The sequence below is a fragment of the Pelodiscus sinensis genome, chromosome 2, assembly GCF_052426305.1.
Source record: "Pelodiscus sinensis isolate ZL-2025 chromosome 2, ASM5242630v1, whole genome shotgun sequence".
Classification (NCBI taxonomy): Eukaryota; Metazoa; Chordata; order Testudines; family Trionychidae; genus Pelodiscus; species Pelodiscus sinensis.
The window spans coordinates 58,529,429-58,773,221 of NC_143053.1; the positions used below are offsets into that span (position 1 = coordinate 58,529,429).

Genomic DNA, 243,793 nt, shown 5'->3' on the forward strand with positions numbered 1-243,793 from the left:
TTTGTTTCTGTGTTAGGTTGTATCTCAAAATTAATTTCTCAGTCTCTCATACCAAAATATATTACAGAGATACTGCTGAAACTGGAAGATTAAGCATTTTATATAACTCTTTATTTTATGTTCGTGAAGTTTCATGCAGCTTTGTCTTTTCTCTCTTAAAAAATAACAACCCCTCTAAAAAAAAAAGTCAGCATTCCAATCATTATTAAACACAAACCAACAACCATGTACAATAAAAGGGAAACTGTTTCAGCTTCAAGCAAATGTAAATACTAAGGAAAATTTCTTAACGTTTAAATATTTTATGTTAGTGTCCTTAAACCTTATGAAAATGAAATCTTTGGCAACATAGAAGCAAAAAGCTGCATTTAAAAAAAGCAAAACCCTAAAATAATGTAGAAAAAGACTCCTCTACTTCTTAGTGAAAAGGGGAGTTTACCAGCCAAAGGGAATGCGATCGTGACATCACTCCTAGGATGAGTACCATACACATATGAGCCTGGCACTACTACTTCATAAGACTGCCATCTCTAACCTCACATTTTTCTCAGTTTTATCAGCAGGCAGATTATTTATTTAAATCAGTTATGAAGGCACAGTCAGAATTTTACCAGTAGTAGTTGGCCAACAAAATGCTTAGGAGACTGATTGCAGACTTACTCACAGAAATACTTACTAATTTTACACATACAGTTATTGGGGGGTTTTCCTGGCAACCCTGGCCTCCTACCTGTCAATAATGACAAATTAGTGAAGGGTAAGAGTACGGCAAGGCTATTTATGTAGGCAGATATGGGGAAAAAACATTCTAAATATACACATCTCCTTAATTTATCAACCAACTTTGATATAATTTGAAATGGAGTCAGTTTTTTGGTTTTAGAGCCCCCTGATTATGGCAAGACCCTAAGGTGTAGCTTAGTTAGTTAATGTCTTAATCTGGCATTGGGTATTATGCTGATGACATCATGTTAGTATTGTCTGACCAAGACAATCATTACAAATCTCTACATGGCACCATTAGCTCAAAATAAGCTACGCAATTTGAGCTACACAAATTGCATAGCTTATTTAGAGTTAATTTCAAAATAGCTTATTTCATAATTTGGTGCGGTCTAATTTTGAAATAAAGCACTATTCCAAAACATTCCTTACTCCTCGTAGAATGAGGTTTACAGGGGTGTTGGAATAGTGAGCACAAAAAAATGGGCTTGCTGTGAAGACTTCAGTATCCCGAAATAACATTGCAGTGTAGATGTAGCCTGAGGGACTTGACTTAACCTCTGTTTTCCCACAAATTCACCCATGGCACAAAACAAACGGGACAATGGGGGTTATTGCTTTCTGACTATCCTGCTAGTACTACACCAGCATGTAATAATTTGAGTGGATAGTAAAACAAATTACACTTCTGACCATTTTCATAAGATTTTTTCCCCGTCTCATGAAACTTCAGCATGGAGGAACTAGAAACATAAAGCAGAATATCAGCTTCCATTTGAAAAATAAGAGCCTCATGAGAATAAATTTCCCTGTGAGGAATCCATAAAAACACAAGCTGATAGAATATAGCCATTTGTGTTGAGAGAAACAAGAAACCTCAGCAAACGGTTGAGGGCCAGGATAGCTGGGAAAAGGAAGTAAACATGCTCTTGGCATGCTTGCTCACCTTATGTAAAATGAGTCACTTTAAATGTCAGGTCTATCCCAAAGAATCCTCTCCCTACCTCTCCCTAAATACCATGGTAGAAATAATAGAGTTAAACAGAGGGCAAAGAAACCAATTAATGATTCTCAGGAACAGACAAAAATGCTAAAGCTGACTGATCATACCTACCTCAATTGGGAAATTCATATATGAGCTGAAATAAACTATTGTTTCAGTATTGGGGGTAAAGGGTTAGACATTCATAATAAAAAGGTCACTCCATAATTAAACTATTTTTCATGTTCTCCCTAGAAAAATAAATCCCACTAAAATAGCTTACATAGATAAACATCCAAGAATGAAACAGGATGGCCTTCAAGTTTATCAAGCAAAGGGAGTATTGCGGCTAGCAAATTAAATCAGGGGATCCAACAGTTGTACTGAGCTCCTGGTCAAGGGGTGGAGGTGAACCCAGCTCCGTGCTCCCAGAAAAGGTGGGGCCTTGAATGGAAGGGGCGGGGCAGGGCTGGGCAGCCAGCCCACAGTGCCACTTGAGTGTGACTGTCAGCTCCCCTGATTGAATGAATTGAATTTTAACATTTTGCATAAATTTCCTGACAAGAAACTGCTCAGGGGAAATTTCCACAAAATGAACACATTCCAGAAAAAAAAAATCACACTCAAAGTTCTGCGAAGAACTTTCTTTCCCATTTCTCTTCCACGTACACCTAAAATCCTCAAAGATGAAGAGTGGGGGAATAAAAAGTTACTTAAAAAAATAATCCTGTCGGGTGATGTTAACTCCTCAAAGAGAAGCCACACTTGCTTTAACAATATTTAAGTTAATAAGGACACATTAAGGATTTTGAAGAAAATGTGCAGTGAGTAAAAATACATAGTGTGAGTGTCTTAAAATAAAGATACTTTTGTTTTAACAGGTGTTTGGAAAGGAAGACAGCTGCTTGCTGGACAGGCTATCTGGCATTTTCCTAGATTTAGACATGGATTGTTTATTTAGACATCTAATAAGTCCCTTCTTAGAGTGGTATTTTTCTTGGTAGCAAATATTATTGATATTATGTATTCATCTGCTGTATTAATACAGCTAATAAATTCAGCTTTTCATCATTTGGGTATGAAAATGATATTTGTACCTCGTAGAGCTTTTTTTCCATTGGAAGAAAGTCTTAAGCTTCATCTTTGGTGAGCAGGAATCTATAAAAAAAACCTATGCCTATTCCATTCTGCATATTGCTAGGAAGAGGCACATTCTTCATGCAGGACTCTGAGGGTATGTCTACACAGCAGGGCTAAAGTCGGAATAAGCTATGCAACTTCAGCTATATCAATTGAGTAGATAAAGTTGAAATAGCTTCATTTGGCTTTTGGCGCCATCTACACCACAGGAAGTCGAAGGGAGAACACTCTTCCTTCAACTTCCCTTACTCCTTATAAAATGAGCGTTTCCATGAGTCAGAGTACGAAGTCCTCCAGCTCACCATTATTTCGAAATAATGGATTGCTGTGTAGACACGCTCTTTGTTATTTCAGAATAATTTCAGTTATTCTGAAATAACACTGCTGCGTAGACATAGCCTGAGTGCTGGCTTTGAATGTTGGGGTGTAGAAATAAAAAAGCACCTTGATGCTACAAGAAACCAACGAGAGTAGGGTTAGCAAAGAACTCACTAGACTCCATGGAGGCACAATTTTATTTCATAAACAACTAGTATATGGAAACTGCTTCCTGAAGTTAAAAGGCCAAATGGAAAATGAATAAGCCTTCCCACAGCTCTTCGCACACATACACACCTTCCCAACTACTCTTGTAAACTGGGGAGTTTGGGAATATAATTTAGATTTTTGGCTCACTGAATCTGACTAAATAGTTCCTTAGGTTAGTCCCCACTCACAGTTAAAAAATTAAACGCTTCTGAAATCTATATTGATCGGGGAATTTCGGAACCCACAAACAGTGTCTGGAACAAACTTATGACAATCTTTATTGGAATAGGTATTAAAAATACACCTAGTAAAATGCTTAAGGCAATGGCTACATAACTTGATTCAATCAGTTCAGGTTGTAACATGAATATTGCCTAAGTATACAATTACAACTACCTAATAATATACCATATGTACACCCTCTTGATGACCTTGAAGAGTTAGAGGACCAGCCTACTCCATTGGCACCACAGTTGTCTTAGTGAGAGATGAGAGGTTCTTATGATAGCATAAGAAACTGAAGACTATCTAAGTCTTCAGATAGTACTTGTAATGAAAGTTTAAAAAGAAAGTCAAGAAAGAATCAGAATGGTGAGTGAGAAACATGCATCCTACTACCAGTCGTGTGGGTTTATAGGCCTGTTTGACATAATTTAGGATCCAATCCTCACAGCCAAAAACAGATGTCTGCACCCTAAAATACTTGTGGGTGCTCATGTTTCATTGGAGAATTAAATTAAGCTACCCCTTTGAATATGTATGAGTTGTCACCTTCTGTCCTCATGAACACAGGGTTTTTTGATTAACACTCAGAGAAACACCACAAGCTGCGCGCTCAGCCTAATTTTCTGAGGGTATGTCTACACTGCCACCCTAGTTCGAACTAGGGTGGCTAATGTAGGCATTTGAAGTTGCAAATGAAGCCCGGGATTTAAATATCCCAGGCTTCATTTGCATCTTGCCGGGCGCCGCCATTTTAAAATCTCCCTTAGTGCGAACTCCGGGCCCGCAGCTACACGTGGCACGGAGTAAGTAGTTCGAATTAGTCTCTCTAACTCCTCGTGAGCAGGGCTGGATTACCCAATAGGCAGACTAAGCACATTCTTAGGGTACCAGCAAAGCAGAGGCACCAAAAAAAAAAAAAAAGAGATGTTACGATATAGTATTGTTTTTATTTTGAATTACATATGGGGGGGCACCATAATCTTTTCAGTGTTTAGGGCCTCTAAAGGTCTTAATCCGGCCCTGGTGGTGAGTGATGGGGCTGACAGTGTGGGGAGGGGAGATGTATGGCTCCTGTCTCTGCCATGAGGAGGGAGGCCTTGTGGCTCCTCCCCCTGCAAGTGGGGAGGGTGTGCAGCTCCTGGCCCCTCGCAAGAGGGGAGGCCTTGTGGCTCCCAGCCCCCCCCATGAGGGGTGATGGCACGCAGCTCCCTGCTGTCCCTTCCCATGAGGGGGGTGGGAGAAGACCACGTGGCTCCAGCCCTCTAGAATATCAGGGAGGGAGGAGGCAGGGTAGCTAAGGATGGAGGGAGGGGCTGTGGGACACAAAGTGACATGATGACATCACTCTGTTGTCCCACAGGAAAAGTTCTTTATATGTAGAGAGGGAAAGCCTACTGGTATCTGCTTGTGGTTGATCCAGCATATTCCACCATTTAGACTATATTTTATGTATATAATATTTAACTCTATACTTTACTACTATATTTCAAAACCATTATATTAGTATATAATACTATATCTTTCTTCTAATTAATCTACCCTACTGCCAAAGGTGGCTTCTTACAGGATAGGATTCCTGTAAGTTCTTGCATTACTGCTAGAACAGAATGAAGACAATGAAAAGTGTATAGATTAATATATCAGTTTGCAGGCAAGTAGGTAAGGTTAGACTTATAGGCAACACTCTTTATATTTATGAACCTAGGTGCCTGATGCCTGCAAAGATCTCATGATTCCTCCAGGCAGCTCTAATGACTCATTAAGTCATGCTGCCAGTTTGTCTGCAGTCAGAATACCAAGCAGCAGGGATTGCTTGGGTGTCTGATTTTATGGCCCAAGGACTGGACATCTTACTTGCTGCATACAGTGCAGAGAGTACTGCCAACAACAAACAATTAAAATTATGAGATTGGGTTAAAAATCATGAGACTTCTTCTTAAAGATAAGGCTCTGTTTATCTGCCTTGTGGTTTTTGAATCTTTATGGTCAGTCAGATCATGATTTCCAGCAGTTCTCCTCTACTATGAGGGCTAGAAATTACCTTTAAATGAAAGCTGAAATTTTCACACTGTTACATGACTGCAGGAGCCCAGACTTCAACAAAACACCACGTATCATGAGAAGTGGCATTACAACAGTCTAGTCACCCTGCCACACTTGCTATGAAATGTATCCTTGAGATGCTGGTTGTATTCTGATGGCTTTATTGGAAGTTAAATATTTGTACTGAGGATGAAATTTACCCCACTGCCTAAGACCAGGGCAAGTTCTGTGCACCTCCATTTTAACAACCCTCTCAAATATGTTATTAAAGTTGTTACAAAAGTGAGCACTTCTAGCCAACAGACTGCTAAAGAGGTTAGCTGGATTCTAATTTCTTTCATGCAACAATACACAATATTAACAAGCAGATTCTGATAAGGAGGGTGAAATCCTGTAAACATCCTACTGTCACCCTCTAAAAATAAGCAAATCCTTAGGCTTTTACTTATGTGATCGACGAGCAGGATATGCACAAAGAATAAATTATGCACAAGGTTACTTTTCTGGTCCTAACCCTTTTGTAAGAGTGTGTGCAAACACACACATATCCATTGAGGCATATTTAATATATTTTACCACGTATACAAATTTTCTTCATGAACTATGGATAAGTATAAAAGTCCCAGTCCTGCAAGGAGTGCCAGGGGTAGAATCCATTGGGGCATCAATCTACCTGTGCATAGCTCAGTGCAAGATAGAGGCCAAAGGTATTTTGATTTGTAAAGCAAATATCTATGAATCAGGAACATTTTCTATTGCACTCTTTTATGTGGTTTAGTGTTAACTTACCTGTCAGTATTCAGCGTGTTTGCATGAGGAGAAGAACCAACCAATATACCCACAATGTCTGAGAGTTCAGGACAGGCAATTCATTTTTATTTCTTAAACAAACCGATGGTGGTTACAGTCTGTTTTTGTAACAGTTGCAAGCAGATTCATTATACAGTTATGTCTAAGATATAGAAACAAGAGAACATAACTGAAGACAAAAGAAAACAAGCTGCAAATTGCATAACAGAATCAAGTTTTAAAAGAGGTCAATAAATGTATCCATTGTCACATCCCTTAACTTGCTATCTGTGTGCAGACATGTCTTAAAATTCTAAACAAGCAGGTTACCTCAATTAACTTGTTTAAAACAAATAATTTATTTCAGTAATTTATATGGGTTAATAAAATTCATTGTCTACCTGAAATTCCCTTAGGGTATGTCTACACTATCCTCCTAGTTCGAACTAGGAGGGTAATGTAGGCATACCGCACTTGCAAATGAAGCCCGGGATTTGAATTTCCCGGGCTTCATTTGCATAAGCGGGGAGCCGCCATTTTTAAATCCCCGCTTGTTCGAACCCCGTGTAGCGCGGCTACACGGGGCTCGAACTAGGTACAAGGTGGAACGAGGTGTACCGGTAGTTCGGAATAGGAATCCTTGTCCGAACTACCTAGTTCGAGCCCCATGTAGCCGCGCTACACGGGGTTCAAACAAGCGGGGATTTAAAAATGGCGGCTCCCCGCTTATGCAAATGAAGCCCGGGAAATTCAAATCCCGGGCTTCATTTGCAAGTGTGGTATGCCTACATTACCCCGCTAGTTCGAACTAGCGGGGTAGTGTAGACATACCCTTAGTGCTTTATTTTTGGCATGCATGCTTCATTCCTCATTTGTGAATTCCATTTCAATAGAGCCTGTATTTATTTTTTAAGAACGAAGTAGATAAACTCAATCCAAAGCTATGTGACACAGACAACACCTATTTCTACGGCACTTCCTTTGTCATACCCGTCTCTTTCTCCCCCTTCTGCCTCTCTCTGCAAGTGACTATGGTGAGCAACTAGCTCTCTGAAAGACTTGAATAGTGTGTACTATTGGTAGATGTGGGTGAATGCTTTAATGTTTATTAATCTAAAAAAATGAGAAAAGATTACAAAAATATAAGGAGTAGAAAACCTTAGACAAGATAAAATACATAAATATTTAAGCAAAGATTGTTTTTGATCAGGCAAAGTTTATCAAATGTCACTCCAAAATAACAGGGATATAAACTAAATACATTATACTAATTATGTATCCAAAAATGACAGTAAACCTTCTTTACCTAAGGACACTTACTGTCCATAGTTAGTAATCTGATTCAGTGCATCACAGCATTCACACACAGTAATCGCTTGAAGTATTGTTGATATTATAAAAATAACTATTTAGAATTATTATACATAAACTAAAACAGATCTTCAGGTTTAGGTTTGATCATTGTGATTTTGTTTTAATTAAATTCTTCAACATTCCCACTGATTTCACAAACCTGTGAACAGAAACAAAAAACAAAAACTACATGAAAATAATTCTGAAAGAATAACAGATATACAAAAATGAAATGCTGTGTTTGGTATGTTGTCCACATTTTTTATATTTCCATATACAATACTCAGACCTCCACTCCATGGAGAACAAATAATATATCTAATTAATTCAATGTCTCATTAATCACTAAAATATCCATCATTTTCATTATTTTAATCATTATTTGAAAGCACTGAAATGTTTTACTGTTACTATCAATCATGAGAAGTATGCAGGGAAGGAAGCCTGAGATGAGCTGGTTAACTGTGATAATCAGAAGCTTAAGGGGGTAGCCACGTTAGTCTTTACAGGATAAACTTAAAAAACAACGAATGGTCTGGTAGCACTTTATAGACTAACAAAACATTATAGATGGTATCATGAGCTTTCATGGGCACAGCCCACATCTTCAGATGACCGGAGTTATGAGTTTAGGATGTGCAGACCCAAAATTATATGGCACTGTTTCTGTTCCTGACTGAAAGAGCAAACAGCAAGCAGTTCCAGAGTGAATACCTATCAGAGCAAATTTAAAATTTATTTCCCGCACAACTTAGATATCTAGCAATGTGCCTTCTAATCTTTTCCATCTAGGTGCAGATTTCTTCCATATATGTGTGGAATACATTTTTATGTGCACCGAGGCATGGGTGAATGTGCTCCACCAATAGAAACATAAAACCCAGCTGTGAGTGCTCTGCTAATCAGCACCATGCTCAAGGCAGCACTGACGGCTGGGGAAGGGGCTCGTGTAGCATGCTTGTTGCCCTCGGGTCCATCCCTTCCACCCAAGATCCCTCTTCTTCTGGGAGCACGGAGCCACTGCCCTCCCCACCTTACCAGTGGGCCGGTGTAGCTGTTAGCTCCCCGTGCATGAGTATCCAACAGAATGCAGCATATCAGAAAAAATGCCTGTGAAACACTAAGTCCTTATCACACATTAACCTCACATATATTTAACTCATTCTATTCCCTCCTTACCTTAAGTTTAATTCAGTGGTTCTCACACGTCACTGCACTGCAACCCACTTCTGCCACTTTTGGCTCAGCCCCAGTGCTGGCCCTGCCATTCCCATTAAAAGAACCCTATGAAAACCACTTTTAATGATGCACATATCAGCCTCAACTTTAATAAAATATAGCCAGATTCTATGACACTAGTAACACTTGTGCTAAGCTTGTTTCCAGAAATACCCAATGCATTGGTGGCACTGATTATTATTCTCATTTACAAGGTACTTTGGCCCTCTCTTGACAAACATAATCATGTCAATGTAATCAAAATTGCTTAACTTTCAAAGGCCCTTGAACACTCACTAGTAGGCAAGCTAACATGGTTGGAATATGTATTAACTGTGTTATAGCCTAGTCGTCCCTCCATCCCCCGTCCTCCCATAAACAACTGTGCTAACATTCTTTTGCCTGCCAAAACAGAACTTTAGCGTTTGAACATTTCATGGCTTACAATGGCAGGGTAAAGAATAAAGGAAAGGAAATGGTGACGAAAAGGGGTGACCTAGTGAGTTTTTCCCAGGCACTTATTTCCAGTATATATATTTATATATATTTGTTATGTATATATAATGTGCATCTGTCTTCTTTGAGATAGGATAAACAGAACTAGGCATGGCACATCAGGAGTGTGCACACAAACCCACATCCCAACATGCATAAAGAAAGTAAACAGGGCACTCCTAGGCTATGTCTAGACTGCAGGCTTCTTTCGAAAGAGGCTCTTTCGAAAGAGCGCGTCTAGACTACAATACGCGGATCGAAAAATCAATCCGCTTTTTCGAAAAAGAGCGTCCTGACTGCTGGACACTCTTTTGAAATTGAAAGCCACCCGGAACTGCTTCTGCCAGGGCATGGGGGCAGCATTTCCTTCCGGGTGCTGCCTGCCTGCCCTTTGCAGAGACGTGTGGTGAAAGGGACACTCCTGAACACCCGTTGCTCTGCTCCTGCAGCTGCCTTTGCTGTCCCTCTAGGAGGTAAGCAAGGCATTGCAGTGCTGGTATGGAGTGCTCAGCTTCCTGGGACACCCCAGCAGCTTTTTTCTCGGGAGGTTTTTCTGCTTTAGACCCATTTTTGTGGCATGGAGCCAGAGCTGCCCCTGGGCAGGCGATGGCCCCACACCACCATACTGCAGCTGTTGCTGCATCTGCATGACACAGTCATGAGGCTACTTCCCGAGCTGGACCCAGACCAGAGGTACGAGGGGCTCCTCCGTCAAGCAGCCGCACTGCCCTTGCCTCCAAACCTTTTCGTGGACAGGCGTGTTTGGAGGTTTGACACCAGCTCTGACTGGTGGGACTGGCTCGTGATGGAGATCTGGGATGACCAAGACTGGCTATGCAACTTCAGGATGCGAAAGACCACTTTCCAGGAGCTGTGTACCTGGCTCGCCCCTGCTCTGCAACGGCAAGACACCCACCTGCGGCCCGCCATCCCCCTGGAAAAGAGGATCGCCATTGCCCTCTGGAAGCTGGCAACCCCCGACAGCTACCGCTCCGTGGGACACCAATTTGGAGTGGGCAAGTCTACCGTAGGATCCATCCTGATGGAGGTAAGTCATTGTCTGGGGACAGTCACAGTTTGGGGTGGGGGGAAGGGAGACTGTCAGGAAGGGCCAAGTGGAGTGGGAGTGGGAGGGAGCTCCTCCACTCACCCTGAATTGTTGGGGGGGGGGTTCTGAGGAGGGGATTCCCGGGGTGTTTGAGAGGGAAGGTGGGCGGTGGGTTCTCCTCCTAAGAGATAAGGCACCCCTTCTAACATTTTGTTGTCTGTCTCGTTCTGCAGGTGGTGAGGGCCATCAATTCAGAGCTGCTCAACAGGCTCATCTGTCTACCAGATCTGGACAGCGTCATGGCCGGCTTTGCTGCCCTCGGCTTCCCGAATTGCGGAGGAGCGCTCGATGGGACACACATTGCAATCCGTGCACCGCCCCATCGAGCAGCCCAATTCATAAACAGAAAGGGCTACTTTTCTATGGTCCTCCAGGCCCTGGTCGACCATCGTGGACAGTTTTCGGACATTTGTATTGGGTGGTCAGGGCGGGCACACGATGCCCGCATCTTCAGGAACTCGTACCTCTACCGGAGGCTTCAGGCAGGAACATTTTTCCCGCATCGCGAGTTTGCGGTTGGGGATGTGCACATGCCGGTGTGCATAGTGGCTGATGCCGCCTATCCCCTGATGCCGTGGCTGATGAAGCCCTACACCGGCCACCTGGATGCGAGCAAGGAGCAGTTTAATGCTCACCTTAACCGGGCTCGCAACCAGGTGGAATGTGCATTTGGCCGTTTAAAAGGCAGATTCCGGTGCTTGCTCACACGCCTCGACAAGGGGGAAAGCAACATCCCTGAGGTGGTGGCCATGTATTGCGTTCTCCATAACCTCGTGGAGAGGAAAGGGGAGGCCTTCCTACCAGGGTGGGGTAGAGGTGCTGATGGCCAGGAGAGGCACTTTGCCCAGCCCCGGACAGCTGCCATCCGCCAGGCTCACCGGTCTGCTGTTGGCATACGGGAGGCCCTCCGGGAGCAATTCTCCAGTGGAGGCCACTGACTGTAGTGAGGGGCTTCTGCCTGGGGACTGGGCCCTGGCCCAATAGATGCTTCCCTCCACAACCCATCTCCTGACCCTGTTTGGACACATCAGTAACACCAGGGTGTGTTGCAAAATAAAATGTTCTGTTTAATTTTTGTACATATTCTCAAAAAATAGTATACATGTAGCAAACATAACAAAATTTTTTTTCATTTTTGTTGTTGAAAAAACTATTTACAATAAACAAACATTTTGTTGAACCCTTTGTTTGTGCTTTAACTGGGGTGCTTGAAACCTGGAGGGGGGAAGGGGACTGGAAACCTGGAGGGGGGAAGGGGACTGGAAACCTGGAGGGGAGAAGGGGATCAGGTTGCACGGTGCTTGCCAGATTTCCCTCTCCTGCCTGGGCCTCGTGTTTGGGGTGCTCCACGGCTACGGGATCGGGTGGTGCACCTGTCGGTTGGCTGGCTGGGATGCTCTTGGGACGTGGAAGCCTGGGGGAGAGGAGGGCCAGGGGGAGAGAGGGGCTGGGGAACTGAGAGGACTGGGGGAGAGGGAGGTCCAAGGGGAGAAAGGGATGCTGTTGTGGAAGGGGGGTTTGGTGGGGCGGGGTCATGGGGTGCTGGAGGAGCAGGACCAGGCACAGGAGCAGGCAAGCCGCAGACCTCCCTGAGAGTGGCGCACAGGGACGTGCGCTGCAGGACCAGCTCGTCCATGAGCCGGTCACGCCAGCGATCCTCTGCCTCCGCCATCTCTCTGAGGATGGAGTTGAGGTCCTGCACGGCCTCCACGTGTTGCCTGAGGATGTCCGCATAGACACGCCTGTGTCTGCGGCTCCCATGTCCCCGAGATGGAGATGGAGGTGGGGCTGGGGTGCTGCGGCCCTCTTCCACGGCTGGTCCAGCTGTGGAGGAAAAGAAGAAGACACAATCAGTCCTAAAAACTGGACTCTGTAGCACTTAAAATACTTACAGGATGGTTTATTAGGGGATGAGCTTTCCTGGGCCAGACCCACTTCCTCAGATCAGAGTAACACGGCTACATTTCTATCACAATCAGTCATGTGTGCAACAGCTGTCCAAAAGGGCATGCCCTCTCCCTTGAGACAGGGGAATCAGACATTCTGAAGGTTACACTGTGTGTGTGTGACCTGGGCATCAGCCTGAGCATGACAGGTTTCCCTTGTGCATCACCCACTGTGCACCCACCTACCTCCCCCCCCCCCCCCCCCAGGTGTTACACAACCTCACTGTACTCACCTGCTGCTTCCTCTCCTGCGCCAGATGACGCCTGGGAGGCCTCTGGGGCCTGGGTGACTGGCTCCAGGGTGAGGGTCGCCGTCTCCTCACTGTCCTCCTCCTCTGGCACCATGTCCCCGTCCCCAGACTGCTCTGGGTCCTGCTCGGGAGCGTCCACCACGGGGTCTGCCAATCCAGACTGGACGAACCGCCGTGGTGTGCGTGCTTCGCCACTGCCACCCAGGATCTGGTCCAGCTCGGGGTAGTAGGGGCAGTAGTAGGGGGCTGCCCCAGAACGGGAGCTCTCTTCCCTGGCTTTGACGTACCCCTGGCGCAGCTCTTTTACTTTGGACCGCACCTGGTCCTGGGTGCGGGGGTAGTGGCCCTTCTGGGCCAGGGCTTCTGCCATGCGGCCATAAATATCGGCATTTCGCCGCCGGCTTTTGAGGGCCTGTAAGGCCTCCTCCTCTCCCCAGAGCTCCAGCAGGCTCTTGATCTCTGGGCCAGACCAGGATGGTGCCCGGCGTTTGGAGCCCTTGGCTGCGTCCCCAGAAGGCTCGGTGGAAGGGCCAGGACGGTCTTGGGGCTGGGACATGCTGCAGCAAAGTAGCCGTGTGCTCTGGCTCCTTCTCTGCAACAAGTGGCTGTGAGGGTGCCTGTCCCTTTAAGGAATGGCTGCAGCCAGGAACCACAGACAAGCAACCCATGGCCCAGATTGTCCACCAGGGCTTCTTCCTGGAGGCCAATACTTTCGAAAAAAAGGGCTCCCCCCATCCACACACACTTACTTTCGACGGATCTCCCTCGAAAAAGGCGTTCTTCCTCGTAGAATTAGGTGTACCGCCGTCGAAAGAAAAGCCGCATTCTTTCGATTTACTTTCGAAAGAACGCGGCTTGAGTCTGGACGCAGGGGAAGTTTTTTTCGAAAAAAGGCTACTTTTTTCGAAAAAAACCCTGAGTCTGGACACAGCCCTACATACTATCATAGTACAAGAACAATATAACATTCTTTTTTTTTTTTGGTAACACGATGCATAATTAGCCTCTGAAACTTGCTGCCACAAAATATCACTGAGGTCCAGTCTTAGTGGGTATGTCTACACTAGCTACCCTAGTTCGAACTAGGGTGGCTAATGTAGTCATTCAAACTTGCAGATGAAGCCCGGGATTTAAATATCCCAGGCTTTATTTGCATGTTCCCGGGCACCGCCATTTTTAAATGCCCCGTAGTTCGAACTACCTGCCCGCGGCTACACGTGGCACGGGCTAGGTAGATCGAATTAAAGCTCCTAATTCGAACTACCGTTACTCCTCCTGCAATGAGGAGTAACAGTAGTTCAAATTAGGAGCTTTAATTCAAACTACCTAGCCTGTGCCGCGTGTAGCCGCGGGCAGGTAGTTCGAACTATGGGGCATTTAAAAATGGCGGCGCTCCGGAACATGCAAATAAAGCCAGGGATATTTAAATCCCGGGCTTCATTTTCAAGTTCGAATGGCTACATTAGCCACCCTAGTTCGAACTAGGGTGGCTAGTATAGACATACCCAGTAGGATTTGAAATATGATTACACATTTATATGAATAATATGAATCTACAGTTACAGGTTACTGGATCAAAAGATGCAAGCGATACAATACTTCATGTGTCAAGGCATAAAGCTACCTACTGCTAATAGACAGGGATTATGGAATAACTGTCCACAAGGAAAATTTCTTCTGAATTGTCCATTATGTGTATTCAGAGATGGGCTACTATACAAGATGAATCATCATCACAATTCCTATAGAATTATCCTTGCAGAAATGTCAGATGCCCAACAGAGAGTGATCTCTTCCTTGGTTGCCATTAGATCACTCAATGTTGCTGTGCAGATGTAGCCTATTTTGAAATAACTAGCATAATTTAGAAATAACTTACTCCCCATCTACGCAGCAGGCAGTTATTTTGAAACTATGTCGAAATACTGTCAAACTGGAAGACTTCCTATTCTGACTCCTTTAACCTTCATTGTATAAGGAGTAAGGGAAGTTGGAGGAAGAGTGCTGCGTAGACACTCTCAATTTTGAAATAAGGCATTTCTAAATAAGGTACACAATTGACATAGCTCAATTTGTGTAGCTTATTTTGCGTTAAGCCCTGCTGTGTAGATTCACCCTCAGGGAGGAAGCAGCTTTAAAAAGGTACTTGACTAAAGCTACTATAAAGTTAATTTGTGCATTACAAGCATGATTTTTTACAAGCCTGGATTTGTTTGTTTGTTTGAGAATAGTCTCTCTGTGATGGGGTGAAGCAACCCCATCACTCACTTGCGCCGGGCGGTGCGGACGCCGGCAGTGGGGCGGAAGGCGCTGCCCAGACGGCGCCGGTGTGTTGGGCAAATGGGGAGGCAGACGATCATTGCCGCGCGAACAGAACAGCCGCTGACGTCAGCGGCGCGACGGCAGGGGGAGGCGGGGCACCCGGAAGGGGGAATGGACCGGCAGATGCGGCAGGGGATAAAAGGGGTAGGGAATTGACACTGAGAGGGGAGGCAGATCCGGAGGAGGAGGGCGCTGAGGAGGTAATCCCCTACCCAGTGCAAAGGGGGACGTGGGCCCATGATTAGACCCACCGGCGGGGTAGGTAATGACCCAGGGCAGGTCGTGGAACCCGAGAGCAGGCGAGTTTAGGGGCAAGCCCTCACCTGCTACCATCAGGAGCCCCGAGCTCCTGGTGTCAGGGCCCTGGGTCGGGGTCCGGAGAGAAGGAGGGAGGGCCCGGACCCCCCTCCCCGCTACCAGGGCGATTGGTTGTCGACCAGCAATAAACGATACCCCCTTGAACGTTAGTAAGGGGAACCCCGAAACGAAAGGGGGAACTTATGACACTCTCACTACAAATGAGACAGTGTGGAGACACAGACTTATCCACAAATGCATACAAGTCTATCCACTCCTTTTGAAAATTTCACTTCTCTCTTTCTCGTCACCATTTTAACTATTAGGAGGTTACAGAGTTTACCATCACGTATGATGATGGAAACATTTCTTGAGCAATCAAATAAAAAGAGAATATGCATGACCTCCAATGAGTGGAGAAGGTGGATAGTTGTTAAAATGAACAGTTAAAGGTGAAAAAGACCAAAAACTATCATTGGGTATGTCTACACTACCCTGCTAGTTCGAACTAGCGGGGTAATGTAGGCATACCGCAATTGCAAATGAAGCCCGGGATTTGAATTTCCCGGGCTTCATTTGCATAAGCGGGGCGCTGCCAGTTTTAAATCTCCGCTGGTTCGAACCCCATGCCGCGCGGCTACACGCGGCACGAACTAGGTAGTTCGAACTAGGCTTCCTAGTTCGAACTACCGTTACTCCTCATTCCACGAGGAGTAATGGTAGTTCGAACTAGGAAGCCTAGTTTGAACTACCTAGTTCGTGCCGCGTATAGCCGCGTGGCACGGGGTTCGAACCAGCGGGGATAAAAAACGGCGGCGCCCCGCTTATGCAAATGAAGCCCGGGAAATTCAAATCCCGGGCTTCATTTGCAAGTGCGGTATGCCTACATTATCCTCCTATTTCGAAATAGGAGGGTAGTGTAGACATACCCGTCTTGACATGAGTAATTATGCGTTTTTAAAATTTTGAATTAATTTTTCATTTTAATTTAAAAAGTTGTGTGTATTTTGGGAATGACAAAAGAGCCATATTTGGTTCCACACCAAGCCCTATTTGGCTCTCTGTGGCCATAGTTTGCAGACCTCTGTCATACAGGCTTCACTGAAGGCACTCCTGGGGCAAAAATATGGCCAATGCATCTCTGTCATCTTGAAGGGTGTCACACAGCCACCGCCATCAAAGCACTGTTTAAAGTAGCCAAGTTTGCTAAGACCTCAACTCAGCAAAGCACGTAATGTGCTTAAACTACTTTAAGTATTAAATTATTCTGTATTAAAAAACCATCATTTCATGATGCAACTAACCTTAAGTGTGTGCTTTGGTGAATCAAGGCCTATACATACAGTTCACTTGATTTAATAAAAATTTCCAGGAAAATTGACTGTGTTTTTATGGAACGTTTAATCTTTTTTGTCACATTTGTTACATTTTTTAACTGATAAATGGTGACTAAGCCTAAATAAGTCAGTAAAAACATTTTTTCTGTTAAATTCTTTAGTTAAAAATTATACCTGCTTTAATTTCCTCAAAATCTTTTTAAATGAATTAGGATTTTAGATAAATAATTCAATATTCAACATGTTGAAACAACTTACTTTTAAGTAACTCAAACCAGATAACTAAAATGCAACTCAGAGTTGTTTTTATCAATATATACTTATAGGGGACATTTTTATTATAATAGTTCTTTTTATTTTATATTGTTCTTTTCTAAAAGAGTACAAACTCTTTTAGTATGACTAACTGCATTTTTCAAACAATCAAAATAAATAATAATTCATTGTTATCTTTTGAACTTAGCTGTACATACTTTTTTTTTCTGGTTGATAAATGAAGTAAAATTTTGTAGACTACAGGAAATGATGACTGGCCAACAAATCTTTCCTAAAAGCCTAGAATCCCATTTGCCAATGTTTATTTGAACATAAAGGGAAACCTTTTAAGTCTAAACTAGACGTCAAACATATCCATGCTTCAGTATTTCTTGGCAGTTAACATAATGGATGTTCACAAAATTTCAATGAGGATGAATTCATTTTGCACTTTGAAATCTACAAAATGTTATTACTATGCCAGGAACCTGGAGTAATGAGAGATCTTTTTATGTGTAGAATTTTATGAATATCCTATCATCTTTTTAACTGATAATTTTATTTATTGCTTTCCCAGTTTTGTTTTATATAACAACTAAAAATGTTTGTATTCATTTAGACAGGGGCACATTTGGTTCACCAAAAAAAGTATCCCATTTTTATTTCAAAGATTATGAAAGTTTGATGGCACTGATAACAATAGGATGAGTTCTGCAACCATAAAACCATAAGTACATGCTTAAGTGTATGCAGTACAATAGTTTGTCAGGAAACAGTTCAACACTCTTCATCTCTAAAAATTATGCTTCCCCCAAGAAGTGATGCTATGAAATGTCTGCCTAACTAGTGCTGGGTTTACAATCCTCTTGACTGAATCCATTAGGAAACTGATAAAAAAAAGCTTTAGAAAAAATTGAGCCAGATACATATTTGACTCTTACGAGATCACTGTCTCATGGTCTCATTCTACTTCTGACTGTCAAGCAATGTCTGGGGAAGCAGCTGGCACCTCTGAAAATGGCACATATAGATTATTATTAATGTGGCTGTCAACTAAGGGTGCAGTTATGTGGCCGCCATGTTGATGTGCTGAGCCTCCTCCTATGCAACATTGTCTAGAGTAGGCTGTGCTGGCCTTTGTACAATCACTCTCTATAGAGTGACAGTGTGGCTGAGAGGATGTGCACATTGATATTTGTGCCCTGGCCCAGCCATGCTCTCCCTCATTCCTGTATCTTGCATGCTGCCTTGGAGTTACGTTTTATGCAACACGGGTTAAATAACTGTTTTGTACACATGCCTTAAAAAATCCAGATGGTTTCCAATAGAGACTGGGTTTTGCCTTAAACTCATACCTATTGGAAAAGAATGTGGTTATAAGGTGTGTTACTATACTCTCCCACAGCAGTTAAATAAAGCATTTGTATTCATGTATAAATATTGCAATCAATAATTTTCACTGAAAATCTAGTTTTACAACTCTTAGCTAAGCTGTACCTAAGCTTTGAGGAGAAGGTTTAAAAAACAAAACAACCCCCCCAAAAAAACTACATAAAACAAAACATCAGGAGCCAGCATAAATGTTTAACTTCTTAAGAGCACTATCATATACTTGTTCTACCAATGACTGACAAGCAGCTGGCATGTCTAACTAGAGTTATTTATTGGAATGGATGTTAACTGAGGCTCAATCATGCCTGTATAGCACAACCCACACCTCAAAAATAAAGTCCTAATCCTTTCTAGTATCTGGTTCCATTTTGACATTGGTCTCAATCAGTTGGGCTTCTCCTGTGCTACTATCCAGCAGGAATAAGGATAGAAGAATTGCACCCTCAATGAGAAATATAATGATGTTCCATTAGAATGTGTCTTTTTTTCTCTCTCTTTTGGGGTCTGATCCTGTGACCCCACTGTAATGAATACTTGCATTTATTCTGCTACTAATTTGGTGCTATTCAGCATGGGGAAAGCTGGCAGAATTGAGCCCTTTACTTTGTTTTATGAGTTGATGACTGTCTCCCAAATTTTGCAGCCACTTTTTTTTCCAAACTAAAGCTAGAAAAAATAATAGCCTATCCATAGAGATGTGGAAATGATCTCTATCAAATGATTTTGAATAAAAGCATTTAACCTGTGAGTAAGTACACCGAAATTAGATTCTCTCGAACAAAATCTTGTAATTGAAAAATTGGGCTGGGACTTGTTGGCTCTTCTGCTCAAGGCAAAACCAAAAGAAATTAGGTGAGAGAAGGCCTAATTCTATGCCCACTACTATAGTCAATTGTAAAGCTGCTGTTGACTTCAGTGGTGCTGAATCAAGATCAATAGGAGTAAAAATGTGGGGGGAAATTCCAACTCTTCTGTCCCTTAATTCAGGCTTAGTTTGAGGTCTATTGCAGGGTTTAGACTCCAAACTCTTTCAGCCAGGTGCCATCTTTCCACCTTCTCCCTCCCCATACAAATAATAAACTAACACTATAGTATTTACTTTAATGTGTATGTGCTATGTGAACAAGGCTGTGCAGGCCAGGCTGTTTTCAGGGGCAATCAGCAAATGAACTTCTGCAGGTCACTTGGAGGTTAATTTCCTACCAATAAGAGGATTTTTAGCTATGTGATGCTATATACCTATCCTGCTACCCTCTGAAGGGGAGGCAGGCTGTTTCTTGCCAACCCAACAGACCTAAAGCATTAGAGAAATAACTTCATTTTTCTTATCACTCCTCCTCTTGAGAAGGAAGTGGCTTCCATGCACTCTCTGAAGTCTTAGGGGAAAGGAAAGCAAGCTGTCAGGCATCTGAAGAACATAATGGAAAAGGGCAGAGGAACTCTACTGTGGTATCATATCTGCTGATTATTTGGTGGAACTAGAGTGCCATTTGAAATGCAAAGAGAATCTCAAGTTTGATTTCATACAAGTTTAAGATTCTTTGCAAAGGGCATGTCTAAACTACATTCCTCTTTTGAAAGAGGAATGTAAATGAAACTAATTGAAAATTCAAATGAAGCATGAATTTATAAATCTCACGCTTCATTTGCAAAACCACGTGAGCGCGCTTTTTTGAAAAAGAGTTTTTCGAAAAAGAAACCACAGTCTAGACAGGGTTCTTTCAGAAAAAAAACCCTTTTTCGAAAGAACCCGTACTCCTGAAAAAATGAGGTGTATGGGTTCTTTCAAAAAAGGGTTGTTTTTTTTAAAGAACCCCATCTAGACTGTGGTTTCTTTTTCGAAAAAACCCTTTTTCGAAAAAGCGCTCTCACGCAATTATGGAAATGAAGCACGAGATTTGTAAATCCATGTTTCATTTGAATTTTCGATCGACCTCATTTACGTTCCTCTTTTGAAAGAGGAATGTAGTTTAGACATAGCCAAACACAGCACACACACTCCTAATGCAATCACCAGGAGTTCAGAATACACAGAAAATCAAGGGAGAATAAATCCAGTAACAGTAAGAGCTTCAATTGCTATAGAGGTAATGACACTCTGTAATGTACAGCAGGGTAAAGACTGGTAAAGATTAGGGATCTTTCTTTGAGGGAGAAGGGCAGGTTAGCTTTTTGTTTAGTTAAATTTTTAATATGAAGAGTTGAGTTAGACTCAAAGTCACTATATGACACTATAACAGCAACTACTATACTCACATGATATATCTGTTGACTGTGGCCACGACACATGAACAGAGGATATTTACACTGAAAGGGGGGGAAAAACATTGTTTTAGATACAAAGCAACAATGTAGGTGACTATTTTTCTTTCCTCCATTGCCATAACATTTTCCTTTTTCTCCATTATTTTTTCTTTTAATAAATAAAAAGTTCTAGGAGCATTGGTCCTGGCATTTAATGTCAAAGAAAACTCATTTTCACTTTGCCCTAACTGATTTGAACTGTTAAAAAAAAGGATTAATTTCCAATTGTTTTGGGTTGTTCCTGTTCTATTTTACAAACTAAGGGGTAACATTTTCAAAAAACATCTAAATGATTTAAGCACTTAACTCAAATTTCCAAAAGTCCCTCAGGAGTCTAAGACCCATTGACTTTCAATAATACTTGAGCTCCTAACTGCCTAAGTCATTTTTTAAAATAGGACTTATTTAGAGGGAGATTTTCAAAGACATGAATGTCAATGAGGCACTTATTTCCCAATAAAAGTGGATGAAAATTAGGCACTAAATTGCCATTTGTGTCTGAGGAAAAAAATCTTTTAGATTCATAAGTAACTTAGTTGCTTCTGTAAATATTACCCCAAATGAAGTCTTCATTCATTTTCCAGTGTAACACTCATTACAAGGTAAAATAAAAGAATTAAAAATAAAAGATGACTGAGGTAACATGTCTCCTAACTTTTTGCATTGTTAGAAGAGTTTTCCCTCTGTCCAAGTCTAACTTTACACCTGGGTGCTATTATCTCAAAGAAGCCAAAGAATGTGGAAAATATTATCCATATATAATTTATTAAAAGCTGAGTCAAAGAACAGGTGTTACTATTGTAAAGATTAATTCAGCAGCTTTTCTGTTCAGACCCATGAATTATGAGCTTTCAGGCCCCTCAACACTAAATCATATATAGTGTCCATGCGGACTTAAATGTCATTTATTAACTTTACTCCTGGATAAAAAATGAAATTGAATCTGTCCATATTTTGCCAGCAGCACTACCTGCAGTGAACACTGAAAACTGGTATCTGTAGCTATGCCAGGCCTTCTAGCTGGCTCTTCATTTTCCAGTCATTTCAGCACCTGAGTGTTGGCAGGTCCTATTTTCCAACAGTTAAAGTTTTGAACTGTGAGTTTGGCTACAACCCTAACATTCCATCTCCAGATGGCTGCTATTACCACATAATTATTTTTTTAAAAACTGATTTTAACTCAATCTACCATTCTCAGATGTCACATATAGTACAACATTCCTTAAATCAAACATTTTTTGTTCTTCCTCTCTGCCTATATTAATTAGTACAAAGAATGACCTAACATAAATAGTGCAATAGGTAATTATGTAAGATGAAATATAGACATACAATCAAGGTGAGAGCATGTTACAGCCTAAATCTTTGTCATGAGGGAAACTATTATTTGCGATTGTATTTTTTTTTCTTCTCTGCTCTCTGTCACAAGCGATAGCGAAAATGATTCCTAGTGTTGATAAGTGTCAAAGACATGTCAAAGAGTTTGCAATACACAGTAGGCGGAATTCAATTGCCACCTGATCTGGCATTAGCATCATCTCACAGATTACTCTAAGCTAGGGAGAGAAGTAGATACATTGGAGGGTAGGGATAGGGTCCACAGTGACCTAGACAAATTGGAGGATTAGGCCAAAAGAAATTGGATGAGGTTCAACAAGGACAAGTGCAAAGTCCTGCGCTTGGGACAGAAGAATCCTAAGCATTGTTACAAGCTGGGGACCGACTGGCTAAGCAGCAGTTCTACAGAAAAGGACATTGGGCTTACAGTGGATGAGAAGCTGGATATGAGTCAACAGTGTGCCCTTGTAGCCAAGAAGGCTAACGGCATATTAGGGTACATTAGGAGGAGCATTGGCAGCAGATGAGGCCACATCTTGAGTATTGTGTCCAATGCTGGGCCTCCCACTACAGAAAGGATGTGGATGCACTGGAGAAAGTCCAGTGAAAGGCAACAAACATTAAGGGGCTGGAGCACATGACCTGCGAGGAGAGGCTGAGGAATTTGGGCCTGTTTAGTCTACAGAAGAGAAGAGTGAGGGGGGATTTGATAGCAGCCTTCAACTACCTTAAGGGAGGTTCCAAAGGGGATGGAGAGAGGCTATTCTCAGTAGCGATGGATGGCAGAACAAGGAGCAATGGTTTCAAGTTGCAGTGGGGGAAATTACGTTAGATATTAGGAAAAACTATTTCACTAGGAGGGTGGTGAAGCACTGGAATGGGTTACCTAGGGAGGTGGTAGAGTCACCATCTCTAGAGGTGTTTAAGTCCCGGCTTGACGAAGCCCTGGCTGGGATGATTTAGTTGGGTTGGTCCTGCTTTGGACAGGGGATTGGACTCAATGGCCTCCTGAGATCTCTTCCAGCCCTAAGATTCTATGATTCCTTGTGAACCCAAAGTGAAATTAATTCTTGCACAGAGGGCAAATACACTCAGGGTATATTTACACAGCAGCTGGCCAGGTGATTCCGTGAACAGGCAAACAGGTAAGTGCCAGCTCTGGGCGAGCTAGTGTGCTAAAAGTTGCAGGTTGGAATGGCACAGGTGGCAGCTTAGGCTAGCTGCCTGAGTATATATCCAGGGAACTGAGTTGGATTGTACTGAGGATGCTAGCCCAAACCTCTGCCCATGCTATTGAGGCCACGCTCCTCCTTTCAGATCGCTAGATCAAGCACAATTCATGCATTTCTGTCTACCTGATCTGAGAAGCATCCTCCTAGCTAGCTGCTGTGTAAACGTAGCTTTAGTGGTGACAATCTGGACCTTAACTCAGGGCTTTTCACACCCAGAACAGTTATTGCATACATGAGAATTTCACATTTCTGAAAGGTTTCTGGATTGGGCCTAAAGATAAAATAGCTAAAAGCGTAACAATGAAAACAAAGGGGTGAATATTTTTTATTTACTTTGGGAATTTTAGTGTGTAAATTGTAACATGAAAGTCAAACCACAGGCTAATTGTGAACTTGAAGTATCAGCGTGAGCAGATGTAATTCTTCAGTTTTTCAAGTGACAGCATTTTGAAAAATGTATTCTGTTTATCAAACACGATTTTCATTAATTATACATCACTCTCCAGCAACTGTGCCTGCAGGAACCTGGCATTTCTTACTGTAATGCTGCTTGTTCAAGCAGTTCGAGTTCCATGTACAAAGCACTCTAAGCACCTGATTAAACAGCCTGGATTTTTTTATAACCATAAAACCAAAAATAGGTTAGGAAATAGCATACATTTTCACCCTGACAGATCACAAGCTTCAGTGCTTAAAATAAATTCAATTTGCAGAATATTTAATATTTCCAATGAGAATATTGATAGGCGTGTGTCTAGACTACACCTCTCTGCCGACAGAGAGATGTAGATTAGGCACATTGAAATTGCTAATGAAGTGGGGATTTAAATATCTCATGCTTCATTAGCATAAAAATGGCCACCGCTTTTTTTTCAGCACGGAGCTTTGTCAGAGAAAAGCAGCAGTCTAGACACTGATCTTTCAAGAAATAAAGCCTTTTTCGAAAGATCCTGTAAACCTTATTTCACGAAGGATAAGGGATCTTTTGAAAAAGGCTTTATTATTTGAAAGATCAGCCTCTAGACTGCCGCTTTTCTCCGACAAAGCTCCGTGCTGAAAAAAGCAGCAGCCATTTTTATGCTAATGAAGTGTGGGATATTTAAATCCCCGCTTAATTAGCAATTTCGATGTGCCTAATCTACATGTCTCTGTCCGCAGAGAGGTGTAATCTAGACACACCCTAGGTGTTGCATTACAAGACATAATTGATTAAAGCTTCAAAGTATGAAGATTCATAATATGTATTACTTGTTTTTACTGATCTCTCATTTAGGTCAAAATTATATTGGCCTTTACTGTAATGATTGGACCAGCAGTCACCAAAGGGGCAATAAGAACGGCCATACTGGGTCCGACCAAAGGTCCACTGAGCCTAGTATCCTGTCTACTGACAATGGCCTGTGCCAGTTGCCCCAGAGGGAATGAACAGAACAGACAATCAAGTGATCCATCCCCTGCTACCCATTCCCAGCTTCTATTATAATGGATACTCAAGAACTTGCAATATCTTGATGTAGGAATATTTATATAAAGAAGTCCTATATGTTCAATCCCGTAACCCTAACTCATGTGAGCAATAATTATGTGAACAGCCCCAGGAGATTACTCTGTGAACAAGAAATGCAGGATTTGGTCCCATGAAAAGAAAGGGGGAAAGAATTTTTTTACATATATTCTCTGATATACCATCAATTCCCAACAAATATACTCACATTTATCTTGATCTACTTCCACGCTTTCACTCTCTGTGTCACTTGGCAATATCCATGGTTGGTGGGCAAGCTGAAATTGATGTAAGAATTCATCCTGTCATAAACAAATGTATTTTAGATAACTTACACAGAAAGGTTTGGCTTTGAATACAGAAGCACTTCAATTGAACACATGAAACCCTCAATGAAATCCAATGCAAGTTTGTTCTGAATGCCAGTGCTCCATATATCCCAGCATTTCCAGGACATGTCCCAAGATATCATGCAATAAGAGAGACAGAGGCTTAATCCTGCTTCCATTGACTTGTATAGTGTAAGAACAAAACCCAAAAGCCATATCGAACGATTTTTCCATTGGCTTCAATGGGAGCAGGATCAGGCCCATGGAGAGGTATTTTTAACTTATTTTTGCCGGCAAGATATTACAAAGCTATCAGAACAACAGAAGTGGTGCTCTGAAGAAATGATAGGCATCAAAATGTGAATACAATTTTTATTAAGAAATGGTTAGGCACGTATTCATTTTTTCAAACTTTTTACAATAATTTCTTAGTATAAAATAATGCAATGACAACTTTCTTTGAAGTATTCCCAGATTTCAAAGAGAGAAGCGGGGAAGGGCAGTTTAGCAACCAAATGTGTATAGTTGGTCTTTACATTTCAGAATTTCTGGGTATTCTGCTAAGTATGATTGAAAATAAAGGTTACAAAGATCCTGGGCCCAATTCTCAGCACATGTAAAATGGTATAGCTACCAGAGCTACTCCAATTCACACCAGCTGAAAATTTGGCTCTAAATACTCAGTTTGTTACATTACATATGAAGAGGGAATGCTTTAAATAACCAGATAATCAATCCAAAAAATGGTTTCTTTTACACAGCTACAGAAACATTTCTGGAGTAAATTATTTATTTATCCAGCCATCTATTAACAAAAATTAAAATTGAAAAAGTGAGAATTGCTATGCACAGGGCTGAGGCCCAAAAATTTAAGCATTTTGAGTGTTCCTTCATTTCTAATACATTTTCTTCATGACAGAATAGTTACAGTGATTATAGTGCAGAGATGGCAAAGTCTTCTTGCTTATGCAGCAGAATTCCTGCAGTATGGAATTATTATTTGTGCTTCTATCTCACTAATTAAGTCCACATTTTTAGCCCTTCTGATAATCTATCTTCCTAAAGCTTAAGGACAGAATAGGGAGAGTTGCTCAAAGCAACATTTATGGAACAGAATCAAAATACCTCAAAAAAAGATTCATAAAGGATCTGCCAACGAAGAGTTCTGGGGTCGGCAGATCCTCGTCTAGACTGCCACGCCATGCTGACAAACAGCTGATCAGCACAGCACAGCGGCCATTTTGATGTACATGAAGCGGCGATTATTTAAATCACCGCTTCATTTCCCTTTGCCGAGTAAACTCATCTATAGGACTCTGTCGATGGAGCCATATAGTCTAGACACACCCTATATGATCAGAAAATGGCAAACAGGAAAGAAAAAGGGCAACTTATAAAAAAGTGAATAAATGTGATTTTGAACAGGCTGTAATAATCTTCCAAGAAACATGATAAGCAAATCATATTTGTTTGTTCAAGTCTCCCCGAAAATGTGGCATAGGGAAAAAACGGTCATCAGCAATAGTGATGTAAAAGGTTACCTGGTAACATTAGGTTTACCAGAATGCTTACTGGGTAACAGATTAACTGGATTGCCAGCATCATCAGGCCGGCCAGCAGGAATCTGGCCAAGTCAGGGCAGCTGGTGGGACTGCATGATAGGCTGGCAGGACCCCAGCCATGGCCATGCTGTAGTGGCCCTGGGCAGGGTCAGATAGGAACCCGGCAGTAGCTGCAGGAGCGTTGAGAGGGAGCAGGTAAAACCTCAGCCCCAGCCATGCCACTATGTCCCCAGCAGAGGCAGATGGGAAAGCAGTCCCAGCTCCTGGCCATGCCCCCCCCAAAAAGGGCAGGCAGGACCCCGACTCCATCTGTCCAGAGGCAGGTGGGACAGCAGCCCAAGACATCAGCCCTGGCTGCACCTCCAACAGGAGCAAGTGGGACCCTGGCATCTACAATTTTAAACTCTTTATCATAATGCCAAATTCTAAAATGTGCCTTTATAGAACCCGCATTCCAAATAGGATGAGGAGGCAGCATTGTGCCCTTTCAGTCCTAGGCAGCTTTAGAGAATGGAGTGGTCCCCAAGTTAACTTAGAGAATCCACAAAGCCAGTCTGAGATGCAGCAGCCTCTCAGGCTCAGGGCTGTACTATGGGCTGTACTATGGTCTGCAGCTCAGAATACAGGCAGTCCCCGACTTACGCGGATCCGACTTATGTCGGATCCGCACTTACGAACGGGGCTTTCTCGCCCCGGAGGTCGAGGTGGCGGATTGCTACCTGCGAGCTCCGGGGCGAGAAAGCCCCGTTGGTAAGCTGCTCCGGTGCCCCTGGTCTGCTGGAGACCGTCTCCAGCAGACCAGGGGCACCGGGCGGGTTCCCGCGCTTCTGAGGCTTTGCCAGAGCAAAGCCTCAGAGGCGCTGCACCCTGCTGCCGCTGCGACTCTGCTCCCCGTGTCCCTGGTCTGCTGGGGGGGGGTGCAGCTAGTGTGTCCCCCCCCAGCAGACCAGGCTTTTGTTTTGGACCCTGGGGCAGAGCAGCTGGGGCGCTGCCGATTGGTCCTGCAGCGCCGCTCTGGGCACTACTGGACCAACCCAGCAGCACCCCAGCTGCTCTGCCCCAGGTCCTGATTCAGCCGCTGCTGGTCAGTTTCAGCAGTGGCTGAATCAGGACGCCTAGGGCAGAGCAGCTGGGGTGCTGCTGGGTTGGTCCAGTAGCGCCGAGGAGCGAGGAGCGGTGCTACTGGAGCAACCCAGCAGCACCCCAGCTGCTCTGCCCCAGGCGTCCCCAAGTCAGCCGCTGCTGAAACTGACCAGCGCTGACTACAGGAAGCCCGAGGCAGAGTTGCTCTGCCCCGGGCTTCCTGGAATCAGCCGCTGATCAGTTTCAGCAGCAGCTGACTTGGGGACGCTTGGGGTTCTTAAGTTGAATCTGTATGTAAGTCAGAACTGGCGGTCAGTTTCAGCAGCGGCTGAATCTGGACGCCAGTTCCGACTTACATACAGATTCAACTTAAGAACAAACCTACAGTCCCTATCTTGTACGTAACCCGGGGACTGCCTGTATCCACAAATCTATGTACTAGCACTAATTCAATAGGTGTTTGCTGTGTAGATGCATTCTTTCGAAATAAGCTATTTCGGAGTTTCTATTCCAAAATAGCTTATTCTGAAATAAGCATGCAGCATGCAAGCGTATGGCTATTTCAGGGTATGAGAGGTATACGAAATAGCTACCCTGTGTCTACACAAGCCACCCATTTTTTTAATATATTTTTCAAAATAATGGGCATCCTATTTTGCCATCCCGGTAAATTTCGTTGCATGAGGGATAAGCAATGGCTCAAAATAGCGCATTATTTTGAAATTTGGTGCTGTGAAGATGTGCCGTTTTCAAAATAAGCTATTTCGAAATAGATTTGAAACAAGATATGCAATTTTCATACTGAGTTTACGGTATGATGTAAATGTACCCTAACAGAACAGAATTTATCCCTTAAGATTTAATATCTAACTCTATTGTAAACTCAAGCTAGTTAAACTTTTCTTTTGTTAACAGACATATTACAGCAAAAACAGGAATATACTGAAAACACTTTTCAGTTATTTAGACATATAGACTGTAAAATTCCATTTGTTCAAGAAATGATACTGAAAATAAGAACATCAGTGAATCTCTTTTTCTTCAACACTAGCCTATAAGAACTATAAATGAACTGTGTCAGACACAAATGGATTCTGTCCTGAACAAAGAAATGAAGTTCAATGTTTCTTTGTCAAATTGCATAAAATACTTAAGAAAACACTAAACGCATAAAAAGGTATGTGGAAAAGAGTTTAAAACCTTGATTTATTAATTTTATAGTGATAATAAAAGCTAATTCTCCAAATAATATTTCTGTGTTATAATTCAGTTTGCCCTTGAATAGAGCTGGTAATATAACACACCTGCTGGTGCTGTACATTATTATCTATTCTAGGAGATAAGCATTCACGTGCTGAAGTACTCTGATCATTAGGCAACTTATAATTCTTTTTGATGGGGATCAAAGAGCTAAAGTTTTGGGCAGTTTAAAAAAACATAACAGCTGACAAGTTAAATCTCTGCCAAATTATTCAAGAACAATTTTGACAATATTAAACCATGCCTGGTTATAATACGGTCTCTGTCGCTAGCTGAAGAATAATTCTTTGGATTTTATTTATTAGTCATGTTTTCTTTTCAGATTTCAATCCTTCTTCATATAACTTTGATTCCCCCAAAAACTTAACAGGAAATATACTTAGAGCACTAACAAATTTTTTGAAATAGCATTTACTTGAATTAGTTCATCATCTTTTAACTATTATTTCTGTGGAATTACTCCTAATTTGTACACGTGTAACTGATAAGAGCAGATTGTCTATTTTTTTTATCAAAGTAGACTAATTATGTAAAACTTACTACTATGTAGGAAACAGGCTTTTTTAAATGCTATGAATCAGTTTAGTTTTCAAAGCAACATTAAACTTATATTATTTACTGTTTCTATTATGTTAGCCCATTTTCTAATTTCAAAGTAATTCTGAGATATTATAAAGAAAACCTACCAATTCAAAACTAAAGTAATCACTATTATCTGTCAAATATTTGAGCAGCTTTTCTATTGGATAAAAGGGAGATTAGTCAGTGCTGTGGGGGGAAAAAAAGCACTTTAAATTTCTAAAAAAAAAACTGATTAAAATTCAGTGCATAAGCATTGTCATAGGAATCATATTATTGTCTGTGGGCATTGATCCGGCTGTAGTTTACAAATAACTTTTGCCAATAATAATTGATTCAAGTTTCAAAATAAATACATATATTCCTCCAAGACTAACTACAAGGTACTAAAATTAAATCCCCTCACGTTCTCATTTTATAATTTTTATTATCTTAAAATTAGTAAAAAATAAACATATTAAAAATCTTACTTCTGATAAACTGATTCTTTGAGGAACAGTTCCTAGAACATCTCCACTCGTTTGTACAGCTAGCCCTGAAGGAGTGCCGAGGGTCCTCCCAATTTGACTCTTAGACGTTAAAGATCTGCTTCTTTGTATTCCTTCCTTACTTCTCTGGTTGCTAGAGATAAGAGGTCGTGTCAACAAACTATTTGGGGTTACAGGTCTGCTTCCTGGAGTTGACGGTGTTGAAGGCCTGTTGTTCTGCATATTAGGAGACTGAGGCCTATTGTTTGAGATGCTGGAAACCTGCGCTCTGGTGTTAGCAGGGAGTGGTGGTGATTTGTTTCCTTGTAGCTGCAGCTGAATATTTTTCCCAGTTTGAGACCTTGAATTTTGGCCCACTGTGGCTTGAAGATTTCCTGGATGATTTGATGTAACTAACTGAATATGTGGGCTAGTGGGGCTTCTTGCTAGCCTTGCTTCTTCCCAGAGTGCTAGGTCCTTTTCAATGTCTGCGCACAGAAAAAAAAAGACAACAAGTAACATTAAAGTTTAAAAAGGATACACTAGGGACTTGTTCACATGGAGACTCGGTGCACAGCAAGTCAGGATCTGAACGTACAGTGCTCCAGTCTGCTGCACACTAAGTTGTCATGTAGACCCTGTGATTGTGTACTAAAAGTTCCATAGGGTACTTTGATGTTCTGCTGTTTGAAACAGAAGTTAAAGAGCATTTTTAGTGTGTGGTAGCAGGGTCCATATGGACAGTGAGACACAGCAGGCTAAAGTGCTGCAGATGTATACCTGGATTGCTGAACAGTATCTGTCTATGTAGAAGAGCCTAATCTATATAATCTCTTTTCTTCTGGATTTTGAAATTGATTTAAAGTACGAATGAACAGTAAATGCATCTTAAGGTTGTGGAGAGAAAACCTACTCATCACCTCTCAATCATCCCTACCAATAGAAGGCAGACTGAACTAACAATCTAAAATATGTTTTTACAAGCCATTTCTCCTTCAAAGTTCATCCCTAAGAAATGGACTAAGACATCACTTTGTAGCAATCTTTTCTTGACATGAAAGGTATTAAAGCCAAGAATAACCTTCATTATTTCTCCCAAGTTACAGTTCTGTAAGGCAATGTCTACACTAGGAAACTATTTTGAAATACTAAATTTGACTTCTGATTTAACAAATTCGAACTAGCCCTCACTAAGGAGAAGCATCAAAATTAGTCCGAGGCAGGCTCCATTAATGTGGATGTGTTACCTTGGACTTACAGCCCCAGGAAGCACTGGGGAGTAATTTCTTTGAATTATTCTATGCAGTAATTATTTCAAGATAGCGGCACTAGACAATCCACACTGCCATTATTTCAAAATAACATTTTGGAATTAGTGGTACTGCTGATGAAAAACAAGAGTACAGATTTTGAATTCCGCAGCCCATTATTTTAAAATAACAGGCGTGGTAGTGTGGACGCTCCACTGATAAATTCGACGTCGGGCTAACTTCTGTGAAATGTCTCTTTAGTAACAAATAAAGATGGAGCAAAACTCTGGTTCTGAATAAACCTCAGCTCTTTTGAGGGAGGAACGTGAACCAGATTCAATATCACTAACTTCAGCAGAAACAATCCTTTATACCCAAGAATTTGGTCCATAAAGGGGCTTTAGCTTTATCTAAGCCACATTCTAAGTCACTTCAATGGGAAAGCCTCTACCCAGGCCAGGACATTTCACTGTTGGTGAAGAATTTTTGCTCCTGAATTCATTCAAAATAAATTTATGTTTCTAATTTACAGGTAAATGAAATCATTACAGTGTAAAGTAATGGTAGCTTGGTCCTTTACTATACTAGCAAAATGAAAGCCCTCACAAGTAAAAATGTCAAGGAACATAAAGCAAGACATTCACTGAATTATCTAATTTATGTTTCACCACTGTTGTCAATTTCACACAGTCACTGGCAGATGACTCTATTTAACTTTGGTTTAATACACACAATTGGTTTCCTTTAAAAACCACAGCAGTTCCATTTTGCTTTAAACAGTATGAGCCACATTATCAGCAGGTGTGAACTGGCACAGTCCCATGCACTACAAACTGTGTGCGTATAATGAAGCCTCCAACTCACAGAAAATCTGCATTGCATTTGTGACTTGACAGCAAAGTCTTCAGGATGCCAGAAATTCTACAGCAACCATCAAACCTTGTTTTCCAATACTTTAATTTAGACTTTATTTTCATCCACTTCCACCTATATTTACCAAACACATACAGTATTTATACTATACACACAAGTAGAATTGTCTAACATTAAAATGTGCTCATATTTTATTAAATATTTTATGCATTTACTTTTTTAAAAATAGAAAAACTAATTGTGTCTGTTCATCTAAAACAAAACAATCAATATGTTAGAAGACTGGTAATGGAGAAGAAGCACTCAAATTGTTAGTGAAAAGTCAAAGCAGTTGTTTTCATTTTACATTACACTTTTTTTTTTAAATCAACATGTGTTGCTTTGAATTGTGTAAGATAACTGTTTCAAATCACAGGGATCAAATACCATTATTATAAGTTTCATAATTTAAACCAAACAAAGTATGTATTCTATTAAATTAATATTAACCCGTTTCATGTCAAAATGACTAAAGTATCTAACTTCTGTGCCCTAATTCATAGTAGATCAGGCTGGAAAAATGATCTGGAATATCCATGCTTTAGTAAGAGTTCTCTAAACATCATATTCTTTTTTTCCATAATTTTAAATTAGCGCTTGAGTCTACAGAAAAAGCCATTTCTCCATATACAGTAGACTTCCAATAATCCGGCACCTTTGGGACCCAGGGAGTGCCGGATTATCGGATATGCTGGAGTATCTGGAGGTACTCCAGCGGGGAGGCTGTGACGGGTCTGCCGGGACCCGCACTGCAACTGGCGGGGGCGAGGAGGTTGGCAGGGAACGGCGCGGCGAGGGGCAAACCCTCTGCCGTTTTGCAGAAAGGTGGGGGAAGCCACGCGCAGCCACCGGCGACAGGCCAGCTGGGGCTGCAAGCAGCAGTGGCGGACTTGGGGAAGCAGTGGGGCAGAGCTCCTGGGGTGCTGCCAGGTCGGTCCCGCAGCACCGACCCTCACCTGAGCGGTGCTGCGGGACCAACCCGGCAGCACCCCAGCTGCTCTGCCCCACCACTTCCCCAAGTCCTCCACTCGTCAGTTTCAGCAGCGGCGGACTTGGGGAAGCGGCAGGTCAGAGCAGCTAGGGTGCTGCTGGGTTGGTCCCGCAGCACTGCCCCTCGCCTTACTCCTTCTTCTCCGTCGCCGCTTGCAGCCCCAGCTGGCCTGAAGCAGGTGGCTACACGGGGCTTCCCCCACCTCCCTGCAAAACGGTGGATGGTTCGCTCCTTGCTGCGCTGTTCCCTGCCGCGCTGTTCCCCGCCGCCCCCGCCTCCCGGCCGGCCGCAGTGCAGGTCCCGGCAGACCCATCATAGGAGTATAATCCCCTTCCCCTCTCCTTCCCTTCCCTTTCCCGGCCCGTGAGCGTGCATGGGGCTCACAGGAGCTCTAATTGTCTGGCTGGTTGGAGCACTTCTGGGTTCCAGTTGCTGCCAGACTATCAGGAGTGCTGGACCACTGGATGCCGGACAACTGGAGTTTTACTGTATAATTTCAAAAGATTTCCACAAATGGTTCAATTTTATGTAACACATATCTATTGCTTTTTGCTTCACCATCAAGTTTCCCAACTAAGGATGCATCTACACAGCAGGGCTTAACTCAAAATAAGCTATGCAAATTGAGCTACATCAATGGCATATCTTATTTTGAAATAGCTTATTTTGAAATTGGGAGCGTTTACACAGCACTTATTTTGAAATAGAGCACTCTTCCACTGACTAACCTTACTCCTCATACAATGAGGGACACAGTAGTCTGAGTAAGAATTCCTCCAGCTTGACAATATTTTGACATTATTTTGAAATAAATACCTGCTGTGTAGACACAGATTAAGTTATTTCGAAATAATGTTTCTCTATAGACATACCCTATATGAATAAGCTTAGTTTTGAATTTCCAACACTACAGTATTATTTGATATGCATCAAATACTGTTGTTGAGACATGGGTTGGGATTTTTGTCAGAAAACCTCCTGTTAATGTTATTTAAATGAAAATAACATGTGGGTAACAGAGTGATTCAAGGGCATCCTACTTACGTATCAGAAATACCAGAACAATAGTTTGATTGACAACACATTCATAAGGTTTTAAATGCATTTGAAAAAGGTTTTTTGTGTTTGTTTGTTTGTTTGTTTGTTTGTTTGTTTGTTTGTTTGTTTGTTTGTTTAAGAAAGGGGGCAGGAACCACAGAAATATTATTTCAAACCAAACAGATAATTAGCTACCAACAAAAATGCCACTCACATTGTGTATAACATAAAGCTGTCACTGGGCATCTGGAACTTGTGTGACTGGAACTTAGATGAAAGCATTACTGTTCAGAATGCAGGGACGAATAGGGGCACTGTATAAGTGAAAATTTGAACCTGCTAAAAATGTTGCATTAACATCTGCTGAACCAAACCCAAACACTGCCAGTTTAGATTTTGTAAACAAAGAGAACTGGCCAGGCAAGTCTACATATTCCCAAACCCCATTCTTGATACACAAACAAAAGAAGAACATCAGTCACAGGGAAACAGATGATTAACGACACCAATGCTCGTATATTTGAGAAAATCTGTGCATCTGTCTGTCTGAGTGTCTACCCATCTGAGTCTGTTCAAGAACTCCTCCAATATGACAAGATTTAGGACCTCCAAATTTGGTATGCAGCTTCCTTTTATCACAAGTTAAACTCAGGTCAGGGTCTGGTTGCGGCAGGACAATGGGATGTGCATGGAATGCATTTGTTTCTCATCAAATGGAAAGGGAGGGGTGTGATAGCAGGGACAGTTATATTCACAAAGGACCATAGGGAGCAGCAAGCACAGGGGACAGTTATATCCCAGAATAACCAAAGGGGACAGCAAGCCCTGGGGAGAAGCCAGTGGGTGAGTTTGCAGCCCCCCCAGCTAGAGCTGCCTTGGCCCCAGGGAGCAGCTGCTGGTTGCGAGCATGGCCCCCACCACCTGGCCTGGGTAGAAGCTGGTGGGTGGGTTGTATGGGCCTCACTGGCCTGGCCAGGGAGCAGCCATTGGCCACTCCCAGCCCCTGCCCTGAGCCCCCCGCACATCTCTCAACCCCCTGCCTCACTTCTGCACTCCCACTCTCTGTCCCTCTTCAATCCCTAACCCTGACTCTTGCACCCTCACACTCCTAGCCTCCTACATTGAGGCTCCCACATCTCCAAGCCCCTACTCTGACTTCTTCACCCTCAGCCTCCTGCCCTAAAGAACCTGAGCAACAACAGATAAGTTTTCTAGTAAAATAATAATAACTAGGTCTTATATAGAACTATTTATCTGCAGATTTCAAAAACTCTTCACAAAGGAGCTTAATAACATTATTTTCACTGTATATACAGATTGGAAAACTGAGGCACAGTGAGGCAAAGTGACTTGCCTAATCCTTAGGGCTCAGAATATAGAGGGAGGGAGGAATCCGTGAAGGAAATAATCAGTCAAGAGGATTTTGTGACCCTGTATCCTATCCCTGGAGAGCAGGTAGTAGAGAGGTTGGCCTGGTCAATAGTGAACTGATCAGGAAGATTCTGTATTCTAATATATCCATCAACAGGGACACAGACTATCAAAGGAGTCTGCAACCTAATGCCAGCTCCCAAACAATTGGTGGAGGACAGATAAGACATTTCAAAATATCTCATTACTCTTTGTGGTGGTGCCACAGAACCACACTGAAGTATCAGGGAGTTACATGTATTTTTATTTTATAATTACAACCCCACTTCATATATTATTCTGACCACAAGGACTTAAATAAAAAAGGCTGTAAGAGGGGAAATAAATAGTATATAAAACAAGGACAAAGATAAGGTATGGCCCAGATAATACTAAGGGTCCTTGAGGAAACCATGGGAATATGGTTAGACCTTCCCAGATCTGAGCCTAGGATCGAAGAGGGTATTAAAACCTTAACAATGCTGGCCTATGGGGGATTGAGTGAAAGCAGCTGCTGAGAGAGAAGATGCTGAGAGCGATATACTGAGGAGACAAACTGAAGCAAGCAGAACACCTCTCCCAACTGGGAGTTTAAAACTATATAAACTCATAATACTCCATTCTGCTCCACCCCCAACTACAATGGCTCCCAGAGCTCAGGGAGATGCAGCAAATCTGAGGTTAATGGAGTTGTGTCCTTGCCAGAGTCTTCCTCAGTGCCTTCACAGAAGCCAGTCTTGAAAGTAAGAATAAGTGTGTGGTATCCTTGGTAACTGGGTATAAGGATTCCTGTCTTTGTACAGGGGAGTTGGGAAAAGAGTAGTGGAGAAGCTTTTTGCTCCCTCCCTCTACCTTATAGACTTGTTTATAGTACAGTCTGGCCCCAATTAAGTTTCTCAAGATTTGTCACAAGAAGACAAGACCCACAAAGTCAAAGTTAATTCAGGGAAGTCCTATGATCTGTGCTATTTGGGAGATCACACTAAATGATCACACTGGTCCCTTCCAGATTTACAATCTATGAAATATGAAAATCAAGCCTTAGCAGATTTGCAAGGAAATATTTTGCTCACAATAGGGTAAAATCCAACACGATCCTTTTCCTGGTCAGTTAATACTTGGAACTGTCCCAATAAAATCTCCTAGGCTTTAGTACATTGCACAGCCACTAATTAACTAACCCTTCCCTCACAAGTGCTCTCTGAGGCTGGTATTGTACATTTCACGGAGAGGAAAATGGAGACAGATTCATCACTGAATGGCCTAGAGCTACATAGTAAATCAGTTAAACAGCTGGGTTTAGAATTTAGAAACTCCTCATCCCCAAGATCAGGAAGCTTGTAAATTTCTTCACAAATAAACTGCAGAAGCAGAACAGGATTCAAATCCTATACTTACTTTAGTGATTACTAAGAAAAAAGTGATCTGAAATTTATATGATAACTTACCATTTTGTGCACATACCTCCATGCGTCATATTTGTTAAAAGGTAGGCTTATTATTTTCTATGGTGTGGTCGTGAAGCAGCATGACAACCAGCACATATGTCACAGGGCTGCAGGGCCTTACGTATGCCCTTTAAAAGGACGCATACTGCAAAAATATTTTTGTGGTGTTCATTGTTTAATTTAACCAATAATCCAGAGTACATTGGACTTATTCTGCAACTAAAGGGTGTATGTTTGGAATTATTTATCAAATATTTAAAGCTGAAGCAAGAAAATATTCATTACAATGAAAAAAAATGGAAACTGTATTCTAAATTCGATTTTGCGAACAGGGGCAGCAAACAGAGAGTTTTAGAGGGAGTTCTCCAGATAAAGGAGGAGTAAATACAGGACCCTTGAGGTAAGTGGGTATATGTAGTGTGTGTTTGGGGGTTGCTGTGTGCTGAGCTTGTGTTTGTTTGTTTGTTTGTAGGAGCGTGGGTTGTGGCTGGCAGTTGGAAGCTGTGAGCTTCTAAAGGTTTAAAATCTAGAAGCCTCTTCTGTTAATTGGCTAATCCTTAGTCAGGTGGCGAGGCTATCAGGAAGTCCAGGGCTTTATAAAGCAGTGAGTCAGGGACGAGGAAGCTTTGCAAACAGGGGCAGCAAGCAGGGAGTTTTGAGAGGGAGTTTGGAAGGGAAGAGGAAAGGGGCCAAGGAACACTTGCCATTCCTTACAGTTTAGTTTAAAGGTTTTAATCAAAACTTCCTGATTTAACTAGAAACCCTATCAATAACCTAGGTAGCTGTAGGAGAGAATGCAGGCAGAAGCCCAGCAGCAGAGTGGGGGCTATCCTTGTTCATTGCACTCAGTGTATGATTACCTGCCCTAAGGGCGGGTGGCGTATGTGTGCATTTGGTGCAAGGAGCTCCTGGCCCTCAGAGACTGCGTACGGGCTTTGGAGGCCAGGGTGCTGGGGAGGAGCCGATGGTCGTGGTACATGTAGGTACCAATGACATAGGGAAGGGTAGCAGAGACGTCCTGGAGACCAAATTTAGGCTGCTAGGAAAGAGACTGAAATCCAGGACCTCTATGATGGCATTCTCAGAAATGCTTCCAGTTCCACGTGCAGGGCCAGGTAGGCAGGCAGAGCTTCAGAGTCTCAATGCGTGGATAAGACGATGGTGTAGGGAGGAGGGGTTTAGTTTTATAAGGAACTGGGGAAACTTTTGGGATAGGGGGAGCCTATACAGGAAGGATGAGCTCCACCTAAACCAAAGCGGATCCAGACTGCTGGCACTTAACATTAAAAAAGTCACAGAGCAGTTTTTAAACTAAGAGATGGGGGAAAGAAGATTGGTGCAGAGGAGCACATGGATCGGTCAGAGACGTCTCTTAGAGGAGAGTCTATTGGTAAAGATTCTCTAGGTTTTAGTCAGGAGGAGAGGATGGAAGAGGATAAAATATGGGCCAGATCAGATGAAAAACATTCACATAAAAAAGAATCTGACACATCAGAAAAGGGCAGACAAATAAACAGTGACAAGTTTTTAAAGTGCTTGTACACAAATGCTAGAAGTCTAAAAAATAAGACGGATGAACTAGAATGCCTTGTGTTAAAAGAAGGATACTGATATAATAGGCATCACAGAAACCTGGTGGAGTGAGGACAATCAATGGGACACAATCATTCCGGGGTACAAAATATATCAGAAGGACAGAACAGGTCGTGTGGGTGGGGGAGTGGCACTATCTATATGTGAAAGAAAATGTAGAATCAAATGAAATAAAAATCTTAAATGAATCAACATGTTCCACAGAATCACTATGGATAGTAATTCCCTGCTCTAATAAGAATATAACAGTAGGGATCTATTATCAACCACCTGACCAGGACAGTAATAGTGACTATAAAATGCTAAGGGAGATTAATTTAATTTCAAAAAGGGGAACTATGCAAAAATGAGGAGGTTAGTTAAACAGAAATTAAAAGGTACAGTGACTAAAGTAAAATCCCTGCAAGCTGCATGGACACTTTTCAAAGACACCATAATAGAGGCCCAACTTAAATGTATACCCCATATTAAAAAACATAGTAGAAGAACTAAAAAAGAGCCACCGTGGCTTAACAACCATGTAAAAGAAGCAGTAAGAGATAAAAAGACATCTTTTAAAAAGTGGAAGTCAAATCCTAGTGAGGTAAGTAAAGGAAGGAGCATAAACACTGCCAAATTAAGTGCAAAAATGTAATAAAAAAGCCAAAAAGAAGTTTGAAGAACAGCTAGCCAAAAACTCAAAAGGTAATAACAAAATGTTTTTTAAGTACATCAGAAGCAGGAAGCCTGCTAAACAACCAGTGGGGCCTGTGGACGATCGAGATACAAAAGGAGCACTTAAAGATGATAAAGTCATTGCGGAGAAACTAAATGTATTCTTTGCTTCAGTCTTCACGGCTGAGGATGTTAGGGAGATTCCTAAACCTAACCCGTCCTTTGTAGGTGACAAATCTGAGGACTTGTCACAGATTGAAGTGTCATTAGAGGAGGTTTTGGAATTAATTGATAAACTTAACAGTAACAAGTCACTGGGGCCAGATGGCATTCACCCAAGAGTTCTGAAAGAACTCAAATGTGAAATTGCGGAACTATTAACTGTGGTTTGTAACCTCTCCTTTAAATCAGCTTCTGTACCCAATGACTGGAAGATAGCTAATGTAATGCCAATATTTAAAAAGGGCTCTAGAGACGATCCCGGCAATTACAGACCAGTAAATCTAACATCAGTACCGGGCAAATTAGTTGAAACATTAGTAAAGAATAAAATTGTCAGACACATAGAAGAACATAATTTGTTGGGCAAAAGTCAACATGGTTTCTGTAAAGGGAAATAATGTCTTACTAATCTATTAGAGTTCTTTGAAGGGGTCAACAAACATGTGGACAAGGGGAATCCAATAGATATAGTGTACTTAGATTTCCAGAAAGCCTTCGACAAGGTCCCTCACCAAAGGCTCATACGTAAATTAAGTTGTCATGGGATAAGAGGGAAGATCCTTTCATGGACTGAGAACTGGTTAAAAGACAGGAAACAAAAGGTAGGAATAAATGTTAAATTTTCAGAATGGAGAGGGTAACTAGTGTTGTTCCCCAAGGGTCAGTCCTAGGGCCAATCCTATTCAACTTATTCATAAATGATCTGGAGAAAGGGGTAAAAAGTGATGTGGCAAAGTTTGCAGATGATACTAAACTGCTCAAGGGAGTTAAGACAAAAGCAGGCTGTGAAGAACTTCAAAAAGATCTCCCAAAACTAAATGATGGGGCAACAAAATGGCAAATTAAATTTAATGTGGATAAATGTAAATTAATGTACATTGGAAAAAATAACCCCAACTATACATATAATATGATGGGGGCTAATTTAGCTACAACTATTCATGAAAGAGATCTTGGACTCATTGTGGATAGTTCTCTGAAGACGTCCATGCAGTGTGCAGCGGCAGTCAAAAAAGCAAACAGGATGTTAGGAATCATTAAAAAAGGGATAGAGAATAAGACGGAGAATATCTTATTGCCCTTATATAAATCCATGGTATGTCCACATCTTAAATACTGCGTACAGATGTGGTCTCCTCATCTCAAAAAAGATATACTTGCATTAGAAAAGGTGCAGAGAAGGGCAACTAAAATTATTAGGGGTTTGGAACAGGTCCCATATGAGGAAAGATTAAAGAGACTGGGACTTTTCAGCTTGGAAAAGAGGAGATTATGGGGAGATATGATAGAGGTATATAACATTATGAGTGGTGTGGAGAAAGTGAATAAGGAAAAGCTATTTACTTGTTCCCATAACATGAGTACTAGGGGCCACCAAATGAAACTAATGGGCAGCAGGTTTAAAACTAATAAAAGGAAGTTCTTCTTCACACAGCGCATAGTCAATATTTGGAACTCCTTGACTATAACAGGGTTTAAAAGAGAACTAGATAAATTCATGGAGGTTAAGTCTATTAATGGCTATTAGCCCATATGGGTAAGGAATGGTGTCCCTAGCCTCTGTTTGTCAGAGGGTGGAGATGGATGGCAGGAGAGAGATCGCTTGATCATTACCAGTTTGATTCACTCCCTCTGGGACACCTGGCATTGGCCACTGCCGGCAGACAGGGTACCGGGCTGGATGGACCTTTGGTCTGACACAGTATGGCCGTTCTTATGATCTTTTGTCCTTAAATCTCCCAATGCATTTTTCAAGAAACCAATGACAATACTTTCACCTTTACTTTATTGTACTCTTTAAACAATTACCACGATCAGTACTGATCAGTATTAAGGCTCTAATCCTCATCAAACGAAACTCCCATTAAATCTCACAGAGACCTGGCTGGGTCATCCCTCAGGCCAACATTGTATGAGTACACTGGTCTGCTGAAGTTTTTTGGAAGATTTACACCCTGGAGTTCTACCAACAATAATTCACTAACACATAGGCTGTGTCTACATTGGCATCCCTTTCCGGAAAAGGGATGCAGATTAGACACTTCGGAATTGCAAATCCGCGGGGGATTTAAATATCCCCCGCGGCATTTGCATTTACATGGCTGCCGCTTTTTTCCGGCTTGGGGATAAGCCGGAGAAAAGCGCCAGTCTAGACGCGATTCTCTGGAAAATAAGCCCTTTTCCGGAGGATTTCTTATTCCTATTGAAAGTAGGAATAAGAAATCCTCCGGAAAAGGGCTTATTCCGAAGTGTCTAATCTGCATCCCTTTTCCGGAAAAGGGGTGCAGTGTAGACACAGCCATAAGGTATCACTGAGGTATGGGAGTAAATATATAATGAAACTGTCATTTTTTTAATTACCTTACTATACACAGTCAAGTTTAAATATTTTTTACTTCAAATAAATGTGTTTTTCTCCTGTTCAACAAAATATCAAAAGAAAAGAAAGAGAGGTTACAATTCAATACCTCACTCAACTTTTCTCAGCATCTAAGCCAATGTTTCCTCTCGTTATTGGCATGAGTAGTAAAACTGATTTCAGTGGGGTTACCTAGGTAAATAGTGCTTGATATTTTATGATTCCTTGTCACTATACGCACCAGCTAGATGTTTTTCCATGGTCTGCAGATCTTTTGCTGCTAAGGAGTCTTTTAAGAGTTTCTGGCTTGGGGACTCTCCGTTTCTGTCACACGCAACAGCCAAGTCCCAAACTGGTTGATGCTAAATGCAGGTAAAAAGAAAGGGAAATATTAGAATCTTTAAAAGTATTTTACATTTATATTGAAAGTATTAAAAGAAAGTTGGAATGATATGTTCTTCTAATTTAGGTAACTAAATGGTGCTTTAAAGTTTAAAGAGGAATTTAAAAACTTTGGCTTCTATGCAAATCTATTCATTGTGAAATATTATTTATTTTAAGGCACAAATGGATAAAAGATGGATTAGATTCAAAATATCTAGCAGTGTAAAGCAAAGAGATACCTGCATACAAATTGGCACTCAGAAGCAACATATTAGGCCAAATTCTGGAATGATTTATACTCTGCGCAGTCCCACTGGCTTTAGTGGGATTGCACTCACTTTAAATCAACATAAAACATGGCCCAATATCTCTGCAAAGCAGCACATCTGGCAGTATCTCTGCATTTCTTAACCAACATTTCCAATGCTCTGTATCACTGCAAGAATTTTTTCTTTGAGGTAGCATTATAAGCACTTTGGAAGGGAACATGGAAAGCAAAACACCCACCAAATTATTCAACTAATGAACACTGTGATACTCAGAGTTACCAAAATGTTTTTAGAACTCTTCAACAAGTCTTTAAAAGATGCCTAGAAAACTATAAAACTATGGAGATAAACTTGATATATTTTTATCTTTGTTTAAGATAAACTAAAACATATGACCAGATGTTCAGGATTCAGTCATAAAAACTATGAGCAAAATGATTAAGTAAATCATTCTTAGCTGCAATCTGAACATAGAGTTTACTTTATTACATTGCCAAAATATTTCATCCGAAGACCTGGAGTTTTTAAACATTAAAAACTAGTTGTATGTACTGTAGTAGTTGTTGCTATTTTCCCAAGAAATAAATATAATTCCTGAACATATACAGTTATAAAGAATATTTTATATTATTTCAGATACATTAAAAAAATGAATGCCACCTTTTAAGTAGCTGACTCCTGCAAAGCATATTTTTTTAACTAGGTTTCACTATACAACTGTAGAATATTATATTTATAAAAAAGTATCTAAAATGTGAAGGTCTAGATTTGCACAGGAAAAATAAATTGGCTTTATATTAAATCATATCAATCAATATTATCTAGGCTGTTCCAGATTTTAATTGGCTTGTTTAGTTAGTGATGTAATTTTTGGAATGACGGTACCATTATCAGTTTGCAAATTTGCTTCTATAGCACTACTAATTTTAATTACAATTATTCATATGTGATCCCAAGTGTTAAAATATCTAGAAAAGACCATAAACTATATAAAATAAGACCTGATCATGCAAACATACTAATTTCAGACACATGAATAGCTCCCATTGGTCTGGTCTGGAGAGGTTTTGAGCATTTGCACCTTCAGTGGCAGCTGTGAGTTCTCAGCGTCAAGCCCAATGAACTCATTAGGATTAGTAACAGGCATGTAATTTCTCACGTTTGAAGGATCAAGGCAATAGTTATTTAGGGCCAGATTCCAATATTTTTACTTATGTTGAATAACACCTTATATCATGAGCAGTTCAATTACAAGTAAGAGGGCCTACACAGGACGTAAGGTTCTATTCAGTGTGTTCATTGTGAGGAAAGGGATCAGCATGTGGCCCTATGTTATAGTTTTTATATTGATTACATAGATATATTTTCCATTATACAAATGTCCATGTATATGTTTGTATATGTTGATGTATGTACACAAATATGCACACATTGTATGGCTATGTCTACACTTCTTGCGTAAGGGGTTCTTGTGCAAGAAATCTTGTACAAGAAAACGTCCACACTGCCATGTGCAAGCTGTGCTTTTGTGCAAGAGCGCTCATGGCAGTGTGAATGCTCTCTTGCGCAAGAAAGTTGATGGCTATTTTAACCATAGGGCTTTCTTGCACAAGAAATCCCTGCCTAGCGTCCACACTGCCTTCTTGCGCAAGAGCTCCTGCACAAGAGGGCTTACACCCGTTAAAAAAAAGAGAGTAGCTCTTGCGCAAGAAGCCCTCTCTTACCACTCTGTACTGTAAATTTCCTTGTGCATCAGCGGGCGGGCAGTGTGGACGCTCTGCTGATTCTTGCGCAAGAATGGCCGTACTTGTGCAAGAAGCCGCAAGTGTAGACATAGCCCAGATGTCTTTGTAACTATAGAGATATTATACATTTGTGAATACAGACTGCTACACAAAGACATTCACAATTTATGAAAGCACACATACAAATATATGAATATATAAATATAAATTTTATATATATTAGAGTGGGTCTGCCTGTGTGTCTGTCTGCGAGTCCATTTGTTCAAGAACTCCTCCTAAATGGTAAGAGCTAGGGCCACAAAATTTGGCATGCAGCTTCCTCTACTCCTAACTTAAAGCAAGGTCAGGAGTTGGCTGTGCCAGAACAACCAGAAGCCCCAGGAAAAGGACTGTTTTCCATAACAGGCAAAGGGAGGGATGTGTAGGGTTGCCAGATGGTTGAAACAAAGATACCAAACACCCCCTCCCCCCCAAAAAAAAAGCACCGGGAAAAAATTCTGTTGAAGGGGAAAAGGGGGGGGGGGGGGGAGGGAGACCAAAGTTGTTGAGCAAAAAAAAAAAAGAAAAAGAAAAAAAGACTCCAAGGACTTATTAAGCATTAAAACAGCATGTCCCCTTTAAGTGAACAGGGAACACAGTTGAGCACTAAGACCCTAGGTCTTTTGGCCAGCAGCCATTTTGTGCTGGCAGCCTTGGTGAACCAGGTAAGCATGGGGGTTGGGGGGGGGGGGCTGGGCACTGAGTGTTTGTAGGGTTGCCAGGTGCCCAGCATTTTCGCCTCCTGGCCGTGGAAAAATTCTGAAAATACTGAACATTTTAGGTGTCCGGTATTCTCTGAATTTTTTTACCGGACATGAGCTGAAAATACTGGACTGTCCGGGTGAATACCGGACATCTGGCAACCCTAGGGACGCGATATGAGAGTGCCCACTGAGGACAGGGAGCATGCAGGGGAGAGCTATTCTGAGGAGTGACCACTGATGGAAGCCATATCATCAAGGGAGTGGCCAGCAGGGCTGGGGCTCTAGTCAGCACACAGGGCAAGCAGACTCCCTGTCCCAAACCTTTTATCTTATTCCTGGCCCTTGGCCACAGGGCTGGAGGAGAGGGAGAGAAAAAATGCCTTTGGCAGCCGGAGGGGACGGGGAGAAGAGGGAAGGGAAAAAAAACATCCCTGGCAGCTGGGAGGACAAGGAAGCAAAGAAAATACCCCTGGTGGGTGGGAGAGCACTACAGGGGAGAGAAAAGGCCTGTGCTAGATGGACCCTACCACCACCACCTTGAGCCCCTCCTCACATCCTAACCCTCACTCTTGCATACAGATACACTCTGCCTCTTGCACTTCCCCCCTCCATTTCCCCAAGGCCCTGTCCCAACTCCTGCACCCCCACAGCTCCAGCCCCTGCCCTGAAGGACTTGAATAATGTCGGGTAAGTCTGCTAGTGACATAAATATCCATGATACATCCATTCACTCTATACCCATATATATTTTCATTTATCCGTTTCTTCCCTCAACATATGCCTTCAACTGCCATTGAAGTTAATGACACAGCTGAGGGTAGAATCTATCCCAGGTTTGTGACCTGTTTATCAAATATTTTTTATCATGTTTTGACGAAAAGATCTAGATTCTATGTACCACCACAAATATCTGTAACTACTAGTCAGGTCCTAATGTGCCAAAAGCTAAAGCAATACTTATAAGCAATTACTTATTGAGTACACAAGGCACTAAATATTTGAAATTTAGTGATACATTTAGTGACAAACATAAGTATAAACATAACATAAATGGCACCATATGAATACATTCATTTGGTAAGAATATGAATGACAATGAAAAGCAGCACAAATAAGCCAAAGGTTATTATGAGAAAATTGCATTTTTGTGACTTGTGATCGTTCTCTGATACTGTGCATTTCAGGGACATAAAATGAAAATAGGTTTCATTTATTTAGGAGGCAGACCAGGAATTGCAATTTTTCATAAACCCTACATGGCTTTGCATGAAAAATTATTTCGATTTTGAGAGCTACATTCATTTCAGAGTTTATACTAGTGTAAACCCTGATGAGGGTCCTTAGTGTTCCCATCACACAGCTGTGCCACTTTCATATGCTGAGGAGCCAACATAGCCTGAAAAGTAGATTGTGATGCCTAGAAAATGAGGCATGCACAGTCTAAAGTCCTGCTAAACCAATAGAGACCTTATAAGGCTCTAGCAAGATTTAAAGCTGCCCTTCCCCCTCAGAGAAAGTCGGGGCAGATAGCAGCAATCACACTGTAATTCAAGATGAACCCTCAAGGTTGCAAGGCACAATGGCTGGTGCAGCAGTTGTAATTTACATCTTCCTTAGCTAGAAGTAGGCCTCATCCTCCCTGACTGAATTGACCTCGTTATCTTTAGCCTTACTCTTGATTGGAACTCTTTTCTTATGTCTATATATTTATTCCTGCCTCTGGAATTTCCACTACATGCATCTGACGAAGTGGGTCTTTGCCCATGCAAGCTTATGATCCAATATATCTGTTAGTCTATAAGGTGCCACAGGACTTTTCGTTATTTTTACAGATTCAGACTAACACGGCTACCCCTCGATACATCTTCCTTGCCACTTTACAGAATTTAGGCTATTGTCTGTTGACCAGGTATTGTGCAACCAGACCAATACAAACCTGCAAGCATAGTATAACTTTATTCTGAAACATAACAATAGTGGAGCCAACTAATGCTATGATATAACCTCTTAAGCACCTTAAAAACACACTCCAGGTTATTTCTATGCAAACATTAACACTTCAGTTAATTCAGAGTTTAATCAACTGTGATAAAGGGAGGTAGATCCTGCTTATTCCTTTTAACCTGGTAGCTTGGATTAGGGTAGGATATAAATGTGGATAGTTTTAATTAATTTCTTTGCCATTATGGTTCCAACCTATGCCTTATATTTGATGTTTCTTTACATTTTACAAATGGATGTTTAAATTAACAAGGAGTTCTACACCTCAATGCAAGGAAATTACTGAAAGAACATCCTTGTCTTTTTTACTTATGGAAATCACATTGGGCCCCATTCACCAATTTTGAACCAAGGCATGGCCATGTAATATAGCATCAGAAACATGCTAAAACAACATTGTCAAGAGATGTGCCAACTTTTAAGGTCAGCCATATGTCAGCATTTTGCTAGGGTTTTTTCCACATCTTCATTATGTCTTCACATACAATATATTTATTTTTGTATTCTTTACTTAGATCACTTAGCCAAAAAACACAAAAGAAGAGGCCAAAATTTAATCAAGGCCTTAACTAGTCCATTGCATTTTTGAAGAATACTGTAACATAGTGGGGCTGGAGTAGGGTAGGGAAATCTGCTATAGTTACACATTTCTTATGTTAGAGTGACTTTTAGATATCATAGTATATGCTTCAGACTTTAGCCACCACATTAGCCTGGTGCCAAAAGTCGTTGATAATTCTGTTAGAAGAAATATGATACACACTAAGGTTCTGATCCTGTAGCTATGTTGGATCCTCACACAGATGAGAAGCCCTACAGACATCTATAGAGTTCTGCACAGGTGAAATGATCTGATGCCAGGAGTAAGGCCTAAAAATTCTCAACCCCTAATATAAAGTGCTTTACCAGAACAATGTAGGATACTCCAAGAAGAGAAGTTGGTTTCCAGCAGAAAGCATTTCTTCAGCTTTTCAGAATGCCTTTTATTAGAGATATAGAGCAGCTTAATATGTGATTTTCAGGGAGAATATTTTTCATTTTAGACCACAGCAGCCACTATGAATTATTGGGGGTAAGAACAATTTTAAGATGTGGAGGAAGCTTGCCTTTGAGTGCCAGCTTCCCTGCAGTCAAGAACAAGAGGCTCCAAGAGCAGCTTGCAATAAGTAAATTTAGACTGAGGATAAGAGCATAGAAGACAAATGTACGGTAAGATAAAGAAAGTTTCAAGTGGAACTGTCTGGTTGCAATAAAACCAAGGTATTTAAGTGAAGCATACAAAAATATTAGAATTTGCCTAGGAATGCATTCGTTGTTTATTAATCAGTTCCTGATAAGTTGGAAATATAAATAATTTTATTGAACTTTATGTTATGCATATCTTTTTTCATTAAGTGAAAATTTTACCAGCAGCTTCAGGAAATAATACCACAACAAAGAAAAACACTCATAAGCTTTCTCATATGCAATTCACCAATTCAGATAAAATTAAGTTTAAATAGAAGCATTTGTCAGAGACGCCTCCAAATACAGTCAATTCCATTTTTCAACAAATTGTCTGTGAGTGTACCCTTGTGATTAATCCTGACTAGAAAGCAGAGAAGGATGATTGTTATTCAAGCAGCTAATCTTTCTGCACAATACTGTGTGAAGTTTTTTCACACAACATTCATTTTTCTAATAGAGTTTACCAACTGTTTAATCTTTTAGTTTCCCCAATCTGCTCAGGCACATGGGGTGAGCTAGTCAAGTTGGTTCTTAAGGTAATTTAAAAATAATAATCCTCTTCAAAGCTTTGTTGCAATATTGACAACCACCTCTAATCTCTATTTTCAACATTAGGGCCTGTTCTAGTTGAAATGCCATGTAATTGAAATTATAAGCTTTCCACTCCATGTGGCAGCCTGCCAGCACATTTTACACCAAACTTACAATTAAAAAAAAAAAACTATTGAGCTAGTTCTTTCCACACCAAATTTTAGACTAAATTATTACTAGCTTTCCTATTTACAGAAATAAAATACATGGGCTCCATGGAACTACCTGTGTTTCAGCATGTGAAATGTAAGCAGAAGGTTGATTTCATGATGTTTCAGGCTGTCTTTAAATTTTTGTTATTTTGGGGTAGAAATCTTGGATTTGTGTTACCAAAAATACTAATCTCTTACAACTATGATCATCATTGTCAAAAGAGCAGTCCTTTCTACATTTAAAATTAAATAAAGATAGACAATATTTGGAAATCTCTTAATATAAAATTCAATTTAAAAAAGACTTGAGACTTTATAAAATTAAGATTATTTTGGACCAATTGCTAATCCTGCAAAGTGCTGAATGACTTCTCAGAGACGCTAAACTCTCACAGCCTTCATTGGCTTCATTAGGATCTCATGGAGCTAAAGGATTGGGCCTTTAATTCTCTTCTAGAACTGGGCACGCCTTATACATCTATACATCTAGTGGTAGGATAATATGAAATTATATTTCTCTAATGCAGTGTTTCTCAAAGTGAGCCGTGGAGCCACTCTGAGAAAGCTGCTAATGGGTTGCTCCGGTTTGTTAACTTACTAGCTCCACAGCCCTGAAGCCTCGCGACTCCCATTGGCAGCGGTCCATCATTTGCAACCAAGGGGAGCTACAGGAAGTGGTGTGGCCCCGGCCCCTGCTTCCTGCAGCTCTCCTTGACTCCAAACGGCAAACTGGAGCCAATGGGAGCCACGAGGCTCCATGGCTGCGGAGCTGGTAAGTAAACACTCCGGAGCAGCCCGTTAGCAGCTTTCTCAAAGTGAGACAAACACTGCTCTAATGTCATTCACTGGCTCAAAATGTAGCAGTGATGCACAGATTGAGGTTCTTTATTTTATCTCCTGCAGCTCTTCACAGCAACACATGCTATTAAAATACTGCATAATATAATTATTAACCAAGGTAACTAATTTTAGTTCATAAAATAATTATAATGAAGCAATGAATTCATACTGCTGTGGCTCTTTTGGGTAATGTTGATTGCTCATTTCACTCCTGAACTGCTGAGGTCTGAGTAGCACTAAAATATAGGAAAGTACTTAATTCAGCATATGATTAAAACCCATTGACTTTAATGGCATTTAAATTCATGCTTAAATTTAAGCACATACTTAAAAACTTTTCTAAACAGGGATGCTTTCCTGAATCAGGGACCTGATCCCTGATGTCCTGCCACATTGTTCAGTTGCTGACTTGGGATGTGTAAACATGAACACTTAGTCTGAGCCAAGCTGGGGTGTAAAGGTATCACAGACAAGCCTGCCATTCAGTAACCATGTATGCAGATCCTGCAATCATACATTGACAGTTCCACAGAATGTTTTTACCCCACCTTGCTTGGAACCAGGAATAGATAAAGCCACCTAAGGAAATTTTAATGTGTGGCAGCAGAGTACATAGAGCTACGTCTACACTCACCTCTCTTGCGCAAAGCCTATGCAAATGAGGCACAAATTAGCATATTGCTACACTTCATTTGCATAATTAGTAAGGAGCTGTTTTTGCACAAGAGGCTTTTGAGCAAAAAGGAGCTGTGCAGATGGCTTTTTGTGCAAAAAAAGACCTTGTGCAAGAGCCGTTCTGCCTGAAAAAATGAGGAAAAACAGCTCTTGCGCAAGAGGGGGTTTTTGTGCAAAAAGGAGCTGTCTACACAGCTCCTTTTTGCGCAAAAGCCTTTTGTGCAAAAACAGCCCCTAATTAATTATGCAAATGAAGCATGGCAATATGCTAATCTGCACTTCATTTGCATAGGCTTTTGTGCAAGAGAGGTGCAGTGTAGACATAGCCAGATAGTGCGCCGGGGTAGCTGCCAGGATTGCCAGGCCCCAGGGCAATGTGTACAAAAGGGCCAGTTGTGTGCTCATGGAAGGGACAGGGCCTTGGCTGGAAGGAGCTGGGCTGAGAAGCTATCCCTCAGCGCCCTCTGGATGGTACAGTACCCTCTCCACTAGCCCTCAGAGACAACTGATTCTTAAAAGCCTGGGGCTCTAGCCACTGCTGCTGCCACAGTAGCAGTAGCAGCAACCAGGAACTCCGGGGCCATTAGAATCGTTGGGCCTTGGGGCAATTGTTCTTTTTGCCCCGCCCTTTCATCAAGCCTACTCTGTGCACAGGCCAATGGAGGACATATTTACACTCCAGCCTGTAATCAATTCAATGTTCTCATAGACAAGTCTTCACTCAGATGTGCTCCCTTCCTGTATTGTGGAGAGAAAGTTTTCTCTTCATACTTCAAGTTGTAACCAGATTTACATTATGATATTCAATTATGACCACTCAATAATTCCTGCAAAACAAACCCTGAATTGTCCTAAATTGCAAGTGAAGCAGTTATGGTGGTTTGGAGACATGTATGTTTTGGTAAAGAGAAGGGGACATTGAGGAAAAGTGCTTTTGAAAATATGCATTCGAGTAATACACAGTCTTAACAGTCTGCATGGCTGATTACATTTTTTGCAAAGCATGCATGGCTGCAGTTTAAGCTTTGCAAAGAAGCCAAAAGTGAGAGTAAACCAAGGGGCATTGACACTTAAGCTCCTAAAATCAGGAGATTATTTAACGACAAGCTACCAGGACACACAGACATAAGCTTCTCAAAGTATTATTACTGAGGTGGTCCATACCCTGCAGAGCAATTTAGCTCCCCAGGGAATTTTCAACAGACTCAGGACACTGTCATGCTTCTAATCTCCACAGAGCACTTTCAGCAAGGCTTACATTCACCCTGCTAACTACCAGAGCTCCATATGGCGATAGTCAGGGAAGCACATGAATTGCAGAAATGAATTCCCAGTCTCTGAGGGTACGTCTAAACTACATGCCTCCGTCGAGGCTTCATTTAAATTTAAATGGCTGCCCCGCTCTGCCGATCAGCTGTTTGTCGGCAGATCAGGGCAGTCTGGACGCGACGCGCCGACAAAGAAGTCTTTCTTGATCGGCACAGGTAAACCTGGTTTCACGAGGCATACCTGTGCCGATCAAGAAAGGCTTCTTTGTCGGCGCGTCGCGTCCAGACTACCCCGATCTGCCGACAAACAGCTGATCGGCAGAGCGGGGCAGCCATTTAAATTTAAATGAAGCCGCGATTATTTTAATCGCGGCTTCATTTCCCTCTGCCGATCTGGCTAATCTACATGCCTCCGTCGACGGAGGCATGTAGTCTAGACACACCCTAAGAGTACATCTACACTGCACGGCTATTTCGGGATACCAGGGGTATCCCAAAATAGCTACCCCACATTTACACACGCCGCCTGTTATTTCAAAATATTTTTTGAAATAATAGGCATGCTATTTCACCATGGTAAACCTCAATGCATGAGGGATAAGGGATGGCGCGAGTAGATTTGAGATAAAGATGTGCAATTTGTGTAGCGCAAATTGTGTATCTTATTTCGATAAAGGGCAAAAGAAAAGGAAATTCAAGTACTGAGCATCCAAACCTACTTAACTGGCATTACTGGAGACCAAAGTATGGAAAGGAAAGGTATGCGCAGCACAAAAGCAGCCATGTTGCACTCAGAGCTATGCTACTCACCATTGCAAAAGAGTGTAGACACTGTACTAAATAGCTTACTATTTTACTTCTGTTTAGGGAAACAATGTCTGTCAAAGAGTGGAATTGCAGACAGCAGGGGAAGACAAAGTGGGAGTGAACAGGGTAAGGAAAAGGAAAGTCTACACCAAAGAGGCCTCTGTGTTGCTCAGAGCATGGGAGCTGGGATGGAGACACCCAAGGTATCATCAAGTCAATGTCAGTGGCCATGGCTGTCCGTGGGAGGAAAGTGGATTCATCACTTTCATTTCTAGCTAGTTCTTTATATTCCCAGAGCCCAGAATGCTTGTTTAATACTGCACCTGCATTTCCACACAGGATTATTTCTTTTCCATGTGTGCTTTTGGCAAATGTGCAAATGAGAAATGGGAAAGTGTATAATTTTAATCATGGGGTTTGCCACATAAATATAAATGTTAAAGCTAAAATTCAGATTTGAGTGATTAAAGTTTGTCAGCTAAATCCATCTTTAGTCACTTCTGAAAATGAACTGGTTTTCAGAAGTGTAAAGCATTTGGACTTGCTTTTGGTTTCAACAGATACTCAGGTTTGAAAAAATTATTCTTACTACACTGATGGGTCTATATGAATGAGAGTCCTTTCAGTTCACTCAGGTGCACAGATGTGTCACTACTCTTCACCATATAGGATCAAGACCTAAGAATAGTTCTTATTTTAGTTCCCAACCCTGCTCAATGCTGACTCAGTCCAGTGAAGGGTTTAAGCATTACATTAAAGAACACTGAGCGCATGAAAAATTGGAACCATTAACATAATTAAAAAGAGGTTTGCATTTGAGTGTTTTTTGGAACTGAGACTTATGAGAAAATAATGGAAAAGAATAGCAAATTATTTGCAATCAAATTAAGGAATAGAACTTTGGAAATAGTCAGATTTAATGTACATCACAGAGCTAAACTTTTAATTTTCTATAGTACAATCAAGCCTCAAATACTTCCAAAAATTTAATTACCATTAAGGACTTTTTATATATATATCATGACAAAATCTATTCTCTGTATGCATATGTAATATATGCTCAATAAACCAGCAGAGCAAACAGGAGAAAAAAGCCGTAAATCTCTGCTCAGTTCATGTGCCCCATTTTGTATCAGTACATTTCTTCTGATATTTTAGTTTTTAGTTTCTAAATTAATTCTAGCTAACTGATTGTTTTTTAAGTTTGCCACATGAAAAATGTCTGCAGAATTTTACAATCTTGGGGAAAAAAATCCTGTCTCACTACAAAATTAGGAAACAAATGCCAAGCATTAAACCTTGCTCTCTTCCTATATGAATGTATATAAAAGTTGTATCAGAAAAAGGAAGGAGAATTTCCAACTGAGATCTTAAATTGGGAAAGATCACTAAACACATTTTAAATAAATTCTGTTTTAGCACAAGTTCGGATTTAAACAGAAAATGGGAATGGTGGAAAGAGCATGTAATTGCTCAAAAAATATATCAATTTACTTGTCATTAGTATTTATTATTTGCATAGCCCATTTAATGTTTTATAATAGATAAAGTAAAGTCCATCTATCCCCAAAAAGTTTATAATTCCACAAACAGTTACTAATAGGAATAGTACTTACTACTGTGAGCAGCCCTATTGAAGACACGATAGTCTTATATCAGAGGGGTAGCCGTGTTAGTCTGAATCTGCAAAAGCGGCGAGGAGTCCTGTGGCACCTTATAGACCAACACTTCAGTTAGTCTATAAGGTGCCACAGGACTCCTCGCCGCTTTTGATAGTCTTATACTGACTATTCTCAGTTACAGATTCTTTCACCAAAAGTAAATGTTTGCAATACTGAGCCCCGAAAGGTAGACAAAATATGGGATGCATTGGGAAATCCAGAGATTGGGATAACTGATTAACTTTCTTGTTTGTCTTCTGCTGATTGGATAGTTGGTAAAGTTCCACAACAAAGAGAAGGAGAGAGATCAGTAATCTTTAGATATCTCACTTTCCAGTTTTGAGACAGAGCAGACTTGACAGACTAAACAGAGTACTTCACATTTGACTCTCAGAAAAATCATTAGGGATGAAAACTTAAAGCCTGAATAATAATGGTTTATTAACAGCTTGTCAGAAAGTTAGCTTGTCACGTACTTTATTGTAAAACAAAAATGTTTATCCTATCCCTTTTAAGATCCAACAAAAACATAATGAAATAGTTCTTCAGGCTGCATAAGGTGTAATCAATAGAGCTATGACAATTTACACCAGCTGACTCCTACTCCCAAGATTTTCAAAGAACAAAGATGGGCACTGCTTTAGGCAAGTTCAAAGCAAAGACCTGAAGTGTGGGTTCCAACTGAAAACATTGTAAAGAACTCTTTTAGCTCTCCTTTCTATTCTCACTTTTTGTTACCCTTTGTCCTCTTTTCTAATGTTTGTTGATTTATCCCATAACAGGTCATTTTTATATGGAGAGAAGGAATTCAGACAAACTTGTCAAACATAAATAAGGCTCTAGAGAAATTTCTGTTAAAGACCAGTTTAAATGCCAAAGAGTTCATATTACTGTACATTCTTTGCATTAAATTCAACAAGAGTGAAACTGGATTAGCAGATTTAGTCACTTGTGCAAGGGAGGGGAATTATCTCCAACTCAGTGACTAGCATAGAAAAAATGGTTCAATTTCTGAGAAGTCTTTGATTAAGGTTCAGTTACTGTTCAGTTTTTACATGGTATGTATGAGTGCTTTTGAGGATTTTTTAAATGTGGAAACAAGTCCATATGTATATTTTGAGTATATGATTTCAAAGTTACTGTATATTTTTTCCTCTCGTTAGTTTACCTTTAGGTGCTATGGTAGGAAGACCAGGTGCCCAGTTTTTGACCAGAAAGTCTGGCTGAACAGGGGACCTGACAGTGTCCAGTCAGATCTACTTATGCGAATGCTGAGAGCACTCCGATCCCATTTATTCCCATCGACCTCCCACTGTGAAGGCAGCACTGAGCTTGACTTAAGATATGTCAACTCCAGCTATGTGATTTATATAGCTGCAGTTGTGTTTTTTCTGGGGCTAGTAGAGCCTGGGCCTGATTGTGGGAGGGGTGACAAGGCACCTCCAAGCAGCCCCCCTACTCAGCCAGGATAGTTCCCAGTCCTGGCTCTGGGGGGTAGGGAAAGAGGTGGGACAGAGGTGAGGCCTTGGGGACATGAGGAGAAGAGGCCAAGCAGGGAAAGTTCCAGCATTTCTGCTAGATTGTATGGATTTTAAATATCACTAAATTGGCAAACCTATACTGTGGTCAAGGGAATCCTATAAGTACCTAAGTGCCTCACATTATTGAATGTACGTATTTGTCCTCAACACACCTGGTAAACATTGTTGCCATATTTTATCAATAAAGAACTATGTCACAGTAAGTATCTTACTGAAGGAAAAATGTGGGGAAACATGGAATTGAAACTAGTTCCTTTGTCTGAGACAAGTGCCGTACCACTGGACCAGCCCTTCTTGAAGATATCCATGTTTTAGTGTGTAAGTGTAACTCATTTAAATCATATTTGGGGGAAAAAAACACACAAAAAAGTACCCATTCAGATTCCTAAATATTGTTGTACATCATAATCTTTAAAATGTAATGAGACACAAAGACAAAGTGAAAAATGACTAGCAGAGCTCTAAATAATATATGTGTAGATGAAAAACACAGTTGCACATGTATCTAAAATAATCAATGTACATGGCTGTAAAATAATAACAGCTTGAACTTTTTCCTTCCCTGTCTCTTTCTGCATTTATCAAATTTAATTTTAAAAAAAGTTGGTCAAGAATACCTGCCCTCCTCACCCCCGCTATTATCTTTACCAAGGGGGAAAAATTAAAGTTGATGGTCATGGGTTCTATTCAATAGGAAGTCTACGTTTAAAAACTGCAGTTAGCTCCATGTGCATAGCTGGGAAAATTAACGAGAGCCTCAAGCAAATCCACAAAATGCTAGTAGTCTTTTGCTATACATCCCTGTTTCTATCTATCTAAGGGTATGTCTACACTTGCACCCTCTTTCAAGAGAGGGATACAAATGCAAGTGAGCGAAATTGCAAATGAATCACGGATTTGAATTTCCTGTGCTTCATTTGCATATTCGCGTTATGGCTCTATTTCGAAATACCACTATTTCAAAAAAAGAAACTCTGTCTAGATGCGGTTATTTAGTAAGAAAATCCTTCTTCTGAAATAACCCTTATTCCTCCTACAACAAAGTTTACCAGTTATTTCAGAAGAAGGGTTTTCTTTCGAAATAACCACGTCTAGACAGCGTTTCTTTTTTTGAAATAATGCTATTTCGAAATAGCGCCATAACGCGAATATGCAAATGAAATGAGGGAAATTCAAATCCGCGCTTCATTTTCAATTTTGCTCAGCTGCATTTGCATTCCTCTCTCGAAAGAGGGTGCAAGTGAAGACATAGAACACCGATGTAAAGGGTATGTAAACGATACAACAGTACCTATAAGAAATTGAATTTACTTTCACCCCCTGGACTGAGCCAAGATGAGACAGAAAAATAGGATGAACCTGGAATACGACTACTTCTGATTAAACCTTATAGAAAAGAGATAAAATGGAGAAATTTGGACTAGTGCTCTGCCTTGGGGCTGCTAAATCAATGCTTAAGATTTGAACACTAGAAAAAATGTCTTTTTTGTTAAAACACAGCAAATTATAAGGGTTTATAAGGATGAAGAAAATATTACACTTGATAGAATTCCCATTTTCAAAAAATATACTAAAAATTGTAATGGAAAATTTTTAACAATCCCTTTTTTTCACAAATCTGAAATAAATAACTTAATTGAGTTAAGGAACCTGAGCAATGCCGGGTACAAATGCTAGTATAGAATAAAGCAAAAAAATCAACAAGTAAGTGAAATAATTACTTGGCCATTTTTAATAATAGAGGCATTGCATACAATGCTTTGAGCCCATGTATGGACCCTCTGCTCTCAGTGGGAACATTGTTGCTACTGAGACATGTATGGCTCCAAGTGTACAGGGAAAAAAATAATTTCAAGGAAGTTCCTTTTACCCTACTGAAGGAATCAATATTATCACAGAATTAGTCAATCAGAATTAGTTATATTATTTTTCATGTATACCCCTGAGCTTATATAAAGTCTTATTTCAATAGATTTTTGGCAGATTGTCACATTTGTAAATGAAGATACTTACAGGTCCTGTTATTTGAGCTGCACTCTCAAATTCATCAGCATCCTCCATCAGTGTTTCCACCCCAGCCACTGAAGCTGTTCCAAAGAGGTAGAAAAGTAGTGATATCACATTCATCTAATTACTTAAGTATAATAAATCTCAGAGAAAATGTAAAACCTATAAATGAACTGCCAGGATAGTAAATATGACTACAGTACAAGTGTGGGGGTTGTATTATACTTTGTATAGATTTTAATGTGTGTGTAGGTTTGAGCTCACTTACTGCATGTGAATGAAGGCTTGGTAAAATGTGGAACAGTATTTCTAAATAGATTAGGGTGACAAAGAATTAAAGACGGTTGCCATGATGTCTGTAGCTTATTATTTTTATTATTATTTAGCTATTAAAACAAAATCCTGCTTGCTCTTTAGTGTGTGCAGTAGCACAGTTAAGCAGCTTTAATTTAATTAAGCCCATTAAGACTCCCACTGAAATGCTGTTAAAACAAAACATCCTTGGAAAACAGAAGTGCTAGCAATTTTTGAGTGTAGCATTCAGAAACCTCAAAGTATAAGAATCGTTTTCCATTAACATTATGACACGAGTGTCATTAGAAATTAAATTACAGGCTGAATTTTGCACTGACTTACATCCCCCATAGTCTCCACTCCTTCATTAATTTGAGCCCTGAACTTGGCCATAAGCAGTTTCATATGAAATAGTATGAACATGTTTAAAACTAAGCACAGCTACCTACTTACACCAATAATTAACATCCTTCATTTAAATACTTTTTCCAACACATCGGAAAGCCAGCTGGGAAATTTTTAATATACCTACAGCTTACAGGAAAAGAGTTTAAAGAACGTTCATTACAGCCTTTTTAAACACTATTTGTTAGAAATCATTTGTGGGTTAATTACATTGAGCAGAAAATAGAAACCAATAATTTATGCTAACAGAAAATTGTAATTTTCACAACAAAGTATTCTTTGTATAACAGACAGCTAAAGTTGATTAAGCTTACTAATTACACTGTATCACACAACATAATCTGTAACTCCAACACAATAAACCTATAAATACCACATACATACTTGCATATAGCAACACTTGTATTATTTTTGTTCTTTTCAGAATGTTTCTGTTAAAACTGCCAACGGAAACACATTCACTCCTATGCCTTGGATATTTATATAGCTAAGGGCCATATAATGAGGAATCTCATTTTTTACATTATTCTTGTATCAACTGGAGCAATGTTTAGCACTATATGCTGCCCATAACAGCTCATGCACATTATTCTTTTCCCATTAGCAATTTGTTCTATTGTAAAACTTTTGTATTTGGTTCCCCGTGAAAGCATGCATTGAATGCAAAGATATGTTTTTCATTATAGGTTTCATGCTTAGGGTTTGTTCTACATAGTTTCATGGGACTTCTTGCAGAGGAGGGTGCACTTCTTCACATGAGGGGGCCAGGATCACACACTTATTAATTATTAAGTAAATGCTGTAAGCTGCTACAGCAAGTATTTTTCAGTATTCAAGTTGGAAAATTGCAAGCTGGTGGTGTGGAGGGAAAGGGGGCAAATATTGCAGTACTAACACCAGGTAGCATTGTGACAGGATTGGGACTCGTGGTCTTGCTGAAGGGCAGACAAGGGATACTTTACAGTGTTTTGATCGCCATGCATTCCAGCTCGGGACAGTCCTAGGGAAGAAAAGGCTGAGGTAGGGAATCCATAGAAAGTGACAGGACAGACTAGTGGAGGATCTGTTTCTCACCACCCCTGACCTCCATTGAAATTCCTGTAGCGTAACCTAGGGACACTTAGGTTGTTTTCTGGGCAGCAGAATTTGGTACTGAGCTATTAAATCCCTCTCCTTATCATTTTTAGAGATGATATATGGTTAAATGCAAAAAAGGGTTAATTTATAACTAATTATTGAAAACGTCTTGTATTATAAAACTTTAATACTGAGGGTCTGATTCTACTTTCTCATTAACATTAGATTAGATCAGACATGAATCCGTATAATTCAACAGGGTTGCAATAATGTAAAACCAACATAACAGAAATCAAAATCAGGCCAGTGTACCTTTTTTAGTGCCTGATGCTGCAGCATTTATGCACATAAGCTATCCTGTCATGAATTATCTCATTGACTTCAGTTGGCAGAATAGCATGATCCAGGATTACTCATAAGTATGGATTGCTAGACCAGATAATTAGGTAATTAATTCTGACCCCAGTACATTTTAAAATGCACAAGAGAATTATTCCAGGTCTAATAACATCATGCCAACTAACTAAGGAGCAGATCACTATCCAAAAAATAGAGGCATGCACTTTAATTTTGCTAAGCATCAGCACTGTGCTTGTAAATTCTGAACAAATGGGTAACATCAACATTTCTCAGAATATATATATCTTCTCTCAGCTGGGAGTACAGCATGATTAGTAGTGATAACTAAGAATTGAAAATAAAGCCAAATTACATTGGACAAGCCTGATTTAAAAATAGCAGAAAGGTTTATCTTATGATGGATTCTCATAGATGTAACTAAACATTGAAAATATAATAGAATGGCTTTGCTTAGTATCACAGGCATTTTCAACAGGATTTAAAAGATTTTCTACTGTGTGTAGATGATTATAACCACATATGCAATACTGACTACAGAGGAATACAAGATAAGAAATCAGGCTATACTTTAAATATAGTAAAGACTGGGTGGGCAGCTATGGGTTTAATGCCTATTTCTGGAATGTGCCTGCATATGAAAGACAGTAATTTTCAATAAAAATATTTTGCTAGACAACACTTTAAGGAAAAAAAACATTTTAAGAAGAGACTATTTTGCCCAGGGAATGCCACACGGAGGCAGAATATTTCTGAGAGTGCCTTGTTAAAATTTTGGCAGTACATCATTGCTGCCCTCTCTCCTCTTCCCTGGAGGCCATGATATCTTTTGTCTGTCTGGGCAGTAGTTTTTTAGTTTTCAGCTCCTCACTTACAAAAGGCAGATGTGTTAGTAAGGGTGGGGGGCTTCCTGCTCCCATTTGCCTGCCTACATCTGCTCCCTCCTTCTCTCTTTTAAGTACTTCTGGAGGAAGCACAGCATTTGTGATGTAATTCCTGCAAATGCTAATCATATGCAGCAGTCTTCATCTCTTAGCAGGAAAGTTCTGTCATGGAGTCATAAACTTTAAGTCCAGGAGGGACCAACATGATCATATAGTCTGCCTTCCTGCATGTTGCATGCCACAGAACCTCACCTACTCTCTCCTATAATAGACCCATAACCACTAAGGGTGTGTCTACACAACACCAGAAACTAAATAAGCTACTCAATTTGCATAATGCAAATTGCGTAGCTTATTTCAAGTCTATTTTGAAATAGCTTATTTCATCATTTGGTGCGGTCTACACAGCACCAAATTTCAAAATACAGTGCTATTTCGAGCAATCCCTTACTCCTTGTACAATGAGGCTTCCAGGGATGGCAAAATAGCGTGTCTGCTATATTTTGAAATAGCGGAAGCGGTTCAAAAGATGAGGGGTAGCTATTTCAGGATACCTCTGGTATCCCGAAAGAACTTTGCTGTTTAAACATACCCCAAATGAATTACTAAAGTCCATGTTGCCCACCTTCTGCAGCTAGCATCACACATGGCATTGAAGGGGCACTATGGAGCAGGCATATATACAAAAATGTTTAATAAATAAAATCGATCTTAGGGGAAGAAATCTAACATAGATAATAATACACTAATACAGTTGGAAGCAGGATTTCTTTTAGGGGCAAATACAGATTGCCTACTGACTGCTGATTAGCATGATCTTGATGCACAACCCCAGTCACAGAAGTACTAGTATTCTTTTGAGCTATCGCATAGCTCATTCTTCTTGTCAAGGGTGCTCAGTGCTGCATGAGCATTCTTTGGTTTGGAGTTTAAATCTAAATAACATTTCATTTTTAATAGTATATATTTTACCTCTTTTCCCCACCCCACTATTTCTTCACTATTATTTTTTGCTGTGAAGGACAGTGGCACATATATTGTATAACTCACCATTGGAATCTAATTCTGCTTGCTCGGGTGTCTGAGAAACTAGTGAGACTTCTTCTGCCAAGTTATCCCCTTGCAGTCTAAATGAAGAAACACACATATGTGAACATTGTATAATATAAATTTGTACATTGTTCTTTCTGAATTGTCCTGTGGTTTGGTAGGAGACTGAGGTAGTTTATTCCTGGCCATCTCCTACCATCTGACACTCCAAACGCTAAAAGGAAATCATCGGCTACGAAATAGATATTGTGATTTAAACACAAGAACTTTATTTCCCCAGACATTATATCATTCTGTGATGGGGTCGATCAGGTCTTTTCTGTCCCCTGCTGGAGGTCTCAGTGCTCTGATACCCCATGCACAAGCTAATCTTGTTCAGACTGGCTTCCAACAATACTTAAGCCTAGAAGGGCTAGGAAGAAACACTGACCAATTGGTAGGTAGTGGGCCAATTAAGGCAGCCTACCTGCTTCTTCTCAAGGGCAGTGCTGGTGTGTGTGAGATAGCAGAGAAGCTCCTTAGTGAGAGCTCAAAACCCAAGGGCCAGGTCAGAGCTTTGCCTTCAAGCACCATCACTAAATGCTTTCTTTTGAGTTTTGTTTCTTTATTTAAAGGCACAGAAGGCCAAATCAAGAGTTTATCATTTTGGTACTGACAGTTTAGAGATTGGCACAGCCCACCCTGCTTCAACCAGATAGTCAAAACTTGTGGACTAAAGCAGAGCATACATGCAGTGCCATGCATGCCTCGAAGGAGGGATTACAGAGTAGCCCCACCTGGCACACATCCCAAAACGTGAAATAAAAGAAACCAACCTGTGGGGAAAGATTCAGCAGAAACCATCCACAGATAATTTTTTAAGACGTATGCTAATACTTATGGGTCCAATGGAGATATCCTCCAGCTGAGGATCTTGCCTTCAAACGTTTTAATATGCTCCTAAATGCTTAATGTGAATTTGCTATTTATAAGCCATTAAAATCAATCAGCACCATCTTTCTATAAGTGGGTCTTTGCCCATGAAACCTTATGCGCCCATAAATCTGTTAGTCTGTAATGTGCCACAGGACTTCTCCTTGTTTATGCAGATTCAGACTAACACGGCTACCCCTCTGATATATTTCTGTATGTATTAGAGACAAAGTAGGTGACAGCTTGAAAGTTTGCCTTGCTCACCAACTACAAAAGATATTCCCTCATCTGTTTTGCCTAATATCCTACAACAGACACGGGTTCAACACCACTGCATAGTTTCAGTATATACAGTACTTTTATAAAAGACAAAATGTGCGTAAAAGCACTTTCTTTTTCCAGTTCCTTATGCTTTTTCCCTTGCATTTACAAACTGCAATCAGGCATAAGTGCCCTTCTTGCTTATGTTTTTAATCAAGTGCTTAGATGAGTCCCACTGGCCCTCCCCTAAACTCTGAGTCTTGTTTTCATCCTTGGTAACGATTTGCAGCACTTAACCTCATATAAATGTCAATTACCTACAGTTCATCTTAAATGAAGTGATATTTATTAGAACACGGAGAATATTAAAAAACAAATTTAAACTGAATGAACTTAGCAGAGTCTAGGAACCATAAAATTCTACTCACTCTAACAAAACCTCCAGGTTACAAGCACAGAATCATATCTAATTAACCTCTACAAGAAGTCCCTCCCTCTCTCTCTCAGTTCTTACTCTCTCAGTCTCTCAGGGTACGTCTAGACTACATGCCTCTGGCAACAGAGGCATGTAGATTAGACTACCCGGCATAGGAAAATGAAGCAGCGATTTAAATAGTCTGGACGCTCCGCGGTCGACATCAAAGGCATTTGTTGACCTCCCAGGTATGCCTCATCCCAGGAGGCATACCTGGGAGGTCGACAAATTCCTTTAATGTCGACCGCGGAACGTCCAGACTACCGTGCTGAGCCGACAAACAGCTGATTGGCTCAGTGCGGCAGCCATGTAAATTTAAATAAAGCGGCGATGATTTAAATCGCTGCTTCATTTTCCTATGCCGGGTAGTCTAATCTACATGCCTCTGTTGCCAGAGGCATGTAGTCTAGATGTACCCTCGTAGTCTCACTCTGATCTGGTTAGTCCAAATCATGCTGATCTTTTTTCTTACCGTCTGGTTTCCATTTCCAATCTCAAATTATTCTAAGGTCACACGGCCTTGTACCCACTTCCCAACACAATTTTGGTGACTTTGTTTCTCCTCCTGTAACATTTAGTTGTAAGGTATCTCCTCTTTGCTTCTTGTTCCCTAAAAGACAACATCTTGAGCCATTATTTTAATGATTTTCTCCCTTATCTCTTCACAATCATTTTTGTTCCTCTTATAATGTCTAATACAAGCTGATGGTGACTTTCATCTGAGGTTGCTCCAGACAGCAAGAATGCAAAATTCAAGAATACCATTAGGCTTCAGTGGCCTCTAAAACATCCTGGGTTCTCCTTTCACTTTTCTGCACTCAGGTATTTTCTAATTGGAGTAGGTGCAGTCTGCTAATTTTGTAGTATTAGGTTATCTAACAGGAGAGCCACTTGGGACCAATTCTTGAGAATCGGGTCTATAAATCCGGAGCTTAATTAACTCATCATCAGATGTTGCTTAGTTAACCCTCTTCTATTCAGGTCAGTAAGTAATTGGTTCCTCCTGCATGAACACTGCCTTATTAACACTCTTGAATCCTCTGCCTCTCTCCCAACTGATTCCTCCATCTGAGCACTCACTGCAGCTTGCCATCCATCTCTTGGGTGATGGGGGTTAAGGTTTGGTTTAGATCAGTGTTTCCCAATTGATGCTCCCCAAGGTTCTGTGCCCTGCTACCCACTCAAGTTTGGTCCCACTTCCCTCCATGACGACATGGGCTGGGGATGGCAACAGGACCAATCTGAGTGAATGACATTGTGATCTGGTGCATGGGGTCACAGCACCACTCATGCTATCCCCTCATTCTATGAATTGGACCCTAGGTATGTATCTAGTTTGCCTATATCTTAATCTAGCCATGTATGAATCCACCCTGTGTGCCAACATTAAATGGGAAGCTGACACAAGAGAAGGTACTAAGCATGGTCCAGTGGCTCTTCCGATGCTAACTTAAGAGGACAGGCTCTTCCAGGACTGGCAGTTAACTAGGAACAAGTTCAAAGATGCTGAAGAGCACCACTTTTATGACAGTGCACAGTCCAGGAGAACTTGCCTTCCTCACAATAATCAGGAAAAGATCAAATCCTCCACAAAAGCCTCTTTGCATCAAAAACTGACACACACACACACACCCTTCAGATAAGCACTCTGGCCAGGAGGTTGGCCATCCACCAGAAACCAGAAGTGAAAAATGTCTGTGGTACCCTGCTTCACTTAGTTGGTTTCTTTTTTTAATTAAAAAAAGAAAATCAACCTGTCCATCCTTCTCCTTCCACGCTGGAGGCACAGAAGAGTAACCACTGTGGCATTTCTCCACTCAGCATTGCAATACCTAACTGACTTAGAAATATAGGAGCTAGATGTTTAATGGCGGCTAAACACCTAAAGATGCAGAGACGTGCCTACTGTGATTCCAAAGCCTAGGTGCCTACCTGCCATTGATTTCAATAGAAGTTACCCCCTCAACACTTTTAAAAATCCCAGAAGCCTATGTGTCAGGGGTGGGGAACCTCAGGCCTGGAGGCTGGATGTGGCCCTCAGCTTGCAGCCCCTCAGGCTCAGCCCCTACCCCAGCACTGAGGAGACTACGCTGGTGCAACAGCCCCCCTGCTGCCACCCTGGGAGCTGGTACACACAAAATCTACTAGGCTGGGTCCCCCCAAAGCTCTGGTGTGCGAGGGGAATATGGGGAGGGTCTTTCTCCTTCCTAGTCTGTGGCCACAGGGAGGGGTTTTTCCTGCTTCTCATTTGTGTGTGACCCGACTGATTTTTTTGTGGGTCAATGGCCCCGACCCCAGAAAGGTTCCCCATCACTGCTATATGCCTTTGAAAATTTGGTCCCATGTCTCATTGTCAGACATGTCTTAGGTACTCAGGAGCCTAAGTTCTAAATCAGTTAAGCAGAGCAGAGCAACAACTAAATACCTTTAAAGATTATGGCCCCTAGTTCTAGGGATGTAATGACTCCTATTTCCTGACCTGTCCCAGCTATGGGGAAAGGAGAAGCAACATGAGAACAGGGAATAGGACTGATCAAAGACAAGTTTAATTGGTCTTCACATCACTAATCAAATAGCTCTGTTCCTTCAGCTCAAAGACAGATGAGTTCCCTCCCCACTTTACAAAATAAACTGATTTTGTTCACAAATAGCACAGGACAATATTAGTCCATATGACCTATAGAAAGGCAAACAAGATCTCTGCTCAGGACTAAGTAGCCATTCAGAGAACCATTCTGTAGGAGTTTTTATATGGAAAAAATATTGTGGTAGACATAATCTGGATTTCATTTCCGCATGCAACAAAATATTTATTTAAATATATATGGCATGTTGACATATATTAAATTTTGTAATATTAAATATACATTAGGTTTACTAAACTCTTCTTAAGAGGTTCAAAATCACACAGCTTCTACATATCTTCACTTATTCAACACTGCTATTAAACAAATTCTTACTTTTCTCTACAGAACACAATTACTTTGTTGCTCCTCCAAAAATATTGGCTTTTAAGTGCTGAAATATTTTACCTTAGTTGCCTTGAGGTCTTCCAGCATTTTTTCAAAGATTTTATTACCTTCATTTTCTATTTCACAAATATTACATTTTTCAGTTTGATAAACACAGACATCATCCATATACAATAAGTTTTAAATTCTATTATACAACTCATAATACTGAATCAAATCACAGATGAACTCTGTCTCAGGCCTTCCAAGAGGGCATTTCTATCTAATGTACTCTCTTTCTATGCATTTCTCAGCATTATTTCTATGTGTCACACTAAATTATGAGTAGCATCACATTTGAAAAAAGGATCAGACTTGCTACTCCCTTTCTTGTTTTATGCTTCTTTCCTGTTGATTTATTTTTGTTGAAGGCCTTCTAAGGGGAGTTCTGTTTCATCATACTGCAGCCACTAATAGCATAGAAAGTACTGCATATAACTTCTGTTAATTCTTTAGGAGCTGATAATGCAAAGGCATTGGCATGCACAGACCTTGTTTTTGCATGTAGTTCTCCTGACTCTGATTCCACACTGGACACAAGGGTAAAAACTCCTTCAGGAGATCTTAAGACTGATTTTCCTTTGCTCTTCATCTTGCATAGTCTTTTACACCAGTGTAAAGAGGGTAAAAAATAGTACCAGTCAAATTTGGTAGCATTTTACAATCACTCTGCACTGATGTAAATGGTAATATGGCTGCAGGGCAATGGAGAATCAGGATCCTTATCTGGAGAGCATCCAGAAAATGAGGAACCCCAAACTACTAAATACTTCTGATAATGCTGGCTGACAGTTTGTCCCTTTAAATCCAGTTCAGGTAACAAGACCTTTCTGAAATAGCTGGCTGCCCTCTAGTGTTACACATTTTTTTTAATATGGGTCAATACTTGATTCCTAATATCCAATATTTTTCCACATCCACACTGTGTACAGTGATCTCGCACAGTAGAAATGATTGGTATAGAAAGTGAAAACCAACTGCATTTTGGGGCTCCTAGAGACACAAATGTAGATTTTTTGCTATATCTAGGCACACAATGACACTTCCTTGGGCCCAATTCTTGTCTCTGCTAAAGCATGTGGTAGCATGGCAGGGGAGGCACCTTACTCAAACCCTTATCTATCCAAAACCAGACAATATCAATCTCATGCAACCATCCCCCCTGCCTCTCCCAGGACCCAACAGAAGGAGGGTTCTGGAAGTTGGCCATGAAGCAAGAGGGAGTGGGAGTCTTTATGCTCTATGCAATACCCCCTGGAGATTTCTGTGCAGAAATGATTCAGTATTATTGCTGAACTGCACTAACTCCTATGGAGAGCCTGTGCGGCTGCAGCCAAGCAGCTACAGATGGTACAAATCAGGGCAGGATTTGGCCACAGAATTTACAGAATGAGGTCCAAGCCTCTTTGGTTGAACATAGGGTGAAGGAGATGCAGATAAGAGAAAACATCTCTTGCTAATGGATTATCCAGAAAGAATCAACGGAGCTAGAATGGGGTTTCCAGCATCTGCCAATTTAGAGTTCCTCTGAGATGGTTTCAGTGTAAACAGAGATTGGCTCATAGGTCACCTGGAAACCTCCCTTACCCTATCCTGTTTGCAAATGCATTAATGGCATTCCAGGATGATAACTTCATCAAGCCTCTCAGTATGAAAAATGACAAGAAAACATTTAATGTTATGAAATCTGTTTTACTGGTCAGTAGCACCAGGAAAAAAAGAGAAAAGCCACTCCCATATAACCAGTCAGCTCTCCACAGACCACCATTCTGATAGCTGTTACCTGAGTCACCAGTCTGAAAACTGTTGTTGCAATCTGATTTCTAGTTCTGACACACTGTTGGGAATGCAGGGTAAACTTGGATGTCTCCCTTTTCTGTTAGACAAATTCAGAAGGCTGTATTTTGCAGAGGGATTTAGTTTCCTTGGTTTTCATATTAGCTTTAGTCTATGCTTCTGGAATGTTTTCTTGATAAGAGTTTTTACAGGAGGACAGCATAGCATGCCTAAAGTTCAGTATCTACATCCATATTCAGATACCAAACTGCATGGCCTCATTTTCAGAGTTGTTTAGCTCCCACAAGCATCTTGTCCAGTTGCAAAATAAGGCTTATGTATGTCACAAGGATGCTGTAAGGTCTAATTATGTTTTCGAAGTACAGCACATGTATGAATTAAAATTCTCTGTAATGGTTAAGGATTATTATATTACTGGTCTACCACACTTCTTATCGGGGGAGCGTTTACAAATGACAGATTCTGAATACAGTCATATTTATAATGTGTTTTTAAAATGTCTCTATTTTAGTGTAAATGTTATGTCTCAAATTCCTCGATTTCTTTGTTATGAAGGTTTTTATAGCTCTGACACAGTAGCTTTGTCATTGTGGGTGACAGGCAACTGGTTACTGTCTAGAAATCTAAAAAGACTTTATCTCTGCACTGTACATACACTACTTGAATGCTCAGTTAAGATACAGTAAGTTATTGTGCAAGCCCATGTTTATTATGATTATTTTAAATCCCTCTGAGATCCTTGATTAAAAGACATTACAGAAGTCATTAATAAAAGTTAGATTTTTCAGAAAGACCTATTCTGTAATCTATCCCTTGCTTCTACAAGAGCAGGACTGTTCATTACAATACAACCTCCCTTTCTTTCAAATCCTTCTTTTACATCTAAAGTTCTTCTGCAGACCCTTTCAATGATCATTCTATGAGACCTATTTTTACTTTAAGTTTCAACAATCAAACAGCCTATCATTTCTTTCCAAATTGCAGTCTGCTTTAATTAGATTACAAACTTCTTGAATCAGATCTTTTCTAAGTGTGGATGCAGCAATGACCATGCTGTCAGCAGTACACAATAAGCAATCAATGTTCATGCTAATAAATACAGGCTGTAGAGCTTTAGTATAAGAGTATTAAAGTCCAGGAAAGAGAATTTCAAAGTAGTCTAGGGACTTACACACACCTTCCAATGTGCTATTTTGAAAATCTGAGTCTTGATTATAAACAGTAGCCTCTATTTTTTGTGCTTGCAACTTCTGAGGACAGTTTAAGTATTTTTTTGATATTTAGTGCTTGATCCTTTTATGTGCTCAAAAATATACAGATTGTATCTCCCTTAACCGGGACTCAATATTCCAGCAACAACCATGGTCTGGCAGGGCCACAGATGTTCCTATACCACAGAAACCACGTATAAGGAAGTCAGGTCATAGGGCAGGAGCAGGGGACACAATTCAGCCAGCAGCCCTGTGTTGAGGGAGGGGGTGGTGCATCAAGGAGCTCTGGCACCTGCTGTGGGATGGTAGTGTAACCACCACCAAGGCAGATTTGAACCTGGGACCTCACTATAGGAGACTCTACCCTCTGAGCTAAAAGCCAGCTGGCTCCCAGCCTATGCTGTAGAGGTCTCTTGATCTTAACTGTTGCAGTGGTCTAGATGCCACTTGCAGTACTCCGTACACTAGGGCTACGTCTAGACTGGCATGATTTTCCGTTAAAAGCATTTGCAGAAAAGAGCGTCTAGATTGGCACGGACACTTTTGTGCAAAAGCACTTTTTGCGGAAAAGCGTCCATGCCAATCTAGACACGGTTTTGTACAAGAAAGCCCCAATCGCCATTTTTGCCATCGGGGCTTTTTTGCACAAAACAGTTTTTAGCTGTCTACACTGGCCCCCTTGCACAAAAGCATTTGTGCAAGAGGGCTTTTTCCCGAGCAGGAGCAGCATAGTATTTGCACAAAAACACTGACAATCTTACATTAGATCGTCAGTGTTCTTGCGCAAATTCAAGCGGCCATTGTAGACAGCTGGTTAGTTTTTCCACAAAAGCGGCTGCTTTTGCGGAAAAACTTGCCAGTCTAGACGCAGCCTAGGTGCGTGGGTTACAGTAGAAGGGGGCTGCAATGGCCATGGAGCCTTGCAGCCCCAAGAGCTATGGCAGCCACAGAGCTCCAGCAGCCACAGAAATCGCAGAGCGCTGGCAACCCTGAAGCTCCAACCTGGGGAGCCATGGCCTGGCAGTGAGCAGCAGGGCTCAGCAAGAGTCCTAGCCAGGGGTAGCATGGGCCATGTTGAGAGGGGCCTCCCTTGTTTGGCAAATCCCCTTGTTTGGGACCAGTCAGGTCCCGAGTGTGCCGGACAAGAGAGGTCCATCCTGTAGTTCTTAGAGACAGCTGGTAAAGAAAATATGCAGCCTCTTACAGCCTTGTGGAATATTATGTTCTTTTGCCCATTTGCGTTCTTCCTGCCGCTCTATAGGTTGTCCAACTCACCCCCTTGTTTGTTAGAGTCCTTGGCCCTCCAGTTGGCTCACAAGTGAAAATGAACCCCTTACAGGCCATTAAAGATTCTAAATAAAGCATATTTGCCCTCACTAGTGCCTACAGCCCTGGCTCAACACCCTTTCAATTCAGCCCTTCCATCAGGATGCTCAATAGGCCTTGTTCTCTCTTGAGATTTATGCTGTGGACTTCAGGGGAACCCAGGCCAACCAATAATCTAGGCTCCAACCCAGGGATTGGAGTTTACTCCAATCCATTGTATCAGCGGCAGCGATGGGGGAGGAGACAGGAGCCACATGCAGCCCCCCCTTGCTGCCTCCTACAGAGAAAGGGGGGTAGGGTGCAGGCAGGAGCAGGTGGTGGTGGGGGCCAGCTTTTAAGCCGGCTCCCCAGCACTAGCGCTGCAGACCCTCATCCCTCCACCCCCACTGCTGCCTCTGATAGAAAAGGCAGCAGAGTGGGGTAGTGGGGCTGGGCAGGGGAGGCTGCCACGGAGCAGTCTCTGTCCATGGGGGGGTTCAGACTCCCCATGGACAGAGGCTGCTCTGGCATCCCACAGCACAGCCTCTGTCTTCGGTGAGCCCGGACACACTGCAGACAGAAGCTGCTCCATAGCAGCAGCTCCTATCTGCAAGGAGCTTGGACTCCCCACCTTCCCCCCATACACACACAGATAGGGGCTATGCATGGCCAGGGGCTGGTATTGCCCTGTGCTGCTGTCTTTGATACAGAGGCAGCAGCGCAGGGTGGCAGGTGGAGCCGGTCTGTGCAGAAAGCCAGTTTTTAAACTGGCTCTTCTCACAGACTGGCTCTTGCCTGCCACCCCATGCTGCTGCCTTTGAGAGATAGGCAGCATCATAGGATGGCAGAGGGCTACCTGAAGTGGGGCCGGGAGCACACTGGCTGCTGGTCCCACCTCTGCAGACTATCTAAGGGTATGTCTACACTAGCTCATTAGTTCGAGCTACGTAGGGTAATGAGGGCAAGCGGAGTTGCAAATGAAGCCCGGGATTTAAATATCCTGGGCTTCATTTGCATGTTCCCGGGCGCCGCCATTTTTAAATCCCCCTTAGTCCGAACTCCGTGCCCATGGCTACACACGGCATGGAGTAGGTAGTTCGAATTAAAGATCCTAATTCGAACTACCGTTACTCCTTGTGGAATGAGGAGTAACGGTACTTCGAATAAGGATCTTTAATTCGAATTACCTACTCCGTGCCGCATGTAGCCGCGGGCACGGAGTTCTGACTAAGGGGGATTTAAAAATGCCAGCGCCCAGGAACATGAAAATGAAGCCCAGGATATTTAAATCCCGGGCTTCATTTGCAACTCCGCTTGCCCTCATTACCCTACCTAGCTCGAACTAACAAGCTAGTGTAGACATACCCTAATAGTCATGCAATTACTAAAATTTTATGCAGCTACACGTCTATTCAATTACACAATAGCGAACATCCCTAGTTTCCACCAGGATGGAAAGCAGAGAATGAGTGGCTGTCTGCTGAATCTGAAAAGTCAGAAACCAAGGCTATTAGACTAGCTCAACGTAGAGCAATAGGACGCAGGGAGGTTCTGAAAATGATTTTAATGGGGAACAAGAGTAGTGTGTGTTGCTGTAGTGTGCTCTACCAGGTCTTGCTCTTTTACAGCCCATCTTCTCATAATTGCTGTGTGTTTAGGAATCAAGCGTGTTAGAAAATAGAATTTTATTATGAAACACTAACCAGGAAATTTTAAAAATCATTTAAAACTTAAAAAATTTAATAAAGAAATTGAGCTTAGGAAGGAGAAAAATACAGTTGAGTCCATTTCAGATACACATATACCAACTGTGGCTTTCACAGGTGAAGTTATGATTGTCTTTAATGTTCTCAAGTGCAGTGGTAAGGGTAGTACACTGACCCCAGATGCAATGTAGAATGTTAAGAGGGATTACAGGGCAATAATGATAGTGAGTTCTCTATGGACTGCAGATGAAGTTGACAAGACTGTGAAACCTATAGATCCACCAGCATACGCAGCATCTCTGTTTTCTGTCTGAAGTACAAACATGGCCTGATTTATGTCCCTCTTCTTTCTTCTACATTTCTCCTCTTGACTATCCTCCAGGCTGTCTGCAAGGATGATCGTCAAGGCCCTGATTGTTCTCTGATGCAGTAGTGGCTGCAGGATCTCCTGGCACGTGTCATCCCAAGTTCACTTCTTTCTCCTCCTTACGTGGCCCAGTGTACCATTGTCAGTATACTCTTGAAGGAAATTGAAACTCTAGATCAGGGCTATTCAACATGCGGCCCGCGGGCTGCATGTGGCCCACTGCCCATTTGTTTGCAACCCGTGGTGCTGTTTGGGTTTATGCAGGACTCAACATGCAGCCCGTGGGTGGGACCCTTTGAACATGGCCTCCACTGGGAACATGCTCCACATGAGTCAATATAATGGTCTTCTGTTGATATGAGTTTTAGTAGTTAAATTCCTGGACTGTCATTGCTCATTAAAAGTGCTATCATATGGGTGGAAATCGGGTAAATATTGCATTTTATTAATATCAGGAGAACTGACTTAAATGGGGACTGTGTGTTGTGTAGTCTTGCCTTAATCCTTGTATTCATGCCCGTCACTGTGAAATAAGCTATTTGCACATATTTCATATATATTTGCGTGTATATGCAAACACTCCAAGTTACGGCCCTCATCATGTGCTATGAGTATCATTGCGGCCTCCACAGCTTCCAAAGTTGAGTAGCCCTCCTCTAGATCATAGAATCACAGGGTTGGAAGAGACCTCAGGAGATCATCTAGTCCAACCCCCTGCCCAAAGCAGGACCAACCCCAACTAAATCATCCTAGCCAGGGCCACCCCCAGACAAACTCACTTCCCTTGCTCCCCCAAAATTGTAATCACCATCTTCTTACTTCTCCTGTGGAGTGATACGACGACACTGGTCATAGCATCAGCCATAATGAGTATAAATCTCTGAGTTGTTGGGGAAATAAGGAAGGAATCAATCAGTTTCATGATTCTAGTTGTACAGGGCAAAGGCACAGTTTTCCACAGGCCGTGGTGATCTCAGTGGATATCTCACTAAGAAAGAGGAAAAGAGAGAATGTGGTGCTAGCCTCTGTATGTAATACTGCCTGTTAAAATCACCTTCCCCCCTCACCCACACTCTGTTCTAAAATTTGATTTGTCAATTTCACATGCGTTCATTTTTTTTTATTGTATTACTTTGGTATATACAGTTGTGCCAATTTTCTTCCACATATTGATCTGAGGAAGTGGGTCTGGCCCACGAAAGCTCATCACCTAATAAACCATCTTGTTAGTCTTTAAAGTGCTACATAGCTCTGTTTTTTGTTTCTTTTAAAAGAAGATTCCTAAGTCAGTTCTTTCAACTTTGTATGTACTGGTTTCTAAGCCATTAAACTGGGGAAAGGCAGAAGTTTGCTCATTTAGTGGCCAAGCTGGATGTGTGTGAAGAAAAGAAATGGTCTTCTCTGTAAGATTAGCATTCAGAAAAGTATTTATGTGTTTTATTGAATAAATGTGTTCTTGAACCAGGGCCTAACTAGGAGGAAACAAGAATTTTACACCAAAGGAAATCTAAATTGTTAAAAGCAAATCATGTGATTGAATATGCAATCATTAGGGAATAAAATTAAATTAGGAATTAGATTTACTGGAATTGTGGATACATAAATTGCCTTCCTACACAATATGGCCCAGGCTGGTTTTGGGGCATGAAATTATTTTGGCTATAGTAGTTTCTTAATGATGGATTCCATCAGGAAAAAAAAAAAAAAGCTGTTTTCAACAAGGTATTGCTTTTTAAAATTATGTCAATATTCTGATTTCAAATAATATAATGAACATTTAACAGTTTCACAAATGTTATCAATTTAAGAACAAATGAGGGGAAAACATTAAAGACATAATACATTCCAAGATTATAGTCCAATAAGCACTCAAAGGCATGTAGCTATAAATGAGAAGCCAGTGATTTAAAGTTTTTCCCCTGCTCCCTTTCTGTAGGTTTAAACCATTTAATTTTTTTATCTGCCATTTCTCTCTCTCTCTCTGACATTGCAGTGTTGAATTAGAATTTCCCTGAGGCAGACACATGCAAAACTCAAGGGAGGTGATGGGGCAAAGATCACAGAACAAGTCTTTAAAGTCCAAGCTTTCTAATTTTAGGTTAAACAAAAATGTCCAGAAAACACATTATTTCCTTGTACCTCTCCCTAGCAACCAACCTTACTGCACCATTCACTTTGCCCCAGGCTACTTCTTCCTTTCACTGACTTGCCTATAATATGCCATACTTATTTTATTCTTGGTTCTAAAAATATGCTAATCTAAATTCTGATCTCATTTACAATGGTGTAACCATCTCCAAAATCCTGATCTCAGTTACTGTAGAATAAATTTAAAAAATTCCATTGAAATCATAAGTGTAAAGATCAAGACATTTTGACACAGTCTGTTTATTCTATTATTAGAGCCCTTGGAAATTCAAGGATATCCACATCTACATCCCCAGATGTGGATATCTGCAGGTCATTTTTTCAGATATGCATGTGGATAAAAATTTTGTATCTAGAAACATGAAAATTTGTGGATATTCACTTTACATCTGCGGCTATCCACATCCACAGATGTGGCTACCCATGGATCATTTTTGCAGATACGGGTGCAGATATAGATACAAATTTTGTATTAGTGCAGGGCTCTAGCTATTATATTAAATAATGAAGTAAGAGTGCTTTCACTTTAGTAAAACATGATGTATCATACATAGTGAGTAATATGATTATTTTGGGATAAATATGATTATTTGGGGAGAAACAAAGTTCTAGATTACAGTCACTCTGCCTACAGAACAGTTTATACCTGGTCTACACTTAAAAGTTTAAACTTAAAAAACAACAAATAGTCTGGTAGCACTTTAAAGACTAACAAAACATGTAGATGGTATCATGAGCTTTCATGGGCACAGCCCACTCCTTCAGATGACTGGAGTATTGGATGTCCAGAACCAAAATTAAATAGGGAAGAAGGCGAAGGGGGAGAGAAGGGAAAGAAAAAAAATTGGAGGGGGAACAAAAAGAGGAAGTGGGTATATAAATATTAAAGGGAAAACTGAGCTGGTACGTAACAAGCAAAACTATAAACACCTAAAGACTGGATAAAGGAAGCAGATAAAGGACCATTAGTTAGCACTTAGAAAGGAAGAGTACTAACACCAGAATCTACAGAGATAAATAAGCATTGGCACCTTCATTGTTTGGTAGGTTGATAATGTCTCAGCCATCCGGTATCTCAATCTGATTTACGGGAAAGAATCAATTGACCTAAATCAGATATCCGTAAAGGGAACATACAGAAACCTCTTGGTGAACACTTTAATCTGCCTGGTCACACATTAAGACATCTTCAAGTTGCTGTTTTGTTACAGACCAATACACATTCACAAGTTTAATTCTCATGCCAAGGTCTACATCGAGATACCGGATGGCTGAGACATAAACAACCTACCAATGATGGTACCTACCAAACAATGAAGGTACCATCTACATGTTTTGTTAGTCTTTAAAGTGCTACCAGACTATTTGTTATTTTTTAAGTTTATCCTGTACAGACTAACTCGGCTACCCCTCTGAAACTTAAACGTTATCAGACATAGCTATATTAGTTACAAATGTGAAAATCATTCTACTAACTTATATAGCTATGAAGACAAAAGCCTGAGTGTAAACATGATTATGAAAAGTCCTTTTGCTAGTACAGTTCATTTGGAGAACTGGTACAAGCAATACAGGCAAAGATTTTATGACAGAATAAGCTAGGTGCTAGAATACCTATGCTGGCAAACATAACATAACTTAAGAACAGCCATACATTGGGTCAGACCAAAGATCCATCTAGATCAGTATCCTCTCATTCATAAATGACTAATGTCAAATGCACTAAAGGGGATGTACTGAATAAGTACGCATTAAGTGATCTATTTGCTATAGCACATTCCCAGTTTATGGGAAACAGAGGTTAAAGATACCATCTGTGCCCAACCTAGCTCATAACCATTCCTTCCTTATCTACTTTATCTACACTAGCCATGATTTTATTGACTTCAATCATATCCCCGTTTAGTTGTCTCTTTCCCAAGATGAAAAAATCCCAGTCTTATTAATCTCTCCTCATACAGAAATTTTTTCCTAGAGTGGTCTGAGCATTAATATAGACAAACTGAAGTTTAACAAACAATGGGAGGAAAAATGTCTTAGAACCAAAAGCACAAAAACAGACATACAGAATTGTTAACTCAATGAGCATTGAGGGCACTTGGCAATTGCTGAGACTGGGTCACCAGTGGGAAACTCTACAAAATACTTCATTGTTGCAATAAAAACAGTGTCATATATTCTATTTTCATTATGTGCCATAAATCAGGGAATAGCTCTATTATAAAACAGTTCATAAAGATATTTGGATTAAAGTAACTCAGGCCACTGTTAATGAAAATACAAGAACTTCAGATGTTTATCTATAGTACTAGAGAAAGAATTGTATACATATTTAACCATAAAGTTTCCTAACATAATTTTGGAGATTAATATATATAGTAACACGAGTAGCTTAGTCCCTCACTACATGATACCATGATAAGAATTTTTAATTTCTTTAAATAGGTGATGCAAAATTCTCAAGCAGAAGATAATATGTTGTTATTACTGCTATAGGTTCTTCAAGCAGAATTATTTGGTATGTAGAGCACACTTGCTCTGAGCTAGATGCTGATCTTAGGTACATTGAGGAAAATGCAGGAAAAACTTTCAATAGTGTTACTGAATATGGCCATCACTTTCTTTTTAAACACACACACAATTTAAAAAGTGTTGATTCACGTTGCCTTGCATATAATATAGTAGAATAACTGATTTACAGAAATAAATTTAAAAGGACTCTGCAATCTGTTCTCTCTTTACAAATTAAGTACATTGTTTTTCAGTCAATGATTCAGAGTTTTGTGTGGACAATATACGTGTATTATTCAGAGCCAAAGTGTTGGTAAAGCTACAATATTCATGTTCTGAGCAAAAGTTAAACATTAACAGGGTCTGAAGAATAACCTTTTCTGCATGCCATCTGCCTCTTCAAAATGTATGAATGTGATTCTTTGTGCATTTAAATAAGTACATTTTGCAGCAATTTCTGAGTAGAACTAAATGTGGAAATACATTTCCCAGACTAAGGGAAGCATAGAGAGTGAGTTATCTAATCCTTTTACAAGATGTGGAATTAAGCCTTTATAATAGCAATCTTTTATCTGCTGCTGGCTTCTCAAACCATTATCTCAGAGGAGAAAAATTGCAGTCAGTCTTTTCAGATTTAGCACTCTTTTTCTCCTGTGATTTTTTTAAGAACTCATGAAAGGGCTGTAGGAGGGAGATTGGTTTTTTGTTTTGTTTTGTTTTTTGCTTGTTTTTTAAAAAGAGCTGCATTAAACTATTATCCACCTATTCAGATTCTGGCAAACAAACCTCTCCAAGCTTAAGAGCTCTCTGACATTTGGACAGGATAGTTTGCATCCACCAGAGACAGCGAGGTTGCTGATATTCATCATTAGAGAGCTTTAGCGCAGCACCAAGCTGACAGAGTCCACTGACACTGGTATGAAGAATTAGCTTGCATGTCACATTATGAGGGCTCGATCATTTAAACTGGAAATGTGTCTGTGCTTTTGGAGAGAAAAAGATAACTGTCTTTTTTTGAATTCTACGCCGGAGAGAAAGACAGGGTAAAGAGATGAGCACTTGCTTCATTTTAAATGAGTCAACCTATTAGGTGGGGCAGAGTTACAAAAGAAAAATAATATGTACATTTGCAATACATTCAACAACTGTTTCAAATTTTGCAAATTAGAGCCAGTATGTTTTTAAAGAGACAGCAAGTAAATACCCCTTTCTTCTGTGCATGGGTAAATAAGCTGTTAATTTTATATTTAAAGTTTTCTAACTTTCCTCTCATTTTTATTTTTTTCACCACCTGGATTTATGTTATAAGAAACCATTATACAAATATTGTTCAGCTGTGGCTAAGAGAATGTATTGTTATGAAATATTTAGTCATGTAATGGTATGCTGTAATGTTCCTTGAGAATAGTCAAAGCCAGGAACTAATCTGAAGTCATTAAAATTACAGTAGAGTTACCCCAGAGGCAAATTTAATGCATTAAGTGCCAAGTTTCCAAAAATAACCACCCAAGAATGACAACACGCATGTGTACCCAAGATGCAATTGCATACATAATCAAGTAATTGTACAGCCTACCTATGCTTCCCATACAACCTGTTTGCCCAAGCATATTTAACAAATGCAGCTTAAATATCTTCTTGCAGGTCCAACACTAACGATCCTAATTATACAGCAAGGATTTTATACCATTTGTGTAACTGTATTTTAGTACAGGCTGAACCTCTCAAATCTGACTCTCTCTGGTTCAGCAACATCCGTGATCCATTAAGATTGTAGTTAGTCAGTTGTCTGCTTTTGATGAGTGTGGTCAAATTTCCCGCAGTCCCATAAAGTTTGTTAACAGCCACCACTCCTGGCTCTCAGTGTTCTGTGCTATCATCTAGCTCTAAATTACCCTAAAAGTCTTCTAAGAGACCAGCAAGCAGTGGAAGTGTTGGTAATGCTGCTAAGTGTAAGCATGTTTTTTATGCTTTATCTACTTATTTCCTTGTGCCAATACAGTAAAACAGTATAACAACACTAACACTTTGTTACGAAGAGAACGGATAAGCCTTGGCTAGGCGTAGGTTTATATATAGCAGTGGTCTCCAACCTTTTTGAGCACAAGATCACTTTTTGAATTGAAGTGCAATCTAAGATCTACTTCAAATATAAATACCCTTGCCCTGTCTCCTTCCTGCCACTTCTCTGAGGCCCCGCCCCGCTCACTCCATCCTCCCTCTCTTGCCCATCCTCACTCACTTTCACCAGGCAGGGACAGAGGGTTGGGGTGCAGGCTCTGGTCTTGGGCTAAGGGATTTGGAGTGCCCGAGGGGCTCTGAGCTGAGTTTGGGGCAGGCAGTTGGGGTGCTCAAGAAAGTTCTAGGTGCAGGCTCTGGGAGGGTGTTTGGACGCAGGGGGCTCAGTGCTAGGGCAGGGCTTGAGGTGTAAGAGGGGGTTCATGACTGGGGTAGGGTTTGGGGATATGGGCTCCAGCTGGGCACTGTTTATCTAAGGTGGCTCCTGGGTAGTGGAGCAGTGGGGCTACGGCAGGATCACCCCTGCCCTGGCCCTGCACCACTCCCTAAAGCAGCCAGCAAACCCCCTCCATCCCAAGTCCTGTTGTGCCCCCTCTCTGCTCTGTGGAGAAAGGATAAAGAGTGGGAAGGGGCACTTTGACATCAGCACCCTTCTCTCCCTCCGCTGTCCTGCATAGAAAGCAGAGGCTCCTGAGGGGACAGCTCCAAGGCAAAGGGCAGGGGGCCCCCCAGGAGGAGGGACAGCTAAAGCGCTGGCACTTGATAGCCTCTTGGCCAAACCAGTCAGGATCACCTGTGAGAGGCTCCAAGATCTACCAGTAGATCCCCATCTACTGGTTCGTGACCACTGATACAGAGTATATCAGTACAGTCAAACATTATTATCATCTGCATATTTTTCTTCTTTTGAGGACACTGAAATAACCTTTCACACAAATAATATAATTGCTAGGACAGCAAATGTGGTACCAAACTGATGTAGTACTCCAGGGAGGGAAAAGAAAAGATAAAGTGTTTTCTTTAAGCCATATACAATGCCAGTGAGGCCAAGAGCGGCACAACAATATAATATTGCTTTGGGAATTTGGGGACAAATCTCTGCATTAATCATAAATCCGTATTAATCATTTCATATGACTGTGGATCATCTTCATATAACCTTCTATTAATAGAACTGTATATTAATATTTCCATATATAACCTTCATTTTCATATAACTTTGTATCAAGTCCTTTTTATATAGAAATTTTGTATTAAGTCTTGGAATAATGTTATAGTCCCTAAGCATAATTAACGTAAAGAAAATGTCCTTTTACTAGCAGTAGATTAGATCTCTCCCCTTTTACTTAATTGATGGCCCCGTTGAATGAATGAGGTGTGAATGAATAAGGCATGGAAGGCAAGCACCTCAGAACAGCTGCAACAGTTGGAGAGGGGAATAGGACCAGATCCAAGGACAAGGAGACCTGTCAAGTGGACCCATTGAGAAAGATCAGACATGAAGGACTTGGGAGTCAGAAGCAAGAACATTCTTCAGTGCTTTGGAAGCAAATTCAAAAACCTTCTTTGAAGATGGATGTAGCAGCATTAAGGACAACACCCAGAAGAAGGAGCCACAATTGACTAACTGACACAGCTAAAGTGTATAGATTTGCATAAGACGACTAATAGATCTGAATGACAGGGAAGCTGCTATAAATGTAAGGTGTCTTGCCTGGGACCCCAGGTCTCCTCTTGTCAATATTGGAGCATCTATCCGGATCAGCAGAAGCCAAGCTCTTCTCCTCCCCCATCTAACTCACCTGGACAGTGAAGTTAGGGGGAACAAATAGTTGGTAACAACAAGATGGAGTGTGATGGGTGTGCATGTGAGTGCATTAGTGTAATATATCATATGCATATGATAAAGTATTGATTGATATATGTATTACCAATAAATGTGGCATTTTGCTTTATCCAAAAGATCCAGCACAGTTCTTTAAGCATAACACATTCATGGCTAGATGTTGAAAAACTAGGCTAGAACAAACCTGAGACACAGCCTGAGACACAGCCCAAACTCAACTCAACAGAGCTGTTAAACACTTAGGCTACATCTAGACTGCATCCCTTTGTTTACAGAGGGATGCAAATCAAGCACATCGAAATTTCTAATGAAGCAGGGATTTAAATATCCCATGATTCATTAGCATAAACATGGTCACCACTTTTTTCAAAATGGAGTTTTTTTTTAAAAAAAAGGCAATTTACACGCAGATCTGTCGAAAATAAACCCTTTTTTGACAGATCCTGTATTCCTCAAAAAATGATGTTTACAGGATCTGTTGAAAAAGGTTTATTTTCAACAGATACGGGGGTGTCTAGACTGTCAGATTTAAAAAAAACAGTTTTGAAAAAAGAGGCGGCCATGTTTATGCTAATGAGGTGCAGGATATTTAAATCCCTGCTTCATTAGCAATTTTGATGTGCCGAATATATATCTCTCTGTCGACAGAGAAATTTAGTTTAGACAAACCCTTTTTGTCTAACAATATGTCCTGTCAAAATATATGGTATTTTCTAAAAATCAAAGTTTTTATGAAAAAATATTATATTGGATTAATTCTTTCAACAATGAATCTGAAAACAAAATAAAAACTTTAGTTTATTTCACATTGAAATCTGTTTCACTACAAATTTAAAAAATACTATCAAAGTTAAAAAATGTATTCCGTAGCACTAAATGCAATATATCAAATGATGTTTATGGAACACACCAAGTTTCCTTTTTCTTTTCTGTAAATTTTCAAAACTTCTCCAAGTTATAAAAAGTTCTAGAGTGACAAAATGAAAAGCAAATTTTGCTACTTTGTAACTTTTTCCAAGTTGGAGGAAACTTTGAAGAGTCAGTGACAGAGGTACAGAATTTCATTTATCCTTCTGTCATTCTGTGAAATTGGAGATGTTTTGATAAATTACAAAAGGGTAAGAGGAAAAAGAAATGTAGTGGGGAAAAACCTAGACATCCTTCATGCTATTGCATTTAGTGGCAAAAAAGGAAATCCAAATTCTAAATATTGACATTTCAAACAAAATTTCACACTTAAAGAACTGAATCTTAAAGAAAATTTGAATTGAAAGTGTTGAAAATTCACCCTAGTTAAAATAAAAAGCTCCATACATGTAATTTTGCATTACAATTGTTCATATGAAATTTTTGAAGGGGGAAGAACGTAGACTTTTAAAACTATCTCTAGAACTAAAACTTTAACATATAAAAGATAATTACAGGTGGGATCGTCCTGGTCCTGCACCCTTGGGAACATTCCTGAACCACAGAGTTTGTCAGACTAGGGGAAGTCAAGGCTCCCTTCCTGGCCCTGCTCCCTTCTACTGGCCCCACTGCCCCTAGCCTTGCCAGGACTGCACTCCTGACTGGGGCCAAGGCTGTGCTTCTCATCTCTGGGGGTGCCATACTGGGCTGCTCTCCCAGCCACTGGCTCCTCTGCCTCCAGCTGGGCCAGGGCTCCACTTCATGCTGCACTCCTGGGCCCCGCCATCCATTCTGCCTCTGGCTTGAGTGGGGTGGTGCTCCCAGTGCTGTTCACCTGGGTGCCTGATCTGCTGCCTTCTGTCTGAGCAGAGCTGTGCTCCCAGATGAAGCTGTGTTCCCTACCACCAGCCCCAGCTGTGGCTGCACTCCCCACCATCAGCCCAACTGCTGAACCTGGCCAGCTGGGGCACACTGGTCGTATCAGAGAGTCCCAGATATTATAGGTATCACCCGTTATTTCTTTTTAAACAAAATCACTTTTTCTTCTCTGAAATCCATTGAAACTTTTCACCAAATTTCACAGATTCTGCTTGCATGTCTGCTATCTCTAGATCTGTACAAAAGCTCCACTGTAATGTGACTAACCTCTCGAAGGATTTTATTATAAGATCAAACCACTTAGATTGTGTTAGGTTTGCACAAATTACTATAAGGAAAAATAAACTACTGTTTAAAACAAAGGATCAATAATCTGAGAAAATTACAAAAAATAAACATGGAGGAAAACAGAATGAAAATGTTGATACATGTCATAATGTGTCATCTAGGATGCTCAGCACCCTCCATTCTAAAAGGAATAACCACTACGAATTATTTAAAAATTAGGTAATGGCAAGTCAAGAAAAAACAGACACAACCAAAGGTCTTGTTATCATTTGAAGAAGCAAAAGTCACAATTAATTAACACTCCAAGTAAGACATCTGATCACAGAGAATCTTAGGGCAAGTCTACACTACAGGGAAAATATAGTCTAGGCTATGCAGTTTGCATTATGATAGGAGCATAACTCAATGTAGCTTAGATCTATTTACCGCTTAGTCCACACCATGCTAGGTTGAAGAGAGAAACTCTCCTAGGCTAAGTCTAGACTGCATCCCTCTATTGACAGAGGGATGCAAATCAAACACATTGAAATTGCTAATGAAGGCGGGATTTAAATATGGCTGCTGCTTTTTTCCCGAAACTGAGCTTTTTCAGAAAAAAACTGGCAATCTAGATGCGGCTCTGTCGAAAATAAACCCTTTTTCGACAGATCCGGTATTCCTCAAAAAATGAGGTTTACAGGATCTGTCGCGTCTAGACTGCCTTAAAAAAAAAAAAAAAAAAGCTCCGTTTCGAAAAAAAGCAGTGGCCATGTTTATGCTAATGAAGCACGAGATATTTAAATCCCTGCTTCATTAGCAATTTCGACGTGCTTGATTTGCATCCCTCTGCTGACAGAGGAATGCAGTCTAGACACAGCCCTATTAACTTCCCTTACTTTTCTCCTTCCAGTGAAGTTCTGGAGTCAATGGGAGAACAATTGGCAAAGACCAGCTACACTGAGTCCCAGTGGTACACCACAACATCAATCTACATGGTAGGGACACGCCCTTCCCACGTTACCTTCCTCTTTCTCACAAACTAACTCAATATCAACCACTTCAAGTTAAAAACAAATTCATTGCCCCTATACTGAAGCCATTTCTCCCCATAGTTTAGGAAAATTAACATATATATCCCACACATGCACGAAATACCTCAGCCAGCATCAAGATTATGGGGAGGAGTTGCATCTTTATTTTTTGCCCTACACACTTTAATCAATGAATTATAGATTAAAGTTATATATGAGAGGGCTATCTTTGGTCCTTGATACTCTTACTACAGAAGTGAAGCCAAGCTGATTGTTCCTTTAAATTGTTGTAACCAGTTTACATTTTCAAGGCGATTTTCATGGGGAATTGGCTAAAAATCTGCTTTTATGAAAGCAAATACAAAAAAAGTTGCCCCGTTACATAAAAGGTTGCATGTTAGAAAAACACATTAAAATTTACACATGGACAAATCATGCTCTTACATTGCTTTAAGAAAGATACTATGGCAGGGAATGAAACTATCAGGCAGAAGAGGATCAGAATGAAGATGAGTTTAGGGAAGAAATTCTAATATTTCTCCAATAGGCTCCACCTACTTTTATCACATGATCATATAGATTTTTTTTTATAAAATGCATATCAGGGCCTAGTAGGACTGTTGTTCCCTCTCTCCCTAATTTCTAGTTATGTACAACATACAATATCAAGGAACTCATTTACAGGCAGATGCGAGGGGGGTAGGAGAAGGTGGAATAAAATAACTAAACTTGTAAAAGCCTTAGTTACCAACAGCATTTTGGGAAGAAGACACATCATGTCTCCAGGGTCCAGGCATTCCTCTACTTGATTCCATGATCTCTGTCATCTCAGCCTGATACATATAGTCACACACTATTCAGTATACTTAATCCAAAATAAAGGACCCTGGGGTTGGCTGGCTCTGAACCATATAAGAGTTTTCCAAGGGCCATCTTTTGAAATTTCCCTTTAGCTGCCATCACTAAACAAAGCTTATCCAGGTAAAGGAGAAGGCTGAATAATCCATCACATGCTCACTCCCAAACAACATATTGGAGGAAGGGAAAAGGAATAAAAAAATAAAGGAAACGAGATAAAAAGAGACCCCATTCCTTTGGTCAGGGAACAACTCCTATGACACAAAAGGTTGAAGGAGCATCACTGGCCATCTCACCATTCTCCCAAAAGACAGCAACAGGTAAGAGTGCAAAGTCCTAGATGGTTCCAACTCCATTTACCATCCTTTTAAGTTTATTATTTTGTTTCTATCTCTGTTCCTCCTAAGGCAATTAAAAGCTTTGGTTAATTTATCTGCTGGCTGGTATTTAATAGTATTACTTGTATACAGTACATAAAGTGGCACAGCTTGTTTATCATTAGTCTCTTTTCAAATTTCAATAATCTCCTTATATAAGATCCACTTGTCAAAACTCATATACTCTTGTCCATATACCTCATTATCCAATTTTCCAATAGGTGGTTTTCAATGACCCTCTCCCGCAAAGTCCCATTAGCATCTTTTGTGATATTCTAATACTGCTGCATACAAATGCTCTCTTCAAATTTTCTTAAATGCTCAAAGAAGATTGTCATTAGAGTTTTTTTCTTTCCCAAGCAATTCAGTATTACTGTTGGTCAGCCAGGAAGACGGCTGTGTCCTGCTGGTCTCAGATCAAAATATGGAGAAAATGTATTGTTTGAAATACACATTTGCATGCAACCAGTGCTCTCTTTTGACATTCTTGTTTAGAATCACTCAAGCTTATGGAGGGTGTGTTTTCTATAATCCCATTTCTTTTTTAATCCCATGCAACCCCTTTTTGTGCACTACTGATGTTAAGAAGAATTAATGCACCCTTGCATTATTAGAAACAAAAAGCGTCTTACTTCCAGGAATGCACTGGCAAAACACCACAAGGCAAAGATTTAACTTTTGAGCATGGAAGCAGGCATAGAAGGCTAATGGGTGGTCTTTAAAAAAAAAGCCCCTAAAATCGACTGAAATGGCTGCTCGGTGCCATTAAATGGCTGCCCACTGCCTTTATCTTATACCTCATCGATAAATGGCTTATAAAGTACATTGTTTGCAGTGGTGCTGTACCATGTTGATCTCAGGATATTAGACAACGTGGATAGGGTAATATCTTCAAATGAATGACCCTTTGTTGGTAAAAGAGACAACCTTTTGAGCTACACACAGATCTCCTTCAATGTATAGGAGTAAATGGCAATATCTTTCACAGTATTATTGAATGTGTTGCAGAAACAACTTGCAAGTCACAAGATGGAACAAAATAAAGATGCTTCTCTGCTACTCTGTAAGTAGGCCAATATTTAACTTTTTTTATTTACGTGAGGATGCCTAGTTATGACTCACCAGCTAAAACTAATATGTTTTGCCACAGAAACAAACATTCCAAATTACAGATATCGTCATATGTTCCTGATTTTGCAATCTATGAAACCTTACCTTCTTTCACCTACTGAATTATGTCACCCTTTTGTTCAAATGACTTATTATGCTACTTAACTTGCATTATAGTTAGTTTTTGAGAAGCTATAGAAAAAACACTGTTCAATCACTATATTCCAGTTTGAAAACCCTCTTAAGCTGTTATCCACTTGCATTTCCCTCCCCAAGTGTAAAACATCAACATGGAAAACACTAAACTCTGTTTCTAGTCTGTGTTCTAGTCAACAAACCTCTTTAAAGCTCTGAAGATGTAAGCGTCTCGTTTTTATATCATAAAATTTTACAAAGCAATTTGGTGTGATGATTTGAAAGAGACCTACATCTTTATCATTCATATCTCTAGGAGGAAAATATTTCCTTTTATTAATATGATCTTCACCTTGAAATAACTATCAATTGAAGATGATTAGTGAAGGGAATTATCAGCTTTTAGAGTTTAGAAAAGAATATTTTTGTTTCTATATTGATCAATCTAAAGAGGAACTCCTTGCTGTTAGTTCAAATTTATGCCCATGCCTGAATATTTCTAGACTCCTATTTTCTGCACTTCCTAAGAAAACTAGCACTTTTTCCTGAGAATGGAGTCAGGACCTTGGAGAATATACTGAAAAAGAAGCCTTTTATGGATAATTGTATGTTACACAGTGGATATAATGAGATGATTATGGTGAAGAATTATGGTGGAAATTTTATAAAAATTTGTCTCGTATCCACATTCAAATCCAAATAATTAATGATGATTAGGCTACTATTTAATAGCATTACTGATGAACTATCAAAACAGTTCTGCAGTATCACAAAGCCTCCCCCTAGGAAGACTGAAAAACAGTGGAAGCATCAGAGAGCGTGCCTTGGCCTAGGAATAGAATTGGAGCAGGGTATATTGTTAAAGTATAGAAAGGTGACAGGACCTGGATGTAGAAATGCAGGGGCAACATTATATTTTCATCTGAGCCAACATGCACAATTCCCAATATTTGGTTTTCTGCCAATTAAACAAAAATGCATAACTGAAGAAATCTTATTCATTCCACAGGCAGCCAAAACATGGGTGGTAAAAAGTAACCTGATCTGACAAGTCTCCTACTTATAAAACATCCAGTCAAATTAAGTGGAACTATTCACTTCAAATCACTTTAAAATAGCTCCATTATTAAATACCATTAAATGAATTTAAGAGGAATTAAAGAGGAATACTTAAGGTGAATTTAAGAGGAATACTCTTACACGTTTAACTGTATCAGAAAGTCCTGGTAACAATTTATATTAATTTGTATTTATTTTTCCGTTTAAAAGGGCCCACTACCAAGACCAGAGTGCACATCTATAAACACAGATAGGTGTATCTGATCTTAAGAGCACCCCAGTTCCAGAGGATAGGGGACTCCCTGGTATGTAGCAGTGAGATTTAGTTGTCCTGATCAGCTCAGTGTACCTCAAATCACTGTGGTCTTAATATGTATGTAAAAGGTATCATGTAAAATATCATATGTGAACTGTCCATTAATATTATTGCAGGGTGTATGTACAGAGGATCTAAGAAAGTTATAATACGTATTGGAAATATGTTCTTTAAAATGTTTGGTATATAGGTTTTAATTCACCATGCTCTAGACTAAGGATCGTGGACCAACTGGAAGGAGTGGTGAATATGATAACATTTTGTGAGTGGTACAATGAGCACAGTAGGGGAGATGGTTTTTGGGAGACTTGAGGCTGGAAGGGCTGTTGGTGTCACCCTGCAAGGAGTAAACAGGCATTATGCTATGAAGCAGGCTGCTGGCATCAGAGCTCTGAATCAAAACTGCACAGCACAGCAACATCCAGGGTTATAGGATAGGTATTGATATAAGTCCTTACTGCTCCAAGTGAAGCCCAAAGTTTCATGGCAAATATTAATTAATTAAAAATATAAAGTAAGAATATAAAAATACCTTCCCCTTAATCCAAAACCTTAATCTAAAACTCAGACACAGAAATTGGTGAAATAATTTGTTCTGAAGGTAAATATAGTTACATATCGACATACTGACAAGGGAGTTAAATTCCAAACTTGAGGAACATCTACAGAGGTTACCAAATACTGAATACCATAGAATATTTGTAACAACTCATTAAAGGACTTCAACTGCCTTGCTAGAAAAGAGAGAGAGAGACAAAGTTTGTCAGGGTAATATCTGTTATAGGACCTACTTCTGGAGAGGTGTGGTCTGGCAGGTAGGTAGGACCTAACCCAGATAAGATTTTAAAGACGTATGCCAATATATTGAATTGCCTTTGGCATCCTCTTTAGAACATTGGTGAAGTATGCTTCTTTAGGCTCATTTCATTCAGTAGCTGGGCTGTTGGATGTAGAATCCACTGGAACAGTCCATTGTGAAGAAAACAAGATATGGATAACTGTACCTTGGAAAATTTAGGTAATTACTTCACCAAATATAAAGTAGAAAAGTGGCTTTCTTCCCACTTATTGTTTCATGAGCAGCTGAAGCTCCAGTATCATCCCTGGACATTATATATCCTTGAAAAGAATGATAAAGTCCTCTCAACACTAACTTTAGAGCCTTCCCTCAGTGGCATTGGGGCAGAAAGACTTATGATTCTTTGGGAGCTTAAAGAAGATGATGAACAGCAATAAGAGACAAAGTAATGGAGGCGAGCATTCTGGTACTCAGATTATGAATATGGTGGAAACAAATTTTCAGTTAGATCCTCTCTGTCATCGTTAAGTGGGACTGGGAGAGGGAAGGGTATGGATCAATTCCAAGGAATAGCCAAGCACTATTTGGCACGCTGAAGGGCCAGTAAAGTTGGCTTTATAGCCCTCCCGCATGTTCCCTTTCAGTTCCAGATCATTTGTTGTTTTTTTAAGCTTATCCTGTACAGACTAATGCGGCTAGCCGCTGAAGCTTCAGTTTTTGTGTTAGCCTCAAGGGAAAACCTTACCAGGGGAATTTTGAGTTGCCAATTAGGGCAATTCTAAACGCCCAATAATTCAACAATAATTAATTTCAATGCAATCACAGACACAAAATGTATCAATTCAACCATTGCAAAGGTGGATTTAACCTAACTTTACCTTAAAACAGATCCATATAAAGTATTTGTATTACATTTTTGTACAAATTCCATCTACATATAGAAAACCAAACCTACCTAATTTACTTTTCACTACCACATAACATGTGGATGAGCACCAGGTTGAGAAAATGAAACTTACTTTTACATATTTGGTTGTTTGAAAGCATATCACATAATATTGGCATTTAATTTCCTATGATTTAGGAAGACAGAAGATGGTCATCAGCACTATATTTTAATTAATTTACTCTCTAGAGCACCAGTTTCAGTCATTTATGAAGGTACAACACCTTATAACCAAAAGCAACATTTCTGAGAATTACAGGTTTTACAGCTCACAGTGTTGAGAGCTGTACTGGCAATGTTGTCAATATCTCCTTATGGGAACAGTGCTGCTTGTGGCAAAGCATAGGATTTCATCTGGCCTGTGGGTATATTAGAAGTACCAGCAAGTGTTTTAAAGTCAGCATCCCTAAACCTGAAGAAGAACTCTGTATAAACTTGAAAGCTTGTCTATTTTACCAATAAAATACATTGCTTCACTCACCATGTCTCTCTAGTATCCTGGGACCAACACTGATACAACACTACAAACAATCCCTAAACAGGTACCATTCTCAAAGTGATAACCTTAAGAAAACTGATAAAGAAAACCCTGCAAAACTAGCCAATGGTGAAAGCAAGGAGAAAATTAGCAAACCTCTGTATTGGTCTTATTAATCTACACCAGGACCTATGGGCTGGATCCGCCCTGCCAAGCCCCTGGATTTGGCCCGTAGGTCTAGTGGCTGTCTCAGCAAGGCTCCCTGCCTGCCCCGTCCCTGCACACCACTCTGAAAAGCCAGCTGCAGGGCCCCCTTCATCTGTGAACGCTGTGAGCCCAGGTGTGTGTGGGGGCGGGGGGAGAGAGGTTTGGCATGTTGCTCATTGGCTGGTTTCTATTTGAAGAACAGGCAGCATGGGAAGCTTCCTCGCTTCCCCCTCAGGCTCACAGCTGATCACAGATGCACATGGCCATGATGAAATTCAGAAAGGGTTAAAACAGTTTTAAGCTGTGAGGTAAAACTCAAGACTATCTATATTTGGAGGCTACATCTACACTGGCGGCTTCTTCCGAAGAACTGTTTTGCGGAAGAGTTCTCGCGCAAAAAGTTTTCCACAAGAGCACGTCTACACTGGCATGTGCTTTTGTGCAAAAGATGTGCTTTTGCGCAAGAGCATCCATGGCAGAGTGGACACTCTCTTGTGGAAGAAAGCTCTGATGGCCATTTTAACCATAGGGGCTTCTTGCCAAGAAATTCATGTGCCTGTCTACACTGCCCTCTTGTGGAAGAGCTCTTGCGCAAGAGGGCTTATTCCTTGTGGGGAGAGGAATAACTTCTCTGGAAGAAGCCCTGTTTTACAATGCTATACTGTAAATGTACTTGCACAAGAGCGCGTGTGAGGTGTAGACAGCCAGCAAGTTTTTGCACAAGAACGGCTGTTCTTGCGCAAGAAGCCGCCAGTGTAGACATAGCCTGATTCACTACTGATGTGAATAGTTTCACACACTACTCAAAACTCAATTGCCAAAATAGGCCAAATGATAGGTAAGAGCAAAACAATTTGCCTTTAGCAAAGGGGCAGTCATTCTTTGTCCCTTAGGTAAGCAGAGTAATTATCTTAAAAGGCTGGAGAAAAGAATCTACTTGTTACTATGACTGGCTATTGTTTTACCTGGCACACCTTGCGCAGATGTTCAGTGTGACCTTTGCCTGAGGTTCAGCAGGATGTGTACTTCGAGTCTGGTTAAATTTATTTCCAGAAGACATCACACTGGTTACTCCTTCCATTCTTAAATCATCAAGATCCTCTGTAACAACACAAAATGACTGAATGAACTAAATTATGCTGTAGACAATTTTGCAATAATAAGGGTATTTCCCCTATACAGAATACGGAACAGCTACTGAACAGTTGGAAGTAAGTAGATATAATTACTTTCACAAAAGAAGAAAAATTATTTGTAGGAGATTTTACATATATATATGTATGTATTTATACATGTATGTATTGTGTCATATTTCTAATGTCCTTTAACACAGCGTAGAAGTAGTTCTGTTTAGAAAAAAAAATGTAATATATCTGATCCAAAAACTACTGCCAAAATTTTCGAACTCTGTTTCACCAATGCATTTACAAAGAAGTTTGCAAATTTATCTATGCAAAGCTGGTGACCAACTATTCAATGTAAATGTAGGAAGTGAGGAATCAATCAAAAAAGGACATTGTGCTCCTGGGAAAATGTGCTGCATCTTCTCGAGATGCTTGTTATTGATTTTTATTTTCTTGTTACCTAGCACAGCAAATGTATTCTGAAATATCAGAGACTTTGCTTAACCTGGAAAAAAATATATATCCCTTGTTACTGTAGTATCCAAGTGGCTCAAAACCATTGAAATCATTAATAGATTTATCATCACAACAGCCTGTGAGGCATGTTTTCCATTTTACAGCTGGATTAAATAACTTATTCAAGATCACAGAGGCAGACTGTGGCTGAACTGAGAATTTAAACCATGTCTCCTGATTTCCCAGTCCAGGAAATTGTGTACTATCCACTACACAATCCTTCAAATAAATAACTGTGGTCAGCAATGCAAGCCCAGCCCCACGTACCCCTCTCTGAGAAGCCCTTTCCATGGGACAGGCCCCCCACCTCAAGGAGCCTCCCAGGCAGTGCAGTCCTGGCCCCATGGGAGGAGCTGCCACGAGAGCAGTACCACCCTCTCTACCACAGGCAGCCCTGGTAAGCTCCCTCCCCTGCCCTCCTACTCCCCTGCCTTGAGTCCCCTGTCCCTGTCCTGAGTCCTGCACTCTCCCCTGCCTTGAGCCTCCCCAACTTCCCACCCCACGACCTGAACCACCTGCTCTGAGCCCCCAAACTCCTGCCCTGACTCCTTCAATCTCCACACCTCTAGTCCCCTGTCCTGAGCTCCCCCACATACCCAAACCTGTGCACTGAGCTACCTGACTGGGTGGGACTTTTTAAACAATTGCAGGACTGTGCTGCCATGCAGCTTAGATGGAATCTTGCCCACAGCCATAGCCCCTTACACTGGAGCTGGGTAAATCTTCTAGTATCAAATAAATGTTGAAATTACCCTATTGCAGTGGTTCTCAAAGTATGCTCCATGGACCACTAATGGTCTGTGGCCGCCTCCCAGCAGGTCTGTGGTGGGAGCTCCTTCCCCTCTCCCCCATGCAGCAGGGAGCCTGCGCTGCTGCTGCAGCCTCACAGTTGGCACCCAAGCCGCGAGGTTGCAGCATCAGTTCCAGCCGGCAGGCAGGGAGATGAATAAAGTAAACTCAAACTCAATCTCCCCCCTCCCCCCCCCCCCGTGGGCCTCAGAGTAAAACTCGGAGGAGGAATCCCTCGGTTGCTTCTGCAGGGCAGGCAGCAGGTTGGGCTGCATGATCAGCTGGCACCCTCCCCCCCCCCCAGCAGCAGGTTGGGCTGCACCGCACCCTGCAACAGTAAGAGGAGGCGACACTGGGACTGAGGACCCTGCACATGCAGGAGGCAGGTGGGGGCTCAGGACCCTTCAGGGCTTTATATCCACGGGGACTCGGTCTGGGGGGAGAGACCCAGCAGCAGCTTAGTCCCCCAGGAGGCCATGGACTGGACCCCTATGAGACCCCATTCCCTGCTGGACACCCCGGGGTCACCTACCCACCTTGCTGTGCTGTGACCAGCCACCTTGTCCCCTGCCCTTCCATTTCCCCAACCCCCACAGCCACCTTGACCCTAGCCCTATTCCCGGGGGCACCCTGCCCCCCCATCTCCCTGAACCCCCTCAGCCACTCTGACCCCCCTCCCCAGCTTTTGTCCCAGGCATTCCCTGTCCCCATCTCCTTGCCTTGCTCAGACACCCTACCCTCTGTCTACTTCTGCACCCTCCCCCCTGGCCAGATACTCTACTCCCAGCCTGCTTCTGCACCCTACCTCCCACCCAGACCTTGCACCCTCATCCCCTTTTGCACCCAACCTCCCTCCCAGATCCTGCACCCTCCCTCCCATCCTACTCACTGGCAGCCCTGTCCCACACACTGAGCACCTCAATTTTGTCCCCACCCCAGAGTCTAATGAGGTCCATAATATCCACTAACTCCAGAACCCCAGAAAAGTAAATCTGGCCTACGGAAAGCTCTGAACCTCAGCCCTCCCTGTCCCATCCCTTCCCTTCCACTCACCCTGGGGGGGGGGGGGGGGCAGGGAGGTATACCAGAGATGTCTCAGTTGGGGGCCACATCAGTGAAGGTTGGGATTTTTTGGAGGAGTTTTTTTGCTTCTCACTTGTGTGGTCCCCTGCTGATTTTTCTGTGGGTCAGTGGCCCCTGACAGAAAAGGTTACCCACACCTGCCAGAAATAAAACATTTAAACCTTTTGTGTTGGACATAAATTAATATTTTATTTAAAATGAAGTTTGATAAACTAACATAAGAAAGTTAAAGCGCTTAATCTGTTTAATAATTTAAATTAAACCAGTCTCCCTAGCTGCAGCACTAGCAAAATGGCATGTACAGTAAAACTCCGATGGTCCGGCACTCCTGATGGTCAGGCACTATCAGGAACCCAGAAGTGCTCCAGGCAGCCGAACCATTGAAGCTGCTCTGCCCCCAGGTTCCCCGATTCAGCTGCTGCTAAAACTGACCAGCGGCTGAATCGGGGACGCCTGGAGCAGAGCAGCTGGGGCGCTGCTGGGTTGGTCCCATAGCGCTGCCCCTCAGGGCTGCGGGACCCAACCCGGCAGCGCCCCAGCTGTCCCCGATTCAGCCGCTGCTGATACTGATCAGTGGCTGACTCCAGGAAGCCTGAGGCAGCGGCTGACTTAGGGACACTTGGGACAGAGCAGCTGGGGTGCTGCCGCATTGGTCTCACAGCGCCAACGGTTGGCGCTACCAGACCAACCCGGCAGCGCCACAGCTGCTCTGTCCCAGGCATCTGGATTCAGCCACTGTTGAAACTGACCAGCGGCTGACTCCAGGAAGCCTGGGGCAGAGCAGCTCTGCCTCGGGCTTCCTGGAGTCAGCCACTGATCAGTATCAACAGCGTCTGACTTGGGGACGCCTGGGGCAGAGCAGCTGGGGTGCTGCCGGGTTGGTCCAGTAGCGCCGCACCTCGGCACTACCGGACCAACCCGGCAGCACTCCAGCTGCTCTGCCCCAGGTGTCCTAATTCTGCTGCTGCTGAAACTGACCAGCGGCTGACTCCAGGAAGCCTGAGGCAGAGCAGCTCTGCCTCGGGCTTCCTGGAGTCAGCCACTGATCAGTATCAGCAGCGGCTGACTAGGGGACACCTGGGGCAGAGCAGCTGGGGTGCTGCCGGGTTGGTCTCGCCGCGCCAAAGGTCGGCGCTACCGGACCAACCCGGCAGCACTCCAGCTGTTCTGCTGTAGGCGTCCCTGATTCAGCCGCTGCTGAAACTGACCAGCAGCGGCTGAATCAGGGACGCCTGGGGCAGAGCTGGACTATTGGAAGGGGGGGCTATGAGGGGTCTGGGGTGGCATCCCCTCCACCCCAGACCATTCATAGCCCCCCCTTCTTATAGACAGGCAAATCTGATAATCTGGCAAGCCCTGGGTCCTAAAGGTGCCGGATTATCGGAAGTTTACTGTACATAATTATGTAATGAATAGTGAGTTTCCATTAGCAACTGATGGTCCACGGAAAAGTTTACATTGAGCCAGGTAGTCAATGAGCCAAAAAGTTTGAGAACCAGTGATGTAAAGAGATACACTCAGGGTACGTCTAAACTACATGCCTCCGTCGACGGAGGCATGTAGATTAGCCAGATCGGCAGAGGGAAATGAAGCCGCGATTAAAATAATCGCGGCTTCATTTAAATTTAAATGGCTGCCCCGCTCTGCCGATCAGCTGTTTGTCGGCAGATCGGGGCAGTCTGGACGCAACGCGCCACAAAGAAGCCTTTTTTGATCGGCACAGGTATGCCTCGTGAAACCAGGTTTACCTGTGCCGGTCAAGAAAGGCTTCTTTGTCGGCGCGTCGCGTCCAGACTGCCCCGATCTGCCGACAAACAGCTGATTGGCAGAGCGGGGGCATGTAGTTTAGAAGTACCCTCAGAGCCCAGAAAGAGAGGGTATGTCTACACTACCACCCTAGTTCGAACTAAGGTGGTAATGTAGGCAACCGGAGTTGCAAATGAAGCCCGGGATTTGAATTTCCCGGGCTTCATTTGCATAAAGCGATTACATGCGGCACAGAGTCCGCACTAGCGGACATTTAAAAATGGCGGCGCCCGGCTTTATACAAATGAAGCCTGGGAAATTCAAATCCCGGGCTTCATTTGCAACTCCGGTTACGTACATTACCACCGTAGTTCGAACTAGGGTGGTAGTGTAGACATACCCAGACAGAGGTACAGTTAACCCTGTAACTTGTAACCCCTTTGTGACCAGGTAACTGGGATGGATCATATTGAGAATGCTAAACTCAGTGCAAACTGCAACAAACAAAGCAGGCAATCCCCCAAACTGGTGGTTTATTCTATAATTAGAATAACCAAGCCAGTAATAGAAGATCTTCTGTAGTGCCACAATGGTTAATCAGAAGCCAAAAAGCCTTTAGTAGTTCCAGCCCTTGGCTCTCATACAGACAAAGAAGTCTCATATACTGAGAGGTTACTCAAAATCTAATTTACCACATATTAGGTTTTTACTAATCCCAAGGATTACACATTTATCCCCAGGTCATTATGTATGTACCCAAATACCACAGTTAGGCATTCCTTAGTAAATTAACTACAAATTAATACAAAAAAGACAGTTATAAACTGTTAATAGATTATATACCTATACATAACTGAACAGTCCTTATATGAGGTTTCTAGCAGTGATGGAATATACAGGTAGATTGTAAAGTCTCCCTGGTAACTTCCACTAATTGGAAGGTTCTCAGTCCTTAATTTAAGATATTCCTTTTAGTTGTAAAAGTAGCGAGGAGTCCTGTGGCACCTTATAGACTAACCGAAGTGTTGGAGAATAAGCTTTCGTGGGCAAAGACCCACTTCGTCAGATGCATGTAGTGGAAATTTCCAGAGGCAGGTATAAATATGTAGCCCAGAATCAGGCTAGAGATGACAAGGTAGATCCAATCAGGGAGGATGAGGCCCACTTCTAGTAGCTGATCTGGAGGTGTGAATAGCAAGAGAGGAGAAGCTGCTTTTGTAGTTAGTGAGCCATTCACAGTCTTTGTTTAATCTTGAGCTGATTGTGTCAAACTTGAAGATGAACTATGGCTCAGCAGTTTCTCTTTGAAGCCTGGTCTTGAAGTTTTTTTGCTGCAGGATGGCTACCTTTAGATCTGTAATTGTGTGTCCAGGGAGATTGAAGTGTTCCCCTACAGGTTTTTGTATATTGCCATTCCTAATATCTGATTTGTGTCCATTTATTCTTTTACGTAGGACTGTCCAGTTGGCCGATGTATATAGCCTTTTAGTTGTAAATCCACAGTACAGATAATTAGAGCATGAAAGAAGAAAGTGAAGGTATCTCAAGTGGTTTTTATATCCTTTGCCATATAAATGAAAGTTACTGTGCTGAACAAAACCCACAGTTCCTGTTATATGGCAAATAACTGGCCCAAGATAGACTCCAGGGTCACATGAGTCTATCACATGCCCCTACACTGAATCACAGAAGGTGGCCATGGGCTCCTTGTAATCTGAAGACCTGTTGACTGGGATGAGTACTACAGTACCCTATGTATCCCACTCTGATTGCCAAGTGTCCTTAATGGGCCATAAATACATAGCGGTCTAGCCCTGTTGCAAATCTATCTGGTGAGTGTCAGCCAGAAAGAAAACATGTTTAAAATACAAGCATACAGCCAATATTCATAACTTCAGATACACAGATGATATATGCATTAAAACAAAGTAATCATACTTAACAATTCATAACTTTTCTATTGACATCTTAAATGAGATACTTTGTACAAGATTTTGGTAATTGTGTAACAGAGATACCAACATTGATATAAATGGTCATCTTGCTCATAAGCAGCATCGCACCCTATCCTTCATCTTTCCTTCTCCCCTATCTTCCTCTATCTGACATTCTCTGTGCTTTTCCGTCACCTTTAACTATTTCTCCATATGTGCACAGTACATCTATGTTTATATTTTGGTCAATTTCACAATCACAGGATATTAAAAATTGTAAAATTCATGGTTTCAGATATTTATATCTGAAATTTCATGGTACTGTAACCATAGGGATCCCAATCCAAAATAGGGCTATTGGGAGGTCTCAAGGATATTGTAGGGGGTCATGATATTGTAATCCTCACTTACGTGCTGCTGCCTTCAGAACTTTGCAGCGGGAAAGTAGCTGCTGGCTGGGTATCCAGTTCTGAAGGCAGCACTACCATTATCAGCAGCCCAGAATGAATGTTCTAAATGGTGTCCTAAATCTAGACCTGGCTGAAGGAGGCATTAACTAACATTTTTATTGTCTAATTAAAAATAAAAACCATTACATTCTTTGGGTTATATCACCATCTCATGTAAAATGTGAGCTCCATTAAAATCATTTTACACCAGCTAAGACTCTGTTCCTTTAACTTGTATCCATAACTAGCCAATGCAAACTAGATTGATGTTTTAAACAAAATTTATTTACAGCCAGCAAATATATCATATACAAACCAAAGTGTGTACACACACACACACACACACACACACACACTTTTTAATTTTGTTTATAGACAAGAGAATCACAATTTGTGAACAGCTGTAAACTACTGGATGGATTAGGTTTTAAATTAAATGGATACCTACACCTCATTTTATCCAAAAACAGCTGTTATTTCCGTAAGTGAGGTTTTCAACAATTCACTGCTTGATTAACTTTTGGCTCCCTGACAACTTAGAAAGGTACAATAATTCTATGGTTATAAAGGTGCCCACCATCATAAATTTTAAATTTATTTCCCTACTCTACAAGATGTGCATAACTCACTTTTTCTTAGCACTAAACTTGATTAGCTAACTGCTCTGGCCTTTTCCTTACAATGGTAAGTGAAGTTAGACACTTTGGCTACGTCTACACTGGCCCCTTCTTCCGAAGGGGCATGCTAATTTTGAAAGTGGGAATAGGGAAATCCGCGGGGGATTTAAATATCCCCCGCGGGATTTAAATAAACATGTCCGCAGCTTTTTTTCCGGCTTGGGGAAAAGCCGGAAAAAAGCATCTAGACTGGCCCGATCCTCCAGAATAAAGCCCTATTCCAGAGGATCTCTTATTCCTACTTTCAGTTAGGAATAAGAGATCCTCCGGAAAAGGGCTTTATTCCGGAGGATCGGGCCAGTCTAGACGCTTTTTTCCGGCTTTTCCCCAAGCCGGAAAAAAACCGGCGGACATGTTTATTTAAATCCCGCGGGGGATATTTAAATCCCCCACAGATTTCCCTATTCCCACTTTCAAAATTAGCATGCCCCTTCTGAAGAAGGGGCCAGTGTAGACGTAGCCTTTCTTCTTCAAAGCTTCCTAAATATACTACTAAGGTAAATGTCAGAGATGTGTCTACTATTGCTCCAAACAGGAAAAAAATGTTAAACAGCATTATGTCATCATCCTCTTCCTTCAGTCAAACAGCTGTTATCTGTACTGAAATGAATAAGCAAATAACATCCGATTTTTGCAAAGAATACTCATTTACTTAATGCAGTACTCGAGGGGAAAATAAACATGCCAGCTATATGTGAAGTCATTAGTATTCTGAATGAAAATACAAATATAATCCCACTTAGCCATATCCTGCTTAACCAAAACACTTGTTTAACACAAATCTGATTATGTCTCTGGGACCAAATGCACGCCTGTATTTACATCCTCCATACAACTGTAATAATCTTTGTACAAAGTATGCCTTGTGAGGTATTATTTGAAAACTAATAACTTACTGGTGTATACTATAATGGTGAAATGTGTGTAACAATATTATATGTAAAGTTATGAACCTAAAACTGAAATTAAGACTGAAAAGTGTTTACCAGAGAACTGGAAATAATTTTATCTAGTGGTAACCCTAAGAAAAATGCATTTTTCAGTGTGAGTTGACTATAGAAATGAGGGGACAAGAACACTTCAGATAGTCCATCCTTTTTCTATCGCTCTTTTACCTACAATAGGGGTCTCAAAAACTCCTAGTCCATGGGTCAGCCCTGGCCAGAGCAATTATACAATCCAGCCTGGGACTTCTGGTGAGCTGGGACGGGGAGGCACTGTCCATTAGCAGCCCCTGACCCCACCCTTTCCCCCGTGAAACCTCAACTCATGCATAGTGTAACGGACCAGGCCGGGTCTGGGCACCACTGAGGGCATTTGCTCAGGGCAAAATGCTCAAACTCAGGGCTCCTTACAGCCCATGACTGGAAACTGTCCCCAAATAGGCCACAAACCAATCACACGGAGCAAAACCCCTCTGACACCCCAGCTCTCCCTGTGCCACAATCAGCCCTGGGCCTGCACACAGGTGAAGGGTTTTAGAACCTAATCTCACCTACCCCGAAGGGGTCTTTCTGGTCCCAAAGCAAAGTGCAGTGGAGCGCAGAAGAGTGAGTGTGCCTGCCAACTGTGCTCCTCTTCCCCCACAGCTCTTGCTTCCATGAGGTGTATGGGGTCCCTCACACACTCAGTATGCAGAATTTTAATAACAGTATCTTCGATAGCATTCTCATAGTAAGGCTATTAGTCAAGGCTACCAATTCAAAAAACTTCAGCTTTTAGCATTTTATCTTAAAGAGGCCTGGTGTGCATTATAGTAAGGCTGTAACTGAGCAAGAATCCTTCCTCAATATCTAACAATCTTGGACTCGGGCCACATGATCAGTGTATATCAGTATAAGTATGTCACTCCAGTGATGTAGTTATACCAACTAAGCCCCCATGTAGACAGCATTATGTCAGCAGGAAGGCTTATTTCAACATTGTTACTACCTCTCATGGCAGTGAGGTACCTACACCAGCAAGAGATGCTCACCAATCGCTGAAGACAGCATCTTCACTAAGCACTGCAGCTGCACAGTGGCACTGCTGCCACTCTGCCATTGCGGTGTAGTAAAGCTAGACAAGCCCTTAGTTCTATATGATTATCAGTTTTAAATGATTTAAAAGCAATTACTTAAATATGACATACATTTAAACAATTAGTTGTTTGAAATTTCTATTATTCTTAAAATGATGTGACATGATTTTCTGCCTTTTTCCCCATAGGTGTAAGACTTTTGTATTTCTGTCCTATAACCAGAGAATGGGATTCCTCACAATTTCTCATAGGAAAAACTTCTAAATAAAAATACTTCTGTACTAAAGAGGACATTGCACACAACAAGGAATTGAGGAAAGTATACTAGTAGAATCTCATGGTCCATAAAAATTACAAAAGTTCACTTCTGTCTGTAGCTAGGTTTGCTCGGAGAAGCACTACTGAAGCTATGTCTATACTCTGCGGTTTTTCGCCATGTCCAGGGAAAAAAACTCCGCCGCGTTCAGGGAATGCATCTGCTCTTCCGCTTTTGTCTGCGGAAGAGCAGACATGCTCTTTTGGAAGCCCTGTTTTCCTCCTCCCATGAGGAAGGAGGGGGTCTTCCGAAGGAGGAGGCTTTTCTCAAATTTGGCCCAGTGTAGACGGACCAAATTTCAGAAAAGCCTCTTCCAAAAGAACTATTGGAAAAAGATATGCAAATTGCAGAGCACAATTTGCGTACTGTTTCCCAATAGATCATTGTAGTGTAGACATAGTCTGAGAGCATTACGGTGAATGACTTAGAGACAGAGCTGCCACAGATCAAGACGGGGGGTCCCTCACTTACAAGGTACTACAGATCAGACCGAAAGAGAACTTCTGTTTCACCACACTGACTAACAATAAGTCATCCAAGCAATTCCCTCAGAAACTCCAGTTCTCATGGATCACCACCAGAGGCACTCTTTATACAGATGAGCAGTAATGAAAACCAATCTCATCAAATACGAAGCTCTTCCATTTCCAAAGGACCAGCCACACTCCAGATCAATATATAACAGACTCTTATCCACAAAATCACACTGTCACCAATCATTTAGTATCTAAATCTAAAGGTTTATTCATAAAAAGAAAGAAAAAAGCGAGAGAGTTGAAATTGGTAAAAGACATCAAATACATACAACAATTGCAAAGTTCTTGGTTCAGGCTTATAGCAGTCATAGAATAAACTGCCAGCTTAAGACAAGTCTCTGGAATACACCCACTGCTTGTATGAACCATTCAATCCTTTATTTAGCACTTCAACTTCCAGCAAATATCTTCAAAAGGTAAGAAGCAGGATTGAAGACAAAATGGAGGGGTTTCTAGATCTTTTATATCTTCTGCCATTGTTCTTGCTGTGGAAAGTACAGCTACAAGATGATGTCCAGTCACATGAGTAGATCACCTGTCCATGTATGACTTAGTTTTTTGCAGATGGACACTAGTGCCCCCAAGCTATTTTGAATGTTTGAACCACTCAAGAGAGAGATCTTGGAGTCATTTTGTATAGTTCTCTAAAAACATCCACTCAATGTGCAGCAACAGTCAAAAAGGTAAACAGAATGTTAGGAATGATTAAAAAGGGATAGATAATAAGACAGAGAATATCTTATTACCTCTGTATAAATCCATGGCATGCCCACTTCTTGAGTACTGTGTACAGATATGGTCACCTCATCTCAAAAAAGATATATTGGCACTGGAAAAGGTTCAGAAAAGGGCAACAAAAATGATTAGGGGTTTGGAACAGGTCCCATATGAAGACAGATTGAAAAGACGGGGACTTTTCAGCTTAGAAAAGAGGAGACTAAGGGGGGATATGATAGAGGTCTATAAAATCATGACTAGTATGGAAAAAGTGAATAAGGAAAAGTTATTTACTTGTCCCCATAACATAAGAACTAGGAGGTCACCAAATGAAATTAATAGGTAGCAGGTTTAAAACAAACAAAAGGAAGTATTTCTTCATGCAGCACACAATCACTCAGTGGAACTCCTTGCCAGAGGATGTTGTAAAGACCAGGACTTTAACAGGGTTAAAGAAAGAACTAGATAAATTCCTGGTGGATAGGTCCATCAATACTTATTAGCCAGAATGGATAGGAATGTTATCTTTTGCCTCTGTTTGCTGGAAATGGGTCACAGGAAGGGCTCACTTTATGATTATCTGTTTTGTTCATTCCCTCCTGGGTATCTGGCATTGGCCACTGCTGGAAGACAGGATATTGGGCTAGATGGACCTTTCGTCTGACCCAGTAAGGCCGTTCTTATGTTCTTCTGTAGGAAGGCTCATCATTGTGAGTCAATTACTCCTTGATGGGCCACTCAACTTGACTAGTCCCTTCACAGCTGGACAAACCTTCTGGTCTCTCCCAGAAGCAAATATTTGATATCTAAGCATAGATTAAGTATTCCTAATTTCCAGGGCTTGACAAACGGCGGCGAAAGCTGCTCGCCAGCCCCGCACTGTGCATGTGCAAGACCCTCATTGTGCATGCGCGCGCTGTGAATGAACGGGGCGCCTGGCTGAAATCTACTCACTACTCGCATACTTTGTCGAGCCCTGCTAATTTCAAATAAAAAAATTATATACACATATGAATAAGATCTTCATAAATACCTTACTTGGCCCACTTTGTCCAAGATTTCTTGCAAATATATAACAGTGATCTAAATGGCCATATTTTAATCAGAAAACATCATATCATGGCAAATGAATCTTCAGTGGCTACCTGCTTTGACTTGTCTTTGTTTTTACTTTCATGCACATAACATGATTTCCATAAATATTATCATAAAGAAGCTAAGAAAAGATCCACTGACTTCAACAAATGCAGGATCTCAACACAGAACTCTCTCTCTTCTTTTTCTCTTCCTATCCCTATCCTCCTTTACTCTCACCAACTAGTGTGATTACCTGCTCCTTCATATCCTTGCCCGATTCTATGCATCTGAGCTGTGAAGTACACTGCTTTACTTTTTGTTGCATTCCTTCCCCTATTTTTCACGAGTCCAGTATGCATTTTGGGCCTCTTCTTGCAAATACATATGGGCTATGTCTAGACTGGCAAGTTTTTCCGCAAAATCAGATGATTTTGTGGGAAAACTTGCCAGCTGTCTACACTGGCCATTTGAATTTCCGGAAAAGCACTGACGATCTCATATAAGATCGTCAGTGATTTTCCGGAAAAACTATGCTGCTCCCGTTTGGGCAAAAGTCTTTTTCCAAAAGACTTTTGCCCAAAAGGGCCAATGTAAACAGCACAGTAGTGTTTTCCACAAAAAAGCCCCGATCAGGGAAATGGCGATTGGGGCTTTTTTGCGGAAAACCACGTCTAGATTGGCCACGGACGCTTTTCCACAAAAAGTGCTTTTGCGGAAAAGCATCTTTTCCGTTAAAAGCATTTTCGGAAATTCATGCCAGTCTAGACATAGCCATGGAGCATAGGATTTACTACTGTGAATGATACTACAGAAAAGTGTTTAGAGGATTAGGTCCTTACATAGCAAATTCCTTCAGCAGGGAATTTGATTCATTGTACCTTGAACATCTTGGATGCTACCGATATATAAATAATGCATTATAGTGACTTGTACGTATGGTCTGAACTACTGTAGTTTGCAAAACTGCAATTATTTTATTTGGACAGATTAGAAGAAGAAATTCAGAACAAGCCAATTAAAAAACTGCGTGTGTTTGCATATGACTATTTCTTTTCCTGTCATGCTTCAGTACTGTGTGGCTCTGAGCTCCAAATGTAATTATGGTTTGAAAACCTGTATCTACTGTGGATTCTCCTTCTATTGATTTAAATCCAAAATTAATCCCACGGCTATATGAAGACACTGACAAGTGAGATGTAGACCCTTGGTGCCATGCAGAATAGAATAGTTTAGAAAATAAAATAATTATAATAATTAATAATGGAGATATTTTGATAGGTTGCCCAGATAAAAATATTTTTGCTTGGGAACAACAGAAAAATGTATCTACTTCAGCCAAACAAAAGGATATCCAGCAGAGAGATCAGCATTAGGCAGTTTTTAAAATAGGGTATGTTTTTGTTTTATGCTTTTTTAAAGGACTGGTTGTATGTTGAAAAATATTTTAGTGTAACTGGCAAGTAGGTGGCAGTATATGTTACTAGCATATCTTCCTACCCCTCCTAGTTATGGCAACAGTTCTGGGACCAAAATCCTCCTTGTGTAGATTGTCGTTAAAATGTATGAGAAGTTCCATGAGTAGAGAGCTTGCCAGACCAAGCCCTTCATCCCATTAGTTGACATTCTTCAATACATGTGCCTCTTTCCTACACTGTAATATGTACTGTAATGTCCTAAATGGAGTAATACTGAAACATAAGCCAAGAAGGATGAGGTATAAAGCTGGAAATTTTTATCAACCATCTTTGGAAAGACTAAGAACATTTATACATTGTGATATAAACCATTTTTCAACTCAATATAGTGCTAAAACTTAAAGGAAAATATGACAGTGGGAAATTGAGATAATGAACACTGATTTATGTTATTATAGGACAAAACAGTTTTTGATCCACCGGTGAAGTAATGAATCTTCGTTGGACGCTAAGACTCTCTCATGGAAGCATTCTTTTACCATGATAGACTCTCAGTGATTGTCTGAAAAATATGGATTTCTCATGGATTGCTGAGTGAAGCCCAGCTGTTAATGTGCTACATTATTCCCATATAGATACATACATAAATAAAATATACTTGTGGTGATGGCAATTCTTCTGATGTTCCAGCAATCTATCTGTTTGAAGTCATACTATATTACCCTTTAAAATGTGCTTAACTGCATACTATATTGCCCTTTAAAAGTTGCTTCACGTTTCATACTTCTTGTTTCATGTTTCTTATTGAAATCTACACCAATAAATACAGGCTAGACATCAGAAACTGTTACCCCTATTGGTAATTAGTAGTTCACACAGAAAGGAAAAATAAAATGTTGAAATACAGAAAGAAGGGGCTATATACTCTGATCCTGAATAACTGAAGTCAAATGTGAGTTTTACCATTCACTTCAGTGGAAGCAAGGTCAGTCTCACAGAGCATAAGAAACTAAATGTAGATCAATCCATCTTGCTGCATGTATCTTCCTCATTATGCTGAATGTTTAATTATATGCTTTTCTGTGATTAATTTTGTACTAATTTTCATAAAGAAAAAAATACAAGGTCAACTATTTATAGATCGTATATGTTACCCAATATTGCAGACTTGCCAACCGAGTGGCAAAGGGGTCAACTGCCCTGGGGCCTGGTGATTCAAAAGGGCCCGGAGCCCCAGACCCTTTAAATCACTGCTGGAGCACTGTTTGGTGAGCTCTGGGCAGTTCTTGGGGCTACTTGGGAAGGTGAGGGTGCTGTGCTCTAGACAGTAGTGAGGATTGGAGGGGTGCACTGTGGTCTGGACAGTGCCCAGGACCAGCTGCCCCAGCCTCATCCCTTCTGTCTGAGGCCCCACCCCTTCCAAGAGCATGGAACTGGACTGCCCCACCTTGCCCAGGGGGTTGGTGAGGTTGTCGGCTTCCCTGTGATATTGCCTGTTTCATAGGACAGCCAAAGAAATTATTCAATTACATAATTTTACTACTTGTCAAACCTGCAAGACCACAGAACACAAAATCAACCAGGGTTATGGTGGAAGGCAACAAAAAGGCTGTTCTTAATTCAAGTCTTTGAGCCATTCTTTAGTAAAATAAATTGAGAAGGAAGTGTCTGCAATGCAACAATACTATAAATTATTATATATTTATAATTAATGCTCTTATCAGTAAGAAACAAAAAAGGGAGATGTGGAATTTTAAAGAGGTTTTTTTTTAATGCCTTACAAAATAGACCAACCATAACATTTTTTGAACATCTGGTAACTTTTGTACAAATTGCCTAAAATAAAGCCAAAATATTTTAGCTCATGTGACACTGGTTATGTTTTTCTTCAGTCATCTTTGTATGAAATTAACAGTTGCATATGCAAATTTTAGAAATTCTTCATTGATTGCTAAATTTTCCCATCCATATGCAGATTTTTTCCATCCATGTGCAGAATAATTTTACATGCACTGGTATGTGTGCACGTGCACCACCAGTAGAAACACTAGCTAGCTTTGGGCACTGTATTACTCAGCTGGGCAGCATCTGAATCTCTCCTGAGTGGCTGTACAAGTGCACAGCTTAAAGGGAACACTGCTTGTGGTTTATATTGGATCATGATTTTGGTTTGGGTAATGGAAAACTAGGAAGCATGTGGATGGTCTCAAACTGCTAGTGAAAGCACAATCTCATAGAAAAGAGACAGCTGCAGAAGAGCAAAATCTACACAAGTGGGATATGTAGCATAATGTATGTGATTTCTACAATAACTACTCTAGTTTTATTGAATACTGCAGTGCAAGATAATTGCATTAAACCTGGACAACTTGTTGCAGCATAAGTTACTACTATTGGTACCCTTGACTGCAATAGGATACATAGTTTAGAAACCTGAATTTTTTCTTGTTATTCTACACACTACATTTACTTTCCAGATGAGCACTAAAAGACACCCATTTCTTAAGTGACATCTTGTCAGATCCATAAATCCATCCTGTGCAGAAGTCAGATGGAGAAAATTACTTGATAATTCTATTTCTCGGGATTCACGGAGTGTCAGAGATTTCAATATGCCCAGGATTTTTACGCACAATCTTGAAGGATTTTCCTTCCTGGGTTTTAGCTCCTTGGTCAAGACTGGTATAGCTCTTGTAGATCTTGGGATGGTTTTAATCTTGAGGTGACTAGCAGCATGATAGAGCATGAGCCAGAAACCCTGATGGCCATTGCATGAATAGAAATGCAGCTGGTTAAACATTCCAGTCAATTCTTTTGACTAAGTGGGAGGCAAAACTCTTGAAAAAGAAAAGCCAGATCAACATAAGACAGAAAATGTGCCTCAGGGAAATGTTAAAAGTAAGGTGCAAGGGAAAACAAAAACCTTAGAAGTACTCTCCAGTCTCTGAAGTGGGGCATATATAGGGGAATATAAATCCTATCATAGGGAACTTCAGAGAAGTTAAGTAGTATTCCCATTCTCAAAAGACACCATCTGTGCAAAATTCTCAATTCTGGAGGGCAAGACATTTGATGGATATTTCAAAAGTAAAATGATGTTAAAGCTGCAACAGGCAGTACTAACCAGGGCAAAATTAATAGCGTAAACAGAGAAAGTTTTCAGTTTTCACCATTTTAGTTTTATTTAGTATTAATTAAATAAACAAGAGTAAAATAGCTCTTTCAAGATAAAAAGGAAAGATTATCAGGGCACTGAAAGAAATGCTGGATCTGAGAAGCCAAGTGTCAGGACTGAGTAAAAATATCTACGACTCCCAAGCTTTGATAGTTCAGTGATGGTGTACTGAGATTAAAGTTTGTACCAGAATATTGCAGCAGTCTCACTAAGCTGCTGATTAATAGATACCAAAAAACACACTAATGCACGGAGAAATTAGGCATCTAAGCACTAAGAACAGTGTAGAATACAAGGAAATTTCTTCAAGACACTAAAGTACCAAGAAAAACTACTGAAGTACCAGAGGCAGCCAAAAGAAGGAACTCACCAGAAACTTCTGAGGACGGCATTATACTTAGTGGCTGTGTCTAGACTGGCCAGTTTTTCCAGAAAATCAGCCGCTTTTCCGGAAAAATTTGCCAGCTGTCTACACTGGCCGCTTGAATTTCCGCAAAAGCCCTGACTTCCTACTATAAGAAATCAGTGCTTTTTGCGGAAATACTATGCAGCTCCCGTTCAGGCAAAAGTCCCTTTTGCGCAAAACCTTTGCGCAAAAGGGCCAGTGTAGACAGCTGAGATTTGTTTTCCGCAAAAAAGCCCCAATCGCGAAAATGGCAATCGGGGCTTTTTTGCGCAAAAGCACGTCTAGGGAGGCCTTTCTGGAAAAAGTGCTTTTGTGGAAAAGCATCCATGCCAATCTAGACGCTCTGTTCCGCAAATGCTTTTAACGGAAAACTTTTCCTTTAAAAGCATTTCTGGAAAATAATGCCAGCCTAGACGTAGCCAGTGTGTACTTATTAATCAGAAGCCAGGCTCATGTTCAAACCTCACTACTCATGACTTCAAGGACCTCAAGAGTTAAGAAGTTTTGCCTATCTGTAGGCGCAGAAGTGAAAAACCTGCGCAAATGGTGTTAACAGAAGATAGATATGAGGTTGATCTTAATAAGCCATTAAAAATAACAGAATGTATTACAGGAAGAAACATATTCATAGTTTTTAATTTAAAAATGCATTAGGATTACCAAATAATCATTTCCTTTTCTGCTTTCCTCATAGGGCAGCGTTTCTCAAAGTGGCCCACGAAACCACTCTGAGAAAACCTGCCAACTGGTTGCTCCCATTGGCTCCGGTTCCCCATAAATACACACACCCAAGCGGCTCGTTAGCAGGTTTCTCAGAGTGATTTTGTGGACCACTTTGAGAAACACTGCCATAGAGGTTAAAATAAATAACATGTGATGCTGACATCTTCTGTTGTGATTGTATTGAGCTGAGATTTGACAAAAGAGGTTAGAATCTTACATTTTTTGTATTAAAACATGCTATTGATCTTTCTTTGACTGGTTTTGAGTTTATGAAAACAATTAATAAAAAGCAAGTCATGACTTTATGTATTTTTAGGATGACCATTTAAAGAACATTTGCTAACAAATGAGGATTTATCATGGCTGAATCTTTATCAATCAATATCTTTATTTGCAGCTAGGGTCACGTGCAGTTTTCAATTGGGATAAATAGCTGATTATTTGTAACTTGAAGTCTTTAGATATGATTTGAGGACTTCAATAACTCAGCGATTACGGATGTATTACAAGAGTGGGGTCAGTGAGGTTCTGTGGCTTGCAGTGTGCAGGAGGTCACAGGAGATGTTTATCATGGTTCCTTCTAACCAGAGTCTGTAAGTCTACGGCATTAAAACCACTTGGTACTTACACAGTGTTTGAAGAGGCCACCAACATATTCCAGGAATGCAGCCTAGTACACCAACCACATCATTTCCAATAAGTACCTTCATACCTTCACATTCCACTGATACTTTTTTAGCATCTGATAAGTAATTCAGTTTTTTTATAAATCAAAATATGAAATTAAATTACTAATTGCTTCTACCTACAACTAAAATAAATCTCACTAGTTTGGACCTCCCAAAATTGAGACTCTCTGGTCCGGTAACATCCATGGCCAGCAGAACCCTGGATGTTCCTGGACCTGGGAGTCCTGGCTGGGAGCCCAGTGGCAGGATGGATGGCAGCTGGGAGCCCTGCTAGGCTGGAAGCCTGGCGAGGCTGGCAGCAGCGGGACTGGGGCTGGGACTGAGGTCAGAGCCCCAGTAGCATAGCTAGGGCCGCAGCAGCCACAATAACAGGGTTGGGGCCACGGCAGCCGCTGCAGCCCCAGTAACGGAGCTGGGGCCAGAGACTGGCAGCTTTGGTAGTGTGTGCAAGGCTGGGGCCATGTCAGCATGTCAGCCTGGGAAGAGAGATGGGTCCTGGCAGCCCGGCAGAGACAGGGGAGGGCGGCTGGGGCTGGCAGCAGGAAGGAGCAGTGGGCTGGTAGCAAATTCCCCATTTGAAACCAGTCAGCTTTTAAGATTAACCTGGCATTGCTACAGGTCCTTAATGAAGCTTCTTTTTTGGGGGGGGGAGAGACAGAATAAAAGGAAAATAAATGCACTTTGTTTAAATGATTGCATTTTTCAAAAATACAGTGTTATTTTTATTACATTAATTTTTATTTTGGATTTATTAAAAGAGGGATTGTTAAAATGTGTGCATTTAATTTACTGTAGTGTTTTTTAAATGGGAATTCCCTGAAGTATACTTTTCCTTAATCCCTATAAACTCTTATCATTGGCTATGTTTTAACAAAAAAGGACTGTAGTCAATTTGATTTCCAATAAGCATTAATTTAGCTGTGCCAAAACAGAGCACTACTCTAAATTTCTACATTTCATCTTTATTCTGTAAGGTTTATCAAGAAGCAATCCTATGTCATAATCATCTTATACTTTTGGCTCGTCTTGGTTCAGTTTCTTTCCACATTCACTCAGTTACATAAAGTTAGAGGACTGTCCTCGATTTAGTGATTCTGATTCTTCTCTGTATGGTTTTATGAGAAGCAACCACATTCTAGGTATATCACATTTCCTGGCACAACCAAACCCTGACCTTGCTTTATGTTATGATAAGAGGCAGCTGTATACTTAATTTGGTGGTCCTAGCTCTTACCATTTAGGAGGAGTTCTTGATCAAAAAGGCAGACTCTCTGAAATACATAGAAGATTAATATATAGAGCATGGTGTGAATGGATATATATATCCTCAATAATCTAAAATATAGATGAGTTTATTCATCCACAAAATGCTCCCCTAACACAAATAAAGGTCTTAACTGTCCTGCAACATTCCCAGATGTAATGACACAATCCTTCACAAGACTATTCCAACATATCCTGACAACCCTCTCTGCATTACGAAATGCTCTTTTAATTTCTCTCAAGCATTTTGATTCCCTTTAACAAATGAGACTCCCACAAGTTCCCCAAATAAGAGCCATGAGCCAACTGCTCTTCCAGCTATAAAACACTGCCCACCGAATAAGCCCTGCTCCCAGCTTGTGACTCTCCTATAACCCTCTCAACAAGCCTCCTGACTCAACACTTTTTTCAGCTGCCATTACTTTTTACTACACGAATAAAAATCAACCCAACCCCACCCTTAACCACTTCGTTTATTGCAGGTGGCATCCATCTGGAAATCATGTATCAATCAACGATTCAAGATAATTTCCAGAACATTTTGAAGCAACAATGACAGTCTGAAACACTTCCATCACACATTAGAACAAAATTCAGAAAGCAATATACTGAGAAAGCAACATCCAGCACAGTACTAAGAAAACAATACCATATGGCCTAGAGGAACTCTACAGAATAGGATAATCTGAACAGGATATACAGGGCTATGGAAATCTAACTATTGTGTTTATAAACCTTACAAATCTAAGGGAGAGTTAAAATTTTCAAAGTTTACACAACAGGGTCACATTTAACAGAGCCAGCACCTGCTTCTCATGAATGCCCCTTTTCTCTCTTGCAGTCTCTCACTTCTTTTCAGGTAGGAGGCACAAGCATCCTCCTTCAGCCAATGGATCTCTCAGCAGGTCTTCAGAAGCTCAGTCCTCCAACAGAGCCACCAAAACTGGCGTTTTCCTGGGTACCCTGTCCAGTCGGGCCAACTCAAAGCCCTCGGTAATGTTGTGTAGCCCTCCCTAGGCTCCAGTTGTCAGTTTTATCAACAGGACCTCTTTCATTACTCTATCTGACCAGTTTACGTGTGAAGATTCCTGCACTGGGATAGAACAACACTTCGAAGGCTTCCTATCTTGGGGCTCTTCACCTGCTGTTTCATCCTCTGACATCAGGTCTCCAGCTAGGTTAGTCGGCATCAGTCACCTATTGGGGGGTAAACATTCCACAGACAGTTCCTTCTCTGGGCCTGTCTCAAGCAAGTCCTGGCAGCCAGTAAGAAGCTACTCTCTTGCTTGACCAGTCCCTCTCAGAAACCACTTGCCTTATTCACTCTGGTCTTGTAGCTAGCTCCTTTTATATGAGCTTGCTGGGCCCTGATTGGCTGCTTCCCCTGCAGCCACTGTAGCCCACTTGGAGGCTTTCTCCACTACTCCTTTCCTGAAATAGGTGAGGCATCTCTGAGTTCTACAGCAAGGAGGTTTGGGGCGTAGTTCGCCCCAACACAGTACCACTTGGGATCCATTTTTTTTAACAAGCCAATAGTGATCAATTGCAAAAGATATTCCATCTCTAAAGAGGAATAATGAATGCCAACAGCTATCAGAAAGGGAATACCGCATGCCTAGCTACAAACACATCAGGACACGCAAAGTTCATAAAGCCAGTGTTAGCATTTCAGATCATTTACATGGATATACATTGGAGGATAGTGTCCCACAAATTCAGTCTGGCCACTTGTGACTGATACAATCCAGTATATGTTTTCTACATAACAAGAGGAAAATGTGGTCCTCACATCAATATGCCAAAACATAAAAAAGTTCTGCTCATATTAAAAAGACATATGAATACACAAAAAACCATCTGATAACATCCCTTGAAAAGGTATCCCACACTCAGCAGTCAAATGGGGAAGTGGTCTGTAAGCCATTGTCAAATGCCTGGCCAAATACATAAGGAATCTTCTCTGTTACAAGCATTACTCTTGCCTTCTGCTTTTAGGTGCTTGTGACTGAATAGTTAAGTTTGTAACATCTGGTGGAATTATGTGTCCTCAGACCCTTATTTTAGCACGTTCTTTTGGTCCCATGTTGTAGTGACTGGCTGAAAGAAACAAATGTGTGCATTGATGAGGCACCACCGTAAATGTACAGATTGCCAGGTTTTTATCATGTTTATCAAGAGTTAAGCATCTAACAGAACCATTTATCAAAAAGGAAGCACTGTGGTATGTGGCTTTGATGTGCTGAGGTAATCTATTAAATATATAGCAGGTGACCGAGAGGAAGGCATTTGGCAGGTACACAGTCAGATAGATTTATTATGTTCTTTGTACACTCAGCTAGAGGAGAATGAGGGCTCTGGTCAGGGTTAGGCAGCTGGAGAACTGAAGTTTTACTCAAAAACACACACAAGTACACACTATATATGGAACTACTACAGTAATTGGCTAAATACTGACCATGTACATGACTGATGCCAATCTCCAAGGCCAGAAATACAACTAATATGATGGGCAAGCAGAGGATTCAAAATAAAAATTGGCTGACCAGCCTTCTGGTAATCAGAAATCTGCAAGTAATGAGAAGGATTTATCCCATAAAAATTGCATTTCCAAACCAAAATGCAGAAATAGCAGATTTTTTTCACTTCAAATGCTTGATAGTTTTAAAAATCTAGTTACCTACAAAATCTTTAATTAGAACAAAAGTAATTATCCAAGAGTTGTATTATTTTATGCATGTCTCAGAACCATAATTTTCTCTCTCAACTTGCTACTTCTTTAATATTGAACAGTCTTGAATTGGAAAGCATTTGTATAAGATAATGATTGGGAACTTGAAAACTGAAGTGGAACTTAAAAATATTTGTATACAAAATTAAATCCTAAATACTAGATACCATTTATATTTTCATTATATAGCAAAACTTAAAAATCCACAATAAAATTGAAAAATGTCAGTGCAATAAACAGGACGTGTTTTGGACAGAAAAAGAAAGCACACTCAATTTCTCTGTCTCTGGTAAAAAGAACAAATATGTAACTAGTTACTGCTTTTTATTATTTACTATACCTTTAAGAACAATTTTCTGTTATGATTGTTGCATTTCCAACATCTTTTGACAAGTTTATATTTTCATTAAATGAAAAAAAAAAAACATTCTTTTTGTTACTTATGGTTTTAATAAAACAAACAAAAAGGCTTTTTGAAGCCACAGTTGGATTTGTTTGCCTACGTGGAACTGGAATTATCTGCATAATATTAAAACTGAATAAGCCTATGTATTTGCATATTTATTTATATTTAATTGTTAGCAAATTTTTAAACAGTTGTTCTGGAGAGAATTAAGAACACCTGAATTAATTTGTGTATTTCTTGTCATTGACATTGTCATTGACATTGACACAGCCACATCTAGATATGGTTATTTAAAATATAAAGTTTAAATGCAGACATACAGTTACATACAAACAGTTTCTGACCCCTCTCCCCCAGGAAACTGTAAATCAATAATGCTGATATATTCAGTCCATGTTCAAATCTCTTCCCTGTCATACACATGCTCTCTCTCTTTCTCCACACCCACTCCCTTGACCTCATCTTCCCAGTCCAGGAATACAGCTATGCAATATAACTATGGAATATATTTACGCATTTAACATCACATAAATCCTTATTAATTTTTCATTTCCCTTCCAGCTGTTTGATACCTCAATAATTTTTCTAAGTAGTTCCATCCTCATTTTTATATATTCCTTCAAGTTAGACCCACCAACTCCCTTGACATGATCATAGTCTTGTAGGGTGAAATCCTGGCCTCACTGAAGTCAATAGCTAAATTCCTACTGACTTTAACAGGGCCAGGATTTAACCCTTCAAATGTTTTTCTCTCTGGAACACAAATGTTCCATAATGCAGTACTATATATAGGAAAGCCTTTTTCCATCTTCTGGTGTGTTGTCTTAAAATGCTATTCAACTTTAGGTTAGTGGCTTAACATCATACTTTGGTCCTAATGTATAACTATAATTCTGTTTTTATTCTTCTCTTTTCTGAGTAGAACCATACATTTAGTCCTTAAAGTACACCGTATAGTACTTCACGTGTTCACTCACCCCCTACTTATTTTAGGAAATATAGATTCAGACAAATATTAGGTAAAGAAGAGGAAAAGATGATTTTTTTAAATTCTACCTTCAGATCAGTGAACCTACACTCCCATTCCAAATCAAACCTCCAAGCCTTTCGAAGTGCACATATATCTAATTTTTTCCTTGAGATACCCATAACCCAGTTAAATTATGAATGCTTGCACGGGATAAAAAATAAACCACTTGTATGTACATGATTCACCTTGCAATTTTTCCCCTGAGTTCTTTGGCGCTGAGCTAGTCTATTGTAGCTAGGCAACTGGAATAGTTTAAAGCTGATTTTCAAATATAATTTAAATATTTCTGCAAATCAGTGTCAGGCAATATAGAACCAGCAAAATTAAAAAGGGATCACATATATGGTCACTAAATTAGTATAGTAGATACCACTATGAAAAATCATGGCAGAATTTTTTTTAAAATGTATTATTACATAGAATCATAGAACACTAGAACTGGAAGGGACCTCAGGAGATCATGAAGCCCAGTCCTCTGCCCTCACAGCAGGAACAAACATGATCTTTATCATCCCTGATAGATGTCTGTCTAACCAGCTCTTAAATATCTCCAGTGATGGAGATTTCACAACCTCCCTAGGCAATTTATTCCAGTGTTTAACCACCAGTCTTCTCCTTTCCAAACTAAACAAACCCAATTCCTTCAGCCTTCTCTCCATAGCTCATGTCTTCTAGACCTTTAATCATTTTTTGTTGTTGCTCTTCTCTGGACCTTCTCTAATTTCTCCACATCTTTCTTGAAGTGTGGTGCCCAGAACTGGACATAATACTCCAATTGAGGTCTAATCAGTGCAGAGTAGAGTGGAAGAATGACTTCTCGTGTCTTGCTCACAACACTCCTGTTAATGCATCCCAGAATCATGTTTGCTTTTTTTCTTGCAACAGTGTCATACTGTTGACTCGTATTTAGCTTGTGGTGCACTATGACCTCTGGATCCCTTTCTGCAGTACTCCTTCTTAGACAGTCGCTTCCTATTCTGTCTGTGGGAAATGGATTGTTCCTTCCCAAGTGGAGTACTTTACATTTGTCCTTATTAAACTTCATTCTATTTCTCCTCAGACCATTTCTCCAGTTTGTCCAGATCATTTTGAATTATGACCCTATCCTGCGATTGCAAATCCTCCCAGTTTGGTATCACGAGCAAACTTAATAAGCATACTCTCTATGACATCATCTAAATCACAAAGAAGATATTCAACAGAACCTGTCCCAAAACAGACTCCTGCAGAACCTCACTTGTTATGCCCTTCCAGCATGATTTGAACTTTTAATAACTACTCTCTGATTACGGTTATCCAGTCACTTATGCACCCACCTTATAGTAGCCCCATCTAAGTTATATTTGCCTAGTTTATTGATAAGAAGGTTATGTGAAACCGTATCAAATGCCTTACTAAATTCTAGGTATACCACATCTAATTACAGTTATTAGTCACCGTTACATTTATTTTTCTTGGACCATGCAGTTATAATACTGCTTGATATAATTCCAAGGATATTACCAGTAACTACTAGGAAATATTGGAGATGGGGTAGAAGAAAGGTGTATGGGTTCACTCTTGATACTACTGAAGTTAATAGGAGTTAATAAGAACATAAGATCGGCAATAGTGAGTGAGAACAAAGGTCCATCTACCCAGCATCCTATTTTGGTATACCAGGTATACCAGAGGGAAGGAACACAACAGGTAATCATCGCATGATCCATCTTCTGATGCCCATTCCCAGCTTCTGACAAACAGAAGCTAAGGACACCATCCCTGCCAAACCTGGCTAACAGCCATTGATAGACCTATCCTCCATTGATTTACCTAGATCTTGTTTGAACCTTGTTATATAGTCTTAGCCTTCATGACAAAGGGTTCCACACGTTGATTGTGCATTGTGTAAAGAAATACTTCCTTTTATTTGATTTAAACCTTCTGCCTATTAATTTCATATGGTGATCCCTAGTTCTTGTGTTATGAGGAGCATATAACACTTCCTTATTCATGTTCTTCACATCAGTCATGATTTCAGAGACCTCAATCATATCCCCCTTTAGTCATATCCTTACCAAGTTGGAACGTTCCAGTCTTACTATCTCAACTCATACAGAAGCTATTCCATGTCCTTAGTCATTTTGATGCCATTTTTGGAGACTTTTCTAATTCCAATCTATCGGGTTTTTTTAAATGGGACAACCACATCCAAGTACAAACCCCCAGGGGGATACCACTAGTTACTTCTCTCCATTCTGAAAACTGTTCATTTATTCCTATCCTTTGCTTCCTATATTTCAACCACTTACCAATCCATGAGAGGAAATTCCCTCAATGCAATTTTCTTAAAAGATGTCCATTCCCCCCCTGACAAGTCTTTGCCAGTTATCCCTGTCCTGGGCTACTGTCTCCCAGTGTGTGCTATCAATGCCTCATTTCTTGATGTTTATCATGAGAATGTCTTTAAAGCATGGTTGTTGTTGTTGTTTGCCTACCCATTTCCTTTCTCCTTCAGTGAATTGGGTGAATAGTTGTTGTTTAGGTTAGGGTACATCAGGAGTGCACACACAGTGCCTGCTCTATCTCAACAGGTGCTGGATAATCAGGGCCTCAATACTGAAGATGTTGTCCATGTTCTCACAGAGGCTATTAAGTGTAGCAGGCTTCTCACTTGATGCTGAGGATCTTCCAAAGAAAGTGTTGCTGCTGATGTTCTAGGTTTTTTCAGGTGTCTTCTATAAGTCACTCAAGTCTCTCACACAGCCATTGAAGAGAGTTGAGATTGCCATTGCTTTATAAAAGCGTAGCACAGGAGTGAGCAAGATCTGGCCCTCAGGCCAGATCTGGCTCACCAAGTTGCTTGATCTGGCCCATGACCTGCCAAGGCCCTGCCAAGGCCCTGAGGATGTTCAAAACGGCTGGTGGTTCCCCTCCTCCAGAGGCACATGGTGCCTAGAGGGAGCCGCCAGTCATTTTGAACAGTGAGGTGCCCCTATTCTTTGTCATCAGATTTTGTTTCTCTTTCTGCCTTGTAATATGCATTAAGCCTGGTTTTTCACTGAGTTGTCTATAGTTATACTTTATGTGCTTAGTTAATAAAGCAATGTATATGAGCAGTTCAAATAATTTCTTCTCATTTGCATTCCCTTGCATTGGTCAACAATGAATTTCATCCACCACTATGCTGCCCATTCACCTAGCTTAGTTAAATCACTCTGAAGTCCCTCAACTGTCTTTAGTTTTGACTGATTTCCATATTTTTTGTCATCTGCAAATTTTACCACCACATTATTCATCTTTTGTTTGATTACACCAATAAATATACTTAATCACTCCTATCCTAGCATGAAATTCTAGTGGAACCCCACCATTCACCTTTTGTTTTTTCTGTCTCTAAGCCAACTTCGGATCTATGACAGTACTTAACTTCTCACTTCATGACTACTTAGTTTCCTTAGTATCCTCCTGAGGGAGACTTTGAAGAAGTTTTCTTAACTCCAAATAAATTATATCTAGTGGCATTCCTTGACCCAACATTTTGTTGGCACTTTCAGAAATTCACAATTATAAAATAAGACAGATGTATTCAAAGTCTTATGAATACAGCTTTATAGTGAGAAAATTCATCTTGTTGTCATTATTTAAGGCTTACCTTCAGTAAAGCCTCAGACTAGGGGAGGAATTAGGGACTGCTGTTCCCCTTTATTAAAAGAATCAGTTTATTGAATATCAGGAGAGATGAGAAAGCAACGATAAAGTGTTTACTATTCAAGCTCTGCAGCTGTGGCATCAAGATGCATATTGTAGCTCACATCACAATCAATTACTTCCCAAAAATATTTACAAAAAATGCCAATTGTTTAAGCAGCAGTTCACTTGATGTCTACTTTGTCCATACTGGATTCAGTAACTAACCAAACATTAACTGAATTTTCAAATAAACTTACAGACAAATACAACATCAGTTTTACAATAGAAAGCTTAAAGAAGGCAAAGGTGACTGTTGATAGAAAGTCTGTCATAAAAATATACATGCCATCTTAGAAAAAGTCTCTGTTTTTAATCTGAGTTTATAATGTGTGCATATAAATTTTGGACTCTGGATTATAAACAAGAACTATTAGATCAATTAAAAACATTTGGATTAAAATTCAGATGATCAACTGAAACTAACAGAGTTATGACTATTTATACCAGACAATGTAGCCTATAATTTTCCATGTCTCAATACTGATGCATTCACAGCAAGATATTTCTAATCCTCACCTATCTGTGTAATGATTCTATGGGGCACAAATGCACAAAAATATTTATTTATGTGTACTGATTTATACTGATAAAAGTTTTTTTTAAAAAACTTGCAATGTATTTCTGAGTTACTCCACAATTCCTCCTGTCACATCCTCTCCCTATATGCCATCTTGATTTTCATATTGGTGTTCTGATAATTTACAGCAGATTAAGTTGATGTTAGATTGCTGAGGAGAAGAGTTTAATTAATGGTGGCAAATTTTCTGAAGTCCTGTTCTGTGGAAGTTGTACAGATAAATATATTTTCCCATCCTCCACTGTAATCATATAATCAAAATCAGTAGATCTCTTCTTTGTATTTAATGGCTTGGTAAATCTTAGTGTTTCTACTCTGAGGCAGCCATCTTTACACATTGTGAAAAATATTCCATATTTAACTTCTCGGCCAACGTTGACCTAATTCATGTTGGGCAGGCTGCCTGCATAGGGCCAGAGATGTGTCTGATCTTGCCATTTTTCCAAAATCAACATTCTCTCCATACCCATTGCCGTTTCTGATTACAAATCTATAATCGTGCCCTTTTCTTCAGATGTTCCCTTACTCAAATTAGCTTAGGACAGCTGTTCTCTAGCATGGTGTGAGACACAGACTGCAAATCCCATTTTGCTCCAAACACGGCTTTCAAGCAATTAGTTACTTTGGCTCAACTTTGCAAACAAGTAGAGATTTGATTTCCTTTTCAAAAGTATCCAAGCACTATACAGTTGACAGCTCTAACACTCCACTTCAGTGATCATACGAAATATGCCCATTTTACAAACAAAGATAATGCATTATAAATATAAACTACCACAGAAAGCATCACTAGTTTGTCTCTAAATTTAGCTGCAAAGAATTAAAACATTTACGTGGATCCACTTTGAGCTTCTTTTTTCCTCAGCTCTCCTGTGGGAAAGAGCTCGTAACGGTCTGTCTGTATGAGAAACCCCTCCCCTTTAAAAAAATTTTCCAAAACTCCCCAGCCCTCTCTGATGTGCGCCCCCCCCCCCCCGCCCCAACAGCTCCAGCCCCATGGGAGAGGGCAGGGAGGACTGAGGTTCAGGGCTTCCCATAAACCAGATTAACTCTTCTGGGGTTCCTGGATTAGTGGATATGTGGACCCCTCCAGGCTTTTGGGTGGGACCAAAATGAGGGGTTCAGTATGCAGGACAGGGCTGCCAGGGAGTGAGATGAGGGTGCAGGAGGGGGTAAGGGTGCAAGGTCTGGGTGGGAGGTAGGGTGCAGAAGCAGGCTGGGAGTAGAGTCTCTGGCCTTGGGAGAGGGGGAAGGAGCAGGTTGGAGATAGAGTGGCTAGCCGGGGGGAGGGTGCTGGAGCAGGCTGGGAATGTGGGGTCTCAGTAGGTATGTGAGAGGGGGTGGGGTGTAGGGTCTGGGCAGGAGTGGCACTTACTTGCCTTCAAGAGCCCGCCGCTCCCAGGCACCATGTAACACGGCTTCCCACTGCTCCCATTGGCCAGAATCTGGCCAACAGGAGCAGCAGGGAAAGCCTCCAGACAACGTGTCTGTGCACTTGCTGTTCCCCCAGCCGGGGAGGGGAGGTGGAGAGAAGCAGCAGCACGCGAAGCCACTTCTTCCCTGTGAGCTGGATTGCACAGCAAGGCTTAGGGCTTTCTCCCACTTCCCCCTAGCAGGAAGCCAGCACTGGCACTGCAACCTCATGGTTGGAGCTTTCTCCCCCCTTCCCCACAGCATCAGCATGGGCTCCCCACTGTGGGGGAAAAAGAAGGGTGCTGAGCTCAAGCCGCAGATCCCACTTTGAGAATCACTGGCCTAAAGGCTTCCCTGTTCAAAAGCCTTCAATTAGCATTTTAGCATAACATCATCCTGCAATCCATGCAAAGGTAAACTCTGACCCTTACTCTCCAATCAATTTAAGATGTGTGGCAGATTTTGGGTATGCTGCGAGTTAAAAGTGTGAAATAAGATTTAAAAGAGAAAAGGTACACATTTATAACTACAAGCTTGTCCTACGAAAATAAAAAACAGTTCAAATTTCAAGGCTTCATACAAACTCAGAGGAGCAATAATGCTCTATTTGAGAACTATTTATATATTCTATTATTCGAGAGAAAAATGTGCCACTAACGTTTTTTTCAGTCTCTAGAATAATAAATATACTCCTACTGAGTCACACAAACAGTGCATGAACTACACTACATTTCACAATATTTATAAACAAACGCAAATGATACACAAAAAGCCAATGCATTTTCTGTTTCAAAGCTTCTTTCTTCTATACCACCCTTCTTATTAGTCAAACCATAACACTCATCTAAATGCCTAGCAATCCAAATAACTAAGCAAAACACTGCTTTAGTTTTGTTTTGTTTCTGTGTAACTTGGGTAGAGAGAACATATCATTAAATTTCGGAAAACTAAAATTGGAGGCTTAAAGTAAAGTTTGGTTGGTTTTCACACTTTTCGCTCTTCGTGGGATTTACTATTTCTGCCTTTGTTCAGAAATTATTTTTAACCCCCATTTCTACCATTAACAATTTTTTTAAACCTCTATGAACCAAATTCTGATTAACACTTCTGTGTTCCCTTTGCTTTGATCATCCAAATTACTGCATCAAGTTTCATATGCAAAGGGGGTCTGACAGACTTGCTGGGCACCTGGGCAAGATGGGGGCAGCTCTGTGCCCTTTGGAGGGCTGGGGCCTCAGGCAGGCGGGGGATAGGCACTAAACTCCTCTAGCCAGCCATGGTAATGTATTGCCCGGGGCTCTGGTGGTGATTTAAAGGGGGCCTGGGGCTCTGGCTGTTGCTGCAGTAGTAGTAGCAGTGGCCAGGAGTACTGAGTCCTTTTAAATTGTTGAGATCTAGGGAAGCTATCCTGGATCCCTCTTCACCCCCTTCACCCCCGTCAGTCGACATACAGTGCATATGCATTGATGGTAGTTTTCTTCTACATGCAAATCCGCTGTATATTCAGAGAACCATCTGATAAATTGTATTGTATCGAAGTACAGGCTTGATTCTGTAAATTAATCATTCTCCACCCATACCTAAATGGTACAAAGTAAAAATCTAACACTAATAAGATTATTTATAAGCTATAAAATTAAACTAAGAATTGTAAGTGCTTCACAACAAAAATGCTTCAGAACTAGTCAGGAGTAAAATCAATTTACAGCTTCAAATGAATTGAGCCCTGCATATCTGTGGACTGTTTTCTCAGATGGTTGAGTGGATACATATGCAGGGCTCTCCTTCCATCTGCCTGGCTGTGAAATGTTCATCTCTTCTTTGCCTATATATTCTCTTCCACCATATCTTCCATATACCACAGTAATGCTCTATTACTTTACAAATGAGAAAAGCCCTTCTGCAATCAGATCTATAACCCTGTGAAATTTGGAATAAATTATGTATCACATTGGTTAGCAGCAGTCTCCACATTCAGCTAAGGATAAGTCAGAATTTTGCCACCCTTTGACAAATGTATTGCTCTTTACATCTGAACACCTCTGCTCTTTCTTCATTAAGATGGCATATCCCCCAAGACATTTTTTTTAGATTTTTGTGTGATCAGGTGAGCCATGCAGAATATTTTTAAATCCAAAGTACAGAGCTTTGAGGATTAGGCCAAAGGAGACAGTATAGACATTTTGCTCAAAGAGAATAAATGTGGATAACATTAAAGACAGTTAAAGTAGTGTATATGTAGTTGAAGAGCCATGTTTCTTTTTGTCGCCTATACAACATTTCTTGATCACATATGAAGTTGAATAAGGAGTTTGCTTCCTGACATGAACATTTTACTATCAACTTTAGTGCGAAAAGGAGTCTCTATTTCTTCTGAACGTTTATTTGTCCTATACAATATACCAAACAAATAAATAGATATGTTTAAAGTTTGTACACCTTATAACAAGTAGCAAAAATAAGCCAGTCAGTGTATTTTAGTGAGCTGCAGAACTTTTGGTGTTTTAAAAGTTTTTTGTAGCTACTAGAGTCATAGGAGTTTACATGTGCATACATGTTTTTCTGTACATATTTTTTAAAAAATTCAGTAGCTTTTGAAAATAGAAGTAATTTTGACTGTACTGTATAACAGTTTATTCTATTTTCTTGTATATATAATAATTTTGTCTCTGTCATGGTTTTGCCTTTTAAATAGATTTAATCTTGTCTAGATTTAGACTGATGAAAACATAAAGAAAAAAACATCAGTGCCCCCTAGTGGGAACGTCTTTCATATCCAAATATTACTCTCTAGTGCGAAAAATTAGTTTGCCGTACAAACAATTGTATTTAATTCTTTTATAACAGTTACATAACTTCTTATGTAATCAGTAGTCAATGGGACTATATTAGTAAGGGATTTAAAGAGAGGTTTCTAGCTTACCGCAAAATTACATACACACTTATATTCACAAATACACACGATTCCTTCAGCTCATGAACTGATATAATAGCTCATTATAGCCTATAATTAAATGTGTTTCTCTCCTTATTTTGGCTACAATATTTAAAGAGAGAACCCTCCTGAGAAAGTAATCCTAACCATTAGTTAATACTTGCTTTGTTGGTTAAATGTTCTAAGACAAGCTAAAATTGAGAGAGAACATTGAGTGCAGATTTTTCTGTAACCATTTGTGACTAGTTATACTATTTAATAGTGTAAGATGTTCCCATTACTGTTAGTAGGACTATTTGCAGGGTTAGACCTTAAGCATATACACAAGAAACATGTACACCATGAAAAGACTCAGCCTCAAGGTGATTACTTGGACAAAATCCCATTGATATCTAGCCCATTCCACATTAGGAGTATGAAAAACACAATGCACAATAAAAATATCACCTGATCTCTGATATACAGAAGATAGATAGATACAATGAGCAGTCCAAAATGTGTTACCCCTTACTCAGTCCTTGTTTAGGGTGCATAGCAGTTAACTCGAGTTATCTACACGTGAGTAACAAATTTCAAATAAGCCCAGCTCACGTGAGAATGGTCACACCGTGAAACAACGCTTTAGTTGAAGTGTTCATAATGGAATTGTGTTCACTTATGTGCAGTAGTAAGACTTCTGAGGAAACATTCTATTGTTCTTAGTACTGCAATAAGCTTAACTGTTCAATTAACTCTTTTCTAGAGGATTGTGGAAGAATGTGTGTCTGAGACAGGGTGTACCAGCCCCACACTGAATAGGGGTTAGCCAGGTTACCCTAGCTGAAGAAGCCCTGCCCCTGTGCATACTCAGACTGTAGCCCAGCTATAAAAGCCTAGGAAGAGGTTCAGTCTGGGCTGACTGCCAGGCGAGAAGGACCTCAGGTGGGAGCTCCTGAGCAGCAGCAGCTGCCCAAGTCGAGAGCTGCGGAGGCTCCAATGCTGGTTGGGACGTGACCACTGCAGACCCACCAGAGAAGCAAGGCTCCTGGGGAGTCAGAAGACACAGCCACCATGTGGGAAGTTGGCCTGTCGGACCAGGTAGGAAGTGGCCCAGGGAGGTTGCAGGAGTGGCCTCTCCTGTTCAGAGATCCTTTGCATGTTTCGGTAGGATTCCCCATCGAGGGAGTGGTAGGCTGTCCTGCCACTCACAGGGCCCTGGGTCAGGACCCGGTGGAGTAGAGTGGGTCCAGCTTCCCCTACCAGGGTACAACCTCCACCCCTGTGACTTGCGTCATTGGGCCATCCAGCCTCACCTTAAAGGGCCAGTGATCGACTTTAATACTGACTTTAATATTGCCTCTGGACATTGGGTCATACAGCTCTGCCTTAAAAGGCTGGTGATTGACTTTGTTTTACTGCCTCTGGCGAGCAGGCCATCCAGACCCAAGGGGAGGGGCCAGACTACCAATGGTTTACCGGTTACACGGAGCATCCTGTGAGGTCAGATAGCCCGGCTGCACAGGACCCTACCACCTGTCCTTTCTGGGCACAAAGGAGGACCTGTGAAAAGGCATGGAGGACTAGCAAGACTTGAGTGGTGCTAATCTGTGTCCACACTACAGAGTGGTGATGTTAGCAGTTAACAAGTTCTGCACGCTTGAATTTAATTCATACTCTGATAGATACTATTTAAACACACCACTATGCTTGAGTTGACGGGTTTTGTGGTTGAACGGGGCTCAAGTTAGGGGCAACACTCAAGCTTGAATGATAACATGAGTTAACTTCACAGTGAAGACAAGCCACTGAAGTCATATTTTTCTGATCTTTATAGTCTTTTAAGAAATGAGTTAAAATGGAGAAAAATTTCAATATCTGGCCTATAGCATTTAGCGATGAGAGGATTTCCCTTGCAAGTTTCCTCTCTAAAGTAAATACTATACTCACCTGTGTATACTTCAATATTTTCCATCATGAATATAAAGAAAAATATAAAAAATGTTATCCACCTGGCCTTATATCTTTTTCTTACAGGATATTTTTCTGTCAGGAGATATGTGAGCTAAAATGAAAGCTTTCACAAAACCAGGATTTGTTAATTTTTTTTAAGGTTAAACATCATTTTAACAATGAAAAATTTTGAAGACTGTGAAGGTGAAATTGACTAGAAATTTAATCTAAATAAAAGTTGCCTATGAGCCAAATGCTTCACTGAAGTAAACTGGATTACTGCAGTGCAGAATCTGGCTTATATATTTTCTTGCCTGAGCTGATCTACAAAAAGTAAACAACACAGTGAAAAAATACTTTGAAAAACAAAAAATATATATTTTTAAATAGGGGTTTGTGATATCTGATGTCTGCATTCCAAAATGAGTAGTTGTTTCATCCCAGCTCTCTAACCTGGGGTGCCTTGCTACAGTAGGATCCAACCTGGACTGCTCACAAACAGTCTCCAGGATGTAAGTCACTCCCAGAAATGCCTGTGTGTATGTGCTGCAGCCAGCCAGATATACCTTCCTTAATTCTTACCAGCCTTAAAGATTACCACAGGGTATCCCCCACACACTCCCAGTCCCAGATTTCCCTCAAGAAACATATATCCTGTACTGACCAGCCCTCTCCTGGACTGCACAAATATACTGAGTCTATTATTCCTTCAAAAGATATGCATCCAACTTGTTATCTGAAAAGGAGTCACCCAAACACTTCAATTTGACCCCACAAACTACATAAAACAAGTTCATTTACTAAGAAGGAGAGATTAAGTCAGTAATAAGGCATAAAAATCAGAAAAAGATTACAAAAAAATAATGATCAAATGCTTACTGGTGCCTAACAACCTGTATCAAATTCAACGCAAGGTTCTTTCCCCTGTATGCTTTTGACAGTTTCATGAAACAAACTTTTTCAGTCAGGATCCCTTCCCTATGGTCCAATGGCTCTTCTTTTGTCTTCTTAGGTGCAGAGAATGTGACAGGCAGGGAGACAGAGGTCTCTTGGGGTGTTCCTCTACTTCTGAATAGTCCTGACCCCATTTTGAGAAGCATTTCTAGCTTGAAGCAAGGTAACAAGTGGCCTTTGTGGAAGGAAACTCCAATCCGTTTCTTTGATAAAATGTAGATTTTTTTTTTGTTGGCCCCTGCCTCCTTTCATGCCAAAGAATGGCCACTAAGCAACTGAAGGCCCATCAGCATTGTTTACACCTGGCTGAGATGTCAATTTACCCTTTGTCAATCAGGTTTGACCACTCCCCAGATTTATCTGGAAAACTTATTTTTGGTCATGGTCTCAGCTTATGTTTATAACTACATAGATAATGCTGCTACCTGCATTTTGGTATTATATAACTGATTAGTAATTTATCCTCCTCCTTCCCTAATTTGCTTTCCAGAAGAATTCTTAGATATTTATATGGCCCAATTATTGTCATGTGAACATTTCACAATCTTTAACATATTTATCTTCCCAATACTCATGTGAGATAGGAAAAAATGGTTACTTACGTCGTAACTGTTGTTCTTCGAGATGTCCGTTCCGTCTAGGTGTGCGCGCACCCCGTGCACAAGTTCCGGAAGCTTTTTGCCCTTAGCAGTGCCTGTTGGGCCAGCAGGGGAGCCCCCTGGAGTGGCGCTGGTATACCTTAGCATTTAACCCCCTGCTGGCCCTCTACCCCCTCAGTTCCTTCTTGCTCGAGATTCTGACGAAGGTGGAGGTGGGTGGGATCGAAATGGACATAAGCAACACAACTCGAAGAACAACAGTTACGAGGTAAGTAACCGTCTTTTCTTCTTCGAGTGCTTGCTTATGTCCAGTCCGTCTAGGTGATTCCAAGCAAAACTCTAAGGAGGTGGGGTCGAAACCTAGAGTGAAATGGACTGCAGCACTGCCTGACCTACCGCTGTGTCCTAACTAGATCGTTGCATGATGGCATAATGCTTGGCGAAGGTATGGACCGAGGACCAGGTGGCCGGCCTGCATATGTCCACAACCGGCACCTTGGCTAGGAAGGCCATGGAGGAGGGCTGGGCCCTAGTTGAGTGGACTATGATAGGAGGGGCCACCCTCCCTGTAATATCATAACAGGTCTTGATACACAATATAATCCATGACGAAAGACACTGAGCTGCTACCGGGGAATCCTTCATCTTGTCTGCTATGGAGACAAACAACTGAGTGGACTTGCGAAACGACCGTGTCCTGTCTAAATAAAAGGCGAGAACCCTCCTAACGTCCAGTGAGTGGAGTGCCCTCTCTTTCTATCTGCATGCGGCTTTGGATAGAACACTGGCAGGAAAATCACCTGGGACATGTGGAACAGGAAAACTACCTTAGGGAGGAAAGCCAGGTGGGGGCGCATCGTCCCTTTGTCCCTCGAAAACAACATGTACGGGGGTTCTGAGGAGAGGGCCCGCAGCTCAGAAACCCTCCTTGCTGAGGTAATGGCCACCAGAAACTCTGTTTATTCATTATTTTTTCTTGGATCCTTCACTGGGATTTTTCACTCTTCCAGGAGTGTAGACAATATGGGTATGTCTACACTACCCCCCTAGTTCGAACTAGGGGGGGTAATGCAGTCATACAGAGTTGCAAATGAAGCCCGGGGTTTGAATTTCCCGGGCTTCATTTGCATAAAGCCGGCCGGCGCCATTTTTAAATGCCGGCTAGTTCGGACCCCGTGCCGTGTGACTACATGCGGCACGGACTAGCTAGTTCGGATTAGGCTTCCTAATCCGAACTAGCTGTACGCCTCGTGGAAGCCGCGTGCATGAAGCCTATCCGAACTAGCAGGTCCATGCCGCATGTAGCCGCGCGGCACGGGGTCCGAACTAGCCAGCATTTAAAAATGGCGCTAGCTGGCTTTATGCAAATGAAGCCTGGGAAATTCAAATCCCGGGCTTCATTTGTAAATCCGTATGACTACATTACCCCTCCTAGTTCGAACTAGGGGGGTAGTGTAGACATACCCTATGAAATTGTACTTTGGTCCACTCCACAGAACATGCTAGATACTTTTATCTAATAGCGTGGGAGACATCAACATCACACAGCAAGGATGAGCAAGGATGCCCATAACTTCATGTTCTTAGTGCTGACACTTCTATCCACCCTCTCATTTCCTGCCCCAGACATACCAGTCAGGACAACAGTAACAGTTGTCAGGTCCTAATTCTAAACATAAAATCTGTCAGGGTATATCTACACCACAGTGTTATTTCAAAATATCTTATTTTGAAATAGTTAATTTGAAATAGCTTATTTCAAAATTACACATCTACACACAAAATGCGTTTCGAAATATCATTTTGCTATTTCGAAATAGCACGTCCACACTGAGTGGACACTGAATTGCATTGAAGGCCGGCCGGAACTAGGTCCAGCAGGGCATCAGGTCAGGAGTTTATTTGTGTGGCTGCTGCCTGAGGCTATCTGAGGCTTGTGCTTAAAGGGACCCCCACCTCAGGCAGCCGGTTCTCAGCTTTCTCTGCTTGCTTGCCTACCTCAATGAGGGACAGCAAAGCATTCTGTCTCTGTGTACTCTGGTTGCCCTCACTCGGGACACCACAGCATTCTGCAACATGGAGCCAGAGCTGCCCCCGGGCACTCTGGTGCTTCTCATGAATGCGTTGCTGCGAGCCTGGCTGCACTTTCTGCAGGCTGCCATCCAGGAGGTCCATCGGGGGGCTGTCAGTATCCAGGAGGCCCTGCGGGAGAGCTTCCACCCTGAGAAGCACTAAGAGCCTCCCTGGTCTGCCCCATTGGGGGCTTGTGCCTCATTCCTCCCCCACGTTGTTCCACTTAGTCTCCCTTCTTGATGTAAAATAAAATACATGTATTTTCATGAACGCAAACTCTTTATTTAACAAAACTGGGGGGGCGGGGATGAAACTGGTGAGACTGGAGAAAGGAGGTGGGAGAGGGAAGGAGAGAAGGTGGGAGAGAGGAGGGGGAAACCTGGGAGGAGGGAGATGGAAGAGGGAAGCAAGGGGAAGAAGGGGAAGGGGAAGCTCAGGGCTCAGGGTTGGGGGTGACATCGGACCAACTTGATTTTCATGTGAACCTGCTCCCGGTTCGAAATTAGCTGACACTTAACACTGAATTCTTAGGTGTGTTGTAATCATTTAGTTTCCCATTTCTTTGTTTGTTTTACTGTTTCTATTTAGTGTGTTCCTGCTAATTTACACTTGTTTCAGCCCACACAGTATGTTTGGCATCATATTTTCCTGCCCCTTCACTCTCACTGAAATCAGAACTGAGAGTGTCTATTTTTAATAGTTTTATTTCCATATTGTAAGATGACTACAGCCAAACTGCATGTAGAATACCCCCTCTACTCCATCCTCTCATTACTCTACTTTAAACTTGGCCACTGTTCAAAATTCAATTACATTCCAATCACCTAGACCTCCAAATATTTCAAAATTTTCTTTCTACTTCCTGCATTAAATTACTATTATATAAAGGAATCTGGATATGGATTTTCCATTAAAATTCGCTAGGTCAGTGACCAGACATTGTGATCCACATGGTACTTTTCCATAGGAGAGTAACCAAGCAACCAGGAATCCTTGTGCCCAACTTTCACTAAATTAAAATGGCATTATTCTCTCAGGGCTAACAGAGAGATGAGTTTGGCCCATGGTAAACAGGAATGTAATGAAGCCTTTAAGAAGGAGTAAATGTATGGGGAATTTAGAATCCATCCCCGTGTCAATGCTTGTCCATGTCCAAGGAGGGTCCCCCCTTTCTTAAATGCCAGACCTCATTCTTTCACCACCTCAGCTTCTGAAGTGTCTGTGCTACCCTAGGGTATTTTCATTGCCAGTACTCTTGCTGTCTGACCTTTTCAGGGAGGTTGCAGATTGCTTCAGAGAAGCTGCAAAGGAATCAGGGAGTCATTGTGGATCACAAGCCAAGTATGAGTCAAGAATGTAACACTCTTGCAAAAAAACCCTCCCAAACATCATTTTTAAGAGCAGGTTAGATAAACATCTGTCAGGGATGTTTTAGATCATACTAAGCCCTGTCTTGAGTGCAGGGGATAGAACTAGATGATTTCTTGCAGCTCCTTCCAATTCTACAATTTTATGGTTCCAGATATAATTTAAAAGTGGATTTCTCCATGAAAAGACAACATGCCACAAAGAGTCACTTATCTCCTATCATCATTGCAAACAAAAACCCTCTGAGTCCCAACCACATATTACAAACATTAAAGGAACTTTGCAGTGCCTGGGTTTGAGGAAAACTGTAGTGGAGCACTTGCTCTTTCCTTCTGTCTGTGGCTTTTCCGTCACATTTTGTTCCCCTTTGTATCATGTGGCAAAAAGAACCATCTAACCTCGCATTATTACCTCATCCTTTTCAACATACAATATACAATTTTCATTGTCAGAGATTGTTTGGGCTGCAGGAGGAGGTACAGGATCTGGGCTGTGGGTGTGAGCTCTGGGGTGGGGCAGGGGATGAAGGTTTTGGCGTACAGGAGTGTGCTTGGGGTGGGGCAGGGGTTGGGGACTGGGCTTTCCCAGGTAGGAGGGCCCTTTTCCCTTGCCACAGCAGCTCTGTGCTGGGAGTCGGCAGGGAGGGTCTCCTTCCCCCCAGCAGCATCAGGGCTTGTGGAGAGATCTCTCTCCCTGTTGCAGTCCTGAGCCGCTGTGTGGGACTTAAAAGCCTCTGCACAGGGCTCACAGGGAAGCTACACATCAAACGGCCATACGGCTTAATGGTAACACAGGTCATGGCTACACTGGTATAATGATGGTCCATGCCAACTGACTTGGGCTTGCTGGGCTCAGGATAAGGGACTGTTTAAATTGCAGTGAATATGTTCAGGCTTGAGTGAAGTAGCGTCCCAGACCCTGAGCTTCAGCTAAAGCCCTAACCTCTACAAAACAATAAGACAGTGCCTTAGCCCTAGCTTAATTCAGCTGGCATGGTGGGTGTCTAATTCCAGAGCAGACATACCTATAACTAATCATTGCTGATGATTTACCTTATTTCCCTCTCAGCATTCTTTTCTCTAGATTAACTATGCCCAGTTCTACAAACCTTTCCCCTAGATTCTAAACATCTTATCTTTGCTGTTATTTTTCAGAGGCTCTCCAATTGGTCTATATATTTATTAAATAATGGCACCCAAAACTGGAAAGATTATTCCAGCCTTACCAGTGTCAAACAGAGTGGAACATATCCTATGTACAATATACTCCCGTTAATATATTAAGAAGGGTAACTCTTCACTTAACCTTGTAGTTATGTTCTGAAAAATGTTACTTTAAGCTTAATGATGTTAAGTAAATCCTCATAAGAATTAATGTAAATGGGGTAGGAGGTTGTTTCCAGGAATTCTGTTTTTCAGCAAACAAAAGACAGTAGATATATGTGCAGTTTACGTTTTAAACAATTCAGTACTTAAAGCAATGCTGATTGTGAAGCTTGGTTGAGGTGATAGTCAGAGTGTGGAATATTTCTCAGGGAAAGTCTTGCTATTAAATGATGAGCTAGAATGTGGCTGAGCCCTCAAGGCTTAACATATTATTAATGTAGCCTCACACTATTGAGGCAGTATGTACTGAGGCACGAGGGAAACACAATAGATGCACAGCAGTGGCTCCAAACACTTCCCTGCAGAAACTGAACATGATGATGGACTCACATTATCCCAGTGGACTGCACCAGCCTCTCCCCCAAACAGTGCGTACACAGCTGCACGGTGCCAAGGGACGTGTGTTTGAGAGAGAGAAAAACACACTCTGCGTGAGAGAGAGAAATGTGCACTGCCCTCTGAAGTACACTGAGCTCACGTCAAATACACGCTCCTTGTAAGCAGACCAGAAAGTCGAGACATAAGACTGTGTAGCTGGGATTTCCTGCTTTGTGGAGATGGAGTATGGAATGAACCCAGGAATGTATACAGCCAGATCATCCCCAGGTAAATTCTACACATTTTAGGTAAATTCTACACATTTTCCCCAACCTCATGGAGAGCAATCATAGGGTGTGAGAAGATGGACAGAGACCGGGACCAAGAATGGATTGACTACAAGAATCACATCCTCCCAATATTACAGTGATTACCTCCCTTCCACCCCAACTAAAAAATAAGGGGGGAAAAGACTCAGACTTTTATCTTTTTTGCAGAATTCCCTCCCTGCTATCGATCCCAGGATCATAGGGTTGGAGGGGACAACCTGGGTCAACTAGTTTAACCTGTAAAAAGAAACACGATTTCTATAGAAGTATAAAAACAACCTGATTCTCTTCATTCTCAAAATATAGTTAAAAAAGCTTTGGTGTTTACTTTCAAACAAACCTATATATATGGAAAATCAATAATCTTAATTGTTTTTCATCTTCTTATCAACTCATGCATAACTCATTTCAGCTCAAGAAAACTAATAACTTTGGCTACCAAGAAAGCATATTAATCTTCTAGTTTTCCTCTGCTCACCCCAGTCGCTTGCAGAATATTCAACTTCAGTACAAAATTCATTTTAATGTATCAACGCAGAAATGATTTAGTGAGTGAATTGCAATGCTGTAGTAAATGAAAATCAAAATAAATAATTTTATTCTAAAGCTTATAGTTTCTTGACAAAAAGACATTAGAATTCCTAACTCAATGGAGAGAAACAGGCAACTTGTATTTACCCACTGTATCACAAGCAAGATTTAAGATTATTGTAACTGAGACAGAGAAAACATACTTTTTCTCTTTATTTTTTACATTGTACTTTGTATATACACTGTCACTGTTCCCCCCTATAAGCAGATAGTGCCTGATACAAGGCCCACTCAAGTCAATGGAAAGATTTTAAATTAAGTACATGACATGTTTGGATTTTTGGTTAGTGTTCCTTGTTTTAGATCTCAATTCATTATCAATCTGAATGCATTTTTAACTTTTAGTCCAGAGTAGTCCCATTTACAGCATATCAATGGGGCAACTCACAATTTAAAAAAAGGAACCAGATGTGTAGTTCTTTGCAGTATCATGGCCTTAATGAGTTTTTACATATTAGTGGGGGAGGGGCAGGCAATTGTTAAATCTCAAAAATCCAAAAAGATATTCTATGGCAGATTTAGCACCTGAAATTACTTAACACTTTTAAAAAATGGGCTAGTTTTCAAGTGGATGGAATACCTTTAAACATTAGTCTTTCAAACTAGTGTATTTGGTACCAGCTGTTGAGGATATGACATCCAATTGAATAGTTAAGGTAACTGTCAAATACTATATGAGGTCAAAAGTTATATTTTGAGATGTTTTCTTGCCTTACCCATTTATACATGAAACAAAATAATGATTTACCTATCTTAGCCATAAACATACAGACCACAGATCATTTTTTCACACAAAATTTATCATTAGACCCTAATAAAGCACTGAAGTGCTCTCCATTTTGTTTTGGATATCTCTGTATAAGATTTAATACAGACTATCCATGTAGAAAACATGATAACGTACATCATTTTATTTGTGTATTCCAGAGGCACTGAGACATCACTCTCCCTCTGAATGGTCTCTGGGCCTCTGTGTTACAAGTCCAGTCCTACTAAAAAAGTCCAGATTTTTCCAATTCATCTCAATCCAACATAATGAAGACTGTGGTGCGACAGCCTGAGTCTTCAAAGGACTATCAATGCCTGCCTTCACCACTATGCAGAAAAACATGAAATCCAGTTAGAGTAGGTCTACAATGCGGCATTATTTTGACATAAGATATTTTGGAATAACAACTCCCAGAATAGCTATTTCAAAATAGCACGTCCACATTACAAATGTCCATCAAAATAGCATAGATCTATATTGATATAGCGCATCCACACTATCTACTGACATAATGAAAACCAGCTGACACTTAAAAAATCAAATATAATTTCCCCAGGGAAAAAATCAATGTCCCATTTATGCTAGCCATGTATTTAAGTGTTATAATACAGTAACACTGTAATTGTGGATATGTTAGATGTTGGATTGTACAAACCACATCTCTAGTGAGTTCAGTAACATCTATTTAGGAAGACGAAGTATCTAATAGCCAAAGTACTTTTGGAAATGATTATTTCAAATTCCCCCTTGCTTTGGGAAGTGATGTGCGGGGGCAGGGGGAAGGAAGAGGATGACAGACAGCAACATGAAGCATAAGGGCTACGGAAGCATAGGGGAACAGCTGGAAATACATTAGCAAAAGCTAAGGGAAGTACCACATGATAGGTATATCTTCCATGAAGTCCAAATTTAGAACAAAAGAGATTCCAATTTCAAAGTGAAATGTGTCCACATTTATAACCAGATATCTATTATACACCCTGGCTTCTGGTTACATCAACAGATTAGCAGATCTGGTGACTGCCAAATAAATATAGTGATAAGATGCCATTCATCAAAGAGAAGACACTACATAATATCATCATAATTTTCAATTGTCTCTGGAATCACATGCACATTGAAATCTCCAATTCCTCACATAATCTTACCTGAGTTGATATTTCACTAAGAAAGATATTTACTACATTTTTTTTAAATCTGATGGATTGCTCCAGAGATTTTACATTCCCCCCTCATGTGTTTTTCCTTGTCTAGTGTCATACACTAAACAATTAAAAAGCTGAAATGATGTACAGTGAATGTGACTGTCACACACACACATAAATCTTTGAAAATGTAAAAGGTTACCTTGGAGATAATTCATATAATAAATTACATTCCAAAACTGCAGTTTGGAGTCTACAGTACTGCTTACTTTTTAAATATAAAGGGTGCACTACACCTCATAATTACTGCTTTCAAGATTGGAGGATTATTAAATGGAAAATTACGCCATCACAGAAATGTGATCAGTCATTTGACCATTACTTCATAATTCACTGGAAATTAAAGCATATACATCCTCAGCAATACTGAACAAATGTTTATCCTTATAAAAACTATGAAATAACCTTTTTGACAACACTTATGTCAAGAAATGTGAAAATATTATCAGTCTACCTAACACTGAACGTAAAGTATATGTGTCCTAGAAGAGTGATATGAAACTAATAATTCTACCACTTTCCAATAATATATACTAAAGCAGGACACACACCATAGTATACTTGACTAAAACATGATCGGGTACTAAACAACAGAGTCACTGTGCAGCCATGAGATGGTCATGTTAAGTTCTCCCTTATTTTCCTCATCTGTAAAATGGGAGTGGTATAACTTAATATCAGAGAAGTATTGTAAGGATTAGTTAACAACTGGGAAGCAATTTAGAAGGAAAAAACCCTACGGCTATTAGCAGCAGTGTTACAAAACAAAAGAAATAAGCTATACTTTGTGAGATCAAAGCATTTATTTTTAAAAAAGAATTTGTATTCGTTAATAGTTCTGTTGCTGTGCAACAAGCTTTACGCAGAACTGTTAGGATGGAGACAGATTTAAGAATCACACCCAGATCTCCTGCACAAAGCACTATTACTATGAGATCAAATCCAAAGAAAAAGCACAAGTAACATTAAGCAAATGAATAGTTGGACTAAAGTCATTGGGACTATTCACATGCTTTTTTATCCTTATTTTCTTAAATCATTATGTACCAGTGAATATTCATGAGTATTTTGTTCTTGGGCATGACGGTTCACATTAATAGCTGTTTTCCACTGTGAGCCTCCTAATGCATCAAAATATGAAAATAAATAAAAAATAGCTAACTGAAAATTATGGCAAAGCATTAATATTTTTACTAAAAATACAGTATTTTTCATATCTTTTAAAAAGCTAAAGATGCATTTTTGGTGAACATGATCTGAAAGGATTTTAAGCTGCTCTTTTGTGTTTCTTAAATGCAGCACTGAAAACATCGCTTTGTACCATTAACTGAGAAATAAAATTAACTCAATTGATAAGAAATGGGATTGCAACTGCAGATTACAACATTAAGGGGTATAAGTTAACAATTAAGCATATATTAAGGAAATAAAATGGTTTATCATTTAAAAGTTTGGAATTTAAGTGTGCATGCACTTTTGGCACATGGCCAAGGACAGTGGAGTTTAAGCAGGTAAGGTCTGACAAAGGACATTCAAACAGACATGCTCAGTCCAAAACTAGGGAAGGGTCACAATCCTGTAATAGTAAACGCCCAATATCTTCCACAGGCAAGTCACAAAAATGTACTACTTAATTCTTAAAAGCTTGATCTAGTTCTTCAATTTAAGGATTTTCTGTTTTCTCTGAGTGTTTACTTCATTATATACACTGTATCTATCCAGGTACCATACTTACCTTCAGCAAATCCTTCACAACACCTACCCATTCCATGGAGCTGCAAATCCACATCCACAACATAATGATTTGATGGAAACACCATAATGAGCCTGCCCCATTCCTGCACTTTTCCTTAACCTGGGGTAATCAAGCTCAGTAATACAATCTCCCTTGTAAATTAAAATGGTACAGTGATATCAAAACTAGAAATTACAGTATATGGGAATTATATATTAAATCACCATGCAATGTGCACAATGTAATAATGAAGTAACTGCAATATAATTACAATGCAATCATGTAATCATGGAGCCACAGTTTATAAAGTGCCGCTTGTCCTTTTATTTTCAGATTGTGCTTTATTCTGTAACTCAGATTTTTCCCTAAACTATTCATTTATTGTAGTGCTTTTAAAATATAAGGTTTTACTGTTTGTAAAATGAAACACAAAGAAATAATGAAGTCAGTGGTTCCTTTTGACTATTTCAAGCCAGAACATTTTTAAAAAATGGAAGAAAGAGAGTAACTATCTTGTACTATTCCCTTCCTTCACTTGATTGATAGTAAATAACTCCAGAAAGGCAAAGGCCCAAGAGAGCCAGAAACTCCATAGAAGTGGGGGGAAGGGGTGCCACTAGTGCCGGAACCATAGCCCCATTCCCACTTGCTTCTCTCTGCCCCATCCCTGAATCACTCACCTTTAAGGCATATAAAAAGATGTGGGACCATAGTCCCCAACACCACCCTGTTCCAGTGCCCCTGCTAAGGAAACAAACTTCTAGAATATCATTTAAAACACAATATAATCAACTGGGAAAATATCATTAAAACTACTGCAGTAAGGAGAATTTATATTTTTCGTCTATTTGCAGCTAGAATACATCATTACTTTGACCAAATTCCCACTGAAGGCAGGATTGGAATCTAACGAGGTAACAATTAAAAACAGAACACATGTAAAGCGACTTGTCAACTCTATCCAGTACCTTTGTTGATGAACTTTTAAATGTTTCCTTTAGGAACAAAATTATGATAGCTTAAACACCTGAGACTTTTGGTATTTTACAGTATACTGATGCAGCTAGAGTTCACCCTAAATTGGACTTAGAGTTAGTATTTCTTTCCTATATATATTTATGTTATTGATGTAAGTCTGCAACAGCTCCATTAACTTCCATGAATCTGCTGTAGATATACATCTGTATTCCAAAAAGCAGAATTTGGCTCTATCATGTTACACCTTATACAGTATTAGAAACACTATGGAAAAAATTACTTGCATGAATTAACTGTTTCAATTACCTAGCAGTTCCATCGCATCATCTTCATTGTCAATATCTTCTTCTGTCACTGAGGGAGCTGTGCTTTGGACAGAATCAAAAGAGTCCTGGGAAAGCATAGCAGCCAGTAGCTTCTTATGTTGCTGTTGTTGCTGTTTTAATCCTTTGGTCTTCGGCTCCATCTTTAAACTGGTTGGGGGAAAGCATAACTTCCTTGTAACATTACTCTCTCTACAAAAAAGTACCTTTACAGCAGCCATTTCACTCACAATGAGCAAATGAAACCATTTAATTAATAGACTTTCTTCTTCTATACAAACATCTATATAGAAATTCTGCCTTCCTCTCTAAATACACTGATTGCCTGGCTCCTCACATGCAGCTATGACTGCTGTGAAGTTCAAGATAACAGACCACAAATTTAAACATCAGGAAGACAGAGATAAAGCAATGCAAGTGAAAGATTGAAATTCTCACCAACATTGGCCTGACTAGTCTGGCAATATCAACAACATCCTGCATCACAAACTTAATATTAAAACTTTCAAGGGTGGGGAACCATTTTTGGGTCAATGACCCACAGAAAAATGAGTTGGGGCAGCACACAAGTGAGAGCAAAAACAAAACAAAACAAAAAACTCACAGATGTGGCCCTCAACTGAGAAGGAGAAAGACACTCCCCACATTGCCCTTGCACATCAGAGCATAAGGGGGGAGGGCCAGAATAATAGACTTTGTGGGGCAGCAGGGGGGCTGAAGCACCAAAATGGGCTTCCCAATGCGGGGGCGGGAGGCTGAGCCTCGGGGGACTGAATCCAGGCAAGACGGGGACTGCATCTGGCTTCTGGGCCTGAGCTTCCCTCCTCCCCCATGGGGAAGTGTCTACACTGCAAATGTCTACACTGCAATCTTTAGTCCCCCAGCCCAAGCTAATTGAGGCTCTAATACTCAGTTTCATGGGGAAGTTATTGCAGTATAGCCAGTGGGACTAACAAACTTGGTGGGCCCCTGGGCCAGGAGGGGAGGGTCCATGCAGCCAGAAGGAGTGAGGCCTCAGGAAGAGGAGGCAGGGCTGGAGCTAGCTTTCCCCAGGTGCCTCAGCACTGCCCGCAGAGCACTGTGCCTATCCAGGCAGCACCCAGTACTGCCTGGAATACGTTGTGTGGGACTCTGGGAATCATTTTAAGGGTCCAGATCTCCAGCCACTGCTGCTACTGCAGTAGTGGTAGCTGCAACCAGGAGCCCCAAGCCCTTTTGAATCACAAGGCCTCAGGGGAGTTGCCCCCTTTCCACACACACACCCATCATCAGGCTTGAATGTCGCTGTATATTGGCTTCCTTTCCCACAACTTTCTGTCTGATCCATTGAACCTGTTGTAAAGTCAAAAAGAAGGAGGAGAGGGGGACTATCTTTTATTGGGAATGGGAATAGTACAGGCATTCCTCGGGTTACGTACAAGATAGGGACTGTAGGTTTGTTCTTAAGCTGAATTTGTACGTAAGTCGGAACTGGCGTCCAGATTCAGCTGCTGCTGAAACTGACCAGCAGCTGACTACAGGAAGCCCGAGGCAGAGATTCTCTGCTCCAGGCTTCCTGGAATCAGCCACTGTTCAGTTTCAACAGCAGCTGAATCTGGACGCCTGGAACAGAGCAGCTGGGGCGCTGCCGGGTTGGTCCCGCAGCACCGCTCCTCGGCGCTACTGGACCAACCCGGCAGCACCCCAGCTGCTCTACCCCAGGTGTCCCCAAGTCAGCTGCTGCTGAATCTGATCAGCAGCTGATTCTAGGAAGCCCGGGGCAGAGCAACTCTGCCTCTGGCTTCCTGTAGTCAGCTGCTGGTCAGTTTCAGCAGCGGCTGACTTGGGGACACCTGGGACAAAGCAGCTGGGGTGCTGCCGGGTTGGTCCAGTAGCGCCGAGGAGCGGTGCTGCGGGACCAACCCGGCAGCACCCCAGCTGCTCTACCACAGGTGTCCGCGAGAAAAGCCTGGTCTGCTGGGGGGGGGGGAGGGCGCACTAGCTGCGCCCCCCCCCAGCAGACCAGCGAGACGCGGGCGGCAGGACCGCCCAGACGCGCCACGGTCCCGCCGCCCGCATCCTCCACGGCTTTGCTCCGCTGTGCCCCCTCCCCCTCCAGCAGACCAGGGAGATGCGGAGACGCTTTTCTCGCCCCGGAGGACGCGGGCAGCGGGACCGTGGCGCGTCTGGGCGGTCCCACGGCCCGCATCCTCCGGGGCGAGAAAAGCCCCGTTTGTAAATACGGATCCAACATAAGTCGGATCCGCGTAACTCGGGGACTGCCTGTACTTAGCATAACAGAGCCTCCCAAACTTGATTGAAGGATGCTAAGCACTACTGTATCACAGATAATTAATACCAACATAAGTCGATGTAATTGACAGATCACTAAAGCAACTCTTCTCTTTTTGACAATATATATATATATATATATATATATATATATATATATATGATATATATATAAAATAAAATATGACAGGCGATAGAGTAATAGAGTAACTATATCTTAAGTCAGGGAAATCATGCTTGAAACAAATAGTTTTCATATAAATTAAACTTTTATGTATTTTTGCAGGCTCAAGCATATGAATTTTCATTTTTGGAGATTATCTGCACTAGTCTCCGTGTTTGTGGGGTACAAATTTGCATATATAAATAATTAGTTATATCCTACTATGTAGGTATTCAAATATCAAATCGCACCAAGAAAGCAGATATTTGTGACCTTTGAGTGGAGGGATTTAGATCTCCAATTAACTAATAACACAGTCACAAAAAATATCTTTTAAATATCAAACCTATTTATGTTTTGACACACCTTGTGGACCTTGATTATTTACCTAACATTTTCCCCACTTGCAATCTCCTGCAAGCTCATGCTTTGTTCTTATTCACTGCTCCACAAATATTGTCAAAGATTTGTCAGTCTTATTATATGCTATTACCATCTCTCCACGGCCTAGTCATTTATACCTCTGCTATTTTGTCAGAGATTCCATGATGTCTAGTAGTATCTAGTGCAATTGTACTCACAGTTTAAAAAAAAATTTTTTACAGAATTTTACTTCAAAGGGCACTAGAACAAGCCATAAATGATTTACATATAAAACTGGAAAAAATCATACTAGCAGTAAAGCTAGTTTGTGGAAGAGATGTCTTATTGCTGTTATGTCAGTTTCCCAAGTGGCAACTCTAGAGAAGGCATAAAACCCCACAGTGTATGGTTAAATAATCATAACCATATAATTTTTATGTCTGTATTTTCGCAGTTTGCAATATACATCATATTCCGCTGATAAAATGTGAAAAAAATCAATATTGCTAGTTTTGTAAATAAAAATATATACTTTCATTAAACAAGCTTAAAAGAAATACATATAATGTATTTCAGTTTTAATTTTTAGCTCAGCTGGATCTGTTTAGAAGAGAATGAAATATAAAGTATCTTGCCAGTATGACTGATATGTCTTAAGACAGTGGTCCCCAACCTTTTCAGGTTGGCGGGCGCCAGGGGCCGTAAGCGCCGTAAGCACCGCGGGGCCAAGGCCGGGGCTGGGGCCAGGGCACGCGCGGTGCCCCCGGGGGTGGGGCCAAGGCTGGCCCGCGGAGCAATCTGGGCTGGCAGGTGCCAGCCCCGGGCACATGTAAAGAGCCCGGCGGGCGCCATGGCGCCCACGGGCACCAGGTTGGGGACCACGGCCTTAAGATATAAATATATATTTTATAGCTGGTGATCTTCACCATAATATTTTTACTCACTTAAGTATGAAAAACAAAATACTCACATTTTTGCCCTAAAAAAGAATTATGGACATGGCTCATAAAAAGATATCCAAAATTGGGTGGTATTCCTGCATGATTTTTTACATGTGACTCAGAGTAAAGATTCATATCAATATACGGTATCAAAGAAAATATTTTAATTGGGCACATGCAAACATGTGGTAAGGATTTAGGGAGTATTGATTTATTTGCAGATAATCTACTACAGATCTAGAATATCCTCTCATAATGCCTATACAGGCAGTCCCCGGGTTACGTACAAGATAGGGACTGTAGGTTTGTTCTTAAGTTGAATCTGTATGTAAGTCGGAACTGGCGTCCAGATTCAGCCACTGCAGGGGGCAGCCTCGTTCGTAACTGCGGATCCGACGTAAGTCGGATCCGCGTAAGTCGGGGACTGCCTGTACAAAGCTTAGTCACATGAACACCTAGCAATCTTTCTACGGAATGGACTATCCCTCTACCTCAAAATTAGAGATAGCATATAGCTATGCGGGTAATATATTCAATCTAAATTAATACATAGCCCCAAAGGTTTTTTCATAACCCAGTGTTTGTCCAACATTAAACGATATAAAAAAGGTTTAGCGTGTGATATAATAAAGAGCCTATACCCTGCTTAGAACACACCATTAAAAATCCTGTAAAACTAATTAAATACAGAGAAAAAGAAGGAAAAATAAAGTGTTTGAAATATAAAGTATTAGTTAAGGCTTTTATTTTTAATTGCATTGCTCATTCTCTTTCCCTTCAGCTGGAGAGAGCTTTTAGTAGGAAAAAAACCCTTTGTCTGATAATCTGGTTAGGCCATGTCTACAATGACAGATTTAAAGTGCTAGTAGTTACAAAGTACTAGCTGCTCATAGAGCACTGCAAGGTGTTGTAAAGCAGGCTTATTCTGTCCATAGCCTTCGCGTATAGCCCATCCTGCCACACAAGGCCCCTCACACAAAACCCAGATACTCAGAGGAGCATGGGCAGCACAATGCAGTTTTGTGAATGGAATTTGATCTTATAGGCATTCTGGGACTCACAGGCGCCAAAAAAACAGGGAGGTGAGCATGACTAGATAGTGCTTACAGATAAGCCTCATTTGACCGTAGCTTGACCAGTCTTAGGGGCAAGGGAAAAAGTAAACATAGGGTAATAAAACATAATTGTCTTACACTAACTATGCCCCATCTGGTCCTGTCCACGAGGGGATCACGCATACATCACGAAAATTCCTATAGGGCAGTATTGTCATACTACCTCATCACTAGCCTATCAGGCCCTGCCAAATGCAGACCCTAGCATGGTACAGACACCGAAGTTTTGTATAAAAGACCCTCAATCCCTTTGTTCGACGGAGGTTACGTGTATTGAGGGCACGTGTCTTTTTTTTTGCCCGGCTAAAGGATTGATCACCCTGAGGCTGCCTCCCCACCCTTCGAATCAAATATAGGGGTGCACGAGTCCTGAGTATGCTCCGAGTTCTAGTTTGTCTTTGTGTTATTATCGTTGCAGGATTTGTAAGTATTGCTTAAATTTATTAGTTATTGGTTTAGTTAATAGTTAAGCTGTATTAATTATATCCTATAATCCTGTGAAGTATAAGTAAGTCATATTAATTGTATTGTATAGATAGTGTGATTTTGTGCTATGTGAAAGGGTTAAGCTTTAGCCCAGGTATTAGTGTTAGAAGAAAAACCTTTGAGTTGTCAACTTGTAACAGTAAAAAATCAATGACTAACTCCACCAGCTGTCCTAAAGTGACATTGGAGGGATTGGCTGTGGGTGGTTCTTTTATTATCATTATTTTGGCTTTGTTTTTTGTATTTTTCATTTGTATGAAATTAGGGATAGTGATTTGATATAAGTGAATTGTAATCAAAGAATTGTAATCAGTTGGGTATAATTGTGCCCAAGCTTTTCTACGCTGTAAAAGTACTGAGCAATTGCTAGTTTAAATACCTACTTGTTAATTGCTGGTTTTGACCACTTAATAAAAATCATTTGTTTCACCATCATCCAGTAGTTTTCACTGGGTAGTCGGCTTTAACCCTTGAGGCTCCCATCACATCACTGAACAAGGTGTAACACAAGGAAACTGCGCTACATGTGTTGGTGGAACATGTCTACATCAGAACCTCTTGCAATGCCATAGAAAGCAGTGCATTGTGGTAGTTATCCCGCTGTGAAACAGGCTGCAGGATGCTTTGGGAAGGGTTTGCAATGCTGCATGGAGCAGTCAGCATCACATGGTGCAGGTTTCCCAATCTCATTGCTCTAGGGTCATCCTGCTACAAGGACAACTGCTGTTCAACAGCAGGAGAAGGGGGGGAGTATGTCTGGGTCAAGTGTGCTACTTATGGAGGGTTGGGGAGGTAGTAATACCCCCTTGCAAGTTTGAACCCCCTGAATTTCATACTTGAAGTCTGCTTAAAGATGCATGTCCTGACTTCAGAGGCAGTTCTTAAATACAACAGAGTTTGAGCTGCTCACAGCTTTGCCCTTAGGGCAGAGAGTTTTTTATAAAAAAAGGAAGGCAGGGTGATTAAGAATAATAAAAGGCTGGGCATTCAAGTAATTGAAGGATCGTTAAATCATCATGAAAACATTGCTGGATTCTCCACTTAAAAGATAGGAGGAAAAAAGAGTAAGAAAGACTGTTATGCTGCTGGGATTTGCATTTGGGTTACTTTGTTAAACTTACAAATGTTCTTGAAAAAGGGGTGAACAGGGACTAATCCAAAGCTGACTGCAAAGAGCTACAAAGGCATTTCATAAAATTGGGTGACTGTGCAACACAAAGGCAGATGGAATTCAGTGTTGATAAGTGCAAAGTAATGCACTTGGAAAAATATAATCCAATTGTAGATACAAAATAGCTGTTACCACTCAAAAAAAGATCTCGGAATCATTGAGGATCGTTCCCTGAAAACATCTGACCAATGTGCAATGGGAGTCTAAAAACTAAAAAGCTAACAGAATGTTGGGAATCATTAGGAAAAGAATAGATAATAAGACAAAATACCATATTGCCTCTACATAAAGTCATTGTATGACCATATCTTTAATACTGTATGCAGATCTGGTCAGCCCATCTACAAAAAGATATATTGTATTTGGAAAGGATACAGCACCAGAAATGATTAGGGGTAAGGAACAGCTTCCATCTGAAGAGAAATTAACAAGACTGGGACTTTTCAGCTTGGAAAAGAAATGACTAAAGAGTGGGGGGATTTGTTAGATGTCTAGAAAATCATGAACAGTGTGGAAAAATAGAATAAGGAAATGCTATTTATTCCTACACTAACATAACACAAGCTGACCTTAGCTGACCTAATTAAATTTATAGGCAGCAGATTTAAAACAAACAAAATACATTATTTTTTTACAGTCAACTTGTGGAACTCTTTGTGGAAATGGTGGAAAAGCCCAAACTATAACAGAGTTCCAGCAAGAACAAAATAAGTTCAAGGAACATAGGTCCATCAATGGCTACTCGCCAGAATGGGCAGGGATTGTGTCCCTATCTTGTTTGCCAGAAGCTGGGAATGGGCAACAGGGGATGGATCATGATGATTGCCTCTTCTGTTTATTCCTTCTGAAGCACCTGGCATTGACCACTATTGGAAGACAGGATACCAGGCTAGAAGGACCTTTGTTCTGACCCAGTATGGCCATTCTGATGTTCCTATATAGATCTGCAATGTATCTGACCCCTTGCTGTAACCCATTAGGCCCCACTCCCCTTCCAGAACTGAGATAGAGCCCAGGAGTCCTGAGTGGAGGGAGAAGCGGTGTGTGTCTATCTCCACAGAGTTAGTAACAAAGTAAGAATATACATTAAAATTTTAAGGCTAACCATAAGAACAGCCATACTGGGTCAGACCAACGGTCCATCCAGCCCAGTATCCTGTCTGCCGACAGTGGCCAATACCAGATGCCCCAGAGGGAGGGATCACAACAGGTAATCCTCACATGATCCCTCACTGTGCGCTGAGTGAAGAAAAACTTCTTTCGTTTGTTTTAAAAAGTGTCCCTTAAGTGACTTGCCACAAGATGTCAGAGTATGTTAGTGTTAGAGCTGAGTGGGTCTAATATGTATTTAATTTTCTTTATTTTATATAGAAATTAGATACAGTGCTCCTGTCAGTTAAGTGCTAAGTTATCTGACAAATAAGGAGTTTTCCAGTACCTTGGTAGCCCCTGGATAGAGATGATGTGTGGAGGGAGAGGACGGATGGGGTTGGTTCTCCGCCTCCCCATTTGGTGCATGGCTTCTACTGAGCATGCTCAGTAACACTGCTGAAGCCTCTGTCCTCTGTCCATGCTTTCGCTACCCCCCCCCCCCCACCCCATCACAGCATGCATAGGTCAGCCCATCTACCAAAATCTGAAATGGCTCCCCTGGACAGGGTGTGAGAGGAGCGGAGGCAGGATGAAGCAGTGTGTTTTGGGGGATGTCAGCATGCTGTCTTTTAAGTTCAGTAAGTAGCAGGAAACAACCCGTCCTGGGGCAGTGGAGAGGAAACCTTAACATCTCAGCCCTCCGCCCCGGCTCCCTCCCCAGTTCTTTGCACAACAATCAATATCACACTCGCTCTCACTCTCTCTCTCACACACACCTGACTCTGCACCCTCAGCTGGAGCTTCACCCCCCTTTGTGCCCCAAGTCCTGATTCCTGGCCCATGCCCTAAACCCCTTGGTCATAGCCCACAGCATCCTCATTCACCCCAAACACCTCATCCCCAGATTGACTTCAGAGACTGCACTCCCAGCCAGAGCCCTCTCCCCCATTCTCTGCCCAACCAAGAGTACATTCCTGCCCTCCAGGACCATCCTCCCACATCTTGAACTGATCATTTATGGCCCCACCCCAGAGTACAAACTCCCAATTGTGCAAGTATTCATGGCCCACCATACAATTTCCATGCTGAGATGTGGTCCTCAGGCCAAAAAGTTTGCCCAGCCCTGCTCTACACTCTATTTTATGCTGAAAGGGACAGTACAGAAAAGGGGAGTGAGGTAGCAACTGAAGGGAGAGACCCAGGAACCAGTTTTTCTAGGCATTTGTTCATTCCCCTAGACAGAATGCCATAAATTAGGTCTAAATGCTTCATAAACTGCTCTAAGCCATAACAACCTACCCTCTACACTGTGTGTGGCTACAGCCTGAAGTGTCAGAAAGGCTATCTGTGAAGGCATTCAGGGGTAAATGACAACAGTGACAGCCATCCCCCCAGTGACTGGAAATACTAAAAAAAAAAGAGCCTGCATCTTTGACAACCAGGACCTAAATCTGCAAGGATTAAACTTCTGGATGCTCAGAATATTTCACAATTCTTGGGGGAGAAGGAAATACTAAGACAAGAGTTTGGGTTAGTACTCTTAGTACACAGCACTCTTATTTCGGAATATGCTATTCTAAAGACATATTTCAAAATAGCTTATTTCAAAATAGAGCTTCCACACTACCAGGAAGCCTCAAAAATAGTCTGAGGCAGGCTCCCCTAATGTGGGCATGCTATCTCAATTTAGAGCCCCAGGATGCACTGGGGAGAAATTACTTAGAATGGTTCTGAGGAGGAGCTATTTTGAAATAGCAGCAGTGGAGCTATTTCAGAAGAAGAGTTATTCTCGTGAAGTGAGGTATACAGAAGTCAGAATAAGACATCCGTTATTTAGATGTTATTTCGAAATAACAGAATTGCTATACAGATGTTCGCTTTGTTATTTTAGAATAACATTAGTTAATTAATAAGTAATGTTATTCTGAAATAATGGTGCTGTGTAGATGCACCCTTAGTTAACAAGCTTAGCATATGTAGGTACTGGTAATGAATGGCCATTGAGCTATCAAAAACTGTCTTCACATTTTCTTTAAAATTACTTCATAATGTTTATAAAATCAGCTTTTATCAGGTTTATGCAGAAACAGACATTATGAACTATGAAATGCTTCCCCTTTTTGTTATAAAGTGAATTGTGACCAAATGACTGTAGGCTACAGTTTACATTAAATAAAATCATTTACTGTAATTTAGATGTTACAATCAACAAAATACTGATTAATAGTTTAATATTTCATTAATTGTAATTAGCCTTATAGATCAGAGTATGCTGCTCCCAGTACTTACTGAAGTATTATATGTATATTTAATTAAAAGTTAATTATGTAATATTTTTTACTTGAAATTTACAAGTTAACTTTGGCCAACAGACATTGCTGCTTATAACAACCAATCTTGTACTGGTATTTATGCTTATTTTTATAAATAACTTATTTGAATATAGAAGATATGTGATTTTAATACCAACATTTTACAGGTCTAGCTCCAGACCCTGTCACTTCAAAGAGGCTGTAAACTAGCTGAAACTAGCCCCAGTGGCTAGGGGATAGGGCAGTATTCTGGAACACACGAAGATAACAGTATAGTTCACAATACATGAGGAACAGCCTGTATACACTGTGATAGTGTGAATGGAAAGATGTACTAGGATGTGTTGGGGGCAGGCAACTGAAGGAACTCACACACAAAGTATGTAAAGAGGTAGCAGCAGCTATTCCAGCTCAGACTAGATGAGCTCACTTGGAAAGCCATACCCCAGATTGGTGGAATTAATACCTTCTTCCCAGGGGAAGCACATATAAAAGGCAGGGGGAGACAAAGCCTGCCTGAAAAAGACTAGTAATGCAAGGAGCAAATGCCACAGATGTTGCATGGGTCACCTCCCTTAGGAGGCATGCCAGCCTGCTACCTTTGGAGCACCAGAAGCGAACCTCCCTAGAAGTAATGGGGCACTGAGACCGGGACCATGTTCCTGTCCATGTTCCAAACTTCCGAGCATTCATTTAAAGGCTAGGTAACAGAAAAACAGCTTTAAATCACATAAAGTTGTTTATTTTTCTTTTCAAGAATGGAAAAAATTGTGAAAATGTAATTTAATGGAATCCCTGGACACTTAGGTGCTAAACCTTCAACAACTCTTCATCATTCCTTTCTATATAAAATTAGGCTTCACCAAACCCTAAGATTTCTCCCCCCATTTCAGGCACTAGATACTTGTCCTCCCCACCATATGACAATGGTGACTCCATTGCTTTCCTCACCCCATTAAGTGTTTAATAATATCAATCACAATTCTCCCCAACACTGTTAGCAGCCAATGCTTATGATACAAAAATTCCTGTATCTTTCTTCACAAATAAAAATGTTCTTTGTGATAGAGATGGTCTCCTTCTTTCTATCTCTAGGTGATGGTTAGAGAGCAGAGGACATCTTCCACCTCCTTCCCCTGAGGAAAGGGATGCAGCATCCAATGTTCTTATCAACACTAGGAACAGAGTATTTCTATTATCTGATTGTGCTGCTGAACAAGCAGACACATGGCTGCAAACTAGCCCCAAAAATGAGCTGCAAGGTCCATTACTGCCACTGCTACTGCCCAGCACCACAACCCTAAAGTTAATGTTGAGCAGTCAATTGGAGCTCAGCTTTTTTCAATTCCTCCAGTATGAAGCCGGCAAAGTGAGCAGATCATTATCATGTATTTCTCTTTACTTGACTTTGTTAAGAATACCAAGGGATGCCCATCTGTGGTAAAGCTGAGTACCCTCCCATCAGCACGGAATAGGTTAAGGAGACCCTTAAGACCCATATAACCCCACCCTGTTATATCTGCAGCCAGGCCTGGAGGGGAAAGAAAAAGAGAGAGCATGGCTCAGCTTGGGGTTGACTGGCAAAGAGGCAAAACCTGGCTACCTCCCTACATGAGGGAAGAATTGCTGGCCTGCCACCTGAGGCAACCATAAAAGCCAACCACTGTTTTCCTGTCCATAAGAGATGAACAAAGAGGCCTAGAAGCATCAGGATGATGGAGGTGTAGAGACTTTGTGAAGGCTCCAACCCAACCAAACTTATGTCTGCCCTGCCCAGATGAATCTGGGACAGCAGCAGGACACCATATAGGGTCTTCAAGAGAGCACTAGTAAGAGACAAGTCACCACAGGAACTTGGACTATGGGGTCGTGTCCCAAACTGAAGAGGCAACAGTAGGAAGTAGTTCAGGGCAGTGGATGTACACTTTCCACTGGAAGGTCCCCTACTTAGGGGGTGACTTACACAGGACCCTGAGCTGGGATGTGATGGAGAGGGAGGGCTTGGGTCTCCCTAACTCCCACCTTGCCTTAAAGACTAGAACAACTTGACTACAGAGGCAGAAGACAGGAAGCCAACTGCTCTACCAGACTGACTAACTCTCTAAGGGCACATCTACACAGCAGGGCTAAAGCTAAAATTAGCTACGCAACTTGAACTATGTCAGTTGTGTAGCTTAAAGTAAAAATAGCTTATTTCAGCTTTTGGCACTGTCTACAGAGCAGGAAGTCCAAGAAAGAGCACTTTTCCTCCGACTTCTCTTACTCCGTATACTATGAAGTAAGAAGTCCTCCAGCTTTATGTCAAAATAACTGCTTGTAGTGTAGACATGGGCTTTGTTATTTCGGAATAACGTCAGTAATTCTGAAATAACGCTGCTGCGTAGACATAGCCTCCGTGTCGTCCTACCATCATCCTCTGCAAATGGTAACCATTCCATAAATTATGCACACACTAAACAATACAAAAGGACTGCCGATAAATGTGTCAACCAATCCCTTCTACCAGAGCCTGAGAAAAAGGGGGCGGGGGAGGGAGGATTTTGCAGTATGACTGAAAAATTAATAAATCCAGGAGCAATTTGAGGAGCAAATTCTCTACACAAAGGAATTCTCAAGGCCATAGTGAGGGACACACTTGCAGATATTTTCAAAGGGAAAGCATTGCTACCCACGTAAAAGAGGAACAGACATGCATTTGCAACAGTCTATGTCCTAATTTGGTCAGACAAAAGACACAGCCTTTTCTCCTTAAGAAAGTAAAAGGAGGACCTAATAACAGTAGAGGCACCATGGGATATACCATTGTACAAGATACTGTACAACATTAACATCTGAAAAAATATAAGCACGAATCGCTTTTGGAAAAAATGTGAATACTTTCCCTTTTATTATAAACAGTCCACTTTTGTCATTATAATCGTGTAAAATATTCTGCTTGTGAAAACTGAATCATTTTCTGTGATTGAAGCACATTAACAATCTGATTTTTCCCTCTTCAGCTAAGTGATAACGGAGTACAGTGAGTTATCAAAAGCTCTGAATATAATGTTCTCCTTGAAAAAGAACTTATTAGTACCAAGATGCTAAAGTGAAGAACCGAACATGAGAAAAAAATTGTGGGGAGGGATTTTTGTGATGGTAAATCCTGTAATAATAGAGAGGAGCTGCTGTTCCCCATCATTTTTCTTTTAAATAAGAATAGTCATATTTGTTCCTATTTCTGTAGGATAGAATCAGCAAACAGCTATAACAAAGCACTGAGAGAAGAAAGACAATGTGAACCGTATCTGCTGAAGTACCAATAAAAAATGCTAAAGCCATGTCTCAATTCTGTATACACACACACACTTAACTTTATGCAGGTAAAGTTATGGGGATACCAATGTGCATAAGCATCTGCAATATTGTGTCCAATGTAATTAAATATGTACTACATAGACCCTGGTACACTGTATGGGAAAATAATATGCTTCATGTTCTAGATCCTTAAAAGTGGATATTGTACAATTTTTAGAAGTTAGATAGATGTTCTTCAGGAATCATTAACTATAAAAGCAAAACCTCACCTTCCTCCAGGACTGCTGCTGCTATCCTCACTATCCCATTGTTCATTTTTACTTCTTGGTACTGGAGGTTGCAACATCTCCGCAGCCAGTGGATCTGCATCATTCTCCTCACGACCAACCCATTCTCCAATCACACGAGGTTTCAAAAGAGGAGCATTAAAACCTGTTGTGTCCTGAATAGAAACAAAAGCCAAAAACAACTCTATGCTGCCCTTTCTCAGTCATGTTTATAAACTGGAAAAGGGGAACAAAATACAAATGTATTGCTTCACCTCATGTATTGATCCTTATTGGAATAGTACGGGACATTAAAGAGTCAAAAACCTGATCCAATGCCCACAGAGATCAATGAAAAAATTCCCATTAACTTAAATGTGCATTGGATTAAGGTTCTTGCTCCAGAGAGGTGTTGACCATTCTAGTGCTCAGAACAAAATTAGAGCTGAGTAAATAAATTATTTTGGGTTCAGTGGCTAAGCCTATAAACAAAACAAAAAAATGCTGAGAATTGAAAAAAATGTTTTGTTCCATATGGGATAATTTTCTGTTTGATTTTTAGTTTCATTTTGTTTTCAGGTATTTCTTTTCCCTACTTAAAAATAAATCTAGCTAACTTTCAAAATAAAGTGATAGAAATATAGCCGTGTTAGTCTGGTGTAACTGAAACAAAAAACAGGACTATGTAGCACTTTAAAGACTAACAAGATGGTTTATTAGGTGATGAGCTTTCGTGGGCCAGACCCACTTCCTCAGATCAAATAGTGGAAGAAAATTGGCACAACCATATATACCAAAAGATACAATCAAAAAAATGAACACATATGAAAAGGACTAATCAAATTTCAGAACAGAAGGGGGATGAGTGGAGGGAGGTAAATGTCTGTGAGCTAATGATATTAGAGGTGATAATTGGGGAAGCTATCTTTGTAATGGGCAAGATAATTAATGTCTTTATTTAGACCGAGGCGTAAAGTGCCAAATTTAAGCATGAATGACAGTTCAGAGGATTCTCTTTCAAGTCTGGTGTGAAAAGATCTTTGAAGCAGGATGCAAGTAATGAAGTTGTTGAGATAATGCCCTTTCTGGTTGAAATGACAAGGAACTGTTTTTTCTTTGTGATCCTGTCTAATATCTAATATTTATGCTATCATGTGCCAAAAGTGTTCGTCTGCTATGTACCTTGGACAAACGTCTCAGACACTTCGCCAAAGAATCAATGCCCACAAAACAGATATTAGACAGGATCACAAAGAAAAAACAGTTTCTTGTCATTTCAACCAGAAAGGGCATTGTTTCAACGATTTGATTACCTGCATCCTGCTTCAAAGACCTTTTCACACAAGACTTGAAAGAGAATCCTCTGAACTGTCATTCATGCTTAAATTCGACACTCTACGCCTTAGTCCAAACAAAGACATTAATTATCTTGCCCATTACAAAGATAGCTTCCCCAATTATCACCTCTAATATCATTAGCTCACAGACATTTACCTTCCCCCTTTACCCCCCCTTCTGTTCTGAAATTTGATTTGTCCTTTTCATATGTGTTCATTTTTTTGATTGAATCCTTTGGTATATATGGTTGTGCCAATTTTCTTTCACTATTTGATCTAAGGAAGTGGGTCTGGCCCACGAAAGTTCATCACTTAATAAACCATCTTGTTAGTCTTTAAAGTGCTACATAGTCCTGTTTTTGTTTCAAAATAAAATGTCATTTCAAAACAAGGTCTACGTGCTTTACTTTAAATTGGTGATATGTTTTAACTTTTTTCCCCCCTCTTTTGGCCAAAATTATTCTCCAAAGTCATGAATAATTTTGATCCACCCAAAACTGCATTTTTAGCAACTAATTAATTTCCTGAAAAATGTCTCCCAGTTTTACTTATAACTTCATTTTGCGTTTTAAATCCAACAGTTTTGATCAGGAATGGTAGGTGTCCATCACTCTTAGTTTGGCTTTAAAACTATACCTTCTTCAAAAGACCCTCCTATTGGAAGTACCACTGTTTTAATTACATAAAGCAATGGATGAGGTCACTTTAATATTGAAGAACACAGCAAAGATGGTATATTTCAGTTTAACGTCATCTCTCTTATTAATTCAGTGTGAAAATCATACTGAGCAGGAAAATCAACAGGCAATTTTAAAATAACCCTGCGTTTTTGTTTCACATATCCTCCTATCTTCAATTAAAATGTATTTTTATTTGGCTGATGGTCTGTGCATTATAATAGGCAATAAATAATGTAAATCATGTGCCACTATAATTAGCTGCAATTACAAAGATAGAATCCATATTTTTTGAAAACTTGCTTAAGTTATATGGTGGAATAACTAGAAGGAGATTAAAAAAACCTTACATTTAAAAAAAATTTGATATTTCACAGCATTGAGTTTGGAATGTTAACAACAGAAACAAATGGTCCATGTAATTAGACAGAGTTTGTGTAAAGATTCTACGTAAGCCTTTCCAATTTCCTTGGAGATGTGTGCTTATATGTAAACTGGGAGTTGATGCAAAATAGTGATAATTTGAAGTAAAATATTATGCTGCAAACTTGCCATTTTGAAATGATATGCTGAGGATAATTATCCTGCTCTCATTGAATGTCATTTCTAGGACAGCAAGGAAATTTAAAATGCAGGTTCCTAATACAGTAGACATCCAATAATCCGGCACCTTTTAGACCTAGGTAGTGCCGGATTATCAGATTTGCCGGAGAATCAGGAGGTCCGGTACAGCTACACGGCTTAACAGCTGACCAGGACACAATCTCCCTCCCTCTCCCCTCCCCTTTCCTCTTCGCAGCTCCTCCCTGCTGTAACCTGATCCTCCTTCCCCTCCCCTCTCCTTTCCCCTTTGCTGAAGCAAAATGCTCTTCTCTATACTGTAACATGATCCTACTCCCTCCCTCCCTTCCCCAACCTTATGCTCCCTCTGGTTACAGCCAGCACATGTGCTGAGCGGCAGGCTTTTTAATCAGCTGGTCAGGAGCACTTGGCATTTTGATGCCGGAATATTGGGAGTGCCGAACAGTTGGATGCCGGACTATCGGAGTTTTACTGTAATTAAGATATATTGTATATTCTGCTCTGTAATGAAAGACAATCATTTTAGGAACACAAATCCTTATGGCTGTTTGGCTCTGCATCCCATGAAATTATCACTACTGTAAGAAAAACACAGTCCTAATAAATGGCATCAGGAGAAGCAGCAGCAGGATGATTATTTAGATTAGTAACATATGTATTCATTTCCCTCAATAACAAATAATCTTTAAAGGGACACTAAAGAATTGGAATGACTCGTTTAAATGCAAAGTTTCAAATATTAGCAATTATTCATAATATAAAATTCTTAAAAGTGTTTGTAGTATTTGAAATCTATAAATAATGTCTATCCAGTTAGAATGGGGAAGTCAAATACAGGAGTTAAAAGACAAAGCTTGAAACTGACAAGATTTTAAATTCCAGATTCTATATTCCTTAAATGTGAGTCCGAGTGTTTTGTTCACATAGTAGGTATCTGACTCTGCATCAGTCTAGGATTTTCTCTATGTAGGAGAAAATCCTCAGTTACCTGGTCAGGGATGTTTTAGGTCCCTTTGGAGTGGCACAGAAGCCTTTAGAACAGGAGTGGGGAACCTAGGGCAGCCCTTGGGTTGCCTGGATCTGGCCCCCAGGCTTAGGGCCTTCTCCAGCATTGGGGAGCCCACTCTGCCCCCCCCCCCCCCCGCCCCCACACACACAATTTACAATGAGCCAGAAGCTGATACTTTATGGGAAGGGCTGTTTGCATATTATATCTATACACCTATTTGTGGTCTGGCATGGCTGTCCCTCCACATCTGAGGGAGGCCATGCCTCTTTGCAGTTTGATCTGCTAGAGTATTCTCCCAAAGGAAGAAAAACAAGGGGAAATTTAGCAGTTCTCAATGGGTCCTGATCTTCAAGAGAGACAGGGTTGCAAACAATCTAGGCTCTAGCCTGCAGCCAAGCAGAGTTGTAGCACCAGCCCAGTCTATGGGGCTCCAGCAGGGGTGAGCACTTGCACCAAGCGGTTGTCTGTCCTCAGTCTCCCCAGGATACAATTCCACGGGAAGCAGCTCCTCTGTAGCAGGAATGCCAAGGCTCTCTGGAAGCTCAGACTAGTCTCTGGGGCAGCAGCAGTTCTTCTTGGCATCTCATTCCTGCAGTAGGGAAGAAGCATCCGTCTCCTTCGGCAGCTGCCTCCCAACTGACCTGCTGGGACAATTTTTATACTTCTACTCCCTGTCCCACCCCTCTGCTTCCAGCGTGCAGAGTCTGTTCATCGTGGTTCTGCCCACCAGGAGGCTTGCAGCATTCCCTCCACCTCTGAGGGAGGCCATGTCTTCTTGCTACACCATCCTACTCTGGTCCTAACACTGCAGTTGCCTTCCATCCATTCCACCCCTTAACTTCTCCAACAGAGAGTCATCTGCAGAATCTGTCAATCTCGTTTGCCCTTAGGTTATTATTTATATTACCATAGTTTCTCATCACAGTCCCTCATGCCTCCTTTCCTGTACTTCTCTAGTAATATATGCTTACCATTGTCTTCTTTCACTGTCTTTTTAATCTCTGGGGAGAATTAGACAGACTTCCCCTACAGCCCAGCTAAAATCATTGTTTGGGTGGTGACATTTTATTGCAAGGTTGAGAAGACATTGTAGCAACACTGAAAATTATCTTTAAATTGAAAAGCTTGTCGGTGAAAAGGGAGAATACTGTCTGAGACTAATTAAGTGATCTAGCACATTTTAGGATCACTGCCATTTTTGCTCTATGGTACTTCACAAATTTCTGAAAAATTAAAGACAAATATTTTTAGCTGTATGAATTCTGTTGTAAAGCAGTCAGGTGGTACAGCAATCATAGAGGAAGGAAATGAAGATTAGTGATTTTCTAGTACCATTGTATCATGTCTTTGTTGCAGAATTTGAGGGCATGTCCTACATTTACATTTGATTGGCAAAACATTTGTCGTTCACAGGTGTTCAACCCTCCCACTCCCCCTTGAACAACTAAGTTTTGCCATGACAATCAAAACAGTAAATGCTGCTTTGTCACCAAAAGCGCTCTATTACCAGCAAAGCGAATTTCGGTCTTTGGGGGATGGAAGTATTTTGTTGGCAAAAATGCTGATACCATTCACGCAAGCTGAGTTTTAGCAACAAGGCTGTCTTGACCCTGGGAGTGTGTAAAAGTCTCATGGCCTCTCTTAGCCCTCCAAAGTGCTTGCTAATAGTTCTAGATGCTCTTGTCCAAAGGAGACAGAGTGAAGGGGAACAAATTGGTTTCAGCTGTTACCGTAAATTTTGCTGAAAATTGTGGATTCCATATAAGGAAAAATTGAAGATACTCGGGAAAAGCCACATTTTTTTCAGACTCAGCTTTTTCTTGTCCCTTCCTGCAACATACATTGTCAATTTGCACATGACTATTTAACAAATGAAAGCTATTTGCCCTTTTTCTGATGATATTCATTTTAACATTTGTTGGAACTAGGTCATCATGTATCACAGCATTTTGCAAGATCAATTTCATAAAAGAAATTTTAAAAATCATTTTATGATTAACCTTTGCCATCCTTGCTTCTATTTAAAGATTGTGTCAACACACATCACAACTTCAATGACCTAATTTATTTATTTCATTTCAATCTCACTGACATCATACTAAGAGTGATAAATAGGAAGTCAGAGAAGGCTGTATTGAAAACACTGTGGCATTATTTGGAGTGTTCCTTCAAACAATGATTGAGTAAATTAACATACAATGTTTAATTTGCAGTTAGATCTTTGCTGCATCTTCCATTTAAATCTTGCAATGCTAGCCTCATGAGTATTTTAAAGGACAAACAGTACACAAAATGATATGTCCTGGAATTTCCAGAAGAGAAGTAGGAATGTAAGAGATTCAGGCTACATCTACACTACTGCTGTAAGACGATCTCAGCTACAGAACTCCAGCTACATGAATAACGTAGCTGAGAGTTGATAGATGTTAGGTCACATTACTGCAGAGTGTACACTGCAGGAGGGTGATGGGAGAAACTCTCCCATCGACTTCCCTTACTCTTCTCATCCAAAATAGAGAGAGCGGTTAACTGCAGAATGATCTGTGGTTGATTTGGCAGGTCATAACTAGATCCACTAAATCAATGGCCAGTGGATCGATCTTAGAGTGTCCATCCAGGCTGTAGTGTAGACAAACACAGTCTGTAAACTTGGCCATATATATCTTCCATAAGGGGAGAGAATTCTATCCAATCGGAGATTTAAAGTCAGTGCTTGAGTCCTGTCAGAATGCTTGAGAACCCTGTTCTGACACTTCTGAGGAACCAGAACAGCATTTCACAATGTTCCTGGTACTTGCGTTCTGCCATTTCTCAAGCACAGCTCTCACCGGTTGTTTAAAGTTGAGAATTAATCTTCTTTGTAGATTATAATTTAATGGATCCTGTATCTATGGATGCAGTTTTTGTACTTGCAGGATTAGGAAAGGAAAAAGTATCTTTGAGATGACAGATAAAAAATGGTCTGAGAAAACAAATTAAATGAATTTTTTTATTTTAGGCCTGGGGTCATGGTGGTCTGAACTTGTTATGATTCCTGGGCCACATTCACCCTTGAAAAACCCTGAATAACTGATCCTTTGGCATTCTCCAGTTACTGTTTCCACTAAAAGTGAATGCAACAAAGGAATTTGAATGCACTGTTGCCAAATCTCACAATACTATTGAAATGTCACTTCATTTGGAGTTTTAAGTAAAGTCCCAAATCATCATTCAGTATGTAAGCTTTATTTTTAAAAACAGCCCTTACATTTGTAAAGTAACAGTTGAAAATGTGACCCCAGGTTCAAAAAAAACAAAAGGCAAATGAAACTTCCCAATATATTATTGTTCAAAAATCTCATGATTTTTTAATCTCTCTTGTGATTTTGGGGTCAATTACATTTTGAAAATTTTGTTGGCAATACTGCTATTACAATGTGTGTGTGTAAATCTGCATTTAAAATTAAATATTTTCATTAAATCAGTGTCAGCTTTGTTCCTGCTGTGACTGGGGAAAAAATAGAAAAAAAACCCACCTCTTGCAGGGACCAGAAAGGGGTTTGTCTCATCAACAAAACTAACTATATATAAAGAAAATAAACTGGAAAAAAGGGAAATTATGTAAATTAATCTGTTTCAATAATAGACATTTTAGGAATTTGAGACAAAGGGTGAAGTAGTATCTTTTATTGGACCAACCTCTGCTGGTGAAAGAGACAAACTTTGGTGACCTGAACAGCTCTGTATATCTCAAAAGCTTTTGTCTTTCATCAGACAGTAGTCCAACTGACATTACTTTATCTACCTTGTCTCTCAAATATCCTGGAACCAACACAGCTACAACTCCATTGCATAAACAATGTAATATAATTTTCAAAGTGATGGTTTCTATTTAATTTCTTCCACTTTACCTGATTTCCTGTAAAGATGTCAGTTTGCATGATTGAAAAGTATACAAGGATTAAAACAAACTTTCAGAATGTTCAAATTGAGCAGTTAAGTAAAGTAGCAAATAAAATCTGTCTTTGCTGAATTTTTTTAACCAATCAATATCTTAGTAATGTCACCAATATTGCTTCCCATGAAATGATGATTTTCACACTGAAATATAACACGTCAAAATATTGCATGTTTTGAGGTAAAAACTGGTCTTCATCAAGATGAAATGTAAGTATTTTTAGATGCTTCCTCAAAAATAAAAGTGTGTAGGATAATGAATTCACTTTCACTCAAAATGCTTCTATTCAATAAAAAAGTGACACTTCACAAGGTTTATGACAGTCAAAACAATTACAACTAGCTCACTGATTTCAGTACAAACTATTCACAATGCTAGGTTTCAACAGAAGGAGACCTTTTGTTTTAATATTTAACAAATACTACCAGACAGAAGTGTGTCAAAAGTAAAAATAAAGGTCCAGATCCTGAAATGCTTATGCACATGCTTAACATAATCAACAGGATTACTTGAGTTTAGAATACATGTCAGCATAAGAAAGATCAAGGCCAAAACACACAGGAGTTATGCATAAACCACCATCATTTGTAGATAGCAGCCCCATATCCCACATGCCTTCTTGGCAATATCTATCATACCTCTCTGAAGGACCAATCGTGGAGAAGTCTGTTCACCATTCTCAGGTGGCCAGAATTAAGTCAATCTTATATTTCTTGCAACTGTGAAATTAGTATTCCTGTTTGTATGCCACATGCATAGCTAGCCATATTTGGGGCCAAAGAACACTCCTAAAGATGTTCACAAACAGTATAATTACTTGAACTTAATTTTTATAGCAGCTACCTGAAGCTCAAATTTAAAAAAATATACTTATAGGAAATATTTAGCATTAGGTATATAATTAAATTATCCCTACAGATCAAATTAAGCAAAATAAGATATACAGCTGTATAGCTTGTGTGTGGACTGAGGCTAAAGCCCTTTAAAGTTTATGGGAAACTTTCTGATAATGCCAGAGGACTTTGGGTCTGGCCCATAATGTGTATGAGGCCTGTCAATAGTCCTTAAGTATTCAACTCCCCACTGAACTGAGAGTTGAGTGTATATTCAAGTTTTGCAAGGCTGAACTCTTACTGCATAAAATTACCATAAACATCGGCCTGTTTGCACTATTCATTAGGTACACAATCACTCTTACCTTCTCAAGTTCATCAGAAATAGCAATGCCTGAAAACAAAGCAGATTTTAAAAAGCAATTTGAGAAATGTTCTTTGTAGAAATGTATTTTGTTACAGTAAGCAAAACAAATGTTTAATCTGGAAACTTGTATAATTTCTGCTTGCAAATGCAGTCTATTAAAATGTGAAATTGACCAAAAGCAATGTACTGTAATTTTCCTTTGGGGCAATATAATCAAACTGATCTTCCAAACAATTATGAAACTATAGAAATCCATGACTGTGATAATAGACTGATGAAAAGCTAAAATGTGCTTATTGGTTTTTTAAAATTAAAAAAGCAATTTAGTATTTTTAGCCTGAAAACATTATGATGCAAATTCTTCTTTGACCAACAAACATCCATACAGCATATGTAATGCATCTGCCTGCCAGCAAAAGGTGACATAGACCTGACCGTGCTCTACTTTGCACTTGCAGGAATATCTCCATAAAAGTCAATGGAATTAAACCTATGAGAAGAGAATTAGGTCCAGTGTCTCCCAGGGAATTTCACACCACTAGTTAGGGCAGCTGTTCCAAATCTTGAGCAGGCACAACATGGTCACCTGATCTATTCACTTATAATTTTAGCTGATGGCAACACAGAGTTGACTGTTTGAGGCTTTGCTATGTCCCATTTACATCAAATCATTCCATCCCACACTATGGTGTAGGCTGCCAATATTGCCCCACGTACTATGGCTGGATGCTGCTCATCCTGCTTCACTATGTCACAAGGAATACTATTCTGCTCACTTTACTGCCAGAATCACTGAAGCCAGAGAGTTATTCTGCTCTAAACTTTAGCAAATAAATAAATTAAATTAAATCAAGACTGTCATCTAAGTCTTGTAAAGTGATCCTGCGCGCTGTGTACCAGAGCTCATTTTATATATTACACATCATACATCTAGGAGCAGATTTGAAAACTTAAGTAGTTTTTTATTTAAGTACATGTATTGTGGCATTAGCTCAGACTAAACATATTGCCAATAATATTGCGATCAGTTAACAGCATGTTATTATTATACCAAAGCTGTATGACTTGGTTTTATTTAAGTGATATACTTTCAATCAAATCTACGTGTTGCTATTTCTCCTTCTAGATGGTTTTCTTTTACTTATTTGTTTTTAAAACAGTGGGGTACAAACAGAATTGTAAACAACATTTTAGGATCTGATGAATACAGAAGAATTAAGCAGAAATTAATGAAACATTTTCTCAGTCATTCAATCTTTACAAAGTAAATTCAACAAAATAGACTTTGCCTGCCCCCACAGCAATTCAATTGTTTTTCAGTACCGAAAAGCATTTATTTAGCAGAGAAACTACACTGCTGTCCATATATTATGTGGAACAGTTTGTCCCAGTTTGAGTAATATATGCCATGAAATCCATTGTTTCTCCCCTCATCTTCTCCTCCCTCCTGAGGAGTGTAGGTGTATGCAAATGGAAGAAGATTCACAGAAGACTGGAAATTATATTTAGCTGTCTCTTCACCCTGCACAGCTCTATAAACCTGAGTAAGTATTAATAAAACCTAGATTTCCATAGCATTTGATTTTCCCTGAAAAATTAAAGCTAATCCAACACACAACCACAGATGCTATCTCTACCCATTCAGACACTCTACCATCTTCTCAGCAAGCTTTAATATTTCTTTTCAAATCAGTTTTTTTGCCCTATGAGCAGTCCCTATTCTCCTGCTCCACGCGTCCTGTCACTACTATTGGGTCTGTGGAGCCTGGAAGCAATGCAGATGGACTTCTTTTCATGGTCAAAGAAACAAATGAAGCAAAATCACTACAAAGCCCAGGATGACTCTTCCTCAGAGGCAGTGCCAGTGCTAGCCCATTGAGTAACCTAAAATAATATTGTTGAGATCCCCCCACATATTAATTACTAACAGGGGGTTCCCTTGAGCTACACAGGGTCCTAAGCAGTTCCATAGTCTGCTTATACCTAGCAGTAGCTCAGCAAGGAGGGTAAGGTAAATAAGAAGCCGAAGTTTCAGAGAAGTAACCATATTAGTCTGTTTCAGCAAAATCGAGGAGTCCTGTGTCACCTGCCTGAGGAAGGTTTATGATCTGCCCCTGGAGGGGCTATGTTGCAAGGCCCTTAAGAAGAAGGTATTCTTAAGTGGGAAGAGACTATTGCAAGAGTATAAGGAAAAAGGAGGCATGTGGAAGTCAACATAACTTGGCTCTTGTCCAATGTCCAAAATCCTGAAGATAACTATATACACCAAGTTCAGAATTCAGGGTTAATGGCAAGAGCATTTCTTCATCCAGATTTACTTCTTGAGCAATTTTCCTTGAGTTTAAATTCAGCGAACTGGAAATGACAAACTTCCCATGCTGACATACCCTGATGTCCCTATTATGCCAAAAGGAATTCATTCTATACTACAAATAGTCAGGCTTTCTGTTTGCAGGATTCTTTCCCATAAGATGCCTATGTATTTATTATTTCATTATAAATATGCTTATAACCCCTAATCAGGAATGAATACACCTTTGTACCAAGCCTTGAACGTTCAGTAGGAAAAGGTACAAATGTACCACAGCTGATGACAGCATAAGAAATAATTAAACAACGAAAAGCAGGATTTTATGGATTTATATATTAGCAATCACAGTGCCAAATCCTGAAATCCTCTCTCATACCCATATCACTCCCTCCTATGGCAATGCAGGAAATTAGAAAAGGGTTCTGGAAGAGGGAATTTCACAGAGATCCTCCCATGCCCCTTTTGAAGACACATGAAAAACTACTGTGGACAACCCTCAATGCAGGCAGATCGGACAGGATCCACAGGATTCCAGGGCCATCTGAACTAATGTCTTGCTCCAATGACTTCTTCTAATTTCCTAGTAGCAGAATTTGACTGAAGTGTTGCTAGCAGTGGCTATGGTTGCTCAGGGGAAAGGATACATCATAACCTCCACACAATGGTATTTGAGTTACCACAGTTACTTCTTTAACTGTTGGCGAATATTGACTTTTTGTTTTTAAAAAGACACAGTCAATGTAACTATCACGCTTCTGGTAATAATATTTACTTGCTATTGTTATGATTAAGTGGGTTATTTTCAATGTCATTTATTTTAAAATGACACAGTCAATGTAACTATCATGCTTCTGGTAATAATATTTACTTGCTATTGTTATGATTAAGTCATAAAATTCTGAAAACTGATAACAATTAGAGCAAAAAACCACCACTCCATTTTCTTAACTTTGTGCATCTGACACTATTTCCCTTGAAGAGTCTATCAAATTCCACTGTTTGTGAGGATCTTTTATACAGCACAGACAAGGGGAAAAGCGATTAAAAAATAAGAAAATACAATTATAAAATGAAAGACTATCAGAAAGACAAAAGGATAAATCTGGAATATTACAGGATTTCCAATTCATTTATTATAACTGGTTACATTTGAAGTTGATGGTGTCAGTTAAAAACAGAATAACTTGTGCATATGAAATCTAAACACATACTGTTAATCTCAAATCAAACAGTTATGACACAATTTTTTCTAGACTTTCAGATTCTGGCTTCTTTCTCCATAAATTTAATCCTAAAAACTAACAGGATTTTGCATTAGAGAATATGAAATGTCCTATCTTCTAAAAGTGTACAATATTAGATGGTTTAGAGGGAATGAACTGAACACAACAATCATTGGACAGTATATCTCTTATCATCCAGCCCCAGCTTTTGGCAGTCAAAGGACACCAGGAGAATGGCGTTGCCTGGAGATCTTGGCTAACATACCCCTCCCACCTGTATTCCATGAATGTAGTTACTTCCTTTTGGAACTCAGTTACAGGCGACCCCTGCATTTATGAATTAATTGGTTCCTGGAGAACCGTTGTAAGTTGGGCCATTGTAACTTGAACCCTTATTGCCCATAGGGGCAATGTTATGAATGGGGGTACCGTTCCTGGCCCACTTTGCCTCCTGGGAGTTGTAGTCTTCTAGAGCCAGGGAGCTCTGCTGGGCAGTAGACAGCTCTGCGGTGCAGCATGAACAGCACCCTGAGTTAGGTGGGAGGTGCACCGGCCGGTAGGCGGCCCTGCAGAGCGATGCAAATGGAGCCATGACCCGGCTGGCTGAGGGCTGGGCCTGGCAGTAGGCAGCCCTGAGGCGCAAATGGTAACTAGAGACAGCCGGCTGGAGGCTGGGCCTGGCAGTTGGCAGTCCCACGGTGCAAACAGCACTATGAGCTGGCCAAGGGTTGGGCTGGGTCGGGCAGTAGGCGGCCCTGCGGTTCCCAGAGCAGGGCGACCGTAAATGCAGGGGGTTGTAATTTGGGTGGTCGGAAGTCAGGGATCGCCTGTATACCTTTACCTTTTGGGACCACTGGATTAAAAATGCAATTGTTTATTGCAATGGTAGGGAACCTCAGGCCTGGGGGCCTGCTCTAGGAAGCCGTACTGGTGCTCCAGCCTCCCTGCCACCTACCCACATGGCTAAAGCACACAAAATACACTAGCCTGGCCCCCCCAGGCTCTGATGTGGAAGGGGAATGTGGGGTGTGTCTTTCTCCTTCTCAGTCAAGGCTTCTAATTGGCTTCTCACTTGTGTGCGGCCCCCGACTGATATTTCAGTAGGTGACCCAAGAAGGGTTCCCCACCACTGGTTTATTGAATGTAAGTTATTTAGGCGAGTGACAAATGCAACATCTGTAAAGTAATAGGAATATCAAAGCCTATTTTGTTCAACATCTTTATTACTGACCTGGATGAGGGGATGGATTGCACCCTCAGCAAGTTCACAGATGACACTAAGGTAGGGGGAGAGGTAGATACACTGGAGGGCAGGGATAGGGTCCAGAGTGTCCTGGACACATTAGAGGATTGGACCAAAAGAAATCTGATGAGGTTCAACAAGGACAAGTGTAAAGTCCTGCACTTGGGATGGAAGAATCCCAAGCTTTGTTACAGACTGTGGACCGACTGGCTAAGTAGCAGTTCTGCAGAAAAGGACCTGGGGATTACAGTGGATGAGAAGCTGGATATGAGTCAACAGTGTGCCCTTGTAGCCAAGAAGGCTAATGACATATTAGAGTGCATATTAGGAGGAACATTGCCAGCAGATCCAGAGAAGCAATTATTCCCCTTTATTCAGCTCTGGTGAGGCCACATCTGGAGTATTGTGTCCAATTCTGGGCCCTCCCACTTTAGAAAGGATGTGGATGCATTGGAAAAGGTCCAGTGGAAGGCGAAAAAAAATGATAAGGGGGCTGGAGCGTATGACCTATGAGGAGAGGCTGAGGGATTTGGGTTTGATTAGTCTGCAGAAGAGAAGAGTGATAGCAGCCTTCAACTTCCTGAAGGGAGGTTCCAAAGAGGATGGAGAAAGGTTGTTCACAGTAGTGACAGATGGCAGAACAAGGACTAGTGGTCTCAAGTTACAGTGGGAGAGGTCTAGGTTGGATATTAGGAAAAACTATTTCACTAGGAGGGTGGTGAAGCACTGGAATGGGTTACTTAGGGAGATGGTGGAATCTCCATCCTTAGAGGTTTTTAAGTTTCGGCTTGACAAAGCCCTGGCTGGGTTGATTTAGTTGGGATTGGTCCTGCCTTGGGCATGGCACTGGACTTGATGACCTTCTGAGGTCTCTTCCAGATCCATGATTCTATGATTCTATAATACATGTGAAGTGATTCTCCTAGAAAGTATATGTAAGGATGGAAATTCATATGCAAAGACATATTCAAAGATGTCTCACAGGTATTAACTGCATTACTTTCCACTCTCTGTTGTACCCTGTATATGCTGCAGAGAAGAAAGCAATTTGCCTATGTGTGACAGGGTAAACTCACCTCACGCTGAACAGGAAAAGGTGAATTCCCTTTGTGAGCTGAGGAAGCCCTGCCCCACAAGTGGAAAGTGGGGGAGGAGGAAGAGTCCCTACTGGATGCTCTCATAAATGGGAAGGTGCATGACAAGGATAACTCACCCTGCACTGGATGGAAAAGGATTAGCATCTCGTTGTGGGCTGAGGAAGCCCTACTGGGCTTGCTCCAAATACACTACCAATATAAGAGTGAACAGCCTTGCTCAGTTGAGGCTGACTAGTGGAGAGGAGGGACATCTGTTGCCGAATCCAGCCTCGGAGTCATAGTAGCCCCCAACCACAGAAACCAGAGACACCGAGATCTGAGCAAATGTACCAATATCTCCGGACACCCTAGGGACTTTGGAACCACCAGAAACAGTCAAAGCAAAGGTACCCAGGAATCCAGAAGCCACCCAAGCCACAGATGCAGGAGTCATAGTAGGAAGTAGCCCAAGAGAAAAACTAGCCATATACCCGCATATGGTCAGTGTATTGCAGCTGGGTCCTCGCTGACTCAATGGCAAAAGCACTCATCGCAGTCAGGGCCCTGGACTTGGACCTGGTGGAGCAGGAAGAGCCTTGGTCCCCCTACTGCAACTGCCTCCCATCTCCAGCAAATTGGGATAACCCCATGAACTCTTACCACTAGACCTCATTGCTCAGCAAATTGGCGTAATCCCATGGACTCCAGCTGCTAGGTTTTGTTCCCCTGCAAATCAGCATAACCCCAATGACTCTAGTCACTAAGCCCTGCTGCACTGCAAATATAGCTAACACCACTGACTCCAGCCTTAAGTATCTCGTGATCACTGGATAATATCATATCATAGTCTCTAGCTGCTAGTCCTAACTGCTCTGCTGATCTCATTGACTCCAGCTGCTAGGCCTTCCTGCCCTATGAACAGGGCCTCACTGATTTACAAATCAGAGTAACCCAATTGACTTGAGTCCTGCTGTAGCCAGACAGGAACCCCCTTGTAACATCCATTTTTGCTTGCCTGGAGCATACAGGGCACACAGAGCAGAAGGCCCAGGCTGTGTGACCGTGAATGGCTGTAAACAGAGATACGCCAATTGCTGACCAAGAGGCTGCAAAGGAGTGTCCTTGACTTAACCCATATTGATACGAACACACAGCCATCCGCGGGGGGAGGAATCTCTCGCCCAGTAAAAAAATGTCTAGTACTCACAATTTAGTTCTCTCTCTTGCAAGTGTAAATTAACTTGAAACTTGCTTGTAAGAACTGGCGCCACAAAACGGACCAGTACAATTCGGCATCTTAGATAAGAAAGAGGATACGGGCCCCCAGGGGTATATAGATGGGTCCAGCAGCGCATTTTCTCTGAGTGTTAATCTACCATCTATCTGCTGGTCGGGTTAGGTGTTTGATCTCCTGAGGTTCCAAGGGGGCGCCCACCTCGTATTCGTCTTTCCTAGGAATTGAGAGACCGGCCCTGGCCTGACACGCTGGAGTCGAGAGGCACAGAAAGGGGTAAAAATTGTACCTGGATGTGGTCCTTTGCTTAAGTATATATATACATAGTGTTAGAGCTCTTTAAAGATTAAGCTATCACTTGGTACCATTATTTCTATTTTCTATCTTTACCTTTTTCCTGTAACCATTTTTTTAAGATCTATATATATATTTGCTAGCATTTAAGAAATAGAGCAATAGCCATTGTAACCATATGCTTTTATAAGTCTTTTAATAAACCTGTAACTGTTTAAGGTTTAACCTGACTCCTTCAGTTGCTGTAACAGAACCAAGCACAATTTAAAAGAACTTCAGCCGGTCATAAAGGGACAGACATAGGGAGAGCTTGGGCGTTTGGATCTGTGTCACTCCCAGGTGACAAGATCCGTTAGGGCACCTTTTCAGCCTTTCCTAGGCTGCCCGCTGCGAAGGAACCCCTGTGTTCTAGCAGCTAAAATCTAAGGTGTAATAAGCTCTTCCTATATAATGGGGCGTCTGTTGGCCTGCTGGCCACCCTCTGCGACGGGACCCCGGTCCTAGCAGTAAAGACACGGACGTTAAACCTTTTCTCGGAAACATACACACACACACTGCCCTGACCGTCTGCTGACAGAATTGGCGTAGTCAGCAGGATTGTGTTATTGGTTCATATACAGCAACGTGAAGCCTGTCACGCTGGACATGGATTTTAGCTGTATAGAGAAAGAGTTTGCCCAAGAGGGATGGGGCAACTCTAAATGGGATAAAGAGATGTTAAGGAAAGACACTTGCATCTGGCTGTAGCCTGCACTAGCTACTGGAACTTAGAAGCAGAGCTGATAAGGGTGCAGGAAGAGATACGAACTCTGGGAGGTACAGCACAGCTTGAGAGATGGTGTGAACCCACTCTACACTGGACGGGGATCCCACACATCATGACACTGTGAAATCTAATTCTCTTGTATTTCAAAGTGTGTTCTCAGTATACTGAAGTAGTTCATGACATAACGCTCTCCACACAACAGGAACACATGTGCGTGCAGGTTCTTCACTAGGAGTGTGTCTAGTAGCCTTTTTTCAAAAAAACTTCACCTGCTTCTAGACTGCAGCCGCGTTGTTTCAAAAGTAAATTGAAAGAACACGGCAGTTTTTTCGATCGCGGTAAACCTCAATTTACGAGGAATAACGCCTTTTTTGGAAAGTACTCTTTCAAAAAAAGGCACTATTGAATTCAAACTGTGCTTTTTCAAAAGAGACCGTCTAGACTCTCTTTCGAAAAAGTGGCTCGCTTTTTAAAAAAATCTGCTTGCAGTCTAGATGCTCTCTTTCAAAAGAGGCTTGTAGTCTAGACGTAGCCTAGGAGAGATATTTGAAGGAACCGCCTTCTTGCTGTCCATGACATTCCAGAGTTACCAACTGCTTTGGGATATTGATCTGTACAGACCTGGCATATTTGGGGGGGTTTATTATGAAAACTCAACCTCCAGATCTGGACACCAGGCATTATGGGACTTTCCTGCTTCTGTCTCCTATATCCATCTGGCATTTGGCTCCTCTACACTTTGCTGTCTCTCTATACAGCTGGGCAGGTGGCTGGGAAAGAAAGTACAGTATGAGGTAAGCCATCCTGTTACCTGTACCCTTCCTTATATCTAGTATACTGGTAAGTTTTTTGGCATGTTTAAATTTTATATCATCATAGATTAATATACTGTCCATAAATACACTACCTCTCTTTGTCCTGATTTCTTTGTGCTGGCAAACTGCACTCTGCAAAAACAGTACTGTCCAAATGGAAAAATAAACGTGTTCTTTGTGCCAGTATCTGGAGGGCAGGGTCCTCTGCCTAAAACTTATTTCCAACATGAATTTGATCCCAGTCAATCTAGGAATAATATCTTGCATAATAAAAAAAGCTAATTTCTCTTTAGGCAGATTTCTCTAATTTTCACACGCTGAACTATAAATGTGTTTTCAAAATATTTTTAAAAAGAATGTTAAAAAGGGTACAATTAATAATTCCTAGATCTTATACATAGTCATCATTTCTATTAGAGTATAATTCATACTACACTTGTTTCGCTGCTCTATTATATAAGACCAAATATAGTTAATACAACATATAGTGTATTTTAACTTTCATTCACTGTATAATTACAGCCTTTCACAGAGCAAAATGTAGTATCTGGTGTCAAAAATTGAACTGCAGTAAGTTCATTCTTACAAATACTAGGGAATATACAAGCTTTGGCCTAGCCTAAAAACTATGCAATGCTAAACTTCTCTCTGATGAGTGGCACACTAGTTAATGCATTTAATCATATTTTCTTACTACATATACCAAAACCAATGAAAACCTTAAAACAGCAAGGTAGCTAACTGAAAATGACACTCATAGGATTCAGAGAGATCTGTCTTCATTGGGACTCATTTTTAATTAAAATGTTGAAAGAAAACAAAACATATAATTTATTAATTCAGCCCAGTTCCTTTCCTTTTTGCAATCATTTCTATACATTTGAAGCCCCTCAAATTCATACTTGGCAATTTGCTGAATACACTATATTCTAGGAAAAGTTGTGTAACTTGTAGTATAGAGAGAGGAGCATTCATTAAGAGTGAATGTAAATATACTGTTGCATTTTCCTAATCAGCCAGAAGATGGCCACAGAGCTTCCAAGAGCCAATTTTTCTCCAGCTCAGTAAATCATTCTGGCTTTGATACACCATACCAGCACTCTGAAACCATTTCTCTCACATTTTGGACAATGTTAACAGAAAAACCTGGTCAACTGCTCTGACAGGGAAGTGCTATAAAATCTGAGATTCAGAACCTGAAAAATAAGAATAGACTATCCAATTTTAACTTACCTAGAGTTTCATACATTCCATTAAGTTTCTTTGCCCGCAGGACATTACCATAACTTTAATTTTCCCCAGTAAGAGTTCAATAACCTTAAAACAATTTGAATTGAAAGTCTGATGTTAAGTGTCTCTGCCCCTTTCACTATTAATCATAATTATTTGTATGTTTCTATAATGCCTTCAATCTTGAATGATGATTAAAGTGGTTTACAAATTAAATAAACATGACACCACTAAACCAGTCACCTCTGAAGTGCTATGAAGCAATATGCCAGTGTATACCATGCTGTCCAGCAATGAGGAGGGGGACATTTTTGGATGAATTCAATTCTTGAGAAAAGTGCTTTAATCTTTACTATCTTTCCTGAGCAGACAAAGTGTCCACTCCAAACAATGAGTTTAATAGAAATAAAATGAATTAAGTTACTAAAGAAAGAATACTTGTCTAAATATTCTGGGGACTGGTATTGCAGCCACTGTACATGCAAATTCCCATTGGGTGCAGGATCAGGTTAGTAACTAATGATATGATATCTGGGGTAGAAATGATACAAAAGCAGCAACTGAAAACTATGAGTGTAGGATTCTATATTACGCCAAGGTTCTGACTGGCTATAACTGGGAATCTGGGGAACCACACTGGAGTTATTCAATTAGGGTGAATTGCAAATAATGGGACAGCCAATCCCCAAAGCTGGTGGATATCAGATTTACCAAACCACACAAAACAGCTTTTCTAATACCTTACTGGTTACTCAGAAGCCAACAACGCAATTCACTTTAAGACACCCTGCCTTACGCCTCCACCCAGACATCCAAGTCTAATATGATGAGGATGACTGAAAATCTTATTCATCATTTGAGAAAGTTCTACCAGTCCCAACGGATCAGACACATTACCTCCCAGGTTAATAATGAATATTCAGATCTTATGCCAATTCTTATTAACTATATTAAATTTATTTTAAAAAGAAAAGACAGCGAGTATTTGATAAAAGATCAGTATATATATAGACATGAGTATGATCTGAAATCAGATTCATAGAAGAGATAGAAGTGAGCTCTGTAGTTGCAAAGAGTTCTTTCAGAAATAATTCATGGTTATAGTCCAAATTCCATATTTAGAGTGAATCCAGTTGAGGTCTGGAAATGCCAGACTTATGGCTAAGCTTCCCTTGCATGAAGCATCAAGCAGATCTAAGATAAAAGGAATCAGGATACAATTCCAGATCTGCTTTGAGTCCTCCGGCAAACAAAAGGCAATAATGGAGATTTGAAATGGACCTTTTTATTAAGCATCAACGGTAATTAACTATACAGATTAACATACAACAATCGCCCCTTTTTCAACAATCTTGGGTGACTTGGTAGATATTTCAAAGAGAGGAATACAGTGATAATACTATGTTTATAGTTCATTAATTATTAATTATTATTATTGTTAATATTTCCTTTTGTAACAAGGTGGACACATACAGACACGCCATGGCACCTCCCTCTGGACATCTTGGGAATTAGCTCGGTCCTACTGTGGGGCCACCTCCTCTTGAGGTGTCTTACCAATGTCACTTCTCTTCTGGGCCTGCATCTCTCCCTGGACCACGCCATTCTCCTTCTGGACAGTGCCCCTCTGGCTGTGCTCGCTCCATTGTCTCTCCCTTTCAGAGCAATAGTAATCTACTCTCCTATCACTTGCTTCAGTGGTCCACTGCAGTCCTCAGTCTAGCCTCTTCCTCCAGAGGCAAAATGCTGTCTCACTTGGCCACTCTCATCATTGTGGTAAGACTGGGGGGAGGAAGCTCAGGCCCACCCACTACTCTGGTCCCCAAACCAGGGACCCTCTACTAGCAGCCTCCTTCTGCCCTCTTCTGACTTTCCCCTGCTTCCTGCTTGCCTGGGCCACTTCCCTATCATATCCCATAGCATCTGCCTTGGCTGTGCCTCAAGGCCCTTGTCTAGAAGTCCCCTAACTGCCAGCCCTGCTCTCTTCATGGTGCTAATGGTTCCTTCCTCTACTGGGACACAGGTCCTCCTCCGTGGAATCTCGAGAGAACTGAACTCCTCCATCCCTCTTCTCCTTTTGTACAGGGCTTGCTTGTCTATGATTGGCTGTTCTTCAGTCCACCTTCTTATTACCTGTCTTCCAATCTGCTCTCCTATTGCAGTGAAGCCTCCCTACGGCTGCCTTTCACTCTTCAAGAGATCAAAAGTGACAGATAGGAACTGTCTCTTTACACAACTAACATTTAACAAGATAGAAGTACTAGGGATGTAAAACCTGTTTAATTGGCTATCTGGTTAAACATATTATTTAACTGGTTAACCAATTAAGGATGAGCAGAGGTGCCGCCACTGGGCTGAAATGCCCCCACCTCCCGCTGCAGGCAAGGGCTGCCTCTACTCAGCCAGAGCAGCCCCTACCTGAGGCCCTGGTTCACTGTGAACAGGGTGCCTGGTAGGCAGAGGCCACTCCAGCATTCCAGTGGGAGCAGCCCAGGCACTGTGGTGCCCTGCAAGCAGAAGCTTCTCCGGCATCTCGGCAGAAACAGCCCCTATCTCCAGGTCACTCAGGCCCGCAGCAGGCAGTGGCTATGCTGGAGTGGTTCCCATCTGCTCTGGGCCCCCCACAGGGCAGGAGCAGGCAGGGAGCTGCTCCAGCCCACAGGTTAACCTTAACCCGTAAGCCTTACCAGTTAAACCTTCACACCCCTAAGAAGTACACGCACAATTAGTATCACTCTAAATCTCTAAAAATACACATTTGCATTGCAAAGGTCTAGATTATCTACTATGGAATGGCCCTAATTATCATTTACATACTTTTCTAACATGTCTCCACAGGTGGATTCTGGGCCATTAGGATGACAGAATGCTTAGTGCTTTCTGGCCATGTGTCACTCTTTGCATACTATTATTACCATTATGTAACAGTGGCAGCAACAATGATTTGCATGGTCATATTCTAATTAGATAATGGCATACTGGCACAGCAGAAATAGAGGGCCATCACAGAGTCCCTGGATTTCAGGGCAGAGATGCACCTGTGTACGTTAAAGCAAACTATTGTTAAACCTACTCCTGCTGGCGACAATCCAAAAGTGACTTTATATCAGATGGGCAACAGCCCCCCACACAAGCGCTGGGAGGTGCAGTGGCCCAGAAGCTGTGTTCTGATTTGTTGGCTTTGTACCAGCGCTTTCACACAACAGGACTTCTGTAGACAGCTCCTATTCTGCAAAGGACTATAACTCAAAAAATGAATATGGTCCTATAACTTAGTTTAGAATAAAATACAAAATAGTTCAGCAAAGTAATTAAAAAAGTATCCTCACAAGCGAGGTCAATGTGATCTCCGAGTAAGGTAACGACTAATTTAAGAATTGAATATCAATAATGATCTGTAGATTGCTCCTTTTTCAATGTCCACAAATATCATTATTTTCCTTTATTACTCATATACCATATTAAAAGTAAACAGAGTGTAGTAGCAAAGGCAATATATATGTAGCAGCTGCAGTACTAAGATAAGTTTATTCAAACCTGTAAGGAAGATAAAACTATCTAAAAATGCCAATCTCAAATTAAATCTCAGACACTGATCTCAAGCAATCTGATCTGAAAGTTCAGAATGAACAGTAAAAAGGAGAAACCATCACAGAATGTTGATGGCTAGTACTGTAGTTCAATTAACAGACCGTACTCACTGGCACTTAGGAATAGATGTATAATAGAACCTAACTGAAAGAAATACTACATCTTCAGTATATAACCAGTGAGAGTTACAGTGGTTATATCAACCTGTACGCCACACAATTGTGTGTTTTCAGTTAGACAGTCAGAAAATAACTGGTATTAATAGGCAAATTCAGGAATTTGTTGCATACCTTCCCACTCCCAGTTGTACAATGCATATGCTGTAGAGAGGATAGCAATGTGTCTCTGAAATCTTTCTCTTGTGTTTCAGAGTGCTCTTGGTGTACTAAGTAGGTCATGACACATGACACTGGAAAATATTGCTCCTCCCTAGAGGAGGTATATGGAAGGACTGCATCCTCACTGTCCGTGACTATCTTCACCTGAGTCACACACTGTTTTGGGAATGCTGATCAGTACTGAATAAATATCTAGAGGGGAATGTTGTTATTAAAGCACAGCCTGCAAATCTGTATCCCAGTCATTATGGAACTGTTTTCTACTTCTGCCTCTTATATACACTAGGCAAATGGCTCCTCCGTTCTTTGTTGTTGACCTCTACAACACAGCAGGTAGTTGTGAGAGAGCAGTAGTAGTTGCCAAGAAGTACCCAGTGACTTCCTATCACAGCCTCAGATTTCTTTCCTCATCATTCATGACTAATGGCCATAGTGATTCGTAGGACAGACGGGAACATTTCGTAAGCTATATGAGTTTTCTATGCATCCACAGATTTTTTTTAAGCTCTGTATTTAAATGCAGCTTTTGGATTCCTGCAGAGGAACGCATGTGAGGCAGCTTCCAGAGAATCACAGACAAAAAGAGGACTCACTACCTGCCACTGTCTATCTCCTGATTAGAGAGGTTCAATCTGTAGACCAGGGGTCGGCAACCTATGGCATGCATGCCATTAAGTGGCACGCGTGCCAATTGAGAGTGGCACACGGTGGGAGCTCAGCTTCCCCCTCACACATGCGTGTGTTTGGTGGCGGTGGTCCCAGCAACGCCTGATAGGCTGGGGGCTGATGCTACCAGACAGGAGCATCCCTGCCTGAGGCGCACCAGGCCTCATAGAGCTGGAACAGCCCACTGACCATAACTAGTAAGCGTCACCCCTATAAGGGTGATGTTAACCATTCACATCCCTATTTTGAATAGGAGTTTAATAGTTGGGATTTGTTGTTTTATATTGATTTTTGAGTGTTTGTGCTAGGTTGATTTTTGTTCTTAAACCACCCAACTGGTGGCCTTTTTTTGAGCTTTCAAAAGATTTTAAGTAAGAAGTATTTTTTTTGTATTTTACAGAAATACCTATAATTGTTTTTAAGTTTTTATTTTAATGATAATTGTATTGTTTTATTTGCTTTACTATTGACAAAGGGATTTAGGGTGTTTATTTTGGGTTTCTCTTTTTATTTTTACTTATTTTATGTTCAATATTAATCACTTAATGTAAAAAGAAAGTGAAACTGTGAAAGCACCACAGGAAAAGCCAGAAGGGAGCCCAAGGTAGGAGAGCAAGAGAGTGGTGCAGCCCAGGGCACGAGGGTTAAATTTTGGCACGCCACTTCAGAAAGTTTGCCGACACCTGCTGTAGATGAGTATTGCTAATTGTTAAAATCATTACTTTTTCTTGTGATTATATTTCAGTTCTATTAATTCTAGCCACATTAGGTTACATTTGTTTTTCTGCCATAATAGCAGACCCCAAGGAAAATAATGGATTTAAGATCTTTATTTTTTTGTGGGAAATATATCTGTAATATATATTAATAATCTGATGTTTTTAACTAAGGTCAATAAATGTTAATTTGTCTTGGTTTTATTTCTTGACCACATGAGGACAAAATTTTCATATGTGATTTGTAGCATACCTTCTACAACTACTCTGAAGATTACTTTTTATGTGTAAATGTATATATCATTTACAGTTCTTAAGCTCATTTATGTAACAATGTTTATGGAGATCAAATCCATAAAATTGCTTATTTTCTTTAATTAAAAAATTATTTTAAGTGCAAAGTGTCCCTAATCCCTTTTTCACTTACCCCACATAACTGTATTGACTTTAGTGGAGTTACTCCTAAATGACACTAGTATAAATGAAAAATCACCATCTTTAAGACTGCTCTATAATATATTAGTAAGATCGATATTCCACAGTCACATATAAAAAATTAAAATCAACTTACTGCGAGACAGATTCTCAAGGGCTTTCCCCAGCTTCTTACTCTCCTGAAGAATATGATTTAACTCATCAAACTCATGGCTCTCTGGTTTTGTCTGCCAGTCCCATTTAGGATGTTCTATTGACCTTGGCACTAAGTAAAATTATATATAAAGATTAGATTTCATAATTCATAAAGCTACAGTAGCAAAAAATTGTGCAATGAATCTATAAGATCAAGAATGTTCATAATGTCAGAGTCAGTTTTCCCCTTCTTATTACACTAATGGAATATATTTTTATTTCTGTTAGCAAAATAGTTTCAAGGAGGGGAGGAGAGAGGAAGAGTCCCCAGGTAGGATTTCCAAATGACCTTTGTGACTGAATCAACATGCAACAGGAACAACTAACACTAAATTCGAAGAGAGAAAAAGCAACATAAAGTATTGTTCTCAAATGAAATCAACTCTATGGCAAATGAAATGTCTGCCTAAAAAGGTAATACAACAAAATGGACATAAAGAACTCCTAATTCTGTTTTTAGTATTAGTTTTACCACAAAACAAAACACATTTTATTTTTATTTATATAAATACTCTTGCCAGTGTCTCAGTTCAGTTAATGCAAAAACATATTAGCTCCCTTATGGCTTCTTGGGAAGCATACTCCTTTGTTGAGTCTGCATTATTACACCTCTGAGATTTTATCTCAAGAGAGCATTAGCTTAACTCTAAAGATGACCTCAACTGCTATGGTAGAGCATAGAAAGCTCTCTCCTGTCAAACACTGAGTAAAGTGGACTGATGCATTCTGCACTAAGCTGCAACTCCTCTCAAGTTATCTTCAGCCATAGCATTATGTAATAGAGCGCACACATTGCAGTAACACTATATGGAACGTACAAAATTTCAGGCAATGCTAGTAATACTTCCATCAGAAAGAAACAGGCAATGTCACTGCCCCAAATTCAAATGAAAATAACTTACAAGAAAACAAGAACACGAATTCACCTCATTTAAACAGCTGTGAAATGTTCCTTGATGATTTCACTAAGTCTCAACTCACTTTATTCACAAACTATTTCAGATATGTGAAAAAAATCTGAAGATTTCTATATTATGTGCAGTATAAACTAGTACTTGAAGTTATATGGGATTATAGGTTGCCTGGTTAAAGACAGTTATCCAAACTGGTGAATAAAGAGAGAGCGCTAATTCCTTTCTCTCTATGAGCATATACATCAGTAATGGGCACCCTACAGCCTGAGGGTCACATGTGGCCCATTGGGGTTCTGCAAGCAGCCCATAACACATTTTGTTTACCACTGCCCATGATCAGGGTTGCCAGATTCTTCTAATTTCCTTCCACATAGATTTTTCTTACCAGTATTACTAAGATGACATGCACCTATAGCAAAGGCATGTGCAGTGAGGTGCGTACTGTTTGCACACAACATTGACTATGAGAGCCATGTGCTCCCTCTGCATCCAATCAAAGCACTGCTATGCAAATTCCAATCAAATCCAATCAAAGTAAGCCCCCCCAAAAAATTCCAGGTACCCAAGCACAGTTAGCAAAACTGAGACTGTCTTGGTTAATGACAATCTCACTAGCCTACATTGTCCATCACTGATGTAGCTCTTTAGTTCAAATAGGAATCATATGAACAATGAGAGAGAGACCTCTTTATATTTATTTTGCTGCGTTAGTCATCCTTTTAAATTACTGCCCATTTATTTTATTGTTCTCTCACTCCCTCTATTGGTATTTCTATGTTTTTTAAAAGTCTTATGTCTTTTTATACTATTCTGAATAACCACCTTCCTTATTAGATCTAGCTGGAATTCATTTTTCTCAGATACACTGCAGAAAAATTAGAAATATTGAATGGGTATTTCCCACATATTCAAGAGTAGAAAGCAAAAGTCCATTCTCTCTTCTGAAGTTAAAAATTAGTCTTCTACTAATTTTCCTGTTCAGCATTTTATAACTTTTTATGTTACAATAATAATCCACATATTTGAATTTGGATCTTGTCTTATTTTTCAAAATTATGATACTCTTTCTGTGGGGTTTCAATAATCTTATTTTATACCTCGATTGCAAAATGTTTGGGAGAGAGACTATTTGAACTATCTTAGTGCATAGGGAGACCTCATTATGGGCCAGGACCTTGCAGTACTAGGTGATTTACACAGAACAGCACTTACAAACAAAGTATGTATGTGTAGTATCTAACACAATGGAGACCACCTTACATGGAGCCTCAATATACAATAAAAATATGAAGAAACATACAAAAATCTAATAGTAATGGAATCCTTTACTTATAGAAACAAGTTTCTCCTTAATATTTGTATGTCGTTGGCCAGGATCAATATTTGAATAATAAGAACCACTCATGTTCAAAGTATCTAACACTTATCTATAAAACTATTTCACTATCTACTTTCTTGAAGTGCTATGGAGGTCTACAGTATATTCAAGAATCATCTGACATTTTTGTATTTTCCATCTGCATTTCACAGCACATCAGCCAAAAATTAATGAAATAATGAAACCGCTTATGAGTGATTAAGTAAGGGCACAAAAACACAGCTGATCTAACACAGATAGCCTTAATGAAAGATGCAGAATTGTACTCACTATACCTGACACCTCTTTGACAAAGTCGTCAGGATAGGAGGCTACCTGTCCTGAATAAAAATGGTCTCTTGAATAGAAATGATATGCACTAAAACCTGTACATTTCTCACTTCAGATTTAGTATAACCCCTTAATGATATTCCTAACCTTCTCCTGTTTTACTATGCACAGTCGTTAATCAAAATCTGTCAGTATTTTAAATCTCTCATCATATTATCTGAATCAGCCTTGTCTGTATTCCAAAAATATAAACAATTTATGACATTGATAGCATTTTTGTATGGAAGTCAGTTAGCTTTCCCTTTTGTGAAGGTGAGATTTCACATCAGAAATCACTACTTGGTATTACAGCTTTCACTCTACATCTAGAAAGCTATCCCCGCCTTACCTATCATCTCCCATTTTTCTCTTTTTTTTCCTTCCCAACACCATCAGACTCATCCAGTCTTTTAATTAAACCTCTGTTCCTAAAAGAATAATCCCTTCTATAGGGAGGTTTTTTTTATTTTCAAATACACACAACTGACTTTCCAAAGAATGGATCTTCCAGTGAATCAGCCCATTGGCTCAATATATCTGCTTGCAATAACTTCAGGAGAAGGTTTCTCCTACCATCATGTGCACACACACTCATGGTGGTAGTGGAAAATTTCTAGGCAACCATGGAGACACATCTAATTAGCATTCTGTGGCAGGCATTTTATGCTTGAAGTGAGATAGCAAATACTTTTTAGTGTGCAGAATGACAGACATCATTATTGGTAATAAAACTATGCACCCCCTTATTAAATCCAATAACAGCATTTATTTTTTAGCTTCCTGAGGCAAAAGAGGCTAACATGATCCCTAAATGTATAAAGAAAGGAACATGAAGCAGGAATGAATAAAGAGGTGCTGAAATACTCTGTCCACACTTTAGAAAGGATGTTGAAAAAACTGGCGAGGGTTCAGAGAAGAGCTACAAGCATGATCTGTAGTCTGAAAAAAAATCATTCCTTACTATAAAGTCAAAGGTCAAAAGGATCTCAATATAATTAGTTTCTCAAATAAAAATCTGAGGCAAACTGATCAGTCTTTAATTCAAGAATTCCATAAATAGATTACATTTAATCTAGCAGTCAAAGGCCTAACAAGATCAAATGGGCAAAATTGGAGTCAGCAAAATAGCAGTTGGAATTAAGAAATATTTAAGCAGCAACAATAATTAATCACTGGAAAAAGCTTATTGGGAAATATTGTAAATTCTCCATCAATTCGGCCTTTTAAATCTAGATTGGATATCTTTCCAAAAAGTACACAGCCATTCAACCACAAGTTATGAGTCTGATGCAGGAATCACTGAGTGAAATTATATGGCCTGCATTATGCAGGAATTCAGACTAGGTTATAACTGTCCTTAAAAATCTATGAAATTTCCCATAGTAGTCATTTCAGTCATTTCCTTATGGTTTACCACCACCACATCTTCCAAACTCTCTTTTAAAAGGACAGGAATATTTACAAGTGACATTCAAGCCTTAAGATGGAATCAATAGGCCAGGGATCTTCATGAGGTTTGGAAATGGACTTACTGTTCCAGGTTATGCAGTGCCAAAGGAGCCTCACAAGAGCAGTAGCACACATTCTCCTATGCTAGTCCAGCAGTAGATTTTGGCCCATAGATCTCTATATTAGCAGATCCAGTGGACCTGCTCCCATCCTAAACTCATTCTAAAACCACTTCAATTTTTCCACAAAGAGATCTGACAGGGAAAGTAGAGACAAAACCAACGTATTGCTAGTACAAATTGACAGAGACTTCAGACTCATGCCTTGAGGCTTTCCATAACCCTTTCAAAGGATTCAGGATTTGACCATTAGGATGCAAAAGTATTAGCCCCATTTCCTGAACTTACTATGGTTATATATTCTCAGTTCCTGAAAGAGATGAATTCAACATTTTCAGGTAGTTCTTCTATGAATATTAACAATCTTAAAAGATTAATTTAACCTTGTGGTCCCCAACCTTTTTAAGCACAAGGTCACTTTTTCAATTTAAGTTCAATGCAAGATCTCTCTCAAACCTAGATACCCTTGCCCCACTTCCTTCCCGTCCCTTCTTTGAGGCCCCACTCCTGCTCCACCCTTTCTCTGAGGTCTCACCCTGCTCACTCAATCCTCGCTCCTTCCCCCATCCTCATTCACTTTCACCAGGCTGGGGTAGAGGGTTGGAGCGCAGGATCTAGTCTTGAGCCAAGGAGTTTGGAGTGTGGGAGGGGCTGCAGGCTTAGCCCAGGGTGGGGGCTTGGGGTCCAGAAGGGGTTTCAGGGTGCAAGCTCTGGGAAGGAGTTTGGGTGCAGGGAGACTCATGTCTGGGACAGGAGTTTGGGTGCAGGAGGGGGTTCAGGTCTGTGACAGGGGGTCAGGAAGCAGGCTCTGGCAGAGTACCATTTGACTGAGATGGCTTCCCAGTGGTGGAGCAGTGGGCTTAAGACAGGCTTACTCCTGCCTTGGCCTTGCACTACTCTTGAAAGCAGCTAGCATGTACAGCAATAGTTCCATAGCACCAAGTACTGACCCTCATCTACAGGCACAGATCCCACAGCTTCTACTGGCCACAGTTCCCCAGTATTGATCAATGGGAGCTGCAGCAGTGGAGACCCGCTGCTCTGCCTTTCTCAGGGCCTGCTGGGACATGCCAGCCACTTCCAGGAGTAGCAATTACCACAGGGATAATTACTCCAGCCGTGACAGGTTAGGCATTTTAGAACTCACTACCCAAAGAATTACATTTAAGCATGAGAGAGAAATGAAAATGATGAAATGCACAGACCAGTCAAAAGCCAAAACTAACCCACTTTGCAAGCAGTAAAAGTAGTAACAACAACAACCCATGTATGCGTTGGGTTGGGAGATGAGAGTGAAGGACACGTTGTGTTTGTGAGAATGAAAAGACATACACAGTATGTGAGAGTGACAAATATTTGCATTGCCAAGCTCCCTCCATCCCCTTCTCTCTGTGTGGGACACCCTGACATCAGCACTCTCTTCTTCTTCTTTCCACACCCTGCACAGCAAGCAGGAGGCTCCCAGGGGGCAGCTCCAAGGCAGAGAGCAAGAGCAGCATGACAGTGGGTGGAGTGGCAACTGAAGTGCCAGCACTTGATAGCTTCCCAGCCAAACCAGTCAGGATCACCTGTAAGAGGCTCCAAGATCTACCAGTATATCCCGATCTACTGGTTGGTGACCACTGTTTTAACCTCTTAGGTGAAATTTTGACCCTACTGAAGTCATTGGGAGTTTTCTTACAAAATTAGTGACTATATCCTGAGAGGCAGCAGCTCTGAAAAAAGTTTTGGTGGTCATGGTAAATCAACCGCACAGGAACTCACTAGACAATACTGTGGCCAAAGGAGTTAATATAAAACTAAAGTATTCTCTTAACAAAGAAAAGGTTAAGAGGTTTCTTGATTCCAGTCTGCTCAACCTGAAGCCACCATTCCCTAGGATTCTGGCTAGTGGTCAGCCCTTTGGCTCCGCTTCCCTACTTTCTCTCGACCTGATCTTCCTGCAGCTTCCGCCTTGTTTATTTTCGAATTGCCTGACAGCATTCTAGTGGGAGCTTTTCTTGTAAATCAGGGCTAGCATAGTCCCAGGCTCTCTGGCCCATGGGTAAGCCATCCTGTTATAGGCATAAATTTTTTGACAGTGAAGATAATTAACAATTGGAACAATTTACTAAGGGTCACCTGCAATTTTAAAATCAAGACTGGATTTTTTAAAGAGATGCTTTAGTTCGAAGGGCATTATTCGGAGAGGCTGTGTCTAGACTGGCAAGTTTTTCCGCAAAATCAGATGATTTTGCGGAAAAACTTGCCAGCTGTCTACACTGGCCGCTTGAATTTCCGGAAAAGCACTGACGATCTCATGTAAGATCGTCAGTGCTTTTCCGGAAATACTATGCTGCTCCCGTTTGGGCAAAAGTCTTTTTCCGAAAGACTTTTGCACAAAAGGGCCAGTGTAAACAGCACAGTAGTGTTTTCCGCAAAAAAGCCCCAATCACGAAAATGGCGATCGGGGCTTTTTTGCGGAAAACCGTGTCTAGATTGGCCACGGACGCTTTTCCGCAAAAAGTGCTATTGCGGAAAAGCATCCTGCCAAACTAGACGTGCTTTTCCGAAAATGCTTTTAACGGAAAACTTTTCCATTAAAAGCATTTTCGGAAAATCATGCCAGTGTAGACGTAGCCAGGAAGTTTTATTGCCTATGCCAAATAGAGGTCAGATTACATGATCACATGATTCTGGCCTTGGAATCTATGACATTATAAAAAACGTTTAGTTATTATATATATAAAAGACTCAAAGAGCGGTAAGATTCAATGGATTTAATCATTTTAGAATAATTTTTGAGAGGATAAATATTATAAAGTAGACTTTTTCACCAAGTGAAAATTAAGATGCTGGGTCATGATATGTATAATGATTTATTAAAGCTAACGTAACAAAGAACTAGTAGTTGAGATGATAGAGAATAAATTAAGGATTAAATATCGTAGAAAGACAAACAGTTCATGTAGCAGCTTTCAGACGTCATGGGTACTCTGGGACTTGAACTTCCTACAGAAATTATTTACCGGAAGAGTTATAGAAGGAAGGAACCTCTTTATTTAGTCTACTACAGCTTGGACCTCGTTGGTCTGGCACACTCAGGAACTAACTGGTCCCAGAGGAGGAATTTTGCCAGACCAGGGAAGGTTATTTCTGGGCCCACTTCTGTTACCGGCCCTCCCAGCCATGGCCTCACTGCTAGTCTTCCAGACAGCTTCCCCCTGCCACTGGCCCCTCTGCACGGAGGGCTCCTGGCCTCACCATGGCAGCCCTGCACAATCCCACTGCTAGGCATCATCCCTGCAGGGCAGTCCCCCTGCTCGGGGTCAGTTCCAATGCCGGGCGACAAGCCCCACTTGGACATCAGCCTCGCTGGGCAGCATCGCTGTCTCCAACAGGCAGCTCCACAGAGCAGCTGCTGACTTTTTGCTGCACTACTGGGTGACCCCACTCCCAGGTTCATGGCCCTGCTACCATGTAGTCATGCGGTCAGGCTCCCGGCCCTATGGGGCAGTCACGCTGCTTCCAAATCCCACCAGGCAGCTGAGCGGCTTGGCAGTAGTAGCTGGGCATCCCTGCTGCCTCCCACCCCCCACCTCCACCCTCCCACAGTATCGGCACCAGGCAGCAGCCCTACTGCTGGGCTCCCGGTTTTGTTGCCACAGGGTAGCCCTGCTATTGGGCTCTAGCCCCACTGCAGGGCTCCCAGCTACCAGCCCTCCACTGGGACTCTTATTTTATCCTCCAGATGGATAAAATAAGAATTGGTATCTGTAATAGATGGGGAAATTCTCTAAGCTTCTACTTAAAATATAAATATCTATATCAGCTGGCCTACTGTCATTAATTAAGGTCTACTTCCAGCCCCTCTTCTGTGTTACTGCTGTCTATGAAGTATCAGCTGATCAGCCTCTGTGGTCTGCAGTCTTTGAGGCACAGCAAACTTTCTCCCATTTACTACCCTTTTCATGTAGCAGGTTCTCTTTTAAGCATCTCAACCCCAACAGAGTAAGCCTTATAGATGTGCCTTGTTACAGCTGAATGAGCCCAGAAGAGCTTGTTAGTCTCCTCTCCATTATCTATGGAACTGCTCTCAGGGAAACTTTTAGAAAGTATTGTGGCTTTCTTCTCTTATTGGTCTACAATTGGCAAGGAAGTACTAGTTCTGAGTCAAAGCAGATGTACTTCTGATGTTTAGATCTATTCCTCTTGTTTGCAGTGGGGCCCTGTCTTCATAGTACACTGGGCATTAATCAGGAAGCATTTCAGTGGGGAAGATTAGACCATTGTCAGCTTAATGGCTCAGAGAAGCCACCTTTGGTGCTTATGCTGCATATCACTAGGAAAATTGCCAAAGTCAGCTCTAGTGAGCACAAGTTGTCTTTAAGCCTCAATGTTCCATTTATAGTTATTTATATGGTATTTTATTTCCCTACATTCAGAATCAACTTGAAATAAGATACAATATCACTGAGTTTCATATAGCATATGTCTAAACAAATCCAGGGTGTGCCCAGAAGTAGCAAACACGGCTTGTTTTCCAAACATTGAAGACTCCCTAGGGTCTGTCATCCTGATGTGCAGCAGGGTTATGTGGCAGCAAGAGACTAGAGCATTTCTCACATCTACATAGCTGGAGATCAGAATTAGGCCCCATTATTTTTTCTTAAATAGGAATCATACAATCACAGTGAACATGACATGCTCTGCATAACTGTACACTGAAAACTGTTTTCTGCTCTTTCATAAAATTTAAACTAATAAATTCTCCCCCTCTGTATACTATTTCCTTCTGCATTCTCCTTCTTGAAAAAATGTAGCTATCTTTCTGCTGATGAGCCCAACTTTACGATGTTACACGCAAATTTATAACCAGTTTTTTCCTTCATAGTGACTTAACCAGAGTGCTTCCAAATCCTCTAAATATAGCTGCATGGCTTTTGTGTGTTTTTGATCTTGGGAAATGCTGTAAGTGATTTATGATAAAACCAAAGTTCAAAAATAAATTAATTTACTATTTGGTAAATAAATTGATTTACTAGGGTTGCCAGATGGTTTAACCAAAAATACCAAACACTCCCCCTCTCTTCCCCCCGCAAAAAAAAAACACACCGGGGAAAAGATTCTGTTGACGGGAAAAGGGGGAAGACCAAAGTTGTTGAGCAGAGCGAAAGGGGGGGGAAAAAAAAAAGGACCCAGTGAGTTATTACGCAATAAATAAATAAATAAATAAGCAAACCAAAACAAAACAGCATTAAAACAGCATGGCCCCTTTAAGTGCGTGCACAGTCAGAATAGGGATAGCAAGTGGGGAGAGGTTGAGCACTAAGACCCAGGGAAGGCATTGCTTCCCCTTGCTTCAGGTCTTTAGGCTTTTTGCCGGCAGCCATCTTGTTTTCTTAATCGAGCAAGGCAGCTTCCCTGCAGAACCAGATGAGCAGGGGGCCCGGAGGGGTCCGGGAGGCAGGGGGCTGGGCCTAGGCCTAGTTGCTGAGTGTGTTGCAGGGTTACCAGGTGTCCAGTATTTTCGCCTCCTGGCAGGGGAAAAAAATAGAAAATACATTTTAGGTGTCCAGTATTTTCTGAATTTTTTTTACTGGACAGGAGGCGAAAATACCGGACTATCCAGGTCAATACCGGACACCTGGCAACCTTATATGGTATCAAAAATGTGTGCATAGGCACTACTGTACTTCATTCATTCTTTTATCACCATTCTAACCATTTTCTTTTACAGGTCACTGTCAATACTCACTTCAGTCATTTAATTTCTCTTGTTCCTTTCCTTTAACTTATCATTAGGCTTCCCCAGCAAGTCTCAAACAATAATCCTTCTATTTCTCGACACTACTTGTGTCTAAAGCCAGATATGTTATCAATGAGTTATCTGCATTGATCCAGTCCACTGTAGAATTATTAGCTCTATAGATATAGAGTATAGGTTTTGTGTGTGTGTGTTGGCAAATGAAACATCAATCAAAATCCAAATTTTCAAACATAAAACATTAATTTTTTTCTAAAGTAATCCTCTTCATGTTGTGTGCTCTCCCTCCTCCCCCCAATTCTTGTGCGTTCTGCAGAAAATGGCAGGGAAGCAAAGGGAAGCCATTCGGGGGGGGAGGAGGGGGAAGAACAATGCTGGACACAGTTTTTCCAGGGGAATAGCCCCCTCCAAACAGAGGTGAGGCATAGTGAGCATATGGTGTTACATGCAACAGTATTCCCCCCACCCCCATCCCCAATATCTGCAAACACAGAGCAATCCAGCTGAAAGAGGCTGCTCTCTGCTCCTCTATGCTCCTCTGACTCCACCACTGAATGCCATCTTTTGGGACCAAGTGCTAGTCATGCTCCACTTTTGTGTGTTGTGTGCCTTCCTCTTTACGGTGTAACAGTAAGTGCCCATGTTGGGAGTAGGTAAGAGAGGATTATGAGAAATGAGAGAAGGGGTGGGTGAGAGGGCTGAAAGATGAAGGAGGTGGAATAGGGCAGGAGAGGGTGATAGAGAGGAAAAAGGCCAATGGCAATCATGGTAGAAAGTAAGAGCCTGACCTGAAACATCCCCTCAGCAGCTGCTGGGCTCCCTCATTAAGCAGGCCCATCAAAGCCTTATCCTAACAAACCTAACAAACAAGCCTTATCCTAACAAACAATCCTATATCTGGACCCCCAATGAGTCCCACATACCCAGACCCCCCACCCCATTGAACCCCAACCAGAGGTACTGGACACCGACCCCATCAAACCCCACTCCCCTAGCACTCGGACCTCCAGCCCCAGACAAGCTCCCACATCCAGAACCCCCTGCTTAGCCTCAGCCACCTTCACCTGGATCCTCTGCAGAATCCCACAGCTCCTGCACCCAGAACAAGTTGCTGTGAATCCAGATCTTCCACAGAGACACCCGCACTCTGATTGCCCTGCACAAAAACCTCTCCCCCGATACCTGGATCCCCCGCCTTGGTACGCCCCTCCACACATCAATCTTGCTGGTCACAGCCTGCCCACCAACACCAGGTGCACCTGGCGCAGAGGGTAAGGGCCTCTGCGTGTTTCTGGGGCAGCCCCAGCCCTTGACAAATAACATTTGCAGAAATTTAAAATATTGTGTGCATAATTTTTATGGTGCAGAATTTTGGTGCAGAATTTCCTCAGGAATATAATACTAACAGTCTATGGTGTGTTCAGGAATATAATACTAACAGTCTATGGTGTGTATTAAAACTGACATCTAATAAGATATATATCCAGACATTTCAACTTAAAGGAAGAGCCCTGTTTTGCATTTTATTTCAATCTGAAGAGTGTATTGATTAATAAAGCATTGAAATTGGCTTACATGACTTGGATTCCGGTGATGGAGGAGAAATGTTGGACACAGCAAGGTCACTCTTTGACTTCTTAGGTTTCTTTGCATTTACCTGCCAGGGTTTATCATAACCTCTGCAATCTCTTCTTGTTCCTCTGTTTTCTGTAGCGGGAATAAAATCTCAGGTGATTACATTTCCACAGTCACTTTTCAAGGATAGATTACATGATAAATCCAGTTTGGCAAGGCACCGCCATCTCATTAGCCTTATCATTTCTCTCTCTAGTGATGAAGGTCTGGAGTACAGCAATCCTACTGGAAAGGTTTCAAATTCTATGCTCTATTTTTTCCAAGATTTACAATGTAGGCCTCAGTGTAGTCCCAAGCAGATCTCTTAAGCAAAAAAAATCAAACCTTCAGCACAAAATAAGTCTTTTCCTGATCCCACCCCAAGGCACTGCATTATATGCTATAATCTGGTTGCTAGTCCTTCCCCAAACAAAAGTTAACATGACTTTACTTCTGTAAGGAGAAGAGCAGCCTTACATCTAGGAGAACCTTTTTCTCCCTGCTGCCCCTATCATCCTGAAGCTTGTTCCTCATCCCTCCTGTCTGTCTGTCTGTCCAGAAGAGGGGTTCTAAAGGTCACTGACAGCTCTTAATTGAACTCAGGCATCTAATTAACCTTATGGGAATCTCTTTTCAGTTCATAGGGAAAGGGCCTTCTCTAGTCTCTGGCTATTATACCAGCCTCTCACCACTCAGAGACAATGTTGACTAAGAGGGTTCTCTGCAACCGTGAGACCTATTTCCTTTCCTCTCTCAACTTGCGTTTTCAGACAAGTTCCCTTCTTTGGTATCTGTTGACTCCCTTGAAACATTCAAGGAACTATGGGCATTGCCGGGGGTCTCTTCATGGTTTCACCTTCTGTTTCCCTACTTTTGATCTGTTGACTCTCATCTCTATCCTATTTTGTTTCTGTTGTCCCCCATATTTATTCGAGTCCCAGGCTCAATGGATCCTCACCATAGGCTGGGGGAGGGTCCTTTAGTCCCAGAACCCAACCGGACCACACTCTCATAGCTGTAAAATGAGACTTTGTTATACATGATAAAAACACATACCCAGGCAAATCAAAAAATCAATCTAGGAGCAAGGGGACAGCTGCTCTTCCTCCTCCCCTTTGTGAATTATGCCAAATACAGTCTCAGATCATGGCACAAGAATATATAAACGACTGTGTGCTTCCCTTCACATCTAACATGAGAAATTTATTGACATGGAAATTTGGGGATAACCCTGAGCTGTGACCACAAAACATTCAACTAGGGATGTAAGCAAGAAATAGGCTTATCAGTTAGTTAAGTCAACTACTTGCATTTCCTCCTGCCCCCGCATGCTGCCTCTATATCAGAGGCAGCAAGTGTGGGTACAGAAGCCAGTGTTTGGGAGAGCCGGCTTAAAAGCCAACTCCCCGCAACAATATCTCTGTGGTGTCGCCTGTCCTCACACACTGCTGCCTCTATCAGAGGGAGCAGCACGGGGTGGGGTAGGGGGTAGAGGGAGGCTGCTGAGAAGAAGCCTCTGCCCACAGTAGGCCCAGGCTTGCTGCGAGCAGAGGCTGCTCTTGCATCATCCCCTGTCCACAGAGGGGTCCAATCTTCTGCTAGAAACCCCGCGGACAGTGGCTGCTGCCAGAGCAGCCTCTGCCTGTGATCAGCCCGGGCTGCCATAGACAGGGGCTGCTCAGCCAGGAAGGCAGCAATAGTAAGAACCAGGCTGCCTACCCACCCAGCTCTTGCAACATTTAAACTGCAGAGCCACGGGGGGGGGGGGGGAGGCGGGGGGCGGTGGAAAGAGGCATAGGTCCTGGACCCAGCACAAGCCAGGACCGAATGCTTCTTCTCTTATCAACCAATCGTGTAGTCGATACAAATTCTACCAACTACACAATTAGCAAATTACCCACTTCTTCACATCCTTTCTTTCAAAACCATTGAGAAGCAGGGCAAGGAGAATGGAAACAGTGGCTTTACACCTCCTTTGCACTTCCCCAATACTACGACTACTTTCTGGTGGGCTATATAACAATAAGCACAAACTGGAGCAACGGAAAGGCTGCCCAACTTACTCTGCGTGGATACTGCACTCAGAATTCACTAGGATGGAGGAATGTCCATACCTCCAGTTACACCATGCCCTATGTGCCAGTCATAAGCCTGTGTGAGGCAGAGCAGAACTTCACCTAAATCTCTCCTATGCATGAGGAAGCATCCTATGATCAGCTAAGTCACTTTAGTGCAGCTTTGGACTAGAGATGTTAAATATCGGTTAATTTAACAGTCGACTAACCTCATGAATTCTTATCAGTTAGTCTACTATTCTATAGCCCCTGGGGGTGGGGCCAGCAGCATCACAGGGTGTCAGGCAAGAGCTAGTCTGCGAGGGGAGCCAGTTTAAAAATCAGCTCCTCTTGCAGACCAGCTGCTTATTGCCCTGGGCTGCTGCCTCTGATAAAAGCGGGGCGGGATCTGAGTTCCCGTACACAGTGTGAACCGGAACTGAGCTAGGCTGCCTGCCCGCCCTGCTCCTAATACACTTTAAATACAGGGCCAAGGTGGGGGTAGGTCCCACACTGAGCGTGAGCCAAAACTGAGCTGGGCTGCTGGCCAGCCTGCTAAAAAATGTACTGGTTGGGAAGAGGGGAGAGAAATGCATGTAGTCTATAGCATTAACCTAGAAGTTTTTGCTTATCGGTTAATTGACTACACCCGTGGTCCCCAACATGGTGCCCGCGGGTGCCATGGTGCCCGCAGGGGCATTTGTATGAGCCCACCAAGTGCTCGAGGCTGGCCTGGCCCCGGGCACATGGCGCACGGTGAGTGCCGGCTCCGGGAGCGCCACGGATTGGCCGCCCGCGCTCTGGGCGTGGTGCACTTGCTTGGGGGGGGAGCGCCGGCCTCGGGCGCGCGGCGCTTGGCGGGGAGAGCGCCGGCCCCGGGCGCGCGGCGCTTGGCGGGGAGAGCGCCGGCCCCGGGCATGCGGCGCTTGGCGGGGAGAGCGCCGGCCCCGGGCATGCGGCTATGGGGGGGGCCACCCCCGGGCGCGCAAGTGTCCCCACCCCCTGGCGCCCGGCGGGCGAACGGCCACGCCCCCTGGTGCCCGGCAACCTCAAATGGCTGGGGACCACTGGACTACACTATTACATCCCTACTTTGGACCAGTGGAGGGCAGGAACTGGCATATATTATACAGGTATAGAATTCAAATGTACTATTGTTATGATCACCCTTTTTCTTTTGTGATGTACTTAAAACACTCCCTGTTTTGAGACTATTCTTAAATAAAGGGTTAATGGAAATTGTTATTTAGCATTAATTTATATGTTCCAATTTTATAGCAAACATTCAGCTTGGTTTGTCTCATTAATGAGTGCTTTAGACCTGCCTGCTAAATCCCACCAAAACAAAACAAAAATTTGTTAATTTACAGTCATAGTTTACTAAGTGCAATTTAAGGCAAGACTAATCACAAGCATTAAAAAAAATAGACAGATATATTCTGGCTGCCTTACTCATATTCCTATATGACACTATTTGAAAAGATTATGGAAATCAACTGACTTGAAAATTACATAAATAACTGACATCAACAAGCTGCCACATCAGAGGTCAGAGCTTATTCACTTCCTGACTAACTCCTCTCTCTGTCCGCTTTCAGGCCTCTTCACATTCTACCTCAACTTCCAGTGGTTCTGAAACAAAGTGAGTGCTCATATGCCAACAGCATATCAATGAAATATGTATTCACCATACAATTAACAACCAACCACTATGCATCTGATGGAGGTCTGCTACATGCAGACAAATTTTCAGTCAACTTTTGTCACAAACTAAAACTTCATCACTATTACAGATGAAGATGTACCAAAATCTATTGGCTTACCAACATGGTGATTGCTATTTTCAAGTCAGAGTACTTGCTACTGCTAATGTTTTAAAATCATGTAACATAAATTTGTCACACCGAGTTTCATACAATAGTTAAAATGTTTATGTAGCTGGTTAAAATGTGTTATTAAAAATCTAGATAAAGACTAATTCCAAGTTTGCCAAAGACTAATTCCAAGTATACTTAATCTATATTTGTTTTATAAATTACTTACAGTTTTTATATTTTGAATTATAGTTACTTTTTTTTTAACTGAACAATTAGCCAACATCATGGACTTGTAAATTGTTTCCATTAAAAGGGGAAATTGATTGAGGCAAAGTTTTTGTTTTATGCAAACCTGTTTATTTACAGTAGGAAACAAACAACAAGAGGCACATCCTTTGCTCACAGTTCTAAGCCTTTTTCCAGCCAGCACTCTGCTCAAAAGGTTTCTCTTGGCTCTCCTTTAGGGTGATGCTGCAAGTGCTTCATATACTTTCTCTCTTTGCCTGTTCTCTAACTGCTTCTGCTCATAGACATGCACCTCCAACAAATAATATCCATCCCTCTGAGTATCCAGAAGGCATAAATGGGAAGCATAAAATAAAATGTTACAAGTAAAAAAATCACTGAGTTGTCTTGCCCTTAAATTGGAATAACCCAATTAGGAGAACATCTAGCCCTATATGTCTTTTGGATTTGTCTCCATTCTATACTATAGATTTCTTGAATAGTACAAAAGCTAATAGAAATTCTATTTAAAAATATTCATTTCTGTTCATCTTACAATACACACCTCTGTTTTTCATGTTATTTCTTTGACATAATTACAGGAAAATAGAATATAGTATTTTTAAGCTCAAAACATATAAATATGCCCTATTTACCTGATGTCTCACTTTCTGCCCAGAGAGCAGCAGATCCTGACAACGTTCTCTGAAGCTGACCCCGGTTCCCCTGTTTGGACTGAAGATGGTCTATGAGAAATGGGATTGGCTGGTCAGGAGTCTCTGTTATTAGCTTGGTCATCAGTTCCTTAAAGAAAGAAGAGACTTAGTGCAGCATTGTACCTTATACTGACCAAACAAAACAAAAGAGCATTAATAACTATAATTAAGATAAAGCTTATCAATAACACTTGCAAAGGAAAATTTGAGTTGTCAGTCACATTAACCATTACAAGTATTAACCCGTGGAACATTCACAAGTGTGTATTGCTATTAGTTATTCAAAATGTCCTCTGGATTGATGCTGAGGACACTTGAGCACATAAACTTGAACACATTTGGCATGCAGTCCAACGATACAACTGCAATGAAACAGGCATTCCAGGAAGACACATACATTTTTTATTCTGATCTCTTTGTATGACTGCAAAGGAGGAGAAACTCCCTGGATGTCAAGGTCACATCAGTGTAAGACCAAAATCTGGCCCACAAACTCAACATATTATATATATTTTGTTACAGGAATGAAAATACCAAGAGTCCAATTTTCAGAACTGCTGATCACTCACAGCTCCCACTGACTTTAGATGGGAGTAGTTGTGCGTGGTTTTACTAAGGAGCTTCCAAAATGAAATTTAGTTATACACAGCCGCATTTGCAAAATTATCTTAGACGATGCAACTTTCTGAAATAAAGTAGCTCCCAATTTTAAAGTAGTCCAACTGTAGGTATTCAGAATTTTTCCAGCAAATGCAATGAAGTCAATAAGTAAAGAGAGCCTGTGTGATAAATGTTTTGTAAATTAACTCTTTAACAACGCAACAATATACAAGCACACTGTCATGTGAGTTGCTGAGTGCCTTAAATGTTCGTTTAAATCAATTATTGTCTTGCAAACCACATCTAACAGTATTTATTTAAGCTACAAATATATAAATGGTATTGTATCTTTTAGCCCAGGTGACAGAATGTAAAACAAATATTTTATACAAAATATGTGAAGCAAGCCAAAGTTACAGAGGGATGCAAATGAAGACATTTGAAATTGCAAATGAAGCTGGGATTTAAATATCCCGCACTTCATTTGTATATTTGCATTATGGCACTATTTTGAAATAACAGACGCTGTTAAGACAGGGTTATTTCAAGAGAAAACCCTTCCCTCAAAATAACTGGTAAACCTCATAGTATGAGGAATAAGGGTTATTTCAAGAGAAAGGTTTTCTCTCGAAATAACTGCGTCTTAACAGCGTCTGTTATTTCAAAATAGCGCTATTTCGAAATAGCACCATAATGAGAATCAGCAAATGAAGTGCGGGATATTTAAATCCCAGCCTCAGTTGCAATTTTGAATGTCTTCATTTGCATCCCTCTCTCAAAAGAGAGTGCAAGTGTAGACATACCCTCAGAGACTATGATTTATCACATCGTCTAATCATCAGACCAATACTTTTTGTGTAGTTCATTTTATCCTCTGATTCTGTATTTCTGGTTTAGCTAACTGCCCATGGTGCCTACCTCCATGAAGTCCTCTCATGGCTTCAGGGCAGCCTTGAAAGTGCCACCTGCCTCAGGTTTCCCCTACATGGGGCTTGTTCTGTAACTCTCAAATATTTTTATCCATTATTGGGTTCAGCTTTATTTAAATAACTAACATTCAAAATGAAGTTCTCAAGTCCTTTAATTGTCTCAGGCCTATCCTGCATGTAGTCTATTTTCCTAATTCCTATATGCTACCAACAATTTTGCTTTCCCCTGAGAACTATTCCTGTGCAGCTAGCTTCCTGCTACATTTTATAATGGAAACAGGTGATCCTTGCTCAAATATTCCTCCCTATCCATCAGAAATGGCTGCCCCAAGTCTTTAGCACTTAAGAGGCAAGCCACACTAGTACACTTAAAAAAAATACAAAAACCTTCTTGTAAAGAACTTGGTGTTGCAACACCTGTACCATACTTGATACAAACCCACAAAAAAAGAAGAAGAAATTAAAAATAAGGCTACCAAAGAATACCTACCTGTATTATTTCATGCACAGAGTTGATTATTATATGCTGGCAGCATATTATATGCTGATGTTATGCTGATACTATTATCCACAATGTATACTATAAGCATTTAAGTATACATATTAAGTATTAATATAGCTCTTATAGAGTCCAATTTGTCTGTACCTTTGTTGTAATCCAGTTCACTAATGCTATGTATATAGTAACAATTTGGATTAACTCAGTTAAGCTTTGTTTTAAGTAGACAGAAAAAACTGTCAGTATCTGGACATACTGTTTCCTTATTACATCAAAAAGGGAGTTATCCTCACAAATGTATTTATCCTGGTACTGGTGCAGAAGATTTCTTCATATCCATTAGTACCTGGAATGCATGGGTTAAGAACAAAAAATAAAGAGGTACACCATGGTACCAGAAATAAACAAAGTAAAAGATGATTAATTTAATTCAGTTTCAGGTTTTATATAGCGTAGTACCTTGTTTTATATAGAAACTATTCAACAGCTGCAAATGGCTTGACTAAGGAAAAACTCGGGTTTGCCTTACCTCTGAAACTCAGTATGGAGGGTAAAGGATAGAACGAGCAACATAATTATTCCAGACCAGATGAGAATTCCGCACCACTTCACTACTGGGAATTCTCAGCTTGACAACTGCAATCAGATCCCAGCTCTTTTACACCATCCAAATGTATGAAAATCTAGCTCAGTTCATGGATCAGATTCTTTAAGATTTAATGTTTTCATCTACTATTTAGATGATATCTTAATAGTAAAATATTGAAGAAAGCACTTTAAAAACTTTGAACTGGTTCTGAAAAAGTCACAAATATGATTTACATTATGAAAGTAATCAACCTACTTATTGGTTGCACAGATGCATATGTAGTCCCCTTATTAAAGGTGCCTCTGCTTATTTTCTGGGAAGACCCTGTGTGCTGCAATCTAGCCTCACAAATTACAATTCCCATGAGCCCTTGGGAAAAACAGGAAGGAAGTTACTCTTGTGTGGGAGATGGGAGTCTCTTCATGTGCATGAGGAGAGAGGCCTAGCAGTCTGGGACTCTGCCCTTGGATTTTGGAACAGAAGGGGAGCCAGGCTGCTGTGGAGGAGTTTGATCCAGTCCAAGGGCTGTTAAAGTACAGTTACAGACTGGGACTATATACCTATGGAACTGGGATCTAGCAGGCTGCTTCTGATAGGCACAGCATGAGGCTGTAAGTAATTGAGCCTTTTTGGGAAAAGTGCTGCCTGGGACAGAGCTGCTGCCTAGCTTGGATCCTCATACACACTTTCTACAGAGAATCTCCCCTACAGCTGCAGTTCTTCAAGAGCGCCCACGCAAGCAAGCGTCCGGGGGTGTGCACACTCTGGGGTGGGATCAATATTGGCAGTGCAAATGCTAGATACAGCCACTCCCTGAGTTGCAAACGGTCGAGTTACGACTGTTCGCACTTACAACCAAAGCGCCCATGGAGCAGTCGTAAAGGCGGTCCCCGAGTTATGAACGTGACCCGCATTTACGAACAGTGCAATCCCGTGTAACTCAATGGGGTCCGAGTTACGAACGGTTTGAGTTATGGACCAAGTGTTGTTCCGTAACTTGTTCATAACTCGGAGAGTGGCTGTATATAAGTTCCAGTTATTGTTGTGCACTTTGTTAATTGAGGTTATTCACTGTTAATTTGTTAAATCCTGTTTATTTAATTAAGTAAAGATTGTTTATTTTAATGTAATCTATTAGATGTATATGATTTGTAGTTGTTGTTCTGGAATTAGATCCAGATTATAGCTGGAAGGAGTATATTCCTGGAGGCTCTCAAGGCACACCAGTAAGTGTGTACAAAGCCAGCCAGGTGGAGGCACCGCTAGTGTACATTCTTTATAAGCAAGGGACTGCAGCAAGGGGGTGGATAGGTTTTCCCCAACCAAACAAGTGAGTTCCCCACTGGGGTACTCAGGATCTCCTTTTTATGTCAAGACCATCAGGTGCCCAGGCACACCTGTGAGTGTGACCTGCTCCCGAGTAACCCAGGGAGGAAAAAGGGGGTTACACATAAATTACCTGAAGTGTACCAAATATCTAACTATAGTTGGTAGGAATTTGGTCTGAGGTTTGGAAGAGTTATGCAAGGTTTGATTTCAAGAGGCACAATGTGCTAATTAGACAGCTATTCCCAAATGGAAATCAAAACAAATCAGTCTCAACAAAATCTTTTCTGATTCAGTAGCATAGCTAATGAATCACAAAATGATCCAAAACAATTTAAAACTATCGAGTGAGATACTTTTTGTGCTGTTACAATTATCTGTTGTATAGGCCAGTGGTTCCCAATCACTGGGCCACGGCTTTGTCTGCTGGGTTGTGGCAACTCTGGGGACCGAGGCTGGGATACACTGCCCAAAACCTCCCCTGCTGCAGCAGCTATTGGGATAGGCATGTCCTGCTCCTCCTCTCAGGCAACCCATGCCAGGTAGGGGCGGGTTCTCTTACCAGATGTGGAAAAGTGCTTTGCTGCTTGGCAGGAGGGCTGCACGGAGCCCAGCAGAGTAGCCTTAGAGCCGGGACTGGCAGCTGGGACTCAACTAGCAGCAGAGCTAGGTGAGGGGGTTAGGGCAGGCACTGGAGGCTTCGGGGGGTGGGGCTAGTGCTGGGAGGCTCTGGGGGTAGAAGGCTCTAAGAGGCAGTGGGCTGGCACTAGGGCACTGGGGGTGAGGAGCTGGCACTGAGGGGTTGGGGGAGTTATGGGAGCAGAGCTGGCACCGGGGGCTCTGGGAATGGGGCTAATATTAGGAACTGGGAGCTAGCACAGGGGGAGCATCATGGGGAATGGGTGCAGTGGGGCTCTGGAAACAGGAGGCTGGCACTGGGAGGTCTGGTGGGGGGGCTTTAAGGGGCAGGGAGCTGGCATTGAAGCATTTGGGATGGGGAACTAGCACTGGGGTCTCTGAGGGTGAGAAACTAGCACTGGGGGGGTTAGATACAGGGGACTCTGGAATCAGTGGCTGGCATTGGAGGTAGGGGAGAAGTGGGAGGCTCTAGGGATTAGTGTTGGCACTAGGGTGCTCTGGGGACTGGAACTTTTGGCGGATCAGTAACATTTTATTTGTAAATTTGCATATTTGTTATTTGCATACTGAATATGCAAATATGCTAATAAAATGTTACTGGTCTGCCAAAACTTTGTGAATGGGTTTGCCAGTCTCTGGTATAAAAAAAGGTTGGAAACCACTGGTATAGGCAAACTTCAACAAGCAATTACAAGCATAAGAAACATTATATGGTCACTGTCCCAGATAATTATCACATTTATTTGCTTCCAGCTCTAGCCCATATCATATCAAAGAACATTAACTTAATTTTGCTAAAATGTGAGCACAAATCTTACCCCAACAAACTTGCTTCCATATGTTTTTCCACCACTACTATCCTCATCCTTGTCATCATGGAAACCCTCTCTCCCACTGATAAGCGCCATAAAAAATTCCCTCAGGGAATTACTTCATTCAAATCACTGCCCACAAAGGGTCTAACAAGAGAAGCAAGGATGGACTCATTCAGTCACCCACATCCGCAAAAGTTGTGAAAGCAAAGACCAAATTTAGGACACAAATTAAGATTCCTCATACTTTGTAATCAGACAGCCATGTAAGGGCACATCTACACAGCAGGGCTAAAGCTGAAATAAGTTAGACAAGAACTACGTCAATTGCGTAGATGAAGTCAAAATAGCTTATTTTGGCTTTTGGAGCTGTCTACACAGCAAGAAGTCTGAGAAAGAGCACTCTTTCTTCGACTTCCCTTACTCCTCGTAAAATGAGGGTTATAGGAGTCAGAGTAAGAAGTCCTCCAGCTCACCGTTATTTCAACATTATGTTGAAATAATGGCTTGCTGTGTAGACACAGACGGTCTTATTTCGGAATAACGTTAGTTATTCCAAAATAACACTGCTGTGTAGGTGTATCCTCAAGTGACTGCAGTATATGCTTCTCAGTAGGATTCTTATAATATCTATCAATTACATCAACATTCTGCAAATAGGGTTGCCAACTTTCTAATCCCTGAAAACTGCCCCCTCTCTTGGCCTCCCCTAAGCTCACACCCCCTACTCCATTTCTTTTTCTGGGTTCCACCCCCCTGTACCACCCGTTTTCCCTCAGTCACTTGCTGCCCGCCCCCATCACTCACTCCCATATCCTCCAGGATTCATCTGCCACCTGCAGAGCCAGACTGATTGAAGCTGATGTAGAGCCTGCCCAGTCAAGGCACAGTGGATCAATCCCTGGAATGAGGAGCTGCAGGGGGGAAACTGGGGCATGGTGGGCTAGGGAGATCGGGGCACAGCGGGCCAGGGAAACAGACAAGTTACCCTCCATCATTATATCAGTATTAGGAATGTTAGGAAGCATGTAATTTGGTAACTGTGTAGCTGACAAATTTTTTGTTGGATACACGATTAATATATAAGCAGCTCTGCATTTAAAAGAGCTGGAGAGCTCGTGCGCAGGCATGCTGGCTCAGTCCCAGCTCATGCTGGGTCCAAAAGCTACCTCCGGCTTGAGCCAGGACTGTGCCAGCCTGCTTGCACACCAGCTCCCACAGTACAGGCAATCCCCGACTTACGCGGATCCAACTTACGTCGGATCCGCACTTACGAACGGGGCTTTCTCGCCCCGGAGCTCGCAGGCAGCGGTCCACCACCTCGACCTCCGGGGCGAGAAAAGCTGCTCCCGGTGCCCCTGGTCTGCTGGGGACCGTCTCCAGCAGACCAGCGGCACCGGGAGCAAAGCCGCAGCCGCGGCGGGTTTGCTCGCGGTGTCCCTGGTCTGCTGGAGATGGTCCCCAGCAGACCAGGGGCACTGCGAGCAAAGCCACAGCCGCGGCGGGGTCCCGCGCTTCTGAGGCTTTGCTCTGGCCTCAGAAGACCGGGACCCCGCCGCGACTGCGGCTTTCCTCCCGGTGCCCCTGGTCTGCTGGGGACCATCTCCAGCAGACCAGGGGCACCGCGAGCAAAGCCGCAGCGGCGGCGGGTCCCGCGCCAGAGCAAAGCCTCAGAAGCGCGGCACTCCGCCGCTGCGGCTTTGCTCCCCCTGTCCCTGGTCTGCTGGGGGGGGGGGGCGCAGCTAGTGTGCCCCGCCCCCCAGCAGACCAGGCTTTTGTTGTGGACTCTGGGGCAGAGCAGCTGGGGCGCTGCCGGTTGGTCCCGCAGCGCCGCTCTGGGCACTACTGGACCAACCCGGCAGCACCCCAGCTGTTCTGCCCCAGGCGTCCTGATTCAGCCGCGCTGGTCAGTTTCAGCAGCGGCTGAATCAGGACGCCTGGGGCAGAGCAGCTGGGGTGCTGCTGGGTTGGTCCAGTAGCGCCAAGGAACGGCGCTACTGGAGCAACCCAGCAGCACCCCAGCTGCTCTGCCCCAGGCGTCCCCAAGCCAGCCGCTGCTGAAACTGACCAGCGCTGACTACAGGAAGCCCGAGGCAGAGTTGCTCTGCCCCGGGCTTCCTGGAATCAGCCGCTGATCAGTTTCAGCAGCAGCTGACTTGGGGTACGCTTGGGGTTCTTAAGTTGAATCTGTTTGTAAGTCAGAACTGGCAGTCAGTTTCAGCAGGCAACCCTGTCTGGGAATGCATTATAGATCCTTGTCCTGCACTGGGGAGGATGCACTAGAATGGATCCTTGCATCTTTCCAGCATTCCACTGACTTTGATGGAATTCTGGACAGGCACAGGAATCTACACGAACAGATTTAATGTCATTTTAAGCCGGCAGCTAAAAGCTACACCCACTATTGTTATAAATAATCTCTGAAATTATATTTGAAAGAGATTATAGTAAAATATTATCTGTTGTTTCCAGTTTGTTCATTTTGTGCATTTGACCATACTTTGTGCACAATCGTTTCCATTTCCAGTACTAGCATGACATTATCTGTAGCAAGCAACTCAGGTACAGGACCTTCTCAACGTCCTTCAGAAGGCAAAACAGCATCAGAGAAACTCAAACTGAAACTGAATTGGCCAAAAACAGATAGTCAATGTCGCAGAAGAAGCAGAAGGGTACAGACAGATGAGAGTATGTTTGGTGGTTATGCGCTATGACTTGCTCCCAAACAGTATTCTCAAGAAAGGAAGAAAAACCCTTAGCTTTTTAAAACAAAAATCTTAAAAATGTATTCTGAACATACTATGAAAGGGTGTGCAAACATAGCACTATTTTAATGAGTTTATTTTAAACCTTTCAGGATAACCGTGCATCCTTTACATCTGGAAGTTTGTTAAACAATAATTTTCATTTTCAATCCATTCAATTTATTTTGAAAATACTGCCTGTTGATGACTTTTACAGAATTAAAGTGTCCAAGTTCATAATATATTCTCAAATGTAGACATCAAATCAAGTACAAATATACATAATAGCATCATAAATTGTAGATTCACATGACAGATAGGGCTTCCATGTTGTCAGAATATGAACAACATTTTTACCTTTCTATCATCTTAAGAGCAAAGTGTCCAAACCAAAGACTCAAAAGTTATCAGGTCTGAAGCCACCTTACAGAAGAAGTGGGAGAATAGGACTGGTAACCCTAACGACAGGGGTGGGATAGTAGTGGGAGGATACTGGCAGGATAGCAATGAACAAGAGTTCAGCAATAAAGAGAGCAAATTCATATTTTGCTATTCTTTGCCTCCACTGTCCTGCACATGTTGCTCTGAATTGAGTTAGAAAGAATGAACAGGACTGTATGATTGCTCTCTAACAAAGGGTATGTCTACACTACAAAGTTAGTTCGAACTAATAGACCTTAGTTCGAACTAACTTTGATAGGCGCTACACTAGCGCTCCGCTAGTTTGAACTTAATTCGAACTAGCGGAGCGCTTAGTTCAAACTAGGAAAACCTCATTTTACGAGGATTAAGCCTAGTTCGAACTAGCTAGTTCGAATTAAGGGGTGTGTAGCCCCTTAATTCGAACTAGTGGGAGGCTAGCCCTCCCCAGCTTTCCCTGGTGGCCACTCTGGCCAACACCAGGGAAACTCATCTGCCCCCCTCCCGGCCCCGGACCTCTTAAAGGGGCACGGGCTGGCTACGGTGCCCGTGCCAGGTGCAAGCCTGCCAGCACCCAGCCAGCAGACCCTGCACCTGGCACGGCTCGAGCCACCCACCCGATGCCCCCCAGCCCTCCCTCTCTTCCCGGGACCAGGCTGGTGGCTCCCGGGAGTTTGCCCAGGACTGCAAGAGGCGGGCACCCACCTGGGCTAGTGCGGACATCGTGGACCTCGTCCACGATCTCCGCACTAGGCACAGGAAAGTGGCCGTCTAGGGCAGGAGAGCAGCCAGCCTGGCCACCCAGGAGCAGGTGTGCATGAAAATCAAGGGGGTTCACTGAGACCCCCGACCCTGAGCTTACAATGGCCGTACTGGGTCAGACCAAAGGTCCATCTAGCCCAGTAGCCTGTCTGCCGACAGCGGCCAACACTAGGGACCCTGGAGGGGATGGACCGAAGACAGTGACCAAGCCATTTGTCTCGTGCCATCCCTCTCCAGCCTTCCACAAACTTTGGGCAGGGACACCACTCCTACCCCCTGGCTAAGACTACTCCATGGACCCAACCTCCATGACTTGATCTCACTTCCCTTTAAACTCTGTTCTAGTTGTAGCGTTCACAGCCTCCTGCAGCAAGGAGTTACACAGGTTAACTATTTGCTTTCTGAAGAAGAACAACTTTCTCTTACTAGTTTGAAGCCTGCTACCCATTCCTTTCCTTTGGTGTCCTCTAGTCCTTCTTTATGGGAACTCATGAAGAACTTTTCTGAATGCACCCTCTCCACCCAACTCCTGCTTTTAGAGACCTCTATCCTGTCCCCCCTCTGTCTCCTCTTTTCTAAGCTGAAAAGTCCCAGTCTCTTTAGCCTCTCTTCATATGGGACCTGTTCCCAACCCATGATCATTGTAGTTGCCCTCCCGTCTCCCAGCCTCTCTCTTCCCCTCTCCCACCTCCTTTTCCCAGTCTCCCCCAGTTTTGTTCAATAAAGACAGATTCTATTTTTGAACACAATTGTCTTTTATTTTGTACATCAAGAAAAGGGGCTAGGGAAGGGCAAGTGGAAGGAGGTGAGGGAGGAATGGGGTACAAGCCCCCGATGGGGAGGACTGGGCTGGCTCTGCGGGCTTCTGGGGGTGGAAGCTTTCCTGCAGCCCCCCCAATTGCCCCCTCTCCCCAGATGGCAGCCTGCGGCAAGTGCAGCCGGGCTGATGGCCGAGTGCTGTGATGTGCCCAGTGTGGGCACTCCGGGCACTCCAAGCCAGGACTGGTTTTCAAGCAGGGCACCCCTGAGAACTGTCTGTCCGGGGTGGGGGTCGGGTCCCTTTAAGCGCAGCCCTCGGCTAGCCTGAGACAGCGTCTCCACACTCTAAGTCCTCCTCTGATGCCCTGCCGGCACTGCTTCCGGCCATCCTTAAGCCTGGTTCAGGGTCCACTTAATGTGGACATGCTAATTCGAATTAGCAAAACGCTAATTCGAACTAGTTTTTAGTTCTAGACGCGTTAGTTCGAATTAGCTTAGTTCGAATTAACTAATTCTGTAGTGTAGACGTACCCAAACTTCTCTAGGACAGATTTATATACCATTACAAGCTTGAACTAAAGCTAGTTATTTGCAGTCATTTCTCTGTGGATATATTTGCACAGTTATGTTCACCAACTTTAAAAAAATTATATAATCTTATTTTATAGAAATAAACTGATACATGTTGCAAATAGTAGCTCATCTGCCGATTTCCTTGCACAATGAAAAGACTTTTTTTCTAATATTAGTATTCAGTTTGGGGAAAGGTAAAATAGGTTACTGAACTACTAACAAGAACAGAGTTACAAAGTGCACACGCTCAGACAAATCCTGGTCCAGCTGTAGTCTATGGCAAAAGTTCCACTGGTTTAAATGAAAGCAGAATTTTATACGCTGTCACAAAAATTACTCTTACAGTGCTAATGTTTTAGCACAGTAACTTTCACATTAGATACTATTAGCAACATGAAAATGAAACATTTAGGGAAATACATTTTATATATCTTTCATATGCAGTTATATGGGAGAATCCTTTCATAGTTCATTAAGGAACATATCCAAGATTTGGAAAAACAAAAACAAAAACCATTTCTTGACCTAAATGCAAATTATATGAATTCTTTACAAAGAACCTTTTTTTCCATTAATGTTCTATCCTTTCCATAGGTGCTCTATTATCTATTCAATACAGACTCAAATGCTAATCTTCCTGTGTCTGTCCATGCATTTAATACAAATGGAACAGTCTTCACAGGCCATTAACCATAGAGCCAATTACAAGAAAGCTCTAATTAGCTATGTCTAAATGTACTTAATCACATTATGTACTTAATCACTCTTTCTTGCTTTGTAATTGATAACAGTAACTACAGAATAATCTCAGGTTTTGTTTTCCATTTTGTATACTTCTACAGGATATGGTACACCATATGGAGATTTTTGGTCTGCTGCGTTGTCATTTCATTATTTAACTTGCTTTTCCACGGCTCCAATATTAAAATTAGACTTCTGTGTCTGTCATTGACAGTTGGTATTAAATCTAAGAACAGAGATGAGTAGAATTTAGAGTTGGAGAGGAATAGAAATCCCCACCAATATTATTAAAATTCCTGACATCTCCTCTTTCTTTATGATACAAACTTCAACAGACCTAAGGCCAGTTATGAACTGAGAGGAACCTTACACAGTTTTTAATATATTTAATTCTAGAGCAGCAGTCTCAAATTCCCAGCCCGCAGGCCATCCCCAGCCAAAGAGATGGTGCAATTCAGTCTGGCACTGTTGGAAGGCCGAGGGGGGGAAGCCATTAGGGTTCCCAGGTGTCCGGTTTTGAACTGGACAGTCCAGTATTTGAGGGTTCTATCTGGGAAAAAATTAAGAAAATACTGGACACATAAAATGTCTGGTATTTTCTAATTAAGTAAGTTTTATTATTATTAGGAGTATCAATACGTAGTTGCGTACTGCCTGGCTGGTAGACATGCTCACGCTGCGTGAGCATGTCTACCAGCCTGGCAGTAAGCAACTACACGAAGGGGAGGGCTGGGGCAGGAGGGAATCCCCGGGGCTGGACTCACTCGTGCTTCACCAGGACCACGCGCGGGATGGACAGCACCCCGGAATCTGAATGCGCCTGGGTCAGTCCAGCTCCCCACCAACCGATTCGCTCCCCCGGCCAGCCCCGCTCCCTCCTCCCCCTTCCTGGCCAGCCACGCTTCTTGTTGGCAGTCCCCCCCACTCCCAATCTCCCCCGGCCAGCCCAGCTTCCCACCGGCCAGTTCTCCCTCACGTTCTCCTCCCGATCTCCCCCAGCCAGCTCCACTCTCGCCGACCCTCTCCCAGCCAACCCCGCTGCCCCTAACCCCGCCATCTCCCCTGGGTAGCCCTGCTGCCCCCGACCTCACCCCCTGCCAGCCCTGCTTCCCACCTTCCCCACTTGTTCCCAGCCAGCCCTGCTCCCCTCCCGGCCGGTGTCACCCCCCTCCATCTGAGGTCATCTGTGTTCAGTATTTTTTTAAGCCATCTGGTAACCCTAAAAGCCATTACTGGCCCTAGTCTCCACCCCCTTCCTGACATTGCCCTGCCCTCTACCCACATGGCACCCCATCTCCAAGGACGTGGCTTCAGGGATCACCGGGGTGGGGGAGCCTAGAGTAGTGTAGTAGAAGTGATCACACCTCCACATTTCCTGTGGCGGTAGAAGCCACAGGGGAAGTGGAGCGCCCGAGGCAGATGAGGAAAAAGGCCTCAAAATATTCAAAGAAGAATCTCTAGGGATGCTTCAATCCTTCCCATGTCCTCTGAATCTACTTAAAACCCTGTTCTTTTCTCAACTATACCCAGGAAACTACACTCCAAGATCTCCCTATTTAACTAGGAGAGACTGATCGTGTGCATTAATCAAGGATGTGTGAGGAGGCCTGGATTCTAATTTGGTTTCTGATATTCACTTGCTCTTTGCTGTGGGCACTTCACTTCATCTCTCTGAACCTCAGTTTTCCTCAGATGTAAGAAATAGTTTAAAGGAGCATGGCGGAAAGGGATCTAGGGGTCATAGTGGACCACAAGTTGAATATGAGCCAACAGTGTGATGCTGTTGCAAAAAAAGCAAATATGATTCTAGGTTGTATCAACAGGTGTGTTGTAAGCAAAACTCGTGAAGTCATTCTGCCGCTCTACTCTGCACTAGTTAGGCCTCAGCTGGAGTACTGTGTCCAGTTCTGGGCACCACATTTCAAGAAAGATGTGGAGAAATTGGAAAGGGTACAGAGAAGAGCGACAAGAATGATTAAAGGTTTAGAGAACATGACCTATGAAGCCAGGCTTCATGAACTGGGCTTGTTTAGTTTGGAAAAAAGAAGATTAAGGGGGGACATGATAGCGGTTTTCAAATATCTAAAAGGGTGTCACAAGGAGGAAGGCGAAAATTTGTTCCTCTTGGTTTCTGAGGACAGGACAAGGAGTAATGGGCTTAAAGTGCAGCAGGGGAGGTTTAGATTGGACATTAGGAAAAAATTCCTAACTGTCAGGGTGGTCAAATATTGGAATAAATTGCCAAGGGAGGTGGTGGAATCTCCCTCTCTGGAGATATTTAAGAACAGGTTAGATAGACATCTGTCAGGGATGGTGTAGACGGAGCTTGATCCTGCCTTGAGGGCGGGGGGCTGGACTCGATGACCTCTCGAGGTCCCTTCCAGTCCTATTATTCTATGATTCTATGATTTATCTACCTCACAGAGTTGTTGGGAGGCCTAACTGGGCAGTCCAGCTTCTTGATCAAGGTGGACATCCACTCTCTCTTAGGGTGTGTCTAGACTACCTAGTTTTGTCGACAAAAGTGGACTTTTGTCAACAAAACTATACCAGCATCTACACTACCGCTGAGTTCTGTCGACATAACGTCGACAGAACTCAGCAATTTTGTCGATGCTGGTAAACCTCATTTTACGAGGCATAACACCTTCGGTCAACAGAACTCTGTCGACAGAAGGTGTTATTGCCTGTAACATTGCGTCCAGACTACGGAGTTCTGTCAACAAAGCAGCTTGCTTTGTCGACAGAACTCAATGTGTCTGGACGCTCTTTGTCAACAGAAGTTTTGTCGACAGTATCTGTCGACAAAACTTCCATCGACAAAACGCGGTAGTCTAGATGTACCCTTAGAGCTGGAGCATTAGCTCTAGGAGGGCAGCAAGAGAACTGCTAAAGATGAAGCAACAGTGGAGGAGTGGGCTAGGTGCAGGGGATAATATGCACTTTGTCTAATTTAATGATTTAAGATGGTTTTGCAGGCTGTTTCTCAGATGATCAACTTATAATGGAGGAAATTTCTCAATTAATTATTAAAATGAAAGAATGCAGACACTTTGAATCCAATTCTCCATTGCCTGGATGTGTGTGTAATCATTTGCATAATTCTTTGGGCAGCATTTTACACTCACTTTACACAGGTGCAAATGGAAATGTAAGGCAAGAGAAAGAGTGGTGAATCAGGAGGAGTAAGGGCTTTCTGGTTGTGATAAAAAGTTAAAGCAGCAAGACTGGAGGTAGGTGAAATTTTTCAACCAAAGATCTTTTCAGCCAAAGATATAGATTTGGGTCAACCAAAACACTTGCCAAATTCTTGTTTCATTGTTTCAGTAAAAACAAAACATTAAAAATGGTTTACAAAGTAAAAATATTTTGTTTTGACATTTTCTAAATGAAATGTTTTGGTTCAAATATTATTTTGTCAATGTTTTATTTTTAAAAATAAAAGAAAGAAAATTCAGTTTGAGGGTTTTTTCAGTTTGTCATTGAACCAAAACTTGTTATTGTCACAGCTCTACACTAGACTCCTCTCCTCCACTCTCCACACATGCAGACACCTCCTCTACTAGACAACACTGCGTCGTTTCATCAAAAGAGGGACTCGGAGCTAAAGATCTAATACACTTTAAGATCTCATTCAGAAGAATAAATATATATTTTTCCTTAATCCTGGTGGAATCAAATATCTTTAGAAGGGTCTTATTATTCAAACATTTACTCTAATGGTCTTCCGATCAATCACTTTTGACAAAGAATCTGCCACATTATTCTAAAGTTGTTACCTACTTCATAAAAAGAATAAAAAATTAAAATCATGTCATCATTACTGTAATATCTGAGAGATCACAAAACCACTTTCTTCCGCAGTCTCTGTATCACACTGGTTATTCACAGGCAAATTCACAGATACATTTTCTTTTATCTGTCTCCTTAGGTCTGTGCATGACAATCTCACAGATGTTGTATTGTACCTACCAAAATCATGTCACAGTCTGAATTTAGCATTATTAGATAAATGCTTGTTTACTCATGAACCACCAGAAGATAGATAACCAAACCAATTATTCAAAAATATTCATCAGTTTTCCAGCCACTGAAATTTCACTTTTGCCAGCAAAATATTACAGTTTAAAACAGTTACAAATGAAAATAATTACTTTTGGAAAAGTCATGGGATCTATGTTGGAAAGAATAGATTCCTAGAGTAAGGCCAGGTGAGACAATCAGGATCATCTAGTCTGACCTTTTTAGAAACACAGGCCAGAGAATTCCAGTCAGGGAGTCTTGCATCAAATCTAATAACTTGTGGTAGAGCCAGATCAGAAAGGTATCCAATGGGACCGGTCACATGTTTAAAGAGAAAAATATATTTTAGTGCCTTGCTGAATTAAAGCCCTATTGTAGGGTAGGGGGAGATTTTTTTTGTGTGTGGGAGATTATCTAAAAAGTTAGGCCTTTGTTAAACCCAAACTACGTATTTTAAAGATTAATATAACCCCTTGAATTGGATCCAAAAGGCAAACAAAGGACATTTTATTTCACAAACATTTTATTTTCAAAAATATGATTTAAGCTTTTTCTGCTAAAGCAATCAAGTAAATTTATAATTTTAAATAAGTGCTTGTGAGGGAGTGAAGAGAGGAGGGCCTGGCATCACAGGAATTAAACAAAACCTTTTGGCCCAGCTAGCCCTGCCCTGCTTTACTAGTAGCCAATGCCAGTCCTGGAGGGAAGTTAACAGGAAGGAGCTGGCTTAGTTAGGGGCTGACCAGCAATGACACAGGAGGGTGGTTCTGCAGTTTGCAGGACCTGAACCTAAGCTAGTCCACTTGGCCAGCCACAGGAGACAGTAAGCCCTGAACCCCATCTGACCAGGACAAAGGGGGCGGGGGAACCTGCTAGAAACCCTCACTAAGAGGGGAAATTTGGACTTTTGGGGCCATGTCCAAAACTTAAGCTGTACTAACATAGTGGGCTGGAGTTCCTTGGCTGGGGGCAACAGTGATAGGGGTCTGCACCCCTTTCCTGCCAGCTAATTCTGGCACCTAACTACTAGGCCACCCTGCTGCCAAGGAGAGCCAGCCACAGTGCTTCAGAAATGAATTGTGTATTGCCAATATCTCCTTATTAGTTACCCAGGACGGGCCAGCGTAATTACTCTCCATCTACCCCATTGTATGAGGAGAATCAGGGGATGTGAGAGCCCAGGTTGGTCTTATCTCTTCTCACACAAGTAACTAGGATCAGTCATATGTTTAAAGCTGTTGCTCCCTGAGAAGAAGGATGGGCTGTTGGTGCAATGTACAATTTGTCTCAAAGTAGGGGATTCTGACTTGGCTACAGTTGCTCTGGCACTCCTAGGTGTTCCAAGTCCTACCCACACACCTTGTGTGAAATAGGGATGTTAAATTACAAGTAATTTACTAATTGAAGTCAATGCATTATGCATCGACTATTTGATTAATTGATAAGGCACCTCCACCTTTGAAATGTACCAACAGCAAAAGCACTGCTTGGAGCCCAGGATCAGCTGGGGACTCCCCCGCTGATCCCAGCATCAGGCTCCAAGTGGTATTTCAAAGCAGCAGCGCCGCACGGAGCCCAGGGTCAGTGGGGAAGTCCCGAGCTGATCCTGGGCTCCAAGCGGCACTGAAAACACTGTGTGCAACCTGGGGACACCCCAGTTGGCCCCAGGCTGCACGCAGCATTTCAAAGCAGCAGTGCCGCATGGAGCCTGGGGTCTGGCTCCAGGCTCTATGTGGCACTGCAGCTTTGAAGTACTCCCTTCTCTCTCCTCCTCTCCCCTCCCCCTGCCTTGCTGCCTCTTTCTGATGGAGTCAGCAAGTGGAAGGAAGCGATTAGTCGACTAGCTTGTTGACTATCCCATAAGCCAATGCTTATCAGATAGTTGACTAGTTCTTCATATCCCTAGTGTGAACTGCAGTGATGGTGGCACACACCCTTAGAGCATACAAGAATTGTTTTTGTTTTAGCAAGCTAACAAAATTCTTCTAAAACTAAGAACAAGAGGGGAAGAAAGTGGTTTTAAAACAGTTGATAATTTGGCCAAACCTGAGCAAGATTTCCATTGCACAAATGTCCCTTTTGCCCCTGCTCAAAGGTCTGCCGCAAATAATGGAGGTGTAAGAAGCTCAATCTCTCACTCTCGCTCTCTCAAAAAAAAAAAAAAACCAGAGGTTTTATAAATGGAGTGTTAGGCATCCTAAATACATTAACAGCTTCTCCTATAATAAAGTAGAATTTTCTAGTCCTAAATCATTTAAATCAGCCCTGTGCAAAGTATGGCCTGTGGGCCAGATCCAGCACACCAAGGCACCAGATCCAGCCTGCAGAAGCAGCAGGGAGCCCCAGGCAGGTTCCACTGCTTGCCCCACGGCCCCCACGCTATGTAGAAAAGCAGCTGCAGGGCTCTGTTTCTATTTTGAAACTGGAGGGGAGGGGGAAAGTTTTTGGAGCCACCCTGCCCCCAGCACATTCTCATTGGCTGGTTTCTGGCAGAAACCAGCCAATGCGAGCTGCTTGCCCGCCCACTCTCCTGGGCCCAGTTATTCATGAAGCACATGGCCAGGCAAGTAGGCTGGCTGGCAGGGAAACATTTTAAGCTTTGCAGGCAGGCAGGCTAGTTTGGCAAGTTACAAATAAGTCTCTTGGCCACTGCCTGCTTCTGGCACCCCAGCCCTTCCTGCCCCAACTCTCTTCTCCCCCCACCCACTCAACATACTCAAACCCTCTGTCCCCCTCTTACATCCATACCCCTCCCAGATCTGGTACCCCAATCTCCTGCCCCAGTTCACAATCCCCTCCTACCCTAGTTCACATCCCTAACCCCCTGCACTCCAGTTCCCTGCCCTAGGTCACAATTGCCTCCTTCATTCGAACTCCCTCCCAAACATTAGTCTCCCTTCTGCACCCCAGTCCCTTACCCCAAGCTCCCTTCTGCACCCAACCTCCATTCCAGACCCCACTTCTCCATTAATATCATGTAAGAGTGCACCTCCTGACCACTTTCCAAAATCCTGAAGTGGCCCCCCCATCAAAAATTATTGCCCAGCCCTGATTTAAATGCTTTTGAAAATCCCATCTGTGCATGTGTATGTGTGCAGGTGTAAAATGCACACACTCAGTCTACTGCATATACACAGTACATGGGAGGTCCATATCCTGGACACCACGGTGCAAATAAGTGATGGTCACATCAATACTACCCTATACCGAAAGCCTACCGACTGCTATGCTTACCTGCATGCCTCCAGCTTCCATCCCGGACACACCACACGATCCATTGTTTACAGCCAAGCACTGAGGTACAACCGCATATGCTCCAACCCCTCAGACAGAGACCTACACCTACAAGATCTTCAACAAGCATTCTGTAAACTACAATACCCACACAAGGAAGTGAGGAGACAGATTGACAGAGCCAGACGTGTACCCAGAAGCCTCCTGCTACGGGACAAGCCCAAGAAAGAAACCATTAGAACACTACTGGCCATCACCTACAGTCCCCAGCTAAAACCTCTCCAACGCATCATTAGTGATCTACAACCCATCCTGGACAACGATCCCTCGCTTTCACAAGCCTTGGGAGGCAGGCCAGTCCTTGCCCACAGACAACCTGCCAACCTGAAGCATATTCTCACCAGCAACTACACACCACACCATAATAACCCTAACTCAGGAACCAATCCATGCAACAAACCTTGGTGCCAACTCTGCCCACATATATACACCAGCAACACCATCACAGGACCTCACCAGATCAGCCATACTGTCACTGGTACATTCTCCTGCACATCTACTAACGTAATATATGCCATCATGTGCCAACAATGCCCCACTGCTATATACATCGGCCAAACTGGACAGTCCCTACGTAAAAGAATCAATGGACACAAATCAGATATTAGGAATGGCAACATACAAAAACCTGTAGGGGAACACTTCAATCTCCCTGGACACACAATTGCAGATCTAAAGGTAGCCATCCTGCAGCAAAAAAACTTCAGGACCAGACTTCAAAGAGAAACTGCTGAGCTACAGTTCAAATTCAAGTTTGACACAATCAACTCAGGATTAAACAAAGACTGTGAATGGCTCGCTAACTACAAAAGCAGCTTCTCCTCTCTTGGAATTCACACCTCCAGATCAGCTACTAGAAGTGGGCCTCATCCTCCCTGATTGGATCCACCTCGTCATCTCCAGCCTGATTCTGGCCTGCATATTTATACCTGCCTCTGGAAATTTCCACTACATGCATCTGACGAAGTGGGTCTTTGCCCATGAAAGCTTATGCTCCAACACTTCAGTTAGTCTATAAGGTGCCACAGTACTCTTCGCCGCTTTTGCATATACACATTATCTGAACTCCTATTATTTTCACACAAATTCATAATGGTGAAATGGTGGTGTTTGGGAATTAGAACTGATGCAGTCTCTTTAATATATGAAGGAGACTGTACAGCAAGGGTGGGGAACCTCAGGCCCCAGGGCCAGATGCAGGCCCCAGCTTGCCTGGATTCATCCTCCAAGACTCAAGGTCCCCTTCAGCCTGTGCTGTTGCTCTAGCCCCCCTGCTGACCCACCACGGGGCTGGAGCACACAAAATCTACTAAGCTGCCCCCCCCCCCCCAAATCTGGTATGCAAGGGTAAAGTGGGAAGTGTCTGTCTCCTTCTCAATTGGGGGCCATGTGAGGTTTTTTTCTCTTTTCACGTGTGTGCAGGCTCCCTGACTGGTTTTTTAGTGGGTCACTGGCCCACTGACCCAAAAATGGCTCCCCGCCCCTGCTGTACAGCTTAGGTAAATTCATAATCATTCACAATATCCAGCCCACACAGTGCTTTTAAACATCCCCACAAAATTAACTGCAGCAAACAAATGGAATTCTTTTGCTATCAAATTGGTTAAATGTTATGTAATACACCATACTGTACGTGTCCTAAAATTTTAACTGAATATAAAAGTCACAATAGAATTTAGGAATACTGCTCAGTCCATGAATTTCTCATGTAGACTATTCACCAAACTGAAACAGTTCACACATAACATAAAATGCCACTTCAGATCTATAAAATATTGATGTTCTGAATGAATAAGTGAAAAATTCCCTTGCTTGCAATTTGCCTTTTTAAATATCCTGTCAATATTTTGCTGACTGACAGCCAAGTAACCAAAAAAAAAAGATGAAACTAATTATGGTAAACAATGAGTTGTCCTGTGGTACCTTAGAAACTAACTAACTAACATATTATGCCATGAACTTTTGTGGGTAAAACTCACTTCATCAGATGACTGAGTGGAAATAACAGAATCCAAGGTATATACAACAGCAAAACCTGTCAATTGTAGGACCCAAGTTAAATATGCTAAATAAGTATGCTGGATGAGTACCAGTCATAGCTTTTGATGTGTAAATGTGAATGTCAAAGGCAGGGGAAATTGCCTTTCTAATGCATTAAGCAGTTAATATCTTTATTCAAGCCCAGGTAAAGAGTGTTAGATTTGTAAATGAATTCCAGTTCAGCAGTCTCTCTCTGTAATTGGGTGATAAAATTCCTTTGCAGAAGAATGGCTACTTTTAAATCGATTATTGAATGTCCAGGGAGGCTAAAATGTTCCTCTACACGTTTATGTGTGTTGCCATTCCTGATGTCTGATTTGTGTTCATTTATTCTTTGTCGCAGAGACTGTCTAATTTGACCAATATATGTGGCAGAGGGGCATTGCTGGTAATGTTAGTAATCTGAAATTTTATTAAGTGTTTTTCTTCAAAGTGAATCATTTTGTTTTCCTGACAGAATAATAGAAAATGAAATATGCTTTATGTTATATTATCTTAATATAATTAAAATACAGATGACCTCTTGAGATCCTTTCTAACCCATATCTTCTATGATTCAGTGAACAACATTTTAAATACAGTTAAAAGCAAGATTTTCTACAAGTTTTTGCTATTTCTCCTTAGCTACTATTTGTTGCATTTACTTCTCACTATTTATTCTACGTGTGTAATTCCCATTCACATTGATGGACGATATTTCTGTGTCTGAATTTTGTACCCATATAGCAGGCTAAATCCTTTCCCCACACACTAGGCCACTGGCCTCACTACTTGTTCCTCGGTGAAACCACCACTAATTCTTTCCACTAGATGATACTGCTAGACTTGGACACAAATACACTGATAGGCTTGTGCTATGCTACCACAGTGTTTCTGCCCAAAGTGGCAGCTGCAACTTAGGCACAAGTCAGGACACATGTCAAGATACTAGGAGCTATTTCATTCCCCTGCAGCATTAGTATAGGGAAGACACAATGTCCAGTCCTTATACTTTGCTCTGCAACAGTGTTGGAATGAATTCCTCCTCTTGACGTTTTGGTTAAATGTGTCTTGTGTAGTCCATCCATCATCCTGAATGAATGGAAGCAATATATGTTGATATAAGCGAACTGCCAAGTTTTCTGGGACAAAATCACACTGATGTATTATTTATTAACACTAGCAAAACATGTTTACTCAATATTCTGTTGTCTCTTTCTAGCAAGCAATTAACTCCTTTGTTTTTCTTGCCAATAAAGCTGAAATCCTTCAGAGAGGACCCACAATCAGCTGGTAATTGGAACTGGTTATTTCAGAGAGGGAACTAACAAAAAAATTAGTAACAAACTGGTATCTTCCCCACTGGATACAATACAATCAACAGAAAATGATTGATTCAGGGAAATTGATAATGAGATACTGAGGAACAAACACTAGAAAACAGTGGATATTTAGGGCATAATGCTAGAAATCATACTAAAAGTAACAATCCTGCACTGACAGGGCACAAGAGATGGACTGGATGATTTTATAGAAGATGCCCATTGAAGACATCTATGAAAGTTAGGATAATATTAACAAAAGGGTTTATTTCTGCTCTATATAAAATTGAGGTAAACGATGCCTACCATAAAGAAAAGGTCATGGAATTATGATTTTGAAACCGATTTAAATTACCTGAATAGTACTGGACTCATACGGAGAATAGCTTTAGCTTCTCAAAGTTCAAGATTTGCAAAATGTCAGTATCAATATCAAATTAATCCTCAGTCAAAGATACAATGAAACAAAAAATAATGAATGTTGGGATTATAGGTCCACTCCAAGACCATTTTTCCATATGATAAAGATTTTAGAGTAAGTTTGTAGTGTGTCTGCTGGAAAAGATAGCAGACTTCTAATTAAAACTGTGTGTCCTAGAATATGACAGGTCCAAAATTAAATTTAAGGCAAGGCAAGTTCCACAGACAACGTTGGAGGACAAACAAATGTTGTAGACAGATTTTTAAAAATCATTACAGATGGCTATATTAGTGACACAGTATTATTTTTTGGATTCCTTAGGATCTAAAGCTGTTTTTCCCTTTATATAACATGACAAATTCTTGTTTGAACATTAAGAACAGATTTTCAGTGGAGTCTTAACCTCGCCTCAATTACTGAAGATGCAGCTTTGCCAATTCATGCTGTCACACACGCACACTTTCGATGTACTATCACCAGCACAGGCAAGTAATAGATTCCTACAATGTGAGCAAATGGTTGGTCATGTGGACAGTCAAGCCTGATAAGTCAGAAAGCTTACCACACCCTTATATTCAAAATGATTAAGTCGTAGTAGAGGACAAAGAAGATATGCTGCTTTAAGACAAAATTCTGCTCTCCAACCTGTGTGTCCAAATTCTAATAGAGTTTAAGGCCAGAAGAGACCACTATATCATCTAGTTCCAGGTGAAAATAAAAAGTCCTGAGGTGCAAGAGAGTCTTAAGCAAAGAACTGATAAAAATGACCTATATCCAAATGATCCTAGGAAGTGACCAAACCCGACACTGCAGAAGAAGGTGATGAAAACCCCAAGGTCATTGCCAATCTGAGCTGAGGACAGTTCCTTCCCAACCTCAGGGCTCATCTAGACTATGCTGAAGTTTCTAAAGAGAGCAAAGCTTTCGAAAGTGAAAGTAGTCGGGACACGGTTTTTTCGGCAACCCCCTCCCTTTTTTGAAAAGCCACATAAACTTCATTTTTTGAGGAACAGCAGCTTTTCGATAAAGGGGGGGTTGCCAAAAAACCCGCATCCCGACTACTTTCACTTTCGAAAGCGAGATCGGAAGAAGATATACAAATTCCCGCGGAATTTGCATATCCTCTTTCGAAACTTCAGTGTAGTCTAGACATAGCCTCACATATGAGAATCAGTTAGTCCCTGATCATGTGAGCAAGACCCATCAGCCAAAAACCTTTTTAAAAAAAGATTCTCGGGGTTCTTGTCTACCCTCTCCAATGGGTCATCTCTAGCTGTGGCCATCTTTTATGGTTCAGAAGCAAGAGACCAAAAGAAGAACAATAAAATAAAATAAAATAAAATAAAATAAAAAGCAGAACACAAGGGCTACACAGGGAGGAGATTCTATTCCTGACCTCACAGAAGCCCGAAAGATTGACAATTTAGAAATAAGACGAACTAGAAGGGAACCTCCAGGGCTGCCAAGCTCTGCCACCACTATCACAAGCAATCCTGTCACACGCTCCAACTCAAAAATTTATCACATTCTATCCCAATGCTAATTAAGTGATTCTTCCACACACAACTCTCCATGGGAGGTTGTGCTTAGATGGATAGAAATCTTCTTCCAATTTCCAGATTAAATGTATTCATGTCCAGATAATACCCATTTATTCTCAAATTAACATTGTCCTTTAGCTTAACTAGCGCTTCACCCCACCTGATATACTGACAGATAGTAATCATATCCCCATCAGCATTTGTTTAGTAAGGCTAAAAAAGCCAAGTTCTTTTAGTCTGGTCTTGTACACCAAGCCTCATCATTCCCCTGATTTTCCTACTAGCTCTGCTCTGAACCTGTTCCAGTTTGAATTCGTTTTTCTTAAACATGGAAGACCAGAACTGTAAACAGTATCCGAAATGAGTTCTTATCAGTGCCTTCTGCAATGTCATAACCAGGGCAAGATGAGCAAAACAACTGTCCAGGACAACCAAGCTGTAGGGGTAGAAAAATAGATTGTATGGGAGAGCTCAATAGGTCATGTGCCCCTCCATGATTTCTGGCTTCTACTTACCACAGAGGTTTTCAAAGTGTGGGAGGCACCTCTATGCTATATGAAAGGCAGAAATCGGGGGGGATGAGGCATGTGAACCTGAATGCTCCTCCTATGCATTGCCTCTAGGTGGACTCAAACATATTTGCTTGCTTCAGGAGTGCCCTGTTCTGGCTTGGGTCATTAAGTCTCTCTCTCATCCTAAGATTATCAGGCGAGGTATTTCATTTGTTTTTATTAATTAATATTCTACATTATTTCCACACACTAAATTCAATCAGGACCTTTTTTAAAAAGAGGTTCCTCAATACACATTTAGGAACCTAATTTTAGGAGCTTAACTTAAATAAGAAGGGGGAGGGTCTGATTTTTCTGTCATGTTGAGCACCCCAACATTGCCAGTGGAGATAACAGAAACACCTGGATATGCAGCATTTTTAATGGTAGGTTATTGTGGCTAGGGTATGCAACCCAGGCTAATAAATATGTCATACTGAAAATCTAATATAATCTTCATCTTAATGTTTTTATTATTTATCTATAAAAGATTGAGATAATTAGATTTGATAGGATACTTTATATACATTTTGTAGTCTGATTATATGTAGAACACTACTGAATTTGGAATGCAAATGAAAGATCAAACTCTATTGACCTAGGACAATGTGGAAATTAATATTCATCCAAGTAAAAAAGATTTTTAAAATAGTTTTAATATTTGCAGAATCTACATTTGGCTGTCCTGTGTGTACAATGGGAGCTCTTTAGGCAAGTATAATGTATATTGATCCAGCTAGTTTTAATTCACTATGTTAAAAAAAACAGAAAAGATTATTTACCATAAAATCAATCACTTCACTGAGCTGATGCTGATGCTTACTTGTAACCGTTTTTTCCCCACAGGAAAGACAGTATCGATTTGCCTTTTACAGGTAATGCAAGATATGCACTATCTCTGACCAAAGCTCATCTGAATAATCAATTCTCCCTGGTAATTCTGAGATACTTATGAAACTAGGCAACTATGAGTGAATTTGGTTTGGTCCTACAACAGTAACATTATATGTTTCTTTACATGAACGGGAATATTATGTCTTCTCTTGCTATTCTATTTAAATTCTTATACTGATTCACTTGAAAATACTTTTTCTTTCATTTTTGTGAGCTTTTGGTTTCTTGCTTGAGTCTTCTGGTATATGTTCTTTTGCCTAAATGAAATTTTATTGTAAAAAGATAGCATTGGTTTCCAGAATACAAAAATATTGGATTTGTTAAATAAGTGATATAAACTGACACACACATCTTAAACTCATGAGTAAAGTTTATGAAGTAACTGGAAGAGATAGACTATCATAAATATACCACTGTTGTTTTAAGTGTTGCACCCATGTTGGTTCCAGGGAAGAAAGACAAGGTGAGTGGGGAAATATCTTTTATTGGACCAACTTCTGTTGGTGAAAGATACAAAGTTCTTCTTCAGGTCTTGAAAAGGTAGTCAGAGTGTCACAGATAAATACAAGGTGTAACAGAGTATTTATCATATGTCATTAACACATATTCTAAGAGACCATTAAATGGAATTGGCCCATTAACACTCCTTCAGTCATAGCAGGATTAGTTGTTTACAAATTATTGTAATAAACCATAAACCTAGTGTCTTTATTAACACCATGATTTTTAGTGTCTAGCAAAATTATGAATTTAAGCACCATGAGTAGTATTTTCATCCTCTGGACTGATAACCTAACTCCTTCATAGATTTCCACCACAACTTCAACAACCACCACCCATCCAACAACCAGTCTCTAAAATACTCTGGCCCATCAGCATCAAGTTCCTACACCGCACAATCATATTCAACAATAGAACCCTACAGACAACTATGTCCAAGAAACCCAAAGATCATCACACCTACTTTCACAGAACCAGTAATACCCCAAACACACCAATCAATCTCTTACTTACAACCAGACCCTCAGATACGATACAACAGCGGTGGGCAGCCTGCAGCCCATCAGAATAATCTGTTAGCAGGCTGTGAGACATTTTGCTGACATTAACCATCCACAAGAATGTCCCTCTGCAGCTCTAAGTGGCCACATTTCACCATTCCTGATCAATAAGAGCTGTGGGGGGACCATGCCTGCACACGGTCAATGTCAGTAAATACCACATGGCACACCACCAGACAACCCTGATGGACCACAACTTGCCCGCTACTGCTATGGAATACGCTAAGGAGAAAGTCCAGGATATATACCTTAATAGCCTTAAAACCACTTTGACCGAAAAAGGACATTCTACTAGAAATGAAGATCACAGCATGGAATGGGACACCCAAATACCCAGAAAGAACCTCTTTAAACACACACACACACACACACACACACACACACACACACAAAATTTTTCCTGAGTGTACACCCTTAACTGTCACCCTACTGAGCCCATAATAGATATCATTAAGCCTTTACAACTATATACATTGGAGATCAAATCCTGAAAGAAATCTTTCTTAACCCTCTTCTGGCTTTCAGTCACTCCCTAATTTTATCAAGTTCATCACCAGAAGCAAACTATTAAGATATTGTTGCTTAACATGTCCTTCCCACTAGTAAGATGACAGAAAAGTTCCTGATATGAAGAATAATGAGATCTTCTCAGTGTTTATTTTCACAGTTGTCACGGTTTTTTTTTTTTTAAAGAATTCTGCCTTCAAGGATAAGCTCTTCCGTTCAAATCAAACAAACTACTTTTCCACATAAGGGGAGAGGTTTCAAAAACGAAATCTGCCTACGTATTCAAATTAACAAACTAAGTGGACAATTCTGTATTAAGACATTCTTTTGCATTTTTTACCATAACATCACTGAGGGCTGCCTTTTAACCTCATTCCTTCCCAATAAAGACAGCTGAATCCCCAGAATTCACTAGGCTGCCAAGATAGGAGACAGCAAGTTCATTCCAAAGTCATCACATGAATTAACCCTTTCATAAGCTGTAAAAGGATTCATGAATAGGATATAAAAACGTAAGTCTCTCTTTAAAATCCAAAGCATCATATCAGCAAAATCCCTAGCTTAAGCTTTCCCAAGATAGTTTGCTAATCCTTCCATACAACCCTGCCAGGGAATATATTTCTTAGTCTATCATATTTTAAACACAATTTAAAACTTCAAGCTAAGTAATAATGGAAAACTCAATTTTGCCTATTTGGCAGTCCTATCTTAGTGGCGGTGCAGGCCTACAGAACACTGCTCATCGATAACGCACAGGCAGTTGGCAAATAGACTACTACTGATTGATTAATTCTCTCATTAACAAACATAAGATGTTCTGTATCTGAACGATTTGTACACTACCTACGAAAATACATGCTCACCTTACTGTAACTTATCCCCCCTCTGGTTTTTTTTTTAAGTTTGTTGTTGTTTGGGGGTTCTTTTTCTTTTCTTTTTCTTTTTTTTTGGGGGGGGGGGGGGAGAGCTACTCTTGGGCATAGTGATAAACTAAACCTGTAAGACCCTTGCACTAAAAACTGGCTTTTACTACATATCTGTATTGTGAATATGGCATCTCATAAGTTGTGTGTGCTTACCTATGTGATTTAGATAACATTTTAACAGATCTTGTTTGCAGCAATAATACATATGTAATCCACACGTAACAGCTATCTGGTAAGAAATTGGTAAATGCCCACTTTTTCACAAATTACATGTAAAGGCCTATTTATACATATTTGTATTGAATACTTAACAATCCAGAGTTGTTGTGTCATGTTTCTAAAATGGGCAGTCCTATGGAGCAATTTATGGACAGATGCTAATATTCAAGCAGAATCCTGCTTATTTCAGTGAGTATTTGTATGGACGTCGCTCATGCAGATATATTACAGGATCAAGACCCTCAATTGCCCTAGTATTTGTTCAAGAGTATTATACAATCTTTAGTCTTAAAACACTAAGCAAAGTATAATTCTGATGTTGCACTACAGTTAGGGAAAAAAGGCCTTAAGTTAGAGACGTAATATTTATTTCCCACTTTGTTCAATACGAGGGACAATTTCCTTAGGCTCAAACAAAATGTAGGGAAAAACAGGGCAAAGAGTAAAAACAAAAAAACACTGATGTAATTCTGTGAGCATCAAAAAACGTTTCAAAATGTTCTAAATGAAAACAAATGTTTCAAATTTTTGGAAGGGTTTTAGCCATTAAAAATTGGGAAGGGTACAAGTGACCCTGGTAAATAGAACTTAAAGATTATCTTCTTACACAGAGAACCTAAAATCCATAAAAAATTACCCAAATTTACCAGCAGATCTTCAGGCTCCATCCCTTTTGAACAGAGGTGGGCAAGATACAGTCCACAGGCCAAACGCAGCCCATCACACCATTTGATCCAGCCCGTGACCTGCCTTGCTCCCAGGCCAATGGAGACCTGCGGGAGGAGGAGTGCACACAATCATTCGCTATTCAAAGCAGCTGGTGGCTGCCTCCCCCGACTAGGAGCGCAAAGTACCTAGAGGGAGCCACCAGCTGTTTTGAACAACGAATGACTTTGCACTTTCCCCTGCCCCAAGTCCTGATTGGCCTGGGGGCAGGGAATATATGAAGTCTCCTCGTGGTGCCAGGGGCACACAGCACCGGGAAGGAACTGCCCCTTTCCACGCAAGGCCCCGCCCCTTCCGGGGGCCTAGAGCTAATCTGCAACCATCTCTCAAAATTCATGAAGTCCCCCCCCCCTGCAAAAATTATTGCCCACCTCTGCTCTTGACCCTCACTGTCTACCTCTTCCCTTAGAAGAGATTCAAGGAACTATCTTCTCCTACATCTTCCTTCTTGGTAAAAATAAAATACTAATAGTCTAAGCAATTTAGGTGACTAAAACAATCTTCTTTAAAAAAAAAAAAAAAAAAAAAAAGAACCCAAGTCATATAGAATGGGCATGAAACGAGATCTGAGTGATGGTCTGTATGTAGCTTAGAGTCTAAATTAGAAATAGAAACAAAGTCAAATAGATAATCACTTACTAACACAGAGAGTGTTCCTTACAGCACATTATTGAGTGCTTTGCTAGTTAACTATCTCAAGTAATATGACTCCCATCAATTCCCCTGGGAGAGTATTGTGCAATCTAATAACCAAACTTGGAATCATAAATGGAGGGCTAAAAGGGACCTGTAGAAGTCATCAAGCGCAGTCTCCTGCACTAGAGAAGGACCAAATAAACCTAGACTATGCCTGAGGGATGTTTGTCCAATCTGTTCTTCTTAAAATCATCTACTGATGGAGACTCCACAACCTCCCTTGGAAGTCTATTCCAGAACTGAATCTAACCTAAATATCCTTTGCTGCACATAAAGACCAATACTTCTTGTCCTGCTTTAAGTGGACATGAAGAACAACTGACCACCACCCTTTTTACAACATCATCTTACATATTTGAAGATTTACGAAGGTCCCCTCTTAGTCTTTTTTTCCTCAAGACTAAACATGGTAAGTTTATTTTAACCTTTCTTCATAAGTCAGGTTTCCTAAATCTTTTATTAATTTTGTAGCCCTCCTTTTTACTCCCTTAGGGTATCTAGCAGGAGGACAGGAGACATTGACATGGGTTTAATTGGACAACTTTAGATGTGTAGGAGTACCTGGCAGATAAAAAAAAGTATCCAGAATAAACATGGGATTACCTGGGGAGGCTTTTACCAGCTCCCCTTCTTTTTCCATTCAACTCCCTCCAGCAAATCCATTTGCCAGGACCTAATCATCCACCACCACAACCACCACCCTCGCTTTTAAGAGAGTTTATGTGAGCTATAAGGTGGCTGGCTCCCTGCCATACCAATCATAGGAGTCCCCAACTATCCCTATGTGTTCCTTTAATGAACACGTCTTTTTAAGTTATTTTCCATGCCATTTATTTGATCACTGTGGCTATGTCTACACTACAGAGTTTTTTTTCTGAAAAACAGTGGTTTTTCCGGAAAAACTTCACTTACGTCCACACTGCAATCGCGTTCTTTTGACAAAAAAAAAAATCGAAAGATCAGAGGGGTCTTTCCAACATTGGTAAACCTCTTTCTATGAAGAAGAAGCCTTTTTACAAAAGAGCTCTTTCAGAAAAAGGCATGTGTGGACAGGAAAGAAGGAGTTCTTTCGAAAGAAGAGGAAAGAGGAAAAAGCACAGGTGCCACTCTGTCCATAGTAATCACAGCTTAAATGCAAGATGTGCTTTTGCTGTGTGGATGCTCTCTTTCGGAAGAAGTTTTTTCGGAAGATCTCTTCCAGAAAAGCTTCTTCCAAAAGAAGCCTGCAGTCTAGACATAGTCTGTATGTCTTTCCTATGGAATACCAGCACTGGACATCCATGCAACCCTTAAATAATGAGTTGTGACACATAGCCTACCGTCATTCATGCCATGCATGAACAGAGCCCTTTCTAAACCTGTTCTGGGGAAGGAAAAAAAACCCACATCCCATTGCACCCAGGCCAATATGGTGGTCAGGGAAAAACTCCTTCCTAGCTTATCTAAAAACAGGCAGCTAGTGTAGTGCCCTCATCAGGTCTGAACAAAGCCTGTTATTTTACCACCTAAAGGAGAGGGAAGGTGGGTCTTGCCTCAGCCTGCTGCATGTAAAAGATGAGTACAGGCACAGGACTGCCTGTTTTTAACCCTGTATTCCTACAGAATGAGTCAGTGACCATGCAGCAGTTTTTGTCTCTCCCACCCGGAGCCATAAAATACTGTTCCCGTCTTTTAGCTGAATGCTTGCTAAAGTGGAACAGTTTCTCCCATGTCTTACATAAACCCGTTCTGTTAACTAACCCTTGAATGATATTGGATACATTAGAACCCCCCAGATCCTTTTCAGCAGTATGAAAGCAGGGGCTCCTCCAGCACCAGCAAACAGGAGCTGCTGGACTCAGCATACTTGCGTGGATGTTGCACCTCTACATTTTAAATGTAGTAAGAGCCTAGCAGCTCTTACTACATTTAAAATACAGAGGCAAGGTGCGGGTGGCTGCCGCAGGTGTCCCCACTACCACTCTGCATAGCAGTCCTATCGACTAATCATACAGTCAATACAAATTGAATCGAGTATATGATTAGCGCGGTAACTGCAATTTAACATCCCTGGGCCACTTCCCCGACCATTCCTTGGTACCTCCTTCCCAAACCCTTGGAACAGGCCCTGTTGCTTGCTGCCTTGGATCTGTCTCCTGTGATGCTCTGCTCTGCTCAGTTCGGCCTCTCCTCTCCTCCGGTCTGTCCCTTTTCTCCTTCCCCCTGACTTGCCTGAGGGAAGGTTTCTGTTGGGTGCCTGGAATGAGGTGTAACAGGTAATTCGAACTAAGGACTTAGTTTGAATTACCATTTAACTGCCGCGTGTAGCCGCGGGCAGTTAGTCCGGACTAGTGGCATTTAAAAATGGAGGACCAGATGGGAACATGAAAATGAAGCCCGGGATATTTAAATTCCGGGCTCCATTTGCAAGTTCAAATGCCTACATTAGCCTCCCTAGTTCGAACAAGGGGGCTAGTGTAGACATACCCTTGGTCAGTAAGGATCTCCTTTGGGAGCCCCACCCGGGTAAAAATCGCCACCAACTCTTTTGTGATGATCCGGGTATCTAGTGGCATAGTCGAGGACTAGTATGTACTGGTGACCCCAAGTCATCTTCTCCAGTGGCCCCACCAAGTCCATGGTGATCTGTTCAAACGGGGCATCGATGATAGGTAATGGCACCAGCGGGGCCCTCAGGTGAGGGCGAGGGCTATGTAACTGGCACTCAGAGCAGGAGGCGCAGTACCGCCAGACGTCCTCATATACCCCTGGCCAGAAGAACCAGCTCAGGATTTATGCCTGGGTCTTCTCCATCCCCAGACGTCCTCTGAATAGGTGAGTATAGGCAAGATCCAAAATGGCTCACTGGTATCTTTGGGGTGCCAAGAGCTGATGCACCTCCTGCCCCTGTATGTGGGACATGCAGTACAGGAGGTTCTTTTTAAGTATGAAATAGGTGCCGGGACCTCAGGCTTTCCCCGCTGTGGGTACCCCATCTATTTCCGCTACTTCCTTTTGCACATTTTCGTACCTGGGGTCCTCTCCCACAGGATGCCCTCCCAGGGCTGGACAGTTTGAACCCATGGGATCTCCCTCAACCCCTTCAGTTGGCTCTGGGGAATCAGGCTTAGTGCTAGGTCCAGGATCCTCCACTTCCTCTGGGTCTCCTGCTGATTTTTTGAGGAAAAAATATAATTAAGCCAATTATTTTGAGAAATAAAATACCACATACAATTATATGGACTTGATAAACAAATATTGGATAGGAAAATATGGTATGTCAACTATTGGTCGTATCAAATTTTAGTGTTACCCTTTAATACACTGTAGTAAGTTTCTGCTTATTTGTTAGCCTGTGGATAGTACATGAAGAAATTTTTACTACCTCTAATCTTGTGTCTCAAGCTCTCAAATACTCCAGGCAAAAGAAATGAGTATTCTTAAATCTCCTCCTGGTTCTTCGTTCTAATTATAACTTTTCTCCTTTCAAAGAGGTATTCTCTTTACATTATATATTACTCTGATGGCAGATAATGGGTAAAGCAACAGAGAGGACCCAAACACCACCTTCCATTGTAAAGCAGGTGGCTTCCTGGCTGGGCAATATTGCTAGAATCCTGTAAATCTTCAGATACCCGCTTTATTTCCATAGACAATCTTTGCAGATTGCAAATGGATGCAGATCCAAATTTTATATCTGGAGCCCTATAAATCTGCAGATACCTACTTTATATCCACAAATGCAGATAGCTATTGACCATGTTTGCAACGTATGGCTCGGATGCAGATACGAATTCCGCTACCACGCAAGGGCTCTAAATATTGTTCCTCTGTCTGGACACCGCAGGTCTCGGGATCCACATTGCACATGTGAGGGGAGGGAGTGGAAAGAATCAAACAGAATATTCAATCCTGTGATAATATATTGACCAATTTAATAATTACAGGGCATTAAACTGAAAGAGCGCTCTCTGATCCTCATCTCTCTCAACAACAGAAATTGGTGCAATAAAAGATATTACCTCACATACCTTGTCTTGCAGGGTGCTTACTTAGGAAGATTCCCCATCCCTGTTTTGGAATATGCCTCTGAGCAGATTCAGGTGACAGCAAAGGTAGTTGAGACAGTAAAAATCTTTCAGGTATCCAGGAGAACATGCTGGATTAGTAAAAGTTTACTTGTCTATATTTTTTGGAATCTTTCTTAAGCTCTAAGTGTACAGGCTGTTCCTTTGAGATAGATATGACTCAGGCAAGGTGACCGTATTTGCCTTTCTTTGAGACAGATATATTACTCTAACCCACTCTGACCTTTGTCAGACTAGCTAACAATAGTTCACTTGAAAACCAGGAAGAATTTGGAAAAACCACAAGCTTGGAGGTGTGGCTGAACATCCTGATTGCTAGTGGCTCATCATGTGATGGAAACTCCATGAGGAAACCCTTTGAGTTTCAAGTTCACTTTGTAAGAATTAGAATGAGGTCTGAACCAAGATAACTGATGTGGCAATCCATGACAGTGATTCATAGGACTGAAGGAAATGGAAAAGATAAAAAGAGTGGATAAAATCAGTTTAAATACAGCAGCAGGAAAGACAGCGAAATGAATAAAAACCGATAAATTGGAAATGAAAGATAAAGAGCATGAAAAGCTTGAAAACAAAGAAAACAAAGCAAGAAAAGAAAGGAAGGAAAAGAAAAGGCCAGCAAAAAACATCAGAAGAAGAAGAAACAATAGACAAAAGCAGTGAAAGAGAAACATAAGGGGGAAAAAGAGGAAGAAGTAGGAACCATATATAGAGGTAATAGGAAAATCAGAGAAGAGGACAAAGCACCAGCTGAGAAAGAGAACAGTTATTTTACGTTCTGGACACTTGAACTCCCACTGTTTGTTTTACTTGGTTGAATCTGTTAATAATTGAAAGTGCTTAATTAAGTCTAGTTGAATGACTAGGAACCAGAAAAATAACCTAGCTACAAGATGCCCACAAAACAGAAAAAGCTTGGACAGATTACTCTTTATTTTAAAATTAACATAAATTTAAATTTCCATCTCACAGGAAAGCCTACTAGTTCAATTTTTTTTTGTTGCAAAGTGGGACAAAAAGTTAAATACTGAAAAATTCTGTGGAATGAGTTAAAAAAAAATCTACTGAGAAACATTTCCATTCAGCTCTATTTAGAATAAAAAAAATATATTCCCAATAGAGATATTACATTTTTATTTGTTTTGTTTTGGTCACTTAACATTTAATTTTGAGTCAGTTCCACATTAAACTGCATCTCCCTATCATTCCTCACTGGAGTTGTCATGCAGGTGCTTGATGCCCCATTCCTTCCTCTAGGCCAGACTGCTTCTTCCTGATGCACACCTAAATACGTGACTCCCATGCTCTACTATATGGTGTGGACACAGGGGAAACCAGGTCGCATCATGGGAGATGTAAGGAGCCCAGCCAGAGAACATGAAACACCTGCGCTATAACTACCATGAGGCAATACAGCACCTTAAATAAATGCAGTTTAATAATGAATTGACTTAAAATAAAAAATGTTAGATTAATTCAAAATATTTGGATTAAACTTGACTGAAACAAAATATTTCTTTTTCATTTTCCTCAGTGGAAAAAAATTGGAAAGTTTCAATTTTGCAGAAACTGCATTTTCTATCAACAAGTCATTTCAGCACAAAATATCCAACCTGCTCTACTTTGTACCTTGATATTCAACCTAGAGGAATCAAGCCCACCAAATCAATAGAATTTTCAGCCAGATGCACATTAAACATACATTAAAATACTTACAGAATCAGTAGAATTTAATAAGAAAAAGATGGTCTGTCGTGATATAACGTCTAATATCTCCAAAACCCAAAAATACTACCAGTTTCACATTTGGAATAAAAGGAAACCATTTATGATCATTTAAATTTCCTGCAATAGGCGTACCAGCTACCAATAATAGAGGTAGCTGATTTTACAACACACACACACAATTTCAAAAGACAGAAACAGATACTCAAACTCAGAGATATGAAGTGATATAAATTTCACTCCCTTCACTCACCAGTGTATAACTTGCTGCTGGAGCACCACACTGTGTGCTCCAGGTAGCTCTGAGGGCTTGGAGGAGGGGAGGGGGGATTGCAGCATGGCGCACTCCAGTTCTGCTGAGCCTCATCCTTGCGCTCAAGGACCCTCCCTTTCTGAGAGTGTGGAATAGGGCTCCTCCACACCTTCCCAGGGGTCTGATAAGTCTGTCAGTTTCCCTGCTTTCCATTGATAAAGTGATGAACCAGTTAATAAACTTGCATTGCTTGAGCAGAGCAAAATGGTACGTTCCTGAGCTAGAAGGCTGGGAGCAAGGGGAATTTGGCTGGTGCCTTTCTCTGTGTGATTTGCGAGCAGCTCTGGCAGCATTTGCTGTCTGTGTGTGGGCCTCCATATGCAGTTGTTCTGAATGCTAACAGCATCTGGTGGAAACTTTAAAAACTACAATAGTGCTGTAACACCTTAGAGACTAACAAAAATATAAAAATAGTATCATGAGCTTTTGAGGGCACAACCCTTTTCTTCAGATGACATTATTATTTGTCATCTGGAGAAGTGGGTTGTGCCCATGAAAGCTCATGATACTATCCACATTTTTGTTAGTCGCTAAGGTGCTGCAGGACCAAGGTTTTTTTTAGTTGCAGATTAACATGGGACTCCTGAGACTTTTAAGCATCTGGAAGGCTTGCTGCTTATCACCAGTCAGGCACTGTGAGAGACAACTGAGAATTGTGAGTTAAGGGGGCACAGCATTCCCAAGTTGTACCCCAAGGATCCTATCATAGAATGGTTGCTGACTTCACTGGATAATATTTAAATGCCAGCAACTGAGTTGCAAATGCAATTTGAATGAGGGGATGTTGCATGACAGTTTTATGAGGCCTTTAAGAAGCCAGCTACAGAGGTTATTCAGGCTTAAGGCTGAAACCATATCTTGACCATTCTGTAAAGCGGGTCTGAGATAATGGGGACAGCTAAATAAATATCAGCTTACATAAGCTAGATGTACTTTCTACTTTATAAGTTATAAGTTAACTAGATTACATATGACTATAGTATTAACACTATTAATACCATAATAGATATGAAATAATGAAGATGAAAAAAATCTGAGAAAGTAGGGCTCTTTATAATAAATATCTAAATTAAGAAGTGTATATTTTCCTTAGGGGAAAAAAAACAAAAAAACCCAATGAAGATAATTTTAAAAGGGAACACCATAAATCCTTCTACTACTCATCTCACAGCGATATTTTTTCTATTGCCTCTAAGTCCAAACAAAACAATGTCAGCATTTAAACACAACAGGGTAGATTTTCAAAGGCACAACTTTGAAAATCTCCCTCAGTGTAAATGTCATGGATTATTTAGTCAATATGCTCTCACTAAGCAACACAGAAGACTAACAGGAACAAGGTAAAGCTATGTTTTAAAAAGATAAAAGAACAGGTCATTTAGAAAACTAGACCCTGGAATAAACAGAATTGCCCTATGCTTCAGAGAATATTGGCATAATATTATACTCAACTTTTCAAAATGTGAACACACCTTCTCTGCTCAGATATCTAACAGATAAAATGGAGTTGTTCAAAGTGAATAACAGATAAAATGGGGTTGCTCAAAGTGAATAAAATTTGGCTGGTGTTAGATTGGAAATCACTTTAATACAGAATGCAGGGGTAGAAAAATGCTGTTTCAATGTTGTTTCATTATTGTATGAATACTAACCTGTCCCAAATGAGGGGGTCACCCTCAGTAGAAAAGTCCTCCTTACGCCAGGGACTTGAATCACAGACAGAGCCCTGTGAAAGTAAGAAGACTGGTAGCAAGTATCTCAGCAAAGAGGTGTGGACTGGAGTGGTGTAGCTTGCCTCCCTCCCCACAGACACACAAGCTGCTCAAAGGAAGAGTAAATAGACTTCTTTAGGAGCTTCTTTGTTATGTTAAATGCTCAACAAGTTCTGAAATCAGTTGCAATAGGACTGTGTTTCTGCCCCGCCTGCTAAGTGCTAAAAATCATTGAGAGTTGACATCACTTGAGATGGGGCAGTAATTCTGCCCCATCTACACAGAGCTGAAAATTACTAAAAGACCAATATGTAGAGATCACAGCAGAAGGTGGCTGGTAGTTGGTTGGTGAATGAGTGGCCAGTGAGGTGGAGAGGTACAGCATGAGGCCAGCAGAGCAGCTGGCAGAGTGATGCAACAAGTAGCCAGCAGGGTAGCTGACAGAGAATGGCAATGAGGTGCCTCTTTACGCAACCTCCACCCAGGGTACACCTCTGAAGTCTTAGTCTGCACTGATCAAGAACAGCACCTGTGAGCAGGGTGCCGAGAAGGGTTGGGCATATGAAAGGGATATTTGGGTTGCTGGACATAACAACATGAGGGGGGAAAAGACACTGTCTAATCTACTTGGGTTGGGGCTTTTGCTCATGGCTTATGTTTATGTTCCATGTTTGCAATGTTTTCCCAAATTAATGCTGAGGCTATGTCTACACTACGGGGGTTTTCTGGGATACTAGAGGTATCCCAGAAAAGCTCTGCTGCATCCAGCAAATGCATCTGCTCTTCTGCTTCTTTTGTGTGGAAGAGCAGACATGCTCTTTGGAAGCCCTGTCTTCTTCCTCCCATGAAAAAGGAGGAGACTTTTCCGAAAGAGGAGACTTTTCCAAAAATTGGCCCAGTGTAGACAGGCCAAATTTCGGAAGAGCCTCTTCCGAAAAAACTATTGGAAAAAGGAATGCAAATTGCGGACCACAATTTACGTACCTTTTTCTGATAGATCCCTGCAGTGTAGACATAGCCTGAGTAACTTCCCTCCTTTAATTAAAAGTTTCTTTTCTACACTCAGATTCTGTGCTTGTAAGTGGGGAATTATTGCTTCTAAGAGGCATCCAGAGATAGTGTGTTATTTTCCCAGGTGATATCTCAATATGATTCTATGTTGTATTTGATGGGAAAACATCCCTAGATATTGAACCTGGCCCTGCTTGCTGTGGCTCCAGAGACTCCCCCCTTAAATGCTCCAGATGTCTCACATACCCTATCCCCAAAATCTGACAGCCAAGTGTACCGCAGATTCACTCACAATAATATGACTTTTAGGAAGAACACAGCTATTAATACAACAGAGCAGACCTACCTCCACTGGTGCAGCAAAAATAAACGAGCAATTTTTAAAACCCTGCATATAAATTTTACAATCTAAATTGGGCACATCTCTAGACACAAACTCCTCACAGCCAGAACTCTATCACCCTCACCAAAGACCACTGATACTGACAACCACAAATATTACAAATAATCATGAGTCAGCCCTCACAAAAACTGAATCATCACAGGTTTCCTTTTATTTGCCTTCTGGCTTTGTGAGCCATTAAAAGCACACTCTATTCCAGCTCTCTCAACAACTATAAGAGCTATAAAGTTACTTAAAGAATGAAAGCTAGAAATCTGATGTAATCCCTTGACTCCAGGAGCCGGACTTTAAGAAAAACACTAAGCATCACAAGTCTTGCAAAACAATTTTAAATGTGCAGTATTACCTTAATCTTCACCTCATATTGCATCAATCTTCCACTTCAACCACACTGTATTAACAGGGCCCATTCTCCACTGTAACAGGGTAGGACTCATCCCCACAGCGCCTCCTTTTAGTCTCTCTGGAATTAGCTCTTCATTGCTGGAACATTCCCTTTTGGCCAGTGCCTCGCTTGCTGTTACCCGTTAATGGCTCCACCACCTTGCATTAGGACCCATGTCCCTCCGAGATCATGGTGTCTTCCCCTCTGAGTACTGCCCTGCTATATGTTCCAACACTCTGGGGTCTTCCCCCATGGAGAACCTCAACCCCTATACCCAGCTTGCCTCAGTGGTCCTGCCTTGAGGGCGGGGGGCTGGACTCGATGACCTCTCGAGGTCCCTTCCAGTCCTATTATTCTATGACTTTATGATTCATCTATCCCTACCTCAGGGGCAAACGGCTGTCTGAAATTTCTGTCCTTATATCAAATATTTCAATTGCTTTCAATGAGTAAGAAACCACCGATTACCCTGTGTAAAGATGGCCTGCATTTTCCTTTCAGTCTGTAGGGATACTGAGAGATCACAGGAAAATGTAGAAGCAAGAAGCAACTGAGGGACTGAAAGGGAATATGGGATGCAGAAGACTGTAAAGAAGTGGTTCTCAGCCAGGGGTACGTGTACTCCTGGGGTACCTCAACCCATCTAGATATTTGCCTGGTTTTACCACTGTCCACAAAAAAATAGCAAAGTCAATACTCACTGAAATTTCATACAGATAAAATGAGAAAGCATTTTTTCAATAATGGTGTGCAGTGACACTTAAGGATTTTTATGTCTGATTTTGTAAACAAGTAATTTTTAATTGATGTGAAATTGGAGGTATCCAAGACAAATCTGACTTCTGAAAGAAGTCTGGAAAGTTGGGAGCTACTCTTTTAAACGAGTTCTAAAACTGGTGGCAGAGATTTGGAGACTTTGTGGAAAAAGCAAAGCAAAATATGGAGGTTACTGGGGGAACTGGAGACAGTGAAGAAGCACTGGGGAGAATTTAAGTGGGGCAGAAGCATGCAAGGAGACAAGATCATTAGTTATATATTTACAGTAGGACTGCTGTTTACTTTACCAACATGCAAATGTACTGACAGGCTGAGTTAATCAAATAATGATAATTAAAGAGCCTGATCTGTTTTTTGTTAACACTGAATTTAATAAATATGGTTTAAAATTGGGGAAACACTGCATAATTCAATCCAAAGTAGTGAAAAATATTAATATGGGCCAACCTGGGACCTCCTCACCACGCCCCAGCCCTCTGCATCAGCCCCGAACCTCCTCACACACGAGCCTCAGTTCCCATGGACTTCTGGTGGTTTCTTGGTGCTCGAGACTTATAAAAATTAGTTTGGGCTCCCAACACTGAGGCAGCCAGAATGAGCAGATTCGATTGAAGATATTAGTCTAACCTAACAGAGGACTTAACTAGCAACCCTTTCACACATAAGTAATCCTCACCCCTGTAAACTTACTTCAGTGGCACTACACTAGCTATGAGTAGCTTTTACTCTTGAAGGTAGAAAAATACAAATAGTAAAGCCCCAAAATAGTCTCCATTAATAATCAATACATATAAATGTATCCCATAAGATGGCTAGGCATACATAGCAGAAATCCAGGAATCCATAAAATCCAGGAAGTATATTAGATAATATAAAAGTGTATATAATACAAACTTTCAAGTTTCAGCATACAAAACAACCACTAATTGTGTGGGGATAAGAAAACACTAATCCATCATATGAGTTTTACAACTTCCTGTGGAAACATCTAGTAATTACTCTCAGAAAGGGAATACCAAACTAGATCAATTTTAGTGGTCTGATCCAGTATGATAAATCCCATGAAAGCTCTAATCTAAAATTCTGCATGTGAAATATTAGTACTGAAATAACTTTGTCTTTCAAGGGCTCCACCTAGCTGTCTGAAACGAAACATTTCTGAGACCCAGAATTTACTACCTTTCATCTCAGGAACAGAATGTGACCAGATAGTCATGAAATTGAAACAAAAATAAATAATTCTGAACCGTCTATACAGAAGCATTTCCATGAGACTATTATATCAGTATAATTTTTATATCCTAAATATTGCACTCTAACTTTTGAAGGTATGCATTGAGAGCTGAGATGCTCAAGATGGCCCACAATTCTGGAATTTACTCCCAGCCTCAGGCCAGCCCTGGGAGTAGAGATATCAATGTGTAGTCAAATACACGATTAACCAATAAACCTGGGTTTATCAGTTAATCCTGTTGACTACACGCATTTCTCTCCCCCGCTCCCCCGCCCCACACACAAACAGCCTCTGTATCAGAGGCAGCAAGTGGGAGAAGGTGGAGCCAGTGCTTGTGGGGAGCTGGCTTATAAGATTGCTTCCCCCTAGTACCAGATCTGTAGAACCACTTGCCCCCAACCCCTGCGCTGCAGCTTCTGATAGAGAGGCAGCAGTGCAGAGGGTGAGGGGGCAAGCAGGAGCCAGTACACATGGGAAGCCAGCTTTCAAGCTAGCTCCCTGCGCATATCAGCGCATATCAGCACACATGAGCCGCTTACCCCCACCCGCTCTCCACATGCACGCCTGCCTCTTTATCAGAGACAGCATGGGGGGAAAGGCAGGTGGGAGCCAATACACATGGGGAGCTGGCTTTTAAGCCAGCTATCCTCATGTGCCAGCTCCATGGAACTGTCAGCCCCCCACTCTCCTGTCTGCCTCCCAAAGAAGCAGCGATGGGGGGCAGGCAAGAACCAGTGCTCGGGCAGCAGTGCAGGGAGGGGTAGGGAAGACTGTTCCATGGGAAGCCGGCACAGCTTCTATCCACAAGGACCTAGGGCCCCCCTCAGTCGGGGAGCTGATGCCACCCTGCAATGCTGCCTCTGTATCAGAGGCAGCAGCGTGGGGCAGCAGGTGGGAGACTATTGAATAGTTGTGTAACCACTAAATCCCGCGGACAATTGAATAGTTGTGTAACCACTAATATTTGATGCAGTTACACGATTATTCAATTAATTGCTATCTAACATCCCTGCCTGGGAACAGGCATGATATAATCGCTGTTCTTTGAAGAACTATGCTCTGAGGAGTAAGATTCAGGTTCAGAGTTATTTTTGGTTTAGCAAGACAGTTATTTCAGTTCTTTTAACCAATAGTAGTTGGCTGATTATTTGCTGTTTCTCATGTAAATGTGTCTAAAGATTGTCTGTTTTATAAATTCAGGGGGAAAAAGTCAAAAGTAAACAGTGAATTAAATATATACTTCTGGGTTTATATTGTATCTAAAAATAAATTATATTTCTGCTTAGAGGTGAAGCAATATAAAAGTGCATTTATAAATGTTAAGATCACATCATTTTACAGTTTTGTAAATATTTCTTTGTATGGTGTCATACATAATTTTTCCGATACATGCAGTGGATTAAAATAACCATTGATATTATGTTTTTTAAGTTGTGCTTTTGAAACCTAAAAAAAAATTCAAACTAACAACAAAGCTTGAGTGAGTAATCAGAACACACATCAAACAGGTTCCTTCAACAGCTTTGATAAGAAAAATGTACTTTTGCAGATTGGTTACTAACAGTGTATTTTAAAATGGGAATGAACAAATATTTGTTATTCAGAGACTAGAAATAGAATTATGGACAAGTGAACCTGCAGAAGCCAGAGGAAAGGCGCCCCCTCCCTCAACCCAATCCAGCCTCACTGAGGCTGCCCTACCTGGCAAAGAAGCACCTCTCACCTGGCCTGGACCTGCTGTGGTTAAGAGAGGACTTGAAACTCTTCATCCCCAGTCCCACCGTAGAACCCACACCTCCAGCCACAGTCCTCACCACCTGGGACCTCCTCACCACATCCCAGCCCTCTGCATCAGCCCCGAACCTCCTCACACACAGCTGAGCCTCAGCTCTCTTCTGCACCCCAAACTGCTCATCGACAGCCTCCTTCCAAGGTCTGCGTCCCCAACCCTGAACCCCCTCCTAAACTCCAAATTCTTCACTTTTACTCCCCCACAAATCATCCATGTGCAAAATGAATTTGAATTTGATATGGAGGTGGTATGTCAAATCCCTTCTCGCCTTAAACTCTATGACTCCATATATATGACAAGAAAAGTTTGAGATAAGGTCTGCATAATGTTGTTTGTATGCTGGAGCCCAGGTAAGGACCCACAGTTTTAACAATTCCTTACCTGGTGTTACAAATAAATGTAGATGTAAGGTTCTTGCTAATTTGGGCTTCCACTGCAGTGTAGACATAGCTTGCAATTTGGAATTTAAACTAAGAGTATCTCTCCGCCTTAATACATACTCTCCTCAACAGCCGTATATAACACCCCTGCCATAACCAAGCCATAGTCATAGTCAGACACAACTGAGTATGATTTTAGGTATGTGGAGCTGAGTGTTACCCTTTGTAGCAGGACGGGTGGGGTTTTGCATTGACCATTCTATTGACAGGGGTTGGAACCATGGTAGGAGATGGTACTTGATTCCTGATGACTCACTGTTAGGGATGTAAAGGGTAAACTGGTTACTCCTGGCTGGGCCCACTGCACGGTGGACCCGGCCGGAGCAGCCCCTCCCCACCCTGCAGGGTAAACTGGATACTCCTGGCTGGGCCCACTGCACGGTGGTCCTGGCTGGAACAGCCGCTCCCCACCTGACCAAAGCAGCCTGTGGCACAGGAGTCTACTCCAGCCTGGCTGGACCCACCATGCTGTGTCATGGGCAGGGTGAGGGAGGGCGGGAGCTGCTCCAGCCTGGCCAGACTCACCACACACACCGCAAGTGGGGGGATCATGCCAGTACAGTTGGGCTGGAGTCCCATCAGCGGGACCCTGGTTAACTGGTTAAACTTAGCTTTTAACCAGTTAACTTTTAAAATGGGATTTTACATCCTTACTCACTGTGACAAAGGTTTTACAATATAAAGGCTTCCCAAACAGCTGCAACTTTACTGACCCCCATGCTGCTGTTGAAATTAAATTGAACAAGGGCTGGTGTTCAGATCTAGTCACTGCTGGTACAGTACAATAGGGAAAATAACGGGCAGAAAGGGAGGCAACAAGTGCAAAATAACACAAGACAGAGAGGAGAACAGTTACAGTGTCATACAACAAAATCATCAGTAATTGGCATCTTTAGCAGGACAAATCATGCACTGAACAACAGCTTCCACCACCATGCACGGTATGTACTAGTAATAAAAAATATGGTTTGGCATTTCAGATATCAGCTTGGTATCCGAGTATGAATGTGTCTGAAGTTCAAAACCCTGTTTTGTGTTGAGTATTGCTCATTTACCTGTGTAAGTGTACAATTTTTTTATCTTCTTCCATCCCTGGCTGTCCTCACTTAAATTCACCATTTCTCTGCCCACTCCCTGTGGCACCTTTCCATTAATTCACTGTTAAATGGCAATACTTAGGCACTTCCTTAAAGCAGCTGCCTTGAACATTGCATAGTGGTAGCTTCAAAATAATAGCCATGACCTGCTGACCAAATTTAAAGTTACTGAGCTCCATCTAACTTCACCCTGTACTGGCTGGGCACTATGGATTTTGTACACATTGCAAAGTATTCTTGTCCATGAAAATTGGTGACTAATTAGCATCAGGAATGGAAATGGGATAAAGAACACAAACAATGTGTGAAGAGGATTTTACCCACTCTTCACTGAAACCCAAGTATCTGTTTCATTTTATACTGTTACAAAACCTGTTAGGCATGAAAAGCTTTGAATTATTAAATTTAACTGATTTAGTATACATTATGTTCCCAGTATATGATATCTTCATATATAACAAGTGTAATTACATTATTAGCTTAATCCCGTGGTCTTTGTTCAAGGGAAATTTCCATTGACTTTTAAAAAGGGCTTTTCTTGACTAAGGATGTCAGGATCAAATTAGGATGGGTTCCCTTCCCATCACCTCTAATTGACAATTTTTCCCCTTCTCTTTTCCTTCCTATCCCCTCTTTTCTGCTGTTTATTTGCAGCTCTGGACCCTTTGCTCTATTCATCTGAAGAAGTGGGTTGTGCCCATGAAAGCTCATGATACTATCTACATTTGTTGTTAGTCTCTAAGGTGCTGCAGGACCTTTCATTGTTTTTTAAAAGGATCAAACTAGAAAAGGTAGACATTTCCACTGAACAAAGTCCAGAGAAGAGCAACAAAAAATGATGAACGGATGAAAACATGACCTATAAGGGAAGATTGAAAAAACTGGGTTTCCTGGAGAAGAGAAGACTGAGCAGGGACATAACAGTTTTCAAGAACATAAAAAGCTTGTTATGAGGAGGGAGTTCTATTTAAGCTCTGAGGACAGCACAAGTAGTAACGGGCTTAAATTGCACCAAAGGTGATTTAGGTTGAACATTAGGAAAAACTTACTGTCATGGTGGTGAAGCACTGTAATAAATTACCTAGAAAGATTGTTGAATCTCTGTCATAGGGGATTTTTAAGAAGACATTAGATAAACACCTGCCAGGATGGTTTGGATAAGTCTTGCCTTGAGTGCAGGGGACTGGACTAGAGATGTAATAGTATAGTTGATTAACCAATTAAATGATCAGCAAAAGCTTATAGGTTAATGCTAAAGACTTAACGCATTTCTCTCCTCTCCCCGCCAGTACATTTTTTAGCAGGTTGGCCAGCAGCCCAGCTAAGTCCCAGCTTGCGCTGGGTCCAGGACCTACCCCTGCTGTGGCTTCGCATTTAATGTGTATTAGGAGCCAGGCAGGCAGGCAGGCAGCCCCAGCTCAGTTCGGACTCACACCAGGTCCAGGAAGTCAGACCCACTTTGGAAGGAAGCTGCTGCCACCCTGCGCTGCTGCCTCTGTATCAGAGGAAGCGGTGCCATGCGAAAGACAGCCACCAGTCTGCGAGGGAAATTGGCGATTTTAAACTGGCTCCCCTCGTGCACCAGCTCCCGCCTGGTATCCTGTGCTGCTGCCTCTGATACAGAGGTAGCAGCGTGGAATGGGGACTCCTCGGGAGTGTAGGAGCACATTGGCTGCTGACCTCACCCCCAGGGACTACAAATAGTTGAGTAACTAATAAGAATTCATAAGGTTAACTGACCATTAGGTTAACCGATATTTAACATCCCTAGACTGGACTAAAAAACTTCTAGAGGTCCCTTCAAGTCCTACAGTTCTATGACATTTACATCACCTGCTTGAAGTCAGGCTTTATCTGGGAGAAGTGTCAGGAACAGCTTTGTGTGAAAATGCACACTCTTATCTGATGAACTAGAAAAGCAACTACAGGCCCGTTCCATATTTTGATGAATACTGCAGCTCCCTTGCTGACTCCAATTCCCAACAGTGGTCTAAGTGGGTTTGGTACAGAGACTCCTTTGTCATATGTTGGGACATACACCAGTAATTGATCCAGAGCAAATCTGCAAGATGTAAATTATGTGTATAAAGTATAACTCTAATGATATAAAAAACATTACAACAGGTTCAGTCTTCTGCAGTTTTCACCCCAGTCTTAAAAAAAAATACATCCTACTAATTCAAGCATCTTATAATGTTATTATTCAACTAGGTTAAGAGAAATGAGCTATATTCAAGAAAGTGATATCTGGTTGGGTTTTTTAAAGGTTAGAGTATAAAAGGCAGGTCTGTTAGCGAAAAGTCAAAGAGGAGACAAATTAGTCATTGTTTTCATGATAGTTGCCAAGCAACCATGTTTATAAAAATCTAACATTTCATTTACATCAAAATGTGCAAATTTAATGTATTCTGATTTTCTGTAACAATTTTTGTATTTCTAAATTTGTCTATTCCCTAGTATTTACTTTGAATTTTAACAAGTCGGGCTCTTATTTCACATTTGCAGAATGAAAATAGCTTATTCACCTGCTTGAACCAAGGTATTCTTTCTATAACAGCCATAGTCCATGTAAGATAGAGCAACTGACCCTTGGCAACTTGTTTTCGAATAAAATTTGAACCTGCTTTTTATTAGGGTTTTAAAACACATCTCAACACTTGCTCGGGAGAGACAGAATTCACAAACTATTTTTCCCAGATAAGTAACACTAATGGATGAAGTAGATATAAAAGAGTGACAAAGGATAAGTAAAATAATGAAAACAAGAGACTTATGTCTCACAGTAGTACTAGATATGATTATATACACAGGTAGGTTTTGTAGAACTTGTTCATATTAAAGGAAATCTTTAGCAAAATAGCATATGTAGCCTTTGGTTGAGTGTTTTATTGCAACTAGATTATTCCTCAGGGTGCTGGAGCGATTTGTATAGTGGGGATGCTGAGAAGCCATTGACCCAAACTGTAAATCCTGTTCACGATGAAAACCACTTGAAGCCCGTGGTGCCGCAGGCAGCACGCCTTAGTTCCAGCACCTGTGTCAGATTTCCAGTAGGAGTAGGGAGATTTCGGCAGGTACTGGGTTCCCAGCCCAGTGCAGTGATTTCCCCGCAACTACGCATTCCTTACTCGCTAGAGTGCATTTCTTTCTAACCAAGCACAAGGAGGCTCCGTACCCCGGTCTCGCCGAATCTCTGTCTGGCCCTGATGCCCAGGGAGGGATGCTGCCCACGCGGTGCCGAGGGAAGTGTTCCCATGTGGCGGCTCTGGGTATGTCAGCAGAGGTCGCTGGCCGCTGCCCAGCGAGCCCTCTCCAGCGCTGCCATTGCAAGGCTCTGAGCTCTCGCTCTCCCCTCGCCCTAGCAACGCACGGGACGCTTCGCTCCCGCCACCCCCCACGCCAGCGCCGCGACCCACGCTGCTCTCCTCGCTGGCGCTACCAGGGCCGCGGAACCCGGGGCAAGAGGGGCGTCCTCGGGCTGCGGCCAGGCTGGGCGTGCGCGCGGGGGAATCCCTGCGCGGGAGGCGGCGCGCCCGGGAGAGCAGGGCCACGCGCGAGGGGGCAGGGGCGCGGGCCCTCGAAGGGAGGGAAGGAGGAGAGGGGGCGGGGCGCGCGGCCGCAGCCCGTGGGATCGCGTGACGCTTCACGGGTGGGTCACACACCTGCTGTGCCCAGCCCCTCCCCGCTCAGGTAGCCTCGGCTGCCCCCCCCCCCCGCCTCACCTCGAACAGGGGCCCGATCCTGTTCTTCTCCAGGTAGGCTTGGATCCTGCTTTGCTGATGCGCCGCCATCAGGAGCTGCCGGGGCGGGGGCCCGGCTCAGCCTCCCGCAGGCGCCGGACGCGAAGGGCCCCGAAGGGGGGGGAGACGAAAGCTCAAGTCCCAGGGCCGGAGCCAACTCAGGCAAGTGGGGCGGGCGCGACGCGGGCAGGGGAAGGGAGCGGCGCCGGCGTGTGGCGGGTCGGCGCCCTGGTTACCCGAGCAGCCGCCTCGCCCAGCTGCCTCCCTAGCGACCGCGGGGCCGGTGCTGCTCCCCCAGTGCCGCTGGCAGCGCGGGGGCGGGCGGGCTCTCCGGCTGCCGCTCGCACATACGGGACCAAAGCCCGCAGCCTCCCGCCAGCGCAGCAGCGACCCTGCTCCGCGCCGGGCTCCCCCGCTGCCAGCGGCGCAGCCACGCGCCTCCCCCGCTGCCTGAAGTTTCCCGGGGAGCTCAGGGAAATTGATGCTCGGCAGCCAGGGCTTACCCAGGCGAGGTAGCGTGGGGGTTGGGCAGACGAGCTACACACCCCTCCTTTGCATATTGATTGAAAAGAAACAATCAAACTTCTGAACGGCAAGGGAGAGAGGCTAGTCAATGATTTGTTGGGCACAGGCGGCATAGTTGGGTGCTGGCTGTCTCCAGTTCCTCCCTCTTTATTCTGCTGCAAATTATTTTTTTCGTAATGATGAAGATCCCAGCAGTCTGGGTGGTGCAGACACTGTTCATCCTAATAAAACGATTTAAAATACATATAAACCTTCCGTGCTACCAGCTACCTGAATCCCAGTAACCAAGGCCCCCTCTTTCAAATCCCATTGAAGTCAACATAACATTCATCTGGTTTTAGAGGAAGCTAAATTAGGGTCAAACCCAAGAAAACAGTGTTATACGTTCTGTACTTTAGACAATTATCTCTTCACATTAACTAGAAGCAGACTCATGACCTCCCTTCTCCCCTTCAAAAAAGAATATTTTAACAACTCTCAGTTTGCGGGATTTAAGCATTCAATGCTTTTATTCATCATCAGGAATTAGTTCTGCACTGCCAGAATTCACAGTTTAGTTTTTAATTATTTTATTAACAAAAGTTATTTTTATTTTAAGTTTTCCTGGAAGAAAAAACAAAAAGCTTTGAAGTGTGTGCTCAATTATGCTGGATATTCAACATATTTGCTGAATCAGGCTCTCTAGTCCATTGCACCAGCACTGTCAGACAATGCTCAACAAATTCAAGAGCAAAAGATGCTCCATATTCAAATTGTCTTTGAGAGGAAGGTGCATTTTGAATAATGAATTCTGGTCCCACATTTGTTGACCACTGTTTATATTGCTTTTCACTTCAAAGACTTGTCCCTTGCTGAAGAAGGTGGTCTGTCATAAGCACATTTTACAAATACATCTTATACTGCACCCTTTTGCCATTAGTGCAGCAGTGGCTCTGATGGCCCCTTTGCACCTGTGAGTTCAGAGAGACTGTACAGCATTATTTGCTGAGGCACAGTAATTTTCGCCACTTACATCCAGCATAAATAACACATGGATTTTATTTTTTAAAATAGCCAGCAGTGGTACAGTGTCTTTCTACGTTAGAATTCTGAGATTTTTAGATCTTGTTGGCACTCAAGTCTTCTATGTACATATCAGCCCATAGTTTTAGGGGGAAACTCTGATACTGTTTTGATAGCTACTTTACACAGTGCTGCTAGAATAATTTGGCACTAAAACCATTGTAGTTTTTCCACTGAGGATAAAGATCAGTTGTGCAGAACCAACAAGAGGGGCTCTTATTCCACCTCAGTGTAAGAGAAAAAGGGGGCATGGATGTGCTTTTATAACCTTTTGTGGCTAATTCAGCTAACATCAATTACAGCAGTCTTTAGGCTGCTCTAACAGTACAGAAGGACCT

At 41.4% G+C, this 243,793-nt stretch overlaps 1 protein-coding gene across 5 annotated transcripts; it reads right to left on the reverse strand.

Annotated features, from left to right (window-relative positions):
* Positions 1-7,161: 7,161 nt before the first annotated feature.
* C2H8orf34 (chromosome 2 C8orf34 homolog) lies at positions 7,162-242,301 on the reverse strand. Of its 5 annotated transcripts, XM_075920563.2 has the most exons (15): positions 229,218-229,652; positions 193,520-193,667; positions 188,729-188,860; positions 177,180-177,308; positions 161,104-161,132; positions 152,367-152,539; positions 138,870-139,036; positions 91,820-91,955; positions 61,918-61,994; positions 57,857-57,930; positions 42,181-42,301; positions 30,066-30,550; positions 24,991-25,084; positions 20,661-20,711; positions 7,164-7,943 (listed from the first exon to the last, which is right to left on the reverse strand). In XM_075920563.2, the coding sequence occupies exons 1-14, from the start codon at positions 229,593-229,595 to the stop codon at positions 20,707-20,709; spliced, it is 2,148 nt and encodes a 715-aa protein (XP_075776678.2). In that variant the 5' UTR covers positions 229,596-229,652; the 3' UTR covers positions 7,164-7,943; positions 20,661-20,706. The 5 variants fall into 5 exon arrangements, with proteins under 5 accessions (XP_075776683.2, XP_075776687.2, XP_075776678.2 ...); XM_075920569.2 differs by lacking the exons at positions 20,661-20,711; positions 229,218-229,652 and adding an exon at positions 241,851-242,301; XM_075920562.2 differs by lacking the exon at positions 20,661-20,711 and having other exon boundaries at positions 229,218-229,653.
* Positions 242,302-243,793: the final 1,492 nt, after the last annotated feature.

Excerpts from the sequence above, each read along its gene's own strand:
- C2H8orf34 (XM_075920562.2), bottom strand. The coding sequence starts at position 229,595 with ATGGAGGCCCACACACAGACAGCAAATGCTGCCAGAGCTGCTCGCAAA. Across the intron at positions 193,668-229,217 it reads CAGCAGCAAGTTATACACTG|GAACTGATGACCAAGCTAAT; the intron begins GTGAGTGAAGGG and ends TCTTTCTTTAAG. Across the intron at positions 152,540-161,103 it reads TTTCTGATGAACTTGAGAAG|GACACAACAGGTTTTAATGC; the intron begins GTAAGAGTGATT and ends GTTTCTATTCAG.